The sequence below is a fragment of the Raphanus sativus genome, chromosome 4 (assembly GCF_000801105.2).
Source record: "Raphanus sativus cultivar WK10039 chromosome 4, ASM80110v3, whole genome shotgun sequence".
NCBI lineage: Eukaryota > Viridiplantae > Streptophyta > Magnoliopsida > Brassicales > Brassicaceae > Raphanus > Raphanus sativus.
The window spans coordinates 9985472-10262706 of record NC_079514.1 but is presented as its reverse complement, the minus strand read 5'-3'; the positions used below and the strand labels follow the sequence as shown (position 1 = coordinate 10262706).

General features: G+C 34.3%; 41 protein-coding genes, 6 long non-coding RNA genes and 1 other non-coding gene across 70 annotated transcripts; 27 read left to right on the top strand and 21 right to left on the bottom strand.

The window, feature by feature from the left end:
- The first annotated feature begins 3911 nt into the window (after positions 1-3911).
- Positions 3912-6897, top strand: LOC108853440 (cytochrome P450 714A1). Its single transcript, XM_018626852.2, is given in 5 exon segments — positions 3912-4332; positions 5225-5705; positions 5796-6186; positions 6280-6607; positions 6610-6897. Coding segments are annotated over 5 exon segments (1599 nt in total). The 5' UTR covers positions 3912-4028; the 3' UTR covers positions 6705-6897.
- Positions 6898-12542: 5645 nt separating this feature from the next.
- Positions 12543-13147, bottom strand: LOC108848660 (uncharacterized). The gene is made up of 2 exons (XR_001949070.2): positions 13006-13147; positions 12543-12926 (listed from the first exon to the last, which is right to left on the bottom strand). It is a non-coding gene; the product is annotated as an uncharacterized LOC108848660 (long non-coding RNA).
- On the top strand, positions 12856-13938 carry LOC108848659 (KID-containing protein 1). 2 transcript variants are annotated; one of them, XM_018622081.2, is made up of 2 exons: positions 12856-13314; positions 13396-13938. In XM_018622081.2, exons 1-2 carry the CDS (start codon positions 13028-13030, stop codon positions 13763-13765), a joined length of 657 nt encoding a protein of 218 aa, XP_018477583.1. In that variant the 5' UTR covers positions 12856-13027; the 3' UTR covers positions 13766-13938. The 2 variants fall into 2 exon arrangements, with proteins under 2 accessions (XP_018477583.1, XP_018477582.1); XM_018622080.2 differs by having other exon boundaries at positions 12867-13314; positions 13393-13938.
- Positions 13939-16263: 2325 nt separating this feature from the next.
- On the bottom strand, positions 16264-17888 carry LOC108852216 (uncharacterized). The gene has a single exon (XM_018625721.2). It carries the CDS (start codon positions 17745-17747, stop codon positions 16494-16496), a length of 1254 nt encoding a protein of 417 aa, XP_018481223.1. The 5' UTR covers positions 17748-17888; the 3' UTR covers positions 16264-16493.
- LOC108850227 (uncharacterized) lies at positions 17862-18223 on the top strand. The gene is given in 3 exon segments (XM_018623796.2): positions 17862-17921; positions 17923-17959; positions 18213-18223. Coding segments are annotated over 3 exon segments (108 nt in total).
- Positions 18224-18986: 763 nt separating this feature from the next.
- LOC108852745 (uncharacterized) lies at positions 18987-20094 on the top strand. Its single transcript, XR_001949586.2, has 3 exons — positions 18987-19463; positions 19541-19862; positions 19958-20094. It is a non-coding gene; the product is annotated as an uncharacterized LOC108852745 (long non-coding RNA).
- Positions 20095-22388: 2294 nt separating this feature from the next.
- Positions 22389-30656, bottom strand: LOC130511106 (cytoplasmic 60S subunit biogenesis factor REI1 homolog 2-like). The gene is made up of 7 exons (XM_057007948.1): positions 30540-30656; positions 29928-30095; positions 29703-29872; positions 29397-29610; positions 29261-29300; positions 26398-26414; positions 22389-22481 (listed from the first exon to the last, which is right to left on the bottom strand). The coding sequence occupies exons 1-7, from the start codon at positions 30654-30656 to the stop codon at positions 22389-22391; spliced, it is 819 nt and encodes a 272-aa protein (XP_056863928.1).
- A 9173-nt stretch (positions 30657-39829) lies between these two features.
- Positions 39830-40620, top strand: LOC108852766 (uncharacterized). Its single transcript, XR_001949592.2, has 2 exons — positions 39830-40098; positions 40233-40620. It is a non-coding gene; the product is annotated as an uncharacterized LOC108852766 (long non-coding RNA).
- Positions 40621-43975: 3355 nt separating this feature from the next.
- On the top strand, positions 43976-46894 carry LOC108855580 (probable E3 ubiquitin-protein ligase RHG1A). Of its 2 annotated transcripts, none has more exons than XM_018629432.2 (5): positions 43976-44250; positions 44861-46017; positions 46100-46192; positions 46276-46434; positions 46527-46894. In XM_018629432.2, exons 2-5 carry the CDS (start codon positions 44890-44892, stop codon positions 46674-46676), a joined length of 1530 nt encoding a protein of 509 aa, XP_018484934.1. In that variant the 5' UTR covers positions 43976-44250; positions 44861-44889; the 3' UTR covers positions 46677-46894. The 2 variants fall into 2 exon arrangements, with proteins under 2 accessions (XP_018484934.1, XP_018484935.1); XM_018629433.2 differs by lacking the exon at positions 43976-44250 and adding an exon at positions 44265-44756.
- Positions 46895-50189: 3295 nt separating this feature from the next.
- Positions 50190-50291, bottom strand: LOC130512064 (U6 spliceosomal RNA). The gene has a single exon (XR_008945625.1). It is a non-coding gene; the product is annotated as a U6 spliceosomal RNA (small nuclear RNA).
- A 2128-nt stretch (positions 50292-52419) lies between these two features.
- On the bottom strand, positions 52420-52984 carry LOC108852767 (flowering-promoting factor 1). Its single transcript, XM_018626251.2, has one exon. The coding sequence runs from the start codon at positions 52919-52921 to the stop codon at positions 52589-52591; it is 333 nt and encodes a 110-aa protein (XP_018481753.1). The 5' UTR covers positions 52922-52984; the 3' UTR covers positions 52420-52588.
- Positions 52985-56645: 3661 nt separating this feature from the next.
- LOC108851469 (cryptochrome DASH, chloroplastic/mitochondrial) lies at positions 56646-59707 on the top strand. The gene is made up of 13 exons (XM_018624907.2): positions 56646-57042; positions 57132-57271; positions 57358-57540; positions 57681-57806; positions 57913-57987; positions 58080-58196; positions 58279-58325; positions 58397-58473; positions 58560-58635; positions 58724-58793; positions 58864-58987; positions 59079-59128; positions 59205-59707. The coding sequence occupies exons 1-13, from the start codon at positions 56661-56663 to the stop codon at positions 59427-59429; spliced, it is 1692 nt and encodes a 563-aa protein (XP_018480409.1). The 5' UTR covers positions 56646-56660; the 3' UTR covers positions 59430-59707.
- Positions 59708-59808: 101 nt separating this feature from the next.
- On the top strand, positions 59809-61109 carry LOC108855710 (tRNA (guanine-N(7)-)-methyltransferase). Its single transcript, XM_018629589.2, has 2 exons — positions 59809-59941; positions 60242-61109. The coding sequence occupies exon 2, from the start codon at positions 60248-60250 to the stop codon at positions 61004-61006; it is 759 nt and encodes a 252-aa protein (XP_018485091.1). The 5' UTR covers positions 59809-59941; positions 60242-60247; the 3' UTR covers positions 61007-61109.
- A 68-nt stretch (positions 61110-61177) lies between these two features.
- On the bottom strand, positions 61178-64037 carry LOC108855709 (pentatricopeptide repeat-containing protein At5g24830). 2 transcript variants are annotated; one of them, XM_018629586.2, is made up of 5 exons: positions 63880-64037; positions 63616-63793; positions 63406-63530; positions 63140-63325; positions 61178-63067 (listed from the first exon to the last, which is right to left on the bottom strand). In XM_018629586.2, exons 2-5 carry the CDS (start codon positions 63619-63621, stop codon positions 61606-61608), a joined length of 1779 nt encoding a protein of 592 aa, XP_018485088.1. In that variant the 5' UTR covers positions 63622-63793; positions 63880-64037; the 3' UTR covers positions 61178-61605. The 2 variants fall into 2 exon arrangements, with proteins under 2 accessions (XP_018485088.1, XP_018485089.1); XM_018629587.2 differs by lacking the exons at positions 63616-63793; positions 63880-64037 and having other exon boundaries at positions 63406-63536.
- Positions 64038-80820: 16783 nt separating this feature from the next.
- Positions 80821-82602, bottom strand: LOC108852750 (probable aspartic protease At2g35615). The gene is made up of 2 exons (XM_018626237.2): positions 81743-82602; positions 80821-81261 (listed from the first exon to the last, which is right to left on the bottom strand). The coding sequence occupies exons 1-2, from the start codon at positions 82561-82563 to the stop codon at positions 80841-80843; spliced, it is 1242 nt and encodes a 413-aa protein (XP_018481739.1). The 5' UTR covers positions 82564-82602; the 3' UTR covers positions 80821-80840.
- Positions 82603-83376: 774 nt separating this feature from the next.
- On the top strand, positions 83377-89197 carry LOC108854774 (uncharacterized). The gene is made up of 19 exons (XM_018628425.2): positions 83377-83587; positions 83691-83849; positions 83968-84195; positions 84285-84371; positions 84475-84564; positions 84651-84777; positions 85169-85269; positions 85636-85804; positions 85920-86041; positions 86280-86408; positions 86500-86598; positions 86676-86733; positions 86831-86906; positions 86988-87117; positions 87203-87360; positions 87533-87605; positions 87689-87880; positions 87974-88067; positions 88141-89197. The coding sequence occupies exons 1-19, from the start codon at positions 83540-83542 to the stop codon at positions 88980-88982; spliced, it is 2982 nt and encodes a 993-aa protein (XP_018483927.1). The 5' UTR covers positions 83377-83539; the 3' UTR covers positions 88983-89197.
- A 59-nt stretch (positions 89198-89256) lies between these two features.
- LOC108854775 (basic leucine zipper 9) lies at positions 89257-90645 on the bottom strand. Its single transcript, XM_018628426.2, has 5 exons — positions 90400-90645; positions 90230-90320; positions 89959-90130; positions 89684-89885; positions 89257-89620 (listed from the first exon to the last, which is right to left on the bottom strand). Exons 1-5 carry the CDS (start codon positions 90628-90630, stop codon positions 89366-89368), a joined length of 951 nt encoding a protein of 316 aa, XP_018483928.2. The 5' UTR covers positions 90631-90645; the 3' UTR covers positions 89257-89365.
- A 746-nt stretch (positions 90646-91391) lies between these two features.
- LOC108852272 (uncharacterized) lies at positions 91392-92883 on the bottom strand. Its single transcript, XM_018625779.2, has 2 exons — positions 92628-92883; positions 91392-92171 (listed from the first exon to the last, which is right to left on the bottom strand). Exons 1-2 carry the CDS (start codon positions 92859-92861, stop codon positions 91593-91595), a joined length of 813 nt encoding a protein of 270 aa, XP_018481281.2. The 5' UTR covers positions 92862-92883; the 3' UTR covers positions 91392-91592.
- Positions 92884-97352: 4469 nt separating this feature from the next.
- Positions 97353-116435, top strand: LOC108853776 (uncharacterized). Its single transcript, XM_018627217.2, has 47 exons — positions 97353-97624; positions 97699-97776; positions 97848-97960; positions 98042-98135; positions 98231-98274; positions 98457-98525; positions 98723-98784; positions 99056-99245; positions 99781-99849; positions 99923-100002; positions 100134-100283; positions 100458-100521; positions 101347-101448; positions 101604-101816; positions 101892-102022; positions 102113-102254; positions 102467-102568; positions 102675-102776; positions 103135-103190; positions 103277-103379; positions 103469-103642; positions 103718-103834; positions 103987-104231; positions 104536-106088; positions 106193-107376; positions 107949-108077; positions 108163-108318; positions 108407-108973; positions 109053-109124; positions 109474-109875; positions 109988-110171; positions 110247-110967; positions 111049-111165; positions 111517-111790; positions 112156-112269; positions 112399-112482; positions 112777-112827; positions 112939-113118; positions 113200-113513; positions 113601-113942; positions 114040-114103; positions 114597-114743; positions 114865-114969; positions 115068-115178; positions 115261-115365; positions 115504-115573; positions 115670-116435. The coding sequence occupies exons 1-47, from the start codon at positions 97528-97530 to the stop codon at positions 116359-116361; spliced, it is 10335 nt and encodes a 3444-aa protein (XP_018482719.1). The 5' UTR covers positions 97353-97527; the 3' UTR covers positions 116362-116435.
- Positions 116436-116445: 10 nt separating this feature from the next.
- Positions 116446-118210, top strand: LOC108853777 (uncharacterized). 2 transcript variants are annotated; one of them, XM_018627220.2, is made up of 2 exons: positions 116446-116636; positions 116739-118210. In XM_018627220.2, exons 1-2 carry the CDS (start codon positions 116589-116591, stop codon positions 117576-117578), a joined length of 888 nt encoding a protein of 295 aa, XP_018482722.1. In that variant the 5' UTR covers positions 116446-116588; the 3' UTR covers positions 117579-118210. The 2 variants fall into 2 exon arrangements, with proteins under 2 accessions (XP_018482722.1, XP_056863522.1); XM_057007542.1 differs by having other exon boundaries at positions 116518-116636; positions 116750-118210.
- Positions 118211-119908: 1698 nt separating this feature from the next.
- On the top strand, positions 119909-129284 carry LOC108853738 (uncharacterized). The gene is made up of 21 exons (XM_018627174.2): positions 119909-120319; positions 120407-120491; positions 120587-120626; positions 120714-120962; positions 121206-121305; positions 121416-121490; positions 121975-122073; positions 122490-122606; positions 122685-122800; positions 122885-122984; positions 123749-124107; positions 124523-124850; positions 125293-125501; positions 125611-125829; positions 126136-126322; positions 126472-126704; positions 127024-127116; positions 127197-127298; positions 127498-127858; positions 127970-128107; positions 128198-129284. The coding sequence occupies exons 1-21, from the start codon at positions 120188-120190 to the stop codon at positions 128969-128971; spliced, it is 4116 nt and encodes a 1371-aa protein (XP_018482676.2). The 5' UTR covers positions 119909-120187; the 3' UTR covers positions 128972-129284.
- Positions 129285-129428: 144 nt separating this feature from the next.
- On the top strand, positions 129429-132324 carry LOC108853739 (protein RETICULATA-RELATED 1, chloroplastic). The gene is made up of 8 exons (XM_018627175.2): positions 129429-129977; positions 130337-130501; positions 130572-130664; positions 130744-130859; positions 130942-131040; positions 131130-131435; positions 131513-131677; positions 131761-132324. The coding sequence occupies exons 1-8, from the start codon at positions 129606-129608 to the stop codon at positions 132032-132034; spliced, it is 1590 nt and encodes a 529-aa protein (XP_018482677.1). The 5' UTR covers positions 129429-129605; the 3' UTR covers positions 132035-132324.
- A 79-nt stretch (positions 132325-132403) lies between these two features.
- LOC108853740 (uncharacterized) lies at positions 132404-134230 on the bottom strand. Its single transcript, XM_018627176.2, has 5 exons — positions 134047-134230; positions 133141-133950; positions 132936-133050; positions 132735-132830; positions 132404-132593 (listed from the first exon to the last, which is right to left on the bottom strand). Exons 1-5 carry the CDS (start codon positions 134100-134102, stop codon positions 132510-132512), a joined length of 1161 nt encoding a protein of 386 aa, XP_018482678.1. The 5' UTR covers positions 134103-134230; the 3' UTR covers positions 132404-132509.
- A 3804-nt stretch (positions 134231-138034) lies between these two features.
- LOC108850224 (uncharacterized) lies at positions 138035-140743 on the top strand. Its single transcript, XM_057009358.1, has 7 exons — positions 138035-138317; positions 138423-138787; positions 138883-139183; positions 139277-139510; positions 139615-139784; positions 139870-139968; positions 140338-140743. Exons 1-7 carry the CDS (start codon positions 138068-138070, stop codon positions 140500-140502), a joined length of 1584 nt encoding a protein of 527 aa, XP_056865338.1. The 5' UTR covers positions 138035-138067; the 3' UTR covers positions 140503-140743.
- A 1048-nt stretch (positions 140744-141791) lies between these two features.
- On the bottom strand, positions 141792-143513 carry LOC108848277 (uncharacterized). 2 transcript variants are annotated; one of them, XR_001949047.2, is made up of 5 exons: positions 143154-143513; positions 142920-142966; positions 142390-142828; positions 142265-142331; positions 141792-142187 (listed from the first exon to the last, which is right to left on the bottom strand). It is a non-coding gene; the product is annotated as an uncharacterized LOC108848277 (long non-coding RNA). The 2 variants fall into 2 exon arrangements; XR_001949046.2 differs by lacking the exon at positions 142265-142331 and having other exon boundaries at positions 143154-143505.
- A 6765-nt stretch (positions 143514-150278) lies between these two features.
- On the bottom strand, positions 150279-151197 carry LOC130510927 (uncharacterized). The gene is made up of 2 exons (XR_008944710.1): positions 150779-151197; positions 150279-150675 (listed from the first exon to the last, which is right to left on the bottom strand). It is a non-coding gene; the product is annotated as an uncharacterized LOC130510927 (long non-coding RNA).
- Positions 151198-155915: 4718 nt separating this feature from the next.
- Positions 155916-158572, top strand: LOC108839257 (uncharacterized protein At5g49945-like). Of its 12 annotated transcripts, none has more exons than XR_008944323.1 (4): positions 155916-157544; positions 157888-157949; positions 158063-158152; positions 158297-158572. XR_008944323.1 is itself a non-coding variant. In XM_057007108.1 (3 exons), the coding sequence occupies exons 1-2, from the start codon at positions 156897-156899 to the stop codon at positions 157900-157902; spliced, it is 663 nt and encodes a 220-aa protein (XP_056863088.1). In that variant the 5' UTR covers positions 155916-156896; the 3' UTR covers positions 157903-157949; positions 158297-158572. The 12 variants fall into 12 exon arrangements, 6 of the variants coding, with proteins under 6 accessions (XP_056863088.1, XP_056863087.1, XP_056863084.1 ...); XR_008944322.1 differs by having other exon boundaries at positions 157879-157949; XR_008944321.1 differs by having other exon boundaries at positions 157876-157949; positions 158063-158133.
- LOC130510628 (uncharacterized) lies at positions 158569-160506 on the bottom strand. The gene is made up of 6 exons (XM_057007102.1): positions 160243-160506; positions 159774-160138; positions 159378-159678; positions 159051-159284; positions 158770-158948; positions 158569-158694 (listed from the first exon to the last, which is right to left on the bottom strand). Exons 1-6 carry the CDS (start codon positions 160490-160492, stop codon positions 158584-158586), a joined length of 1440 nt encoding a protein of 479 aa, XP_056863082.1. The 5' UTR covers positions 160493-160506; the 3' UTR covers positions 158569-158583.
- An 842-nt stretch (positions 160507-161348) lies between these two features.
- Positions 161349-162060, top strand: LOC108836471 (cytochrome P450 71A14-like). The gene is made up of 3 exons (XM_018609625.1): positions 161349-161393; positions 161506-161769; positions 161854-162060. The coding sequence occupies exons 1-3, from the start codon at positions 161349-161351 to the stop codon at positions 162058-162060; spliced, it is 516 nt and encodes a 171-aa protein (XP_018465127.1).
- A 1463-nt stretch (positions 162061-163523) lies between these two features.
- On the bottom strand, positions 163524-166183 carry LOC108850225 (uncharacterized). The gene is made up of 7 exons (XM_018623794.2): positions 165919-166183; positions 165450-165814; positions 165042-165342; positions 164715-164948; positions 164428-164597; positions 164247-164345; positions 163524-163822 (listed from the first exon to the last, which is right to left on the bottom strand). Exons 1-7 carry the CDS (start codon positions 166166-166168, stop codon positions 163667-163669), a joined length of 1575 nt encoding a protein of 524 aa, XP_018479296.2. The 5' UTR covers positions 166169-166183; the 3' UTR covers positions 163524-163666.
- A 12997-nt stretch (positions 166184-179180) lies between these two features.
- LOC108851691 (protein RESPONSE TO LOW SULFUR 2) lies at positions 179181-179773 on the top strand. Its single transcript, XM_057007109.1, has one exon. It carries the CDS (start codon positions 179278-179280, stop codon positions 179557-179559), a length of 282 nt encoding a protein of 93 aa, XP_056863089.1. The 5' UTR covers positions 179181-179277; the 3' UTR covers positions 179560-179773.
- A 2020-nt stretch (positions 179774-181793) lies between these two features.
- Positions 181794-183516, bottom strand: LOC108836662 (chloroplastic import inner membrane translocase subunit HP30-2). The gene is made up of 6 exons (XM_018609790.2): positions 183133-183516; positions 182928-183043; positions 182526-182649; positions 182277-182425; positions 182142-182204; positions 181794-182053 (listed from the first exon to the last, which is right to left on the bottom strand). Exons 1-6 carry the CDS (start codon positions 183424-183426, stop codon positions 182014-182016), a joined length of 786 nt encoding a protein of 261 aa, XP_018465292.1. The 5' UTR covers positions 183427-183516; the 3' UTR covers positions 181794-182013.
- Positions 183517-184039: 523 nt separating this feature from the next.
- On the top strand, positions 184040-187178 carry LOC108854399 (DNA-binding protein BIN4). The gene is made up of 13 exons (XM_018627945.2): positions 184040-184270; positions 184367-184476; positions 184597-184843; positions 184959-185020; positions 185284-185521; positions 185593-185657; positions 185723-185776; positions 185945-186053; positions 186250-186296; positions 186389-186415; positions 186547-186622; positions 186745-186890; positions 186976-187178. The coding sequence occupies exons 2-13, from the start codon at positions 184426-184428 to the stop codon at positions 187072-187074; spliced, it is 1221 nt and encodes a 406-aa protein (XP_018483447.1). The 5' UTR covers positions 184040-184270; positions 184367-184425; the 3' UTR covers positions 187075-187178.
- Positions 187179-187205: 27 nt separating this feature from the next.
- LOC108854400 (pathogenesis-related thaumatin-like protein 3.5) lies at positions 187206-189055 on the bottom strand. Its single transcript, XM_018627946.2, has 2 exons — positions 187865-189055; positions 187206-187776 (listed from the first exon to the last, which is right to left on the bottom strand). The coding sequence occupies exons 1-2, from the start codon at positions 188620-188622 to the stop codon at positions 187317-187319; spliced, it is 1218 nt and encodes a 405-aa protein (XP_018483448.1). The 5' UTR covers positions 188623-189055; the 3' UTR covers positions 187206-187316.
- A 1402-nt stretch (positions 189056-190457) lies between these two features.
- LOC108854401 (uncharacterized) lies at positions 190458-191767 on the bottom strand. Its single transcript, XM_018627947.2, has 2 exons — positions 191632-191767; positions 190458-191247 (listed from the first exon to the last, which is right to left on the bottom strand). The coding sequence occupies exon 2, from the start codon at positions 191171-191173 to the stop codon at positions 190709-190711; it is 465 nt and encodes a 154-aa protein (XP_018483449.1). The 5' UTR covers positions 191174-191247; positions 191632-191767; the 3' UTR covers positions 190458-190708.
- Positions 191768-193757: 1990 nt separating this feature from the next.
- On the top strand, positions 193758-195515 carry LOC130510629 (uncharacterized). Its single transcript, XR_008944324.1, has 6 exons — positions 193758-193875; positions 194004-194140; positions 194317-194556; positions 194672-194979; positions 195065-195163; positions 195260-195515. It is a non-coding gene; the product is annotated as an uncharacterized LOC130510629 (long non-coding RNA).
- Positions 195516-202561: 7046 nt separating this feature from the next.
- Positions 202562-204488, top strand: LOC108854000 (uncharacterized). Its single transcript, XM_018627485.2, has 2 exons — positions 202562-202930; positions 203778-204488. The coding sequence occupies exons 1-2, from the start codon at positions 202769-202771 to the stop codon at positions 204360-204362; spliced, it is 747 nt and encodes a 248-aa protein (XP_018482987.1). The 5' UTR covers positions 202562-202768; the 3' UTR covers positions 204363-204488.
- Positions 204489-206057: 1569 nt separating this feature from the next.
- LOC108852865 (E3 ubiquitin-protein ligase XBAT32-like) lies at positions 206058-208587 on the bottom strand. Of its 6 annotated transcripts, none has more exons than XR_008944095.1 (4): positions 208004-208587; positions 207403-207815; positions 207088-207293; positions 206058-206905 (listed from the first exon to the last, which is right to left on the bottom strand). XR_008944095.1 is itself a non-coding variant. In XM_018626340.2 (4 exons), the coding sequence occupies exons 1-4, from the start codon at positions 208074-208076 to the stop codon at positions 207223-207225; spliced, it is 393 nt and encodes a 130-aa protein (XP_018481842.1). In that variant the 5' UTR covers positions 208077-208587; the 3' UTR covers positions 206913-207222. The 6 variants fall into 6 exon arrangements, 2 of the variants coding, with proteins under 2 accessions (XP_018481842.1, XP_018481843.1); XR_008944097.1 differs by having other exon boundaries at positions 207137-207293; XR_008944098.1 differs by lacking the exon at positions 206058-206905 and having other exon boundaries at positions 206913-207293; positions 207403-207650; positions 207721-207850.
- Positions 208588-209620: 1033 nt separating this feature from the next.
- Positions 209621-211827, top strand: LOC108855146 (NAC domain-containing protein 91). 2 transcript variants are annotated; one of them, XM_018628880.2, is made up of 5 exons: positions 209621-209943; positions 210040-210323; positions 210397-210633; positions 210754-211299; positions 211384-211827. In XM_018628880.2, the coding sequence occupies exons 1-5, from the start codon at positions 209778-209780 to the stop codon at positions 211561-211563; spliced, it is 1413 nt and encodes a 470-aa protein (XP_018484382.1). In that variant the 5' UTR covers positions 209621-209777; the 3' UTR covers positions 211564-211827. The 2 variants fall into 2 exon arrangements, with proteins under 2 accessions (XP_018484382.1, XP_018484381.1); XM_018628879.2 differs by having other exon boundaries at positions 210751-211299.
- A 14546-nt stretch (positions 211828-226373) lies between these two features.
- Positions 226374-228151, top strand: LOC108851923 (heavy metal-associated isoprenylated plant protein 9). Its single transcript, XM_018625398.2, has 4 exons — positions 226374-226513; positions 226622-226850; positions 227029-227292; positions 227614-228151. Exons 1-4 carry the CDS (start codon positions 226493-226495, stop codon positions 228021-228023), a joined length of 924 nt encoding a protein of 307 aa, XP_018480900.1. The 5' UTR covers positions 226374-226492; the 3' UTR covers positions 228024-228151.
- A 5374-nt stretch (positions 228152-233525) lies between these two features.
- Positions 233526-234030, top strand: LOC108852692 (uncharacterized). Its single transcript, XM_018626189.2, has one exon. It carries the CDS (start codon positions 233658-233660, stop codon positions 233868-233870), a length of 213 nt encoding a protein of 70 aa, XP_018481691.1. The 5' UTR covers positions 233526-233657; the 3' UTR covers positions 233871-234030.
- A 647-nt stretch (positions 234031-234677) lies between these two features.
- LOC108850223 (uncharacterized) lies at positions 234678-240058 on the top strand. Its single transcript, XM_057007947.1, has 4 exons — positions 234678-235611; positions 235669-236165; positions 236533-239775; positions 239876-240058. Exons 1-4 carry the CDS (start codon positions 234678-234680, stop codon positions 240056-240058), a joined length of 4857 nt encoding a protein of 1618 aa, XP_056863927.1.
- Positions 240059-242694: 2636 nt separating this feature from the next.
- Positions 242695-243690, bottom strand: LOC108850222 (putative F-box protein PP2-B12; the record flags this gene model as incomplete). Its single annotated transcript, XM_018623790.1, is given in 3 exon segments — positions 242695-243040; positions 243279-243397; positions 243472-243690. Coding segments are annotated over 3 exon segments (684 nt in total), but the record flags the coding sequence as incomplete, so codon positions are not given.
- Positions 243691-244235: 545 nt separating this feature from the next.
- Positions 244236-252702, bottom strand: LOC108848689 (protein DOWNY MILDEW RESISTANCE 6). The gene is made up of 4 exons (XM_018622113.2): positions 252425-252702; positions 251813-252060; positions 245415-245739; positions 244236-244975 (listed from the first exon to the last, which is right to left on the bottom strand). Exons 1-4 carry the CDS (start codon positions 252620-252622, stop codon positions 244721-244723), a joined length of 1026 nt encoding a protein of 341 aa, XP_018477615.1. The 5' UTR covers positions 252623-252702; the 3' UTR covers positions 244236-244720.
- Positions 252703-262454: 9752 nt separating this feature from the next.
- LOC108855237 (protein TRANSPARENT TESTA GLABRA 1) lies at positions 262455-264299 on the top strand. Its single transcript, XM_018629002.2, has 2 exons — positions 262455-263598; positions 264047-264299. Exon 1 carries the CDS (start codon positions 262590-262592, stop codon positions 263595-263597), a length of 1008 nt encoding a protein of 335 aa, XP_018484504.1. The 5' UTR covers positions 262455-262589; the 3' UTR covers position 263598; positions 264047-264299.
- Positions 264300-267701: 3402 nt separating this feature from the next.
- On the top strand, positions 267702-270282 carry LOC108855171 (two-component response regulator-like APRR5). The gene is made up of 7 exons (XM_018628919.2): positions 267702-268053; positions 268183-268344; positions 268419-268549; positions 268705-268857; positions 268952-269196; positions 269290-269908; positions 269993-270282. Exons 1-7 carry the CDS (start codon positions 267813-267815, stop codon positions 270104-270106), a joined length of 1665 nt encoding a protein of 554 aa, XP_018484421.1. The 5' UTR covers positions 267702-267812; the 3' UTR covers positions 270107-270282.
- Positions 270283-270382: 100 nt separating this feature from the next.
- Positions 270383-271547, bottom strand: LOC108855172 (uncharacterized). Its single transcript, XM_018628920.2, has one exon. It carries the CDS (start codon positions 271411-271413, stop codon positions 270538-270540), a length of 876 nt encoding a protein of 291 aa, XP_018484422.1. The 5' UTR covers positions 271414-271547; the 3' UTR covers positions 270383-270537.
- Positions 271548-272393: 846 nt separating this feature from the next.
- On the top strand, positions 272394-275555 carry LOC108852787 (polyadenylate-binding protein-interacting protein 13). The gene is made up of 10 exons (XM_018626269.2): positions 272394-272765; positions 273069-273176; positions 273262-273306; positions 273401-273473; positions 273549-273661; positions 273770-273829; positions 273976-274023; positions 274117-274185; positions 274777-274838; positions 275360-275555. Exons 1-10 carry the CDS (start codon positions 272394-272396, stop codon positions 275415-275417), a joined length of 1008 nt encoding a protein of 335 aa, XP_018481771.2. The 3' UTR covers positions 275418-275555.
- The last annotated feature ends 1680 nt before the right edge of the window (positions 275556-277235 follow it).

The following is a 277235-nucleotide window of genomic DNA, read 5'->3' as shown; positions in this document are numbered from 1 at the left end:
GGATTCTGTCTATTATGAAACTGGACAATTTGGATATGTGGTCAAACCTATAAACCCAGTGATTGGATATTTAATTCGGTTTATATTTCAAGAAATATCATCAATTAAAACTTGATAAAAACCCACAAAAACCATTGAAACCAAAAGGGCATGTTAAACCTCTAGGTGATCGATATATAATCCAATTTTATTTAAATTTCTTTTTTAAAATTTAATTTAAATGTTTTAGTTAGATAGTTAAATAATTATTAATTTTGATATTATTGTATTTTATTATATATCATAACTTTAATTTGTTATAAAAATTGTTTAAAATATATATTTTATGTGAAATGAAAAATAAATAACTTAAAATTTTAAAATTTACTAATTTTAAAACATTGCTATTTCTTTTCTTAATACTGATATATTTATATATTCTGACCCGCCATTTTGAAAGAGCGGATAAGAATCTAAATTGCATTTTTCATTCTACAGAGTTAAAAAATTATTCCCACATTTTAAATTAAATTACTGAAATAGTTTTCCATGGTCAATCTAATAACTCAATGAACGAAAACTAATCAAATTCAACATCTAGAAAATGTGTTTAAAACATTAATTAAACCATAATTGATTCCTATTAATTTGTGTAGTGAAAATAATCAATACTATTAAACAGGAACATCACCTATTGATATATGTGTGGTCCAACTATTTTAATATAATTGTTAAAACCTCTTATTAATTATTTTAAAAATATTAGACATATAAAAACATATATATAATTAAAAACACAAATATAAAAGTTATTTTTTTTTCAAAAATGTAAAACAAAAAATATACCCAATCTTTCAATGATGGGTCAGAATCTAGTATTTATTAAATTATAGTATCAATATTATTGTTTACATGTGATATAATTTTTATTTATTGGGCTTCCTAAGGTTGTCGACAGTTTTTAATATTAAAAGTAGTGGTCACTAATATTTTGGAACTAAAATATGACTTCACAAAATATGTATACATCTTAGAATATAAGTAGTTACAAATATTATTTTATCAGTAAGAGTATTTATTGGAACTGAATTTATCTGATGTATCCACAAAAATAAAAAGATTCATATAATATTCATAACCGTATTACTATTACATAGTTAACATAACTGATCCGAAAATTTTGGAAACAGAAGTGGTGGAAGTTACAAATAATGAAGTAGTTGCGTGCTATTTTAAATAAATATCACCGTAATTAAATAAATGCATTATATTTAAATTGGACATGACTTTTATCAACTGGTCATGCTGGAAAATTAATAGAATATATTTTTTTCGTTAAAATAACATAGTTGTTTATTTTCATCCTTAACTACCCCCAATTATATGTGCACACAAAAACTACAATTATATATTTTTGTACATACTAAAGAAATATTAAAACCAACATAGAAAAGGATACCTAAGAATTATTGTAAAACGAGAAATAACTGCGCAGATTTCAGTTACTGCATTTAAAAAATGTTCAAACAAGTTGAAGTTTGAAAGCTTATTGCATTTTAATCCAGATGCAGTTACATGAAGAGATACATACGGCCACTACATGATTTGATCACAACTTTTAACATAGTTATTTTTTTTTGTTCAAATAACATAGTTGTTTATTTTCATCCTTAACTACCTCCAATTATATGTGCACACAGAAAACCACAATTATATATTTTTGTGCATAGTGAAGAAAAATTAAAACCAACATAGAAAAGGATAGCTGAGAATTATTGTAAAAACGAAAAATAACGTATCTGTTTTGCACCCACTCTGTTTTAAAACCAATTGGTTATTAGTGGACAGACTCCTCCATCTTATATATTACTAAGGATCAATGTCAATACTCGATGTATGACACTCTATGTCTAATACGCCCCCTCAAAATAATGGCTCTCTGGACGTCAATCTCGGAATGTTCGGGCAAAGATCGATGAACCAACTTGGACCATATCGATGTGGATCGGACTGGATTACGTGGATCGGGCTCTGATACCATGTTAATCTAGATGGGTTTCACATTTAAGACCAATTGGTTATTAGTAGAGAAACTCATATATTTTATATATTATTAAGGATCTCTGCTAATACCCGATATAGAACACTCTGTGTCTAATACATCCCTGGCGGCGGTATCATTGAACTAGCCCTTATGTGTTTGTATAGCACTATACACCACCAAAGGGATATTATTTCGAAAACCAAATCGCAATCACGATCGCGTTCCGTCACCCAGCTGTCTGTTATAAATTTGAGTTTGTACCTTCTGATTTTTACATAATGTTCCAAACTAACTAGTGAGTAGTGACGCTGGACCGGCCCTAGTTGGGTCTTTGATTAATGTAATATGTATCTGGTCGCACGTTATATATAATTTACATTATTATTTATTCGTATGACCCAAATAAAATACTCCAAGTTGCAATTAAAAAAAAACAGTTTCTTGTGCGAGTGCAGCATACACATAATTATATTCTTTCTCTGTTCGACCCAAATTTTTTTAAAAAATTCAAAATTAATCTTATCGAGTCAAAATGAAAATACAATAAAATGCCTGTAATTGAAACTGATGTGCATAATACATCAACTCAATAAGAATCATGCATAGCCATAAAACCTAGCACAGAAAACAAAATCCACCGTTTGCACTACAAAAAAATAAATGATATTAAATGATCTTTTTGTAGTGTTTAAGTGTTCATACTAGCTCTTAGATGAGATTGCAATAATTAATATTCAGGAAACAAATTCAATGAATGTTCCCTTAAGGGTAGGTTCAGTCCTTGCAATTAAGGTTGGAATTGGTATACTGAGAAATATGAATATGATTTATGCTTTACAATCATCATTCAGAACCGGTTCCTGGTTAAAGGAGATTCGGATCTACAGCTAGGTTTGTTATATTGGTTACTTTGTTGAACAACCTTAATTATAACTAGTTCTTAAAACCCCTTAGCTATAACTAATTATAGCTCCAAAAATTCAAATTTTCATTTCTTAAATTTGTGATTATATCTTAGTCAAAAACATGTTTTGTACCGTGTAATCATAGCATCAGTTGCTGAGATTTTCGTAGCTATATAATTCACCATAAATAGACCACCAGATTGTAACTCTGTTATTACTGTTTATAGATCTACGTATACTTCACTATCTTACCATCTATAACGTTTCTAAACGAGCTAATTCAACGGGGATAGTTTAGTTTAGTACTATCTAACGTATAGCACATATTCACATGTAACAATAGCTCTGGGCATCTGGCCAGTGGCCATTGATGCGTCAAAGTTGACAAAAATTTGTGATTCTCTTAATAAATTATGACAACAGTAATGTTATGAGTTCTTCCTAAATAAAATAATGTTATGAGTTAAATGTAACTTTTTCTCTTGATAAAATATTTACTTTTAATGTAATCTTTTACTTTTAATGTAACTTAAACCAAAAGACAATCTTTCTATATATTTCTGGCATTTCTGTTGTGATATATAAACCTATAATTCGATCATTATCCCCAACCTATATTTTTCTTTTTTTTTCTTTTGAGAAAAGACAATTGTACTCGCATTAATTAACAACAGACACACATACGTAACAGTTTAAGAGTTATATTTAACAGTACCGCCTATGCAGAACGGACCACTAATTATTCCTCAAAAAGCAAAGTACAAGTCTCTACTTCATCCCAAATCTATGTGTATGTAAGTTAGTGTAAGGACCGAGAGCTAAAATAATTGCATAGTCTATATGGATAGACACATGTGCTACAGCATACATCTGCGAATATTACAATTATTTCATCAAAAGTAAAGTACTCCCCATCGTTAAATATACATCTATTATATCATTATAATTGTGAAAACCTCTTTGGTCGAAAGAAAAGTGGTCGACTATATATATAGCCAAAGACTAGCACGAAATAAAAGCTGTGAGTTAGTTTCAAAAAAAAAAAAAAAAAAAGTTGTGAGTTTAGAAGCTATAGCCAATTACAAAAAAAGAAAAAAAAAATGGAGAGTCTGATGATGGTGGAAACGGCCAAGACCATTTGGTGGATAATAGTTATAGGAGTCTTAGGTTTAGGTTTTCGTATATACGGCAAAGCCATGACGGAGCAATGGAGGATGCGGAGGAGGCTGACGATTCAAGGCGTAAAGGGTCCTCAGCCGTCGCTATTTCGCGGAAACGTGCCGGAGATGCAAAGAATTCAATCACAAACAATGATTAATAAACACTACTCTGGTGATCATATCATCGCACATGACTACACTTCTTCTCTCTTTCCTTATCTCGATCATTGGCGAAAACAATACGGTGTGCTTTCTTTTCTTTTTGTTTTGTTCAAAGGGTATGCTCTATATATAATCTCATAATATAGTTTCTAGTTTAAATTCGAGGCGGATTAATCCTTTTTGGATTGCAGTATTCCTTTTATTTTGGACGGATGAAGAAAACAGAAACAAACTAATTAATACCTCTCTTCGTAGAATCTATATGCGGTGGTCAAATTTTCTTCTTCTTTCAATCCGTTTGATTGTAGACTACATCTTGTATATATTGAATTTAAATTGGAGTACTTAATCTACTTGGTTCTATATAATTACGTATACATATAATATGTAACTATGTAGTCGTTGATTTACATACATGCATGCATTTTTGCATACATATGTATGTGCATATTGATTGACAGCTAAGGTATGTGTTATATATGTGTATATATATATATATATATATATATGTGTGTGTGTGTGTAACATATGCATGGACTGACAACTAATGCCGCAGAATTTAAAATTTGAGAAAAGCTGTCCTTCCATTAGTTAGTCTACAAAAGACCAATAATATTTTTGTGATCGGGTCAACTTGATCAAAAGCTAGCATCTTATATTATACTATGATTTCCTTCTCAATGATTCATTTTTATTCCTTTTTCCAGTAATTGAGATATCCTTTTACATTTTTAATAGTTCATATTTGTTAAAATAGAAAAAGAGGTTGTCACATCGCCAACACGCGTGGAACCGTATAATGTAATTTATCATCACGTCAGTTGATTAGAGAAGAACTAATATTGGATCGTCGCTGTTTCTCTAATCTAATATATAGTTTCTTGTTTTTAGAATATATAACAAAAAAAGGTTTCTTTGCATTTATTTTATATTTCTTTTACAAATATAATTTATTGACAATAATGATAATGAAGGGAGGGTGTACACATACTCGACGGGGATGAAGCAACACTTGTACGCAAACCACCCTGAGGTGGTGAAAGAGCTTAACCAAGCCAACACTCTTAACCTTGGCAAAGTCTCCTACGTCACCAAACGCCTTAAATCCATTCTCGGCCGTGGTGTCATCACATCTAATGGGCCTCACTGGGCCCATCAACGACGTATCATCGCCCCTGAGTTCTTCCTCGACAAAGTCAAGGGAATGGTTGGTTTGGTGGTTGAATCGGCGATGCCAATGCTTAGCAAATGGGAAGAGATGGTTAAAATTAGAGAAGGTGATACATTTTGTGACATAAGAGTGGACGAAGACCTAAGAGCTGTCTCTGCTGATGTCATCTCTAGAGCTTGCTTTGGGAGCTCTTTCTCCAAAGGCAAAGAGATCTTCTCTAAGCTTAGATGTCTTCAAAAGGCCATCACTCACAACAACATCCTCTTCAGCCTCAATGGCTTCACGTATGTGGATTTATAAAACCATTTAGTTATCTATATACATTAAGCAAATATAGTATTGTTGAGTGATTATTATGTGTATATGGTTGCAAGTGAAATTGTGTTCGGGACTAAGAAGCATGGGAATGGAAATATTGAGGAGTTAGAGAAGCATATCGAGTCTTTGATATGGGAAACTGTTAAGGAGAGAGAAAAAGAATGTGTGGGAGATCACAAGAAGGATCTAATGCAGTTGATACTAGAAGGAGCAATGAGTAGTTGTGATGGTAGCTTGGTGGACAAGGCATCATCTTACAAAAGTTTTGTCGTGGACAATTGTAAGAGCATCTATTTTGCTGGCCATGAGACCAGTGCGGTTGCTGTCTCTTGGTGTCTTATGCTCCTCGCTCTAAACCCTTCTTGGCAAACTCGGATTCGTGATGAAGTCTTGAGATTCTGTAAGAATGGTATCCCCGACATAGACTCTATTTCAAACCTCAAGACGGTAATTCGCAGTCTCGCCGCTCATGTCAAGTCTCTCGACCTCCAAATATATATATGACCATTTTCATAAACTAATGTCTCTTGCATTTCATAGGTGACAATGGTTATCCAAGAAACGTTGAGGCTATACCCACCAGCGGCATTTGTGTCAAGAGAAGCACTTGCGGACACAAAACTTGGAAACCTCATGGTGCCAAAGGGAGTTTGCATCTGGACATTGATCCCTACGTTGCACAGAGATCCCGAGATATGGGGGGCTGATGCAAATGAATTTAGGCCAGAGAGATTCAGTGAAGGAGTCTCTAAAGCTTGTAAATACCCTCAGACCTTCGTCCCATTCGGCTTAGGTACAAGGCTGTGTCTAGGAAAAAACTTTGGTATGATGGAGCTCAAGGTCCTTGTGTCACTTATTGTGTCAAGGTTTAGTTTACTCTGTCTCCCACATACCAGCACTCTCCAGTGTTCAGAATGCTTGTTGAGCCTCAACATGGTGTTGTCATTAGGGTTATTCCAAATTAAATAAGATCTTATGGTATATATATATATATATATATATATATATATATATGGTGCCTAGCATGTGGTTTTAGTCTTTACTCCCTTATTGTAATAGTAACAGTATTTTCTTTCATATTTGATATTTTGTAAATGTGACTTACAGATATTAATCGAAAAGAAAAAACTACTCCTGAGTCCTATAGTTTACCAATACTCATCGTTTTCGTTTTATATATAGTGGAAGTAACTTGTATTTATTTTGAAAAAAAAAAATTGTTTGACGATTATTTTGTAGTGTATTTTTTTTTCCTTTTTCTTAAATCTAGTTATTGGTTAAATTTCTAGGCCACACTTTGATTACAATGTTAGCTGAGTGGATCAAGGTTCAAGGGTTTTGTAATTTTATAAACAAAATAAGGAACTCTCGATCGTTATCCTTACCATTAGCACTTATATCTCTTTTGTACTCTTTTCTTCTTCTTTTTTAACACTGAAAGATTATATTTCACAATAGAAACAGATTACAGTAAATCATACAGAGATCACACAAGATCAAATCCAAAGCCGACGAGTTATACAAACTCTCGGAGTTCAAAACCAGCGGATAAAGATCAAATAGAAACTCTTTTGCACTTTCATACATCCCGAACAATAACGATTTACTTTCTAATATTTTTCTAGAATATATAGTTAGACTAGTATGATGGATTCAGTGATATCATTTTTGATTAACACACATAATCCAGCGAGCCACGAAGCCACAAGGCCCACAATTATGTTAGCTTCGGAACTTTGCCTCACTATATGGCTCGATCACAAATGTCATTGTTTATTTTCTTATTTACTTTTTTTTATTCTAACTTCAATATATTAGTATTGGTGTATTATTATTCGTTTATTGGGTTTGAGAATCGGGTCAATTTGCTCTATATTCATAGCAAGCAGAAAAATCAAAGAAGTAACCATGTATGACTTTTATGGGGAAGTGTGTCTGTTTACCACAAAAGTGGACAAGAATCTCCTTTTACGCGCGTGATCGTCTGTTTGACGCATTATGCACAATTAACTAACTATACTATACTATACTATTTTAAAAATAGTATAGAAAACAAATTGATACCAATACTATAAAAAAAATTATATATTTGGTTAGTTTACACTTATATTTCTATTATTCGATTTTACAATAGAATGTAACACATTAACATAATATATAACAATGTTACTTATTTCTATGTTTGTAAATGGTTTCGGAAAATCTCCTATAGGCTCCCTTGATCTTATATACCATTTTTCTATAATTTTATTTTTGATCAAAACCCAAAATCCCAAATCAAATCCTCCCTCCTCTTCAAAACTATACCCTAACCCCCCCCAATGGATTAGTGAACCCATGGGGAAGTATTTAACTTCTGCACCTTTCAAATTTGGAAAATCAAATAACTCTAAACCCTGAAACCTAAACCCAAACCATATACCCTAAACCCTATATTCAAACCATAAACCCAAAAGAGGAGGATTTCCGATTTGTGAAAAAGCTAGTGGCATTGTCAATAAATTTGAGGGATTAGTGAAAAACCACCATAAGAAGTAGAGGAGAAGATGAAACATACTATACTACAATCATTAAATAGTATAGTCGTCCAATGTAAGAGGATACACCATTAGCAAAGGGATGATGGAGGTGATGAAGTAGGGGGAAAAATACCACAAGAATTGGAGAAAAAGAAGAGACAGTGGGAATAGGTGATGAAACAATGATTGGCGACATTGCTGAAAGACAAGACATAGAAATTATGTAACAGTACACATCGTTGTGTACTATTCTATATTTATCAAATAGTATAGTTCGACGTAGTGTATACAGTTCATTTTCTACACTAGCTCTAAACCCAAACCCTAAACCTAAACTAAAACCATAATCCAAACCATATACCCTAAACCCAAATCCTAAATCCAACAATGTATCCAAACCATATATCCTAAACCCTAAACCCAAACCACAAACCATAAACCCTAAACCCTAAACCCAAAGGAGGAGGATTTCCGATTTGTGAAGAAACTAGTGGCATTGTCAATAAATTTGAGGGATTAGTAAAAAACCACAATAAGAAGTAGAGGAGAAGATGAGACATACTATACTATAATCATTAAATAGTAGAGTCGAGCAGTGTAAGAAGATACACCATTAGCAAAGGGATGATGGAGGTGTACTCGAAATTGATGAAGTAGGAGAAAAAAATACCTAGAAGAATTGGAGAAAAAGAAGTGACGGTGAAAAGAGGTAAGGAAACAATGATTGGCGGCATTGCTGGAAGACAATACATAGAGATGATGTAACAGTACACATCGTGGTGTTATATTCTATATATATCAAATAGTATAGTTCGACGAAGTGTATACTGTTCATCTTCTCCACTAGCTCTACGCATCCTCTGGTTCTTAATCCCATATATATTGGATAGTAGCAAAATTGTAAACCCAAACAAAGATATGAAGAAAAAATCAAACACTTGGTGGATATGATAATTATATGTCGTGTAACGTACGGTTTCATAAACTTGTAAATAATCATTGAATAAAAGAAAAAAAAACAAAGATCAAGTGAGAGTGAGAATGAACAGGAATAAAGGGTAATTTTTGTCATTATACATATTATATAAAGAATATCGTAGCACTCCGTTCACTATGATTACCGCCTCAATTCTAATTGTACTATAGTCATGCGTCCAAATTTCCCTTTGAGAATCATAGTCTGCTTGTTGGAGAAAGAAGAAAAATATAATCGTAGTATACTACAAATGAAAACGACATTGTTGGTTTAGTTTTGATCTATAGTTTAATCTGGTCATCATATAGAATTGAACTTTCAATAAAACTAGATTTTGACCCGCGCTTTTGAAGCGCGGAATATTTTACGATGAAAAATTTCACTAATAATTTAACAAATATTTTGGTAATTTTTAAAGAGTGTGTATTTAAAATATTTTTGCATTTAAATCAGTATTTTTAAATTCAACCCGATTGTGATTATACCGGTTAGTCCGGAGATCTGAGAATTCAATTTATGTTTTTAAAATATTCATATTAAAAATCACTAAAACCCGAGACTAACCGATTGAACTGATGGATGACCGATATGTAATCTAATTGGATTTAAATTGTAATAGTTTCATAATTTGTAATCTTATAATCGAAATTTTAAAGTTCACTATTTTGCAATTTATGAAATTATAACGTTTCTACAAAATTTTAAAGAGAAAATGATAGATATAAAATAATTAAGATTAATTATTGTATTATTTGGAAACATTGACAGTAGTATAAAAAATATATTGTTTGGAAACATTGATAGTAGTATAAAGAAATAAGTATATTGTTTGGAAACATTGATAGTAGTATAAAGAAATAAGTATATTGTTTGGAAACATTGATAGTAGTATAAAGAAAGAAACATTAGTGATTTAATGTATGTTTAACTATAAAGTATAAAGGTGTATTTAATTTAAAAACTTACAAAATAAATGTTAGGTCCAGCAGAATGTTTCTGTTTTAATAAGATAGATGGTCTGCGAATCTTTAGATCCTTCGTAAAAGGAACTTTCTTTCATATAATCAATAGATCAAACTTATATATATGGAAAATCCAACAAACTCGTGCCTAATTGATTTGTTTTGTATTTTTTTAGATTGTGGGTGGAAGCATGATAATTAAGCTTTCTATAAAGTTTAGCCAACAAGACCAATACACTTATATATCTCTCTTTTTTCTCGTGTTAATAATTAAAAAAGGGAAAATAACATTTGATTCCCAGATTTAAAAGCTACACAAAATATTGAAAATAAAATCGATAATGAGAGAGATATAATAGCTTGTGGTAAGGGTGGGACAAATCCGAATATTCGGAAAATTTATGATATTTAGATTTAGATTCGGATCCATGGATTTAGATTCGGTTCCGGATCCATACTTCCGGTATTTGGATTTCGTATATTTTTCAAATAATATATTATCTGTAAGTATTTGGATCCAAATCTGTAAAATAACTAAAAATAATATATTTAGAAAATACTAAAATTCTAACAGTAATATATAAATTAAATACTAAAATATTTATACAATATTTATATATACATATATATAATAATAATATGAATTCATATATAATATTATAAGATCAACTTTATGTATGAATATTAATATATCAAATATGTTTATTAAAAAGTAGAAATTTAATATATTATGAAAATTCAGATCCGATTTTTAAAGAATCCAAGATTTTACTATCTGGATTTAAATTCGGATGTGTTCAAAAAAAATTAAATCCGGATATTCTATTTTTAGCGTGGATCCAGATGGATTTCAGATCCGATTTGGATAAAATATTCGTAAATTTTGATTTGATTTGTTATTTGTTTCAATTCGATCCAAAAGTCGTATATATGTAGCTTTACAAAGAAAATTAAATACCAATATGTAATATCCGTAAGAAGTAAAAAACATCACAACTACTAATATTTTTTAGAAACAAATATTCAATCTGATCTCCTATATGCATATATATACATATATTTAAAGAATCATGTATATATTTTCTATAATATTCTATTTTATAAAAAATTACAGTACCGTATTTTTATTTACTAAATTTTAAAAAATATTTATTAGAATTTTAAAATAAATAAATTTTATTTTAATAATAAATATTATTTTATATTATTTTGGATTTTTAATTTTATTTTATACATTAAATCGGATATCCGATTAAAGACCTGAAAAAAATATTTGAATGGTTACAGATCAAATCAAATTAAATAATTAATTATTCAATTATATAACGAATACTTCCCAACTAAGGAGGGTGTGGACATCCGAGGGTGATTCTCAGACACCGAGAAGAGCAAACGCTAGAATTAAAAATTAAGAACGAGATAGCTTAGATTATTTATGTTGTTTCTCTAACCTGAGCCTCATACCATTGGTCCCCTGCTTTGACGTTGACCTATGACTTATAAGTTTTCTTAGTGGGTTATTATTACTTGTTAATTATCTATCATTTCTAGTGATCTATTTACTTGTATATACATAAATTGCGACAAAGAAATGACATTTTAAGCCAGAAAAGAAGAAAGAAAAAAAAACGTTTGAACTGAAAAATTATTGTGTACTGATCCGTCGGATTTGATGTTATGTAATACATATTCAAGTATTCAACAGAAATATTACTTTCCTTTTATCTTACTTGAGTTGTGACCAACTCAACAACTATGGTAGATATGAATTATTTTTGGAGGTGATTGGTAGTGCTGTAAATGCTTTGGACAATCACTTTTTATTTTCACACCGTTTTTTAGAGCAATCAAACTTGAGATCCAAAAATTAAAGTTACAGTCAAAAAGTTAGAAAATAAATATGTTAGCTTTCTAAATCAATTTTCTACAGCTTTTATTTAGGGCTTTGAAAATAAATCTACAGTAAAATAATTAAAGCCAAAACAATGAAACTCACATACTATTTTCTAAAACATAAAAATTAAAACTACAGCACCAACCAATCAATTCTTTTAAAAACAATACACAAATCGATTCTCCACTGTAAATAAAACCCAAAAATGCCTTTGATATGGTCATTAAAATATAGTGAAATTTTCTAAATTACTTCAAACTTACTAATTCCTAAACTTATCCAACTTTATTTATGAACTCAAACTCCTTTTGGCATGGTAATTACAATTCAAAATTATTTACTTCTGACATTTTAAATAATATGATTTTCATATTTTCAAAAAAATGCATATTATAGCCTATAAAATATCCAGTTATATCTTTTCTTTCAATTATTATTTTTATGAACAAAAGTTTTCGTTCAAGTTATTTGGACGAAACATATAGTACAATCCCAAAATCCTTTACTTTCCTTTTGAGTTTGTTCAGGAATATTATTAATTTCCCAAAATTTACCATCTGATTTTTTTTTCAAATGTTAAAAAATACTAAAAATACAGAGATCATAAGCAGAAAGGAAGGACAGGGAGATACATTAGTTTACAGTACTTTTTGTGTCCGAAATCACGCATTCGCATATATAAATTTATAATATTTAATCCTCCAATAGGATAAATATTTTATCCAGTTATCGTCCTTTATCGCCTTCCTTCAATTAAATTTGTAAAAATAGATAAAAACCTTATCCTCTCTCTCTCTCTCTCTCGACCATGGCGATTTCTACTATTCTCTGAGAGTCTGTGATTCAAGAAAAAAAAACCGGAAGTGAGGATTTAAAAAAAAACCGTGATTTTCAGACCAAATCGGTAAGAGATACCTGGTTTGTGTCTTTTACGGTGATGGAGATTATGTCAGGAGGACCTAGGTTCTCAATCGAGGTCTCGGACTACGGAAACGATCAGCCGGCGGCGACGGAGAAGGCTTCCTCCTCATCCTCTTACGGTGACACGGTGAACGAGGACGAAGCCGGTTTGAGTCGAATCTGGTCAGGGAAGACGGTGGATTACTCGTCGGAAAGTTCGTCGTCGATCGGAAGTCCGGGAGACAGCGAAGAAGACGAAGAAAGTGAAGACGAAGAGTTAGGGTTGTCTTCAATGAGCTCTCTAGAAGATTCCCTCCTCAGCAAGTAAGTTCTCATTTGTGCCCTTTAAAGAATCTTGCTGAACAAGAACTAATTAGGGTTTTTTTTTGAAAATAATTTTAGAAGAGGGTTATCGAATCACTACAAAGGGAAATCGAAATCGTTTGGGAATCTAGGAGAGATCGGGAGTGTTAAAGAAGTACCAAAGCAAGAGAATCCATTGAACAAACGAAGAAGGTTACAGATCTGTAATAAGTTAGCAAGAAGATCGTTCTACTCTTGGCAAAACCCTAAATCTATGCCTCTTTTTCCGGTCAGCGAAGACCACGATGAGGAGGATGAAGAACTCAAATCTAGTGATGAAGAGCGAGGAGGAGGAGGAGGAGGTGTTTTTGCGAGGAAACCTTCGTTCAAGAACAGAGCATTCAAGTCTCAGAGCTGTTTTGCACTCTCGGATCTGCAGGAAGAAGAAGACGATGATGATGATGATCAATAATGCAAATCGTTTATCTTTTTTCTTTTCTTTTGTTCATAGTTTATTTTTTCTTTGTTTTCTCTTAATTTCTTTTCGTCGCGCGAATTAATGTTCTTTATTTAATTCGGGAAATTAGTTATATATTATGTCGACGGGAGAAAAGCAATGAACCACGTTAGTGTTTGATTCTTTAATTGCTTATCTGTTTGTTGTCCTTTCAGTCTCCACATTATCGATTCTCTTTTTTTATTTTATTATAAAGGACCAGTCAATAGTTGACAAAGACAACGTCAATATTTTGTGAATATATTTTTCTAGAAAATTGAGCATACATGTGGGTGAGTGGTGGGGGTGCGGACTGAGAAGGATTCGATATCAATACCTCAATTTTTTAATCATACACTTAGTGTCAAACCAATATGTTTTGGTTAATGAGTCTCTTTTCCGTTGTTGATGTTTTAACTTCTGAATTCCTTTTCAGTGAGACCTAGCTACAATAGTTGATATCGTCGATGCTGAATACCACCTGACATTAATTTCTTTTATAAATAACCTAGGTTTCACACCTAATACCAAAGTAACACATATTAAACTTTCTCTAAGAACCAACTAGAGAGAAAATGTTAGAAGCGCAATCATCTCAAAACACAATCAAATATATTTTGGAAGAATACTTGTTTGAGATTATATATTACAAAAATGTATATATTTTTAAAATAACCAATGAATGTTTCCATTTTATCAGATTCTTTTGGAAGGTTTGATTCTCTTCATTTCCGAATTTTTAGACATTTAAAGAAGATTAAAAGTTAAAACATATAAATAAAAATTAATTTGATTTTAATTTTATTAAAGACCGTCAAAATATTATTTTCTGAATTAAAGATATTAAATTAAAATATCAGAACTTTCTTATAATTTGTAATTTCTGAGGGCTTGGGGAAATAAATGTAGTTGCGGAAGACGTGACCCTCTTCTTTTTGTTCTTACTTTGTTTCTTGTTTTGTTTTGTTTTCTGCCACAAGAGCGATTGCTTGTTTGATGATCTCATCTCATTCCGACAACTGTTGGGAGTAATGGAAGAAGAGGTTATGGACTTAAAACAACACGTGTAACTCAATTTCACTAAATTTGTGTCCTGCCACCTGTGCTTGTTTTGTTATAACAAAATGTCAAAAAGTTGATAGGAACTCTCATGTGCGTGGGACACTTCCTCGCTGGAAAGGCACCAGCCACTTGTATCCTTAAGTCTTAAATTGATCTAGGTAGAATGTGATAGTAGGTTGAGTAGCATTTAGTATATATATTACCATTAGGTTATTTACTTGCTCAATCCTAACAAAGTTCCCTATAGTTAACACTACAGGGAACTTGTAGTGTTTTTTTTTTCCTTTTTAAAAAAAACACTACAAGAGGAGCTTTTCTTTATTTATTTTGCAGCCACTTCTTAACATGGAAACAAACTTCAGATTTGATAACACTAACTTGACCATTTCAAAAAAAAAAAAAAAACATACATCATATGAATATATGATTCGTGCTAATTATTATCATCGCTGTATTCTTATGCAAGTTCAAACCTGTATAATATATATGTTGATTTTAAAAATATATGTAAGACAAAATAAAGTTAGATATATCCTTTTCCTTCTATAAAGTTACAAAGTTTTAGGCGAAAAGAATATACATTCACACATGTATCGAGAGAAGAAGAAAATGATAGAAATATTTGTGAAGAAATTTTTGACATTTTTGTTTTCATGTTGAATATTTGAATGGTTAATATCGTTTATACTTTTAATGTATAAATTAGTTACAAAATAAAAACTAAATTTAATATTTTGATTAGATAATTGATTAACATTAACAATAATAAAAATTATTAAAGTCTTAAATATTTTAAAATAAAAGATAATCTCTTTTAATAAAAAGTTTAGAAAAACAGAAAACACATAACAAATATTAATCAAGTAATATTTTTAATTTTATATAATTGAAAAGAGAATATTGAATAATTTTTAAGATTTATTTATATATAATGAATATAGTGTACAATGAAATTTTCAAAAATAATTTCATAAGAATTTTCAAATGGACGAAACACCTAGTAAATAAGTTAAAAGGTAAAAAAAATAATGTATTATTCTTTTTCTGCAACTAGTAATTATCCCTCTTTCCACTTTTATTTCCTTTAAACGTATCCCTCCCCTCTTTCCACTTTATTTCCTTAAAGTTTAAACCATCAGTTGTATCGGACATCTTTGACAATGAGAGACCACCCTTGTTTCCTATTTTGTTGTTCAGGATTTTTGGGTTATGGTTTGCTTTCATTCCATGTTTTGGCCAGGTTGGTGTTTATGGCTACTAGATCTGTCAATGGTTTCAACCGATATCTTAATGAAAATTCAGATGGCAAAAAAAAAAGATCGAGGTAGTATGATTACGGAGTTAAAAGTAGCTAGCTAGTCTTCAAGTCATTGCTTTTTTTTTTTTTGATCAACCAAGTCATTGCTTATATACACAAATGCATCCAATCCATTCAAACATATAGTGTAATTAGGTGCGTGTAACTTTGTTCACTCCAAAAGCATGCAATCCACGAGACAAAAAGTATAACAATGGCAAATAAAAATTAGACAGAAATAAAAAGGTAATATAGAATTCAAAGCTAAAGAGATGACATCATTGATTTTGTTGTTGTTGTTGTTGTTGTTGCTGTGGTTGTTGTTGTTTCTCCTTGTGACATATATCACTTAGATGCGGCAGTTTCATAGTCAATAACGGTTTGAAAAGCTCCAGCAAGAGCCAAAACTTTGTTCTTCCTTGGATTCTCTTGCATCTTACTTGCTATTACATCGTTGTAGGCCGATGGAGATTCCTTCTTACCTTTCACTATTTCCTTCTTCTTTCCTTCTCCTGATTCTTCTTTAATTTTATCCTTTTCCTTTTCCTCATCTTTAACCTCTTCCTTCTCTTCTCTGTTCACTTCCTTTTCTTCTTCCACTTCTTCTTTTTCTTCCCTAGTCTCTTTCACGCTTTCAACTTCTTCGACCTTCTCAACTTCTTTTGGTTTCATGTCAGCATCGACCTTCTCTGAAGTCTCACCTTCATCAATCTTTGGTATAACCTCTAGATCAGTGAGTTCACCCTTGTTCTCTTGTTCTTTCTTTTCCTCTATCTTCTCTTCTGAGTTATGTTCATTGACCAATATTTCTTCTTCTTCTTCTTCTCTTTCATTTTCTTTGGCAACAACAACAACAATGTCTTCCACAACAGGAGCTACCAATGTTGATCCATCATTCTCATTCTCTTCACCAGAAGCATCCCCATGCACAACCTCTACATGCACCTCTTTATTTTCCTTTTCATCTTTGGCTTCTTCTATATCATCAGCAACTTGTACATCACTCTCAACCTTGGGAATCTCCTCTTCATCTTCCTGAGCAGAAGACAGAGAAGCAGTATCCAAGGCAATCTCTTTCTCGGGTGCTTTCTTTTCAGAACCTTCCTTTTTGCTCTTCAAAGACGTGCTACTACTGCTCAACCCGCTCTTCTTTGGAGCAACATGAGGCGATTTCACAGAAGTGCTTCCTCTTGGAACACCTCTGCTTCCATGGAAAGACGAAGACCGTGTAGCTGTGGCAGGCTTCTCTCTAGGAACCGCGGGTTTGTCTCGTGGCAGAGAAGGAGAGGCGTTGAGGGTTTTTTGGATACGAGGAGAAGGAGTAGATGCAGAAGTCAAAGAAGGTGGTGGTCGATCAAAAGATCTTCTACGGAGAAGCTTCTGGTTATCCTGATCATTCTTTTTCAAGAACTTGACTGGGTCAGGCCTTGAACTGATTGTTGGTTTCAGATAGTTTGGCAAAGGCTTCTCAGGTTTCTGATCAGATCCATCTTCTGATGATACCGACGATGGTTGCTTTGGTTTCTTACCGAGTGATTTTGTTCTGGTTAGGTTATTGTTGTCCACCTTTGCTTTTGTCGTGTTTGACGTCGTTGCCATAACCTCAAGAAATATGGAATCAAAGAGAAGAAGAACAAAGAAATATTATTTTGGAAGGAGACGTGTGTATCAAGGAAACGAATCTCCTTGGAAAGAAACTAGGGTTTCTATAAAATGAGATTCGATTACTTGTGTGTTTGTAAAACAGAGCTTAAATCTCGGAAATTTCTTGGATGGTGATGATGGTGGAGGCCATCAATCTCTTAACAAAATAAAAACACGGAAAAAAAACTAAATTAAACATTATAAAACGATTCCTGTCGTTATGGAGAGCCGTTGACTTTTGTTTGAGCCGTTTCTATTAATACAAATGACACCAACTGTGTTTTGTTTCTGTTGTCTCTCTATTTGGTTTTGGACCGTTTCAATGCCTGTAAGATAATTGTCCCCACGTCATGGATCGACTGATGGACATGTACGCCTTAGGTGTTATGAGTTATAAGTTTATCTGTTAAACTAAAGCAGACCAGAAATAGTAATTAAACTAATTTAAAACAAATATACACAACGAAAGATGGGCCTGCTCAACTTCCATGGAGCTCATCGTTGAAACTTTCCAGCATCAATCTACATGCCATCCACTCGTCCCATTTCCTTGCTCATTTACTCTCTCCATTTCAATCATTAAATTAAAGAATATAAAGTTTATAAATATGAGAATATTCTGTGTTAAGCCTAATGTGGCAACCGGCCGACTCAAATTTCTTGGTAGAAAAATAACTAGTTTGGAATAAGTGAAGAATTTTTTTTTTTTGACTAAATATAAGTGAAGAATTTTTAAACATAAATAATGCTTTTATAACTGGTGATTAAATTGTGTGTTTTGACGGCAACATGTAAATACCTATATGACGATTAATATGTTTGGTTAAACCAGTTCTGAAAATACCAAACTGGAGAAAGTTATATTGGAAAGATTCAACCTTTTCATTTAGTTGAAACTTGACAAAGATAAAGGGGAAATTGTCTAAACTACCACTTTCCTACTACCACTTTTCATTTTTACCTTAACCAACTTTACCTTTAAAATTTTAGTAGACAAAATACTATTGTACCCCTGAATAACTAAATCTAAATTACTCTCTTTCTTCCCCAATTCCAGATCCGAGAGTTCTCCGGGTTGATTTTGAATTCGACGGTGATCGGAGCGGACGAATTGTCCGGCGGATTTAACGGCTCTGGCGAGTACTCCGGCGAATTTTACGGTGCTGGCGAGTTCTTCGACGAAGAAGCTCGGGAGGAAAAAGACGATCTCTCACTTTCTCCTCCATTGACGGTGGTGACGAGCCTTGATTCGCTTTTGGAGAAGCTCAAAGTGGAGGGGCCTTACCTTCCACCAAGCATCAGGAGAGATCCAGAGACAGCCTTTTGTAATAGGTCAGTTCAGCTTTTTTACTTGGCTGAATAGTGTTGATCTGAGATTCTGTGGCTTGATTTTTGATTGGTTAAGTGTTGCTGGAGGCGCAGCATTGGGAAAGACTACTGTCTGTTGCAGTAATCTTCTTACTGACTTAAGCTTAGTGTCTTTCCTGTGTTGGCTCAGGACTCAGGAAGAATGTGTTAGAGATCACTACTACTAGATTTAAGTTTTCTTTTGAAATAACCTTTTGTTTTATTTAATCTATGTGAAGGGATCACACAAAGGACGGTGGAGAGACGGGCAAGAAAGCAAAATGGTTCTTTAGCGTCAAGAAAGCATTCAGCCCAGATTCAAAGGTAATGAAAACTTTGTGCTAATTCATATTTTATATTATTGTGTTTCTTGACATTTCTGTTGTTTGATGTTTTTTCAGAAGTCGAAGCACAGATCCCGAGAGCCCAAATGGTGTGATCTTTATCCTTCCTCCCCTGTTGGATAACGCCAGACATTCTCCTCCTCCACCTCCACTTGAGGTGAGAGTAGCTGAAGTGGTTGTTGAACGAAACATCAATCTTTCCCCTCCTTCTACAGATGCTGTGAATGCTACGACCACTGATGTTCCTCTAGTCCCATCTTCATCATCTTCTGCTCCTCCTGAGGTGGTTCGTCCTCGTGCTGCACCTACTCGGTTTGCTGGAAAGTCAAACGAAGAAGCGGCTGCTATCTTGATTCAGACTATATTCAGAGCCTATTTGGTATGTTCTTTGGTTCCTGGATCTTTCAGTTGTTTTACTGTTCTGTTTTTATTTTTGTGGTGTGTAACTTTGTCTTGCTTGGTACAGGCAAAAAGAGCAATACGGGCGATGAGGGGTTTGGTCAGGCTTAAGTCATTGATGGAAGGATCTGTTGTTAAACGTCAAGCAGCAAACACTTTGAAATGTATGCAGACACTCTCTCGTGTACAGTCTCAAATCCGAGAAAGGAGAATCAGGATGTCTGAAGAGAATCAGGATGTCAGTCTCAAATATTTATAAATAAATGTATAAACTCTTATAAATAGCTTAAAGTTTTGTAAATAGTTTTATGAACCCTTTTAAATAGTTTTACAAACCTTTATAAATAGTTATATAAATATTTATATGGTTTTATAGACCTTTGTAATTTTTTATAAACTCTATATAAACTCTTCAAAACCCATTAAAACCTTTTATTAACCCTTAAATATCTCATATTATTTTTTATAAATTCATTTAAACCCTTTATAAACTTTATAAACTCTTATAAATATATTTATAAACTCTTATAAATAGATTTATAAACTCTTATAAATGATTTATAAATTCTTATAAATTATTTTATAAACCCTTATAAATAGTTTTATAAATATTTTGAAGTGTTTTTATAAACTTTACAGATGACTTTATAAAATTTATAAATAATGGTTCATAATTTTTTATAAACTATAATAAATGGTTTATATACAAAACTGTTTTTGTATATTCATATGATTGGTTTTATAAATCTGTATAAATACACATAAATAATTTTATTAATCATTATAGATACTTCCTTCTTGCAAACACAATTAATCCATCCAAGAATACATAAATAGATTGAAAGACAGATCATACCAAATGATGTATTTTTATGAATGATTTATGGACTTTATAGAGGCATGAAGAAACAAATTGTTTACATACCTTTTATAAAAGGTTTATAGACCCTTTATAAATGATTAATAAGCCGTTGTAAATAGTTTCTAAACTTTCTAAAAACTTTTATGAACTTTATAAATGTTTTATAAACTCTTATAAATTATTTATATAACTTTATAAAATATTTTACAAACCTTATAAATTGTCTTATAAGCATTTCTCAATGGTTATGAACTCTTATAAATGATTTAAAGACCTTCTAACTGATTTCTTTTATAGAACATTTAGAAACTGTTTATAGACTTTATAAACTTTTTTATAAGCCTTTATAAATTGTTTATATACTCTTACAAATAATTTATAAACATTTAAAAATGATTTACAAACTTTATAAACTATTTTTTATAAACATTACAAAAGTTTCATAGACTGTTATTAACTCTTATTGATTATTTATATATTCTTGTAAACCCTTATAAATTATTTTACAAACTCTTATAAATTATTTTATAAGCCTTTATAAATGGTTATAGATTCTTATGAATGATTTAGGGATTTTCAAATTGATTTGTAAACGTATATAAACCTTATAAATTGTTTATTAACTTTAACGTTTTCATAAGCATTTATAAATTGTTTATTAACATATAAATGGTGATAATGTACTACTTTTTCATACATTAAGCTTCTTTTGTGTTTGTTTAGTCACTATCAGTTTCTAATAACTAGTGTTTACATGTTTGTGAGTTTTCTCGAGTATTAAGTGGAGAAAGGCAGAAGAAAGTGACCTGGGAAAAAGTTGTGCCAATCCACCTGAAACATTCCTCTCGTGAGGCCTTATTATAATCATCTTCATTATTTAAAACGAAAATGTTTACAACTGACATTAAAACAAGAGAAGATATTAAAAAAGAACACTACAGATATTTAAATCATTTATAAGAGTTCATCTTCTCACTTATAAATAATTTATAAATTAATTTATAAACACTTATAAATAAATGTATAAACTCTTATAAATAAATGTATAAACTCTTATAAATAGCTTATATGTTCTTGTAATAGTTTTACAAACCTTTATAAATAGTAATATAAATATTTATATGTGTTTTATAAACTTTATAGATTTATACAAGTTGATACAAGGTTTTATAAGCTCTTATAAATTTATAAATATTTTATAAATGGTTTTATAAGCCTTTATAAATAGTTATATAAATATTTATATATATATATATATATATATAAAACTATTGATAAAGGTTTATAAATGATTCTAAATTTTCATAAATGGTTTATAAACATGTATAAATTATTTATAATCCTTATAAAGCCTTATAAACTGATTTTATAAACTCTTATAAATAAACTATACTTTAATAATATATTAAGAAACGAGAAGCCAGTCACAATCAAGCTCGTGAGCGTGGTTTAGAGCTGAGATGAAAATCCGGGAGGAGAAGATTGTGTGGATCTATTAGGACAGATACGTCGGGTACATAAGCTTAAGAGAACTTCGAGCGTATACAAAGCTTATCCATAAACCAGCGTTATAGAAACCAAACAGCAGACTAGTTTTTAGCAAAAAAAAAAAAAAAAAAAACAACAGACTAGTTTGGAGAGATATTAATACGTAACGTTGTTGGGCAGATTTCTGATGACATTGCTCTTCATTCCCAGCTTAACACGCATCCTAGCTCCTCTTTTGTTCATCTCTCTCTCATCACCTTCATCCTCACTATATCTGATACAAGCCTAGGCTGACAAAGGCTGTATGACCCAAGTAAGAGAGGAGGAGCCGATCTAGATCAAGAGGTGGTTCTTTTGTTTGATCTAATCAACCAAGAGAAACCGTGAGAGATGGAGCCAGGGGGATGAAGTGCACCACACGAGAGATGGAGAGCTCGTGATACAACACAAGGAACCTACAAGCCGTGGAGGTGCTGGTCTCACAAGGCAATGGAGGCGGCGAGTTCTTGAGAGAGAACTAGGTTTCTTTGAAAGAAAGTTTATAAAATATCAAGTGTACCAAGAAAAAGGGTTTTGCAAAACACATAAATAGACTAAGGAACATGCTCCTTTGCGTCTCACATAAAGATATTAAGCTATAGTTCAAATAAGGAAATAAAGAAGAGTGGAGTCTTCTTTGATCTTGGACCGAGATGCATATAGGTGATGTGATAAACTAGTTGTGGCCTCGTTAAAAACCTTCCTCCGGAAAACCTCATGGGATAAAACCAAGAGCAAGGAAAAGAGCACACACAAAGAGCTTGCCTAGTTGCTAGCCCCGTCCAAGAGTCTTCTTAAACATTTGGATCTTCTATGGTAATGATCATCAAATGGTTGTGGCTTTGATCAGGGATGAATGGCCAAAGATCTTCTCTTGATGCTTGAGAACTCCCATTTGGTTCCTCTATCTTCACGGCATCTCTCTTGATCACATCTTTGATATCTTCCTCAGCTTGTTTAACCTGTCCAAGATCAGAAGCAAGTATCATGCTCTCATTAAATTTATGTTGAAGTATCTTAGCTCTTTGTCTAGTGATAGCTCCCTTAAACACGGTTGGTATGGGCACTTCTTGCTCAGTCTCTGGTTTGGTAATGTTGCTGATCATGTCTTGGATGTCTGGTTCAGTAAGGTCAGGTTCAATGTCCTCATCATTCCCTCCCTCTTCAAAAGGTTTTGACCTCAAAACTGGTTCATCTGCAAAACAAGGAGACAAATCAGTAACATTGAAAGTGGATGATACATTTAACTCACCTGGCAGGTCAAGACGGTAGGCATTGTTGTTGATCCTCTCGAGAACTTGAAAGGGGCCAGTGCCTCTTGGCTTCAGCTTAGAACTCCTCTGGTTAGGAAACCTCTCTTGCCTCATGTGTAACCAAACCCACTCTCCTGGTTCAAATATAACCTCTTTGCGACCCTTGTTAGCTTGTTTAGCATACTGGTCAGTCCGCTTCTCTAGGTTCTCCTGGACTTTGTGGTGTAGTTCCTTGACATAAGCAGCCTTGGCTTCACCCGTGAGGCTAATAACTTCAGCTGGGGGTAAAGGAGTAAGATCGAGAGGTGTCTTTGGATTGAACCCATAAGCAGCTTCAAATGGTGACATCTTTGTAGCTGAGTGCTGAGCCCGGTTGTATGCAAACTCTATGAAGGGAATACAATCAACCCAATTCTTCATGTTCTTCCCAATGGTGGCTCTAAGCAGTGTGGAGAGAGTTCTGTTAACAACTTCTGTTTGCCCATCAGTTTGCGGATGGCAAGTAGTTGAATAGAGTAACTTGGTTCCAAGCTTTTTCCATAGTGTCCTCCAGAAGTGGCTGAGGAACTTGGTGTCTCTATCTGATACAATGGTTCTAGGAACCCCATGTAAGCGAACCACTTCTCTGAAGAACAAGTCAGCTGTCTTGGATGCATCATTCACCTTGGCACAAGGTATGAAGTGTGCCATCTTGGAGAACCTATCCACCACAACAAAGATTGAATCTTTGTGTTGAATCATGGGTAATCCTAGTACAAAATCCATGGATATGTCCACCCAAGGGGCGGTGGGAATGGGCAGTGGCATGTAAAGACCATGGGGTTGTACTCTTGACTTAGCTTTCTTGCATACCACACATCTTGCACAATGAGCCTCCACTGTCTTCTTTAGGTGCGGCCAATAGAAATGCTCTCTGACCACAGCAAGTGTCTTGTCTACTCCGAAATGTCCCATGAGACCCCCTCCGTGAGCTTCTCTAGTGATCAAATCTCTCAAAGAACACTGAGGGATACATAGTCTCTTGCCCTTAAATAAGAATCCCTCATGTAAGTAGAACTTCCCGTGAGGTCCTTTAGTACAGCTGGTGTAAGTGTCAGCAAGATCCGGATCCTCCCCATATAGTTCCTTGATGAACTCAAATCCTAGCACCTTAGCCTCCATGGTGGCAATCAAGGCATGTCTCCTGGAGAGTGCATCAGCTACAATGTTATCTTTACCCTTCTTGTACTTGATGATGTATGGAAAGGTTTCTATAAACTCCAGCCACCTAGCATGTCTTCTCTTGAGATTGGTTTGCCCTCTTAGATGTTTAAGGGTCTCATGATCAGTGTGCACCACAAATTCCTTGGACAAGAGATAGTGCTGCCATGTCTCCAAAGCTCTCACCAAGGCATATAGCTCCTTGTCATAGGTAGGGTAGTTAAGAGCAGCTCCACTGAGTTTCTCACTGAAGAAAGCCACTGGTTTGCCTCCTTGAAGTAGTACTGCTCCAATCCCAATGCCTGAAGCATCACACTCTACTTCAAATGTCTTATTGAAGTCTGGTAAAGCCAGCACTGGTGCATGAGTGAGCCGGTATTTGAGGGCTTGAAAAGCTTCTTCTTGAGCTTTCTCCCACATGAATCCAACACTCTTCTTGACAATGGCAGTGAGAGGTGCGGCTATGCTACTGAAATCCTGAACAAACCGCCTGTAGAAACTGGCTAGCCCATGAAAGCTTCTGACTTGACTGATGCTTGTGGGTACTGGCCATTCTTGGATTGCTCTAACCTTCTCCTCATCAACCTGTAATCCCTGTGAACTCACAACAAAACCTAGGAAGACAAGTTTATCAGTGCAGAATGTGCACTTCTTGAGGTTTGCATAGAGTCCTTCTTTACGAAGTGTTTCTAATACTTGCTCAAGATGTGACACATGATCAAGTAAATTTGTACTGTAAATTAAAATATCATCAAAGTATACCACAACAAACTTACTGATGTAGGGTCTAAGGATGTGATTCATGAGTCTCATGAAAGTACTAGGAGCATTGGTGAGTCCAAATGGCATCACCAGCCACTCATAGAGACCTTGCTTTGTTTTAAAAGCTGTCTTCCACTCATCACCTTCCTTCATCCTTACCTGATGGTACCCACTCTTAAGATCAATCTTGGAGAAGATGGTGGCTCCACTTAGCTCATCTAGCATGTCATCAAGCCGGGGAATGGGGTGTCTATACTTGATGGTGATGTTGTTGATTGCACGGCAGTCTACACACATCCTCCAAGTCCCATCCTTCTTTGGTACTAGTAAGACAGGAACCGCACAAGGACTTAGGCTCTCCCTCACGTACCCCTTGTCCAATAGGTCCTGAACTTGTCTCTCCAACTCCTTGGCCTCCTCGGGGTTGACTCTATAAGCTGGTTTGTTTGGCAAAACAGCTCCTGGTATGAAATCTATTTGATGTTCAATGCCCCTTAGTGGTGGTAAGCCGTGGGGAATCTCTTCTGGAAACAAATCTTTGAACTTGTCAAGAAGCTTAGTAACCTCTGGTGGGTACTCCACTTCACCTGAACCTGCACTCAAAAGCTCCTTAAAGATCATTAGTAGCATTGTGTGTTTAGTAGCAGTTGCCTTTCTGATATGGCTAGGCTGGATTAGGAAATTTGATTTAACAGATTTTTCCTTCTCCTTAACCATTTGCAAATGCAGTTCATGAACCTGAGCAGGAGTGAGAGGAGCTAGACTAATCTTACGCTTGTTATGCATGAATGTATACATGTTTGATCTACCATCATGCCTAGTCTCTCTATCCCATTGCCAAGGTCGACCTAACAAAACATGTCCTGCTTGCATAGGCACTACATCACAAACTACCTCATCTTGATACTTACCAATGCTAAAAGGGATAGTAACTTGCTCTTTAATCTGCAGCTCAACCTTATCATCTAACCATCTTAGCCTATATGGATGCGGATGAGGGACCTTGACTAAGCCAAGCTTATCAACCATGTAAGCACTCGCGGCATTAGTACAAGACCCACCATCAATGATGAGGTTACATACCTTGCCTTTAATAGTGCATCTGCTATGGAAGATGTTTTCTCTTTGGATAGTCTCAGCTGGTTCAGCATGACACTAAGCACACGCCTGATCATCAAGCTCTCTCCCACGTCTGGATATTGCATCTCTCCATAGTCGGCTTGCAACTCAGGTGCATCCTCATCATGTGATTCATACCCATCTTCAGTGAGCATCATCACTCTCTGGTTCGGACACTCTCTAGCCATATGTCCTCGGCCCCTACACTTGAAACAAGTGATATCTCTAGCACGTTGAGGAGTGGTAGTCTTAGATGGCTCTGCCCTGGTGTCTTTGTTGCTATCAGTTGCTTGAGACTTTGAGCGAGTGTCTCCCTCAACCCCTTTGCCCTTGTCTACTGGTTTGTTGTAGTTGCTGTTGTTGTTGGAGTTCCAGTTGGATTGGGATCTACCCTTGGTGCCCTTCTTCTTGATGTGTTGCTCAGCTTGCACGGCTATGTGGAATAGGTCTTTGAGATCTCCATAAGCTTGTCTCTCAACCTTGCCACTCACTCTATCTTGCAACCCATCTAGGAACTGAGCCATGATCGTCTCCTCATCCTCATTGAGATCAAGGCGGTTTCTTAACTTCTCAAACTCCTCATAGTACTCCTCAACTGACTTGCTTCCTTGCTTAAGTGTTCTGAACTTCTTGTGCAAGTCTCGGTGATAATGTTGTGGCACAAACCTCAGCCTCATAGCATCTTTCATGTCTACCCAGGCGTCTAGTTGCCTCAAGTGCCCTCTCCTACGGTCCGAGCACAATCTATCCCACCAGGATAAGGCATTGTCCGTGAGCTGAGCTACTGCCAAAGCAACTCTCTTGGGACCAGGATGGTTGTAGTAAGAGAAGATGTGATCCATCCTCTTTTCCCAATCAAGGTAAGCTTCAGGGTCAACCTTTCCAGCATACTGTGGTGGTGTCATCTTTAAAAGATCCGGTCCTTGGTGGTGGTGCTGCTGGCGAGGCCCTCTCTGTTGAGGTGCATAGTCATCCTCATCATATCTTGGATTACGGATGGGTCTCCGTTGCGCTCTAGGTGGAGGAAAGTAATCCTCTTCCTCCTCTGCCTCTTCTTCATAATCTTCTTGCTGAACTCTTGCTCTAGGATAGGGATTACGTTGCTGACCAGTATCTCCCTCATTTTGTTGGTTTCTAGTACTAGCCTCTGGAACATCATTGAAGAGCACTCCAGGACGCCGGTTGTTTGGAAACCTCTCATTAGCTTGGGTAGCTTGAGCCAGGGGTCTCTGCTCAACTCGGGTGAGTCTATCTCCAAGGTCTTGCCGCAACTCCCTCATCTCATCCCTCATTGCATTGAGAGCTAGCATCATGGTAGCCAGCTCGGATGGTTCTCCCATTGTGCCTGCCAAAGAGAAGAACAAACTTAGAGAATCTCGAAATTTAAAACTAATGGAAAGATAATAAGTTGAAAAGGGAAAAACCGATCAAGCTATTATGGCAAAGTCTAACAAAAAAGGAAACTTGGAAGTATGCAGCTTGAAGAACACGGCTATGGATGCAATCTCTTTTTTTTTTTTTTCAAGTTTACGAGATGATCTATCTAGCAATGGATTCAGAATGATGCAACGATGCAAAACAAGTTATGAAAATGCAAAACACTAGATGAGATGAAACAAACGAGTTCTTTATATTTTTTTTTGAAACGAATGGATGAATCAAAATAAACTAAATCGAGATGAACAAGTAACAGGATAGATACAACCTGATGCTGAAGGAACTTCAGCTCTGATACCAGAAATGATACAAGCCTAGGCTGACAAAGGCTGTATGACCCAAGTAAGAGAGGAGGAGCCGATCTAGATCAAGAGGTGGTTCTTTTGTTTGATCTAATCAACCAAGAGAAACCGTGAGAGATGGAGCCAGGGGGATGAAGTGCACCACACGAGAGATGGAGAGCTCGTGATACAACACAAGGAACCTACAAGCCGTGGAGGTGCTGGTCTCACAAGGCAATGGAGGCGGCGAGTTCTTGAGAGAGAACTAGGTTTCTTTGAAAGAAAGTTTATAAAATATCAAGTGTACCAAGAAAAAGGGTTTTGCAAAACACATAAATAGACTAAGGAACATGCTCCTTTGCGTCTCACATAAAGATATTAAGCTATAGTTCAAATAAGGAAATAAAGAAGAGTGGAGTCTTCTTTGATCTTGGACCGAGATGCATATAGGTGATGTGATAAACTAGTTGTGGCCTCGTTAAAAACCTTCCTCCGGAAAACCTCATGGGATAAAACCAAGAGCAAGGAAAAGAGCACACACAAAGAGCTTGCCTAGTTGCTAGCCCCGTCCAAGAGTCTTCTTAAACATTTGGATCTTCTATGGTAATGATCATCAAATGGTTGTGGCTTTGATCAGGGATGAATGGCCAAAGATCTTCTCTTGATGCTTGAGAACTCCCATTTGGTTCCTCTATCTTCACGGCATCTCTCTTGATCACATCTTTGATATCTTCCTCAGCTTGTTTAACCTGTCCAAGATCAGAAGCAAGTATCATGCTCTCATTAAATTTATGTTGAAGTATCTTAGCTCTTTGTCTAGTGATAGCTCCCTTAAACACGGTTGGTATGGGCACTTCTTGCTCAGTCTCTGGTTTGGTAATGTTGCTGATCATGTCTTGGATGTCTGGTTCAGTAAGGTCAGGTTCAATGTCCTCATCAATATCCTCCTTCGACTGCACCGTTGCCAAACCCATGCTCTTTGTACCTGCGTTGTTTAACCATCCATTCAACAAATCAGATTCTAAAGAAAAGAGAGTAGAAAGAGAGTATCATCTCTGATGGGTCTCAAAAACAAACCTCATGGCTAAAGAGTTGACAATGCGTTTCTGAGAAGACGGTGGTGGCTTCTGTTTGTAGTAACGCATGAACTCTCGAGACCCAAGAGTCCTGGACATTACTTTGTTCTCCCCTCTCTTGGTGATCACAAGCTCAGACCCACCAAATAGCTCTACCGTATTAGCTGATTCACCAGCTACAACCATCTGGTTTTCGCCTTCATTGGCGTAACTATACAATAACACACACATTCAATATAAACAAACAGTTTCTATGATAAACAAGATACTAAAACAGAGGAAGAAGAACAGAGAGAGAGAGACCTGCTGCTGTAGTCATAGAACTCTTCTAGCTCTGCATCTTCTTCGTCACCACCATCACCGTAATGCACTTTGCAGTGACTCTTGGCTTCCATATGGTTTCGAACAGCTTCCAAACTGCTGAAAGGATGGCACAGTTCATTGCAGTACAGACAAATGAAGTCCCTCTTGACCTGTAAGAGAGACAAAAAATCTTTAACTGTCTGAACATGATGACTAAAGTGTTACCTTTAAACCAACATAGGTTAGAAACCCTTTAGGATCTTTCAAGTACTCGATGTCAGGAATGAAGAACCCATGGAACTTATGCATATGAACCATACACTTCTCAATCGTCTTATGCTTCTTATCACACATCAAACAGCAACTCGGATCCAAAAGACAACACATATTTCTCTAGACGCAAAATTCCATCTCAATAAAATGCAAACAGTGAACAAGACTCTAGAGACCTTGCTTTTATCTCTCTTGTACACTGGAAAGGAAGGTAACAAGACAGTATTCAAGATGTATCTATTATCCATTAACCTACTACTTATAAGTTATATCATATAGAGTTTTTACACAAAAGCAACAATGTCAGGCAAAATATGCCATAAGCACCACCTCACACAAAAGTCTCACACTTGACATATCCTCTCTTCTCCCCTCATGAGACCTTCTCTTTGTTCTGGTTACGAGTTGCATTTCACTCAGCAGCAGCAGCAGCAGCTTGTTCAACGCATATCATTCAGCTTCCCCCCATTGTTTTCAAACAATCCCTATTCTATCTTTCTCTAAAATATCAACTATGTAGTAGACATATGATGCATACAGAGCTGAATGTTATATTAGTTAAACCTGGTTAAGAGGATTATCAGGAGACTTCTTCCACTTCTTCCAAATCAAGTCCTTGTACTGAGTGTGCGTAAGACCTGGCTTCTCCTCTTTCAGCCTTTGGCATCTCAGCTTCTTCATAAGCCTATATCAATACACATCAATCCAATCAATTCTCCTACAATTAAACATCAAACACTAGTAAGTATAAACCTTAAAGGAAGCTTTGAGCCTCTTCTATGGGTGGCGATCGACGGGGAGGCTATCCCCAACGCTCATCTTCGCTAGCGCCTCGTCAACGGTCCTCGCATCGATGACCGAATCATCCCTGAGAAAGTTGAACAGGAGAACGATTCAACATCTGATCTCCGGCGTGTGAGAGAGAGACGGCGGACCTACGGCTGATCTCCGGTGGGAGAAATCAACAGAAATACAGAGTCCCGAGAGAGAGTGCGAGGATAAGAATGAAGATTGAAGAGATAGGCCAAAGGGTGATTTGGTCATTTGGCTATTAATGAAAAGAGTATGTATAAAAATGTCCTCCTTCTAAGTATAAATATGAATTGTGGTACTATACAAAGTGTATTTATGAAATTTCCCCAAGATAAAGCCGTTTAACTAAACGGTTGGGTGGTAAATATAACATTTATAATAATTTAATAGTTTTGATATCATCGCAAATCTGTGAAATATTTTGAAAACCAATAGTTTTTTTTTTTGAACACAATTTTGAAAAACCAATATATTTTGAAAAAAATAATTTAATTTAAATAAATAAAATATTTATCCTGATTCTATTTCTGATTCTCTTTCATATAATTTATTATCACGTAAAGTAGTTTACCATGTAATACTAGTAATTCATATTTTTATACTTTAGTATTTTCAACTATATTTTCAACTATAACGCTTCTCTCTCAAAAAGGCGATGAAAAGGGCGAACTAGGGTTCGTGGGTTTCGAAGTTTGATGGTTACGGAGGGTGTGACCGGATGGGATCCCGGAATCGGGGCGACGGAGGGGTTCATTCTGACGGGGAATTTGGAAGGTGTTGCGGTCAACAGGAATCGGGGGGATAAATCGGATTCGTGGGGATTCGATTCTCTTAAGGAAAGAGGGATCGGGGAGATCACAAGGAGATCGGCTATTAAGGGGACAAAGATTTCGATTTGGGCCAACATAAAGACACAATCGATTAGTAGTAAAGGTATGGATTCGGACCTTTTGCTCTTCTTTTGTAATGGGAAGGTTGGTTTAAGGAAAAAGACGAGTTGTCAAGTATCAGATAAAAGTTTTGAGTGGGGATTTTGGTGTGATTTGGGGCTTAATTATGATATGGCGAACATAATTATGGATATGGTGGAGATTGATTGGCTACATGGGCGTAAACTTTGGTGGGGGGAGATGGGCATTGGGTTTCAATATAAAAGGAGCTCTTGTTTCACAATTGCTATCAGTTCATATCCTTTATTCTTTTACGCAAAGAAAACAAAAAGTTTCCTCATTGTTCTTACTGGGTTTTTAATGACGCAGGGTCATTTGGTTGGGTCTTCTGGGATTGGTTCAAATGGTGAAGGGAATCGGAAGAGGTTGAAGATTTCGGTACCTCATTTCGACAATTCGGCTCTCATCAAGAGCTTCTCAAAGACCCTTATTGGAAGGTGTCTGAATCCACCAGAGCAGGACATGAAGGCTCTGTTTCAGAACCTGCCAAAGATATGGCATTTGGAAAACAGGGTGAGCGGTTCAGACTTGGGTTTTGGCAGGTTCCAATTTGTGTTCGAAAGGGAGGAAGATATGAATGTGGTGTTGATGAATCAACCTTACCATTTTGACTACTGGATGCTAGCGTTGGCTTGTTGGCAACCTATGAAGGCTCAAAGCTTTCCCTCGGAGATACCATTTTGGATAAGACCTGTGGGGGTTCCAATGGAACTTCGTACAGCTCCCACGTTGGAGAGTCTTGGGGATGCTGTAGGCAAGACAATTGGTGTTGATGTGGAGAATGGGAGGGTACAGGTGGTGGTAGATAGCCTCAAAGAGCTCTGCTTCGAAACAAGTATGGAGTTCAAAGGAGGGGAGTTCTACGACAGGGTGGAACTTTCGGTCTCTCTCCGCTATGAGAAACTTTTTGGTTTTTGTCAGGAGTGTGGCAGCCTTAACCACAAAGAGGAGAATTGTTTGTTGCGCAAGAAGAGTCCTGAGAGGAAAAGAGATATCAGGGATGGAGTGGGAGGGAGACACGATGGGGAGAAGCATGAAGACCGGGCTCGGAGCTATAGGGGAGTCGTCCTCAATGGCAATGGGAGTTCACAGTATAAGGGGAGGGAGAATCGGGATCAGTATGGGAAGGGGAAAGGGAAAATGCATGATGATAAAGAGGGGCAATGGGTTAAGGTAGCGGAGAAGGGCAATAGGTCAGGCTACAATAAGAGGGGACCTTATCAGGGCAGTAGCGAAGGTTCTCGTCAAAAGCACTCTCGCGATGAGGAGCAGAGGGGAAGGGACCAGGGAGAACGAGGTGGAGTGAGCAATGGTAAGATTACTACACCCGTGGCTCGAGATGACGGACCGGAAGAAGGGGAGATCAAGTTGGATGCAGTCTCTCCACAGCGCAGGCTGGCGCAGAACACACCGTCCCAAGAGTTCCAGGATGCTCTTTCTAATACACAGGCAGAGGGAAATGAGGTACTTTCGAACCCAGTAGATGTGGCTAAGGGCCTACAAACGGTTAGAGAAATGGTAGAGGAATCAGAAGAGGTGACTGATGATCATGTGATGGATATGGATGAGATTAAGGCTAGTTTACTTGAACATGGAATTGATATGGATGCTGAGTTTGATGATCAGGAATTCTCGGAGAGTTTTCTGGAGGAGGATAGTAAGGAACAGGAAGAGGACTCGGGGGCTTTGGAAGCGGAGCTTGATACTGTCGTTCCGCAAGGCAACAGAGAGGAAGAGGGACTTGCAGATTTAGAGGTGGCAAAAACGGAAGGTACACGTAAGCGTCTGTTCAAACAACCGGGGGGAGCGATGGGAAGCTCCAAGATGAGAAATGCTACAGCTCTGCTCTCTCCACGCAAACGGGCTGCGGCAAAGACTGGTCCCCGTGATGGAGGTGGTAATAAAAGAAAGGATGGGAAGGGTACTTCAAACCCGAAAGAAGGAACTCAAAGCTTTACATGATAGATACATCCTATGATATCTCTTGTTGCCTGCAGGTTATGGCTTGCTTGTTTGGCTTCTTTTTTATTTGTTGTTTAATAAGCTCTATGAGCATTGGGGTTTTCAATGGTTGTTTCTTTGTTTATGTTCTCTTTTGGCTTTACTTGTGGGCTTCGGGTGTATCCCGTTTATGTTGCAATGAAAGGAATAAAACTGGTTCACTTTTTTCTTGGCGTTGGTCGGGTTGGTTAGACTTACGGATTAAAAAGCAATTGTATCAGGTTCGCTGTATTTTGTTTAGGTATGCAAGGTGGAAGAGAGTATTCCATTCAGGATATAAGTTATTGTTGGTACAGTTTTGGCATCAGTTTGCAAGTCGAGAGTGGTGCTGGGTCTCCTTAAACCCAGTACTAATCAAGCTTACATGGATGGGGGCAACGGAAACCGGTACCATTAAAAAGCTACGGCAGACATGGAGGAAAATATATATGGGGAGAAAGGGGGATGCTATTTGGTTTCTAAAGGCCATAGGAATTCTTGTGTGGGTTTTAGTAGATGCTGGAAATATTTGCCTTCCTGCAAGGTTCGTTTATTTTCGGTGGACCTGCACAAACACTTATGATGGTATTCAAATATTGGATTTTTGGAAAGGGGTTGGATTTACAAAAACGTGTTGGAACATTAATTTTGAAAATTTATTTGAAATCAGGTTCTACGGAAGGTTATGTCTTTTTAAATGGATGTGCAGGGTTGAATGTAACAGGGTCTCCTTATACCTAATGATAAGCTCGATTGAGCCAAACAAAATCAAATTTTATGAAAGTGTTAAGCTGGAATTGTAGGGGTGCAGGGAGTAAATGGACAATCAGTTATCTTCGGGAAATATGGCAAATTCATAAACCAGATTTTCTGTTCCTCTCAGAAACAAAAAAAGATTTTGCTTTTCTTCAGGGTTTTCAATCTCATTTCGGATATGATAATTTGGTTACGGTGGATCCTATTGGAAAGAGTGGTGGGTTAGCTCTCTATTATAACAATGAGCATCAGATTAAAATATTATATTCGAGTAATCGAATGATAGATGTGGAAGCAGTAATTCTGGGGAAAAGAGTCTTTATGACTTTTGTATACGGAGAGCCGGTACAAAAACTGAGAGAGCAAGTATGGGAGAGATTGACTAGATATGGGTTGGCAAGATCGGAACCGTGGTTTATTATTGGGGATTTAAATGAAATAACCGGAAATCATGAGAAGGACGGGGGAAATCTACGGAGTGCAGAATCTTTTGTTCCATTTAATAATATGATTAGGAATACCGGGTTACTGGAATTCCCAGCAAGAGGTAATAAATTATCTTGGCAAGGGAGGAGAAATAAAAAGATGGTCAGATGTCGTTTAGATAGAGCACTAGCGAACGAGGATTGGCATACTCTATTCCCGTGCTCATATACAGAATATTTACGAATGGTGGGGTCTGATCACCGGCCGGTGGTGGCTTATATGGGTAACAAATTTAAAAAGAGTAGGGGCCAGTTTCGGTTTGATAAAAGATGGCTTGGTCAGGAAGGATTACTAGATACAATTGAGAGGGGCTGGCGGGTAAGGGCAGGGGGAAACCCGGATCAGGCTGGGAGCGAGGATTTTGTATCAAAAATAACCAACTGTAGACATGAAATTTCTACATGGCGGAAGAATAATCCACCCTATGGAAAGGAGAAGATTGGAGAACTGCAAAAGGCATTAGAGGAGGTACAAATGGATGATAATAGGACACAGGAGGATATTATAGAAGTTTCACGGAAATTGCAAGAGGCTTATAAAGATGAGGAGGAATACTGGCACCAAAAGAGTCGAAATATGTGGAATACAGCAGGGGACCGAAGTACGGCATTCTTTCATGCTCTTACAAAACAACGTCGAACACGTAATAGGATAGTCGGTCTCTATGATAATAATGGAAATTGGATAGTTGAGGAACAAGGGGTGGAGAAGGTGGCTGTGGACTATTTTGGAGAATTATTCGAAACTAGTTCTCCATTTGAGTTCGATGCTTTTCTAGAGGAGATAGTTCCCACAATTACGCCACAGATGAACGAACGGCTAATACGATTGGCAACGGAAGAGGAAGTGCGGCAAGCTTTATTTATGATGCATCCGGAGAAAGCTCCTGGACCAGATGGAATGACGGCCCTCTTTTTTCAACACTCTTGGCACATTATTAAGAAGGATATTGTGGACATGGTCAATAATTTTTTGACAACAGGAGAATTGGATGGAAGATTAAACATTACGAATATATGTTTGATCCCTAAAAAGGAGAGACCGACAAAGATGACGGAACTTAGGCCCATCAGCCTCTGTAATGTTGGGTACAAGATTATATCAAAGGTTTTGTGTCAGAGATTAAAGTCGTGTCTTCCGGCACTGATTTCGGAAACTCAATCGGCTTTTGTACCTGGACGGTTGATTTCGGATAATATTCTTATTGCCCAAGAAATGTTTCATGGTCTGAGGACAAATAAATCATGCCAGGGAAAGTTTATGGCAATTAAAACGGATATGAGCAAAGCCTATGATAGAGTGGAGTGGAGTTTCATTCAAGCGCTCCTCTCTAAATTAGGTTTTGCTCCTCATTGGGTCCATTTAATGATGGGTTGCATCTCTACAGTACAGTACATAGTACTTTTGAATGGACAACCAAAAGGTCATATTATTCCAAAGCGGGGTCTTAGGCAAGGGGATCCCTTATCTCCATATCTGTTCATTATGTGTACTGAAGCTTTGGTGGCAAATATTAAGAAGGCGGAGAGGGGGAAATTATTGACGGGTATAAAGGTAGCGAGAGCTTGCCCACCGGTTTCTCATTTGCTGTTTGCAGACGACAGTCTCTTTTTTTGTCGAGCACAAAAGGAGGAGTGCCAGGTTATTCTTCGGATCCTGAAAGAATATGAGGGGGTATCAGGGCAGCAGATAAATTTTGACAAATCGTCGATTCAGTTTGGACATAAGATTGAGGAATCTAAGAAACAGGAACTTCGGGATGTTCTGGGGATACAAAATCTGGGTGGTATGGGATCATATTTAGGAATCCCAGAAAACCTGGGTGGACCAAAAACACAGGTATTTGGGTTTGTCCAGGAACGCTTAAATAATAGGATTAATGGATGGACGTTTAAATTTTTCACCAAGGGAGGAAAGGAAGTTATTATAAAATCAGTAGCTACGGCTTTACCAAATCATGTAATGTCCTGTTTTCGTATTCCGAAAACGATTATCAAGAAGCTTACAAGTGCAGTGGCTCAATTTTGGTGGAGTCCTTCAGGTAACACAAGAGGAATGCATTGGCAATCATGGGACAAAGTATGTAGCCCTAAAGAGGAGGGTGGCTTGGGTTTCAAGGACTTTACGGATTTTAACACGGCTATGTTGGGGAAACAATTATGGAGATTACTAGAGAAACCAAACACTTTATTCTCCCGTGTGTTCAAGGGACGGTATTTTCGGAATGCATCGCCCCTGGAACCAATTAGATCGTACTCGGCGTCCTATGGATGGCGTAGTATTGTCTCTGCTAGATCTCTGGTTAGCAAAGGACTAATCAAAAGGGTGGGAACAGGATCTTCTATTTCAGTATGGAATGATCCGTGGCTTCCATCCACTCGCCCGAGACCAGCAAATAAAAATAATCACTCTCTTTTTCCAGATCTCACGGTGGATGCTCTTATTGATGCAACATCGCGAACTTGGAATATTCAGGCTATACGGACATTGGTCGATCCACTTGATGCAAAAATAATCGAGAGTTTGCCACTGAGCAGATCAAGATTGGATGATAGGGATGGTTGGCATTTTACAATGAATGGAAAGTACACGGTTAAATCTGGTTATCAAATTGAACGGGTTTATCCGGATAGAGATAAAACACTACAAGTATATGGTCCTTCGATCTCTTCTTTGAAGGCGTTTTGCTGGAAAATAAAGTGTCCACCGAAGATGAAACATTTCTTATGGCAATTACTTTCAGGATGTATAGCGGTAAAAAAGAATCTAAAGGCACGAGGACTAAAGGGAGATATTATTTGTGACAGGTGTGGGGCACCCGAAGAATCAATAAACCATATTTTCTTCGAGTGTCCACTGGCAATTCAGATATGGGCGTTGTCGAAAATCCCAACAAACCCAGTCTGTTTTCCAACACATGCTTTGTTTACAAATATGGATTATTTATTTTGGAGAATGCAACCAGCAATGGATGATCATCAGTTTGCATGGATCCTTTGGTATATATGGAAAGCAAGAAATAATAAAGTGTTTAGTAATATGGATATTGACCCAATGGATACACTAAAATTGGCGGAAACGGAGGCATTATTATGGGCGGAGGCACAAGTCATTCCCGCTCAGGGTACAGATCGCCATATTCCAGGATCTCAGGCGACAACCCCAACAATACCAGGTAGATGGTGTTTCACAGATGGGTCATGGAAAGGGTAGGATAATTTTTCGGGACAAGGATGGTATAGCACCTTGGAAGGTTATGACGGACTTATGGGTGCAAGGAATACAAGAGCCACTAGTTCGCCATTACATTCAGAAATGGAGGCGTTAATTTGGGCGATGGAATGTATGAGGAATTTAAGACAGTTCTCAGTCACGTTTGCAACGGATTGTTCTCAGTTGGTGAAGATGGTTTCGGAACCAGAAGAGTGGCCAGCCTTTGCAAGTTACTTAGAAGATATTAGAGCCTTAAGGAGGAGTTTCACCAGTTCAGAGCTCGTTCATATACCACGGACACAAAATAAAAGGGCGGATAGCTTAGCACGTAGTGCCAGGAAGCAAGCGTCTTTTGTCGTCCATATGGATGCGGAGCTACCAGTTTGGTTCACAGAGTCTATATGAGTCTGTGTTTGTCGACAAAAAAAAAAAAAATACTTTAGTATTTAATTTGGATTCATGTGTTGAGTTTGGATTCATGTGTTGAGTTTAGTGATTACTTGATAGGGTTTAATAAATGACTGGGATTGACATTAGAACCATTATTACCACGTTACATGAAGGCTAGCCATAACTATATTTTAGAAAGATGGTAAATTGTCTTTAGATTAACCATATATATTTTATATGCCTCATACAGAATATAAATTCATCTGTCTAACATTCCTAGATTTAAGTTTAGTTTATGAAAAAATTACGTTGACATTTGATTAGAGTTTATATTTCTGTGTAGGGTATAATGATTAGTGGTTAGAATTTAGTTTACGGAAAATTAGAGTTGAAATTTGATTACGGGTCATTTATATAGTGTTGAACTTTAATTATTTTGTGATATATACTATTTGGTTATATAGAATAGCAATGCATGTAACTTTTTTTCTCCGTTACATTGACATAAAGTACAACTATTATCCACTTATATCGCATCATACTCTTACATCATATGCGCTAATTACAACTAGTTACGCGTTCCGTATAGTTATTGCAACTGACAACCTATTACGTAAAGAGGCAAAAATCAAATAAAATATAACCAAAAAATCCAAAATTTAATTATATCAAAATTAGTCGCCTAATTTATCGCCAATAAAACTTTAATCAATTTCTGAAAACAAGTTCTCCAATATATAACAAAAAAAAATTTATCATAAATATAGTATATAATAATTAAATGGTCAAAATATTTTACTAAATAAATAAGTATATATTTATACACATATAGCTAGCTAATATGTACTAGAGTTTATATTTATGAGTGGTGTTTCGGAGGGTGGTGAAGTTTAATATTTTAAAAATAAAAAATACTAAAAAATAATATATATTTTTTTAAATAGTTTAAAAAGAATTTTTTATTTAAAATAAAATTAAAAATATAAAAAAGAAAATTCAAAGAAAAATTAAATTCGAAAACATATTATTCGAATATAATTTTAAAAAAGATTTTTATCATTTATTTTAATTATTAAAAGTAACATCTTTTACTCCCTTGTTGAAATCTATTTTGGTAATTTTTATCTTGTATGTTTTTCTGTTGAAAAACTCATTTTAATGTTTTTTGCGAAAATTGCCCAAAAAAATCTATACACTTTAATAGTTTTTTTTTTTCCTTCCACGGGGTAACTTTCTCGTGTTGTTTGATTAATATAAAGAAAAGGATATTACAGCTCAACTTCAGTTTCATATTTTGGTTTTTTGTTGACTAACTGAGTGGCCTAGAAAATTCAATCTTGTTTCAATTTTCTTCGATTGACTGTAGACACTCATGGAATTTAAACAACCTTCGTTTGGATATAAATAAGCGTATCATATCAAAGAGGTGTAAAGGGAAAGAAAGATGGCAAATCAAGATGTTCTGAGTGTGAGACTTATGTTCTTCCTTGTAGTGGTTCTTTTGGTCACGCTCTATGCTCTTGCTTCTCAACCCGGTTAGTGTTTCTCCACATATACTCTCATCAGTTTCTTTTGTAGTTAGACTTTTAAAATTACAAAATATCATAAATGAATTACGTGTAATTTTGAAATAACCTAATTTATGTTTTTTTTATCATATATGAAACAGAACAGAGAAGAAAGCTAATTCCAACACCCCCGTCATGCAGTCTACATGGTGGTAGTGGCATAATTTGTGGTCCGCCTGCAGTGAATTGAGATCTTTCCTCAAGATTTCGTAAATGATGGCTTCATTTCTCCCAATACTCGAAATCTTCATCAAGAATATAGTATTGGTTCTACGATATGATAGTATGTGTTCATGATTATACTATTTATAAACATATCTAAGATAATCTTTGGGATAATTGCCAAGTTTTATTACAATTTCAGTAGCTGTAAGAGCATGTTAATATTTGCAATAATTGTAAATTTTTGTTATAATTTCAATAGCTGTAAGAGCATCAGCGGCAATATGTATTTATATTTGTTTTAATAAAAAGTATTGTGTATAAGTATTTTTTGTTTTCTTTTGAATTGATTTTTTTTTTTAGTTTTCAAGTGTCAATTTTATGACTTAAATGCTTAACTGATATGTAGCAAAATATTTTTTTCTACATATATAAACTATACATTTCTGTGGAGAAGGTGATATTGAAGCAACAAAGACTTATTATTTAATTTGAACAAAAAAAGACTTATTATTTAAAAGTATAACATATATTTACACTAATCTGATAGATAACAGAGCTAAAGATGTCACAAAACACTATATTTAGCTCTGTTATCTATAATCAGGTTGTGTTAACCACTGTGCCAAACCAAGTTTACTTCTTCCATTACATTTGTATTGTGTTGTCTTTGGAAGAAGACAATTAAACAGGGGTCAAACTGATAACATTTGTATTTTTATAAGGGTCAACTGACATAATTCATTAGATTTTGATGTTAGAAGTGCATATAAATTTTCTTTTTTACAAAAATTTGCATGGGTCAAATGACCCACATGACAGTCCGCTAGCTCCACCAGTGCTACAATATAATTATCTATAGAATTTAAATGTATTCAAAACTCATACTACATATCATACATGGAACTAGACCAAAGCACTATTATAAAGTGAAAAGAATTAATAGTTTACATATCAATTAAGTAAAATATAACCACAAGGTGGTGGGCTATTAGTTTTGAAAAAGTTTCGGTCCCAATATGAATCCGGTTTCGAAACTCCGTGTGGCCATCCAAACTAATATTAAATCGCAAGAATACGTAGAATACCATGGATATAGTGGAACTAATTGGTTGGTATCTTGAGTATTTTTCACGGTTTATGCAAGATACTACATTATAAGTATGTATATAATCAAGAATTAGTTTTTAAATTATATATATCAGTATAACAATACTTGGTATGGGGGAAAATGAGCTTTTAAATCCCCAACTATTTGAAATCAGCATTTTTAATACCCAATTATCACTTGCACAGATTTATTCAAGTTATTGTTGACTACGCAAAATCAGACACTAAAAAGTTAAAATTAGTTATTACACAAAAAATGAATTACAATTAAATAAAATATTGATTTGGCTTTCAAAAACCTATTTTTAAAAAAATCGATGCTTTCTGAGTGATTTCGAGAGAGAACAAACGAATATTAGTGTTAAAGAAAGGAATCATTTTCTTTATTTTCAGTATCAAAATTTTTAATATTCTCACTAGAATTTTCTTTATATCATTAAAAATTATCTGAACTCGACGAAAATATCTTTCATCATCTTGCATAATTGATTTTAAGAATTTCTAGGTTTTTAATGTCAAACCGATTGATTTTTCTAATTATAATTCATGTAATAACTAATTTTAATTTTTTAATGTCTGATTTTGTGCAGTCAACAATAACTTCAGAAATAAATTTGCACAAGTGATAATTGGATATTGAAAATACCAATTTCAAATAGTTGAGGATTTAAAAACCCCTTTTTCCCTTCGTATGGAACTAATTTAGAATACGATAATGGGCCCAAGTTGATACACAAAGGCTAAGGCCGACAAATATTGTCATAAAGTTAAAGACCCAGCTCAACTAAAAACCAAATCAGGCAACGAACTACAAAGTTCTCGATTCTCATGTGTTCTTCGAAATTTACGACAAAAGTTGCAGTCGGAGATGTGCTAGTGCCGCCCCTGTATCATCAACCAAGTTCAAAACAACTAATGCATGCTATTGAAAAGAAGAAAAACGCAAGAATATGTCACTAAAATAATAGTGATTATATATTATATATTCTTTTTTATATATATTATATATTCAACCGTAAGTAGCTGTGAAGATTGAAATGCTCTCTTTTCAGATTTAATAATTAAGCAGTTAAAGTATATTCGGAGTAACATATTCATATGATTATTTATTTTCAAAAATGCTTATATATAATTAGGTTGATCGTTAGTTCGTGGGATACATTTCTTCACATGCACTTTTTAATTAATTTGTGTGTCGAAAGGATGGCATGTAGCCGCATATAGCTAGGGAATAATTCGTATCTTTACTTCTCAAAAAAAAAAAATAATAATAATTCGTATCTTTAAACGAAATCAAACATCTATTATTTGTAGCGTAACCTTGGCTCTTTTGAGTTTTAATTACCATATACCAACATTCATATAAGAAGTTGTATGATTTTATCGCATAATATATGTTTTTCTTAAAAGTTACAAAATACAATACATGCGTTGCATGCTTCTCCTTATCCGGTGTTAGGTACGAGATAACGAAGGAGTATGCATATATAAATATATTTATACGCAACACACACTCACACATACGGTGAGAAAAAGACGTATGACGTAGAAAAGCAGCCTGAGCGTGATTCCAAAACTTCTGTTTCTTCAAGTTGACATTTTACAGATAAGTATAACCCTCTCACGTCTGGTCGTGATGACGCGTGCACCTCACGCTCACCCTGATTTCTTGTCTTCAGGAAAGGTGGGCCCATTATGCTTCGGCTTGGACTCGGGCCCATTCAATAACCTTTCTCCCTCTTCCATTATTATTCCTTTTTTAATAAAAAAGGTCGATTAATAATATTTTATTTAAAATAAACAAACCACTGATTTTGATGTTGTCAATTAGTTTATTATTTTTAGTACATGTATTAATATTTTATTTTTATTCTAAAACTAATGATAATGGTTTAGTTTCTATCATGGATGTGGATCTAATTTACTTTTCCGCACGTCGTCTTTCCTTTAATAGTTTACATCTTATTTATATCAGAAACGAACCAAATCAAAAGTTAATGTAATTTATACCATCTTATAAATAATTTATGGGTTTTTTGAAAATTTTATGGTGTTGAAGACCGGTTAGGAATAAACAAAGAAATTTACGTCTTTACATCATCTATCTATACGAATCACTATGCGGTTAATAATCTAATTTTCTCAGCTTAAACTTAATAATCTATTATACAATTTTTTGCGGATTACAGAAAATCTAGATTTTAAGTTCTAGTAGAGAAAATAATTTATTGATACAGATTACGGAAAACTGTATAAAAAATCTTCAACATGGTACAAATATATCTGATCATGATTAAATTTTTTTGAGACGGCTCAAATGATACAGTTAGACGTAGATTGTATAAGGTAAATAGTATCATTGATTGCTGAATTTTATAGTTACAACTTCATGTTAAATCAGCTTTAGAAAAAAAATCTAATTTACAATTTTTCATGTAAGAAACACACACAAAAAAAGGGAAATTAAAATTAAATATCATTTCCGTCCAGGAGACCCCTAAAAGAAGACGGCGCCGTTTGGTACTATCTAAAAACTCCGTAATATATTAAAGCCGTCCAAAACTCAGGCTTTCACATAACAAAACCCAAAAATCAACGGCTTCGATCACTCCGAGACCGATGTGAGTTTTTCTTCTTCTTCTCCGATTTAAATCACAAAAAAAAAAAGAGTTTTAAATAAGAAACGGACTCGGAAGAAGATTACGCCTTTCGCATCTCTCTCACTACACTACACGTTTCCTCGCCGAACAGATTATATCTGTCGGAGAATAACTTATCCCCCCCACCCCCGCCACAAGTTTGGTTTTGTGTCTCTCCCGCCCTCTTTCTCTCCTTTCTTCCGCTACCGTAAATCACACTTAAATCTTTTTATTTCTTCGTTGCTGATTTGTTAGTTTACTCTGGATTCAAATTTCTAATTATCTATAATTTTTTTTAAATGTTTCGCTGAGTGATTAATTACGTAATAATCGATGATAGTTTCGTCTTTTTTGTCTTGAAAGACAAAACCAACTTTATGTTTCCATTGGTTTGAAGTTTGAACTAGTCCTTGTGGTTGCTGATTCTTGAATTTTATTGGTAGAATAGAATCGTCTCTCTATATATATATGCTTCTTTGGTTAGAGATCGGTGTACCTTTTTTTTATTTCTCATGGAGAAGCTTGAATCACGGGGGGGAAGATAGTCATGTTTATGGAAAGCCCGTGTAAATCGAATGGGACCCTTTTTTTTCTTGTCTTCTCTTTTTATCTTCCCCTCTTTTATCTCTCCTTTTGGTTTCTTTAACAACTCATTTTAAATTAGCTTTTTGAAGCCTTGTTTGCTTATGGTTCCTCAAGTTATATGCTCTTCTCGTAAGCTTCTTCTTGTTCTTGGAAAATTCTCTGACTTTGTTTGTGATTTGTTCCCTTAATTCTGATGCAGCTATATATAAGATAATCTGGTTTGTTCATTGCAGAAGAGTAGTAAGGGTGTCTTTTTTTATGCATGGATGGATTCAAGGGTAAAAGAACAGCCGCAGCACCGGTTATACCCCGGAGAGCGAGTGGACTTGTTCTCCATGAGAATATGAAGAAGAAGAAAGATGATAAGACTGTCCCTCCTCCTACCTGCAGCCGTATTAGCTGCAGTTCCAGGATAAGCTCCAACAAGGGTCTCTCCATTGATCATCATAAACCAAAATCTACTACGCTTAGATCTCCTCCAAACGGAAAAGAAACCGTTGGGAGTTCGTCGTCCAGAACTACGAGTGGATTAACAAAAGCCTCCAAAGTTACCGGTGGGAGGAGACAACTCTCTTCTCTTTTGGACACAACAGATTCCTCAGAGAGTAGTAGCAGTATTCATGACGAGGCAGCCGCCACTGAGCGACGTGGAAAGACTAAAGAAAGCACCATTATCAGAGAAGTTGTGACAGAGGCAGGAAGCTCAAGCAGAGGTACCAACAGAAGCATACATCAGAGACCTGATCTGTTCACCCGTATGGGTAGTAGTAGTAGGGTGCAAAACGCAAGAGTTGGTGTGAAGAGGAATGGGATGAGCAAACCTGAGTCTGATGTCATTCCTTCTTCCAGTTCAAACCCAACGAGAAAACTAAACACTTTTAGAAAGAAAACCTCTGATGGAGAGAGCAGCTCTTCAAACTCTAGTAGGTCAGTGATTGAGGTAAAGAACCAGAGCTCTCCTCCTCCTCCTCATGGCAGTGGTATCATAACCATGTCTGAATCTAGGAGGAACAGAAACTCGCCTAGTGTTAGGGACAACAGCGTTGTTTCGAGTAGTAGTACTAGGAGGTCAACTGGTAGAACAGTGCGTTCTTCTGGAGCGGTTGCAACAACTTTACAACAAGCGCCGCAACAGCCTGCAGCAACAAGAGCTGGTCTCATCAATCCCTCTAGATCTAATAATACACAAGTTTCTCGTAGTCCTTTACATAGTTACAGTAGGCCAATCAGTAGTAACGGCAGGTTACGTAGCCTGATGATGCCTGGTGGTGGTAGCCCCTCTCGCTCTTTGATTAACCGTGATGGTTTCAGACGTTACGACGTTAGCGGAGTTGCAGAGGTATTGTTGGCTCTGGAAAGGATGGGACAAGACGAAGAGCTTACATACGAGGTGATTTTTTTTAGCAGTTTTGAAAATTTGTCTGATTTTAAGAGTTTTGTTTTGTTTTTGACGTTTCTTTTTCTTATTACAGCAATTAGCTGTTTTAGAGACCAATCTGTTCTTGAATGGCTTCCATGATCAGCATAGAGATATGAGGCTTGACATTGATAACATGTCGTACGAGGTTAGCCTTCTTCTTACCTGTTTATGTATATTCGTTGACGGTCAAAAGCAGCAGCCGCTTCAAGTTATGAAAACTTCTTGCAGGAGCTATTAGCACTGGAGGAGAAGATGGGGACAGTGAGCACTGCTCTAAGCGAGGAAGCTCTCCTTAAAAGCCTGAAGTTAAGCACTTTTAATCATCCAACAGATGAATCTAGTGGAACTTGCTTAAACAAAGATGATGTCAAATGTAGTATATGCCAGGTATCATCTAAAGTCTACTCTCAATGAAGATAGTTAAGACAAACTCAGAAATGGGGTTTATGATAATAATAATAATAATAATATGTATATAGGAAGACTATGTTGATGGAGAGGAAGTAGGGACTCTGCCTTGCCAACATATGTACCATGTGAGCTGTGCGCAACAATGGCTTCGAATGAAGAACTGGTGTCCTATCTGCAAAACCTCCGCCGCAGAATCTCAGCCACAGCCATTTTCATGAAACATCAGAGTGTGCTCGTCTCTGATTCCTACCATCTCCTGTTTTATTTTCTTTGTACATAAAAAATCTCTTTTTTTTCTTTACTTATACACACAATTGGGAACAAATAGAAGAATAAGAATCAGGTGGAGAAAGTCCTCTTTGACCTGTATAAAGATTTTTAACATTTCAAACCACCAATAGTTGGTTTAATTCCATAAATATATACTGTTATTCCATTCTTCATTCTATTCAACAACTCTTTATTGTCAAATCACACTTACCATGGAAGCAATATTTGTGAGCTGAGCTTTGAAGCTTCATCTATAACCTCAACACCATGTCAAGGTCACGTACGCCGAGGAGCGGTTCCCACAGGATATTGGTGGATGTTACAAAAACTAATATAGGGTTTAAACATATAGATAGAATCTCTACTTACGAAAGAAGAAACCAAAAATCTCTCTGCATTATAAAATATTTTTTTCAACTGAACAATCTGTGTTCTGGGACCTTTTAAAATAAATAATCCACATGTTTTTTCAACTGAAAACTTTGCAACTCTCCTCTTTTTATTCACTTGCATTAGCTTGTGTTCATTGCTAAAAAAAAAGTCAAATATGAGTTTCTAATAGATTGGTTCGGTTTACCGGACTGAACACGGAAACTTTCCACTTTTAAATATAATACTGATTATAAATTCAGTTAAAACATATGACTGCAAAAAAAATCAAGAATAAATGAAAGAAAACACAATAATAACAAAGTTATGTAATGAAATTACATGTTGACATGATTATGGCTCATATTCATCAGATGGTAGTAGCAAGTGCATGCGCTAAGCTATGTAGTTCACTGGTTGTAGACACAACGTCAAAAGACTTGAACACCCCTCGAGGCTTCCCAAATATGTCTTTCTTAATCGCAATTTCCGCACACCAAATATTTTTCTTCATGCCAAACCCAACCTCAAACTCGTCCCACAAAATCGCCATTTTCCCACTGTAATCAATCAATTTAACGTTGCCACTTAAAGGTAACCTAGGATATGTTTCCAAGCCCTTTAACTCTTTCCATGATCTGTCTCTGGAGCTATGGCAATAGATCTTCTGGTTATAAAGGTACAACACGTTCTTTATCACACAAAGAGATGATGCCCACCTACACCATGCTCTATTCATCCCTAAGTCTGCTGATCTCCATCTTATACCTTTGTGCAGCTTGTAAGTCGCATTTTCTTCCTCGCATTTTACATACACCTCTCCTTTATAGGCTACACTTTTGTACTCGGAGCCTATACATATCTCCTCGATAGGTGTCCCAAGTTTGTGTCTTGGTATCGAAAACCTCCATCCAGTTCGTCGAATTGATATCTTTGCAGCCTCCTGTTACATAAATTTTCCTATCACAGACGCAAGCAGAGTGGAACGCACGGGCCACGTTCATGCTTGGAGCCTCATGCCATGACCATGACACTAGACGAAGGATCACAGCGTTTGTTCCTAACGTGTACTAATCCTCCAATAACGTAGAGATTAATTCAAAAAATAACGTAGATATTAGGACCGACCACTGCAACTTGGGATGAAGATTGTAAGATAAACTTTTATGATTTCAATTATGAAATCTAACCCAAGACCATAATTTAGATTTAGATTTAGATTAATTTAACCCTAATGCATTTCTAAAGAAGATAAAAGGACTAACCTTGATCTATGCTTGGATCCAATTCCACCAATTGATCTTCTCCCTCTTAACCTTCTCTTTGGGAATTTCTTTGATGGACAAGAAATCCAAAGTGCCTTAAACTCTCTTTTAATGATCATTGTTGTTTTATTGTGTGTTTCCTTTTGAAAGATTTTTGTCTTACGTGAGAGACAAAATGTGTAGTGTCCTTTTTTATATTAATCAAGAGATGTGTATTAACCAATACAACTCTTTGACACAACACTTCGTTACATAACCGCCAATTGCATTATCCCTTCTATACTAAATTGCAAGTCACCTCTCCAATAATATCTTGCCACATAGATTGGATAATGAAAAATATTTTAAAATAAAAACAAACGAAAACAAAAATGCAAAAAGCTAACAGTACAAGTTAAAATAAAATAAAAATTATCTGGCCACTTCGACGGCAGTTTTGCATTCCACACCACGATCATTAACCAACAGTCTCAAGATAACTTCCTATGTTCTATTATTTATATATGCGAGTTAATTTTATAACTGCATATTGCTACAAAAAGAAAAAAAAAACTTTATCTCTCCTTCACTTATCCGCAAACCAGATGTGGGATCTGCATGTTTAAAGAAATTGTATCCAGTCAGCTAATAAATAATGATCGATTGAAGATTTGGAAGAGCCGATAATCCAACACTACCCAAAAAGACTATCAACAAAAATGGATTTACAGGTATATATATTTTGGAATTTAGTAATTATCATAAAGAGATATACTATCATGTTTTGTGATTTCTGTAGGATGTTAAATAAATACATTTTTGTTTATTTTACCAAATCAAATTATGTATAATAAATAGTGAAACTAGAATTAGATTTTCTTTTGTATAAGAAATATAATATCTTAAAGTATTAAATGAAATTTAATATCTTAAAGGAAATTTCGATTTTACAAAAGTATTTGCAGTCCAAAGTAAAAAAAAAAATTGGAGTTGGAACCTAAATGGATTCTCCATACTATGATGAATTTTTGGCACAAGAGCGAAAAAGTATGTACTGTTAGTCATATATTCCACTGTGGAAGTTTGTGGTTTTTTAAGAAAAATTATTAATTACTTTGTCCGACCAAAAATGCAAAGAATGTCATCACATCCTAACTTACTCACTTAATAATGTTTTTTGTTTGATGAAAAAAATATAATGTGTTGGTTTACAAGTATTAGCATGAATCTGGCAATACATTCTGCTACAAAACACACTATTTTAAACATAATAGATTAACATTTTTGTTTCCCATACGCAGTATGGGTAGAATACTAGTAATGTATAATTCATGTACATTAAATCATAGTAACACATTCTGTTATTATTACATTTTATACATTAAAAATGTATGGGTATTTGTTTTAAATTCCATAATTAACTAAGAGGCTAAGATAAAGATGCGATGATCCATGCATACATATATAATTTAGTTTAACAAATTATGGATTAAATATGGAATTTGATCGTCATTGTTCAACAAATCTAGTTTGCATGATCTCACTCCCAGAAGAGATCAACACTGCTGAGTATTGTTCCACAAAACCAAATTTGTTTCCTTTAAACTAGTTCATGAAAATCAAAATAGTAATTATAAAGTCGGATTTCTTTCCTAGTAAATATAGACCGTTAATTTTGTTTCATCGTTTGTAAGCATTTTGTATCATATTAGTTGGTTGATGATGTATATGACATTATATATTATATATATCAAGAATAATCACGCTCTATATTATTAGTTAAGCATTACGCTTGTAAAAAAAAGCAAAAGATCTAGCCACTAAGATGAAGTTCTTTTTTGTAACTTAAAAAATTTGGACCATTTTCGATTTTGTGCGTGTCATATTTGCACCGAGACCATGTTAATTTTTCAGTATCGTTCCAATTTTATAAGATGTTTCAGAAGGGACAGACTAGATTAAAATTATACTGTATTACACAAATATTTCAAATTAAACAGGTATCAAAATAATCACATTCCATCAGAATAAATTGATGCTATAAAGAGAATACATATATGAAGATGCAATCAACATAGTATTGATTCAGGACAGGCTATTTAATATTCAAACGTACGAACGTAGTATTGGTTGCAGATGTAAATGTATAAATAAAATAGAAAATGACTTGAATAATGTTTTGGTAATGACATGTCCAATCGTCTATCAGCACATGGAGTACAGTTTTAATTATGACGGCAGAACAAGATGTGATGTCTCCTAAACTGGTTTCTCAAAGTGACCTAAAGTTTAGCTTCGCCCTGTTTCTTATGGACTACGGCGTGCCATGTCAACTATGCATCAGAATTTTCCGCAAATCAATGTCCACAATAAATGCTGCTGAATTTTTTCCAATCTACAGTGTACCGATGGCGATACTTGTCACACGCCTATTGTGTGTGCATGTCGACGATATCAAAGCTCTGGCCACGTGAACAGTACTCCTCGAGAGTGGGAAGTGTTTCTCAAAGTGTCCCTTTAGACACGTTTCGGATTCCCATAGGTTCACCAAGAAGCTGACATTGGGTTCTTCACGTGAACCACTCTGTTCTATTATGTGGGATGTTTTTTGACAAGCCTCGTCAACGATGTGATTGCAAATCAATAGACTAGTAGTTAAACCAATAGGGTATTATGATTAGTTGATTACATGCATCTCCATGCATTGTTTCGGGTACAAAGTCATGACGTTATGAATGTTGTAATACAAAACAGGACCTACTGTGACATATCTTTGTCCATATTGTATTCCAACTTGTAAATATTTACAGTCGGATGCGCAAAATTTACAAAAATAAATATCTTTCAAATTCTTAGAAATTTTGAAATTTATTGACAATGATGTCTCATCATTTCTTCTACTTTATAGGCTTTTTTCTTCGCATAATGTGTAACCTGCTCGGTAATATGCTCTTCGCTGAGGACTGACACTGCAAAAGTTTTTTGCGTACTGTCTCTTCGACGCTCTAGCAAAAATGCAAAACAGATCGTATGCGTTTCTAGCTAGTAAAAACAAATAAAAGATATTTTATCCCAAAACAAACAAATGATAATATAGCTCTAACATATACCCGGAGATCAATTAAGAGAACTCAATAGTCATAACCATCGAGGAGCTCGTGGATCTGAACACTCCACATCAAATAGTTGGCAGCGGTAAGCTTAGAGACATTAGACATGTTGATTGTAAGCAAAGTTTGAGCGTTTGTGGTGATGGTGTCTGTAAAGACAGGAGGAACACCATTAGCTGTAGCACTCATGTTGAAGAAAGAAAAGAAAAATTTCACGAAAAAGAAGTTTTGTGTTTGATCGATAGCTCTTGATACCATGTAAGAATAGAATGAATCATACATCTCATAGAATGTACATAGAAGGGTTATTTTATTTTTTTTGAGCAACGTACATAGAAGAGTTATATACAAGATGCTATGCTAGAGTTTTACAAATACATTAAATGAGAGTATATATAGTATCCATATACTAGTACTAGTAGATCATGAATCAATCATAATGATTATTGAACCTTAATAATAGTAAGATCGAACAACCCAAAGTTAAAGTGCCACTCCAATATATTTCCTAAGAATCAGAAATCATGATACATTAGCGAAGATAATATCCAATGCCCCATGGGGTCCTTAAAATATTCAATCAATATATATAACATACCTGATACTAGTGGTATCAAAGTTGTACGGAAGATGAACAATAGTTTTGCGGTAGTAATTTCTTATACGACACAGGCTAATGTTATGTTACTCGATCACATATTCACATGACATGAGAATGTTTAGCTTTGTGAATGCTAGATGATTCCATGGATTTTTGCTAGGGGTTAGAAATATATTAACATGCCGTCTATCAAAACCGTAACCAATTCGTACATAAACAGAAAAAGAAAATCATCCCTGAATTTGAATTCTGGATTTATATAGAAAAGCGTTTGTGATCCACTTAACAAAAGAGCATATTTTCCAATAACAATAGAAAAGATACGATAAACGAAATTAAACCCTTTTAGGATAGAGGTCTTCATAAACCAAACTTTCTTATTAATCTCAACTTTCATTAAAGCACGATTACATACACAGTTACACAACCCTCAGCGTCAGTAAAACATGCACATGCACATGCAACTAAAACAAACCCCAACAAACATCCAATTAAAACAACTAAAAGACACACACACACAAACAGAAAAAAAAGCTTTAATTGGAGTCTCGGACGTGGAAGTAATTAGGGTTCTTGACGACAATATCGTACATGTAAACGGAGCTGAATTTGGTGAAATCTTTAGGGAGAGAGATGAGATCAATGGATGAGCGTTTGTGGAATTGGAGAAGATCTGTGTCTCCGCCACCGAAGTACCTCTCCCATCCAAGACTCCGGAGGATCTGCTCGAGTGTCGAGTAGGATGAGATCACTTCTCCTGTCGGTAAATAGACCATCACTTTCCTCCGGCTGTTTGTGTCGCTTCCTGACTGGTTAGGGCTCTCCACAAGCCTTATCACTCCGTTCTTGAACACCCACACGCCTGACATGATCTTCTTGAGAGAGATGGGAGAGAGTATGCGATGGTTTAGTGTTTTTTTTTATTGAAGAGAGGTGTGTGTAGAACTGTTTTTATAGAGCCGTGGTGAGAGGCTCTATCACATCAAGACAAATTACTTGTATTCTTTTGAACGTGACTAAGAGAACCTGTTTATAATTATTAAGAAAAATTTCATAAAGTAATAATAAGATTAGATTCACATTTAAGTTTTTTCTAATGATAAATTTTAATATTAATTTGTGTTTACATGTAACATTATATATATCAACAAAATTTCTGTTGGTGGATTATTAATACAGATGCTCTTATCTAGATATTTCAATAAAACATTTGAATTCATTTTAAAAACGTATTATTCCATAATGTCATTATGCATACAATCTTTTTATATCTTAAATCTGACGGCTAACGTTTCTTTAGCATCCTTTCTGATTCTACCAATTATAAGCACACTTTTCGTGATTAAACATTGTAATCCAATTCACTCACTCATCTTTTAAGCGACAAATCAGTATTAAAAAACCATGGACAATTGCCCTAATGGTGGGGGAATCACGAATTAAGAGAACCACGCATACAATATGGTAGGCGAATCTCTATCTCTTATGTTAATTCTTATAAAGATTGTGAATTATTCGACGCTAGGCAAATTTAATAGCACACACTAAGGCTGGGCAAATAAACCGAACCCGAAAATCCGATCCGATCCGATAAAAATGAATCCGAACCGATCCGAACCCGATATAAATACCGAATGGACCTTGTTTTTTGGTATTTCGGGTTATGGGTATCATCCGAACCGAACCCGAATCTAAATGGATATCCGATAGAATCCGAAACATTCAAAACCCTAGAAAGATTTTATACCAAACATGATCTCAATTCCTAATATGTATTCAAAATACATTAAGATATATTGAACATCTAAAATACATATGTATTACATAAAGGTTAGTGGTTCTATTACATGAAGGTTGATGGTTAAAGGTGACTGTTGAATTTTGAAAAATTTGATTTAGATTTTGTTTTCATTAAACAATGTTTCTCATTTCATGAGGTCGTGGTTTTCGTTTTATGATTTCATTCATTTGGTTTTTTTTTTATCAATAAATATGTTTTCCTTTCGTTTGATTTTGAATGATCATGGTTGATGTTCGTTTTTTATTTTTAAATCGATTTTATTTATATTTTAGTTACAAAAAGATACAAAATAGGTATTTGAAACCAAAACAAACTAATTTTACTTATGTTTTGGTTACAAAGTAGGTACAAATCAGATATTTTTAATCCGAAGAACCGATTGGGATCCGAACCCGAAAGTACATTGGGTTGTACCGGTTCTTTGAAGATTTACTAACCCCGACCCGAACCCGATAGAACCCGAATCGGTCCCGAACCGAACTTTCAAATAATTCGAATGGGGCTGATTTTGATAAACCCGAAAAACCGAAACCCGATTAGATAAAACCGAAACCCGATTGGGACCCCGAATGCCCATGCCTAGCACACACTGCCCTAACATTTACATACTAATATTCTATCATAGCTAGCCAATCGATGATTGTATTAGTGCACTTACACACAAACCTTATGCGTCATCGGTCGAATGCCTTTATAAGTTTTTTTTTCTTGAAACTTCATGCATTTATAAGTTACACTCGATTAATTAATTTTTCTTCGATGTCTAGAATTGTAATAACAATTTTATAATTATGTATACTGTTTTGTATAACACTATTGTTTTTCAGTTTGTCTAGCTATGCATCTTTCCATGTTGCTACCAAAAAAAGAGAGTATCTTTCCATGTTTGATATAAAGAATTTCTAATGAGCAAAAAGTGAAATATCAGTCTTAACTATTTGAAAATGTAGAGATACGGGAAAATAATTAGTATAAAGGAGAAGGCATCTATCTATCTAAAACATATTCTGTGGATTGCAAAATTACTATATACTAGATGATAACCCGCGCCATGCGCGGGATGAGTTTTTTAAAATATGTTATATTGAAATATTACAATTAAAATGCATCTTGTTGTCAAGATTTTTTTTACATTTGATTTGGAGTGGACATTCGGATACCATTTGGTTCAGTTTATTTTGGTTCGGTTCAGTTATATTTCGAATTTTTGTAAGTTCGATCCGGTTCGGATCTGCGGGTTCAGTTTGGATTTGGACTCAGATAACTCATTTTATTTTTAAAAAAATAAAATTCGTATATACATTAAATTTCTCAAAATAAAAAAAATAAAAAAAATTATTTATAACATATAAATGTTTATAATGCAAGCTAAAATACTTAAACTTAACATAAATTTGGTTAGCTTCAATATTCGGATAAGAAATCAATAGATATTTGAAGTATTAGTATTTTGAATATCATTTAACTATTTTAATCATGTATTTTTAACTATTTTTAAATATTTTCAAGTATTTTGGACAACTTAATAACATTTTATATATTTTTAATATTCTTTTAGATATTAAATTCAAAAAAAAATAATATATTTAAGTATATAAATCTGGTTTCGATATATTCGATATCCGAAATATTTCGTTTCGGATCATGTTCTGTTCTAAAAAATATCATCTTAATAACATCTTACAATTTTTGGTAATTTATAGACGTTTTAAAAAATTCAAAATATAACATATATGAAAATTCTATTTTTTAAAATATGTTTAAGTGATTTTTTTTGATAATATTAATTAAAATAAAATGTAGAGGATACAAATTCTTTTATCAAATATTTTTGATTTGTAATCATTAATGATCATATATACGTTAATCATATTAGGTAATTTCGTAGCTTTTATTTAAGGAAATAAACTTGCATAGCTTTTATTTAAGGAAAGAATTTAAGACTATTAATTAGTTGGATAATTAGTTTAATAAAAAGTATAATATATATTTATATGGACCAACATATTTTTCTAAAGATTTCTGAGAATCATCCTAGTGATGACACGTGGCTACAAAACATGTTGTAATGTTCCAGGATTAATATATAGGAGATGTTAGATCAAATATCAAAGGCATAAACTAATAATTAACAAAGTATAATTGTCGTTTCAAGACTCCTTCGGACACTAATGTAGCAAATATTCTTGCATAACTTTTTTTTTATATTCTTGCATAATTAGGTTTCGCATAACATTCGGGCATGTCATCCTAGAGATTCGACTAGAAGTATAATTATTTTACTATTTCTGATTTACACTAAGTTACATTTTTATTTTATTTTTGTCAACAGTTACATTTTTAATCATCCTTATTCATTTTAAACTATATCCTTCAATTTATACGATAATCAGATTTTTTTTTTCCAAATAAAATAAGCAGGAAAAGGCATTGATTTTGAAAATTCACAGGAGCATGATCAGTCCGGCTTCGGGCCCGATCACCTCTCATGTTCAATCATTTTTTTTTTCTAATTAATTAAAGAGACATAATATAACAATATATGCATAAAATTTACTAAAGCAACGAAGGCCCATCTCATTTCTTAGACTTAAGCCCAACAATTGTTAAAAGGTTTTACCACGTGATTATTTTTAAGTGCACGTGACCATCTTCGTTGTCAATCATAACTTCTACGCAACTCCACCAGATTCAGACAAAAGGCTAAACATCCACCACGTCACACTTCACCAAGAACAGCCACGTGTCTTTTCCACAACTCATGGAGAAAAAAAATACAACTTTACACTTTACAAAGCATCCCGCGAATGGCTGCTTCGTTCCTCTCGTCTCCTTTCTCACACCCACTTCGCAGATTCACCCTCCACCATCTCTCCAACAAACCCGTCTCATCTCTGTTCCTCTGCTCCGCCGCGAAAATGAACGGCCATGTATACCGTGTTCCTGCGCTCGACGAAGAAGAGATGGCATCCGTCGCCGGGAAAACGTTTGAGAGATACGCATTGCCTTCTTCAGCGAAGAGAAACGGCAAAGGAACCGCGATTCTCTGGTTTAGAAACGATCTTAGAGTGCTTGACAACGACGCGTTGTACAGAGCTTGGTCTTCCTCTGATACCCTTTTGCCTGTTTACTGTCTCGATCCTCGTCTCTTTCAAACTACTCATTACTTCGCTTTCCCTAAAACCGGAGGTAATGTTCCCAAAAAGATCGTTTTGTTTTGTCTGATCATCATCCAGTTTTGTGCCTTTTTACATTGTGTTGTGTTGTGATATTTGTAGCTTTGAGAGGGGCTTTTCTGATGGAGTGTTTGGCTGATTTGAGAAAGAATCTGATGAGAAGAGGACTGAATCTTCTCATTCGGAGTGGTAAACCAGAAGACATTCTTCCTTCTCTTGCCAAAGATTTTGGAGCTCATACAGTAAAGCATTTTTTTGTGTGCTTTGCTATCTGTGTAAGGGGACATGACGAGTCTTAAAATATGAGACTTTTATCATATTTTTTCAGGTATTGGCTCATAAAGAAACGTGTAGCGAGGAGCTACAGGTTGAAAGGCTTGTGGATCAGGGTTTGAAAGGGGTTGGAAATGGAACTAAGCTTGAGTTCATATGGGGAAGCACAATGTACCACAAAGATGATCTTCCTTTTGATGTTCTTGATTTGCCTGATGTCTACACTCAGTTTCGTAAGGTGTGCTTCTTGTTTTTAGCTGGTGTCTTTCTTGACAAAAAAAATTAGGAATTAAGATATCTAGTACAATGTTTTGTGATAGTAACTGTGGATAAGTAATTGAGATTGAGTTTGTTTCTGGTTGGAAAAATTGACTGCAGTCGGTGGAAGCCAAGTGTAGGATTAGAAGCTCCACTCGCATCCCAATTTCTCTAGGACCAACACCTTCTGTTGATAACTGGGGAGATGTTCCAACTCTTAGTCAACTTGGAACTGAGCTACAAGAGGTTAGTTAGTTTCTCTGCTAAGCTCTTTAGGGTGGTGACAAAGTTAGTAAAAAAATATTTATATTCTTCGTCAGTTAAAAAGTCTTTATATGTATGTTGGGAACAGGTGACTAGAGGAATGAGATTTGTGGGTGGTGAAAGTGCTGGAGTAGGCAGAGTTTTTGAGTACTTCTGGAAGAAGGCAAAAGATCATCAAACCCTGAGCTCTCCTGCATCATCTACTATGGGTCTATTTGTGTGTACATAATGTTGTTTTCTTTTTGCATTCATCAGGATCTTTTGAAAGTATACAAAGAGACGAGGAACGGAATGTTGGGACCTGATTACTCTACAAAATTCTCTCCATGGCTTGCCTTTGGATGCATCTCTCCTCGCTTTATCTACGAAGAGGTCTGTTCATTCCAATCCAACGTCCCCAAAAACATATAAGCAGTTTTCACTAAACGTGGTAGTTGAATAATAATATATTCAGGTTCAAAGATATGAAAGTGAAAGAGTAGCAAACAACTCAACATACTGGTAACGTCTTTACTCTTCTTAGTCCTTGGTTTTAAACTTCTCAATTGATTTTTTATATATTATGTTTGCAGGGTGTTGTTTGAGTTAATATGGAGGGATTACTTTAGGTTTCTTTCGATCAAGTGTGGCAACTCCTTGTTCCATCTAGGTAAAAATGATGCTTGCTTTTACCAGACAAGTCCTAAGTGCTTACAGTGAAACTTTAAATTTAGCATTTATATTTTTAATTCGTAGGTGGTCCAAGGAATGTGCAAGGTGAATGGAGTCAGGATAAGAAGCTGTTTGAGTCTTGGAGAGATGGCAAGACCGGGTGTGTATATATCTGATTATATAAATGAATATTTTTCTCAACGTTTTAGAGGCTTTAAAGGCTAATATTTATAGTGATTATTGTATAGGTATCCTATTATAGATGCAAACATGAAGGAGTTATCCACTACAGGTTTCATGTCAAATCGTGGCCGACAGGTGAAGTTTTACGATTAGTGTTCGTTTTCATGGATGATTTGTTCATTCTTTCATTCATTTGGCTGTACAGATTGTTTGTTCGTTTCTTGTGAGGGACATGGGGTTGGACTGGAGGATGGGTGCGGAATGGTTTGAGACATGTCTATTGGACTATGATCCCTGTTCTAATTACGGAAACTGGACTTATGGAGCAGGTAACTACTCTGGCCAACAAAATTTTGGTTTATATTTGTTTATTCACATTTAAAATATATGATGAAAGGCTTCGTGTTTTGACCATTGAAGGAGTTGGAAATGATCCTAGAGAAGACCGGTACTTTAGCATTCCCAAGCAAGTAAGTTGAAAAATTTCAACATCCTGTCGTCAAGAAGAGGCTGAAACTGTGTGTGTTTTGGTTTCTCCTCGTTCAGGCACAGAACTATGATCCAGAAGGAGAATACGTAGCGTTTTGGGTGCAGCAGCTGCGTCGGCTTCCAAAAGAGAAGAGGCATTGGCCAGGGAGATTGATGTATATGGACACAGTTGTGCCGTTGAAGCATGGTCATGGTGGTGGTGGTGGTAATGCTCAAACGTCAAAGTCTGGTGGTTTCAGAGGGAATCACAGCGGGAGACGTTCAAGACACAATGGTCCTTAGATCAACTCCTCCTTCACCAAAGAGTTTGTATTACATAAGTAACATATTGTTACTAGATTAAAAAAATAAATCATTATGTGAAATGAGTAAACTGTAACTGCGCGTTTACTCATGTAAACGGTTTGGTTACATCTTGACTCCCATTTGTGGGCTACTGTCTCTGGAGACTTATGGTTTCTCTGCTAGTTTTGTATCTTCGGGATTCTATGAATCTCGCCGGTTTGTTTGTAACACAAAGAATCAATGAAATCTTCAATTTAGTGTGAAATAAAAAAAAAATTGCGCGCGTTAAATCAAACTGAAATAACGACTTTAAGTCTTTAACAGATCGTAATGGGTCAGTATTAGATTGTAATGGGCTTATGGCCCATTAATAGAGATTTGAATTAGGACCCATTTAAAGCATGAAAACCCTAATATGTATCTTCTTCTTCGTCCATCTGCTTCTCTCGGAGATTTGGTTGCGAAGAAGAACGAGCTTAAGATTTTGATTCAGGTGGAGATTTAATCAGGTAATGCACTTATTTAGACTGTTTTTCATGTGTTTCGTGTTGATTAGTGTTTACTAACCTAGGCTTCTGGTTTTCTCTTAAGCTTGCCTGGTCTCGATCTTCTCATTGAACATAGACTTTAGAAAGATAGGGTTTAGTGCAGACTCGTTCTGGGTTTATTCAAAGTTTATGTCTTTCGCAATGTTTAAGCTTAGATCAGATCCTTAGAACAAAACATATTTACTCGTATTAGACTGTTATGTTTTGTTATGTTTTGTTTTGTCTCTCACTGTTTTCTCTTTATCTTTGTCTGTGTCAAAGTTGATTATGGAGAGTGAAACGAAACCAACCTTCAGCAAATCAACAGGGCTTCCACGCAAGCGATTCTACAGAGCAAGAGCTCATAGCAACCCACTCAGCGACTCTCACTTCCCCATTCCCATCTCCCCATCTCACGTCGACTTTTCGCTTCACTTCCCCAAGTTCGTTGGAGCCAACAACGAAGAAGAAGTCTCGAAGAAGGTTGAGTTCGCTGATATCGGATGCGGCTTTGGCGGCCTTCTCATCTCCCTCGCGACGCTCTTCCCTGATACATTGATGATCGGCATGGAGCTGAGGGATAAAGTTACTGAATACGTCAAGGAACGGATCTTAGCCTTGAGGAAGACGAGCTCGGGGGGACAGTACGAGAACATCTCTGTTGTTAGGACTAACTCGATGAAGTACATTCCGAATTACTTTGAGAAAGGACAGCTTTCCAAGATGTTTTTCCTCTTTCCGGATCCGCATTTCAAGGAGAAGAATCACAGGAGGAGGGTGATTAGTATTGATTTGCTGGATGAGTATGCGTACGTTCTTAGAGCTGGTGGGATTATATACACGATCACTGACGTTGAGGAGCTTGGTGAGTGGATGAGGTCTTGCTTGGAGAAACATCCCATGTTTGAGTCTTTGACACAGGAGGAGCTTGATTCTGATCCTGTTGTTGAGCTTCTGTGCAGTGCTACTGAGGAAGGACAGAAAGTTGCCAGGAATGGAGGTCAGACTTTCAGAGCCGTTTTCAGACGCATTGCATATGTTTCTTGAATTCAATCTCTTTCTTTCTTTTTTGTAGTGAACACCTTATTGTTGTTGTAACACCAGATTCTTTCTTCACTTCAAATTTATTGGGATAGTATTTTTACAGAAATTAATGATCTTTCAAGGCTGAGAGAATGTGGAGTTACATTGGCATCTTCTTGTAAATGAACCAATGGAAGTTTTAAAATGTGATGCCATAAACCAAGATGCTTGAAAGTGATTCACCTTGTTCTTTCAATGAAAAGGCTTTTTCAAGTTTCTTACAAGAAAGTGTATATTGGGTAACAGCCCTGTGTGCGTGCCCCTAGAGCCAAAATCATAAATCAATTGATTCCTAAGAATAGTAAAAAGAGGAATACCAAATGAGGTTTCCTTGCAATGATAAAGACGTGAGGCACTCTGTAATCTCTGTCACTTCCCCAACATAGCTCAAGTGTTCCTTCCTCGTCTCGGATTTTCTATGCATCAGGAGTCAAAAGATGGATATCTTCAACAATCTAATGGTCTGAACATAGCTCAAGTGCCCACATCAGAACAACTACCGGAGAGGCAAATGATGATAAACTTGCTCTGTGTCTTGTTTCATGAGTAGCACTACATTACTGCTAATGTTCTGTACGCACGTGATTTAGCCTGCTAGGACAAGCAACCCCTCCGCCGCTCTTTGTCATTAGCCATTTTCTGTAAGCTAGATACGCCTCGTCTAGCCGCCTCAACTTGGTGTATTTCCTCACAAGTATCCAAAACGGAACATGATCCAACGTCATACCAGACGCCTGCAGTCTCATCAAAAGCTCTTCTGCCTCCTTCATCCGACCCTTCCAACACAGCCCTCTAATCAGCTCGGTGTAAGTAATCATATCAGGACGACACCTCCTTTTCATCATTTCATCATACAGCTGAAAAGCCAAGTTCAAGTTACCGAACGTACAAGCACCACCTATTAGCAGATTATACGTAGTAGTATCTGGATAGACATCGGTAGATCGCATTTGATCTTTAAACTCGCATGCATCGATGAATCTTCCCCCTTTCACAAACCCATGAATCAAAGCGTTGTTAGTGTAAATATTCGGTTTAACGCCGTAAGAAAGCATGAGATTTCGGACGGATAAAGCGCTGCTAGTATCCCCACATCTTCCATAACCATCAATCACCACATTCCATAGCAGAGCCTCCGGAAGCAGACAACTCTCTAGCATGCTCGAAAGGAACTCGTTGGCTCTGGTAACATCTCCGTACATGCATAGACCTTGAATGATAACTTTGTACGAGATCTGATCAGGAGCAACACCAGCTCGTTGCATGGTACCGTGGATACCACATGCCTCATCAAACTTTCCCTCTTTGCACAAGGCGCTTATGAGAGTGTTGTAAGTGAAAACATCAGGATTCACTCCTCTCTTCACCATGTCACAGACGAGCCCATAAGCATCTACCATGTTACCACTCGAACATAACCCACGGATAAGGACATTGTACACAACTGAATCAGTAGGGACGTTTTTCTCCGACATCTCCTTCCAAACCCCAAGGGCTTGAACCACATCCCCATTCTTAAAACAACTATCCATCAGAATGGTGCAAGTGACTATATCCAAAGGTGCATTCGCCTGGCTGCTACTATCTAAAATCTCTTCAAGAAGCTTTGTGTTACCCATAAGACCTTTCTGGCAAAGTGCATGCACCAGTATGTTGCAAGTCACTCTATTCGGCTTAACACCGTATTTATTCATAGTGCTGAAGAGATACAGAGCTTTATCTACATTGTCAACACTGCAAAGACCCTTGATATAAGTGTTGTAAGAGACACAGTTGGGAGAAGGACCCATCTCCCACATCTCTCTAACAAGCCCATCCGCCTTGTCGACACTACCTAACTTACACAACCCATTCAAAAGCTGATTGTGCGTGATCAAACCTGGAATAAACCCACTCTGCATCAGCTTCTTCCGTAGCCAGAGAGCAGCGTCCAGCTTCCCTTGTAAACAGAGATCCCTCATTATAGACGCGTGGATAGCTACGGACTCATCGTACCTGAGGCTCTTAGTCCGACATACACTCTCCCTACAAGAAGAGCTTCAGTTCGCAAGCAGTGATACAAAACCATGAAGTGCACTACCTGAGTTCAAAACTAACCTTAAAGAAGCAAGACGATCCAAACTACTTTTCAAGATCGAATCCAGCGCATTGAAGTTAGCTTCAGGGTCTCCCTTATGGTCATAACCCTTTCTATCAGAAACCCAATTCTCATTAGACAAATAAGAACGACCGCCAGGAGTGAACTGAGGACGCTCAATACAAGAAAGACGCATTTCAAAGTCCCTGCAAACCAGAGAATCATCAGCAAACAGATTGTCATTGGAAAAAAGAAAAAAACTAATGAATGAATAAAACCAAGGCACCTTAAGTTGGTGAAAACAGGAGCAAGGAGCCTAGAGACGTTGTCGAATAAAAAGTCAACGCTTTGGTTGAGTAAGCGAAGCACAGTGATTTGGGAAGACGAAACTTCCCCACAAGAGATGAGAAGCTGCATTTCCCAAACAACATCAAAAGTTTAACTCTTTTTTTCTTTTGTAATAAACATAACTAAGGAGAAGCTGTGGAAAACTTACAGTCATGGATTAAGCAGATAAGCTATTGTAACAAAAAAAAACAGACTTTCTGATCTGGAAGATGGGATATGAACACAATCGAGATTGATTTGTTTGCTATACACTATCGAATTAGAGAACACACATTCGGATGTGCTCTTACTTCAGTGAAACAACACACATCCGAATCTTACTTAGCCTGTAACATGGATTTGCATGAATTCGATATCAATTTTAAGGCCTTTGAAGGAGAAATGATATTCGGAAAGAATCGAAATTGTTTACCTGATCGTACAGATTTGCAGATGACCTCATCATCAAAATCTATGAACTGAGATGTTCGTCCGTTCTGGGCACGTTTGAGCAAAACTAGGGTTCTTGCTCATTTTGGGCCGTGGCCCTTAACGAATAGTGTTTTGTTGGGCCCAGCTCTTCACACGGCCTTTAAATTTTCAGTTTTTTCATTTTTTTTTTAATTTCAAACTGTGGTTTAATAGACTCGCATACACACAGTAAGTTTTTTGATGATTGCTACATATTTTAATAGTATTAGATGTGATTTTAGAATGACTAGAAATAAATATATTGTAAAATTAGCTAAAGGCCATTATGCCTAGGGTCCAGAGTGGTGTGTGGATGTCAAAGAAAAAAGTGGAGCAAGTGGAGATAACCGCACAATATGGTTGTCTGTAGTGGACCTAAGACAGTCCATTAAGGTCGATATGTGCAGGTTACAACATAATGTGAGATTAGTCGATAATGCAACAAGCCAACAAAGAAACATAAAAAGAAACAAATCTAAGATTTAGTATACCCCGAGAAGAGAGAAAAAAATCAAATCAAGATCATTAACTATTTATGGCTAAAATGTGCCAATGGATATGATGAATGCTAGTATGTGTTACAAAAACATGCATATGACCTACCAATACCAATTATTGTTGATTTTCTTTTGCCTACACATGCTGAGTTAATAGATAAGTGATACTGATTTTCCCTACATATATGTGTCACTCTGCGTCAAGTTGTCAACTTGTAGAACAAAAAACCTAACCTTTTTCTGTATTAAACTAATGTTATCTTACATCTTCGAATCTTTTCACGACTTTATCCATTTTGGGTAAGACCCCATTGTGTGTTCTCATATATTTCCTCAATTTCCAACTTTTCTAGTCACATCTTTGAATTTATATTGATCACTTTTCATGAATAGTAAAATGTAATATACAGATATGTGTTACTTAGAGCATCTCCAATAGCACTCTATTTTCTCCTCTATAATTGCCACAAAAATAGAGTAACTCTATTATAGAGTAAGTTTTGCTCCAATGGTTTACTCTATAATAGAGTTACTCTATTTTTGTGGAAAAAATAGAGTAAAACTAATATTTCATTCCAAATATAGAATGAAAAAATAGGTTTACACTATTTTTGTAGGAATTATAGAGGAGAAAATAGAGTATCATTGGAGATGCTCTTAATGGAGACCATAATAGACCCAAAAATTCAACACGACTACAATGTCTCTATTTCGATTGTCTTTTGGTGCTAGTTGCTTCTCCTTGGGCCTGGTCTCGATCAACTTGAATCGCAAGTGTCATTTGTTCCCATAGAAAAATAAAAAAATTATAAGTATATGCACATCGGTTCACGAGTAAAGATGTATAATCATATATAACTCACAAGTATCAAAGCAAAGCTTGCTTCTGTAAAACAAAAAACATTGTCGATTGAAATAACTGACCGTATTGCACAGCCCAAAGACTTACAAAATTTGGTTCCAATAATTCGTCCTTGTGCGTGAACCACTATTGAACGTTAGTAGAGACCCACGTAATACTATACACAGTGATACGCCCGTAAGATGCATTCCTCCTCTTCAATGTCCTTTCATGATCTGTTAGAACACCCCAGTTGTCCTTTCAACAAAAGTTTCTAAAAATTACATATTATATATATATATATATATATATATATATACAGAGCCGTGTCGTACATGTTAGCAAAGAGGCATTGGCCACATGCCGCACAAAACATATGAAATTCTAAGAACCCCTTAATTTTCAGTTTGGTATTACACATTGACATCAGTGAGTGTTTATGTAATGCTAAATTCACATTGCTTTTTGGTTTTTGATTACATTTATTAAATCTAAAATTTTAAACTTTAAAAGAAAGTCTAGAATCTCAACTAAAAAGAAAACCAGTTTTGTGGATGTATATTTACATACATAAGATAAAAAATCTTAACCAAATGAACTTTTTCCAAAATAATTTTAGATATTTTAGAAATAATTTTAAACATCTTCTTCCCTGTCATGAATATTTTTTTTTGTTATACTATGGTGATATTTCCTTTTTACTAGTAAGTCTTCATATTTTTTATTTTCTGTTTACAACATATTTTATATTTTTTTAGATATATTGAAAAGCTTCTATTTTTAGATTTGCCTTAAGCCCTTATATAGCTAAGCACGACATCCCTTATATATTATTTGTGAAATGATTTTGACACATGTCAATCATACAATTACTTTCACAAATTTAATATGACATGGCATTTTGGAAATGATGATATGGCACATAATTAAATGTGACATGTAAAATTATATTTAATGCTTATCCATATTTTTGGTAATTTTTTATAATATGATAATAAATGATTCATCATTAATGTAAATATATTCAAATATGATATTAAATAATATAATAATAGAAATTAAATAATATTTTATAAATTTCGAAATATTTTATTTCTATTTTATATAAATATTTAATTTTATTATTAAAAATCTTTTTCGATTTTTCAAAAAAAAATTATTTCTTTAATCGTAATATTTTAATCTCTTTTATAATATACAAATTTTAGAAATATTGTTTGGTTGTATTTTTGATAATTGAAAAACTTGTATTTCAATTTTATTTATTAATTTACACAAGTTGATTTAATATATTTTATTCAAAAAGAATAGATAAATAATATATCTAGATTATAATTGAAATATGCATATTTATTCTTAAATATAATTTAAAATAAACAAACTTCTTTCTTCAATTCTAATTTATGTTGAGTTAAATTAAATTGTATATTCAAGTATTGGTGAAAAATAACAAAATCTAAAAAATAATAATAAAACTTTTATTTAAATATAATTTAAACTTAAAAATATATTTATTTAAAACTTTTATGATTGTTCTGCTAGATATAATTAATATTTTATTTTATTTCCTTAAATAAAACCTACGGAATTACCATAATGACTAATATATATATATATATATATATATATATATATATGACAATTAATGTTTCTAATAATAAAGATTTGATAACAATTTATATCTTTTCCATCATTTTTTGTTTCATTTTATATTATTAAAATAAATTAAATAATCGAATTAGCTATAAAATTGAAATTTAGATTTTTTCGTATATGTTATATTTTGAATTTTAAAAAATGACAATAAATGACTAAAACTATTAAAATTATTATGTTAAAAATTAATGATCAATGGTTTAACACTTTTATTATAAAAAGATACACATGATTTTAACCCCACATTCGATTTTTATATGTCGCTAGATACATTCGATTTTTATATTTCGCTAGATACATTCTTTGGTCAAACTATATGATATGATATGATATTTACGATAGAAGCATTTATGATTGTTCCGCTATATATAATTACTATTTTCTTTTCTTTCTTTAAATAAAACCGATGAAATTACCATAAATGACTAATATATATATATATGACAATTAATGTATCTAATAATATATATTTGATAACAATTTATATCTCTTCCATCATTTTTTGTTTAATTTTATATTATTAAAATAAATTAATAAATCGAATTAGCTATAAAATTAAAATTTAGATTTTTCGTATATTTTATATTTCGAATTTTAAAAAATGACAGTAAATGACTAAAACTATTAAACTATTATGTTAAAATTAATGATCAATGGTTTAACACTTTTATTATAAAAAGATACACATGATTTTAAAACCATATGAGTAAAAAGTATCATTTAATAATAAAACAAATAAATATATAGATTAAACTATATACCATATAATATTACATAAATATTTTAATTTCAAAACTTTCAATGAGTTTTCAAGAACATTTATAAATTATAAACTTATTAAATTTTTCACATTGAAAATTTTGTTATCAATGATTTAAATATTTTGTTATAAAACGATATAAATGATCATAGAACCGTATGATTGTGAAGTTTCATTTAATAAATAACTATATAAAATATATTATTCTTAGAAAAGTAAATTGGTCCATCTTAACTTATATTACATTTTTTATTAAACTAACTATCGAATTGATAAATAATGTACAAAAACAATCTCGCACTTTCCTTAAATAAAAGCTATGAAATTACCTAATATAATTAACATATATATGAAAATTAATTATTATGAATAGTGAATATTTGATAGCAATTTTTGTATCTTAGTTTTTTTTTTATTATTAAAAGATATTAAAAATCACATTAACTATATATTAAAAACATTTAGATTTTTTCTTATATGTTATTTTTTGAATTTTTCAAAACGTTTATAAATTATTAGAAATTTGAATATATCACTTTGAAAATTTTGTGATCAATAACTTAATTTGTTTTGTTATAATAAAATACAAATAATTATAAAATTGTACTAACATGAATTTTTATTTTATAAATATTCAAATTAAATAATATATATATATATATATATTGGATGCATCAATTTTATTCGTTCAGTTGAAAGCTTTCAAAACTATGTGGAAGAATAAAGTCAAAGTAATTCAATTTTGGAAATAAATAGATGATGGTTCTAAAATCATTAAAATAGTTTTCAATGATGTGAAAGTTAAATATTAAAAAATTGTAAAACATGTTTTTGTAATAAAAATGACTTATTGACCATATTACAGTTTTTATAGATATAAACATGGTGATAAAAAATTTAAGCCCAAATTGATCAGACTCATCAAAAATTCAAAATAGATTTTAGTACACAATTACAATTACAAATGTTCAGCCCAACATATCTCCTATATACAGTATAACATCTTTAAATTAATAATCAATAAATTAATATACATTAAAATCTATATAAATTAATATAATTTTATAATCTCAAATTGAGTTTTTGGTTCAATTAGTATATCGATAAATTAATAATCTCTATGAATTAATAAAAAATTATAATTTTGGTGTAGTCCCAAAATTATTAATTTATAGAGGTTTCATTGTATATATATATATATATATATATATATATTAAAGGGGAAACATTTTAAGAAATTTATTCACACTATAATAGAATGTGGCAGTCTCACAATTATTTAAGAATGAACATTCACACTCTAGCAAATTTTTTCACACTCTACATAAATGTGTTCAAACTATGTATTTTATGTTTTATTTTTAATATAAAATTCACATGTAAGGTTCCAAAAAATATGAATTTAAAATCCAATTCTACGATAGGATATTAATATATGATAAAAAAAACAATCCAAAACCAACTAATATTCAAATTAGGACTGTTCAATATGCTAAACCGAAGAGTATCGAACCGAACAGAAATAGATAATATGGTTTTGTTTTGGTATATACCGTCGTAACCAAATGGATGTAATTTTATAAAAACCGTAGGATTTGGATATGGTTTGATTTATAATCGATTAAACTGAAACATGTAAATATGTATATATTTATAACAACTCATGAATATCTATTTGTTATATGAGTTGAACCATAATTATAATTTGTAAATCACTTGAATCACTTGAATTATAATTAAGTAACAATTTACTGCAACTAAGGCTTCTTATTTTCTTAGTCTTTCTTTTCGATATTTTTGCTTTATTTTAACAATAACTAAATTGAAGTAAAGATTATAAATTTGATCAACAATTAGTTGAAATTCTTTACAACTTTTTCTTTATCTTTCAACAAACAGAACTGTGTTCAATCGAAAACATATTAATTTGATGAACACTAAATATGGAAGAATATAAAAGCTTTTATTTCATGCTTCAGTTTTGTCTTTTATTTTTATTTTTAAAATTTAGAGCTTTGATATTCTAGATTTGATTATTTTATTAGATGATAGAAGCATTTTTTTTGTTTTTTATTATTTTATTTAAATATATAATATTTTTTAATAAATGACTTTTTGACAAAATGACTCTAAAATTCGTATAATATATAATATGATCTCAAACTAAATAATTATTTTTTGGTATAAAACCGAATAAACTGAAAACCGACGGTATATAAGCCAAATCGAACCGAAGTAAATATGGATTTAGAATAGTAGTTATATTTTACTAACTGAAATACAGTAAAAACCGAACATAACTGAAACCAACCCGATATCCGGATTGAACACTCCTAATCTAAATGAAACCGAACTATTGTTTCATTCTCCAAAATATAATAAAAATAACAACTTCATCCCGCGCGCGGGTCTTATCCTAGTGCGTATACATATGGCATCATTCAACGCAAGAAAAATGTTCTTTAGAACAATACCTCTTATATAGAAGAAGAAAAATACCTAATGAGACCCTTTTTAATCTAACGAGACTACACTATTTAAATTTGTTTTGTACCGGTTGTTTCTGAAATTTCTATATATTATATATGAATATATTAACTCATATATCTTCAGAAAATGAAACATTTTTTGAAGATGGAATTGCACGCAGAAAAAAGAAAAGTAAGGCAAACCTGCGGGAAGGAGTAAATATTAGACCTTATGTTAATTATTTAATAATTTGACAACATGAGATAAGAAAAGGAAGAAATGAACAAAATGACTCGATTATGATAAGGCCACAACCACATTAGCTATTTCAAAATTACCAATCTAAATTTATTAACTTGCTTACAATTATTTTCGTTCGCTTTTGTTTCTCTTTTAGGACCGGATCTGGACATAGACAAGTGAAACATTAATCTTGCTCCCAAAAATTTTAGAGGTTTTTTACATAGGTATAGACCTCCAAATTTTGAAGAAAAAAAAATTACTAAAGTTCTTAAAGAATGTTTCAAACTCCAAATTCTTAAATTCGGTCATGAACATAGATTAGGTTATCAGAAGTACTTGCATAACAGTGCCAGACTTGAGATTCACGTATTCACTTAAGGCCACAACTGAAAAGTGAAAAAGTGGTTGGTTTTGTGTATTTTTAGAAATATGAACTGTTTCTAAATGTTATATTTTATTATGAAATTGGAGGCTGCAAGCAGATGCTTGCTTTGCTTGGCTTCAAGGCTGCCTCTGCTTACATATGAAGATAAAGAAAATAAGCAAAGGGCTTACATATGATTACAAACTAAGTTACTAGTCCGAATGAGTGAGTGGGCTTTGCTTTCCCTATTAAAAGTTGGCGTTTTGTTCTTGTCATATCCGGTCTTTTATATGCTCATCAGAAGATTGTGCAAGTAACCAGTAAACAGAAAAGTGGATACGATAGGAACATGATGATAACGCACGTAACTAAAAAGCTGATACATTTCAAAGAGGAAAGTGATGATGAGTGTCATTTGTTAAATGCGTACAAAGATTTGGATTTATGATTGCCTGACCAAAATCTTTATTACAAGTCTACTTTTGTCGGCCCGCGGTACCTTATATTCCGAAAACCGACAACGCACATTTCAACATATTCCATAAATTTCGGCTTCCTTTTTCCATTCGAGCATCGCTTTTAGTATATAATTTCCTTGATTGTTACGTAATATTACATCTTAGTTTTATCACCAAGAAAACAACCTGGGAATTATGTTTTTTTTTCTTTTAAATATGTATTAGAAGGTTTGTAAATGATAATTGACACTATCATCCATATAAACTACATCGTACGCATTAGAGTGGACAGATGCCAACAACAGTGCAGTAGTTCTGCATGATGTTTTTATTTTGGCTCCTCAAAACATGCAAGACAATCATATAGTTTCTAGTGTGACTATGTATCAAACTGTGAAATATGACCAAAAGAAACAGACAAGAACATCCAAAGCTTTGGTCCACGAATCTTATAAATCCACAAAACCAGTTGCTTTTCCAAAAAAAAAAAGCATGAAGCTCAAATCAATCCGGTGGATTGAATTCAATATAAATATACATGTCTGGAACTCTGTATATTTTACCAACAAAAGACAAGTGCCTGATAAATCTCTGGTTCATTAAAGATGAAATCTTCATATATTTTTCGGAATTGTGAGTGTCTTCAAGAAGTTGTTGTAATAAGAAACAAAGAAATAAAATTAAACATTAACAAAATAATAGTATATATAAATATACTATCATACCGATGCTAGACTTCTGATCAATACTAAGGTCTTGATAAAATGGTACACATCGTGTATTGAAAAAATGGAAAAGGTAGAATATCCCACGGAGAGTTTGCATGAGTAGAAGAGAGCAAAATGTAGCCGAAGGACAACTTGCCAGAATTATGTTCATCATTATCATCAATATTTTTTTACGCATGATTAATAACGCTCCGGCAAGTCATCCTTGGCTGCATTATACTCTACTCCACTTCATGCAATTCTACTCCGTTGGGCACACATGTCCATCAAACTTCCATATGAATATCATGTTTGTGATGGGTTTAGGGAGTGGAACGAGAGGAAGTATTTATAAGAGAGTAGACATATAACTGCACAACGTATCGTGTCCAATATAATATGCATTCACATATATGGTGAAATAAAATATTCGAGAGTCAGCTAAAGATTCGTAAAGCAAGTGGCTCTAGTGCTCAACATAAAGCCAATAATGTTATTATGTCAAAAGACTCGGCCTTTTCTCACTGCACGGCCTTTCCACCATCCACTAACAAAATCTTGTACATTTCTCAAAATCTTTATATATCAATCGATTCCCTCAACCTAACTTATTAGATAGTCATTTAGCCTTAATATATTCGGAGCAGTCAACGAATATAAAGAATACTATTAACATCAACATATACATGGCTTGTTCCAGCAGTTTTCTAAAATCTAAATTTTGGATTTTCGGATCCAAATTACAATGCTACATCTTTAGAATAAAACCTGTTTTGTCAAAAGACTTTCCTGATATTTGTCGCAGAAAGACACGTGGGCAAAACAAAAAAATCAAAACACATTATTAACTCCCATAATAATTTCAAGACCCAATTTTCAGGATCGAATAACAGGTGAATCTTAGGTTTTGAAACTGTAATTTGATCTACCCGTATCTCATACATGGAATTTGTTAACAGTTTATACTTCATACAGATTAATATCAACACATAAATAAGAATTCAATATATTACTGTAAATTTTGTGAAAGAAACCTCATGGAAAGGGAGAGGGTATATGATGGTGCGCGCATCGGTCCCACTGCTTTCAACCAGATAAATATTTTACTCCTTTGGATAAATATTGAAAGTCAGAGAATTATTTGCATTAGTGGTGATTGGCTTATATGCTATATATATAAAAGGGTCAATTTGCTCTATATTCATAGCAAGTAGAAAAATCAAAGAAGTAACCATGTATGACTTTTATGGGGAAGTGTGTCTGTTTACCACAAAAGTGGACAAGAATCTCCTTTTACGCGCGTGATCGTCTGTTTGACACATTGTGCACAATTAACTAACTATACTATACTATACTATTTTTAAAATAGTATAGAAAATAAATTGATACCAATACTATAAAAAGATTATATATTTGGTTAGTTTACACTTATATTTCTATTATTCGATTTTACAATAGAATGTAACACATTAACATAATATATAACAATGTTACTTATTTCTATGTTTGGAAATGATTTCGGAAAATCTCCTATAGGCTCCCTTGATCTTATATACCCCTTTTCTATAATTTTATTTTTGATCAGAACCCAAAATCCCAAATCAAATCCTCCCTCATCTTCAAAACTATACCCTAACCCCCCCCCCTCCCCCATGGATTAGTGAACCCATGGGCAAGTATTTAACTTCTGCACCTTTCAAATTTGGAAAATCGAATAACTCTAAACCCTGAAACCTAAACCCAAACCATATACCCTAAACCTTATACTCAAACCATAAACCCAAAAGAGGAAGATTTCCGATTTGTGAAGAAGCTAGTGGCATTGTCAATAAATTTGAGGGATTAGTAAAAAACCACCATAAGAAGTAGAGGAGAAGATGAAACATACTATACTACAATCATTAACTAGTATAGTCGTCCAATGTAAGAGGATACACCATTAGCAAAGGGATGATGGAGGTGATGAAGTAGGGGGAAAATACCACAAAAATTGGAGAAAAATAAGAGAGAGTGGGAATAGGTGATGAAACAATGATTGGCGACATTGCTGAAAGACAAGACATAGAAATTATGTAACAGTACACATCATTGTGTACTATTCTATATTTATCAAATAGTATAGTTCGACGTAGTGTATACAGTTCATTTTCTACACTAGCTCTAAACCCAAACCCTAAACCCAAACCATATAGCCTAAACCAAAACCCTAAACCTAAACCCAAACCATAATCCAAACCATATACCCTAAACCCAAACCATATACCCTAAACCCAAATCCTAAACCCAACAATGTATCCAAACCATATATCCTAAACCCTAAACCCAAACCATAAACCCTAAACCCTAAACCCAAAGGAGGAGGATTTCCGATTTGTGAAGAAACTAGTGGCATTGTCAATAAATTTGAGGGATTAGTAAAAAACCACAATAAGAAGTAGAGGAGAAGATGAGACATACTATACTATAATCATTAAATAGTAGAGTCGAGCAGTGTAAGAAGATACACCATTAGCAAAGGGATGATGGAGGTGTAGTCGGAGTTGATGAAGTAGGAGAAAAAAATATCCAGAAGAATTGGAGAAAAAGAAGAGACGGTGGAAAGAGGTAAGGAAACAATGATTGGCGGCATTGCTGGAAGACAAGACATAGAAATGATGTAACAGTACACATCGTGGTGTACTATTCTATATTTTTTAAATAGTATAGTTCGACGAAGTGTATACTGTTCATCTTCTCCACTAGCTCTACGCATCCTCTGGTTCTTAATCCCATATATATTGGATAGTAGTAAAATTGTAAACCCAAACAAAGATATGAAGAAAAAATCAAACACTTGGTCGATATGATAATTATACGTCGTGTAACGTACGGTTTCATAAACTTGTAAATAATCATTGAATAAAAGAAAAAAAACAAAGATCAAGTGAGAGTGAGAATGAACAGGAATAAAGGGTAATTTTTGTCATTATACATATTATATAAAGAATATCGTAGCACTCCGTTCACTATGGTTACCGTCTCAATTCTAATTGTACTATAGTCATGCGTCCAAATTTCCCTATATAAAAAGCAAGAAAATCGTATAAGGAGAATATAAAAAGAAACATGGCAGATATGGATTAGATATTGAGAGCTGTACTTCAGTTTTACAGATTTCTGCAAACAGTAAAAAAAGTTTTATCAATGTTTTAGATATATTCATGCACTAGGTGATTTACCCGTGCTCATGCACGGATCTAAATAATTATAAAAGAAATATACTATAATAATTGATTGCTATATATTTTAATTTTAAATTAATTTGTAATTTTATGCATTATATTAATAATATTACATTACTTTAATTAGACATATGATTTTAGATATATTATATTTAGTTGATTTTTTGTACAGTCGATTTAGTTATCATCTAGGTATATTGGATTGCATTTATTTTTCTAAATTCAACTATAATATTTTTTATTCTAAATATGTTAAAATTTTGATTAATTTTCTTATTTGCATTTAGATTGGTTGTTGTCTTCCTTAATTTTAATATAATCTATTATTTTAGATATAAAATTGATTAGTAAAGCCACTTATATTGTGAGTATGTTGAGTCACATATATTCTTTCATATTCAAATTGAAATATAATTCTTTTTATTTTTTTATGTTTTATTTGGTCAGACTAATAAATTGAGTATCGAGGCTCCGTTTAGGAAAAATCCATTTGATAATTAATATATAATATTAATATATATAACTAATTTAATTTAAATTAATTTTATTTATCGTTTTAATGTGCATGTATGATCATAATATTTATCAAATTATATATTAAAAACAAATATATATATATATTAGAAAATAAAACGATGATCATTAGGTAGTTACATACATAAGTAACTGATACATTTTTAGAAGCTCATGAACACATATCAATATTTACAATAATTAAAATATTTTATAAATTCAAAATAATTTTATGTCTTAGACTTATTGAAAGGTAAACTAAAATTTGATATAAATTCTAAATAATTTTATGTCTTAGATTTATTGAAAGGTAACCATATACATTTTGTATTGTTTTAAATTATGTTTTAAAATAAATAATATTTCTTTTTCTAATATCAAGATTATCTTTCTAAAATTTGTTTTTATGAAATCACATTATATACAAATATATATTTTCATCTAAAAACAATAGATATAAAACAAATATTTTATTACTTCAAAAGTATATTTTATGTTATTTGAAAATATTTTTAAAATAGAATATTACTATCTTGTGAAATTTCCTTTTTAATGAAATCATATTATATATACTATACTTTCGTTTTTAAATTCAATTTTTTAAATTTATAAATGTTTCCTTTTTAATATATATGTTATATGGAAAATTTTAAAAAAGGAAACTAAATAAAAAAATAATAATAGTATTTAAATGTAATATTTTTAATTTATTAAGGGTATCAATGTAATCAACCATCGTGAAAGTTAACGTGAGTACGACACATAGGAAACTGACTTCTCAAATAATATTATAGAGATGTATCTAAATGTCTACATATAATGTGCATATATAAGGTGTATTGGCAGTTATTCTCACCTAATAACACCTTCATGTTTAAATTTTATAACGCTCGTCAGTTATACATAACCACTAGATCTTGATCCGCGCTTTGGAAGCGCGGAATATTTTACGATGAAAAATTTCACTAATAACTTAACAAATATTTTGTTAACTTTTAAAGAGTGTGTATTTAAAATATTTTTGTATTTAAATGAGTGTTTTTAAATTCATCCTGATTGTGATTATACCGGTTAATCCGGAGATCTAACAATTCAATTTAGTTTTTTAAAATATTCATATTAAAAAGTCACTAAAACCCGAGACTAACCGATTGAACTGATGGATGACCGATATGTAATCTAATTTGATTGAAATTGTAATAGTTTCATAATTTGTAATCTTATAATCCAAATTTTAAAGTTCATTATTTTGTAATTTCTGAAATTATGACGTTTCTACAAAATTTTAAAGAGAAAATGATGGATATAAAATAACTAAGATTAATTATTGTATTGTTTGGAAACATTGATAGTAGTATATAAAATATATTGTTTGGAAACATTGATAGTAGTATAAAGAAATAAATATATTGTTTGGAAACATGGATAGTAGTATAAAGAAAGGAACATTAGTGATTTAATGTAAGTTTAACTATAAAGTATAAATGTGTATTTAATTTAAAAACTTACAAAATAAATGTTAGGTCCAACAGAATGTTTCTGTTTTAATAAGATAGATGTTCAATAATAGTTGAACAATGTTTTTTTTTTCTTTTGTAACACCAATGAAACAATGGTTATAATTAGAAATTTATCGAATCCCCTATATATTATTTTAGGAGCATTAGAATTAAGTAACCTTTAGTTCATGTGTGATTTACATCAATGTCATTTCCTACGTGTCATCACCACATTCTCTCTCAAGATCTATATTCAAAAACCCTTAGTTAACTAGACTAATTACACTAACTGCCATTGGTCACTATATTATAATTTATTCCTTATTGACTAACCAAAAATACAATGTCTACAATTAATGTTTTGTCCTTATTGTTTTCTATGTACTATTACACGGATTATTAATCATGATGCATTTGATTTACTCATCGATGAATCACTGAGATTTGAGTACATCTATTATATGGTTTCATTCTTTTTATTTGAGAAGTATTTTTTAATATTAACTTTATGTTCATGTGTTATTAACAAGAATGACATTTCATATGTGGTAACACCATATTATTTCATGTTGTATATTTAATAACAAAATCAAATCAAATATGCGTCAATAAAATATTAAGTTATGCTAAATTATGAATATGATCGCATATAAAACTTTAGTTGATAGTATACCATGTATAAATATGACCACACATTGAATTGTTTTTTACGTTAGACTAATTTGTCACCAATACGATTTTGAGTCTACACTTGATTAGTTTTTTGCCAATCAAATTCGGAAACATGATCAATTAGAGATTCTAGAAATAAATATAATCAGTGGATTAGAATTAATGCAAATTAAATGTGAGATTTGAGATTTTTTTGAGATTATATACATAAATAATTCCTCAAAAAGTTACCTCGCATACAATTAATTTCAGAAACATGACCAATGAGTGATTAAAATCTTAATTACATAGAGAAATCAACTCGTCTACAATTTAAATTCGGAAACATGATCATTAGGGATTCTAGACATAAATATAAGCAATCAATAAATTAAAACTTAATGAAAATTAAACTATCACTTTGAAATTGTAGACATAAATAAATTTCTATAAAATTTACCTCGCCTACAAATAGTTTTGGAAACATGATCAATCAGTGATTAAAATATTAATTACATAGAGAAATTCACTCGCCTACAATCTAAATTCGGAAACATGATCAATTGTAAAATCCTAGACATAAATATTATCAATCAGGGGATTAGAATTTAATGCAAATTAGACAATTAATTTGGGATTATAGACAAATAATTTCATATATATGTTACTTTGCCTACAATTAGAAACCAAAATATGATCAATCAGCTATTAAAATCTTGATTACATAGAGATTCTTCCTCGCCTACAATTTATATTCGGAATACTATATATATCTTGCCTATCCTATGCCCACACCTCCATCACAACCCAAACAATTTCAAAAGTATCATTAAAAAATGCATAATAATAAATTTCTTTGTTTATTTTTATTTCTTCTTAAATTCATAATAAATTTATATATTTCTTTGCTTATTCTTAAAGTTTTTTTCCATACAATATAATTCAATGCATCTCTCTAATTACACAAACTTTTATATAAAAAATTAAATAAGCTTACATTATATTAATCTGTGCATTATAGTTAAATATTTTATTATATCTAATATTTGTGACTACTTTTAACTTTCTATTATCTATTAATTAAAAGTAATAATCTTTTTAATATATTCATCCTGCGCATGGCGCAGGTTATCACCTAGTAATTCTTTATAAAGAGGACTTGACTTCAAAGACTGGATTACGGTGGGTCTAGTGACATTCCTTACTGCTCAAAGAATATTAGCATAAATTAACTGGTGTTTTGGTATTACTGGGTTCGATTGGTTGATTGGTCGGTAATGAAAAAGATAATAAATATAGTTTTACTTTCAGTTCAGAAGATTCGACTACGTATATATACATAACATAATACGTATGTGTGACAAAAAAACATAATACGTATGCTTAGTTAACGTCGATATAAAAGCTGGAATGCTAGGGCACTAGAAGGGCTTAGTATTATTAAACTAAACGGCTAATATTTTAGAATGAACATTCTATCACAGAACTTTAACATTCATTATTTACATATAAGATAAACCTTGTTAAATAAACAGAAAACCAGAGAGAAATAGAACCTAAAAGGTATGGCGGCCGCCCGCCAACAACGCACCGCCCTTATCTCCTAGCATGTATAATGGTCGGGTCATGTAATATCTAAGCTTCAAAGCAAAGATAAAAATAATTGAAACGACTTTTTCATAGGGGAAGTGATTGTTGTTTTAACTTGTTAATTATTTCTTGAGTCGTTTATATGGCATTTGAGTAACATATTCTAGAAATATTATTTATTAGCCTTAAGACCATCTTTATCGCAAGGACAATTTCAAGTCCCTGAAATAAAAAAAGCAAAGGACGAAAGAAGAACAAGAAGGACGATAACGAAGGACGACGAAGGACGTTTCTTGTTTAAGAACTTTTTTCCCTTGGTCCCCCTTGGTTTCTGTGATTTGTGGTCCCCCTCCCAACAAAGGACGCAGGAAGGACCTTGCGATATAAGATGGTCTAATAGACCATTTTATAACTACAACATATCCAATAATTTGACAAATTACATGAAACATATTTCTTTTCGCAAAACATTACTCGCTAACACTTCACAAGTGCTTTTGCATATTTGAATTACACGAAACATATTTTCTTCTAGACTAAATATTTCTTTATTTTAGCAACTGGCTAAATATTTCATGTGGAAACAAAATAATGAATTTTCTTCTTCTTCTAGAGATCCCATCTCTAGTACGTAAATAAACCTTTACACAAGCTTTCGGCAGAGAAACAAGTGCTGAAAGGTTTTAAAAATATACTCCGGACCACCTATTTTGGCCAGTGTACGTAGAAAAAATCCTCTCTTTTTTTTTTATCAACTAGAATAAATCCTCTCCTTTATATTGTATCTTCCTGTTTCCTGACCAAAAGTCTCATGGTAAGGATACTGATATGAGCATGAAAGAGTTTTTAGCTTTTTTATTCTACAACTTCAATATTTTAACTATCTATTTAACTGAAGATTTCTCGTCTATCTTCTACCAAAATCCGATATATACTTCCGCAACAATGTAGTATTTTTTATGTTATTAGTACAATTCGATAGATAATACTTTATGCATTCAAAGAAAAAGGAAAAAAATGAAAACAGTGTTTAGTTAGTAGTTACTCTATTTTGTTGAAGGTGGACATATATGTTGTCACACAAGCAGAAGAAGTTGAAAATATCATCTGCATGCAAGGATAATCGTTACAAAAGGAGATGGCAAATTAGCTGGTCAGGGATTCCATAAATTTTCAAGTTTCAACTTCGATATTTATGAAAAATTTATAGTCTTTATTTTGTGCAAATTTATATCATGTGCAGTACTCTGCGTCACAAGATGGGGCAGTAAAATATTCACCAATGTCTTGTAATGATAATGTATAAAAATATGCTACGGAAATGATGAAAACCACCCTCGATTTCAAATATTTGGAAAACAACTATTTATGTTATAAAGAGACTAATTAAAACTAAGACTACTAAAAAAAAAAAAAAAAAAAAAAAAAAAAAAAAAAAAAAAAAACTAAGACTACTAAATACCATCAACAAAATCCGCTAAACAATCTCTTTGTTGAAAGGCAAGCACCCTATCTGAAGTGTCATAGCCAACTACATAATCAACAAGTCCTGATGCTCCAAGCACATTCTTCTCATCCTCCATGGTCGATCTGACCAAAGCCGTGCAAAAAGAAGAAGGGCTGTCTCGGAGATAAAGTCCTTTGTTTGAGATCGTGAAGTTGAACCCTTGAAGATGTAAAGTGACTATGGGTAATGACTCTATCTCTAAGCCAACCTCGGTTGTGAAACACATTAGGTCGTTCACTTCATATGCAACCGTTGGTCCAATCTGCGTCATTAGCTCTTCCTTCACCTTCTCGTAGAGTGATGCCTCTAGACGCGTATAGTACGTGCCAATGTCTACTGCTATTGTACTAGTCTCGTTGCTTCTCATTCTAAGTAAATAATTGTTCGTGAATAATCCACAGAGAAAAAGAAAAGAAAAAAAAAGGCTTGGTAGTCTCAAATTTTATTTATTCAAAATATTAAATAAAATTTATAAACGTAATTCATTTTTAACTATATATATATTTGTATAAATTATAGTTATAAAACGTGTAAGTTTGTGGTTGCAATCTGAAAGGTAGAATTTTAAGAATTTTATTCATTTTTTTCTAACATTTGTCAAGAGCTATATTCTATTTCTTACAGAAACAAAATACAACCTAGATATATATATTGCAACAATGTAAATGGAAGGTTTCAAAAAAAAAACAAAAAAAACAATGTAAATGGATATGTGATTATAAGACATGCGACTCGCGGAAGTTTCTGTTAAGTTAAATCATGTAGCCCTTACGTTTTCTATTATTTGTTTGATAAACTCCATGCTAGCTACGTTTTAACAAACAAAATATGACCAAAATATGTTCATACCTCTGTTCCTCAAGACTGATCCCGAGGAGAGGAATGTGATACGAGTAAGAGTTCGTCTCCGTCGTATCTAACATTGGAACCAACATCATATCGCCGCCGAACTCAGCCGCTGATCCGAGACGAATGTAGTTACGAGAGCCGGCGGAGGAAGGCCATAAACAGTGAGAAAATCTCGTGACGCGAAGCTGAGAAAGGAGTGATAAATGATGAGTGGTTAGACTCACTCTCCCGTCGACGCCACCTCCGTCGTCCTCCGGCGTCACACGATTGCTAGTCCCGCAGCCAAAGACAAACCCACGAACTACGGAGAGAGAGTTTTCTTGGTCGGTGATGGAGGAAGTCAACTGGAGGGTGTCGGAAACGAGGTAGCCAGCGCTGAAAGAAGAGACATCGTAGCGACAGGAGTTGGAAGGAGTGCAAAGAAGAGAAAGAGAAGTGGTTGTTCCTGGTGTTGTTGTGTTATCGTGGGTAGTGGCATTAGGGGAGAGGATAGGACATAGAGAAGAGTTGGTGCAGGAGATTGGTGAGAAAGTGGTGGAGGATTTTCGGTCGTATCGTCGGGTTGTGTCGGAGAGGGAGCATTGGTGTTCATCATCATCGCAAGGGTCGCATTCGAGGAATGTGAGATGTGTGGATGAGTCTAGCTTGAGGTTGAAGTTTCGCGTTGGGGTCCCAACGGTGACTTCGACGTAGAGATTGGACTCGAAGGGTAAGAAGAAACCGTTTGGTTGTTCGATGGAGAGATCATCTTCAAGGCTAGAGTTGTGAGTAAGTAGAGTGAAGAGAAGAATAAGGAGAAGGTGTGGCATTGATGAAACCATGTTTTTTTTAAGGTTACTTCAACTTTTTGTATAGTTTAATGCTTCCCAAAGTGAGTTATTAGCTATTTATATATATGTGAGATATGATATCATATGATATGATAATTCTTAATTACTTAAAACCGAATATAATTTTTTGTCTTTGTTCAGCAGTACTATTGCACTGCATGAGATTGTGGTTTGACATGTTACCCCCGGTATATGGTTGCAAATATTGAATTGCCTAGTTTTTCATAACTGTAGTTAATTTAATAAACCCGACTGACAATATTGGTCAGAACTAAATATGCAATTACTTCCAATTCTATAAAATCCAACTATATTTAAAAGTGTGTGATTGTATTATAATTTCAGTTAACATATTTTTAAATCTCTAACCATAAATAATCAACCATATACTGTATGTATAAATCTCTACCCATATATAATCAAACATATATGTAGTAGCATTTATTGGGTGGAAAATTGGTATGAGATAATACAATACATACTTAATAATTTACGTAGAGTAGTATTAGATGACATGATCAATAAACACACATTCATGTGGCATGTATGGTTTTTATATGATGTGGGTAGTAAACGCATCTCGCGTGATTGGTGTGGATTAGGTGAACGTAGAGACTCTAAACCGAGCGGAGGAGATACGTGGCCCATTTAGGATCATCAAAACATGGCGTAATGGGCCTATGACGCATGAAAACAAAAAAAAGCCCAAACAGAATCTGTATGGGTCCCATAAGAATCTGCGGTTCCAGATTCATTACTTCGCGGGGACTCTTTCCTTTTACTTTTTGTATCCTCTCAACGACACGAGACACTCAACGCCAGAAAAAATATATAAAGCATGACGCGTTTCTTTTTTTTTTTTGTAGATTTTGTCAAGCTCTTACGTTAAAGCTGCTCTCTCACCTACTTTTCCAAAAATGATAAATTGAGTAATCTAATTGACGAATCTGATTCTGTTTTTTCTTATATGAGGAACTCGCAATTTCGCAGGAACACTTCTGGTTCATCATCCCAGGTAACTTTTTTTTTCCAATTTCTCAATTTCACGATCTGGGTAATCTGTAGTTTGCGAATTTATAATCGAAAGGATCTCTCTTTTTGTGAATTTGGTTCTGTAGAACAATCGGTGGTGGTCGGTGGTGTTATCGTATTTCGTCAGACTGATAGCAAGTATACAGAGAGTGTGGAGTAAGTTTGTATCAATGGGTTGGGGAAACATTTACAGAAGGAGGATGAAAGTCTTCTCTTTAGCTATAATCATTTACCTTGATTATAAGGTATAAAGCTTTTTTTGAATTTCTTTCTGTTTTGATTGTTTGTTTAATTAATGTGTATTGAAAGGTCTTAACTTTTTTTTGTTTTTGTTTGTTTGTTTTGTTTGTGTGGTGAGTGAAGAGTGTTCAGCAGAGAGAGAAGTGGATTAAGAAGTCTAAAGTTCCTGCTTTGTGGGAGAAAGCTCATGAACGTAATGCCAAGCGAGTGTTGAATCTGATCGTGGAGTTGGAAGGGCTGTGGGTGAAGATGGGGCAGTATCTATCCACTCGTGCTGATGTTCTTCCTCAGGCTTATATCTCTCTTCTCACTCAGTTGCAGGACTCTCTACCTCCTCGCCCTTTGCAGGAGGTTGTTTAATCAAAAGCTTCATAAGACAAATGTTGTTTTTAATATCTGGTTTTGATGTTCTCTGATGTGTGGCTACATTGTTTTCTCAGGTTTGTCGAACCATTGAAAGAGAACTTGGGCACTCCATGGAAGTTTTGTTCACCGATTTTTCTGACGAACCTTTGGCAACTGCTTCGGTAATCTCCTGAAGTCTGCTTCTGCGTGTGTTGCACGTGTATCTTCAAGCCCACAGCTCGCGTACTTTTTTTTTTTTTTGATAGTGAGCTCTCTGTTTTGTAGATAGCACAGGTTCATCGTGCTACTCTAGCTAATGGCCAGGATGTGGTTGTTAAAGTTCAGCATAATGGCATTAGAGAGATTATTTTGGAGGTCAGATCTTTTTGTATTGTTTTGAAGCGTTTCAGATGACTGTTGAAAAATTTCCCAACCACTTTTCTCTAATCGTTTCTTAACAGGACTTGAAGAATGCAAAGTCCATCGTTGACTGGATTGCTTGGGCAGAACCACAGTACAATTTTAATCCCATGATAGATGAATGGTGCAAGGAAGCTCCAAGAGAACTAGACTTCAATATTGAAGCTGGTATGCTTCACTTGCATAGTTTTTTTTTTGTGCACCAACTTGCATAGCTAATTAATAGTCTTAAATATGCACAAAAGCTTGCTTTTCATCTCCTTCTATGATCAAGTTTTTGAGATGGGATAGTGATTCTGAGATAGACGTTGCTGGATGTATATTCATCTCTGTTAATCTTTATTGCGTAGTTAGGTTGTCAATTTTTTTTTAATGTTGGATTATGCATAATCTTACCAATTTAGTCACACTTTATTTTTATTGTGTGTCGAGATAACAACATGGCCAAAAGGGCAGTATATTGTGTGTCTGAATTCCTTTCCTAGAGGTTAATGCTTGCACGTCACTGATAACTGCATTTCTGAAATTTTTCCCTTTTTGTTCTGTTTCTCAACCGCAGAAAATACTAGAACCGTATCCAGGAATCTTGGGTGCAAGAAGACAAATGATGAAGTTAGAAGTGACAATCGGGTTGATGTCTTAATTCCAGATATAATTCAGGTTCTTATCTCTAGTGCTCTTTTCTTACTCTGAAGTGCACGGACATTAAAAATGTTCATATGCAATCCTAAGTCTATGATGGAAACACTAATCCTCTTAATGAGAATCACAAAAGACTGTTGGTAATGCTGTATTATTGTTTCTCTGACGCAGCACGCTTTCTATATATAATATGATATTGCTTAAAGATTGCATAGTGGACGAATGTAGCCACTCTGTAACACAGATTGTCTCAGATAATCTGTGCAGACTTAGATGCATGCAGCATTGCAAATTGATGACTTTAGAAGCTGAAAGCTGCTCATTTCTTCTTCTTTTTTTCCTGCTACTTATGTCTCACTTCTCCTTTGTTACTCTAAATGACAGTCGTCTGAGAGTGTGCTCATTCTTGAGTACATGGATGGAATACGCTTGAATGATGTGGAATCTCTAGATGCTTTTGGTGTGGATAAACAAAAAATCGTTGAAGAGATCACTCGTGCATATGCCCACCAGATATATGTTGATGGGTTTTTCAACGGTGACCCTCATCCAGGTATGGTCTTTGACAAGAAACTTCTGTCTGGAGTTTGCAAATCATTTTCTTCTGTCTTGTAACCACCATGCTTGCTTAGACATCTAGTTCTCATATACTTGTACTCTTTTTGCAGGAAATTTTCTTGTTAGTAAGGAACCACCACATCGCCCTATTTTACTTGATTTTGGGCTTACGAAGAAACTTACACATCCCTTGAAACAAGCACTGGCCAAGATGTTTCTAGCATCAGCAGAGGTTTGTAAAGTTTATGCAACACACTCTCTTTCTTTAACCTGTCTTAACCAAATATTTTTTTGTGGGATATTAGAATGATGGAAATGTTCGTTAACAAAATTTAAACGTATTAAATAATTGAATGAACATCAAAAAAAAAAAAAAAACTGAACCAATTATGCTCTGGTCATTTGAATATTACATGTTTGTAAAACTATAGGTTGGTCATAGTTTGGGTTTTAACCACTTAATGTAACAGGGAGACCAAGTGGCGCTCTTGTCTGCCTTTGCAGAAATGGGACTGAAGCTGCGGCTCGATCTGCCAGACCAGGCAATGAGTGTGGCAAGTCTCTTCTTCCGATCTTCAACTCCATCAGATGAAGCTCTGGTTAGTAAATTTTACTTCTTCGTCTCATAACCTTGCTTTCTCTTTTGGGTAACTTTAGTGGATCTGCTCTTACCGATATCTCTCTTTATAGAAAACTCTGAAATCCTTGAACGATCAAAGAACGCAAAATATGAAAGTTATACAGGAAAAGATGCAGCTCACCCCGAAAGAAGTTAAACGCTTCAATCCGGTAGGCCTAAATTTCTTTCAAGTATGTATAAGCCTTGTTAATGGCCAACTTTATCTAGATGAAACCATTTGATACAGGTAGATGCATTTCCTGGCGATATTGTCATTTTTGCAAGGGTCATTAATCTACTCAGAGGTATGGTGTGTGAATCATACTATTTTACCTCATTACATCAAAAGGAATTTGCTTATTCATAGTAATTTACTGTTTGTTTTACTTGTCGACTATTTAGGACTTTCATCAATTATGAACGTTCGGATCGTTTATCTGGACATCATGAGACCATTTGCCGAATCTGTTCTGTTGGGGTAAGACCCCTTGGAGTTTTTGCAGCTCATTTTATCTTCTCCTTGTGATATGCCTCGTAGGAGCATAATGTGACTTTGCAGGAGTATCAGTCGAGGACCAACTGTAGACACTTCTTGGATACATGACTCGCCTGTCCATTCCGATGTAGAGTCCAAACTGAGGAAGCTGCTTATTGAACTTGGGAGTATCCAGAAAATACTTGGAATTCAGGTGGGAAACACTCTTTTACCATATGGCTTGCAGGCAGCGTTCATTATGTTTCTACGTGTTTTCTAACTCGGCCATGTTTATGTAGGTATGTGCATATAAAGATGGGAAAGTCATTATTGACACTGCTGCTGGAGTACTTGGAAGATATGATCCTCGTCCAGTTCAACCCGATAGTTTGTTTCCTGTTTTCTCTGTGACAAAAGGTGTCACTGCCGGCATGATACACTGGCTTGTCGACAATAGGTGGGTGACAACATTACAAGCTTGCAAAAGTTTCCTTGTGGTCTTTTCATGCATCCGAGATTTTTAATCAGCTCCAATTCTTACATATTGGTCTCATTATTAGTTCCATTATCTCGTTTGCAGAACTCATGTTTATTCAAACGTTAGTAATGTTTAGTTTTTAATGATGCAGAAAACTCCAGTTTGACCAGACTGTAGGAGATATATGGCCAGGGTTTGGATCAAATGGAAAAGAGAGCATAAAGGTATAATGAGTTACACTGTCATTGTAATCAAGTTGCAATATTCATGAGATATTGCTTTTTATTTGTGTCGTATTGTGTATCAGGTCCATCATGTGCTTAACCATACGTCTGGGCTGCACAGTGCCTTTGACCCTATAGGAGAAAATCCTCTGCTTATTTGTGACTGGGATGAATGTTTGAAACGGATTGCTAATTCATCACCTGAAACAGAGCCTGGCAGTCAGCAGACTTATCACTATCTCACGTTTGGATGGCTATGTGGTGGAATCCTTGAGGTAAACTAATCATGTCATTTATTGTTAACCTGTGTATTTAAGCCTAAAACACAAGCAAGGCTCTTTACTTTGTTGATGTCAATCTTGAAACAGTATGCTTCTGGAAAGAAATTTCAAGAGATCCTTGAAGAATCCATTGTAAAACCTTTAAAGATTGATGGAGAACTGTACGTTGGTATCCCCCCAGGTGAATAACAAAACATTATAAATTAGGCTACCAGCTTTGTTAAGAACTATCTGACGTCTCAATTTTTTTGTAGGTGTTGAATCTCGGCTTGCCACATTGACGCTGGACACCGACGAACTAAACAAGCTTCCTTCCATTGCTAGTCAGCCTGAGCTTCCTTCGACATTTCAGCCTGTGAAGATCTTTCAAATTGCAAGCAACGTGCCAGTCTTATTTAACACATTGAATGTGCGTAGAGCTACAATCCCTGCAGCTAATGGACATTGCTCGGCTCGCGCTCTTGCTCGTTACTATGCAGCCTTAGTAGATGGCGGTCGAGTGCCACCGCCACATTCCTCTTTATCCCAGCCACCACTTGGCAGCCACACCCACGTTCCGAAATTCTCATCGGTAAATGACGCAACGAAAAAGAGAAAGGGTAAGGAGATGGCAGCTACAGAAAAGCTTAAACCAAAAGATCATAAAGAGAAGAGGCTCTATGACGGCAGAGAGTCAAATACAGAAAGTTTAGCCAGGCTAGTCAATGATACTAGCAGTTCTGCTGGCAAAACTGAGATCAGCAGCAATGATCAACAAGATGATATTCACAATATGTTTAGCAATTCAAAGATCCATGATGCTTTTATGGGCACTGGAGACTATAGTGGCTTAGTACTTCCTGATGGGAAGTTTGGACTTGGTTTTAAGCGCGTCACTTCACAAGATGGGTCTCTAGTTGGTTTTGGACATTCGGGGTTGGGAGGATCAACAGGCTTCTGTGACATCGAAAACAGATTTTCCATTGCAATAACGCTCAACAAGATGTCTATGGGAGGTGTTACGGGTAATATTATCAGGTTGGTTTGCTCAGAGTTAAATATCCCCTTGCCTAAGGACTTCTCTCTTTCAAGTGGTATGGATCCTGTAATCAACTAAGGTTGGTTTTCTATGTAAGTTTTGTCTGCTCATGTTACAACATATAAAAGTGGTCCTTAGAATCACCTCAGATATATAGCTTATAGACATTGCTGGAAAGTATAGTGTAATGATCAGTGGAATGTAATGTATTTAATACATTTTATACATACACATCTATAACCCAATATTATCATTTTCTGGATTAAAAGTATATGTTTTATACCCAAACCTGATGTCTATTGTTTTCGTTTTTCTAAGTTGATGTATATGTAACTGGGGGAAAAAGAGAGGCTTGTAAAAGAAACTTGCGTTCAATAACGAATATAAATGTTTCTAGTTTTATAATGATAACACATACATGAAAGTTTCAGAGTGATCGTTACATATTGTGAAGAAGAGGGTCATGGCCAGATGTCTGAGACGCAGCTAACAGCTTCGCTGGAAACATTACCAAGTCCAGTGCTTGAGTTCTGTCCAGAAAGTGTGATTCCAGGTAGCATAGATTGGTCGCTGTGGACTGTAACGGCGGGTGAGGTACTTCCTGTGTAGTGCAGACTGTTGGTAGACTGTGGTGATGGACGTAGATGAGTTTGCAGAAGCTGATTCAAGCTGCTAGTGAAGGACCCTCTAGCTACCAAATCTTCTGCTAGTTTCACCTGTAAGCTACTTAAAATTAGCACATTTCACTTTATTAAGTCGTTCAAGGTGATGGATGATACCTTGATTCTGAGAGTTTCAACATCTGATTTTAGGATTCTGTTATTTGTTCCAGCACTACGAAACAGTTGAGTTGCGTCAATGAGCTGCTTATACAGTGTTGAGTTCTCTCCTTTCAAAGAATCAACCTGAGATTCAAGATCTGCCAACTGTTCTTGCTTCCTTCTCCTTGACCGCCTTGCGGATTCTCTGTTTGAGTACATCCTGAGTTTCACATCACAGAAAAAGAAAGTAAATGAACACATCTAAACTTTGTATTCCATTTGCAACAACATACCTTCTCATACGTTTTAGAGCATTGGGATCATTAGTCATTTCAGATTGGCCAGCTTCTGTCTCTGCATCTTCTTCATCTGAACGATCATGAGTAGATACACTCGCGGTTCTCCGAGCTCTCCTCCTTACCTCAGGTTTATTAGCTGATACTGGACTATCAGCTGACAGATTTTCTTTGCAGATAAGAGCCATAAAAATGAAAAAATTATTACTCTAACAACACTTTGTTACAAAGAACACATGGAGCTCAAATCAAAGAGACCTGCACATACCGCATATTGAGGACTGTGCATCAAGTAAAAATCCAGCTGGAATCAAGCTCTCAGATAACAAATGACTATCTCTTACCTCACCAGTGTGATCCTGCAACCAAAAAGAAATGCCAAGACTCTATACTACAATCTGTGGATCTAATAACAGTGACAACTGAAGAAAGACTAACCTTGTTCATGGGAACAAAAGAAGGGTCTAGAGGGTTTGTGTCAAGACTAGATTCTTGTCTTGATAAAGCAGAGGAAGACAAGACCTTAGTGAGATACTCTTGTAGAGCCAACTCAGAAGCACTTCTCTTCATACCAGTGTCTTTAGCTGTGTGACCATCCATTTTTTTTTTCTCTCTATATGAAATTTGGTGGGAAAAGAGAGGAGGGGAAGAGTAAGTTGTGATAGACATCTTCTTTATATAACACTCTCTCTTCTTTACTAAAGTTGAAAAAGCTTCTTAGTGGTGAAGCAAAATCAAAACTGCTTTTGTCATTCAAATCTTTTACTTTTGTGACAGCAATAACAAAAGAGAATAGTAAAGCAAAGCCTTAAAAAAAGAGAGAGAGATCTTAAGCTCTGTCAACAGTTTTATAGAAGGTTATATAGTACCAATTATATGCTAATGATAACCTAAATCCTTTAACTAGAGAAGACTAACTAAGGTAGCCCGAGACTGTCAATATATTCTTTGAATTGATAACTAATACTATGGATCCATAACAAATGATTCATCACCTTTCACCAACAATACTATAAAAAAGGAATTTTCCGGTTACTAGCAACACAATATATGCTTCTTCTCTTCTTTCATGCTTTTGTTTTCTCTTACTTTTATTCTTATGCTTTTGAAAAGCAGATCTAAGACCATTTTTTATACATCATTATAAATACTTTTATTTCTCTATAACGTTGAATTAACTTTTGGGTGTAACACAACTTTTCTTTTGATCTGCGATTCCTTTAAAAAGCTAAAATATTTTATAACAAAACAATTAAAAAGAAAAGACTAGGAAATGTATCTTAAAAAAAAAAACCAAAAGTTATTTAGATCAGAAAATAGAATCCAAAAGTATTCCAAATTATTTATTTAAAGTCATTAACTAGAACATTCCAATCAAAAGAACTTCTTTTTTTTTCTTTTTCTTTTTTTCTTAAATTTACGATCTACAGTACTGATTCACTATAGTAAATAATAAAACTCGAGCTCAGTTCTTGTAATGACATGCATTATGAATAACAAAATAAGTAGTGATACTTAAAATCACCATGTTTAACTATTTAGGCGATGATAGATATACCATTTTCACATTTGAAAAATGTGTATATTATCATTTTCATATTGTTTTCCAAAATTTCACATATGGAATTGTATTATGCATCATCACCACCACCGTTTGGAGTCTCAGAGGCGCGTGGACAATCCACTATACGTTGTTTCTCTTTATTGTTGCCGAGTGACACAAAATCCACGTGATAAAGAGTAAGCATCATCACCAAAACGCTCAAGAACACGAGGATGGGACCAAAGATCCATAACATCAGAGAAAACCCTGCGTAGAACAACCTGTTGCCTACCGTGCTGAGAAAGAAACCCTTGTCAAACAACTCGCTGACGTACTCAGACGTGAGGAACAAGTCACCAGAAGGATTAGGGTGTAAGTTAGGGATGTTAACGAGCATGGCGACTTGGTTAAGGAAGCGGATAGAGAGAGAATGAGAGAAGAAAGAAAAGATGAAGATTGTGAGAATCGTTAGGTACTTGACGGCTATGGCGATATCTCCATGAGCACCATAAACGGCGTCGTTTAGGGGCTTCTTGATGCTGTAAGTGCTGCTTATGACTGCGGCTAAACCGGCACAGAGGAGGATGCAGGTCGTAGCCATCAGTGTAGCTCCCATTACTATGTTACGGAGTGTTTGTACCGTTAAAATGTTCATCTTCTGATTCTCCTGCCAAAATTATACAACAAACATAGCTTTTAAGTAATTAGATTACAACTTTATTTTATATAAATTTTAGGGCATCATTAATGGAGAAACACTCTCTTGTATTTCTAAGTAAAAATATTCTTTAAAAATAAGATTAATATTTTTAAATAAACCATTTGGCATGTGAGTTTCTCAAAAATCTTAACTGAGCAAAACTATTCTCATTTCTCATTTCTCTCTTCACTTTTTATGTTTTAATATTATTTTGTTTTTGAGAGATTCATGCTGGCAAGAGATTACAGCATTATAGGATTTCAAGCTGAAAATCAAGACTAGTTTTCACACGATCAAGAGTTCGGTCTATTCCTCATACCAAAACTCTAATCAGTAAGATGATAATCACGAGATTACTATGACATTTGAATTAAGGTTGTATATATTTGGGTAAGATCACCATCGAGATGGATATATAAGAACCTTGATCATAGCGGAAATCCAGAGTCGGCGGCCGCGAGAGTTAATGCCGAGGACGGTGGAGAAGGGCTGGGTCCGAACCATGAAGGATAAGTAGATGTGGTAACAAAGCATCATCACAAGAGCTAATGGCACAAGAATCACGTCTAAGTACCACTTCTTCCATTCCATTTTGCTATCTCTTTTTCTTTTTTTCTCTTCAACCTCGTCGATTTCGTTTATCTTTTCTGTCTCCATATATAGTGAACGTAAATGAAAATAAATAAATTTGATTTAATTATTAGTTCCTTCCACCCTATGTTATTTCATTATGAATTTGTTATCAAAATAAAAAAAAACTTAATCCAAGATTAATCACATGATAAAAAATGAAGCGAATTCAATTCCGTCAACATCTTAACTTGGTAGCATTGCAGTGATACATCGTGTGAACGCGTGACGTGAAACTGAATCCTTCTTATAATCAAATGGAACGTACCAATAAGATATACGGAAGTATAACCAATTATGCAAAATAAGAATTGGTTTCCCTTAGTATATCCAACGATAGAATCTTATTCCAGAAATATAAGTGATGTTCGCTCAAAACAGTTTTCAATATCTCTATGAAACATAAATACAATAGTAAAACGGGATTACATTAAATAGCGAAACGTAAAAGCGTTAGCTCACTTTACCCAAATTATTTATTGATATCAGTTACTACAGAACCAAACTTCACACTTCACAGCCAAAAATGCTTATTACTTCCCCTGAAAATAAGATCAACAAGACCTAGACATTGAATGGTTACCTGCTAGGGAGGCTAGGATTTCTTAATCTTTTTCTTCGTAATTAGATGTTGGAAGGGTAATTTTTTTTTGTGAATATATTATAAATAGACGTTCTATTACAAGAATCCTATTATGTGAATACGGGAACCTATAGAGAAGTGACAAGACCATGCACGAGGTGCAATGCCAGCAAGTTGCTTCATGGAATCTATAAACTCTTAGCTAAGGAAGGGTTCATAAATTAGTAAGCTAATTTTGTTACCCTGTTTAACAAGCTAATTAAGTTAGTTAACGGAACAGAAAAGAAGGTATGACGAAGCTACACATACTTAAAAAACATTAATTTTTGAAGGCGACATGCAATAGGCACGCATCTTTTATTTTTAGTCACCTCAATCGTGTGTATGTAAATTATTAAGTACTTACGCAACTTTAAATTCGTCTAATTCTCTCAGCTGGTGTGATGAATGTTATTGATATACCATTTTCACGCTTATAAACCTCATATATTTTGGACGTGATTTTTAAAGAACAAAATATGACATAAAAATGAAACATCATACTAAATCCTTTTTGGCGTTTTATAACCATTGTATCCTTTAACAAAAAAAAATAACTAGTGTATCCAGTTACGTATATATATATCTATTTTATTAAAACAGAAGTACAAAATTAGATTAACCCTTATTTTTTCACTATATTTACATTATCATGCCACTGAGGTATTAAATGAAGTTATATCTAAGTATGATTGCATTTTCCTAATTTAAATAATATATTTAAGCATTTAATGTTGTTTACTAATTTAAATAATAGATTTTCTTAATAAAATCTTAACCAAAATATATTTCCTAATATATTTCGCATTGACATATTAAATATTTTTAATATTTATTAGTAATAAATAATAAAATAAAAATTCACACATCATTATCAATTTATATAACATATAAATAATATATAAAATATTTTGTTTCATATATTATTAGCATAATACTTCCATATATAAGTCCAATTAGTTATAAATATAGGATTTGTTTATATGATACACTGTGATATAATAAACTATTAAATCACAAAATATAATTATTTTAAAGTAATAAATAAAATCGTTATGTTTTAAAATGTTATATTAACAATTATGTAATACATTTTAATTTACAAATATATATATAGTATACTATTAGTACAGAGAAAAAAATTAAAGTGAAAGAAATATTTATAATATCACGGGTCAAGCTCTAAAAATAAACAAAAATAGCGCAACATTATTTTTCTTCAACAAATTTATTTTAATAGAAATTGTAGTTCCAAATATGGTTATATATTTTATGTATTTATAAATTTATTTTCTTTGTTTTTGAGGGATGCAAAGATGTTTGAATTGGAAAAAATTATGACCCACCTGTATATTATTTTAATTAGAAAGTTTAAAATTTATATCAAAAAAATTAATTTTAATTTTTATTATAAAAAAAAAAAATTCCAATTTAAATTTATATTTAAATATTATAAAACATCATTTAATATTAAAATAAAATTAAAAAACATAAAATAAATACCCGCCCGGTCGGGCGGGTCAAGATCTAGTATTAATTAATATACCCGACTATTCCAATATTCTACTATTTAATAATCAATAGTCATCCCATGGGATTTGCACATCTTATAGCCAGGGCTCAAATTATCTTGGTGTCGCAATGTCTACAATCTTTAGAATATTTGATTGCTACCTTCTACGTATATACATGATTTCTTGTTGTACTTATTTAATATTATAGATGACCACATTCTATTGCAAAATAAGTTTTCTACAAGTTTAGCATCATGAGTCCTACTGTCATAGGTTTAGAGTTAGCGCCGTGTTCAAAAAATATGAACTATATATTTAAGAATATAATGAATATATAGTTTTATCTATATATAATTGAAGTTTCTCTTCAAATTATAAACTATAAGTTTAAAGTATATCTAAAATTTTGAAATTTCAAACCAAGTTTATATATTTTTCTTGAAAAGATTTTAAATATTTTTTTTACTTTTAGATTCGGATCATGTTCGACCGTTCCAATAGCACATGTCATTAGACTATCCTATTTAGAGTTTCATGACTAATTAATAGTTCGGTAAAAATTGATTGCGTGCACTGAGAAGGTGGTACACACTAGCTAGCTTTAGATAATAGCATAGCATGTGTTGCATCAATGATTTACTAAACTATGTATTGTGTTAGTGACATTGTTAAAAACGTAACTTGCTTCATATATAAGAATATGTCAATTACAAAACACTCATAGAATATCTCCCCTGAATATCTCATCAATAAAAATAAGAAAAAATGAAAAATGGAATTTTTCAAATAAAATATTTTGAGAACTTCTTAAGAAACTTCCATCCATATATTTTGCTTGTGATTCATTGAATTTATATTTAAACTAGGTGTTTTCCTGCACCATGTGTAGAAATAAAAGTTTTAAAATATAATTTATTTTAAAATACAAATTTTGTTTATTTTTTATTTTGTTAATTTTTGATTTTATTATTTGCTTACAATATATAATCTTAATTTAATCATATGTAAAACTTTAAAATTAAAAAAATATTTTTATTCAATGTATATTTAGTAATATATATGTATATCTTTTTGTAAAATATATTAAATCAAATTTTGTAAATGTAAGAGAAAATTTTGTTAAGTGTATAATTATCAAAACATAAAACTAAATAATTTTCTAAAATTTATTGATATTAAAAATAAACTAATAGTATTGGATTAGAAAATTACATTTAAAAACTGTATAATTTTGGAGAATTGTTTTACTAATAATAATTATAAAATATAATTAACTTTTGAAAAATCCAAAATAATATTATATTTCTATTTATAACATTATATTATTTATTGCTATATTAATGATGATTTATGAGTTATTACCATATTTTTAAAATTTACTAAAAATACAAATCAACAATAAATGTAAATGTCTATGTCACTATTTAAAGAAAATTATATATTTTTTTTAAAATGCATAGTATTTTGAAGAATTGTTTTTAGTAATAAAAATTATATACTTATAAAAATATAGCTAAATAATATTTCGAAATTTTAATTATTATTATATTTCTATTTAATTTATTATTTATTGTTATATTAATTATGATATATAAATTATTATCATATTTTAAAAACTTACCTTAAATATAAATCAATATTAAATATAAATATGTCATAATTATCTATAAGTTATTACTATATTTTTTAAAAATTATCTTAAATATAAGTCAACACTAAATGTAAATATCCATGTTATAATTTATTTTATGCCATGTCATCAATGTTAGTGTGCCATATCATAATTTTTCTTTCAAAATTAATATGGTGATGACACATGTCAAAGTCACTTCTCAAATATAGACTAGGGGATACCAACTTTATTATATAACTAAATTGTATGATAATATTAATATTATTTGAATAATAGCATGTCAAAGTCTCAAAGTCTCGTATTTAACAACATTTTTTTATTGTTTATTTTTTTTCTTCTGTTTTTTTAAAACTAACAATTAGAGTAATTTCATTTAGGATCTTAGCTTAGGATATCTGAAAACATATAATATATAAATTATATGTATGTAATTGCTGAATTCTAAACTTTACGGAAAACCTAATCCAAAGTATTCAGATTTAGAATTCCCATACTTTGGATTAGATTTCCAGTAAAACATTTTACTAGAACACATCAATTACACATATATATATATAAGTATAAGTATAAGCCTGATTAAGCCACTAGAGGCCCAAAATCTGCTTTAACAAGCCCATGTAATGCTCAGAATCCTCGCGAACGCGTTTCATTGGTGATCGCTGTGTTTAAAACGTCCTAGCTGCGGTAAACCAGCGTGGTGGTTTGGTCTGGTTCGGTTCGGCTGGAGAACATAACCGACTGAAAAATTCGTCTCCCCTTGTTCGAGAAGCAAAAAGACACCGACTTTCCTGTCTCGACGCAGAGAAAGTAAAAACCCTACACGATCTCTCCTCTCCTCGTCTGAGAGTATTTGAGAAAAATTTCGATTATCTCGTTTCGAATCTCCGGATAATGAAATAGTAGATAGAGAGGGGTTTGAAAAAGATGTTCGAAGGGCTTGTGCAAAAGCTTTTGTTAGGGTACTTAGGTCGCTACATCAAAGACATTCAGAGAGAGCAGCTCAAGATCACTGTTTGGAATGGTAAAATTGTTACACTTCTTCTCTCTCTGTATTGGATGAGGATTTACCTACAATTTGTGGTTCTAAAACTGCAGAGGAAGTCTTGTTGGAGAACGTGGAGCTGATTCTCGAAGCGTTTGACTATTTGCAGCTGCCTATCTCTCTTAAGCAAGGTTTGTGATATTAATTGGTTTAGGCATCAAAGGCTTTAAAATTTTATTTCTTTAATTGTTTTTTGTTACAGGACGTGTTGGGAAACTGAGTATTAAGGTTCCATGGAAGAAGATTGGCTGGGAGCCTATCATCATTAAGCTTGAAGATGTCTTTATAAGCGCAACACAACGCAGTGATCAAGAGGTGTTTTTTCTTCTTTTTGTTCCTTGGTCTAGTATCCTCTGACAAGTGTTTGCACTTAACCTTGTTTCATGGTTATTGCAGTGGAGTTCAGATGTGGTTGAGAAAAGAGAGTTTGCTGGTAAGAAAGCTAAGCTTGCTGCTGCAGAACTGGGAAAATTGTCCAAGCGTGTCTTCGGTGAGCAATATACTTTAACTTCCTCTAGAGAGGTTGCTCCTTTGTTACACTTGGCCAACCCCTTCAATTTTTTTTTTTTTTTTAATCTTTTCCAGACAGTCCAGCAGGGAATTCTTTTACGTCATATATTGCAGCCAAGGTGAGTCTTAATTTAGGCAATCCGTTATTTAGGCATCTTAAAATTTTCATATTTCATTCGGTCTGATGATGTGTTTTAATTTTTGAGCAAGTGTTGATCTTCATGCTTGTGGATGAGGTTTATCGCTCGTGTCTTTGCGTCTGTCTTTCTACTCTGCTAACTTTCCTTCTTTATTGGCTTAGGTTCTTGATAGTATTCAGCTGTCCATCAGAAACTTTCACATCGTATACACTGATGCACAATCTGAATCGGTAAGTCTCCTCCTTGTTCAGCTTAATTGGTTTACTAGAATATAGGCTTGTAATTCAGTATTCTCCTTTTTACATCGGTAAAGTGATGTAGTCTTGGTTCACTCGTGAGAGCACATTTATTTATCGTGGAGGATGATGCTGAAAGAAATTCAGCATTTGGTGTTTTCATATGTTTGACTGTAAACTGCTGTCTGCAGGAACAAGTTGTATTAGGATTGCGGTTTTCAAGTTTGACAGTTTCGAAGCAAAATCCCGTTGGGTAATTTCTTGATAAACCTTCTTTGGCATTTAATAAAAATGTATTAGACTTTGGTGGTTGATTCCTTGTACCTTTGATTTAGGCTATGGTATGGAGATGTGTTTTAAATTACATTTCCCACTATTTCCAACTGGATCTTTACTTAACTATAGCTTTTCTTTAATACCTATTTCTTCCATAAACTAAATTTTTTTTTAGGTATAACCATGATCTGTGGTTGATATGTGCTCACCTTTATATATCTTGACATGGCGTCTATGTTGAATATCAGAAAATCAGTTGGTTGGATGAGAGGGCGGCAAGTGAATAAACGTGTGGAGGTTGAAGCTTTGGAAATTTATTGCGACATGTATGAAGGAAACATGGACTTTTCAAGTTTTGACAACTGGTACCAGGCGAGAGTGCAAAGCGATACACTTGGTTACTTATTGAAGCCAGTCAATGTTTGTGTAACACTACTGGTAATGGAATTAAAAGAGTGTCATTAGTTTTCTGTGTGTTTAACATCTTTCGTTATCATCAAAGCTTTGTTGCTGCTCCAGGGCGTTGCATGCTTCCTTAGGTTTAGGGTTATCTTAAAAAGGAGATGCACACAGTTTTATATTTTCTGTAGTTAGTCTATTTCTTGATTTTCGGAATGGCCTATGGAATTAGGACATTCTAATAAATGTCTGTGTCTTGGGAGCTAATTGCTTTTGTGATAAACTAAGCGCATAGTCCAGGCTGAACTTATTTATTTATTCCAGTAGTGCAGTTTTGTTGACATCCCTCTCTATTAGTGTTACCAGTAATGATACGCATAACGTTTCTGCCAGTTCTATTATTGTTCACTTTCAGCTCCATATAGACATTTTATCTAGTGCAGCTATCTGATTAAAGATAGAATATGTGTACAGAACAGGCATTGGTGGCTATGCGTCAGCTATTACTTGGGTGCATTTGTGTTGTGTGCGTAAATATGCATTTTTTCTTTTGCTGATGCATTTCTTTGCATAGGTCAATCGATCTGGAGAGCTTTATGATGATCTACCTCAGTATTCTATCAGCGCTGAGTTGACTGATGTGGTTAGTTCTCAGAAATTGTTGTACTAGGTTAGGAGCTAAGATACGCATTCTAAATTCCAATTATGCATTGCAGGTCATGACTCTGAATGAATTTCAGTTACAGCAGATTCTTATTCTGTTAGATTACTTACAAACCAGCCAATTGCGTGAGAGGTAAGCCTTTCATTTGAGTAACGAAAAATTTCGCCCTTACAAACTTTTATTATTCAGACACTTAGCTCTATTATCTGGCAGTATGCGACATTTTGAAGAACTATTGATTAAAGAATAATATAATGGTTTAGGTATGGGCGGTATCGCCCCTGCCCCAGTTCCTTATCAGTGAAACCACCAGGGTGGCAGAGACTCTGGTGGCATTATGCCCAAAAATCAATTATGTCCGAAGTACGGAAGAAGCTTTGGAAAACTTCATGGAGATTTCTTGGACAGCGAATGTAAGTACTATCTTGACATATCTTCATGTTTACTTTCTAGACATCTTTTTATATCTTGAGTTAGATGATGCTTAATCACATATCAGTTTCATGGCATAAGTAGACAAATGATCCTGGAATGTTTTCAATCAGTCTGCTTAATTTTCAGACTTTTGTTTCGTGAAAAATTTACAGGACAATGCGCAGGAGGTATATAAACTTTTACAAGATAAAGCTAGATTTCCTACGCAGAGAAAAGGCAATTATTTTCTCTTCCTCGTCTGATTAGGTGTATCTGATTTTTTTTTTTTCATTTTGTTGCTTCTTGTCTATCTATTTGCTTAATTGCATGATACTGCCTAACCTAGCCTGTTGAATTCAACATAGAGCATAGAAAGTCTCATTATCTTTTACATGCTTGAACAAAAATAGGTAACATAGGTGGTTTGTCACTTCGATTTGTTTTGTCCTTTAATGTACTTCAACTTGTATATGGGTGGGTAGTGGTAGGTTTAGAAGCACATTTCACATGATAGAAGAAATCCATTGGGGAAAATATTATGAGGTGGTTCATCATTTTGTTGTGTTGGTAAGGAGAAGATTATTTAGAAGAACATCCATAATTTGTCTGAAAATCTTATATCGTAAGCACGTGCGTCCTTACAAATGGTTTATATCGTTTCACTTCATAGGTAGCTTTGGCAGTGTTAAGGAACTTCTACTTGTTGGAGTGTTGGAATCAGATCTAGAAATTGCATAGACTTAATCTAAGCCTTTGGCTGCATCATCCATTTCAAAAAAAAAGGAAATTGAAGAAAGGATGTTTTTTTCTAACATCAAAAAAATTATTCTATATGAGCTTATCATCATGGAAAACGTAGTTGTTCCGAAATTGCTGCCTGAAAAAAATACATAGTTCTCCTCCCTAAAGTTTTTGGTGCCTTAGTCTCCGTCACATGTTGCTACGGTGCTTTACGCTGGACATAATGTGTAGCTTTTTTAACTTGAAGATGATGTAATACCTGTTTTTCTTGCTAAATTGATTGTCTTCTAATATGGGTGTCCTTTATGCGTCTGGCTGCAGCCAGTCGATGGGGAAATTCTTTTGGGCCTGGAAGAAGTTGAGAAGAAGTCTGACATTGATGATATCTTAAGTTATCGGTCTGCAGCAGAAGGTGAGATGCAGGTACGGTAAATAGGTTGTTGTTGTAGCATTTTTTGTTAAGAGATACCGAAAGTTTTTCAAATATCTATCCCCTTATAACAGATGAGTTGATGTTCTAGCACTGGCATTTTCTTATTTTCCTTTTGCCTTTGGGCTTTCAATCTTATTATATGCAGGAAGCTTCTTCAGAATTGGCTGTGAACATGGGAGCAGGGGGTGCCACTGGCGCTGAAAAGGAACAGAGTGTCTCTGAGAAGGAACAGAGTGATGATCCTACATCGAATCAGTCGCGTGGGTGGTTGAACTGGTTGTCACGGGGAATGCTTGGTGCCGGAGGTACGGAGGATTCTAGTCAGTTTTCTGGTGTTGTTTCTGATGAAATTGTCAAGGTATTCCGTACCATTTTATACCAGTCGAGCTTTTGATCTCTGCGGGACATCATAGTAACTTTTCATTTACTGCAGGATATACACGAGGCAACAAAGTTTCACCCTCTTTCTTCTCCTAGAAATATAAGTGCAACTGGTAGGATCTGTACGTGCTTCATTAGACTCGACGTGGGAAAAATTTCTGCTACTTTGCAGCATATAAATGGGTAAGTTACAAATTCTCGATTGCTTCCTCATGATCTCTGATTTAACTGTTCTTCTTTTCATGTGTTCTTTCTCTTATTTAAATTACACAGTCAAGCTATAACAGAGTTGGACATTTTGGGGGTGATTGTTGAATGCAAGTCTTGGAAAGAATCTACAGCCATCAATGTTTCTGTTATCTCTGGAAGGCTGGTCTATCCTCAACATGGGAAAGAAATTCTAACCATGAAAGGGGTTTGTGTCTCAATATGCTGTTACTAATACTAATGCTTAACTATTACTAATATCGGAAATCATGAACATATTAAACTAATGCTTAATTAATAAGGTGATATGAACCACCTAGTTTTAACATATGTTCTGTCGTCTCCGTTATTAAAATCAATTTTATCGCTTTTGACGTTGTTTTCAGTAAAAATATTGAATTAGAATGTTTCATGTCTCAGAGCGATGCACGAGAAACGAAAAGCGATGCACTAGAAATGAAACCCTCATGTAAAGTGCGGCTAGATATGTCTCAAGATCATGATGTTGCATTGTCATTAAAGGTGAACTAACTCTACCTTTGTGGAAAAACCCATTACTTTCTTCAGTCTAGGTCTTTCTTCCGTAGGATTGACTTGATTATAGCTTTTCTCCCTTTTGTTTCTGTAGGTTACCCTTCAACCACTCGAAGCCACTTACGATGTAGATTTCTTTCTATCTGTCAGCAAATTTTTCGCTGGTTCAAGAGCCTTCAAACTTCAGCATGAAAGAGTGAGCTCTTATTTCACTAAATCTGCTACATGTTCGTAATGTTTGTCCTGAAATCATATGAAATTTTCGACAAACTACAGCTAAGGAAGTATGGTTGTGTAAAATATAATGTCAGTTTGTCTCCGTGATTTGAATACCCCTTAGTAATCAAAAGTCTGAAGGTTGATTCTGTTAATTGTGCTCGACATGTGAATACTATAGATAGAACTAATGAATTGACCAAGGAATCTAATGAAATGGTTTGTGGCTATTTATATGGTAAATGGTTTTTTCTTGTGACATTATGAATGGTTTCACGAGTTATTTGGTGAAAGATGCCTCACATGGAAAACACATAACATTCTCCTATGTCGCTCAGGTTATGTCATCACTCAATGGCCTTGCAAATGAAACGAGACTGGCGGCGAAAACTGAGTAAGTTTTTCCTCTATGGAAACGTATGTGTAGATTCATATCCTCATTGATTATGGTGCTTATTTGTGCCGTGGTATGTTTCATAGATACCTCTTATCAAGCCGAAATAAAGTGAAGTGGGACCTGGACATAAAAGATCTTACCATATGTTTCCCTGGACGATTGGTTGAATCAGAAAGCCATAATCTGGTATTTCGCATATATGGTCATTTGTTTTCTTAAAATTTTTTGTAACCTTCTCAGTATTTTTTCTTTCTTCCGCGCATTTCCTTGTGCAGGTTCTGGTATTGGAATCTCTTTCTATCACATCCAGTAGTACTGATTTTCTTAACCCAAGTCCAAGAATGCAGTCAAGTAAGGGGGATGGTTTACAAAGTTCCATTGCAGCTTTGGATGTTTTTGAAGTCAAAGATCTCTATGACCATTTTGAGATCAACATTTGTGACCTTGAGGTATGATGTATATATCTTTTTGTATTGGAGTTGTATAAGTAACTATAGATGTTCTTACAATTGCATTTTGTGCAGATGAGGCTGACGAAGATTCATTCTTTACAAGTACTTCCCCTTGTGGAGAAAACTTCATTACTTATAAAGTTAGCGTCTTGTTTAATTCCGGAAGAGTCAGTATTGAACCAATTGGAGGTTAGTAAAATTTAAATTCAGATTCTAAGGTGGCTGTGTCTTGTTCTCTGAGAGAATGGATAACTTCCTTGCTCCTTGGTACTAAACGCTCGTACTTTTGTAGAGGCGTCAAAAGTGGAGAATTGATTATTTTGTCGTTTCATTCATTTCAGGTTGAAGCTACTCTGTCTACGATCAATGTACATTTCTCTCCGTCAGTATTTCAAGGAGTCATGTCTGTGATTGAATATCTTGATATTCAGGATCACGGAGCTCAAGATGTTCCGCCTTACCCCGTTTCCATCTTTCATTTCGCCATCAATACCAACTTGGCACTTCTCAGGTTGCACGTCAATCTTGAAAATGAAGGAGTAAATAGCACAGTCCTTATTCTTTCTATACAACACCTTGATCTCTGGTAGGTATTTAATACTTTTTTACAGTATCACTGGCATATTATTCTCCAGCTATTAAGAAAGCATGAATGCAGTGTTTTTGTGGTGTTGTATATCGGTTGTCTGCTTGTTTTGCCAAGCAGTTGAATATCTTCTCATGCTTCTTATTATACACAAATTTGGTCTAATGATAACTGTCTATGACTAATCTAGTCAGCCATTTTCACGCCCATACCCATCCAATTCTTTTTCTCTTTGGTTCTCAGCTGTTAAATGTTGTAGAACCTTGGGTTCCTGACAAATTCTCTTCTAAATCGTAATTTTCAGGTATTCACATACTAAATTTGAGGAGTGGTCGGTCCGTATAAAATCATTGGAACTGATAGCTTGTTCCTCCAAAGATGCAGCTGATCATATTTTATGTTCATCTGGGGATGTACTCGAGTCGTTCTTACCCGGTGGACAGAAGATGGATGCTCAAAGTAGTGGTCAAACCAACATTATTGATAACGGCACAATTCCTGAAGCTGTTCTCAGCTTAATTTGCAAGGTCTCCCGAAGTAAAAATTCGGTTTCTCACAAGTATACAATCAATTGGACGGGCGCTGAACTCCATTGCTACCCATACATATTTGGTTTGCTGACAAGTTTTTTGGATAAGATAACTTCCTATAAGATCTCTTCTGCGGATACGTATCCATCTAGCCTTCCTGCAGATAGAAGTACTCCAACAGAAATTCCTCGGCTTGGTTTTGAAAGGTTTGGATTCTCAAACTTCATTGAAAGTAGAGCTTGTGGCTCCATTCCTCTTGACAGATATCCTTTTATGACCATTTACAATTCTGGTTCTCTTGGTAGCCTAGATAGTTCTCTTTGTTATTCTTCTTCTGACTGGAGGAAGTCAGTTATACTAAGAAATAAAAAGGATGGGGCAGACATAGGTCTAAACTGTGAATGTGATTGCTGTACTTCGCAACAAAACTGTGATTGTCCTCTGAATGATCTTTCGTTCTCCAGAGGTCTTGATCAGACCAGTCTCTTTACAGTTGATGTGCATGTCTCCAACACCAATGTGCATTTCCATGATCCTTCGAGTGTTTTTGGAACTATTATGCTGCCAATATCCAAATACGTGCTTACCATTTCAGACGATTGTTTTGATTTGGTTGCTTCTGCCGAAGACTTGATGCTGGAGTCATCATTGTTCACCAACTATTTTGGCGGATTTCTTTGGAGAGCTTCATTAACAGATGTCTCGCCGGTCTTGAACCTACGTGTAAGGAAAAGGAATTTGGAGTCTTCTGGTTCTGAGCTTGAAGTGAGCATTGGTATTCAACACACATGCTGCATTTTGCCACCGGAATATCTGGCCATTATAATTGGATACTTCACGCTTCCTGATTGGACTTCAAAGTCAGGCCTCCAGTCAACTCCACAAGCTACCGAGTGCACTAAGGCTCATTCTGAGCTTGCCATTTCGTATAAAATTGAGATACTGGACTCCACTTTGATTCTTCCTGTGGAAAATGATGACTGCCGGCAACTGAAAGCTGACATTCAGGAATTATATATGAGCATTGTTCTAGAGTGTGCTTTGAGCAATGCGGTGCAGCACATACCGCAGGAATGTGTTATTCCACGTAGTCAAGTAACAGGGCGAACCGATTGTATAAACATATTTGGGCGGGACTTATCGCTATCATTGCTACTTTCGGAGAATGGCATATCAACATTCAAGAAGGATTCTGTGTGCAGAAGTATCACTCTGGCTGCCAGAATTATTGCTGACGCATGGATTAGATTACCTTGTGATCACGATTCATTATCAGATTTGGAATGTGTCATGTCAAGGGTTGAAGTTTGTGAAATCGTTGCAGATGGTAGGTGGTGTTGCCCATCATGTTTACTTTTGCTCGTCATCTCTTCCTAGAGTGATTACGTATCTTTAAGTTATGCATAAATAGTTTTTCTTTTTCTTTTGCAGATTCAGATTCCTTGGATGGGTTTAAGGCATTTCTTGATGTGGTTGATCAGCTTTCTTTAGTTGGTGAGGAATCAAAACTGTTCGTGTCTGATGTTCCTCAGTTTTTTGATACGAAGATGCGTCTGAAGCAGGAGCCGGCAGTTGCACCCCTTGAATCTCTCGCAAACTTCATAAAATTCAGATTTTTTGTCAATCTTTTGACGATAAAACTGCATCGGAAAGATCTTGGAACACTGCTGTCTGAACCGGTGCTCCAGGCTGATTTGAAACTTGTTTGCTCTGGGGACCTTAAAAATAATTTCCCTATGAGCTTGGATGTTCAGTGTTTCGAAATTGGGCTTTATTCATTGCTGAGCTCAGTCATGTTAGCTAGATGCACCGATGCATATGGGGGTCCTTCAGCACTTAAAGTCAGTTTTACGGCAGAGGTTGAAAATGAATATAAACTCTGTTTTTCTCTCCCATCCCTGGACATCTGGCTACACTCTTTTGATTGGATTGAAGTTATTGAACTTCTTAAATCTTATTCCCAGAAACTGGAAGACAGTAACTTGGATTTGCACGATTCGATTGAAGAGGTAAGCAATACTTGTGACAATAGTGATGGGGTTTTGAGCGAGCAATCTGGGGTATCAGAGAACCCTTGCGAGGTTATGGCATTTGCTGCAAGATCAGAGATTTTTGGTGTCACAGTTTATTATCCTCTCTGCATAAGCGACACAGAATTTCCAGGGTTCATGGCAGCTGATATTCACGAGAGATCTGAGGAAAAGCAAATGAAAACCTTAAAAGGGAAATACTGTAAATATGTTTCTGTTACAGCACTTAGTAGGAGCGGTGAACTCTCTATTCTTGGGAGAGATATCAAACTGAGCTATAAGATTGAGAAGCTCAATGGTATTCTTGCAATATCGGGGGTTGATACTGTCAGGTCTTGCTCTCTATTTGGGGCGTCACAACTACTTGTAGAAACTAGTATTCAGATGGATAAGAAGAAAATCACGAGCATAGATGTTGGGGTACTATCTGACAATGTAGAGATGCATGCATCTCATCAAGTATTATCTTTCTGGAATGGAGTTACATTTGATGCACCTGAGACGCCATCTTCACCAAGTTTTCAAGGAATCATAAGTATGAAATTCCAGATAAGAGATGCATCTCTTCTTATATCAGATGGAAGGGTAAGCTTGTGGTTTATATTCTGATATATATTTCTGTCAATGCTATTTTACTTGTCTGCCTATTTGTATGTCAGTGTTACTGTGTTCCACTTCTTTGTCCCATAATCCATGTCCTAATTCGGCCTCACATGCTCGTATTGTCTGCTTGATTTCTGCATACTAATATAATGTTTTATGAACACACTGCATATCTGATCTCAGTTCATCAAGTGCTGCATTTGCATATTATTTTTTCATGCCTTTTCCTGTATGCGCTTGTTCTTCGTGATCTCTTCTTATGAACCTGATGGTACTTTGTCGTAATTTGCGCCTGAAGACGCGATTGATTTTTCTTCACTGATGAGAAACTTAGTTTGATGATTGAATTTTGGTTGATTTCAAATATATAGCCACGACAAAAAGGCAAAAATGTTGTAAATTGATCTGGGGTCCGCTTTCTAAAGCATCTTTTTTTTTCCATGATTGTCTGTGAGCTCCTTAGCCATAGCTTCTGCACTGTTTATGCAATACTCCATCTTGAATTCGTGAGCTAATTTTGCTAAGATTTCTCTTGTGTCTTGACTTTCATGCAGTGGGGATGTAGCGGTCTGCTTCTTGAAGTAATTGTGAGAAACTTTCTCCTGCAAGCTAATCTTACCGAAAATAATGTGGAGAGCCTGATTTCATGTGACCTTGAAGTGAATTATAATAATATGCACAAGGTATGATGCAGAAATAGAATCCTCCTGTCATTTGTATCTTTGTTTTGGTAGTATGCTGATAACCACCCTTGAATATATTCTGAAGGTATTGTGGGAGCCTTTTATTGAGCCCTGGAATTTTGATATTAAATTATCCAGAAAATTCGAAGCGAATGCTTTGCTGAACAACGCTGGACTTACTGAAGTAATTGTTGCATCATCAAATCAGCTCAATGTGAACTTAACAGAATCCCTTTTTGAGGTAAGATGAGTTATATTTTGCTGCCCGTAAACCTTTTGTGTAGTAATTTTCCAGATATATGTTCATTTTTTTTCCTTTTTCGTTGAAGTGCATATTCAGGATAATTGAGATGTTGAACACTTTGGACTTGACGGAAACAGATGATGTTCCTGACGATAAGAGGTTTTCAGTTCACTGCACCGAGAGTACCAATACAGAACGATATTCTCCCTATGTACTTCAAAATTTAACTTCTCTTCCTTTGGGGTTCGAAGTTTTCCAAGGACGTAATTCACATGTGCTCAATATGTCAGCTCCGGTGGCTCAGAATATTGTGCAACCCGGTTCCTCTGCTCCCATATATCTCGATAATAGTGACACGCTACTTATCCCCGATAGACGTCAAAGTCATTTTGGATGTTTTAGCAGCGAAACTGGTGATGCCACACACCACTATATGAAGGTCCAACTTGATGGAACATCTTTTGCTTCTCCTCCTCATTCAATGGATCGAATTGGTCTTTCCTATTTTGAGGTTGATTTTTCCAAAACGTCCAAGTCTAGTAATAATGTTGGGAAAGCAAGTAAATCTGGTTCTGGGAACAGCTTTGTTGTTCCTGTTGTGTTTGAGGTTTCATTGCATCAGCAGAGCAAGTTGATACGAGTATACTCAACAGTACGTATGACCATTACAATTGATATGCTTTATTTTTCTTGTAAATGTTGATTCTGTGTATGATATTTCCCTTTTTCAGGTAATAATTTTAAACTCCACCTCCATGCCTTTGGAACTTCGCTTTGATATTCCATTTGGCGTCTCCCCGAAGGTTGTTGAATTATAATATACTAGTTTGTTCTATATGTGCCAGACTTTTGTTTGAGATGGGATCATGTCCAGCCGAAGGGTTCACAATATTTATATGACCCTGCTTGCATTATCTTAAATTCAGTTGGCTAGAGTCATAGGGTTTAGATTTATCTCATTTCCTTCTTGCATTAAGGGTTACTGAGTAAATAAGCTAAGGGATTAAGAGGGCATATGAGAATTGGTTTGGGATTTGCTTGAACGGCATGCTGTTGGACAAGCCAACAAGGATCTAGGGTCCCTGTTAGAGAGCTCTCTCTGTTTCTGTTTTCAGTGCTATTCCTCTGAAACCTTGTGTCATTCTATTTCAGATCCTAGATCCAATTTTCCCTGGTCAAGAATTTCCACTGCCTCTACACTTGGCTAAATCTGGCCGTCTACGGTGGCGTCCCCTCGGAGATTCTTTTTTGTGGAGTGAAGCTCATAGCATCTCCAAAGTTCTTTCTCAAGATAGCAGGATAGGATTTCGCCGATCATTTGCCTGTTATCCATGTCACCCTAGCCATGAACCATTTCGGTGTTGCATATCTGTTGAGAGCTCCAGCCTGCCAGCATCATTTGGCCGGGAGTTGAACGATATTGACCAATCAAGGGAGCAATTCATTCATCAGGTGACTTTAAGTACTCCATTTGTTGTGAGCAGCTGTCTTCCAGAACCAATATCGCTTTCTATAGAAAGTGGTGGCATCACCCAGACTGCATTCCTTTCTGAGGTTTGCGAGATATTTCCATACAATTTCCTTCTGAAAGATAGAATTGAATCGTGTCTTTATATTGTTATTGTGTTATTTTTTATGTGACGAGAAAGTCTTTATCTTTTTTTAGGGGGAGACTCCGTTCTATCATATTGATCCTTCACATGACCTGGTCCTTGAGTTCAAATTAAATGGCTCTAGATCATCATCTTTAAAGTTTCCACGCTCAGAAACTTTTAGTACATTGGCTAAGTTCAGTGGAGGGAAGTTCTCTCAGACTGAAACTCTTTCCTTTGATTCATACCCCGATGGTGGTAAGATTTATCATTTTCTATTTTATAGTTGGCTATTCATTTTGAGCCTTTTGTGATAATTTTTTCATCTTATAGGTTCGATTTATGTATCTTGTGAGAAGACAATGGATGCAACATGTGGGGCACGGGAAGTATTCATCTTTGTCCCATTTCTATTGTACAACTGCACTGGGACTACTCTGATTGTTTCGGACTGCACCAATGAAGCCAAATCTTACGGCGTGATTCCATCCTGCTACAACCTTGTTGAACAGCACTTTGTTCAGAGTCAAAAAGTTGGTCTTGGCATTTTGACCTCTGATAAAGATTTGCTAGATAAATTTCCAAATGCGGATTCCCCTTCTAGTCCTTCTTCGTCGGAGTGCAGCAACACCGCATCCAGTATTGAGAGATTTCTTGATAGGCATGTGACTCCATCAACTCGGCAAGTCCCTTTGGCATATCCAAAAGACTCGGCAACTGTTCGCAAGAGAAGTCTTTCTTCTAAAAGTTTAAGGGAGGTGTGCTTCCAAGGTAATGAGCCTGGCAAAGTAAAGGCATGCATTTACTCACCTTGTCCTATTTCCAAGGCCAGTGACAGCAGTATCCGAGTCAAAAGGGACCTGCCAGGGTCGGATAATTCAGATAGCCCATACGCTCTGTGGTCTGCTCCATTTCCTCTTGTTCCACCTGGTGGTTCAACAAATATAGTTGTCCCACAACCACAGCCTGGTGAATCATCTTTGTTATCTGTTACGTGTTCTATTCTTGGTGGTGCATTAGCAGGGAGAACCCAAGCAATTACTTTCCAACCAAGGTGATAGATAGTTCCACCAAATTTCTATTCTCTCTTGTATTAGTTTCCGTACGTATCCATAAAAAAATTCCCATGTTGCAGATATATCATCTGTAACTCATGCAGCCGGAACTTGTGCTACAAGCAGAAGGGGACCAATTTAGTTTCTCAATTAGCTGTTGGACAGCATTCTCAGCTTCAGTGGGCAGATACTACAAGGTTCGTTCTTTACTTATATGTCTTATAAACAACATCTTTGGTATTAAGGAGTGGTTTGCTTTTTCTTTATATCTCTGCACTTAATTTTCCTTTGTCATCTTATATAAAAGTAGTTTTCATATTGCACTTCTTATTGATGTAGCTGTTTATGCTTGAATTCTGATCGATTTTTTTTGGTTATATTGTTCATAGTTCTTTGTTCTATTTTTGTGCCTATTTTCCTGTTAACTTGGCTGGAAATGGAATTCATTTGAAAACCACCGATGTTATTACTTTTTATCCTATGTACTGTGAAGTTACAGTCAAAAGATTTCTACCTGTACGCCACTTACTTTTTTTTTATATTAACAGGGAATTACTAGTTTCAATCCGTCTAAATGAGCCTGGATGGCAATGGTCAGGCGGCTTCTTGCCAGATCATTTAGGTGATACTCAACTGAAGATTTGGAACTATGTTAATAAAGCTTTCAACATGGTGCGGGTGGAAGTTCAGAATGCCAATATGTCAAGCGGAGATGAGAAGCTTCTAGGAAGTGTCCATGGAAATGTCGGGACAAACTTTATTCTTTTATCAGATGATGACATGGACTATATGCCTTACAGGATTGATAATTTCTCGAATGAGGTCAGTAATGTTATAATTGATGGTTATTAAATCCAGCTGAAGAGCTTTAGTTATTACTCTCTCTAGTTCACAGTTAGTTCTACTCAAAATACTTCAAGCATTCAGAAATTCAAACTGAGTAATCTATATAGCACGCCCAAAATTGTATTTGATTTTCTTATGGTATCCACTTCGAGTTATGTGTTTACTGGAGCCTGTAATTTTAGGTACCAAGTGAAATTGTTGGTAATATACCCTGCAGCCATCAAACGGGCACTAGAAAACTTGCTTTCTGAATGACAGTGTAATATCGTATTGATTTAGAAATCCTTGGTTACTCGTACAAGGAACTGAATGTTGCTTTTTTTTTCTGTGATGGTGACCAGAGACTGAGGGTTTATCAACAAAAATGTGAAACTTTTGATACCATAGTTCATCCTTACACGTCTTGCCCTTATGCTTGGGATGAACCCTGCTATCCACATCGTTTGACCATTGAGGTATGGTTATTACATCTCTGCTTCTAACAAATCAGCCCTTCCTGACCTGTTGACGTTTCTCTTTGTTGTTGTTTTCTTCTTTTTTTTTCTTCCTTTTCTCACGTTATTTCCTCTTATTGACGGATATAGGTGCCCGGAGATCGTGTTATAGGCTCTTATGCATTTGAGATAACTAGACAACCTATTCTAGTGCACTTGCGTTCCACCGCTGAGGTATATATCGAAAACAACTTCGTGTGTTCTATTCCTTGAATAGAAAAGGATCGGCAGCATGCTTTTTTGAGCACTAGTTATGAGCAGAACAAAATCTAGCCAATCCTTTATTAGTTAAAATTGGGAATAAGTCGCATGAAATTTGTCTGGAGTCAGATTTTAGACAGATGAATAAGTTATGGCTCTGAAGTTACAATGACAAGCTAATATCTTGAAAATAAAACCATATAACAGAATTAAACTTCGTCCTTATTTTCATATCTAGTTATAACTGTTTCAATTGACCTGTTTCAGAAACCGGAAAGGACGTTGCTGCTATCTATCTGTGCTGAAGGAGCTACAAAGGTACACTTTTTTTCTGATACCAATGTTTTTAGTTAACTACCTTTCTGAGGACGCAAATGTTTTTTCTTCTAATATTGCTAATGCAATTTGTTCGTTTTTCGTCTTTTCTAGGTTTTCAGTATTGTAGATTCAGGCCATCACACCGTGAAAGATATAAAGGAAACGTTTAACTCTAAATTTTATGAGAAGAGAAAGCAAAAGCTTCAAACGGATACTATCATCCGTTACACTGAGAAGTTCTTGCTTGTCCTGCCAAGCATCGGTATTTCTTTGGTTAATTCTCATCCACAGGTAACTATCCACGAAAATATAAAGCACTTGTATTACATCCTAATGTTTTTATGACACTCCATAAAATCTTCCTCCTCGCAGGAACTGGTTTACGCTTGTGCGTCAAATGTTGTGTTTGATCTGAAACAAAGTGTAGATCAGCAGAAGCTTTCCTTTCAGATCTCTTCATTGCAGATAGACAACCCACTTCACAATTCTTCTTATCCTGTCATATTGTCATTCAATGATGACCACAGAGGCATTCCTCTCGATTGGGGTATTAAGGATAAAGCAAGATTTTTTGAATCTGTTGAGCAACTTGGGATTAATACCCGTGATGCTGTACTCTACATTGGCTTAGCAAAGTGGCGGAAGAAAGATGTTTCATTAGTTTCTTTTGAGTACATAAATATAAGGTATGATTAATAGTATAATTTTCTTTCGTAACCACAGACATCGTTGTATTATTATTATTATATACATTTCTCTTTAAACAAATGCAGGATTGGTGAATTTGGACTTGAGCTCGAACTACAAACACTACTATCCTTGTTGGATTTCGTAAAAGCAGTGCTTCCTAATTCTCAGGCTAGGCTCTTGCCCCTCTCAGATCCAACAGTACATCCTCTGATTTATGACACTGGTTCCAAAGATATAAGTATGGACGATGCTCCACCACATGCAAGAAACATTCCTGTATTTAACAAAAGCCAGAGAAGCACTGTATCTCTACCTATAGTGGTTCCGATAGGAGCTCCTTGGCAGCATATTCACTTGTTGGCTCGGAGACACAGGAAACTTTATGTTGAAACATTCGACTTGGCTCCTATTAAGTTTACATTAAGGTGAGCTAGAAATTGTTCTATCAGGATAAATATACTTTTGGTATCCTATCTACATGTAGATTCACATTGGGTCCTTTTCGTATCTCTGTATTGACAGCTTCTGCAGTGCTCCCTGGATGCTTAGGAATGGCATTCTTACTTCAGGGGAGTCCCTAATCCATGTATGCACCTTCATTATCCATGAATCATTTATTAAATATACTGCTTAAATTCAATGAATACATGATTTTTGACGTTAGGTTATTAAGTTTGATAGACTTTTTCTTTCACGCTGGGATAACCTGATAGGCTATAAATAGAGAGGAGGAAGAACATACTATTGGTTTTTGTTTTTATGGTCTAGTTAGGAGCTTTTATTGGCTTTGGAAGAGATAAGGGACTCCAAAACAAACTTTAAACAACTTTTGGTTGTCCTTTGGCTCTTGATACTAGAGATATTATTCATCGTTTCTTCTATCATAAAGAAAGATTTGATCCTGAATCTCATCACTACCTTTAGTTGTTTCTTCTGTCCTTGGATCTGGTTATAAGGAATATAATAACATAATGTTGAAGCATTTTAGAGTATCCTGCTAATTCTTGATTTATGTCGTACTTTTTTTTTTGATTTATGTCGTACTTAATGCCTAATGAATCATTATGATTCAATTCCAGAGAGGTCTCATGGCTCTTGCCGATGTCGAGGGTGCTCGAATACATCTCAAGCAGTTGACAATTGCTCATCACATGACTAGTTGGGAATCATTTCAGGAGATACTTGTTGGGCACTATACCCGTCAGATTCTTCATGAGATGTACAAGGTCAGAACTGGGAAACACCAGTTTCACTTGCTGTTTCTTTTGTTGATTTGCTATAGCAGTCATACTATTTACTAGCTGTATTCCTCCGATCCACTATACCTGTTTTCTCGTATTAACGCAGGTGTTTGGCTCTGCTGGCGTTATTGGTAATCCCATGGGGTTTGCGAGGAATGTTGCGGTTGGAATCAAAGATTTCCTGTCTGCTCCCAGCAGGAGTGTCTCAAAGGTGATAATCCTTCTCATGTGTTACTTAACGTTTTTCCTTTAATGTGTCTTGTTTTGTTACTTTTGGCGTATATGCTATAAACTAGTTTACTTGAACAGAGCCCAGCAGGAATTATTCAAGGAATGGCTCATGGAACAACGAGTCTCTTGAGTAGCACTGTTTATGCTTTAAGTGATGCTGCCACTCAATTTAGTAAAGCTGCACACAAGGTACTACGCATTTGTTTCCTTATAATCTATATTGCAGTCACAACCGTCGAGAAATACTCACAGAATTTTCAATTTGTTGCAGGGTATTGTTGCATTTACCTTCAGTGAACATGATGTTGCAAGGATGGAAAAGCAGCAATTGGGCGAAGGATCACGTAGCAAAGGAGTTATTGGTGAAGTGTTTGAGGTACATCTCATTTTCCCTTTGGTCTTGCAATAAGAATTAAGTATTCTTGCAATTTCTTTTGATTGGTTGTCGATGAGATGAAAATCATCGTTGGTTTATACTTCACTTAAAGAGAGTCCATCACGATGTTCATAACAGGGACTCACTGGCCTCCTTCAATCACCGATAAGAGGAGCTGAGAAACACGGTCTTCCAGGCGTCATCTCAGGTAATATAGATATTCAAGTCATACTAGCTGGCCTTTTTGTGTGTTGGCTTTAGTAGTTTCATGCATGTTAACTGCGGGTGACTTTAAATGGTTCAGGAATGGCTTTGGGGATTACTGGACTTGTGGCCAGACCAGCGGCTAGTATCCTTGAGGTAACTGGAAAAACCGCACAGAGTATCAGAAACCGAAGCCGGATTCATAACATGAGATCCCAACGGCATAGGCTTCGCCTTCCTAGGCCTCTGAGCAGAGAACTACCTTTAAGGCCTTACTCATGGGAAGAAGCGGTGGGGGCAGCAGTACTTACGGAGTTTGAAGACACCCTGAAGTTCAAAGGCGAGACGCTGGTCAAATGCAAAGCACTCAAGCAAGAAGGAGCATTCGTTGTAATCACAGGGAGACTAGTACTGGTCCTAAGCAGCCCCAGCTTGGTAGATTTTGGCAAACCGGGATTTCTAGGAGTTCCAACGGATTTGGTATGGAATATCGAAAGAGAGATCGGTTTGGAGAGCGTGATACACACGGACTGCAGCGGCAGAGTGGTTCGAATCATAGGAAGCAACTCAGATGGTGTATGGAACTGGAGACAGAACCAGCAAAAGAAGAGTAGCCCGAACAGGAAACGATGGAACGATACTTCAGCTCAGCCGCTTCTCCAGACCAACTTAGAGTTTACATCTGAGGAAGAAGCAGAAGAGTTGCTGAGTGTGTTGTTATCGACTATTGAGACTGGGAAAAGCCGGAGCTGGCATAGTCAGTTTGTTTTAAGTCGAAGCAACATTAGTTAAACCGGAAGCTGTTTTTTTTTTTTTCAACATTTTTGAATTCATTAAAAGGCTGCTTATAAGCCATTTTACAAGCAGTAATCAAGCCCATCCATACAACAAAATAAGCATTAAGTCCAATCACCCCACAAGAAAAGATAAGGGTTACAGCATGTAATACATGTGTTCTACTACGCGTCTCCTTCTTCTCTTTTTGCACGAGGAAAGAGAAAGCTTGGTCGGTAAGCACGATGGCCGGAAACCGCGTCACTCTATCCTCAGTTTGCTTGATGCCGCTTGTATGTTTTTTCTTCCTACAACCGCAGTCGATTTTCAAAGGATTCGTCATCCACTCTCTAGATGTGTAAATATATGGGAAAACTTTTAAAAACATGTAACAGAATTTTGCCAGAACGGAAGATGATGCTCGATTTCTTTGGGCTGCGAAAATGAATCATTCATCACGGAATCTCTACGGAGCTACAGAACCAGAATATCTCGAAGATGGCACTCCAAAGGTAACAATCCCTAAACATGTTTTGTTGCAGGGATTGGAGAACCAGAAAGAGTATGTTCTTGGTCAGTTTAATAGATGCACTCCTCCTCCTGGTGGTCTGATTTTTGCTCTCTTCAACAAGTTGTGGAGAAGGAAATGCAGGATAACAATTAAGAAGCTTGGAGAATCGAACTACCTTTTCCATATTCCAGATGCATCTACTAGAACTTGGGTTCTTCAAAGGGGATTATGGCATGTTGACAATTGTCTGATGTTTGTAGCACCTTGGACACCAAGCACTTCCTTAGTGGTTCCTGAGATTAAAACCATTCCAGTATGGGTAACTCTTAAGAAGATTCCCATAATCTTATATTCTATTCCTGGAATAAGTCACATAGCTTCGGGTCTATGTGCTCCTATGGCAACTTATAAACCCAGGTTAGATCCTATTCTTATGAACGAAGCTAAGATTTTGGTTGAAGTTGAGTTGAGTAAAGGCTTCCCTTCAAGAATTGCTGCTAATGATGAAAATGGATTTATTTCTATGGTTGATGTTGAATATGCTTGGTTGCCTTCTAAATGTGAAAGATGTGGTCAGTTCGGACACAAGATTAAACACTGCTTGGAATCTGTTACTAAGTCTCATATAGCTGCTGCTGACCCTTCTGAAAATCCCTCCAACGGTAGCACTGTGGTCGTAGAGACCAACACATTACCGAAATCTGTCCAACCTGAACTTCTTTAGTTTAAACTTCAGCTATCACAGTATGTCCTCCAAGTAATGAATCAAGTGTGGTCGACATAGTTAATTGTGGTGATGTGGAGGATCTGGTTTCTTTTGCTACTATTTCGGTTCTTGAGAATATGTATATGCCTCCCTCACTTATATGTATCAATGAAGCTTTTGAGACTCCGCTGTGGTAACATAGGTGAGAATGGCTTAGGTTCAAAACAAGTTTGCCTCTTTGATCTCTTTGGAAGAAGGAGGAGAAGAAAGAAGAAGACCAGTCAAAGTGTCAATCCATTTCTGAATCCAGTAGATTCAGAAATGGATTCTATGGATTTTATGACACCTTATGGAAAAAGAATCCTTCGAGAAAGACCAGTCAAACCGTCAACAAAAGTTAGGGAGATGCACTTGCAATCCACGACTCGCGGACGAGGAAATCGAGGACGTGGGAATTGAGGATGTGGGAACAAAGGGGCATACAGGTAGAAATGCTATTCACTACCTTTAAACTCAAAGTGAATAATCTTATTGTTTCTGGTTTATTAGAGTTCCTTTATCTTTTGTAATCACTTTTGAAGCTGTATGACTAGTTCATAGTTTTGCTTGTAACCTTCTTTTAATCTAATAAATAATATATTAAAAAAAAATTGCCAGAACACTTCCATAGTAGAAAGCTCCAACTTATCTAACTCTGTACAGATTCACCAAAGTACAATCCCAAACTTTCTGATTCTTCAATTATAAGGAGACTCCGCCTAGACAGATGAAAACGGAGATTTATACCTGTCTGAGTCAAGAATCCGAGCATGACTAGAGAAAAGATAAAGATCCAGAAAATCAAAAGGTATATAGAGATGATTCACAGGAAGAAAAAAACTTTGGTCAATCCGCTATCCGGAAATTTATTGATTTCAAGCTAAAATCAGAGATATATAATAAAGACCATTGAAAAAAGCTCGATCTTAGCTTGAAAAGACACAACAAAATCGCCTTGCGAAGTAAAAGATCCGCTAACCGGAAAGTGAAATCGGTTATAGAACCGAAAATTTACAAACAAAAAACAAAATATCTCATACTCCCTCTGAAAGATTTAGATTTGTTAAGAGGGAGTTCCGCAAACTGCTTAACCGAGTCCATAGAATACACAACTTGGACACTGTACATGAGGGAGGCTTTGTAAAACTAGTTTCAGAACTTCTGAGAGTTTGTACAATGGTTTCAAACGTCTATTTCATTTTAAACACATTTTTTAGTTTTTTAGCATCCTATATCATCTTCTAATTTATTCTAACATTCACTTTATTTTTAATTTTTATAATGGTTAATTTAAAAATTCAGTTATCTACCCCACCATTTATAATTCATATTTATATCTTTATAATATAGTAAATACATATTTTAAATTGTAACTGTAATAATAACATAAGTTTAAATAATTTTGTTTTATTTATATATTATCTTATTTTGTTAAAAACAATACTAAATTAATATTATGAAAATGATTAAAATTAAGAATATCTTCATTTTAAGATAGATATTATTGGAATTGTTATTAGCATTTAATTAAAAAAGTTTAAAACATTGAAATGGTTTATTATAATGAAAATAAAATTTTTCTGTATTCAAATAAAATGAAAGTACTCTTTTTTATAGATTACAAAAATCATGAATTTTGATATATAACTTTACTTTTTAATTAAAAAATTATAACATAATAAATGAGTTTGAATTATTGGGTAAAAATACCAAAAAGGTAAGCACAACCAATGTAAACACTCATTTTAATCTAAATCAGATTTTTATTTTTTAGAAAATTATCTGCACAACATACGTCCAACATTTCTACAAAATCAATTTTCACCAAGTGACTAAACTAAGCAACAAAAGAAAATTTCAACAGTTAAAACTTTACAACTATATTAAATCCACATAAATATACTACAAATTTTCAACAATTCCATTGTTGAAGATTTAATAGTTGAAACCAAGTTATAACACCATATTGTATGTTTGACGATAAATACACCATTTTTAGTTAGTGCCTGTGAATATCAATTAGATTCACTACTATAGTCTTTAACTCATTTTTAATTTATAGACTAATAATAATGAAATCATATCATTTTATTGTTTTATAAAATTATTTATTTTTGGGAAATAGTTTAAAGTTATATCAAAACATTTAGAATAAGCTTTTTGATATAAAAACAGTTCAACTAATAATAAATTTTTTTAGAGAATATCTCATAGAATTATATTATATTTTAAATCAGCTAAAATTTGAAAAATGAATTAAATATGTCTCTAAAATGTTTTGGGCCTACTTTTTTATATCAGACTGGCCTTCTCAGTTCGCGTTTCGCTTCCGAAATCACTACCGGAACTTTTTTTTTCTTTGTTCGGCGATTGTAGTGGTTTGGTTAGATCGGGACCATTTCTTTGATAACCGGTGGATCTAATCGACTCTCGATTGGATCTGATTGCTCTCTTCTTCTGTGTGTAGCTGAATTTTCTGCGTGGGAGTTCCTCGTAAATCTGAATCGTCTCTGCCGATGCAATCGTGCTCTTCAGATTCGTGAGTTGTTTCATTGATCTTCGAGGACCTTCAGAGAGAGATATCGAAAATGTTACGAGCGAGAGCATTTCGGCAGACCAATGGTAAGATCGTGAAGATACAGGTGCATCCCACGCATCCTTGGATTGTTACTGCCGATGATACCGATCACGTCTCCGTCTGGAACTGGGAGCATCGTCAGGTATCGAGATTCTGTTTTTTTTTTCTTTTAATTTATTTTTTCGCTTCTGTTCTCGAATCGAGTATCTCCTCCTCAACGTGTTTGTAGGTGATTTATGAATTGAAAGCCGGTGGAGTCGACGAGCGGCGTTTAGTTGGTGCAAAGTTAGAGAAGTTAGCCGAGGGAGACTCTGGTGAGAGCTATGATCAACTTCTTCATTCTATTCTGGATTAATGAGTATGCGGTTAATGATTGGCGTTCTTCATGTTTTTTTTTTATTTTGCTCAGACTATAAAGGCAAACCTACCGAAGCAATTCGAGGAGGAAGGTAAATACATCTTTGCCGATATATATATATATATATATTTTTAAAAAAGGATAATCAGCTGAAATCTTGTTTATTTCCATCTACAAGTGTTAAGCAGGTGAAGTTTTATGACGATGATGTGCGTAATTGGCAGCTGTGGCGCAATCGCTCTGCAGCTGCTGAATCTCCATCTGCTGTCAATCATCTCACGTCCGGTTTCACTTCCCCTGCCCCGTCGACTAAAGGCCGGCATTTTCTGGTTATCTGTTGTGAGAATAAAGCCATTTTCTTGGACTTGGTGACGATGCGTGGCCGAGATGTGCCAAAGCAAGAGCTTGACAACAGATCTCTTCTCTGGTATGTTCTTTGCCATTAAAATTATAGCTTGCTTGACTTTTCTAGTCTGCTAATACGCTTGTTGCTTGAATCCGGGAAAGACCTCCATTAGTTACTACGCTGGAAATATTAGAGTCAAAGAGTCTGACTATGGCAAGTTAATGTCTGTGTGTGTGTTTTAGCCTTTAAGTGTAGTGTTCAAAGAGTCTGTCTACTTTTCCGAATTATTCTGCTCCAATGTTAGACTTTCTCCTTTCTTTGCAGCATGGAGTTTCTTTCCAGATCATCTGGTGGTGATGGCCCTTTAGTTGCATTTGGTTCAACTGATGGTGTTATTAGGGTTTTATCAATGATAACATGGAAGGTATGCTTGTTCCAAAATTGAATGTTTATTTTATTTTTTTCTACTGGGTTAGAGAGAGAGCTATTGATACTCATCTGTGTGAATTTCCCTGAATGTTTACTTCCTTGTAGCTGGCACGTAGATATACAGGTGGCCATAAAGGATCAATTTATTGCTTGATGAATTTCATGGCATCATCTGGCGAGGTAACTACATATTCTCTCAACTTTCCATTCCTTAATATAGAGAAACATACGCAAGGTCACCTGCTATGGTTGACTGGCATGTTAAACAAAAACGGTATATTGAGCATATTGTCTTGGAAGTTTCTTACATTTTCTTTTCGTTTCCTAACATTGATTTAGAGTCATACAATCTACCTTTACTTTCATCTATCTTAAATTGCTTAGTAGAAGTTCATTTGTCGTTATAATATGTTTGGGATAAATTTCATGCACAGTCTAGCATTGGGAGCGGAAGGAGTTTAAACATGGGATCTATTTTCTAAATTGGTTGTTTAGTACTCTGCATCATTTAATATCATGATTAGGTTTTAGTTCTACTAATGACTGCCTTTTCCGTTTTCTTCTAAACTGAACGATTTTTAATCAACGGTTATCGACTATTTTCTCTCTATTATTCATATTCAATACATGATACCAGCCATTCTCTATCTACTTGCACTTGCAGGCACTCCTTGTTTCAGGTGGCAGTGATGGCTTACTTGTACTGTGGAGTGCCGATCATGGCAATGATTCAAGGGAACTTGTACCCAAGCTTAGCTTAAAGGTATTTATTTCAATCCTACTTTTTCAAAGAACGATTGGCCAGATATGGTTACAGATGAGGATAAGGTACTATTGTTCTCAGTTTCAGTGAACCTGAGTTGATTTTTGTGCGTCTATTTCTGAATTTTGGATAATTAGTAATTAAATTTTTGTTCTTTGATCCTTTTTTGATTAATGGGTTGAGTAATGATCAGCGTAGTATGACATGCTACTTTTTTCTTAGTTGAGTCTATAAAATTGCACTTCTCTGTCATACTGTTTGTCTTTTTTTTTCTGTTGGTTCAAGTGACATGCTATTGTTTGCTTAATTGAGTCTATAAAATTCCACTTCTCTGTAATACTGTTTATCCTTCCAGATATGGCTTTGTAAAATCTTTTGGTCAATCTCCTCTGATATTTTTGTTCTTACTGAATTAGGCACATGATGGTGGGGTAGTTGCAGTTGAGTTGTCACGGGTAAGTGGCAGTGCTCCACAATTGATTACAATCGGTGCTGACAAGACATTGGCCATATGGGACACAATGACATTTAAGGTAATGTATCTCATGAATGGGTTTTGGATATTTCATGGATTTCTATATTCAACGCAGATGTCTACTTTTTCTCTACAGGAGCTGCGGAGAATTAAACCTGTCCCGAAGCTAGCTTGCCACAGTATTGCATCTTGGTGTCACCCTCGAGCACCAAACCTTGATATTTTGACATGCGTTAAAGATTCACACATATGGTATGCTTGAGTAAACATTTCGTAGTATCTATGGTGAACATCTTTATGTATTAGAGGAGTATCTAATTGTTTGAATTTTCACAGGTCTATTGAGCATCCAACTTATTCGGCTTTGACAAGGCCATTATGTGAACTTTCTTCCTTGGTTCCGCCTCAAGTACTTGCAACCCACAGAAAACTTAGGGTAATTTGCTCTCGACTACTTGCTTATTTCTGAGTTTAACAAGCAAACGCAGCACTAGTGGTTGTTAATTTTTTCTTGTTGTTGATGAAATCCTTAGAATCTACCTTATATCATGTCATTTCTTTCTGCATCGGCTAATTGCATACTACGTGGGAGATTAGTTTTTTTTCTGTTACTATGTCATTAATTCAAGCACAATCCTGAATATGAGATGCTCTCTTAGACTTAAAAGAATTGCATATCTATCCTATGTGCCCCACAAAACAGTATTTTTTATTCATGTATCGTAAAAATGCACCCATCATGCATGGTTAAAATAATGAAGTTGATCATCTGTACAGAACTGCACTTAGCAATCAAAATATATTCGGACTCGATCAGACTAGGAATAAAAATAAGAATAGATGGCATTCTTCGATTAACTTGTTATTCTTGAATAACAAATCTATGGATAGATAACGCTAACCATCTACAAAAGCAGAATTTAGATTGATAGCTGTTTTGAACACTGACTGTAACATACAACATAGCAGTTGAGAAAATAAGATATTTCATATTGTACATGATGATCGTGAAAAGACATGTTACACGCAAATTTCTGAAGTGATCTTTTCAGAATTTGCAAATGATATTCTGGGTTTATTATGTAGTTGGATAGCAAGTTGATTTTCCAAGTTTTATTGCTTCTATACTTCTTTTTCTTTAGTGGCTTTCATACTTTGGTAGTTTCCCAGATTAGTTACTTATCAGTCTCATTATTTCAGGTCTATTGTATGGTTGCACATCCTCTTCAGCCACATCTCGTCGCAACTGGTACCAACGTTGGTATTATAGTTAGTGAGTTCGATCCTCGTGCCATCCCGTCAGCAGCTCCTCTACCAGCACTATCTGAAAGTCGGGAGAATTCAGCTGTATATATCCTTGGAAGAGAACTAAAGCTCTTAAACTTTCAAATATCCAACTCAGCAAATCCATCCCTTGGAAATAATAGTGCCTTGTCCGAATCAGGAATGTCTAAGGGAGACTCAGCTGAACAGTTGACTGTAAAGCAGACTAAAAAGCAGATTGTGGCACCTGTTCCACATGATTCATACTCGGTTCTTTCTGTAAGCAGTTCAGGAAAGTAAGTTTCCAGTTCCTTTTTCAGTCTTACAATTATATGCATAATATTAAATATATTGTGCATTGTAATGCTGTTTGTTACTGTAAATTGTATTTCTGTTTTCATGCTGCTTGTGAATATTATAAGTCATTCAATGTTAACCTGTTATACGGTGGCATATATTGTAATTGTACTTTTGCGTTTCGTACATGTTTTATTTCATGCTTGTTGGTTTTCTATCTCCGTGGGGATTTACCACACCAGATGCTATGGTAGACAGGGAAGAGAAAATGGCATTCAATTATCGACCATTTAGTTTAAGTCGTTCTTTTCCTGAATATTTTTTTTAGATAACTCCTCGTTAAACATATTTCTGTACGTAATTTGTTTAGTGCTGTCTTTTGTTTAGCCAGCTAACTTTATTCTCTGGTTGTAGGTATGTGGCAGTTGTATGGCCTGATGTCCTGTACTTCTCTATCTACAAGGTTAGTGACTGGTCCATTGTTGATTCGGGAAGTGCAAGACTTTTGGCTTGGGATACATGTCGAGATAGATTTGCGATACTAGAATCTGTATTACCTCAAAGGATGCCTGTAATCCCAAAGGGTGGTTCATCAAGAAAGGCGAGAGAAGCCGCTGCAGCCGCAGCTCAAGCTGCTGCTGCTGCTAATGCAGCTTCATCAGCTAGTGTGCAAGTTCGTATTCTCTTGGATGATGGAACCTCAAACATTCTCATGAGATCTGTAGGAGGTCGCTCTGAACCGGTATGTGTCTTTTACGTGAGTTATTTTATTCGGTGATCGTTTTTGATGTGTTTAGTCTCATCTTTTGTATCCAGTTCATTATTTGTTCGTTTATCTTAGATCCTCTTTATGTATTCTCGAGCTAGCTTTTTAAGTAGTTCCATTGAATAGTTTATCTAATCATGCTCCTAAGAATTGGTGTGAAATTTGCATTAAATATATGGAAAAACTACTACAAAATAAACAAAAGTAAAATTGTTGGATCCAGTTGTTTACTAAATGACGTTTGACCAAAAGGACATGGTTGATGAACATGAGAATCTTACGCATTGATTATTCTTCTCGACTCCAAGTGGTGGTGTATTTTGTATGTGGAAAACTTATCAAAGGATAGTATGTCTTGTCTATACCTGAATTCTAGGCTTAGGTAAGCAATAATGTGCTTCAAATTTTCTCTTTGCAGGTAATTGGACTGCATGGTGGTGCTCTACTTGGAATAGGCTATCGCACATCCCGAAGGATTAGTCCTGTTGCTGCTTCAGCTATTTCAACCATTCAGTCGATGCCACTCTCAGGATTTGGAAACAGTAATGTTTCTTCGTTTTCTAGCTATGATGATGGTTCTTCACAGAGATCTACCGAGTCCGCACCGCTAAACTACCAGCTCTACAGGTGATTGATTAGTGGCTCCAGTTTGGTTAACTCGACTTCAGTTTTGAGGCATTTTCATGTTGTAGTAACTTGGCTCCATATTAATCCACATGGAATTTTCAATATGCAGTTGGGAAAATTTTGAGCCAGTAGGCGGTATGCTACCTCAGCCAGAATGGACAGCGTGGGACGAAACAGTTGAGTATTGTGCTTTTGCTTATCAAAAATACATGGTCATATCGTCGTTGCGCCCTCAGTATAGATATCTTGGTGATGTTGCCATTTCACATGCTACTGGAGCTGTTTGGCACCGCAGGCAGCTATTTGTGGCTACACCAACCACAATTGAGTAAGTTTAATGTCCTATATATGGTCCAAGAACTTCTTTCTACTTTGTATCTGTTACCTTGAATGCTTCTTCAAGACTTCCACTCGGATGAAACAAATTAAAAACTGTTTTGCAGCAGTTGTGTATCACCAGTTATTTTAATTGTCTTGGTTGGGGAGAATCCAACTTCTCGGAGAGTATAAACTCTTTGAATGTATTTTCCATGTTCTGACTTTGATAAGGGCATGGTTACCTTAATTTGCTACTTTCTGAAACAAAATATCTAGGGAGGAATGCTAATACTTTCTTCCATGCCTCGATTTCCAGATGTGTTTTTGTGGATGCGGGGGTTTCTGAAATTGATATAGAGACTATGAAGATGAAGGAAGAAATGAAACTTAAGGAGGCGCAGGCTCGAGCAGTTGCAGAGCATGGTGAGTTAGCCTTAATCACAGTAGAAGGTGCCCAGAGTGCCAAGCAAGAAAGGATATTATTGAGGGCCCCCATGTTGCAGGTACACATTTCTTGCTTTACGTGAGATATATATATACATAACTGATTTTGAAGCTTAATTTTTCATGTCTAATCTTGAATTTTTTGTACTGCATTTATACCGATATATATGTCAAACTTTCACCTCACGTGTATACTTTTTCATTGTAGGTGGTACGTTTAGCTTCTTTCCAAAACGCTCCATCTGTTCCACCATTTTTATCATTGCCGAGACAATCTAGAGGTGATGGTGATGACATGGATGAAAGAAGGGCAAGTGAGGTAGCTGTAGGTGGCGGTGGAGTCTCAGTTGCTGTTACTCGTTTTCCAGTGGAGCAGAAACGACCAGTGGGGCCTCTTGTTGTTGTTGGTGTACGGGATGGAGTTCTTTGGCTCATTGACAGGTATCAAGAGTATCCATGTTTTTACCTTAAAGCAAGACTGACTCTTGCTAAAAGATCTCTTTGTTGAAGACACGTATATTCAGTTAGATCAAGGTTTTTTTTCTTTTCATTCTTAGTACGCACTAGGTCGTCTCCATGCCTTCTTCCATTTGCAGTCCAGGGTTTCAACGTATAACAAATATATGTAGTTACAAAGAAACAGTATCTTGCCATGATCGTCTTATCAGTCACTTGAATGATCATTTTAGCTACTGAATGATCATATAAATATTTAACTACTGATATAAATTATTGTCTGACACCTTCATTTTCTTGATAGGTACATGTGTGCCCATGCCATATCGTTGAGCCATCCTGGTATCCGTTGCCGTTGTCTTGCAGCGTACGGGGATGCTGTTAGTGCAGTTAAATGGTATTGATAAATTTTTCATTATATCGTCTTACGCGAGTAGTAAACTACTGGAATATACAACATTTGTTTCTGTTGCGCAGGGCAAGTAGACTCGGGAGAGAACATCATGACGATCTGGCACAGTTTATGCTAGGGATGGGATATGCAACAGAAGCTCTTCATTTGCCTGGAATATCGAAGAGGTAAAAGAAGCATATTATGTTTGGTGCAGCTAATTCCTTCAATATGTTCCTACTATTCTCAGTTTTCTCGTCTCCGAGTTTCTTGTGCCGGACTGCGAATAGAACCCAGTGTTTCACTCACATGTGGTCCATCTTTCATTCTGGCTGTGTACTCGCACAAAAGTGATATCAGCGATTATTTTCACTCACATGTTTTCAGGCTGGAGTTTGACCTAGCGATGCAGAGCAATGATCTGAAGAGGGCGCTTCATTGTCTTCTCACAATGAGTAATAGCAGGGACATTGGACAGGACGGGTTAGGCCTGGATTTGAGTGACATTCTCTCTTTGACAGCTGAGAAGAAAGAAGACGTTGTCGAAGCGGTGGAGGGAATAGTGAAATTCGCTAAGGAGTTTCTCGAGCTTATAGATGCTGCAGATGCCACTGGACACGCTGACATAGCTCGTGAAGCTCTCAAAAGACTGGCCACTGCAGGTTCGGTCAAAGGCGCTTTACAGGGTCATGAGTTACGGGGTCTTGCATTACGCCTAGCGAACCATGGAGAATTGACACGCTTAAGTGTATGTCCGCAATTTCTCTTTCATTCTTTCTTTGGTAAATTTAAAACTTGGGAGATTGTTCTTTGTATATTCAGGTCCCTAATTGAAAGGCTATTTTAACTTTGTTTTCAGGGTCTGGTAAACAATCTGATATCCTTAGGCCTCGGGCGAGAATCAGCATTTGCTGCTGCAGTTCTAGGTGACAATGCGCTCATGGAGAAGGCATGGCAAGACACGGGAATGCTCGCAGAAGCTGTACTACATGCCCATGTAAGATTTCAGTTTTACCAATCTTTTTTTTCCTTTCTCGAATTTGCTTTCTTATGAACCTTTTATTGTTTCCGACTTTCTATCACACAGGCACATGGTCGTCCAACTCTAAAGAACTTGGTCCAGGCTTGGAATAAAACGCTGCAGAAGGAAGTTGAGCAAGCTCCATCTTCTAAAACCGATGCCGCAAGTGCGTTTTTGGCTTCTCTTGAGGATTCAAAGCTCACGAGTTTATCTGATGCATCCAAAAAGCCTCCAATCGAGATTCTCCCTCCCGGAATGTCTTCAATCTTTGCTTCCATCTCTGCTCCCAAGAAACCACTACCCACACTGAAGACGCAAGAAACAACTAAGCCATTGGCTATTGAAGAACCAGCTAAGCCGTTGGCTATTGAAGCTCCTCCATCTTCTGAACAACCACAGACCGAGTCTACGCCTGAAACTGCAGCCGATCCTGAGTCAGCAGCACCGGAAACTGCAGCCGCTCCCGAGTCAGCTGCACCAGAAACTGCAGCGATTTCCGAGTCAGAAGCACGAGAAACTGCAGCTGATTCTGAGTCAGCAGCACCGGAAACTGTAGCAGTTGCTGAGACAGCAGCACATGTGGATGGACCAGTGACAGAGACAGTATCTGAGCCTCCTATGGTCGAGGAAACTCCTTCGGAAGAAAAAAGCGATCCGTCTTCAACTCCAAACACAGAAACAGCTATAGCCGCCACAGAAGGTAATAGCCAAACAATGCCGCAGCCACCCCCGCCTGAACCCGTTGCAACAACAGTGAAACCAACAGAGAATGCAGCAACGGGGAGGCAACAAGTAACCTATCCTCCAATAAGAAGCCAACCAATTGACTTTGGTTTCTAGGATGGCTGGCTAAAGCCAAGTTTGCACAGAAGATCACAAAACTAAAGACAACGGGTGTGTATATCTTTTTAGATATACATCCATAATCAAAGCTTTGCGGCCATGTTGACTAGAGGAAGAAGAAGAAGAAGATGCTATTCATCACAGTATCCCTATTATGTAATGTGTCATTTTCGTTTTCATATTTGTTGGTTTGTATTATTATTAAACAAAAACAAAAGAAAAAACTCTCTGAGGATACGTCTATGTGAAGCGTGTAAACTGATAGAAAGAGATTTGATTTTTGATAAACTTTATATTTTTTTACATTCGATTTAATCTCCCCTTGACGTGTGCCAATAAATTGGATGTATTCGTAGATGCAAACAAAAACATGAAAATGTATACACTTTGGGGAGGCTAGATTTCTAGGCCGACTTGAAACCCTCTGAGTTAGCCAGAAGTATTAAAACTCGAGTTGGTGGAAAAAGGAGAAACAAAGATTGGGTTTGCTCTGTATCTTTGGCGATATCTCCTCTTCTCATCTCTCTGACATCCTCAAGAGAGAAGAAAAGGCTTTCTGCCGCCTTTCTCTTCAACAAAATCAAATCTTTAGCAGAATCCAAAAGGCTGAGTCTTTAAACTCGGAAAAGCCATGTCGCATATGGTGTTTCAGAGCAGCGTCGTCGCTCCAAAACCCTTATCTCCACTCAAACCCTCTTTACCAATCCCTCCTCGCCCTATCGCCACTCTCCCTTGTAAGCTCCGTCGCAGCTGCTTCATCAGAGCTTCCTCCTCCTCTTCTCTTATCGATTCCGTCGGAGATTCAGTTTCAGGTCTCGAACGATGCTTACAGCTGCAATTCAGCGGCGAGTTAGGTACTTCTTCTTCGTCTGGCTCTGCAGCTTCCCCAAGTGCGCAGATGCGTCCGGAGATGAAAGGTGGGAAGTTTGGTTCGGTAGGAGCTGTTACCTTGGAAAAAGGAAAGCTTGATATGACCCAGAAGAAAGTCGAGTCTACCCCTGAGGTTCTCTCTCTCTCCCTCTCTTGTTCCTAATCAAAGAGTTTTAGAATGGTTTAGTGAATTCTATCAAAAGGCTGAGCCTTTGTTATCTATTGTCGTCTTGCTCTGTTCAAGTTGGTTACTGAGAGGGCAGAGAGTTGTTCAATCTTCTTGGAACTATTAGTACTACTCTACTCGGTCTCTAGATAATAAGCTGAATGAATCGTATAACTATCATGGGTTAACAGTAATCTGTGGTTGGATTTGTTTTATCTCAAGAAGATGTTAGGAATGATGTTTTCCTTGGAGATACGCTTTTGCTGTTAGTAAAAAGATTAGCTTTTTTTTTTTTTAATTTTCTTATTTATGTTTTGCATTTGCAGATTGCAACTGGAGGAGGTGGTGGAGACATTGGAAAGAGTGTCAATTTCGGTGGTGGCGACGGAGGTGACGATGATGGTGATGATGATGATTACTTTGACGAGTTTGATGATGACGATGATGGAGACGAAGGTGGTCTCTTTAGGCGTAGGATGTTCCTCGCAGAGGTAAGATATCTTTACGTGTTGTGTTTTTGTTGATCTTTACTGACATTTGTGTTTCTTTCTTTCTTTCCAGCTTTTTGATAGGAAGTTCGTTGACGCTGTGTTGAACGAGTGGCAAAAGACAATGCTGGATTTGCCTGCTGGCCTCCGCCAAGCATATGAAATGGTGACATGTCCTTGAAGCTTTCGTTTTTATGGTTTATTTGAGATCTTTTAAAAAACTTATGGAAACTTTTTGTATGCAGGGTTTGGTCAGCTCAGCACAAATGGTTAAGTTCCTTGCTATTAATGCTCGTCCTACAACAACTAGATTCATCTCTCGTGCTCTTCCTCAGGGATTGTCAAGGGCCTTTGTTGGCAGGTAATGTATCTTCTGAAAACCGTGTAGTCAGATGTGGACTTTCTTCACAGTCTTCTTGACTATGTGACTGTCTTTGTGTTAGGATGTTGGCGGATCCTTCCTTTCTCTATAGACTTCTCTTGGAGCAAGCTGCCACTGTTGGATGCTCGGTTTGGTGGGAAGTGAAGACTCGCAAGGAAAGGTAAAGCGTAAACTGACTCCCGTTTATTAGTTTTTGTAGCTTTCTTATTTCCTTTGTCTTAAATTGTTTTTTACTCTGTTAATTTGCAGAATAAAAGAGGAATGGGATCTTGCGCTCATAAATGTGCTTACCGTATCAGCATGCAATGCAGCTGCTGTTTGGTTGCTGGCTCCATGTCGTTCCTACGGAAACACGTTCCGGTTTGACCTTCAAAATACGCTGCAGAAGCTACCAAATAACGTGTTCGAGATGAGCTATCCTCTTAGAGAGTTCGACTTGCAGAAGAGGATCCATTCTCTTTTCTACAAGGCCGCAGAGCTATCCATTCTTGGAGTCGCAACGGGAACTCTCCAGGGCTCGTTGTCAAACTTTCTGGCCGCAAAGAAGAAAAACAGGTCATCAACATCTTCTGTTTACTAATTTCTTTCAGCTCATTGCTAATTTTTGAGTTTTTGCATCTTTGTTTTGGCAGAGTATCTGTGACAGTCCCATCAATCACCACAAACGCTCTTGGTTATGGTGCATTCCTTGGTTTATACGCAAACCTGAGATATCAGCTTTTATGTGGATTTGAAAGAGCAATGAGCAACCACTTTGATGTCATTGGAGTAGCACTCTTCTTTGGCACTGCCGTGAGGTATTACTTCTCTTTCACCCACCCCCTTAGGAAACCTTCGGTGTGGGGATTTGTGTAATGAACATGGACTGGATGTGGAACAGGATTATGAACGTTCAGTTAGGGGAAAGATCAAGACAAGTATGGCTAGGTGTGGAGGCAGACCCGCTTGCTCAGTCCGATGATCTACTGGCGAAAGCATACAACCGACCCTCAGAGGAAAATGCAGCAAAGCCAGAGTCAAGATGGTTCATCTCAAAGAATGCAATAGTCTCAGGACTACTTGGTATGAAGCAACAGGACTCAACTTCGGATTCTCCACCACCTCCAAAGGCTAGGCGAAAGAGGATTGTACGGAAGAAGGTGGCTGCCTCTTAAGCTAACACCTCTAAAAATTGTCACAGTTTTCGGAGCCCCGTGGAAGAGAAACAGTTGTGTTGTCACTAAGTTTTGTTGCCAGAAGGAATCACCAAACTGCGAGAGATGGTATGAAAAATTCTAAAGCGCTTTTTTTTTTTTTATGACTCTCTCAAAAGTCCTTCAATTTCTTTTGAGATAAGACATTTATATTCTTAGGTGTTGTCATTTTATATCTGGTCAGATCTCAAAATTTGTCATTCTGTAACTTTCTCAGACTTTTTTTCTAATAAATAGCCACATCTTTTATATCCAAATAGGTTACTCATCATGGATACATTATATAGCAAACAAATGTATATACGGTACAGAAGTATGTATACAGTGCCGAGTTACAACTAGTTCATGATTCCCTTCATAAAAAAATGTTATACATGATACCAAGGTACAAATTGCAACTAACTTAAGATTCCTCTAATAATCATTCTTCAAGCCATTAGAATTGAACAAACTGACTATCAATGGTCTTGAGCTGCTCCAACTCCTCGCCAGTAGCAATCCCATTATCAACGTACAACATCTGTGTGTATGTATATTATAACACATCATAATCTTTCTTAATCACACTCGGAGCAGATAAGATATCACTAAACTATGATTACTGAGATACCAAAAAAAAAAGGAAAAAAAAAAGATGGATATCAGAGTTTGAAACTGAGACCTGATACTCGGGACAAGTCAGTGTGTGGGCTCCTCTTTTAAGATATCCCTCCCACCCTCTCTTATCTAGAAGCGCTTTCTCTATACCTCTAGTAAACTGCATTCTCACATTCAAAAGTCTCACCATCATTACTCACATTTAACATTAGTAAAAAAATCTTATCATTCATATTCACTTTAAAAAAAAATCAGTAAAACTCACATCAGCAGGGTCCAGAATCAGGAGATTGTACTGAGGAGTAAATGTAGTTCCTTGCAACCGTCTCTGAATCCCAACGATAGTTCTCGAGTGCCCTTCATGTTGGAAATACAAAGGACTGCATGCAGTAAACACACACGATTACAACAGACTCAGGAAGACATGGCCAAGATCAATCGAACTGAAAACAGAACCACAACCACCTTACCCTTTGTTCGTGATATGAACACCAGAGGAAACATCCAACCTGTTGTTCGAAAAGTAATTCCAAACCCACTCCATCAAAACCGCTCCTTTGCTGCTGATCCTAGAAGAGCTAGAACCACCATGAGAGTCAACTCCTTTCCCCTTCCCACTCTCACCCTTTTTAACCACGTATCTATCCATAGGACCATACCCCCTCCTCCTAGGCGCAACAGCAGAGCCAGGAACCGAAAGATACATCGACTTAGACTTCTCCGGAGCAAAATCAACAACTCTAGCTCTCAACCCGAATGAACGCAACAGCGCAGCACATTCAGTAGTCCCAATCCATTTCTTACAACCGTAGATACGCTTATCGAAATGCAAACCTCCGGAGACGTCAAACCCACTGCTCCAAGCCAGCTCTAGCCACCGCTGAAGCGAGGGGATGTCGGGAACGAAGTTAGAGCCACCGAAGAGAACTCTTTTAACATCATCTTGGTCTCTGCGAGAAAGCAAGTGAGAGCATTGCATCTGGATGTTCCTCCATCCGCATCCCCATCCTTTATCCTCCTTGGAGGATTGGAAATGATCGACGTAGCCTGATAGTAAACTCGTGCTAGACTCCAAAGGTTTGGACTTTGACTCCAACATACAGTTCTTTAGCAAACAAATCAAACCACCGTTTCCTATTCTGTAGAATGGGCTCCTCTTGGCTACGTTGTCAGGTTCCTTTAGGGTTGAAGAATGATCAGAGGCGAGTTGCAGAGCCAAGTAGTGGTCACTAGCGATCTGTGGATCGATTTCTTCGTCTTCGAAGTGGGAATTCACATGGCTGAATCATTGGGGGGGGGGGGAGAAAAAAACGTGTGAGGAGGATTGAATTGATGCGAAGAGAGAGGAGCATAATAAGAAGTGATTTATTGTTTACCTTTCAATTTGGGGAAGAGGAAGAGTTAGGTTGCAGACTGGACACAGAGCTGACATTTTTTTTCTATTAGCAGAAGTGTTTTGGTATGAAGAGATACTAGCAGAATCAGAGGCTTTTAAGAAACAAAAACAACGTCGGGTCTGTTGATAGATAAAAACGCAGAAGGGATTAGGGAGTCTGCACATTGTGTCAAGCCCATGATGAATCAGTTTTATCCCATGTTCAAAATTACGCTAGACGTGAGTCGGGAGGTCGAACGCCTAGCGAATAGCATAAAAATAGGAGATTAATCGTGGATTAATCGGGGATTAGTTTTTATTGTTTTAATAAATATATATAGATATTTATTTATTCTGCAGGAATAGAAGAGAAATCATAGAGCGATCCGGTGGTTTAGGTCTATCTTTGTTTGTAGGAAGGTCTTGGGTTCGAACAGCATAAGTGTTCAGATATGTTTTTTTATTTTTTTGTCATTAATGATGGCGAATTGACAACAATACCCCTGTCTTCTTCCCCTCAATTTTTTTCCCTGCAACTTTAAATTCGCCGTGGACAACTATTCTTCGCATTTCTCTTCGTCTTTCTTGTTTTATATACATATAACTAGTTGATAACCCGCGCCATGCGCAGAGTGAGAAAATTTGAAATTATAGATATTATAAAATTCCAGAGCATACAAAAATTTAGAAAAGATTATAAAATTAAAGTCGGACGAAAATTTGTGGTTAACTAACAAATTATACATGTTTTTTAAGTTGTTAATGTATTAGTTTATTTGTCATATAGGCGGTGGAAAAAAAATCAAAAAGAACCACAAGAATAAACAACATCTAATATAAAATAAAGTATGAATTTATAAAACAAAACAAAATAAATAAATGTATAAAACCGTCCAATAGCATAACATAATATAAAAAAAATAAAATAGAGAAAAACATAATATCTTCAAAAACTCTTTGATATAATAGGGGGTGGAAACTTATGTAGTGGTTTAGTGGTTTTGAGAAGAAAACAATTGTGAAGTCAATATGATAGTTTGTATCTCCTATTTATACATGCAATGGTACCTAGTTTGAAGTAATCTCCACGCAAATTAAAAATTCCACCAGATGTCGAATTATTAAATGCATTTTGTAAATGTTTGAGTAATATGCGCAAGTAATAAGTTTTGAGTAATATCAATCTCATATTTAAAGGTGATTGACAATACAATAGGAAACACATTTTGGCATCTATAAAATCTTAATTTAAATCAGTTATAAATTGGTGATTGATATAAGAGTTGATCCCTTATACATGAAATGGTAATTATATAAATTAATCAATTTCGAAACTATTTATGTAAAATATTTATTATTTTTCCTATTTTGATTTGAATTGTGTGTATAACTTAACAAAATTTATTTTAAAATGCATCTAGAATTATAATTTTACATAAATAAATTAATAAGTATAATCTAAAAAACTAAATTTTATGTTTAACTTAATCAAATTTATATTAAAATATTGGTATGAAATTAATAAAATCTACAATATAAACTACAGTTATTTAAATATAATATAAATTTTAAAATTTATTACTGCAGGCAAACACTTAATAGACCCGTAAATTTGAAAATTTGATTCAATTTTGCACTAATTACATCAATTTTGCACTTAATAGACCCGTTTAATACTTATAATCTGTCTTTTAAACCTTATATGATTACATGTAGTTAAGATTGTGTGATTGTTAATCTAAAAAAGTTTCCAATAATAAGTATGTATTCATAACAAAATCAATTATAATGGCATGATTGATAATCAGACATAAATTTTAGAAAACATATGGTGACTAACAACTGTTATAGAAGAAACATTGAATTACACTATGGAAAGTAAGATAAATGAAATATAAGCAATAAAATAATAAAATATGAAAGGAACAAATTTAAATACAAATAAAAAAATTAAACAATTCATATGGAAAGTGTTTTTTAAACTCTTCGTTTGTACTTTTATTAAGAGTAATAACAAAGGATATTATAATGAAGATTTGAGAAGAAGATTGTGATGAGTATATGTGCTCGAGACAATCTATTTATATACAAGATATAAAGATTGGATTTCAAATGATGAGATCATATCTGATTAATTACATAACATATTCACAAATTAATTTACCAAAATTTATGTTCCAAAATTATCGCCCAAATTTCATTAACACACAAATTACCAGATTGATTTTGCAATTTGCTGTAAATAAAAAGATCTTGTCATTAAACTTAGCTTATATACAGCCACGGATCACACAAATTCAGCACTGGAAAGAAAATTTAAATTACATGTATATTGTATTGTCAAATTTGAAACGGCAATAGTTATTTATAAGAAAATGTAATTAATTGAATCAATAGGCCATTCATTTTATTGACTTTTGTTTTTTTATATGGTCAATCTCGATTAAATTTTTGAAAGTTTTTTTTTTGACATTTATCAATGAGAATATTAAAGATGAGAATATAATCTCATTGATCTACATTCTTAATATGGAAACATATAATATTATGATATTGACTTTCTTTTTCAAACTATTAGAATATTATCAAATAGATTATGATTGGGGCATTGCCATTAAAATCGTTTTTAAATATGTGATTAGCAGTAGTGATTACGATATTAAATATTGACTTTCCGATCATCATTTTTGAAAGTGGTATTTTTATGGACTATTTGAATAAAAAATTATCAAATATTATGGTGTGATATTAAACCATTGATTTTTTTTCATTTGAAAAAGTGTTTTTAAATCCCAAATATAATATGATTATGGTGTGTATATAATATGGTTTTATATACTATATGGTTATTGATAAAATCCCAAATATAATCAAAGTCGTAACTACAACTATAATCAAAATGGTATACTTTGGGATTTTTTTTTTTAAAAAGTTGATTTGAATATCTATTTGATGACATATATTATTAGTAATATAAAAAATTTGTATACATAACCATGCAATATATTTAGAATTTATAACGCAAATATATTTAAAATTTGTATTAAGCAATTGTTTTATTCTTGAAACATGATTTTGTAACAAATATATGATTATACTATAAAGAATCCGTAACATACTATAGTATACATAATATTCGAAACTAATAAATGTGATCAATGGCAAAAGTTGTAATTAATCTAGTAAACTAATGGTTTTTAGCTAAAAGAGGTGAGAGTGATTGTAGAGTTGCCACGTGTAAATGGCACTCTTGTAAATCACACATGAAGGTAAGGTTTATTTTTAAAAGTGTTTCTATTTTAATATATAAGGGATAACCGAAATATAGCAATTCTATCAACAAAACATTCATTTCTAACTCAAAAAGTAAAAAAAAAAACTGTTTTTTCAGAGAACCGAGTTTTTAACCCAATAACACCAACTGGACGCGGTTGCTTGCCGCCGAGCGTGTATCCACCGTATACTCGGCCGAGTTGTCCGAGTTTTCGAACATGGACTTTTACCCAACAATTTTTTTTAATTTATACCTCATCCATGTCCCATTTGTGGTTCCGCCCTGTTTAACCCGTCGTAGGATGGGTGCAGGTCGAGTGATTTGTAAAAACTGATTTGCGTGTAATGGAAAATTACCATTAGACAATAGTTATAACTATTTTTCAAACAAAATTCATTTTTGTTATATGTTTTTAATTAGAAGAAAAATTACCACTTGTCATAATCTTAAATATGTAATTTACATGTATCGCGATCATGTTAATTAATAATTCTGAGGAACCAAACTTTATATATAATAATAAAATAAGATATTAGTATATTATTAATTTAATATGTTAAAAATGGAAAAACGGATATTTAAAGACCCATATTTGTCTGCCTCTAATACAAAAGAAGGTGCGGTCTCGTAAGTCCACGGGCTTTTTAGTGGATTACATTTAGGCCCATTATAGTTTGGTGTCTTTAAGAGAAACCGTACTACAAAGATCGAGGACTTGCGTCTGTGTCTGTTTAGGTTAAGAGGATCGATGTCGTGGTGGGGGGAGGAAGCGGCGAAGGCTGCTAAAATAGCTGTGTGGTGGGATATGAAGGACTGTCCGATTCCTGAGGGTTATGATGCTGGTGGGATCCGGCCGAGTTTAGAAGCGGCGTTCAAGGAACGAGGCTACACCGGTCCAGTTTCCTCCATCACTGCCTATGGTGACCAAACAGAAACCCCTGTTCACATCCTGAAAGGGCTCTTATCTACTGGAGTTTCGGTAGCACACACCAGATCCGGTTTGTTTTTTTTTTTTTAACCATGTGGGGAACTTTTAACTTAGGTTCATTATTTGTTTGTGATAATATATCACTAAAATTTAAGTAATACCTTTTTATAAACAGAAAGCACAAAGTACATCATGTATCGGGATATAGTGGAATGGCGAGGTCAGAATCCTCCCCCTGCTACAATGATGATCATATCAAATCCGGTGAGAGGTGACTTCTGTTGGGATCTGGCCCGGCTACAACAACGGTCGCAATACAATCTGTTTGTGGCTTATCCGAAGTCGCTTTGCTTTATCTCACCCCTGCGAACTTCTGCACTGTGGGTATGGGGAAAATTACTAGGGTTTAGGGATAATAATAGAATTATTGAGACCAGAAGCGCACCACTTGCCATGCTTTGTTGCAAATCGTGCAATTTCGATTGCCAAATCCCTGAGAAATTGAGGAAGCATCTCTCGAGTTATAAGCATGCACGCCAAGTAAGCATCCTCTCTCTCTCTCTATCTCTCTATCTCTATATATATATATATCTCAATACATTGTCTAACCTATTTGAGAGCTTGTCCACTACTAGGAGTCTGTATACCCTACGTACAAAGAAATCACCCGGGTAACGGAGCATTGGGGAAGGAACTACCCGGCAACGCCTGAATATGCGACAGCTAAAATACTGGTGTGGTGGGACATGTTTTACTGTCCTATCCCCGAGGGATATGATGCTCGTCGGGTCCGTCCGAGTTTAGAAGAGGCATTTAAGAAACTTGGCTACTCTGGTCCTGTCTCCATCACTGCCTATGGCAACTTAAACCACATCCCTGAGCACCTCCAGCGAGGACTCGCTTCCACTGGAGTCAGTCTTGCACATGCCGTTCGCGGTTAGTAGTCCAAGTTTTTTTTTATCCATCTTTGGCTGTTTAAAAATTTCATCTAACTTGATATGCTTTCCTTTTTTTAATTTATTGAAACAGATGTCTCATACAAGCGCATGTATCAAGATTTGCTGGATGAGCAAGAACCTAATCCTACTCCGACTAATATTATGGTCATATCTGATACAGATGCACATGAGGCCTTCTCAACTGCCGTTGCCCACCTAGTACAAATCCAGAAACACAACCTTTTTCTGGCTTATTCATCTAGGCCTTACCAAATCTTAGTCCTGCTCCCTTCTGCCGAGTGGCTCTGGCATAGCTTACTTCAAGGTGTGATTAGATTCTTTGTTCTCTCCTCTCACCATCCACTAGTCCTGTTTGATAACTAGTTATATGCCGTCTCTGAGCTATACTTTGTTTTTTTTTTTTTCCAGTTTCAGAGAAAAGGAAACACATTCTTCAGAAATGCAGTAGTGAAAGTGATAGGGGTGTTGGATCTAGCGCAATGTTTTATTGCAAATTGTGCTGTGATGGCAAAGGCCCTGATTACAAATGCCTTGACAATTTAAGAACGCATCTCTCAACTGAAGAACATTTGCAAGAAGTAAGTATATATTCTCAACAACCTTTTTACTCTTTTTTTTTTTTCACTCGCGTGATGAGTAAAGTATTTTTTTTTTCACTCGCAGGAGTGTAGTATTACTGCGTTTGTTCAATTAAAAATGAAGAATAGGCATCTATCTCTCTTAGCCCAGTACGATCGAGAGCATCGAGAGCAATTGCGACAGGCAAGTTTTTCTTTAACCAAGAAAAATATATACATGCGATTTCTCATAGAATAAAATACGAGGATGATGAAACATTTTTTATATTATATATTGATAAACTCTATAAAGGTTGTTATAAACCGATATAACTCATTGTTGTATGACTTTAAAAGAAAAGTCTGACAAAAAAGAATTAAGAGGATAAACATAATAATTATTATAAGAATAATGTTGACAATTTTTTTATATGATATAATAATAAAATATCATATTAGTTTATAATATTATATTTAAATAACTAGACTATTTTTTATTCAATTAAGAAGTCGGAGAGATAAGAAGTCGCATGTTTTGACGTATCTAAATACTCTTTGTTGATACATTTTGTAGGTAAAAGGTTCTCCAAATATCAAACGTATGGGGAAGGCATGCCGGACGGGTTTTCGTCTGCTTGATAATCATTTACGTCCACTTAGAGCTCGTAAATCTCAAACCTGCAGACGTCGTCGTGGTGGCTCTCGACGTAGAGCTCCAAAATCTCAAAACATGTGGTGAAATTGTTTCCAGGTCATCATCAGTCCTTGAAGAAGCTCTTGTTTTTCGTTTCTTGTCTATGTTTCAATTTCAAGCGGTACTTATTTTTCATTGCGTTTTACTTTGTTTAAAACCATCTTATTATTCACTCATGTAATGTTATTAGTAACTAGAGTTTGATGTATTTCGTTTGAAGTCTAGTAGTATAATTGTGGAACGTTTTCGGCTTTAGTAGTATTTCGTTTAAAGTTATGTGTTATAATTGTGTGTATAATGGTGGAACGTTTTCTGCTTTAGTAGTATTTCGTTTAAAGTATGTTGTATAATTGTGGCAAGATACAAATCACACTCGTACTCCTGTTTTTTCTTTGTTTATCTGTTTTTGTGTGTGCGATTTAAATCAATACTATTAAAATATAGAAACACTAGGATAAACTCGCCCTACGGGCGAACGAATAAAATTAATTGTATAAATTTATTTTAAATTTTGTTTTTATTTTAACTTAAAATAGAATTAATAGTTTTATCTATGTATTTTATTCTTAATTTTATAAATTATCAATTTTATGTATTAAATTGTTTACTTCCACATTTTCTTTTATAACTATTGATTTATGTCACATAAAAAATGTTTTTCGTTATAACTAAAACTGTTTTAAAACAGATAAATAAATAATATGAAACTATCGTTACATATACATGTTTATGAATTTTATATATTATTAATATGAAACTATCGTTACGTTTAGATGTTTATTAGAATCTTATACTGTATATTATTAACAAAATAAATAGATAATATATATGAAACTATCATTACATATAAATGTTCGTTATGTATACATGTTAAATATACACATGATTCATTACCAAAATATTTAACTATGACTGCCGATAATGAATTATAATACCCATCACACATATGTTAATTAAAAACAAATTGTTGTGGAGCTTAATTATAGTAGTGGTCACTTCACTCGCGTTGAGTCTTATGACCATATAAATTTACGGATTGTAACTGGGTTTTATTTGCTCACCTTTTGTTCTCTTCGTTGTGTATCAACAATTTTAATTGTACTGTAATAGTAATTTATAAATTATAGTGAAATGGTAACCTAAACAAAAGTCATTCAATAATAAATTATAATGAAATAGTAACCAGAACAAAAGTCATTCAATATATTTTATAATTTTAAATAAATTGATTAACGTAACTTTTTATCAAAGTTGGCGAAAATATAAAAAATTAAGAGGAGATGATATAAGGATCACGGGTTTTTTCCCAATCTTGCTATAGACACACAAACAAAGGTTCTTAAACAAACATTCATATCTTTGTTTGTATTCATTACATAGTAAACATTCTTGATGCTCACTCTTTTTTTTATATTGAACAGCAGCAGGCAGCTTCATTCAGAAGCATTATCTTTGTTTCTACATATTTTGGAAAAATTTCCATCTTCTCAGATTTGGATTTCACTTGTTCGCACACAATCAATGCATAATTTCTACCACCATCATGAATAACTCTAAGATTGTTATCCTTGCTTTGTAGGGCGAACCTTTTGACGCAAATGTTCTATACTTCCATGGAGAGAACACCTGGAAATTTCACTGTGTTGCTTGTACGCTTCTAGTTGCTTCTGTAAGTCGGTACCTGCTTTCGACATTGATAATTTTGCAGAAGCCATTACAATATCTCCTCCCTACAATCAAAAAATTTAAATCATAATCAAACACCCATGAACATCCTAGAATGTGTATTTTGGATCTCTCTACTCACATTTTTAGACTTGCATTGGTCTGGTCGTTTCAACAGTGCAAAAGCTCATACGAAAGTGACGAAATTTCTATACCAAAAGAAAGTATTGTTGAGTCTTTAGATGGGATGATTAAGGTTTTGGTTACCTTCTAACTGAAGCTGAAGTGATCTGCACCATAAATGTTGCCTTTTCAAGGTCTACTTCAAAAGAATACAACTTCTTGTGTGACGTTGAGCGTAGTGCTTGTTATGTTCAGCTTTGTCTCAAAATCTTCCTTGTCGATTTCTCTATGTCCATGCCAGCCTCTACTTTTCCTTTCTCCTTGTGGTGCCATGTAAACAGGTTCCTCAACCATGAGGTTTATTAAGATGTTGTGGACTCCCATTTGATGTTTCCACTGAAATTCTTCAATAAACAGTTGCTGCTAGTGTAGTAGAAATATGAAGAGTAAGGAGTGATGGGAACTACAAACTTAATAAAGGCATGTTATGAGGAAAAATGGTCGAAAAAGAATGTATTAACTTATTCAATAAGCCATCAAACTATTGTTGATACGATCCTTTATAAGCTGGTGAAGTTTGCACCTGAGAACACATACAACAACAGAGAACTCTTGTTTATAAACCAGACAAAAGTTTGCATCATAAAGAAATGTAAAACCATGTGTATTCTTACCTCTGTGGCATCGCGAAGAAGAGCTAACATGCCAGCCTGTACACATGCTGCGTTTAGGCGAGCGCCAAAAAAATATAAAAAACATCAAAACATGATAAATGGCTTTACAATAAATATACAACAGGAACTCCAAAACACAAAGAATTTTAATTCTGGAATTAATACGATTCTGTTCAGACTCTAAACGGAGATCTGATTAAAACTATGAACAAAAATAGCGGTGAAATGGACTACCTGAGAAGCAAGAAGGAGCATGTCGACTCCCATAAGCTCTCCACCACGCCGGACGTTACTGGCCTCCCAAAATCGGAGCAGGCGAACTTGAACGGAGGAGGAAGAACGGCCAGTCTGGAGATCGGAGAGGAAGAACATATTGTTAGCCATGTTCTGAACGATTGAAGAATGATTCCGAAAGCACGATTGAATGGAGATCGTGTATGATTGATTAAGGAGAGCTTTATGAGGGGGAATCGTTACTGCTTCAGTCACACCGGATGAAGAAGTTGAAAGAGCAATCGATGGGGAAACGCTGGAGACTCGAGACGGAGACATGACTAATCCTAATACAAAACGCGACGTTTAAGTTTGATTGTAAAGGTAGTTCTCGACGGGCCATGTTGTGTGAATAAGCCCAAAGACAATTGGAAAAAATCCAAGATACAGAAAATGATACGGTGAGTTTTGTTAAAGAGGACACGTGTTGCCCTAAGGGTGAACAAATTAGTGACGTGGCCTCTCAAAAAGAGAGTAGCACTCTTCTTTATATAATTAGATGCCTTATCGATACGAGGTTGTGTCTAACTATCGACATTTACTTGATGAATGAAACAGTCACCATATCCCCTTAATAATCGGGTGCAACAAGCCCAATAACTGCATCAATATATTAAACAGCAATTACATAAATATGTGTATGGACAGCTTAAAATATTTGTACCTTCAGTTTTTTTTTTGTCACCTAATAATATAAAATATAAGCCATCTTATTTCAAAATCAAAGTATTTACGTAACAAACAAATATATTATAAGAACCAAATCTATTATTCTAAGCTTAATTTCCAATTTAGTATATATTATCTAACCACCTTTCATAATCACTTAAACATATATTTTAAAGGCCTAACTAGACCATGATCTGTGCGATCTGTTTTTAATTTTTTTTTGTGTTAAAATGATGTATTTGTAATATTTGGTCAAAAATTTAGTTTGAAAACTACTTCTGCAGTTATAAAAAGAAATTAAAAATTTTAATAAAATATTCTGATATAAATTTAGTAAACCTAACTAAAATAGTATAGATGTGGATCATAATGCTTCGAAATTCCAAATATTTTGAATTTCTATTAAAATAAATTTGTTAAAAAAAATAATTTCACGCTGTTATTTTTTATTCTTAGAATTTGACTCGTAAACGTCTGAAAATTTGTTTTCACAATAATTGTTTTGTACTAAATGATATAGTATATATTTGTAATTTTAAATGTATTACATGATTGTTAATATAACATGTTAAAACAGTTTTTTATTATTATTTTGAATAATTATATTTTATAATTTAAATGCCTATTGTATCATAATGTATCATATAAACAAATCCAATGTTGATAACAAGTTATCCCTATATACTAAAGCGCAAGTCGTCTTGCCAATTAAAACCCGACAAATGGAAAGTCTTTTTTTTATAACTGTAAAATACAAAAAGCTGACATTAACAAATTAAGAGGACGTGGTCTTTTATCCATTTCACGGATGATCCTAAATAATAGCATGGTTGACATATATTGTGAAGCGGTTATCTTTGTGTCAGTTTATTTTTTTTTCTGCATAATGTCGGACAGATTATTAGAGAAAACATAGTTGGTTTTGATTTTTCTTTGCTATCCTCTTTTTTATGGAGTCAAATATAAACTAACAATTTCCTAATTTTTCTCATTCAAGTTTTAAGCTATGTTGATTTAAATATTTCTCTATTTTCTTCATGTCTATATACTAAAGCAAAAATCATTCAATCAATAATATTGTGCCACATAATAAATATTTACAGGATAAAAAAATTAAAACAAGATAATTCCTAAAAAAGAAAACATGAATCCTATAACGGTTTCGAAACTCAGTACCCCACGATGCCACGATCCTTCTTCTTTATCTATGATCGCTTACCTTTCACTCTTAGTATATTCCATAAACAAACAGCAAAAAAACTCCCAATCGATCAGCCTTCTTCAGTTTGAAACACAAAAATTCAGAATTGCAGCGATGGAATATCACGAGCCAGTGCTTAGTTCGATTCTTATATATTTTAGTGACACTATCTCCCTTTTTTGTTCATTTTCGCTGGCTTTCGCGGATCACTACATTGCTTCATCGGCATTGGTTAGCGGCTAAGAAGGTTCGAGAAAGAGGGGATACGGGGGATCTGGTTGTAAATAGACTATAGAACATAAAAAAATAGATAGAAAGAAGCCGTAAAGGGATTTTCGTTAAATGTGAATGGGCTCCATTAACCGAGCACGAAAAGATCAGATTGTTGGATTGTTTACTGTTCAATAGGTTTTGCATCAAAATGTAGATTGAACTATGATAAGTAGTTTGATATTAATTTTGATCTATTGTTTCAGATATTTATTACAAAAAAAATTGTTTTTGTATGGTTGTAGGGGGAAAGGGACAAGAAGTGTTGAAGATGGCTAAATTGGTGCTTTCATGGGAACGTTGATTAAATTCTAAGACAAAGTTAACAGAGGTACATATTAGCAACTACATGATCGTATTATTGCAGTATTTGCAATATACAATTTCAGATGTTTGATATCTTAATACATAAATGATAAAAAAATATATTTCTCAACTATTACGTATCCTCTTGAGTCTCAGGAATAATAGGCGCTAGACAATCAAACTCATTAATGATTTGATAAATTTTCTAAGGTGATTTTTTGATGTAGTTTCGCTACATGCTTAGTTTTTACAGTTTTGTTTGTTTTATTTGAATTTTTAAAATTATTGCAGATATTGAATGAATTACTGACCGTAAAAAGCCAAAGACATAAATTTCTCACAGAGCACGTTAATTGTTATGAAAATGTACTAGAAGGAATAGCAAAACAGAAGTAAATTAAAAAACTTCAAACAAAATATCTGTATGCAACGCACTAATTTATAACAATGTAGAAAAGAAACTAAACAGATAAAAGTCAGTTATTATATGTTTATGGTTTGATCAGTAATAAATTTGTTAATATTTTAAAGAGAAAAACAAAATATTTATATGTTTATTTTTATTTTCTTCGGCTAATTTATTTACATGTAACGTTTAGTTATGGGTGTAAAACATTAAAATTTGAATTTATTTGTAAACAAACATTATTTCTGTGCGTGTAGCACGGGGTAAACACTAGTATTAATTAAATTAAAGATAGCAGGTAGTTGCATGATCACACTTAAGTAATGATGCAATAATTTTCCAACTATACTATATGCGATTTTTATTATAATTAAATGTGATAAACTTAGATTTAGGAAATGTATTTATTAAACTGAAAAGACATTATTAATAAAATTATAAATAATTTCGAAAATGATTTAATAGAAAAGGAAAGTTCAATTTTATATTAGGACAACACATTAACTCAACTGAAAAAGACAAACATCAAAATATGTAATTTAATTTATATTAGGACAATACATTAGTTCAACTGAAAAAAAGACAAATATTAAATAGGTAATTTAATTTAATTCTCAGTGACATATGAATGTAAATAACTTCAAAAACTTAGGGACATTTTCTAAGTGTACTTCTATTTTAATAATATAGATTTTATGGCAACAAATTTCGAATTTAGATATACAAAATAGATTTTAAAAACATAATTAAAAACTAAAAAAATTGTTTAACTAGTGGTTCAAGATAACTGGGTTCCAAGTTTTAGTGATCTTTTTCCTGTTTTATATCAATACTATTAATTTTGGATCATTACCCTATTGATATTAATTGAATGCAAAAAAATATAACGACATCTAAATATAACTACGTGATATTAAAAGTATAACTGTTCCTATAAAACCGTAAGTTACCACGTTCTTTTAAAAAATAAGTAACAACTTTCTATAGCTCCACTTTTTTTGACAACTTTCTATAGCCCCACTTAAACTCCTATTTTATGGATAATGTATAAGACAACAAACAATAAATATTGAACTCATATTTGATACATAAATATACTAAATTTAAATTTATGAACTACAAAATATATTTTTGGAAGTAAATTTAAGAATTACTTAAACTATTTAAGTTGATATTATTATGGAAGTATTGTTTATAAAAATATACTTGTGAAGAGACCAGTTATAATCAATACTAGAGTTTGACCCGCCCTTTTAGAGGGCGGGTAAATTTTTTTTCATCATCCTATGTATTGATCTTCCGCTTTTGTTAAATGTCTGAGATTATTATTAATCTTAAAAGTTTGTATTCTGATGGTTTTGACCCGCCCTTAAATGGACGGGATTGTTTTCAAATGATATATTTTCTTTATTTTTGATTGCGTACATACTTTTAAATATTACACATGAAGTATTATATTTAGTATTCTGTAACCCGGTCCGGACCCGCAGTTAAACCGATAACATCGATGACTTTATATGGAATATGGTTAAATTATATTTAAAAGTTTTATTAACCCGCAATTTTGATTGCGTACATATTTTTAAATGTTACATTCCGTAACCCGGTCTGGACCCGCAATTAAACCGATAACATCGATGACTCTATATGTAATCTGGTTAAACTATATTTAAAATTTCTATTAAACCCGCAATTTTTTTGTAATCTTTTATACTGGTAAAATTTATTTATTATTATATTTTTAGCATTATTATACAAATTAACTATTGTCATTTAACCCACATTATACTTGATAAATAAATTAAATTTTTTTAAATTATATATATATATATATATATATTAACTTATGAAATTATTTATTAGTTTATATATCGTACTTTGATATTTGTTTTAATAAGTTGAAATATGTTGTATAATTCATGCATTTATTTTATTATGTTATTTTATAATTTAGAAAATAGTTAATAGATGGATTAATTTACTTTATGTTTATTACTTGATGTAGCAATTTAATTATGAATATAAATTATGTAAATATAAATACTATATAATTTTAATTCTTAGTATATAAATAAAAAATGAATTAAAAATCGTTTTTAACTACAGTTAGTTTTTAATCATGAATTTTTTGATTTAAAAGTAAATACTAAAAAGAAATGTGTATTTACATTTTAAATAAAATATATTATTAAGATGTAATCTTAGTAAAAGATACTTAAGAATATATTTTTAAAGATCTTATTGTGAAATATTAAAATAATTGGTTAGATATAGTATATATTTAATAATAATTAAGTTGGCTATAAAAGAAATATTAGGAAATTGAAAAAAATGTAATGGTCCAACCTAGACCATTTGCAAGTAGATAAAAAGTTCTCATGTTTTAATAGTATTGATTGTTAATTAAAAATCTATCATTAAATTACGACCCGTCACTATTGATCTGGTAAAAACTTAAAATACCTCTATTTGAGTTTAGATTTAGTAAGCAGATGTATGAGTATTTGCGTTTGAATGAAATTATATGTATTTGTATTGTGGAATCATATGTATAAATTAACCTATTTATTTTTATTTATTTTAATTTTTTCTATTTTTTTACCACTTATGCGATTATATTTAATTAATTGTTAATATGAAATCAATGTTCATATTTGATCTGGATTTGTGGCCAGGCAGTGACCCTATATATTTTGGTCTAAATTTAAATAAAAACTGTTAATTAAAAATCTACCATCAAACCTCGTTCTGTCACAATTGATCGAGTAAAAACTTAAAATAATTTAATTTGAACTTATATTTAATAAACATTCTCATGAATATTTGATCTTTACTGAAACTATAGCTATTTGTATTGAGAAATCATGTGTATATATTTTACCTGATTTGATGAATATTGTATCAATATGGTGCACTTTATATTTTGATATGGCAAGTAAATACTCATGAGTATGTTTTTGAGAAGTATTATTTTAGGTGGCTCGTTCTATATGAGGAAGTCTATATTTCTGGGAATTCAACGTATGTTTAAGGGTTATGCGTGATGCAAATCATAAATCATAATAGGTCTAGATCATTAATTACATAATATGACATAATAATCAATAAAATATTAACAATAAATGAATTTTAACTATAAATTTGAACTTGTTTTTAATTATAACAAAATCTGTTGAGAAAAATCTAACAAAATATTAAATACTTTTATTAAATAATATATATAAATTATTTCGTAATTAATAATATAAATTAATATTGACATTAAGTTTTTTGAATTAAAGAAGCATTATCTATTAAAAATCGCAGCATATCTTTTTATAAATGATACTTGCCATAATAATATGTATTATTAGTTTGAATATAAACTATTTAGTTGATTAATTAAAGGTAAATAATTAAAAACATATATTAAAAATATACAATGGCAAGGAATTATAAATACTATTAACGCTTTAAAAGCGTGAAATATTTTTTTTCACTTTAGAAATTACTATTTTTTGTTTGAGTTGAATTTTTGAGTTTTGACGTCAATAATTGAAAGTAATTCATTTTTACGTCTTATATTGCTAAGCACTCAGTTTTTAATTTGGGTCTTTTCATGTTATTCTGTATTTGGATTATTCAAATTGAAGTGTTTAGGACCCGTTTAGAAATCATACATTATCACATTGTTTCAATACATAAAACCCACATATTACCATCTAGTTTACTAATGGTCTGCGTTAATAGAAATAAAAATTCTACACAATAACTGTTGATACTAATTTTGATAGGAAGGCATAATTAATTAAATGTAGGTATTGTTGTTTAAATCAAAGGAATTTCTACTGTTTAAATAAAAGGAAATTCGAAAAATACAAAATTTAATTCAATTATCTTTTTGTATAATCGAAATCATATTATTATACTAAGCTTAAGGTGTATTATAATTAATTATTGTTAATATGTTAAATGGGATTCAGGATTTTTTTTTAAGAATTTGAACTATTTAATAAAGTCCGAAAAGACTACCGAATTTAGTACATTTAACTTTGTACAATTTTTCTAAAAAAATAAGTGGACTTCCGACAAAAATGACATTTATATGGTTATATATAGCTTAGTTATTATGTATAAAGATCATATATATCTTACTCCATGATTTTATTTAGTGTGAACTCAATCTTCTTTCTTTTTTCCCACTACATTTGAAATTTTGAAGATTACCAACCTATAGTGCTTGCTCAATCATGTCTACAGAAACAACATTCATACCAAAATATTGATAGCAAGCGACTTTAAACATGTATAGGAAGAGACGAAGTAAAACAAATTAACCACTCCACCTCTCCCCTCAAAATAAAATTACATATAGACTTTCTTACCAATTAAGAAACATATCTTTAAAGTTCCACTCATAATACTTTCAAACTCAATCAATGAAAAAACATGTCATCGTTAATTACACTTTTACATGGAATCAACGGAGGGGCGTGCTATGAAAGACATTCGGTACACATGATTGTTTAGTCTGTATAATCCAGTTGCTTGACTCGAAGAGAAATTCTCTATTATCTTCCATTGTCTAACACGGCAACGCTGCACAGCCGCATCAAATTGTTTTGCCTACAGGTTGCATGAGATTTTACACGCTGCATAGTAACATAAGAAAATATTAATATATCTTCGATGAACATCAAAATATCTAACACTTGCAAATGCATTTTTTTTTGTTTCAAGGTTTGGATTAGTTACCTTTTTGTTGCTAAGATGATTTCTAGTGATTCACCGAATTTTGGATTGAATTGTTTCTAGGTGTGGATGATATTCACACGGATGCACCAGCCAATTTTGAATGGTTTCACGTCGAAAAGGTAAGACAATTGCATAGCATAAGACATGTATTAGTTATAAAGCTTTGAAGAAGATGTGGTAGGGATGAAAGGTAGAAATATCGTATATATATATTGAATACTAAGTAGGTATCGTTGTCCTAATTCCTAGGAATATAATCTCGTCAAGATTGAGTTTATATCCTGATATTTAGTTTGGTGAATATTGGTTAACAAAATACCCTAGATTGGCGGATGTGCATTGAATTAGTTATTAAAGCTGCAATTACTTATAAAATAATAAAACATTTAATCAAAAGTATAGAATAAAATATATCTCAGTGGCATCCCCTAGACTATATTTGAGAAGTGATTTTTTAAATTTTGCTTATGTGTCATCTCTACAAAGACTCTCACCAAAAAAAATATGACATGGCACACTTAAATAGATGACATGGCTTGTGAATAAAATGACATGGCTTATGAATACTTAAAACCCTAACATTATATCTAGGAGATATATATATATATATATATATATATATATATACGAGTTGCCGTAAAAAAAGTAATATATATACGAGTCTTGTACAAAACGTATTACGTCGATTACATAAGTCTGTCTTCTAAACATAATACTGTCTCACGTATATGGCGATGACTCATGATGATGATAAAAAGTCTCACGTATTTGTACATCTTTTCTTTTCTTTTTCTGGTCACACACTTTTTTGTACCTCTAAAATCTAATCTAATTGATAAAATATGTTTTATGCCTTCAATCAAATTTCTTCATGAGCAAGTTAAATCTAAGTCTTTTATATATGATTTGAGAATTGATTTTGACACATGTACTTTTTACAATCAGTTTCACAAAAAAATATGACATATGTACTAAAATTGATGACATGTCTTCCAAAAAAATATGACATGAATGATTTCATTGAATATTGATTTATATTTTTGATAAATTTTTTAGAAGGTGATAATAACTCATACATTACATTTAATAGTGATATTTAGTTTGGTAAACTTTTTTTAAATATGGTTATATCTTATACATCATCTATAAAATAAATATATTCATATACAACATTAAAAATTTCAAAATATTATTTTATTTTATTTTCTGTAATAATATAATTTGTATTACTAAAACTTTCAAAAATTGCTACAACTTAAAAAAAAATATTTTTAATCGTAAAATCATTAGTTTCATATATATCTAAACTTTTTTATAAATATTGTTTAGTTTATTTTTTTATAATTACACAATTGTATATCATTTTTTTAGTTTTATACAAATTGATTTAATATATTGAAACAATATAAATAGATAGAAAATACTATCTAAGATTATAATTTAAATATATACATATATATTCTTCAATATATTTTTAAATAAAAATTATTTTATCTTAATTTAATATTTAACTAAATCACATCTATATTTAAATATTGGTTAAAATAATAAATCTATAATATTTTATAAAATTTAACTTTTAAATATAAATTAAATTTTGAAAAATTTCTTACTGCACATGGTGCAGGAAGACACCTAGTAGAATGGTAAATACTTTAGAATTTTAAGGTGGCCTCAAAAAAAGGCATTGTGTTTTAATAGTATAGACAGTAATTCATCCATACATAGTGTTCTTCACTTAATTGTTACTCTAGACAGTAAAAATGACAGGTTTTAGTTTAACATGCTTTAAATAGGTTATTCAATTAAAAATATTTATTAAATGTGATTTTACTTAAAGTTAGTGAATAACATATTAACTAATATACATATATATATATATTAACTAATATACATATATATATATATATATATATATATATAACTCATTATTTTCTTGAAACAATTTTCAAAAAAAAAATTCGGTTTTCGGCACGGATTAGATTTGATATTAGTTTTCGGATATAACACTTTAAGAACCGTTCGAATATATATGTCATGTCTAACAGAATAATTATGTTTGTAACTTCTAAAAGAAATATAATATGTTGTAAATTTTAGAAATAAAGTTTAAAAATAATCTTTTTATGCATATAGGACAACTGTATAGTTATACAACTTGGCATATTTAATATATTTATGAAAAATTATATTAAGTTAATATTAAATACAAATATTATTACAAAAAATAAAATAAATATAAAAATTAAAATTTTCAAAAAAGTAAAACAAAAAATATACCCGCCCTTCCAAAGGGCGGGTCTAAATCTAGTATTCTATTAAAACACAAGTATTACCAATTGTTATATGTTGTGTCCAATTCAAAATATAACTGTATAAAATAAACTATAACTGTATAAAGTAAAATATAACTGCATGACCAGTTAATACCCTATGACCAATTAATACATTTCTGACCCGAGTATAATGGTTTCTTGGTGGGCAAAAAGACGTGGTTAATTAAATAATTATGCAGTATTCGTATAATTATACTCTATTGGTGGGTAAAAATTGTAGACTAGTATTATCCAAAATAATTATGCAGTTAGTCGTGCCTGAGATATAATGGCCCTGAAGCAGAATATTTTTTTGGCCTATTTCTTTAAAAAAAGCTGTAAAAATTCTAAAAAAAATGTTGTTTCAAAAAAAAAAAAATTCTAAAAAATGAAGCTGTGTAAAATTCTGTTATTATTGGCCCTTTAAAATAATTATCTTCTCCGGCCCTAAAGCATATGCTTTATCAGCCTCTATTCAGGCACGTCCCTGCAGTTAATATCCTTCTGACCTGGGTTTGTATGTGTTACGGGTATAAAAGTTATTCTCATACTTTTGTTTCAATTGTTACACTACTTTATGAAAACCAAAAATTTAAAACAAAATAAATACTCATCTTCTTAAACCTGATATACTCTCCACATTCGATAAACACATTCGAGACTTATCTTTATCAAAAATTATACAAAACAGATTTTAGAAACATAATTAAAAACAAAAAAAAATTATCTATTGATTCAATCAATGGTTTATATGTGATATGTGAATAACAAAATTAAACTTCAAATCCAAAGTAAACTAAAATAAAACATTATGAATAAATTGTCGATCACAAAACTGATAGAAAAACCTAACTTATTTATTAAAAATTTATACATAACAGATTTTTAAAATATAATTAAAAACTAAAAAGAGTAAAAGTTATATATTGGTTTAATCAATGGTTCAATCGGTAACTAGTTTCAGGTTTTAGTGATATTTAACGGGTTTTATTGCATTTTTAAATATTAGTTTTTGTAAAAAACCTAAACGCGTTCCAAAAAATATGAATTTTAAATTCATATTTTTTGGAACCTTACATGTGAATTTTATATTAAAAATAAAACATAAAATACATAGTTTGAACATATTTATGTAGAGTGTGAAAAAAATTATTAGAGTGTGAATGTTCATTCTTAAATAATTGTGAGACTGCCACATTCCATTATAGTGTGAATAAATTTCTTAAAATATTTCTCCTTTAATATATATATACAATGAAACCTCTATAAATTAATAATTTTGGGACTACACCAAAATTATAAATTTTTATTAATTTATAGAGATTATTAATTTATCGATATACTAATTGAACCAAAAACTCAATTTGGGATTATAAAATTATATTAATTTATATAGATTTTTAGTGTATATTAATTTATTGATTATTAATTTAAAGATGTTATAATGTATATAGGAGATATGTTGGACTCAACATTTGTAATTGTAATTGTGTACTGAAATCTATTTTGAATTTATGATGAGTTTAATCAATTTGGGCTTAAATTTTTTATCACCATGTTTATATCTATAAAAACTGTAATATGGTCAATAAGTCATTTTTATTACAAAAACATGTTTTACAATTTTTTAATATTTAACTTTCACATCATTGAGAACTATTTTAATGATTTTAGAACCATCATCTTATTATTTCCAAAATTGAATTACTTTGACTTTAGTCTTCCACATAGTTTTGAAAGCTTTCAACTGAACGAATAAAATTGATGCATCTAATATATATATATAATTTAATTTGAATATTTATAAAATAAAAATTCATGTTAATACAATTTTATAATTATTTGTATCTTATTATAACAAAACAAATTAAGCTATTGATCACAAAATTTTCAAAGTGATATATTCAAATTTCTAATAATTTATAAACGTTTTGAAAATTCAAAAAAATAACATATAAGAAAAAATCTAAATATTTTTATTATATAGTTAATGTGATTTTTAATATCTTTTAATAATATAAACTAAAAAAAACTAAGATACAAAAATTGCTATCAAATATTCACTATTCATAATAATTAATTTTCATATATACGTTAATTATATTAGGTAATTTCATAACTTTTATTTAAGGAAAGTGCGAGATTGTTTTTGTACATTATTTATCAATTCGATAGTTAGTTTAATAAAAAATGTAATATAAGTTAAGATGGACCAATTTATTTTTCTAAGAATAATATATTTTATATATTATATTTTATATAGTTATTTATTAAATGAAACTTCACAATCATACGGTTCTATGATTATTTATATCGTTTTATAACAAAATATTTAAATCATTGATAACAAAATTTTCAATGTGAAAAATTTAATAAGTTTATAATTTATAAATGTTCTTGAAAACTCATTGAAAGTTTTGAAATTAAAATATTTATGTAATCTTATATGGTATATAGTTTAATCTATATATTTATTTGTTTTATTATTAAATGATACTTTTTACTCATATGGTTTAAAATCATGTGTATCTTTTTATAATAAAAGTGTTAAACCATTGATCATTAATTTTTAACATAATAGTTTAATAGTTTTAGTCATTTATTGTCATTTTTTAAAATTCGAAATATAACATATACGAAAAATCTAAATTTTAATTTTATAGCTAATTCGATTGTTTAATTTATTTTAATAATATAAAATTAAACAAAAAATGATGGAGGAGATATAAATTGTTATCAAATATATATTATTAGATACATTAATTGTCATATATATATATATATATTAGTCATTTATGGTAATTTCGTAGGTTTTATTTAAGGAAAGAAAAGAAAATAGTAATTATATCTATCGGAACAATCATAAATGTTTATATCGTAAATATCATATCATATCATATAGTTTGACCAAAGAATGTATCTAACGACATATAAAAATCGAATGTATCTAGCGACATATAAAAATCGAATGTGGGTTTAAAATCATGTGTATCTTTTAGGGCTGGGCGTTCGGGTACCCATTCGGGTTTCGGTTCAGTCCATTCGGGTTTCGGGTTTTCGGGGTCAAAGATTTCAGCCCCATTCGGATATTTCTAAATTTCGGTTCGGGTTCGGTTCGGATCTTTGCGGGTTCGGTTCGGGTTCGGATAACCCATTTAAAATGTTTTTAAATTTTCAAAATTCATTATATACTTTAAATTTTCAAAATCTATAAAAAATGATAATATATTACATATAAATTTTCATAACATATATGTCAAAATACCTTAATTTAACATATAAATTAGTTTTCTTTGAATATTTGGATAAAGAATCAATAGATATTTAACTATTTTGGTGTTTTCAGTATATTTTAGCTATTTTAAACATTTACTTTTGACTATTTGCATATATTTTCCGAGAATTTTGAAAAACTTAAAGGTATCTTATATATTTAATATTTTTAATATACATTATATATAAAATAATGTATATATTTAAGTATATAAATTTATTTTGGATACATTCGGGTACCCAAAATATTTCGGTTCGGATCGGGTTCGGTTTCGGTTCTTTAAATACCAAAATTTTGAATCCGTTCGGATATTTAATCAATTTCGGTTCAGGTTCGGTGCTACTTTTTCGGATCGGGTTCGGTTTGGTTTTTCGGGTTCGGATTTTTTGCCCAGCCCTAGTATCTTTTTAGGAAAATTGCCAAAAATAACATTTTTAAGATACCACTTTTCAAAAATACACTAATCAACTTTACTCTTAAAATTTAACTAAGCAAAATACTATTGTGCCCCTAGTTTAATTAACGAACAATGGAGGATGAATCTATAATTGCTGCTGAAATCATAGATCCGCAGACTCCAGATCCATCTGCTCTCGAAGACACTGACATCGCCGAGAACAAGAAGAAGCTTTCCTCCTACACAGTCGTCTGCGTCTCGATCTTGATCGCATACCTAATCAACTACTTCCTCGGCAAACGCGCCAACGAGACCCTCGCTCTCTCCTGGGCCTCCAAGTTCACTCTCAAGGACGTAATCTTCGAGAAGAACTTCAGCTTGCTCGGCGTCGGCGAAGGAGAAGACTCTCCCTTGCTACTCAAAGAAGCGACGAACGTGTTCAAGTTCTACGCGAGCGGGCGCAGGTACTGCCACGGGCTTCTGGCGACGTTGGAGTTGAAGAGCAGGCACGATCTGATCTCCATGCTGTTTAATTGCGTCGTGCCTTGTAAAGATGAGATTAGTTTCGAGGTTTATATGAATGATGAAGGTATGGATCATGTGGTGTTTGCGTTGGCGAGGAAGAAGGCGGCAAAAGGGATGTTAAAGGAGATGAGGGATCTGCAGAGGTTTGGTGGGATGGTGGGTGCTCCTGGCGGGAGGAAGTGGGTGGCCGAGGAGTTGGCTGTGGTTTCTGAGTCTGTGGCTGGGGATATGATCACTGATGTTGTTCTTGATCAGGTCTGATGCTCTGAACCTCCTTCTTCGATGATTGACAATGATGTTAGTTAAGTTTAGTGTAGTGTCTTCTTGGACTTCAGCAGTAACCATTTTATGGATGAGCATACAAGCTCATACTTAAGATATTCTTTCTTAAGCTAAAGGGACATACTTGATCAGATTATAGATAATTTATATATTAGTTATAATGGTTTATAAATTATTTGTAAGGAATTATATATAATTTATAAAGGTTTATAAATAATTTCTAAAGATTATAGATCATTTGTAATGGTTTCTAAATTATTTATAATAATGGTTTATATATATCCTGGTCTGGATGATCTTACAGCAGCCTGCAAGGCAATGGAAGGTGTAGAAGTAATTAATGGCTTTGGGTGCAAGATGTCTTGCTCTTCCTACAAGGTAAACAACAAATCTATTCTTAAACCAAACCGGTATGAGGTTTCATGTTTTGATAATCTTGAACTAGAAGAACAAGTATACACACACACACACATTCATAAAGTCTCTTGTAGATTTTGTATGGAGGATTTCTTCCACAAGAAGAAGAAGAAGAGCGAGAACTGGTTTTTGTCTAGCTCTCAAGGTGTTTCTTGTTCTTGCAAGTATGACAAGCATGCTACTTTACAGTTTTCATTCATTATCCTATCATTTTAAGGCTGAATGCATCAGTTTCTTGTACTATGCTTCTAGTATCAACTCTGTTTTGAGTTTGATTGGGTTCTGGGTTGGTTTTTTGGGATGAACAGGTCGATGGTATGGATGCATTTACTGTCAAACAAGCTTGCAAATTTGCTAAGGAATATGCCTTAAAGAATGGACCGATAGTAAGGAATGATGAACCAGAGAAACTTAAAGAGGATCATTGTTTGCGTACAGAGCAGGGTGATTGTAATCAGAAAGCAACCACTTCCCTTTGCCGCAACAATCAAGCATGTAATGATGATACTTTAATATATTTTTCTTTTATGTTCTTGACTCCCTTTATAGAGTTTATCAATATATATATAATAAATGTTTCATCATCCTCTGTCAATTAATCATTAAGAAAACTTGCCTGTCGCCGTTGCTCTCGATCAAACTGGGCTAAGAGAGATAGATGCCTATTCTTCATTTTTAACTGAACAAACGCAGTAATACTACACTCCTGCAAGTGGAAAAAAAAGAGTTAAAAATGTTGTTGAGTGAGAGAGAGAGAGAAAGAGAGCGAGAGGATACTTACTTCTTGCAAATGTTCTTCAGTTGAGAGATGCGTTCTTAAATTGTCAAGGCATTTGTAATCAGGGCCTTTGCCATCACAGCACAATTTGCAATAAAACATTGCGCTATATTCACCACCACCCCTATCACTTTCACTTTCACTACTGTATTTCTGAAGAACGTGTTTTCTTTTCTCTGAAACTGTGGAAAAAGAAGAAGAAAATAAAAACAAAATATAGCTCAGAGACGGCATATAATTAGTGATCAAACATTACTACTGGATGGTGAGAGGAATCTAATCACCTTCAAGTAAGCTATGCCAGAGCCACTCGGCAGAAGGGAGCAGGACTAAGATTTGGTAAGGCCTAGATGAATAAGCCAGAAAAAGGTTGTGTTTCTGGATTTGTACTAGGTGGGCAACGGCAGTTGAGAAGGCCTCATGTGCATCTGTATCAGATATGACCATAATATTAGTCGGAGTAGGATTAGGTTCTTGCTCATCCAGCAAATCTTGATACATGCGCTTGTATGAGACATCTGTTTCAATAAATTAAAAAAAGGAAAGCATATCAAGTTAGATGAAATTTTTAAACAGCCAAAGATGGATAAAAAAAAACTTGGACTACTAACCGCGAACGGCATGTGCAAGACTGACTCCAGTGGAAGCGAGTCCTCGCTGGAGGTGCTCAGGGATGTGGTTTAAGTTGCCATAGGCAGTGATGGAGACAGGACCAGAGTAGCCAAGTTTCTTAAATGCCTCTTCTAAACTCGGACGGACCCGACGAGCATCATATCCCTCGGGGATAGGACAGTAAAACATGTCCCACCACACCAGTATTTTAGCTGTCGCATATTCAGGCGTTGCCGGGTAGTTCCTTCCCCAATGCTCCGTTACCCGGGTGATTTCTTTGTACGTAGGGTATACAGACTCCTAGTAGTGGACAAGCTCTCAAATAGGTTAGACAATGTATTGAGATATATATATATATAGAGATAGAGAGATAGAGAGAGAGAGAGGATGCTTACTTGGCGTGCATGCTTATAACTCGAGAGATGCTTCCTCAATTTCTCAGGGATTTGGCAATCGAAATTGCACGATTTGCAACAAAGCATGGCAAGTGGTGCGCTTCTGGTCTCAATAATTCTATTATTATCCCTAAACCCTAGTAATTTTCCCCATACCCACTCTTCAGAAGTTAGCAGGGGTGAGATAAAGCAAAGCGACTTCGGAAAAGCCAGAAACAGATTGTATTGCGACCGTTGTTGTAGCCGGGCCAGATCCCAAGACAAGTCACCTCTCACCGGATTTGATATGATCATCATTGTAGCAGGGGGAGGATTCTGACCTCGCCATTCCACTATATCCCGATACATGATGTACTTTGTGCTTTCTGTTTATAAAAAGGTATTACTTAAATTTTAGTGATATATTATCACAAACAAATAATGAACCTAAGTTAAAAGTTCCCCACATGGTTAAAAAAAAAAAACAAACCGGATCTGGTGTGTGCTACCGAAACTCCAGTAGATAAGAGCCGTTTCAGGATGTGAACAGGGGTTTCTGTTTGGTCCCCATAGGCAGTGATGGAGGAAACTGGACCGGTGTAGCCTCGTTCCTTGAACGCCGCTTCTAAACTCGGCCGGATCCCACCAGCATCATAACCCTCCGGAATCGGACACTCCTTCATATCCCACCACACAGCTATTTTAGCAGCCTTCGCCGCTTCCTCCCCCCACCACGACATCGATCCTCTAAACCCTAAAAAAACACAGACACAAGTCCAGCTGGATTGTCTGTAAGTAGGGGTTTCCTTCTTTTAAATAAGCCAAACTAATGGGCTTTAACCACATTAGCTTTGAACTTTAATTCCTCTCCACCGTCGCTAACTTCCCCAAAGCTTCTTCAGCGGTGGGGCCCAATCTTCACTACTCAAAGAAACTAACCAAACAATCCACTGGAGCTCACCGTCGCTCCACTCCCGCCGACTTCGCCTTAAAAAGCCTTAACACTTCACCAGCTTCTCAACCCTCGGAAGCACCACCTCCCCCTAACCTAACCTCACCGCATTAATCGACACCATCGCAGCTACGATCTGCGCATTTACGCTATCGGTCTTAGATGAATTCACATCTTGCTTGCGTTGCAAGATATAGAAAAGTTTGTGTATGGACAGTGCAAAACGGCAACCTTAAGTTTGTAAAACATTTGCAATAAAATTATGTTTCCACACACACAAACATGCATCAATAAAATACTTATTTTGCGATGCAAAGAGATCATCTACCGGTAGCTGATTTATCTTCAACTTCTTGGGATGCATGCAGTATTTGCGTTATGAATCTCCTTACAAACAAAACGATTCGATCCTTCAAGAATATAAGTGCAGAAGAGATCAACGTGATAATGGAGAAGCTTTTTTTTTGAGAAAGGGCCAAAAAAACAAAAAAGAGCTTCTCCGTTAAAGCGAGTTCTTCGTCTTCACCAGTAAACCTAAGCAAGCTCTTCATTAATTTTTACGATGTTATAACCAGAGTAGTCTTGGGGAAAAAATATAGCACCGAGGGAGTGAATATATTTCCCAGAACGTAGTGAGAAAATTCATGGAGCTCGTGGGTGCTTTCCCTCTCGGAGATTTCATTCCCAAGGTTGCATGGATAGAAAAAAATCCGAGGTTTGGATAAGAAAGTGGAGGAAGTATACAAAGAGGAAGTTAGCAAAAAAAAAGTATACAAAGAGATTTCTTGTATTTTTTTGCAGGCAGCTACAACAACTTTCGCACTATTAGAGTGGACAATGACAGAGCTTATGAGACATCCAGAGTGTATGAAGAAACTCAAAGATGAGATTTGTTCTGTTTCAACCCATAAGTTATATGTAACGGAGCAAGAAGCTGAGAAGATGAATTATTTATATCTCGTGGTTAAGGAGGCGCTTCGACTACATCCCGGGGTCCCAATAGCTCCCCGACAATTGAGTGAAGATGTTAAAGTACATGGATATGACATAGCTGCAGGAACACAAGTAAATCTTTACATCTTATGATTAAGATCAAACCCTAATGACAATACATATATTTTTAATATTAAATGTGTATTTGGAACACAGGTGTTAATCGATATATGGGCAATCCAAAGAGACTCTTTAGCTTGGGGACCAGATGCAGAAGAGTTTAGGCCAGAGAGGCATTTAGATATGGTTGTAGATTTTCAAGGACAAAATCTCAAGTTTTTTCCATTTGGATCAGGGAGAAGGCAATGTCCTGGAAGTGGATATGTAGTAGCCTTGGTGGAAGTCACATTGTCTTCGAAGTGAATCTCCCCGAACCCGAAACTACCCCAACCGAACAGAACCAAAAATAAGTCTAGTAGTAAATAGATCCTCTAACTCCTTATCCAAACTATCTGAATTAACCAAACCGACACTTGAAATACTCAGGACTCTCTCGTCTAAAAAACAAAAACTGATATACAGTTAACTTTTAAACAAAATATTTGAGTGACTCATTTACAAACTTGTTACATTATTTAATATCCAAGAAACTCTTCAATTTATTACCACTGAAGGTGTCCTTAGAGCATGTCCAATTGGGTGTTCTCCCTTTAAATTGGAAACTTTCATATGGATTTCTATATTTACACTGGGATGCATACAGGGAAGCAGTGGAGTAGGAGTGATATCATAGATTTATTTACTTTAACAGAGCCCTAAGACAAGGCCCATCCCTTTAGAACTCGCAGCCTCCTTGGTTTAGTGAGGTGGAAATGTCAGGAAGGACTTGGTGAGATATAAACCATTTTCCTTTTAAAAATCTTATTGAGTATATCTTCTTTAGGCTGCTTATAAAACCTATTATACCATATGTGTAACAAATCAACAATCTTTCTACATTTTTCTAAATTATTTTTGCTAATTTTGATATATGGAATTCTACTCGACTTGGTCCAGAAAAGCTAGCACCTGAAAACTTGTTAATGATCAACTCAAGAACTAAATTGTGGGACAATTCCGTAGGAATTTTCCGCATTCTGATAAATCCCAAATGACAATAATGAGACGTTTCTGCAAGGAAAAATGAACAATTTTTTTTTTAATAAAATGATATAGCTTACTCAAATGTTAGAACACCAAATAAAACAAAGCATATATAATACCAGACTGTTAGCTTCTTGCAGCTCAGGTCTTTGGGAAACAACATCAAATTGTGTTTCAACAGCACCATCCCCATCATCATAGCCGCTCCCACCACTCCCATGTCCAATTTCAATCATGCATTTCAAATAACAGCAAAGCATAAGATATTAGCAGATCTCAATTTACCAAGAATCTAAGAAGACGAAAGGCGTACAACCAACCTTTGAGATTCCTATAAAATAAAAAAAATTGGGAAGAAAATACCTATGATCCTGAGCATAACCGAAATCAAATTGGATAGTATTACTTTGAGTCACTGACATAACACCTTAGAGATGATCTTATATCCAACGTTATAAATAATTTTAAAGTTAAATTTGAAGTTTTATTTTTGGAGAAAAACACATTGAACCTTTAAATATAGAGTTTTACAAACTCTAAAATAAAGAATCTTTTTATAGATGTTCTAAGGAAGAAAAACATACTAGAATAGTTTGGTCACAAGCACCTGTATATTAATTTAAACCCAATGATTAAATTGCACTGAACACATAATACTACTAAACATCAAGTTAATACACGACATTCAAAAAATTTGAAAAACAGTGTTTGGTTTAAAATTACTCATATGCTGATAAAAAAGATTTAAAATCACTAATAACATTACATGAATGAATAATAAGATGGTTTTCAACAAAGCAAAACGAAATGAGAAATAATTACTGCTTGAAATTGAAACGTAACAAGAAACGATAAATAAGAGCTTCTTCCAGGACTGGTAACAATTTCACCACACGGTTTGAGATTTTGGAGCTCTACGTCGAGAGCCACGTCTGCAGGTTTGAGATTTTCGAGCTCTAAGTCGACGTAAATGATTATCAAGAAGACGAAAACCCGTCCGGAATGCTTTCCTCATACGTTTGATATTTGGAGAATTTTTTACCTACAACAACATTGTAGTATATAAATGAAACAAGAGCATTTGGATACGTCAAAACATGCAACATGTATATGAATGAAGTAAAGAGCATTTCAATAACACTTTTTTCATTACTGATTTCAAAATTTAGGAGGCCCTATTCAAACTAAAGTAACATTTTTTAAATTATTATACAAATTATTTTAAAAACAAATAATCTAAACTATAAATATAACTGAATAAGAAAATAGTCTATTTATTTTAACTATAATATTATAAAACTAATTTAATATATTTTTCTTTTATTAAAAAAAGTTGTCAACATTATTTCTATATGTTTATCTTTTAGTTTTTTTATAATGACTTATGTTCATGACTCCCTTTATAGAGTTTTATACTTTATATATAATAAATGTTTCATCATCCTCTGTCAATTAAGAAAACTTGCCTGTCGCAGTTGCTCTCGATGCTCTCGATCATACTGGGCTAAGAGAGATAGATGCCTATTCTTCATTTTTAATTGAACAAACGCAGTAATACTACACTCCTGCGAGTGAAAAAAAAATACTTTACTCATCACGCGAGTGAAAAAAAAAAGAGTAAAAAGGTTGTTGAGAATATATACTTACTTCTTGCAAATGTTCTTCAGTTGAGAGATGCGTTCTTAAATTGTCAAGGCATTTGTAATCAGGGCCTTTGCCATCACAGCACAATTTGCAATAAAACATTGCGCTAGATCCACCACCCCTATCACTTTCACTACTGCATTTCTGAAGAACGTGTTTCCTTTTCTCTGAAACTGTGGAAAAAAGAAGAAAAAAAAAACAAACAAAGTATAGCTCAGAGAGGGCATATAACTAGTTATCAAACAGGACTAGTGGATGGTGAGAGGAGAGAACAAAGAATCTAATCACACCTTCAAGTAAGCTATGCCAGAGCCACTCGGCAGAAGGGAGCAGGACCAAGATTTGGTAAGGCCTAGATGAATAAGCCAGAAAAAGGTTGTGTTTCTGCTTTTGTACTAGGTGGGCAACGGCAGTTGAGAAGGCCTCATGTGCATCTGTATCAGATATGACCATAATATTAGTCGGAGTAGGATTAGGTTCTTGCTCATCCAGCAAATCTTGATACATGCGCTTGTATGAGACATCTGTTTCAATAAATTAAAAAAAGGAAAGCATATCAAGTTAGATGAAATTTTTAAACAGCCAAAGATGGATAAAAAAAAACTTGGACTACTAACCGCGAACGGCATGTGCAAGACTGACTCCAGTGGAAGCGAGTCCTCGCTGGAGGTGCTCAGGGATGTGGTTTAAGTTGCCATAGGCAGTGATGGAGACAGGACCAGAGTAGCCAAGTTTCTTAAATGCCTCTTCTAAACTCGGACGGACCCGACGAGCATCATATCCCTCGGGGATAGGACAGTAAAACATGTCCCACCACACCAGTATTTTAGCTGTCGCATATTCAGGCGTTGCCGGGTAGTTCCTTCCCCAATGCTCCGTTACCCGGGTGATTTCTTTGTACGTAGGGTATACAGACTCCTAGTAGTGGACAAGCTCTCAAATAGGTTAGACAATGTATTGAGATATATATATATATATATATATATATAGAGATAGAGAGATAGAGAGAGAGAGAGGATGCTTACTTGGCGTGCATGCTTATAACTCGAGAGATGCTTCCTCAATTTCTCAGGGATTTGGCAATCGAAATTGCACGATTTGCAACAAAGCATGGCAAGTGGTGCGCTTCTGGTCTCAATAATTCTATTATTATCCCTAAACCCTAGTAATTTTCCCCATACCCACAGTGCAGAAGTTCGCAGGGGTGAGATAAAGCAAAGCGACTTCGGATAAGCCACAAACAGATTGTATTGCGACCGTTGTTGTAGCCGGGCCAGATCCCAACAGAAGTCACCTCTCACCGGATTTGATATGATCATCATTGTAGCAGGGGGAGGATTCTGACCTCGCCATTCCACTATATCCCGATACATGATGTACTTTGTGCTTTCTGTTTATAAAAAGGTATTACTTAAATTTTAGTGATATATTATCACAAACAAATAATGAACCTAAGTTAAAAGTTCCCCACATGGTTAAAAAAAAAAAACAAACCGGATCTGGTGTGTGCTACCGAAACTCCAGTAGATAAGAGCCGTTTCAGGATGTGAACAGGGGTTTCTGTTTGGTCCCCATAGGCAGTGATGGAGGAAACTGGACCAGTGTAGCCTCGTTCCTTGAACGCGGCTTCTAAACTCGGTCGGATCCGACCGGCATCATAACCCTCAGGAACCGGACAGTCCTTCATATCCCACCACACAGCTATTTTAGCAGCCTTCGCCGCTTCCTCCCCCCACCACCACATCCTCTAAACCCTAAACAAACACAGACACAAGTCCTCTATCTCTGTAGTAGGGTTTCCTTTAAGTACACCAAACTAATGGGCTTTATCCACTTAGCTTTGAACTCTCCCAACTCTCATTCCTCTCCACCGTCGCTAACTTCTCCAAAGCTTCTTCAGCAGTGGCGCCCAATCTTCACTACTCAAAGAAACTAACCAAACAATCCACTGGAGCTCACCTTAGCTCCACCAGCACCACTCTCGCCAACTTCGCCTTAACAGCCTTACACTTCACCAGCTTCTCAACCCTCGGAAGCAGCACCTCCCCCTAACCTAACCTCTCCGCATCAATCGACACCAGCGCAGCTCCGATCTGCGCATTTAAGCTAATCGGTCTTAGATGAATTCACATCTTGCTTGCGTTGCAAGATATAGAAAAGTTTGTGTATGGACAGTGCAAAACGGCAACCTTAAGTTTGTAAAACATTTGCAATAAAATTATGTTTCCACACACACAACATGCATCAATAAAATAATTATTCTGCGATGCAAAGAGATCATCTACCGGTAGCTGATTTATCTTCAACTTCTTGGGATGCATGCAGAGTATTTGCGTTATGAATTTCCTATTAGACACAAAGTGTCCCACATGGGAAGTTGGAACTAATATTTACTAGTATATAAGATAGATAGGTCAATCCACTTATCACCAATTGGTTTTAAGTGTGAAGCCCATCTAGCTTAACATGGTATCAGAGCCCACGATCCACAAAGTCCAACCCGATCCACATCGATCCGTGCCCAAAGCTGGCCCATCGATCCTTGCCCATAAATTCCGAGATTGACACTCAAAGAGTCATCAACACAAAGTGTCCCACATCGGAAGTTGGAACTAATATTCACTAGTATATAAGATAGATAGATCAATCCACTTATCACCAATTGGTTTTAAGTGTGAAGCCCATCTAGTTTAACAATCTCCTTGCAAACAAAACTGTAACGACCCGGATCTTAGGAGTAAGGCCCATTTGTTTTATTTTAATCAAAACCCATTCCTTTTTATTTTTGTCCCACATTGGAAGTTTGAGCTTCATACCTCACTTCCCTTCTCCTATATAATAGACTCCTCTTCTTCTCTTTATTCTCATCAAGTCAAAGTATTTCTTTGCGCGTGACAAATTGTTGTTAAATTATTCAACGACCAGTCACTAGTTAATTTTTCCGGTGAGATTTCCGGCGAGCTTCCGGCGGGATTTTTGGACGAGCTTCCGGCGGCATTTCTGGGCGAGCTTCCGGTGGGTTTTTCTAGTAAGTATGCCGCTTTCATATTTCTAGTATAGGAATCCATTTTAGGGAAGTTACTATTTTAGGAAAGTTTCTATTTCGGGAAACTTTATTCCTGAGACTCTGCGCCTAAGTCATTGACTCTCGTGTTGCAGTTGACCTCAGTTGATCATTTCCGTTGTTCGTTCCAGTCAGTTGCTAAGGTGAGGGCTATTCCGTTAAATCCTGAGCTAGTTTAGTACTATTATTATTGAAAGTCTAGTTTCGAAACATGATCCGTCTTTGTGAATCGAGTATGTTTGAAAGTCTTGGTTGCTTATTATTAATTTGATTGTTAAACTGGAAATAGGATAATAGAGGATTCAACGATTGTGTGAAATGATTGATGTTAAAGACTGTTATATATATGTATATATCTAGTTATATAGTAAGGACTATGTGGTGAGTGCGGGGGCCCAGAGTGATTTGGGCTAGCGACGCATATGAGTACGGGGGCCCAGAGAAATCTGAGCTAGCGACGTATAGAGTGCGGGGGCACAGAGACATCTGAGCTAGCGACGCATAGTGGATGAGTACGGGGGCCCAGAGACGTCTGAGCTAGCGACGTATATTGTGTGGTGCGGGGTGCAGAGACGTTTGCATATCGACGCATATTGGTGGAGTGCGGGGGTCTAGAGATGTCTGGACTATCGACGCATATTATGATATCGTATATCCGTATGAGGAGAACGCAGGGTGTGTGGACTAGCTATGTACCATCAGCGTATTGTTTGTTTTGTGTGATGTGCTAGGCATCTTGTCTGTTCATGCTAGAGCTACTCTTACATAGTCGTAGTGCTATGTACTGAGTCTGTGGTTTGCGGGTTAGCATCCCATACCTCACTGAGTGACTCCCCTGTTGCTCATCCCTCTTTCTTTTCTCTTTCAGGTGAGCCTGGCAGACAGGAGTGATTGCTTTCGGATTGGTGCATTTGGAAGTTTATTTCTTATTTTCAGACTTTCGGTTTTTAGCTTTTATCTATATTTTCCAGGATTTATGCTATTATTGGATTTATGTTTATTTATTGGATTTATGATGAGTAATAAATGAAAATTTTGGAGATTTTTATTTATTATATTATTTTGGAAAATCGGGGTATTACAATTTGGTATCAGAGCGGGGTTCCGTCCTGGCTCTGACCCGGGACGGCGATTTATGGGACTCGGATTTCAGTGATTTTTCAATGTTTTGGGATTGGGAGTTTTTGAAAAAAAAAATGCACCCTTCTGCCGAGCATCATTCGGTTAGTCATTAGAGATTCTGATTTTCTTTTCTTCTGCAGGTGAAGACCAAGTTTCTTTCGTTTCCATCGTCTATTACCTTTTATCTTTCTTTTCTTCGAAGCTGTGGACGTTCTTTCTTCATCTCTTTGGAATTCGGGACGAATTCTGATTAAGTGGGGGAGAATTGTAACGACCCGGATCTTAGGAGTAAGGCCCATTTGTTTTATTTTAATCAAAACCCATTCCTTTTTATTTTTGTCCCACATTGGAAGTTTGAGCTTCATACCTCACTTCCCTTCTCCTATATAATAGACTCCTCTTCTTCTCTTTATTCTCATCAAGTCAAAGTATTTCTTTGCGCGTGACAAATTGTTGTTAAATTATTCAACGACCAGTCACTAGTTAATTTTTCCGGTGAGATTTCCGGCGAGCTTCCGGCGGGATTTTTGGACGAGCTTCCGGCGGCATTTCTGGGCGAGCTTCCGGTGGGTTTTTCTAGTAAGTATGCCGCTTTCATATTTCTAGTATAGGAATCCATTTTAGGGAAGTTACTATTTTAGGAAAGTTTCTATTTCGGGAAACTTTATTCCTGAGACTCTGCGCCTAAGTCATTGACTCTCGTGTTGCAGTTGACCTCAGTTGATCATTTCCGTTGTTCGTTCCAGTCAGTTGCTAAGGTGAGGGCTATTCCGTTAAATCCTGAGCTAGTTTAGTACTATTATTATTGAAAGTCTAGTTTCGAAACATGATCCGTCTTTGTGAATCGAGTATGTTTGAAAGTCTTGGTTGCTTATTATTAATTTGATTGTTAAACTGGAAATAGGATAATAGAGGATTCAACGATTGTGTGAAATGATTGATGTTAAAGACTGTTATATATATGTATATATCTAGTTATATAGTAAGGACTATGTGGTGAGTGCGGGGGCCCAGAGTGATTTGGGCTAGCGACGCATATGAGTACGGGGGCCCAGAGAAATCTGAGCTAGCGACGTATAGAGTGCGGGGGCACAGAGACATCTGAGCTAGCGACGCATAGTGGATGAGTACGGGGGCCCAGAGACGTCTGAGCTAGCGACGTATATTGTGTGGTGCGGGGTGCAGAGACGTTTGCATATCGACGCATATTGGTGGAGTGCGGGGGTCTAGAGATGTCTGGACTATCGACGCATATTATGATATCGTATATCCGTATGAGGAGAACGCAGGGTGTGTGGACTAGCTATGTACCATCAGCGTATTGTTTGTTTTGTGTGATGTGCTAGGCATCTTGTCTGTTCATGCTAGAGCTACTCTTACATAGTCGTAGTGCTATGTACTGAGTCTGTGGTTTGCGGGTTAGCATCCCATACCTCACTGAGTGACTCCCCTGTTGCTCATCCCTCTTTCTTTTCTCTTTCAGGTGAGCCTGGCAGACAGGAGTGATTGCTTTCGGATTGGTGCTTTGGGAGTTTTATTCTTATTTTCAGACTTCGGTTTTATGCTTTTATCGATATTTTCCGGATTTATTTTATTTATGCTATTATTGGATTATGGTGTTGAGTTTGACTTTTGAGAAGTAATAAATGGAGACTTTTATGAGATTATTATTTATTATATTATTTTAGAAAATCGGGGTATTACAAAAACGATTCGATCCTTCGAGAATATAAGAGCAGAAGAGATCAACGTGATAATGGAGAAGCTTTTCTTTGAGACTTGAGAAAGGGCCAAAAAAAAACATCTCCGAGAGGGAAAGCACCCACGAGCTCCCTGAATTTTCTCACTACGTTCTGGCAAATATATTCACCTCCCTCGGTGCTATATTTTTTCCCCAAGACTACTCTGGTTATAACATCGTTAAAATTAATGAAGAGCTTAGAAACAATCCGAGTGTTGGATAAAAAGGGTGGAGGAAGTATACAAAAAATAAGATATTTAAGAATTTGCTTTTAGTTTTTTTTTAGTTAATATTCCGCTAATGACTCCATCTTAAGAATAATCATGCTCTTGAACTCCCAACATGTAAGGACTGGTTGTTAATCCACAAGTACAATTGTCATTTTACTAACCACTCAATTAGTTTTAGAAAATTAAATATAACAACAAATATAATATTAATTACTTTTTTCTTTTATAATCTATAAAGGTTTTCAACCGATAATTATACTCTAAGAGCACCAACAGCACAAAAAGTCGACACCATAGTCTCTCCTTTTTTTGGACATTCAGTCTCTAGTAGGTCTGGGCAAAACCGTATAATCAAACTGGATCAGAACCGAATCAAAAACCAAACGGATATTCAAATATATAAAAAATACTAATTATATATACTCTAATATAACTAAATATATATTTATAAATTTAAAATCTATTAAAGGATCCAAAAGTAATTTAAGAAAACTAAATTATTACAAAATATCTGAATTATTTGAAAATATCCGAAAGTACTTGAATATTTTTATCCGAAATATCTAAATTAATACGAAATATCCAATATTTTATCATAATGATCCTAATTATTTGATATTTTACATTTTACCCAAAACACATGATATTTAACCTTAATTATTCGAATTACCCAAAATAACCGAAACAGAACCGAATGAAAAGTAAATGAGAACCAAATTTTTCCGGATATTTTCTGGTTCCTACTTTTACTATCCGAACCGAACTTGAAACTATCCCAACCAAACCGAATCGAAAATAAGTCAAGTAATAAATGGATCCACTAACTCCCTATCCAAACTACCCAATACCCGAAATAACTGAACCAAACCGATATTCGAAATACCCAAAATTCTTTTGTCTAAGAAAACAAAAATTGATATACAGTTAACTTTTATAATAATTTTTGAGCGACTCATTTACAAATTTACTAGAGTATGACCCGCGCCTTGCGCGGAGTGAGAGTACAATTAAATATTTAAAATCACATAAAATTAAATGTGGATTACAAATTACATATATATATATATATGTTGAAAATTTGTGGGTGTTTCAATTTTGAAATCATATTAGTATGGGGTTGGGTTTATTTAATAAAATATATTTTCTCAGAATGTTTAAAATTGGTATTTGAAACTAATCAGTGAAGCTGTAGTCAGTTTTCAATTTTCGGCTGGGGTCCATTCGAACAAATTCACCTTTCATTAGTAAATTAAAGAGGATATGTTGAACGGTTTATCGTGTTCCACTCGAAATAGTCCGTAAGTTATCAAACTTTCATAGAAGAAAATTAGAAAAGAAAAATTAAGGGATAGGGTTCAACCAATGGCTAAATCCCGTACAATTGAAGAAGTTCTAATTTACAAAACATACTGGTGTGTTTTCTGCTTTCATTTATCTTTTTTTTTTCTGATTCATTGAGAATTGAGATGGTCTCTGTTTTGAATCTCCTTTATTATAAATGTCTTCAATCTCTAATACCTAACGCAATCATTGACTATTTTGGTTAGATTTTCAAGATGAGATTGAGTTTAAGAAGATTTGTTCATTACGTAAATTCAATATTTATAAATTTGGATGTTTACCGTCTATGAGGCTTAAGGTAGACACCTAAAACTCTTCTCTTATTTATTCTCCTTGCACAATTTTTTTGTCTTCTCTGAATATGTGACTATTGATCTGAATACCTGTAGATAGCGTAAATAATAAAATCCGGGGATTGTTGGTGTTTTTTTGTAAATGGATAAGTTATTCACGTGCAGTGGATGAAGTTCTATTTCACAGACCAAAGTCAGTTTTCTAATTTTTTTCTTTCTGATCCTAGTTTTTCTGATTAGAGGTTAAGCTACCAATATATGTTAAAAGAAACATAGCCAATATAATTATTGATTTCATAATATAAATTTAAACCAAAAAGAGACACAACAAAACTTAGGCAATAGAATTTAAAACTGAGAAAGCAACAAAGTAAAGAAAACAATTCCAAAAAACATGAAAAGACCATAGATTCGCCGATTGGTGTCGTTAGAACTCATAATCTGCAATCCTATTAAGAGTAAAAACAAAGTCTTCAGCATATATATATAGACACATGTAATTAACAAACTCAGTAAACCAAAATGTAATACTTCTTTCTGAAAGCATCAAGTTCAGGAACTTAAACAAAAAAAAATTGAAAACCCATCAATGTTAGACACATTCTTGAATCCACCTTGTCAAAAAAAAAATGTTAGACAACTTTATAGTTAATATAAGCTACGGATTTGTACATTTTAAAATAAGTACTACACATTATCTATTTCTTAATTATTTTTTCAGAACTGTAAACACACAAAGTACAACGTAAAACGTTGAAAGTTGAGTGAATTTAGTCGGATCTGAACCACATATGTATATATATATATTAAAGCAGTTTCATATGGCATTAATGGGTAATTTCAATTAAAGAGAAATGTTTTAATGTGATTGACCAATAAATCATTTTTTTGCCATATCTACTTACTTTGCATTGACCGGTAATTTTCGATTAATAAGAGTAATGATATATCAAATCAATATCAGTTAGCGAGAAAATCGCTAAACTTATGCATAAAGATTATCGTGATTGATAATCTACGGCTGACTTGACCAAAACATCAATATCTGCGTAATTTGCATTTATATCAAATCAATATCAATTATCGACAAAATTGCGTACAATATTATTTATATTAATTAATATCATCATAAAAATTAGAATGCACAAAAAAATACTTTGGAATTATTTTATTTTCCAACTTGACCATAATTATAATGTAAACATTGTTGATTGGTCAAAATACTATGGAATTCAGAGATTTATATTCATAAATATTGAATTTACGTAATGAACAAATACGTAATATTCAAATATTATTGATTTGTCAAAATACCAAGTGACAATATATTAACATATCATATGTGACTTTAGTTTAAGATGATATCTATTTTTTTTTTTGCAAAAACAAAAAGCAATATGAGGTAGGGTAGATTACAAACCATGTTTCACATTGTGTTATTTAAAATCATATTTTATATGTTATATATAAGTAGGAACTTGGTGTCGGATGTATCTGTTATTTTTTCAAACCATGTTTCACACTGTGTTATTTAAAACCATGTTTTATCTGTTATATATAAGGAACATGCGAATAAATGTTTCAGATGAGTCCAATGGCAAGAATAGTAATTAGCTTAGCTGGACATGGGTTATTTCAAAGTCTGTCTGAGAGTGGCTAACTGTGTGACACGTCGCCATAATGGCATCATTGTAAATATATTATATTTTAAAGGTTCCTCTTTTATATTGCTTCCCTTTTAATAATAAGGGGATTACATTATTTAATGTCCAAGAAACTCTTCAATTTATTACCACTGAAGGTGTCCTTAGAGCATGTCCAATTGGGTGCTCTCCCTTTAAATTAGAAACTTTCAAATGAATTTATATATTTACACTGGGATGCATACAGAAAAGCAGTGGAGTAGGGGTGATATCCTCTAAGACAAGGCCCATCCCTTTAGAATTCGTAGCCTCCTTGGGGTTTTTTTTTTAATGCTGGATTTATTGTTAGTTTTTAGGCATATAGTTCTAAACAATTAGAATATCAAAACAAAAATAGAAAATGATACACCAGTAGGGATCCAAAGTAAAATAACATACATTTTGTGTATGGATGACTAAAAATTTTTACATAATTTCATATTTGTTTTTGGAATAGTTGAATCTCAAAGGAGATTATCTTCATATTAATCCAAAACACTATGCTTCATACTGAATTGAAATGTCAGGAAGGACTTGGTGAGAAAACCATTTTCCTTTTAAAAATCTTATTGACTATATCTTCTTTATGTTAAACTTGCAATCAATTTTCTGCTTTTAACAACAGTGATGGTGAACTGGTGCACACGTAGCATAATTTCTGACGTGAGTTGGTATGTTTTAAAATCTATTTGAGATATTTTGATGATACATTAATTAGGGGAAAATCGCATAAAAACCCTGAAAGTGACACATACTGACACTTTAAACCTTGAAGTTTTTTCACTAACACTTTAAACCTTCAAAGTGACATTTATATCAGAAAAAGCCTTCAAACTATAAAGTTGACCTGTTTAACAGGTAAAAAAAAGGAAAAATTAAATAAAAATAAAAAATTAAATAAAAATTCAGAAAATTAAAAAAAACTATAATATTTAATCAAAATACAGAAATTTAAATAAAATTCAGAAAATTACATAAAATCAGAAAATAAAATAAAATAAAAATTCAGATACAAAAAATTATAATATTTAAAATAATATATTTAAAAATTAAATAAAAATTCAGAAAACTAAAAAAAAAGGTATTTTCCAAAAAATTACAAGATTGCTATTTTTTAGAATGGACCAAATCATTGGCAATTATAATTGCAAACATATCATTACTTACGATGATGATTTCTAACATAACCATTAACAATGATGATTTTTACATATTTTCAACGGTAATTTCTGACACCATCGTCGAAATGACTGTAGATGTGTCAATAAAAACATTTTGACAGCCGTCACTGTGAACGATGATATGCATAATGCATGTAATACACTAAATTTTAAGCTATTTAAGTGTCAATTTGATGTTTATTAAAAAACATTGTTATTTGTGAAATTCATGAATTTTTATTTAATTTTATAATTTATTTTATTTTATTTCATTTTTATTTAATTTTTTATTTCGATTTAATCTTATTCATTTACTTATTTGAATTTTATTAACTTCTGATTTTTAGTTATTTTCTGATTTTTATTTAATTTCTTTAAATTAAATAAATTTTCTGAAATTTTATTTAATTTCTGAATTTTATAATAATTTTTATAATTTTTTACGATTTTTTTTATTTTTAATTTAATTTTCTGAACTTTTATTTAATTTTCTGAGTTTTTTTTATTTTTGGTTTTTTATTTAGTTTTATGAATTAAATAATTTTTTTTGGAAATAACCTACAAATCACTATTTTTACCTGCTAAACAGGTCATTTATTTTGTTTGAAGGTTTTTTATGACACAAATGTCAGTTTCAGGGTTAAAAGTGTTAGTGAAAAAGCTTCAGAGTTTAAAGTGTCAGTAAGTGCCACTTTCAGGATTTTTTATGCGATTTTCCCCATTAATTAGCTATAAGGAGATAGTGATCACTGATCAGCATCCATAGAGCATATTCCAACTAAACATTTCAACAGTTGGCGTGCCTACTCTGTGTTATGCATTACTAATTTAAATAATCATTTAAAAATGACAAAATCTGACCAAAATCTCTTCTTTCTTTTTTTGTAAATTACCATAATCTCTTCTTTTGTTTAGTAATCTGACTAAATAGGTAAATAGTCTTTGGAATATATAACTAACTTTTCATTTGGCTCAAGCAAACCTCAATTATAAATCCAAAATCGATTCAGACTTAAATGTGAACACATATCTATATTATTAAAACAGAAACATTACAACTTCTTCTAAGTGGATTTTTAATATAGACCTTATATTTTAATTAAACACATCATCCTTTATATATTAAGCATACCATAACCGACCTAATAGTCTATCTTATTAAACGTATCATAACTGAATATGGCATCCATCTATGTTTGACCATATTCCATATATTATTCTAGGTCGATTTATATATGAATACATTATCATACATACTATATCATATATTCTTAATAATGTAAATTTGGCCATTTCCATTATCCTACATCGTTCAAAAGGAAAATTCTGTTCTTTATTACGAGATGCTGTAAAAGAGACCCTCACTATCTCAAACAATGAGTGTAATGTAAACACTATCCGTTATTCAGTATTTTATAATGTAAATTTCCTACCAAAGTATCCAATGGTTAGGGAAAAATCTATAGACCAATGGTTATTAATGTAATTTTTCTAAATTTAAGTTTTTTTGGTTTAAAAAAGAATAATAATATTACCCTATACTGTTTCATTTATAGTATATAATATATTATACACACAAACTATTCATTTTCATTGGCTATATTCATTGTATTAGTACAAATAATATTAGATAGATTAATTATAGACACATACATGAGATAGATGAACCAACTAATATCGAATAATTTTTAATAGAATACAGTGAAACTTCTATAAATTAATAATGTTGGGACTACACCAAAATTTCAATTTTTATTAATTTATAGAGATTATTAATTTATCGATATACTAATTGATTCAAAAACTCAATTTGAAACTATAAAATTATATTAATTTATAGAGATTTTTAGTGTGTATTAATTTATCGAATATTAATTTAAAGAGGTTATACTGTAGATTTAACATTTGAAATTTATTTAATAAGATGCCATAATAATATTTTGTCCAAAAAAGGTCCACTTTTGAACTCGGGTTCATATCACAAGTTCATCTCGATCGGTTACATCCTTATTAGTAATTTTTTTTCATTTCAAACTGATCCAGCACGATATTTCGATTTTAATGTTCATATATTTCTGTTAACAATTGTTATCTATATATATATATATATATATACTTCCGGTAATTTACAAAATAAAAACCTTAATTTTTACTTAACAATAAAATATTTTATAGAAAAATCTCTTCTCCAAGTCATATCAATTATGCCTAATACCTCGGTGACCATATTGCCTGATTTGGTATTTATTATAGATTAGGCAATTGGATTAGGGAATATTTGCGTAGTATATTCGTAAAATAAACATCCGGATTTAAATCTGAAGTAAAATAAATTATATAGAAAATCTTTCTATTATTATAGAAATTTCAATGTATATTCTTATTTACATAACAAAAACCAAAAAAAAATTACTTTGCAATAAAATCTTTTATGGAAAAACCCTTTCTCCAAGTCATTTCAATTATGCATAATATCTCGGTGAACATCTCACGTGATTTGATATTTATTATAGATTACTTATATGTTTATCAAAATATTTGGGAGTAAAGTATGTTCCTTTGCATTAAAATTAAACTGTAATTACTGGTCTTTATAATCATCTTTCACATCCACGATCACCTAAAAAAAACAACTATAACGAAACAAAGCACTTTTCGATTACTAAATAGTGTCAAATCATTAAGAAACAATTGGCTAATTCGCGTTAAAGTACTTCATTCATGGAAACATAAGACCAGTTTTGGGGGCAATACAAAATTAACTTCGTAATGTACAAAAAATAATCAAAACACAAGTTTTATAACAAATCTTGTGTTTCCATAAACAAAACAGAATCCGTGCTTACAATTGAATAAAAACCCGTCCGACCGGGCGGGTCATGATCTAGTATCTACGTAAAATAGCATAAGAGATAGAGTGATATAAATGTAAGGAACCGATAAAAAATGTGTGAGTTTGAAAGAGCGACAAGATGCATTGAACCTGGACGTGTTTTTGAACTATGGCAAGTCTGGCGTGACACATTTTTCTTAGATTTTTCTAGTGATTTGTCGTGACCTGCCATGTTTCATGAATATTGTTTAGTTTTCTTTATAATTCTGTAAAATTACTTTAAATCAGACAGATATTTTTCACATACAGCAGAAACAGATGCGAATCAGTTACCACTTCATTCATATGAAGACAAAAACTCTTCATAGTAACATTTCCTATATACATAACATAGCAATCACGAGATAGTTAATTTTTATAAAGAATAAAAAAATAAGTGACTTGCTCTTAAGTCTTAACTATAGAAGAATAAGAGGGGGTAAATAGTTGCCGTTCAAAAGAAAAAAAGAGGGAGTAAATAGTTGTATAATTGTGACGGCTATTGACTTTGGTAGAAACTGTCCAATTAAGAGAAAGAGGTGGGAAAATGATTACGTCGACAAGGCTTTGCTAGCTCTCACAACATCATTCCTTTATGGTGGCTTTAATTGGCGGAATATATAAGTGGAAAGGATAAAGGTTAGAAAATGATTTCCACTACACTCATTTTTCCTAGAAAAAAGAAGGTAGTGAAAATTCTTATTTTGTTTATTTTTACATGTCATCTAAGAGACATTCGGAAAATATAGAACGAAATTCATATAACATGGGCCTTGCAAATAAAATGCCACACGGAAATTAACATATTCATATATGGTTCAAACTTTTTAGATTTATCTTGTGTATTCTAGATATAAAAAAGAACTTTTGACGAGAGTATTACCACATATCAAAGCTAAAAGTATAGCGAGTTATGCCATAGACTAAAATCGATTGTATAAGTGGAGAATTCTTTTAGTTTTGTCATAAAATTTTGTATTTCTCAAAAATACTCGTAATTTTTTTTTTTTTGAATCCAATCTCCAACAACATTCCTAGCTCTACGAATATTGTTGTTGCACCACACAAATTTTGACAATTGTATAGTGGGATCCAACGTGTGTCAGAAAATAATAAAAAAACAAAATATTCTAGAGGAAGAAAATAACTCACCAGAAGAAAAGAAAACGAGAACAAGAGATACATTGAACCTAGACATATACCCTTACCCACCCAAAGGCCAGTCACCATGACGCCTATAAAATAGGACCATTCAAGAACCCATATGAAGAACAAGAACACAAACACAAAGCCAACACAAAAAAAATAAAACTCAACCAAAAAAAAACAAAGAAACTTCGAAAAACAAATGGGGAAAGGAGGAAATTTTGTGACGGTAGCGGCTTCTGAGGTGGAGGAGCTACGACGGAAGAACGGAGAGATGGAAAGAGCGGTGGAGGAAATGAGGAAAGAGATGTTGCAGCTGTGGCGGCGGACGCAGGTGGCTGAGGAGGCCGAGGAGCGTCTCTGCTCTCAGCTTGCCGAGCTCGAAGCCGAATCGCTCGACCAGGCGCGTGATTACCAATCTCGCATCCTCTTCCTCGTGAACGAACTCTCTCGTCTCTCTTCCTCCGATTTAGCCTCGCCCTAGATTGATAGACACATATGTATGTGTAAGGATAGATTCTTAGACTGATATGCATTTATCTTAATTTACAATATTGGCTCATATCAGTGCCAATCTGTAGAGTTTTTCGTTTTTTTTTCTTATTGTTTATAGATCTCAAATTTCTGCTTGGAAATTTTAGTGTAAACAAAAATCCATGTTATAAAAAAAAAGGTAATGAAAGTCTTTGAAAATTAAAGCTCTGTTAGTTTGACATATAACAGGACAGTACAAAGCCTCTTGACTTTTTTTATAACAATTTGGATCGGAAACGCAATTAACAAAGGAAGAACGTTTATTTTGTTATTGTTTCTCTTCATAATTCATATGTGAGGAGATATCCAATTGAAAAATTGTAAGAAAGCCTCAAGTATTTGAAATGTCATCTTTGATCAAAAATTTACTAATAACTCAGTATATGTGTTTTGTTGTTGTTGGCTTTCTATCGCTGACCTCTAGTGCCGTTCCAACGTTCGTTTTGGTCTTTCAAGAGTATTACATATCAAGTTTATTTCACGAAAACAGATAGTGAATCGGAGCACATGTTGTACTTTTGTGCCATAACTAAAACTTAGCTTAACTCTCTTCAACCATGAATCACATACATGGATCTCCTATCCGCAACCACAACCACAACATTCAGAACATATATATATATATAGTTTATCCTTTTCAATCAAATTTTTTTCTGAACTGTAAATGCAGAAACAAAATCGAAACAGGAAAAGACATTATGTTTCTATTTTGTGTATACGTATATATGCTTTACAAAAAAATATATTGAATTGTATTATTGTCAGATGTAAATGCAAATGCAAATAGTATGGAGTTTGAATCGTTTTTCTTATCTCAAAAGAATGTCCTTGTTCAACAGATTCGGGCGACCATAAAAGGATGGTGTAGCTAATGTGATATTTACCAGAAATAATAGTAAAGCTAAACCCTATAGAGAAGGATATACTTGGTGGGGAAATCCCATAGCCTCACATCATATGCATCCGAATCATTTTCATGAGTATATATGAAAATATGAGTTATTGATGTATTTATATTAGTTGTTTTAGACGTTGATGTGATGCCCAACTTAAATAAACCATTTCTTATGCAAGCACAGTTTTGAATGGTGAAACGCAACCGGACTTTAAAGGAAAGTCAGGATGGTTATGGTTCGATAAATCAAACGCAATCGGTCTTTTGCTTGAAAAACATTGTGTATGTTTTATACATCTTACTGGACAAAAATATAAAGAGAACGTGATGAATATTAAGACAATCATACACAGTTCAGAATATTGTATTATTTCATCATTAAAGCCAAAACACTACAGTATTTCTTTCTTTAAAGCACAATGACCACCACCCACGAGCAACCGACAATGACGTTTCATATTTGATTATTAAGTGATTTTTGCTTATTATTCTTGTGAAGATATTTTGGTTAAACAGTTCATCAAGGACAAGGAGATGTGAAACTGTTTTTACAAAGGAGCATCATTACTCTAGAACTATATAGCAGAAGTTTCAACATAACCAAATATTTAATAATGAATATTTGTATATTTCTGCGATAGTTATATATTTTGCTCAAATGCTTCCAAAAATTATATAGCAACGTGCGTCCTTTCTTAACCAATAATGATTAATGAACCTTGTAAGAAAGCATTGTTTGGTCGCCGGATTCAGATTAGGCTTATTTTAGGCCAACAATAGATTCAACAGTACGCGTAGTTCATGTCCTTGTGCATATAAAAAGGCGTCGCACATGGTTACTAAACTTAAATTGACATGTTCTTTTAAGATAATTTAGTGTAAGGTACATGGTTACTTGTACTATAGGAATAAACCTAACCAAACCAACCAATGGGCCATAAAACCCATCAATAAGTTTGTTCAAATTCATGTTTTAAATTTCTGTTAAATTGGATAACTAAATAATTGCATAGTTAGGAGTTTTGATTGTCAATTTAAATTCAGATAGAATGTGAATTCTTACATTTGATATACTTAAGGTGTTTTTAAAAAATGTAGATAGAAAATTTGGTCTAAACTTTGGCTAAGGAAGATACACAAGGTTTCTCAAGTAAACTTTTAAATCACATATTCTTGTAACACTTGAAATTCATCAGATATTAATTTGAAGATGTACCTTTTCACAATATTAAATCCCTAAAATGATTTGGATGAAGTAATAAGAGATACAAGTTTATGGGTTTTGAGTCTTTTGACTAAAATAAAAATCATAAATTGGTAATCGAAGTAATCTGTAATCATAGTTCATAAGAAGATATTACAAGTTTATTGCTAGCAACATGAGCCAATAATAGTATAATAATAAAAATAATAATACCACCGTACAAGAAACTAATTGTGCTTGAGATACTTGATAACGAAACCATACAAAGATTATGCCAAACATACAAAGATGCTCTTTCTCAAGTCTCAACCACGGTTTCCTCGTTTACCCTTCAGCTCAGGGTCCCTAAACGTACCAACAAAACCACCACAAATTCAGTGATCTCACAGATTCATGTATCTGAAAACAGAGCTAAAAGTTATTAGAGTCAAACCTCTGGATGTGATCTAGTATCAGTAGCCTTGGTCCCGGTGGGATGCTCACGTCTTTAAGCGCACTGGTCACACACACACAGACAGAGATCAGTTTTAGTTGATAAAGAAAATGAAAAGTTGAAGAGCTAAGTTACCTATCAGTGAGCAATGGCAAAGTGGGATCTGCCAACAAACCCTTCTTGAAGTTCTTCTCATACTTCTCTAGACCCAGTTTCAGCAGCATAGATCTCGCCCGAGCATCGTAAGGATCTTCAACGCTTGGTTTAGAGAACCTTTCCCCTAACTGAACAAGACAGAAAAAAAAGAAACACATGTTTAATGAAGCACCTGCCTAATTTCAAGAACAGTACAGTCTCCTCCCTATATATATGATCATAACTCACCTTGAAAAAAATTCCTTGAAAAAGAGAGAAACCAGCAGCAGTGGTGATTGCATTCATTGGCTGTCCCTGTAACCCTGCGCTCACCAGAGAATATGCGACTCCAGATCCAAACGCCGCAACCACACTGCACACAACAATACAACAAAACAAGTAAACCACTGAGATTTCTTTAACCATCAGATATTTCACACAAGAGGTCAAAACCAATGAGAGCTGATTCAGAGAGAGAGAGAATGCAATAAATGATGATTACGACATGTAACTTGTCTCCAACTATATATTAAAAAGATTAACCCAACATTAACACTAGATGCAGATACTAATCGTTACACTATACAAAAGCTTATCAAAAGCTAAAGCTGCAAACTTTCAGGGATAAAAAAACTAAAAATCAAAACTTACGCAGACTCAAGATCCTCTTTGCCTCTAATCCGCTTCATAACGCAAGCTATACCAGCATTAACACCAGTAATAGCCGCAAAGTTCCGAGCTTGGACCAAGGGCCCACCCACAAGAGCCTAACAACACAGCAAAGCAATAAATGGTGAAAACGAATCAATAAAAAAATCCAATCAAAGTTAGGGTTTTTGCGAGGGTTTCAAAGGACCTGAGTTTGCTGCAACGACGCCATGGCCTGAGGGTCCACGCCAGTCTGAGGAGGCATCTCAGGGGAGAGAGTACCCATGAGACCACCGATGAAAGCTCCCTGGACGCCTCCCATGGCGGTGACGACGGCGGCTTCAACGGGCAGCTTCTGTTTAGACAGCCACGCCTTGAAACCCGTCTCCGCCTCTTTGAACTTGACCTGAAGCTGCTGGATTGGATTCTCCTGGAGGCTCATCACCGCCATTGTTTCTCCGTCTCCACGCTTCTTCTTCTCTACTACTACGTCTTTCCCCATCTTCTTCTGCTTCTCTCACACTTTTCTTGTTCTCTTCGTCTCACTCTGTCTTCTTATCTTACCTCGTTTTTACAATGCCGTCTCCGTTTCTGGTAAGATGTGTTTGTTGTTGTTGAGCCTTTAAGATCGAGTCGGGCTTTTTATGTTCGTGGTCCATTTAAGATCTATTTTGGGTTTTTAGACCTAACTGGGCCTTTTCATGCGCCATAGGTTAATATAATAATTTTAAATATAATATTTTTATTTTGAAATAAAATTTTAATTAATTTTTAAAAATATTATTTTTATATTTTAATTTCAAAGGTTTACGAAGATAAATTATCAATGTATATTTTATACTCTTATTTCTTTTGATTTGATTTAACTATTTCAGTTTTATTTTATTTGTTTAAGTTATCAAATTTTGAAAAATTTAGATACCATACTTTTTTTTTATGAAATCATACACTAAATTATATCAAGCAATATATTAACCGTAGCATGTCACATGCACATGAACATCCTTTTTTTGTTTGATTAAACAAAATATGGTGATATTTAGACATGTTGGGGACCAATCTTTATAAATGCAAAACTTTTTATTTACGTGTTAAGATCTACTTGGGCTCATTATTCATATCCATAATTGGGCCTTGTACAAACACTAAGAAACCGGAACAAGCGGTTTGTGGCCAATCTTCCCGCGTCTTTCACACACTTCAATCTCGCCGGCGGCGGAAACTTCCGCTTCCTTCCTCCCTTCCCTCCGTCAATCTAGATCTCATCTCCGTATTTCAGCGTCCGTAGAATCGAAACTTTTCAAATTCGTCCTCTTCTTCTTCTTCTTCTTCTTCTTCTTCTTAAGGTGAGCTTCGATTTCATCGAATCTATGGTTTCTTAAGATCTCTTTTAGGGTTTTGATAATGCATGTATCCACGAGCTGATTGTTTCAATTGAGTAGACCTTGAAGTCGGAAGAAGCACGAATTGGTGAAAACTTGAGCTCTGAAGGAAGTGAATTATGAGCAGCAGCTCCAGAGAGGGATCTCCCGATTGGCTTCGATCTTTCCAGGTTTAAACTTATTCGATTCAATCCGAATTCTAGTTTTTTGTTAAAATGGGTTTGCTTTATTACAGAAACAGGATTGAAAGGTGGAAGCTTTGTTCTTTGTTTGTGTGTGTGTGTGTGCAGGCACCCACCACCACTTCATTGTTATCACTATCTTCTTCAGATGATAGTCCTTGCAGGGAATCTGAAACCATTTCGTCTCTTCCTGTGACTGGTGACGGTGATGCCGTCGTTACTATTCTGGACAAAGAGTCCTCGGAGTCTCTGTCTAAGAAGGATTCCAAAACGAAGTTGGTGACTAAGCAAGTGAGTATCGAGCAGGTGTTCTCTAGGAGGAAGAAGAAAGTAGATGCTAGTCTTGACCTTGAAGGTATTAAGAAGCATTTCTTTCTTAAGAGAGACTATCAGTTTCTGATTTCTGGGGACTTATGTTCTGAATGTTGAGCTCTTGAATGCATGTTTTTGACTATCTGAACAATTTGCAGAGAAGGAGAGTGGAAATGAAGTTGACGGTGAAGAGAACTCTAGCAAGCAGAAGGACGCTAAAGTAAGAAACTTCTGTGCTTCGAAGTTAGTGTGATTCGAGCGTTTCTTCTTTGCATGCATCTGTTTGATAGATAGAATACTATTCTTTTGAGATAGTGATTTCTTAGTTATCAACACTCCTCTATGGAAGCCTCCCAGCTGCATGAATTATGATGAGATTAGGTGGCAGTCGTTCTGTTGTTCTCTACCTGCCTTAGTCTTGCTAATTCTTAGTTTGGGATGAAGCTGACATGTTACTGTGTATCTTTTCCTTTTCTTTATCAGGAAGGAGATGATTATGTATGGTTTGTCTCATCTGATTCTGAACCACCATCTAGTGAACCAGTGAGTCAGCAAGTGACTATGGCAACTGTAAAGGATGAGGATATTGTTATTCAACCTAAAGAGGGAGAACCTGCGGTTAAGAAGGCTCAAAAGAAAAAATCTCCGAAGAAAAAGGCAAATAGTGACCGCCAGTCACCCAAGAAAGAAGACAGTGCACAAGAAATTTTGAAAACTGAAGGTATAATTTCAACCAAGCCTTTGTGACTTAGGATTATTCTAAAGTATTTTGACGGTCCCTCTATCATGCAGATAAAGATACAGATGCAACAGTAGCCGAAGAAGTAAAAAAGGATAAGAATGTCAAGCCTTCTTCTGTAAGAATCTTTTGCTAGGACCACTGTCGTTGTTTCTTCCTTCTGACCAGATTTATAAATTGCAGGGCTCAAGTTCAAGGTTGCCTTTGGTACTTTCTGAGAAGGTGAATCGCACAAAGGTAATACAAATATGTTTCTTTGCACATGGCTTTACACTCTATGTTTATTTATCTTTGCTATGGTGGCTGGTAACACTTATATTACGGGAAGACAAACTTCATCCATATTATAGTGTAGTTGTAGATAAAGCACATCTGTTAAAAAAAAGCATTGAACTAATTTTACAGGTACTCGTTGAATGTGAAGGGGATTCTATAGATTTGAGTGGAGACATGGGGGCTGTTGGGCGTGTGGTTGTGTCAGACACAACCGAGGACGTGTACTTGGACTTGAAAGGCATGTCCCCCAATCATTCTTTACGCTTCTTCTGATGTTTAAAAATGGTTCTGTGTTTTTTTCCTTGCAAAACATTTGATAGAAAATCAGCTATGCCTACTGAGTATAACAGAACTGGTTATCTTACGTACTACACTTCAAAGAATCAGTTCATGGCTGGAGTCTCTTTACTAACACTTATCATTTCATGTTTCAGGAACCATATACAAATCAACAATCGTTCCATCCAGAACGTTTTGCATTGTACGGTTTTTTGGTTTTCCTTGTACCTTATTTTCATCTTCTAAGGGCAATAGTTACATGCAATTACTCACACCTGAAACCTTGCATTTCAGGTTAACGTTGGCCAGTCAGAGGCAAAGGTTAGTAATATTTCTCTTGTGCTTTCTTGTTGCAACGCATAGATCTTTTTCCTGAAGCTGTAAACTTCTTGGGAACTAAAACATAGATTGGAGTAACAACCTAATTTTTGGATCATACGTTTCCTTGTCAGATTGAAGCTATTATGAATGATTTCATACAGCTAACGCCACAATCTAATGTATATGAAGCAGAAACAATGATGGAAGGTCAGCTCGTTTTCTGTTTCGATTTTGAGTGAAATGACATTATTACTACCTTGTTTTCTTGTAGCACTATTGTGGTACGCAAATGCCTACTTCTCCAGCTAAATTTATGACCTATATTATAGGCACTCTGGAGGGATTCTCGTTCGATTCAGACGATGAATCTAACAAAAACGGCAAGACGGCTTCAAAGCCAGCTGATCAAAGTGGAAGTGCAGCGGAGGTAACCAACGCAAATGGCAAAGGCAAAGCCAAAGCTAAAGGCGAAAATGTACGTTAGCAAAACTAAGGATTCCTCGTGAAATCACTTATATTGTTGGCCGATAGTAAAGGATGTTTTTGTGGAATGTTTGCAGGTAGTAGGGAAAAAGAGAGGAAGACCAACCAAAGAGAAGCAGCAACCAGCAAAGAAGGCTAGAAGCTCTGCTCCTAAGAAAACAAAACCCAAGAAATGAGTTATGATTTTGATTTATCCCTTTATTTGTTTTTTTTTTAACTTGTAATTTTCTTTATTCAGTTGAGACAAAACTATATACATGAAATAGACAAGTTTTACATATATGAGTTGTGAAGCCTATTCAGACAATTCAAGGTAATAAAAAGGACTTTGATGAATAAAGTTCAGAATCTCGGGGAAGACATTGAACATGACATTTTTAATTCCTTCCGGTTCTCATAAAAAAAAAATAGTGATGATTCAAGTCGCACACGATTGCCTCAAAGCAGTTAGACCGAGGCCAAGAAGAAGTAAGACAGGGTAAGGTCGAAGAACGTCAGACGAGGATGGGCTCTTGGCAACCCTCCCAGTTTCAGCTCTTTGACTCTCATCCTCCATTGGCGGATTCATAAACTGGTCATTTGGAGCTTGGTTTACACTGGGAGGAGGCATCACAAACTGCCCATTCCCATTTTGATTCTGAGGTGGAGTCATTGGATTCTGGTTTGGTCCAGGCGGGTTCTGATTCTGAGTTGGTGGAGCCATAGGTTGACCATACGGATTCTGAGTTGGTGGAGCCAATGGTTGACCATACTGATTCTGAGTCGGGGGAGTCGTTGGTTGACCGTATGGATTCTGGGTCGGAGGAGCCACAGGTTGTCCGTATGGAGTCTGAGGCTGGCTAGGGGGATCCGAGTTTTGGCTGCTTGGTCTTTTTACCCTGGAACAAGAAGTTATATGTTCGATCAGAACCTATAGAGAGCATTGTTACAAATTGAAAAGTGAAGGATAACTGATTTTTTACATACCTGCCAGGGCAGAAGATAATGGCATATTCAGAAGCCTTGCAAGTGAAAGTACTGCTTCCATCATCAAAGGCATAGCTATAAGCCCTAGGACAAGCTCTCTTGAAGATGGTAGAGTATGAGGACGGCCGGCACGTGTTTGGGTTAGCAAACTGACCGCTGCAACAGTACTGATCTAATCCAAAGGCTTCACAAGCGCTCTTGCAAGCGACAACTCCTCCTCCTCTTTCTTGCTCTTCCTCTCCCATCACTTGAAGCTCCTTTGGACAGCTAACGTTGATATCGGCAACACAACCTGTAGCATTACAAGCTCCAACTAGGCCACCACCTGTTGGGATAGCAACTATGGGGAGGTTATACCCATCAACGAGACTAACATCGTAGAAATCTTTGTCACTAGAACCGTGACCGAGCGTAATCTCGAAAAGTGATGTAGGAGGAGCAGCACCATTACCAGCACACTCCAGCTTCCCACCACAGTCACCAGTCTTACATTTCCCCGCGCCGTTAGCATCAAAGTTGCAGCCGGTCCTAGCCCATATCCGACCTGACCAGCCTAGAACCGAGGGAATCTTAACAGAGTGTCCCACATCAAGCCTGAAACCCGTGGTGGGTAGTGGTTGGGTGCCAGAGCCTGAAAGAGTACCGGGCCAAATAGTAAAGGGACAGTTATTCGTGATGACGAACGAGGAATAAGAAATAGAGAACAGTAGAGAAACATAGACAAAAACAGCCATGGGAACCATTGGTGATCTTCCCATTATCGTACTAAAGTTTAAGATTTCAGAAATATGGTTTTGGCTGGGAGGGGTCTCTAGACCAGGGTTTAAAACAAATACAATAAGGATTCAATGTTGAGGCGGTGAAGTTGCTTTAGAAAGCTTCAAGCCGCAAGACGAGGACTTAAGGTTTAGCATTACTCTTAGGACACTGGCCTCTCCGACAAGGCAATTCTTTGCCTTACTTGCCCAACCTCTTTTTCATCCGAATTATTATATTATTCTTAAGAAATATAATAGAACTAGTATGAAACCTCTATGAAAAGATTCAAAGAATCTACGCCATGTTCAATTCAGATTCTAGTTCCTTGACAAATGAGTTCGAAAAGTAACCAATATTAAACAAATACTAACCACAAATATTAAATTATAAAAGGAAAACTATTAAACCAAATTTGCATTCTCGATTCTAAATCTTATAAATATGATACTGAAAAATCATAAACTTTTACGATCTACAGAGACAAAAGTACAAAATTATTTCGTTTCTCTTAACTCTAAACAAGATGGAAAGTTAAATAAATAGTGAAGTAGTGATTGTTATCATCATCATTAGCTAAAAGGAGAAATATTCCCTTACCATATCTTATCGTAGCGGTCGAGTCAACATTTGATACTTTGCCAACTTCTTTGGAACAGAATCTTCCGCGGTCCCAGAAAATCTAGGCTCTACATCAAACCAACGAAAGCCTACATCATCTACCTTTCTGATCGCTTAAAATTAGAATAAAAATAACTTAAGAAAGAAAAGAAAAAACAAATCGAAGCAACATATAGAAATTCGCATTTTATATGATGACTACACGGTTTTTCTTATTATTGAGTCAAATTCAGATCATCATTCAGAGTAGGTGATTACTTACCAAGACTGTGTTTTAGGTGGAAGTAACGTAAGCGCCCATATTCCATGAACTTTATCCGAAACTTTACATTGTAAAGAGATTAGTACCTGGTCAATGGTCATAAAAATTGAACAAATATCACAAACTCAGATGCAGTCTACACCTGAGAGAAGTGGGAAAACGTTACATGGTAGAGGATAAGAAACTTGAGAATCAAGAGCAACGCAGGTAGTGGTACAGCATCACAGCTCACAAGTAAATGTTATAACAAAAAGCTTGACAAAATCGATAAACGTCATATCACATAATTACCATGATAGCTGATAGTTTAGCACGCAGTTGGCCACAACCACATCCACCCTCGCTGGGTAGTACCTTCTTATATCCTTCCTTTCTCTCATAGTTAAGGAGCTTCAGCTTATGTAGTCCGTGAATTAAACCAACCGTGTTGTTGCCTACTGAGCACAAACACAATAGAACCTGCAAAGCAAGGTTTGAAACTTCCAACAGTTAGACTACCCCTTTATTAAAGAAACATAGCAATCATATCAATATACATAAATGAATCATAACTAAACTCCCTGAATATTCAATATTGGAAAACCTGCACAAACATAAAACACATTCAGAACCTCAAAGCACTAATCAATCAAGGAAACGGAAGTTATTAATACAACAAAGAAATCGTTAGAATTAGGTATCAATTAGAAATGATTAAGAGGTTATTCAACAGGATAAAGAAACCAGAAACGATCCTTTATCCTGAAGAACCTATGCTGCATCGTTAGCAAAATGGAAAAATCCTGTCGCATCACACTTACAAAAACCACCAATGACCAATGCCCTGCCTAAATAAATATCGTGTACAATCACCAAGAAAAAAAAAACTAAATTCACACAAGAAGAGATATCATGCATCACCAAGAAGAAGCAAAGTTCATTATTCTACATCACCTAAATAGGAAAGCAGTAAGATCCAGAATAGAGCAATAGAATAATAATAATAAAGTCTCTCCTACATAAGTACTACTACATAAAGTTCAACAATAATAAAGATAAAGCTCTCTTTCAGGCAGGGAAGGATGCCTAGACCCTCCCTGCTAGAGTAATAGCACAAATGTCTCTTAAGTCTTGTCCATAGTTATCCAAAATAAAGATAAAAGTAAGTTATACTAGGTGAGATAAAAAGAGCCTCTCAGGTCTCATGAGGAGATGATCACAAGGACCTAACTCAGATCCATCCCGTCTCCTGCGGGGCTAGTACTACATATCGGACTCACAGCAGCGAAAGACCTCTCAAAAGGAGAAGCCTGGAGCTGGACATCACCACCACGCCTACGACGCTTAAACGAACAACAACCCGCCTCAGTAACGGTCTCGTTGCTGTCAAGCTTCCTCCTCACACCTCTAACCGCCTGCTCCTCAACGGGAGAAAGAGGGAAAACCCTGCCGCTGGCGCGGCACAGAGAGGTGTGGTTATCGTAGAGGATCCTCTGGTCACAGTTGTAGTCGCAGACGTGAGTCAGTCCCGTTAGCTTGCAGCGGTACATGTTCCCGCAAACGTTTTCGTTCTCGCATTTCCAGTCGCATTTGTGAGACTGGTGGTCGTCGCTGTCTCCGCGACCTAGAATCGCAGACAAGTAAATAACGTTCGCAGAGGTGACCACGGGAGATTTTCCAAATACCTCCATCTTCTTCTTCTTCTTCTTCTTCTTCTTCTTCTTCTCTTTGATGAATCTGAAATGCTCCACACAACGTTTATACTCTGCGTAGATAGATCACTCCACATTTAGCTAATCAAATCCTCTTTAATCATAGGCCCATAGGGCCCATAATCTCGGCCCGAGCAGCTTGTAGAAATTCTAATTTAAAAAAAAAAAAACAATTCGTTGCAAAGAAGATTTGAATTCGGGACACAACGACTAGCCAATGGATCATGGAGTAATTTATCATTGTTTCATGCGAATCAACATCCGGATTTGAAATAATTCACATTAGATAATTAAAAACTGAAAAATCAAATCAAATTGTAGGTGCAAGCAGCTGTAGCTACCAGATCCGACGGAAGGATGAAGAAATTTCTAATGATTGAAAGCAGATATACACAGAGAAGATACCTGGAATAGAGAGAGAGAGGAGAGATACATACCTGGAGAATGATAAGACGCGTCAACGAACCCTTTTTTCGAATCGAGAGCAATGAGGAAGAGCAAAGTGAGGGAACAAGAAGAAGGAGAGGAAGGGAAGATATTTATAGATTAGACTCTCTCTCTCTCACACTGTCTTCTAACGGATAATGATCGTTTTAACTCCGTTAATAAACGGGTCCCGCCACTTCTATTTCCCTCGTTTTAATATTATTTATTCATGTATAACTTAACTAATTCATCTATATTGATTTTGTTTTGTTAGTATTTGTTTAGTGATTAAACATGTACTTAACTTAATTCGTCGATATTTATTTCATTTCTAGTTTGTCTTATCACGAAAGAGAATGAGAATCAAGTCACGTGTTAGCGATCTAGTGGTTATTTATTATATAGTCTTAAATTCTCCTCTCTCACCTAATTTTCACCACATTTTCACCTATTTTTCTATTTGACTCAGTGTGTTGTTTGACTCATTTTCTCCGTTTAAATAGTTAATGATCCGTTTTTTAGAAGGACGGATATACTTTTTGTTTTAATTTTTTAAATTTAATTTTTATATTTGAGTTTTTTGTAATTATATTTGTATTTAATACTAATTTAATTTGATTAAATAATTTTTTTAATAAATAAAATACATAGTTTGACATAACTTTTATTAATATATCATGTTCTTGTTTTAATCGAATAGATTTAACTTGAGACTTTTTTTACATTTAAAATACAATATTGTACTGTAAAAATCATAGTCATTGTAAAATTATTCATATATTGATTTAAAATATTAGATTTTTAATATAATAAAATTATATTACAATTTAGTAGAAATATAATTATTTGAGAATCAAAATAGAATATTTCATTTATTTATTTTTTCTTACTGGTTTTATTTTGAAGTAGACAATTTATAACTTGAGAATTTTAAAAATTTGAAGTAGACAATTTATAACTTTAGAATTTTTATATGTTTAAATATCAGATTGAAGAAGCTTTTGATATCATGTACAACATCAAATTATAGAAAACATTAATATCCATGTTTTTGTCAAATATAAATTTGGTTTTGGTGATTTGAAGTTATTTGTTACATGTGACATATGTTAATTAATTAGATTAAACTAGATTAAGTAGTATACAGATAGATTCGTTATCAAACCATGGGTAGGTGACAGACATGGGTTTCACCACTTTAGCATTATTCCTGTGAAAACTAAAACTGATTTACAGTTATACGTAAAATAGTACTATTCCTCCGTTCCTAAATGATGGATGTTCTGAAAAAAAATTGTTTCAAAAATATAGTTTTTTTACATTTTCAATGTTTGGTTTAATGAAAAATTTTAAGTTTCAAAAAAATTAATAGTGTTTATTGAATTTCTATTGGGTAAAAGTTATAGAAAATTGTTATTCACATAAAACAATGCACTCACAATCAAAATTTAATGAGTTTTCTTAATATATGTAAAAATTCTAAAATATCTATTTTTTAGAAACAGAGAGAATATTGATTTCCGTAAGATAGATAAATTAATGATGGTTAGCATATTAAAATGGGTCCAATGGCAAGGTATATAAATATTAGTGATGATTCTGAATTAATTATATTGATTATTGAGATGCAGGAAAGTGATTATATTTGTGTATAACCAGATCAAAAGTAAAAAAAATTGAATTTGTTGATTTTCGTACAATAATAAGATATATTGATGATATATAACCAAATCAAAAGTAAAAAAATGGAATTTTGTACATTTTGCCAAAACATAAGATTTTATATCAGTATTTAATATTATTAAAACAAAATCATTTACTAACATGAAATCTAACAAAACAATTGTATATTCGTAATGAATTTCAACTGAATAATAGGAAATGAATTTTTGATGTGAATTATTCCTTTGTTTTTTTCTTTTACCAAATGCAGTTACAACTTAAGTTTAGTATTCGTAATAAGTGGAATCTATTTATATAAAATAGAGTTCTCTCACTCCAAGGCTTGCCACCTAGGATTACAGGTCATAAACTCGAAGTCTGAGAGTGTGACACGTGTCACAGTCAACCCTAACAGAACAATGTTCATCTCCGCTCTTTGTTCTTCGCCGTCGTCTGATCTTCTTTTTATTCAACCAAAACGTTCACGATTACAGATTCGTTTCATTAAACATTTTCTTAACTCCATCCACCACAATCTGGCCTTGAATGTGAGCTTCTCTTCTAAGAGGCGGTGTTGCTGCTAATATAAAAAGGTTAGCCTTCCTCCTCTCAAAATCATCTTCTCGATCTGTTGAACCAACAAAGTAGACTTATTTTCTCATAATTGGCGATCTCCAAAGTTCTTCTTTCTGATTTAAAATGTGGTAAATGTTCCTCCCAGTTGAGGTCAGGTTGCTGCGTTGATTTCCTCTCCTTGACAAAGGGAAACATGAACGGTTAGTGGCTGCACTCAATCGATTCGTTTGGGTTTCTTCTTAAATCGTTATGGACGTCAATACGCTTCTCCTTGAAGCCAAGGTAGCTCCGGCGATTTTAAAAACAAACTCAAGTTTTTTTCCTCTAAGATTGAGAAGTAATGTGGTCTTAATTAGTCTGTGGTCTTAATTAGTCTGTGATCTTAGTCATATGTTTGCTTCTTCATTTTGTTAAGCTCTTCTGTCTTTTTAATCTGACAATGGCTCAAACAAATGCAGATGATGATTTAAAGTCAAAGTCTTTACAAACTGGGTTTGTCTCTGTAAATGGTCTTGGCGATAAGAAGAGCTTTGGTTGCGGTTTCTGTATTACAGTCAAGAGATTGCCACGTATAAAAGAATTACTAATGCTCTGCTTCAGAGAAGGTATGAAGATACATATGGGGAAATTCATTGATGGTACTGTACTAAGATAAAGGCTGCTTAGTATATTAAGACGAGAGTCTGTAGTGGGGACAGGTAAAGCTCATATGTTATATATACCATTTGAGTCAAATATCATTGATTTTAGTTTTCAACAATGTTTTTGTTTTTAAAAATAGCTTATTGTATGATAGTTTTAAGAAATCTGCAGGATATTACTAAAGAAGACAAATCTCAGCTATGCCCAACAGAGTGGTTATTCCGTTTTGATATTGTAAATAAATGGAAAGAGTCTTCAACGGTTTCAGTGCTGCCCAAATGTTTAGAGGATATCAAGATGTCTGGTACGGCCTTACTGGGGAGAAGAGCATTGTCTTTAAGCCAATATACTTTGTTTTGGGATCTTCTCGAGATTCCTTTTGTCAAAAAGAGGAATAGAATTATTTTGGTTCAATGGAAAATTAGCTCAGAAGTCCAGTGAGAAAGTGTTGAAGGATTCAATGAAACCATCACAAAACAGTAAGTAAATTGATAAGTTTTTGACAAAAACTCTATTTGAATCAAGAATAAAACTAAATATCTTTATGATTATATGATGTATCAGGTTCTAAGGTAATTTTGTTACTTCATAAATTGGTCTAAACAAGCAGAAGAAGAAGGCTAAAGGGAAACCGGAACATTATCTTCTGGTTGGAGACAAAAGGTAAACCAAATCAATCTTTTTAACCATCCGAACTGTTTTTCTAATTTCATTGGTTTTACTTAATCGGGTTATTGTTTTGTTGTAATATCTTCAAAGGCGTGGAATGCATTGGATTGCTTGCTGCAAGAAATTTTTATGTCTAATAAACCAGAGGAGAAGAAGGTGGTCAAGTAAAGTGATGGAAGATCTAACTCCAATGATGGAGCTAGAATAGGAGGAAGCTTTATGCTTGGATCAACAAGTTCTGCAACCAAGTCTCCACCCACAAGTGTAGACAAGATAATCAGTTTTTATGTTTTTTTGTATTTATTATTTGATCCCAATAATCCAGAAACTACAGTTGATAGTGACGAAGCCTTTTCTTTTGTATTTCTTCAGTATAAATAAAAAAATTTAAAATTTCTTTCTTATTTTGCCTTTATGTTACAAATTAAAACAAAAGATTTGTTTTGGTATCCACAAGTAACTGTTACTTTTATGTTAGTTTGGACTGCCATTAGTGTTTGATGTTGTTTGAAATGATTTGATCTCTTCCCTTTTGCCAATGGTGCAGCTGAGAAGTTTCTTGCAGGTATAAAGTAATCAAATCTGCTTTGAAATTTTAGTGAATATTTACTCTTGGGTTGCAATAGCTACTTTGATTCTCGATATTGTTTGCGTAGGGAACGGTGGTACATGATCAAGCAACGGGCTATTGGTGGTCACTAGCCACGGTAGTTGCAACAGTGATTTTACATGTTCTTTTTTGAAATGTGGTTTTACATCTTTTCTGAAGATTATGAGATTAACAGAGCATAAACCCATTTGAAATTAAGTTGTGATGAGGGTTTTTAAAAAAATGGATATTTAGTTCCGAAATTAAAGGAACAATATTAAGATTGTGTTTCTAAAAGAACAACGTTAAGTTTTGTTATCATATAAATATATGTACTAATAGTGTTGTCATATAAACATATGTACTTATAGCAAACCACTCTTCAAAAATGTTCAATTGTATCAAAAATGGTAGGATACATATTTATTTGTGTACGTACATGACTTTTATCGTGTCTCCCTTCAAACTTATAGTATGCAATAATGCTGAATTTCATTTTATTATTAACAACAGTCGCTGATATGCTCATTTTAATTTCCTCAGTGATGGAATCTCAGGTACTTGATCTTCTATTATACTTATTTTAAACATAATCACTCTTTGATGTCTGTGTGCTGTGGCAAATGACCCTCTTATGCCTTGACACTGGCATGTTTTGCTACAGCAGGGAGGTCTGGAAACTGTTCCTCTTACGCCTTGATCCAGTTCGCAATCTATTTTCTCCACGGGCAGAGCTCTTATCATCGCTGAGGCAGGGCTCAGCAGCTGCTCCTAGAACGCTGAGGAGTGGCGGCTCAAGCTGCGATTTTTCATCTATGGCATCAACGCAACAACATTCTTCACAACCAGCAGTCAATAACGGTGATAAGTTTGTTTAGAGTCATCGATCGAGAAGTGCGTGACATCATTTTGGGAAGAAGGCATATACGGCAATTTCATAACTTATTATCTGTTTGGATAAGCTAATCTCTTGAGAACTGCTCTGTTTTGTACTGGCTTCCTATTTTTTCTTTATTTTTGCCATGGAGTTCAATTAGAATATGTTCTTGCATTTGTAGTTTCCGATTTCATTTTTCAATGGTATTAACATATTTTAGCAAAATAATAATAATAATAATACCAGATTTTACAACGCAGCTTCCACATTATCTGAATGTGTTATTTATTCACATTTTTATTTACTTTTAAAATATAAATCAATAACTAAAACAATTGTAGTCACAGTATTAAAAATACATAGCTATAACAATAACAGGGTTTTTCCTTCAAAAAACATATAACAGATTTTAAAAAATAATAAACATATAGTAAACCTTTTCTAAAATAAAATAAACAATAAAAAAGTCAAAAGATTTATACCGTAAAATAAAAATTGTTTCATCAAACATAATAAATCTCATCATATATAATCACCCCTCAATCAAACCTTTTCGAAACAAAAAAGGATATTTTTATAAACATCTATCTATCATTTGCAAATCCAAACCTAAGACTAAAGACAAAATACAAAAAATATAAATACATGTATATATAATTCTGATGAGAGTAATATTTCAAAACAAATTCAAATTCATAATATGTGAATATTTATATAACTAATGTGAATAATAAAATTAAACTTCACATTCAAAACATACCAAAAGTAAAACATCATTAATAAATTACCGACAACAAAACTGAAAAACCTAATTTCTTAAATAAAAATAATACAAAATAGATTTTGAAAACATAACTAAAAACTAAAAAAAATAAAAGTTATCTATTGGTTTAACCAGTGGTTCAACCGGTAACCAAGTTTTAGGTTTTAGTTGTTTTAACGGGTTTTATTGGGTTTTAAATTTTGGGTTTTTCACAAAACTCAGACAAGATTTACCGGTTCAACCGCGAGTCCGGATCGGATTTTCAAAACACTGATTGGTAACTAATACAAACCACATCAAATATAACTACCAGGGTACAATTACATTATTTGATTATTTGTTAAATGAGCCAGGCTAAAATTATTGGTTATAAAATTGCTTATTAATACACCGATACAAAGTATCATTCCTTAAAAATATATCTAGAAAAAAATAAATATACACATATACACTTAGAGTTAGCGAATATAGATTTGAATTGAAAAACAAATTGTGAAATTATTAAAAATAGTAAACTAATCATTTCAAAATACTCAGTAAAATTGATAAAATAATATGTAATCTTTCAATTACTAACTCGCCCGTAGGACAGGCCAAACTCTAGAATATTTTATAATTAAAACGTAAATTATTTAACAAAATAAACTTTTTGAAACCTTTTAACAAGAAAAAATATGTTAATATATCATAACTAAAATTTCCAGATAGTATGGTTTATTTAATCTTCAAATACAATAATATGTACAAAATTTAGCTAATATGTATATTTTTAAATAATAAAAATTTATATTAAATATTTACACCAACTATTTAAATTACTTTTAAATTTACATCCCGCCCGTAGGGCGGGCCAGCCCTAGTGACAATATATAGCAAAGCCCCCATCGTAAAATCTATAACAGAGCTCCAAACCTTTAATGTGAGAACAGGTTTGAGGTAAATGAACAAACCTATAAAAGAATCTCCAAAAAAACATTATATAATTTCAAATATGAATTTTTTTGTTATTCAAAAAAAAAAACTTCAAATTTTCAAATTTGAAGTTTGAGTAGTGAAACTTCAAATATATAATATTATTATTCAAAACTTTAAATTTTAAGTTTTATATTTTTCATTGCATTTTGGTCTTTACATTTATATATTATATTTATAATTCTCAAATATTTTGTTCTTTAATCTTTTTAATCCTTCAAAATTTTATAACTCATAAATATTTCAAATTTGATTTTATAATTTTAATTTCTACAAATAAAATTAAATTAAATAAAATCTTTAAAATAAGTTCATTTTTTCAAAACTAGATTTAGATAACAGCAATATTAGAAAAGAAATTTAACAAATATACTAATTTACAGAATATGTAGTAATTTACTTGTAATTTAATATTTCTATGTAAAATATTGTATCATTTTGTTAATTAATATTTCTATAATATTTTTATATATGTGCTATTTATTTATAAAGCTTTATGAATTTAAATTAAGTATCATAGATATAAGAACCATAACATAAAATATAAATTATTTTGAAGTTAAGTTTGAAATTTTATTTTTGGAGAAAACTAACTTAAAACTTCAAATATGAAGTTTTGCAAACTTCAAAATAGAGTGTTTTTCTGGAGATGTTCTATCAAAGTTTCAAATATATAACCGTTTACAATCTATAACAAATCTATAAAATCAATGGAATGACTTAAAGAGGTTTGAGATCTATTTGTAATGGGTTTCAACTGGTTTTATGTTTTATTTACCAATATAATAAAAAAAATCTTTCAAAATTATGAAATACAAATTATTTGATTAATTTATCTACCAAATTAGGATTTTGGCTAAAAATAAATAAATAAATATTAGTATAAAATTAAATTTTAAATCTAAAACAGGACAAAATTATAATAGATCATCAATAATGAAAAAGTAATATTAAATTATGTCAATAAATTTGGTTATTTTCTTTCATGTTCCCTTGATTTCTTATAAATGACAGAGTAAAATTTTATCAAAATTTAGGAATAGCATATCAAATAGTTTATTCAAATTTATGTATTATTAAAAATATATTAAAAATCTAATAAAAACATATAAATATCATCAGATTAGTCTAGGTTTTATCATGTCAACCATTATTGGATTTTTGGATTAGTTGCACACATTTGATTTTTAACCGGGTTTATTAGAATTTAAATAGAAATTATTCGTAATAATAGAACATGTCCTCTATTTGGGGTCAGGGGGTCGTCATAAAGCTTAGGTTGGTTCAGTCGTTGTTATGTGCGGTGCTAAAGCCTGGTTATCCCAGTGCTTGGATGACCAGTTAGTCCTCTAGATAGACTATTTTCCTCTATTTTTTGCAGGTTTAGAAGGTCTTGGTTCAATCATTGTCTTCTTGCATCCCGTTTGTTCTATGGAGGAGTTCAATCTCTCCAAATGAATGCTTGTCTCTGTTTAAGCGGGTGGATTGCTCGAGTGTTCCTCTTTTCATGATGGCTGCAGATTATGAAGTTTATCGCAAGCTGTTCTTAGGAATCAAATTTTAAGGACTGATCATCGGGTACTATCAAGTTCTACCGGATTCAGTCTTCGGTTTTACTGCGATTTCTATTTTGTGGCAAGTGTTTGCTCTGACTGAAATGTATCTTTTAGATAGATATTCAGCTTGTAGTATGTCCTTGTGAAGTTTAGATTGAGTCTTAGGTTTAGTTTCTGTTTATTTTCAATTTTGAATTTTCTACTTTTATATCTTCTATGTACTTTTCGGATAATAAAATTTAAGATTTTTATCTAAAAAAGAATTGATTAGCCGTGCCATGCATTTTCGTAGAATTTCACAATTCAAATCGTAAAACATAAATTATGTTTTAAATTAATTATCGTATATAGAAATTTTGTTACAAATAAGTGTTATTTTATAATTTTAATATAAATTTTCTATTTTTGTTTTTTGCTTCTAACTGAGCTAAGATAAACAATAGATATATAATTAGAATGGTCAAACCAGGACCGGCTTAAAACATTCATGGGCCCTTGGACAAATATTTGTTTAAGACCCCTATAGCTAGTTAATTTCTTAGTGTTGACAGAAAAAATCGTTATTTTTAGTATGTTTACTTCTTCGCCTTTTAGACTCACGAACATCAGAATATATATAACATATTTAACCAGTAATTTTTGTGATCAAATATGCTAATGAAAACAACCAAAACCCCTAAAATTATTGGATTAGGAGCGGGGTCCTGGGGCGGTTGCACTGACCGTCCTCCCTACTAAGCCGGCTCTGGGTCAAACAAGCGCAAACTTAAATATTTAGCTCACTTTTAATTTGTATGCAAAATTCTAAAATGACAACTAAATTTGTCTAAAATGAAAAGAGTACTTTTAACAAAAAAAAAAATGAAAAGAGTACGATGAATCTTGTTTTAGTTACTCAGTTCAAAAAAAAAAAACCTTGTTTTAGTTATGAGGTGTAAATAATAAGCACGTAGCCCTATACTCTTCTTGTTGGAAGTTTATGAATACGACCACCACGTGTTAACCTGATCCAAGATAAGATAAACCAACGTGAAAATATATAGGTACGGAATACGGATGCTTTGTTCGAGACAGATACAAATACTAGACTTGAAACTAAACAGACTGATTAAATTCTCTGAACTAAGAAGTCAACGATAGGCTTTTAGTTGGTGGTGACGACAACATGTGACTGGCTCCAATTTAATGCGAAACTTAATATTTTCTGAACTCTCAAACCTCTCCCCATAGGACTAAGGACTTGGTGGTAGTTGTTGTGGAAAGAACATGCAAGTGACAAATAAACGGATCTACTCTCTAGCAAGTTGTACCACAACGTAAACGTAAACTATGATGCTTGTTGAGTCGCTATTTAGGAAAAATAAAATAATCATAATGCTGATTACAATATTTATTTTCCATCCTGCTAAGTGTAAACGAGTTACGGCTACTGTGCTTGCATTAAAGATTAGGACCATGAATGATGCTTCTGGAATTTTCCGAATCTTACTATGCCGCGATAAATTTTTATCACACCCATTATTAAAATATTTTGAATTCTGTAATTGAGTTGTTGTTGTAAAGTGAGGAAGCATTCATACCGAAAACAAAAAAGAAGTGGGAAGCATCAAAGGAATATACCAGTGCCAAATCAGCTGTGAAGTAAAGACAGGCGTCACCATGGATCTTTAGTGGGCCTTTATGCTCTGAAAGTTTTTTCCACTCCTCAAAATTCATATTTTCCTCATTTTCAATTAAGAGCGACATCAATTTGCTGCTTTCACTTTATTTTATTTTTAATTTTAGTTACCCTACATTTCACAAACACACATTAATAAATTTGAATCCGTAATATTTTTGCACGCTTCTGAGTTGTGAGTTGTTGGAAAAAGTTTTCGGTCGAGTGATAGTTGTAGTTGTTTTTTTTTTTTTTTTTTGATAGTTGTAGTTGTTGAAATACAATTGTTTACATATTTGCGTCCGTTTCTTTTTTTTTATATATATGTCCATGATACAATGGTAAAAGACCGACTCTTTACTACATTCATATTGCGAGTTCAAATTCTACTCAAAGGAACTACTGCATGATATTTTTGGATATCCACACGGATATGTATCTTTGCTTTCGACCTGTTTAAAAAATTTAGTGTGTGACTTTATCTGTAGATCACGCACCTCCAAGAGATTAATGTGGATCTGTTTGTATCTGGGATCTTACTCCTGAGTTAACAAAAAAAACATTTGTTTTCTTGTTAATTCATTGATATCTCCCGCTGATTTCAAATGTCAATTTGAAAGCTTAAATGATTATCAAGGAATGTGTTCTTAATTGCATTTTAAGTTACAGATTCCTTTTCTTGATATTTAAATGCCCTTCAAATATAGTCTAAGCATTTTGGGATTCAATACACGTCAAATAGTGAACATCAATCCATTTATTTGTTGGTTAAAGAATAAATTCAATTAGTTGAAACGTGTATTAGTTTATTTTTCATAATTTTAAATGTATGTTTGGGTAATAATTAAAAACATTGGCAAAACACGGTCAAAACCTGACAGCTAGGGTTCGTTGTTTACAAGTGGAGGTGTGCGTATGTATATACATATACACTAATACACGCGTGTATACATAAAGGTTCAAATCTATAAAAGGAGGTAAGAGTGAGAGAGGAAACGGCTGAGAATCCGGGAAGTACATAACGAAACAAAGAGAGAGATAAACATAAGCGCATTAGATACGCAACGGTCCACATAAGACCCGTACTCCACTTTGATTCTCTTAATCTCTCTTCGCTCTGCCTTCATTTTCTTTTATTATTAATTTCTTCTGTGAACTTAGATCAATCTCATTGATCTAAGAAAAATGAAGCTTGAGTATTTGGATTACATATTGGTGCCACTAGGGATGGGTTTGATGGTTTTCTATCATCTCTGGCTTCTCCACCGCATCATTCACCGTCCATCTTCCACCGTCGTTGGCCTCAACGCCTTTAACCGCCGCCTCTGGGTCCAAGCCATGATGGAGGTCTTTTCCTTTTTCTTGATTATTTAAGAATATTATTTGCTATGTCATAAAAATTTAGATGATTTAATTTTTTTTTGTCATAGCCTTAGATCTGTCCATGTTTATCTGCATGAGTCGATGAACATTTCCCCCGATAAATGAAAAGATTCTTCTCGGATCTTTGATTTTATTTGGTGGTTGGAGATTACTAAGGAGAATCCAGTACTCATCGATACACATCGTTACAGATGTAGATGTGTAACTCATATATAAATTGCATATAGTGTTTACTGTTTACATATAGCGATGAATGTTAGTCAATTTGAAAAAGATAAGATAAATGATAAGTGTATATGCATGTATAGAGATTTTCGTGGTAAAGAAAATATTGCCAACGTTTTCAGTTCCTTTTGTGTTGGATGATAAGACGTTGAGAATCTGTGCATGTTTATATGTGTGTGTATCATCCATCATGCATGCGCCTAACCAATTGACAATTATTTTTTATTTTTTTTACCAATTAACAATTTTCTTGTATATTGAAACAGAATCTAACTGTTTATTATTTTTGTTGAGAGATTTTTTTTTCTTATAACATAAAATATACAATAGATAAAAGTTCTTTACGTATCTGTAGATTCTGAAAAAATTCCTCAATAGATGTCCTCAAATGTGAAAGCTAATGACAGTGAATAGATGCTTTGCATTTAATGGGAATAAAAAGGATGCTAATGTTTTTACTCTTTTAGAAAAATGTAAAAAACAAAATACAATTTTGTTTCCTCCACCAATAACTTTCCTCTTTTTGGGTTTAGTTTTCTTGTACAACTCGATTGCAACTGATCTATGTTTCAACAAATGAGAACAGGATTCATCAAAGAACGGCGTTCTAGCGGTTCAAACGCTAAGAAACAACATAATGGCGTCAACTCTATTGGCATCAACCGCGATAATGTTATGTTCACTAATCGCTGTCCTAATGACTAGCGGTACAGGAGAACGGTCGGTCTGGTTTGTGTTTGGAGACAAAAGCGACCGAGCCTTCTCGATCAAGTTTTTCTCAATCCTCGTTTGCTTCTTAGTGGCGTTTCTTCTCAACGTCCAATCAATCCGCTACTACAGCCATGCAAGCATTCTCATCAATGTCCCTTTCAAAAAGCTCATGGCTGTTTCTGCGGGTGGTCATGGTCGCGGTAGTCTTATGATAAACCAAGACTATGTGGCTGCAACTGTTAACCGTGGCAGCTACTTCTGGTCGTTAGGACTAAGAGCGTTCTACTTCTCATCGCCTTTGTTTTTATGGATCTTTGGTCCCATCCCAATGCTCATAACTTGCTGCGTTCTTGTTTCTTTGTTGTACTTTCTTGATTTAACATTCGACTCGATGGATTGTAGCGTTGGGGTCGCGGACGCGGAGGAGACTGAGATTAGAAGCTTAGCTGACAATGTGTAGTAATTAGTTGAGATATCTTTCTTAACATATTGGTTTCATAAGTTGTATCGATTCAGGTTCAATGGTTGTTGAACCATGTCAGCGAGTTATTCTGTTGTTTAGTGAATAAAACGTTATTATCTCCAAGATTCTGTAATGTGAGATATATATTTAATCAACCGTAAAATTTCCAATTTGGTAAATTGTTGCGTATGAATTTTTCTTTTCTTTTCCGGAAGCATATTCCCAATACTGGTATAGTTAATGTATATATCATATAAAATCATCTATACTGACATTAGTACTATGACGCCACATTTTATTTGTTTTTCTGGTCAAACACACTAATGGTTTGAGATCTCCTTCAAAGCTTTTTTTCATAAATAGGAAATGCCAAGTGCTAGGATCTAAATAGCCAAACCAATAGTATATGCTAGAGACACGAACATACGAAGTTATTGAGAAATGTTGAGATCTACTTAAAATTTAATGTATGCCGACAGTATTATATTTTTTCTTCAACTAATTGCATTAGATATGAACTGAGTTTACATAATCGTTATGTAAAAGAGTAGTTTTAGATCTAGGAACACAATAATAAGATTCAAAGAAACCTCCGTTTGTGAACTCCATCTTTGCTAATTTGTCAGCAACCTCGTTTCCAGATCTCTTTGTCCATTTGAATTCAACTTAATGAAATTTTCTACTCCACCATCGTGCTGTTAATGCTCTAGCGAGTCAAAAGTTTCTTTCTTACAACCTTCGTCAGTATAAACGTTACGCTTATGTTGTAGAGCGATTTTGAAGACTACCAACTGGTTTCTATAATCTACATGCCATTACAAACGTTTATATATAAATGTGATTTTGTAAGAAGTTTGTGGTGAACAAATCAAATCCTAAATTTATGCAGCGTTTGACTCGCAAGTCATAAACAATTAACCACAAGATGCCAAAACTTGGACCCAAATTTGGGGAACATTGTTGAAAGAAATTCCAAAGTTTAGACTCTTCTTCTGATTCCCCATAAAGTGTTAAAAAGAATAAAATACAAAGGTCGGGTAGGCCGGTTGTTATCAATTACTTAGATTTTTATATTAGAATAAATACTACGTCGTTATCAAACTACTTGGAATTTTGCCGACGTTCCACGGTTAAGTAGCAAGAAATAAAATAAATAAATAAAAAAGTAGCAAGAAATCAAATACAAGTCCATAAAACAACTTTTGACGCATCAAAAAGGAGTCCATAAACAAGAAAAAAAAGAAGTTAAATATACTAGATTTTTGAATCGCGCTACGCGCGATTTATGTTTGTATATTTTTTTTGCTTTTTATATATTGGTTAATTTCTGTTATTTTATTGATATCAAATGATCTTTCCCCTCAAATTTTTTATTTAGATTAGTTACCATTTTGAAGTATTGAATTGACAAATTTTCGGGTAATTTGATTAATAAATAGTATTTAATAAATATTATTTTATTATATTTGGTTACTTAGAAATTAAATTAATATGTATAGAGATATGAAAATCGGTTCACGATTTGGTTCCAATTCAGTTTTGGATAATTTTAAAATTTTAGGATAAAAAGTATTTGGTTAATAAATAATATTTTTAATATATGGTTATTTATAAATTAAATATAGTTAATATTTGTAGGTATATAAACATTTGGTTCGTAGTTTGGTTCTGGTTCAGTTTTTGTATTTTTTTTGGTTCTAGAGATATATAATATGTTTGGTTATTTATGAATTCGGTTCAGTTTTAGTTTTGTTTATTTGGTTTCTAATAAATGTGTCTACATCTATACAATATCTTATATATAAATTCATATGAAAAATATTTTGTAGTTGTAAAAATAAATCTGCATTTTGAAGCGTAGGTCAAAATTTAGTATACATATTAAAAAATTGTTGATGAAAATATACGTATAAAGTTGTTTCATACATAAAAAACCAAAAATAAAAACAAAAACTCCATATATATTTGGAGAATGTCTCGGTCTAGAGCCAAATATTGGTGAGCGGATACTCAGTTCAGTTGAAGCTGTTGCAACCATAATTAAAGACTACAAAAACTATGCCACCATTTGCCCTTTTCCCCTCTCTGCTCTGTCACCAAATGAATTTGAGTTTCTTGTTTCTTACGTTAACTCCACAAAGTAACAACTCTCTTTGTTTCATGCATTTAACATCTGCTCAGAAATTTTTTTTTGTCCTGCTGATATATCTACGTTTGTTATCTTGAGGTTCGCGCAAGGCACTGTTCTAAAAACTGAGGTCTTTAATCAGAAAGCTCCTAAAGTTGCTTCCTTCTCTTCTCGTGGTCCAAACCCCATCGCTGTTGACCTTCTTAAGGTGACTGTCATACTGTTTTATGTTTTATCTTTGTTCGATTTTTATTTACAAATATGGATGTGAGAGACAAAAGGTTGATTGAAATGCAGCTGGATGTAACAGCACCGGGAGTGGAGATTCTCGCTGTGTATTCACCTTTGGGTTCACCATCTTCAGGAAACCAGAGACATGTGAAGTACTCTGTTCCATACACAATGTTCATATCTGCGAAGAAAATGATTCCAAACAGAAATAAAGTAGCAATTCAAAAAAATCCTGAATATGCTACTCCTAAGGATTTATAAGCTGATGACTATACACTTGTGACTTAACTAAGTTCTCTGGAGATTTAATGAGTGTCCTATCCTATTTAGCTAAACATATCTAAACTTCAGAGCCAAACAAACCTAGAAGCTGTCTGAAGCAGAATGCAAAACATGGATCAAAACTTCTCACGCTATTTCAAGTCAAGGGTGGTAGCAGCATCCATCGTCTGTGTGGTCTCTCTACGACAGCTTCTACAGGATCAGATCCCGTCGATATCAATACCCAGCCTCTTGCCCTGCCTTATCCTCTGTGTTTCTCGAGATTGTGTTTTTGGCGTCGTGAACAACTGCAGAAGGGAAAGTTGTTAAATACAAAACCAGAGAGAGACAAAGGGAAACAATAAGCTAGAGTTAAGTTTCTCTCTTAAAAATCTCAGCATGTAATATGATAATAACCTTTAAGATATATTGTGGTTCCATCTTCCACAGTGACTTGAGCAACTGAAGCTCCCAAATTCAAGAGCAACTGCACTGTCTCTTTGTGTCTGTTTCTCCATCTAATGCTCTGTTTATCACTTCATGGTTGAAAGACATCTTCAGCTAATCATGTCTACTGAAGCCATAATCATTAACTCTTTCGAAACACTATCAAAATATTTCGAGCAGCGAGATGCAGAGCTGCTTAGGTTATCTGATCTGTGAATCTATCGACCCAAATAATCAAATACAATCACTGTGTCAATCTGTGAGAATAAGAGTTTATCAAATGCTTACATTAGCACAAAAAAGTGGGAATCAAAATGACTTCCCAGTGATTTTGGCAAGCTTGCATGATAGCCGTCTGTTTCCAGAATCAAGAGCGCTATCACCTGTCCATGGTAGTTCCAGACATTGATATTAACTCCTGATTCCACCAACAGAGAAACTATGTGGTTAAAAACAGCAAACCCTAATATCAAGACCATGGTAGATGATCAACGATCCATCATCTTATCACTATATGTATTCACACTATCACAAATCTTAATCGCTACAAACATAATAGTTCATAAATTACCGCCATAGGCGTCGCGGTGTTCGGAAACTTGAAACAACACATTGTCGAGGAGGCTTCCATTTCTTTGGCACATACAAAATCTTGAATGGCGGATGAGACACAGGTCTTTGGATTTGCTTCTATCGGATTTGCAGAGGATCCACCGGAGCTGACGTCGTCACCTTTGGCGGAGGGGAAACCGTCTTGACGTTTGGCTTAACCCGAGGAGCGGAAGAGACACCAGTTGAGGAGACACCGGTTTGACCGGTAACTTTGGTCGACACGATGGAGTCTCCTCCGGAATCTCCGAGACGATTGATCTGAACGGGTGAGGAGACAGAGGCTTTGCCGTTTTCTTTCGTCGGAATAGAATCGCCGGAAACGTTGGATTTGCCGTCAGGATTCATCGCAATAGGTTTTAGAGAGAAAATCACCAATTTTAACGGAGATCAAACACGGAAGTATAGATTTATATACACATCCAGAGGGAGGAAGGTTAAAGGAGGCCATAAATGTAAGAAACGGAGGATTGATTGCATGAAAACGTGGAGAAGAGATTGGATTGTTCGTCGATCGGTTAGAGAAGAAGAAACGACGAAGACGAAGATGAAAGGCTCAGATGAAAGAGAGAAGCCCACAAAAAGAAATGTAACTCGACGTCTGACGTGGCAAAAAACGACTTCCCTATTGGACGATTTTTCTATCTGACGTGGACACACTATCTATTGATCTTATTCTCCTTTTAGTATTGTATATATTGATTTTTAAATCAAACAGCCACAAGAGGTTCACCTCCTTTCTGTTTCACAACTAGTTCAGTTGCATGCACTACGTTTTCTCGTGCATCCACCGCAATATTCTCTGGTGCGTTAGCTTCGTTAGCAACCACCTCAACCTTCTCTGGTGGAACAGCTACTGTCTCATCCACCTTTTTCAGGTGTTCACCCCACGTCCGTGTCAATATCTCTTCTTTAAGGGGTTTTGCAACTATTTAAGAAGATTTTCCTGTGGTTGAAAAGTTGTTTTCTCTGTCACTGTTCTTTAGCATTTTCAACCGATGTATTTTCTGTAGTTTTAAAATATTGCTAGTCTTCTGAACTGTAAGAGATGTTGACCTTGTTTACTTTCCAGTTGAAAATCTAACTACTATGGAACTTTATGATATTTTTTTTTTTGTATTTAGAAAATTGGGTTCACATTGGTTGGGCTTACAAAATAAAGTCTAGAGTAAGATTGGCTCACTCTCTGGCCCATATATATTTTCATATTTGCAGTTATGTGCTACTTGTCCAAACCTGTCGAGCCGTGGAACTTGGGACAAAACTTAAACGAAGCTTCCTTTACTCAATCTACGTGTCAACTTATGATTCGCTAGCTGACACCTCTCTTTCCGACACACTCAAACTTTACTCATGTACCCCCGTGGCCCTGTGATACTTTCATCCTCAGCTTTAGGGGTAAAACAGATAATTGCATATTTTCCCTTACGCGTAACGAACGTGGGGTTCTGTTGTTTCTTGGAAAGTGGCGCGTGTATAAATACCAAACAATTTCCACGCGCTGCTTTTTCATCGCTTTTCGTTATCTCTCTTGTCTGAACCAAAATCGTGTCACATCTTCTCATCTTCTTCACTTTACCAAAATCTTATCGAGTCTTCTTTTTTTCTCTCTCTTTTTTGTAAAATTCTGGAATCTGTTTCTCTTTCCTTCTCGATACACTTTTGAATCGGATCTCTGATACACTTCCTTTGAGCTCGAAACTCCTCAAAGTCGTACCTGGTGAGAATCAAGACTTATGGAAGTGTTATCGCTTGACTCACTACCGGTGGGTTTCAGATTCAGTCCAACGGACGAGGAGTTAGTCCGTTACTACCTCCGTCAAAAGATCAACGGCCGTGATGACGACGTCAGAGTGATCCGTGCCATCGATATCTGCAAAATGGAACCATGGGATCTACCTGGTATCTTCTTCTTTAGATTCTCAGATCGATCTAATTGTTACTTGTGAGCTTTTCTGATTCACATCTATTAAGCGATCACTTTGATGATGTTTGCAGATTTGTCTGTGGTGAAGACAACAGACTCAGAGTGGCTCTTCTTCTGTCCGCTTGACCGGAAGTATCCGAGCGGGGGCAGGATGAATCGAGCCACCGTTGCTGGATACTGGAAGGCGACTGGGAAAGACCGGATGGTCAAATCAGGCAACAGCAAGAAGATCATAGGCGTTAAGAGGACTCTTGTGTTCTACAAAGGTCGTGCTCCTAAAGGTACAAGAACCTGTTGGATTATGCACGAGTATCGCGCAACCGAGAAGGATCTTGATGGAACTAATCCTGGCCAGGTACAGAATGACATTATTACTTGTGTGTTTCAATCTTTTGTCTGATTGTGGTTTGGTTCTTTGGTTTTTGCAGAACCCATTTGTCATATGCAAATTGTTTAAAAAACAAGATGTTGTGCTTCCAGAAGATGCTGTAAAGTCATGTGAAGTCGAACCAGCAGTCTCATCTCCAACTGAAGTGTCTGAGGTTTCTCTGGCTTTCCCTAAAACCGAAGAGACAAAGCCTTCTTCTGATGTCGCGGAATCTTCTCTTGCAGTCTCTGGCGAGTGTCAGAGTGAAATCTCTGCTCCTGAGGTTACAACCTCCGATGTATGTTAAGATTGATCCATTTCTCTTATATATTACTTAAAATCTACTTCAACTTTCCGATGTGGGAGAAATAGATACAGCTGGATTGTAAACTTATGAACTTTGTTTTTTGATCAGCAGCTTGACAATATCGATTGGACCTCATATTTGGAGTTGGAGACTTCGGATTACGATATTTTCTCTCCGTTGCAATCTGAGCTTGGATCCTCTTTCAACGGTTTTCAATCCGGAGTAACCGAGCTGTTCAGTAACCAGAATGGGGCTCATGTTCAGACTCAGTACGCTTCAAACGAGACCGACCAATCTATGTTTGAGCTCTTGGATTCGGTTCTTGAGTTTCCTTACGAGTTTCCAGAGCAGAAACATGTAGTAGTGCAGCCGACGCCAGAACAGATTACATATGAGCCGCGTAGTCTTGTCAACACAAGCAACAACAAGATAAGTAGCAATGCGTCTGAAACAGGAATCAAGATTAGGGCACGACGGGCGCAAGCCCCTGGTGGTGGTGCCGAGCAGTTTGCAATGCAGGGCGTGCCTGAAACAGGAATCAAGATTAAGGCACGACGGGCGCAAGCCTCTGGTGGTGGTGCTGAGCAGTTTGCAATGCAGGGCAATGCGGCGAGAAGGCTGCGTCTTCAGATTAACCATAACAGTATCGAGCAAGAGGTGAGAAGAGGTTTAATCTTTATATGTTGTGGAACGAACACTTTTACTCTTTTTCTAACTTTTAATGTGATTAAATGCGTGCAGGTCAAGGATACAGATGAGGAAACTATAACGAAGGGGTGTGGAAGTTTCATGAGATGGAAGAGCAGCATATTCGAGAAGGTTGCAGCTATGGGAGGTTCATACAGAGGGCTTTTCAAAGCGGGGGTGGTTGCGGTTGTGTTTGCTATTTCGGTTTGCAGTCTAACCGGAAAATTCGGCTGAAGCTTAGACTTGTTGGTCAATTCTATAAAATAAGGAAGGTCTTTTCTTTTTTTCTTTTTTTTTATCTGGTTGAGTGGGCGGGTGGTTTGTATGTATGGGACTTGGCCTCGTTCTGCATCTGTTTTTGTTGATGTTGCTGTTGTTGTTATCGTTGGTTTAAGCTTAACAAAGACCGGTTTAGGAGGGTAGTAGTTTAACTTGTATGGATCATAATTTATAGTTGTTATGTTTTACATGTATGAGGGAGCCTTGAGCTTTTGGAAACTTTTTTCACTCAACAACAGCTTCTCATCTATTCTATCTATTCTATTAGAATAGAATCATTACAGAAACCTAGTATACAAATGTCTATTTGGACCAATTCATTAGTATCTTAACAAACAAAATTAAGGAAAAATTAGAAAATGGGCATATTTGGACCAATTCATTAGTATCTTAATCAACTAAATTAAGGAAAACTTAAAAAAATTGGCATTCTCAACTTTTATTTATCTATATAAAGCTTTTAATATTTTTGATCATTTTGGATGTATTTTATCATTTTGTAATAGGAGAAATAGTAAACCAAATCTTAAAATATAAAAATTATTGGAAATATAAATATGACTATTTATATGTTAAAATTCTTTATAAGATAGTAGAATCATAATTTATTGCATGTTCTAACTGGTGATAGAATACTCATTCTGACAATATATTTAGTTTAGGAATCAAATATTAAGTTTTATACATATATCTATCTTAGATATATATAACGCAAACATTTATTTTTGTATATTTTATCTAAGCTAAAATCTGTTAGATTATATTCTAACAAGATGTCGTTAGTCTAATTTAAGTTTGATTACAATTTATAGCCATGACTCTACGATTTATCTTTTCATGTTTATGTGTCGTAGTCTATTCTGCCTTTTACATTATATTATATCTACAGAAGAATAAATTTTCTCACACACTCTACAGTGTTTTACATAACATAGATATATATTATAGTCAAATCACAATCGATTAAATTTTTCCTAAATCTACACTAAATATCTCATAATATATTTTCTCCCACCTATTTCTTTTTATTTTTATTTTTTAATATTAAAACAACTATTATTATTATTATTATTATTCATTCATATTAACTGATTAATTTTAGAGGTATTATGATATTAATAGGAATCTAAATCCTATTTTCCTAAATAATATTATAAAAATCCTATTGAAACAAACATATGTTCAAAGTGTCTATACATGTACAAACATGCAAGCCATATTTATGGATAATCCATATACTCTTTCTTTACAAAGATTTTGTAACAATAGAATGAAGAAATATTTTTACTACAATTTATGTGTTAAGTAGGTGTATTTCTGTTCAAAATCAATTATAGCGAGAGATATAGATAATCATCACTAAACACCAGGTCATATAATAATTTCTATCAAAAATACTTGATTAGTTACAAAACTAAAAAGTTTGTTAACTTCTACACCAATTCTTTTTATTTTATGGACTATTACTATTTCAGTTTATACACCATTGTTAATATTAATAATCATTTGTTTTGTTGTTTTGTATTTGTGCTTATCTTTCTTAAAATATGTCTCTAAATTTAAACAACATACAAAAATTTCATTATCATTTTTTCGCATTCAGATATAAAAAGATATATCTTAAAAAGTAAAGTTTTAAAAGCTAGTTTTTTTTACAAAAATATAACGAAATTTATGAAGTAGTAACATTTACTAGAACATATGTAATAAAAAAATACATATTCAAACTATAAAATGAATAAAGTTAAAAGAAATATATAATTCTCACCACAATTTAATATCATAATATAATAATATTTAATACTAAAATTAACTACAATTTTTATTTTATTTCACATTTCTTAATAAAATTAGAAAACCCTATGCATTCTAGTTCATTTTTATTACATGGTTTTTGACCTAGCTAGAGATGCAACAATAAAGACAACTAGATTTTGACCCGCGTTTGGAAGCGCGGAATATTTTACGATGAAAAACTTCACTAATAATACAACAAATATTTTGGTAAATTTAAAGAGTGTATTTAGAATATTTTTGCATTTAAATCAGTGTTTTTTAATTCAACCCGATTGTGATTATACCGGTTAATCCGGAGATATGACAATTCAATTTAGGTTTTTAAAATATTCATATTAAAAAAAAAATCATTAAAATCCGAGACTAACCGATTGAACTGTTGGATGACCGATATGTAATCTAATTTGATTTAAATTATAATAGTTTCATAATTTGTAATCTTATAATCCAAATTCTAAAGTTTATTATTTTGCAATTTATGAAATTATGACGTTTCTACAAAATTTTAAAGAGAAAATGATAGATATAAAATAACTAAGATTAATTATTGTATTGTTTGGAAACATTGCTAGTAGTATAAAAAATATATCGTTTGGAAACATTGATAGTAGTATAAAGAAATAAGTATATTGTTTGGAAACATTGATAATAGTATAAAGAAAAGAACATTAATTATTTAATGTAGGTTTAACTATAAAGTATAAAAGTGTATTTAATTTAAAAACTTACAAAATAAATGTTAAGTCCAAGAGAATGTTTCTGTTTTAATAAGATAGATAAGCAATCTAGTATTACCTAGGATTAGGAACACGTATGGCCACATGATATGTCAAGAGATTCCGTAGTGGTCAGTTTAGAATTATAGTTAACTCATTTAGTTAGGAAATAGATAGCATGGTTTAGTTAAAAGAAACTGTTCTAGTAGCAAAAACTGTTTCATTGTGTTATAAAAAACATGAAACTGTTCCGAGTGTAATTGTTTCTAAAATGAACTCTTTAACTTATCCATTAGAGCATCCTTAATGGAATAAGTGAGGAGATATAACTTAGATGTGAAAAATTAATAAAATAATATAAGAGATGAAGTTTAGTAATAATTAGTAGTGGGATAAGTGGAAGGATATAGAACTGTATCTTAATAATTATATAATTTAATAATGTTAAAACATATAATAATTTTTAAAACATTAAAAATAATTTTTAAATTGAAAACATAAAAAAGTAATACTAAATTTTATTTAAAAATAAAAAGATACCCAATATACAATTTGAACTTATTATGAAAAAAATGAAACATAGAAATGAAAAACATAAAAAGAAACAAACATATTAATTAAAGTACACAAACATTTTATTTAATAAATACAAAATTCACCAAAACATTTTTTGCATAGTAACCAAAAAACACATCTCTCATTAATTTTTCCTTTTTTCCTTTTATTATATTTTCATAAGATGTGATGAAATATTGCAATAAAGATGCTCTTATGATCACTATGGAGTATTGACGATAACACTTGGATCCATTCTGACCAGAACACTTGGATCTCTAACACTCGTCTGTCAAATCATCGTCAGGGCGTTATATTCCACTACCGGATCATCGGAAAAATATATCACGTTTCTACACAAAAATCAAAAACTTAAGTTTCTTTCAGTGAATTATTTAAAAATTAAACTACCTTAGGTACAAGTTGAAAATGCACGACATGACTGAGAATATAGGTAAATGTTTTTCGTTTCTTAAAGTTTTTTTTTTTTGAAATAACGTTTTTCTACTAAGAAGATAGGTACACTTTTGGAAATTGTGAATTATATAAAGTAGTGATCGGTGACTAAAATCTCTTTGATATTTTTTTTTTGACTAAGAAACAAATCTCTTTGATATTTTGATGAAAACTCCACATAAAATCGTTTTCGGAATTTTTGTTTTATATCTATATTGGGAAACTATGGTTTTTATTTACTAATCATGCAGCTTATATATTTCTTACTAGATCCCTAATTAGTCCATTGTTATCCAATGTAATTACCACAAATTTACGGCAATGAAAGAATAGATCGATGTAACGTAGATTTTTGGGTTTAAAATAAATGTCGTATTTAAATACAAGTATACAAACAACTCCTTCCAATAAACTTTTAAATAATATATACCTATATAAAGTATTTGCATTCGAATCTTAACGCAATTGCAGTTGGACTCATGTCGCCACATGCGATGCACCGAACACCAACTAACTTGATCCCAACTATTTTTAGAATTCACGTATCATGTTATACCTCATTTAATATTCGGATTATAATGACTAAAAAGTCGACGTAGATTGATCCGTGCATCCGCGCGGATATTAGTTCGTACATTTTTATACATCGATATTTATTTTTACAATTACTGTTATATATTTTAGATGTATCATAATATAATTAATATTATTCAAAAAATATGGATCGAATCAAGGTTATATGGTTATTTTTGTTACAAATATCCGAATCCGTTTTAGATACATTGGTTAGTTAGATATTTTTAGGGTTCCTATACATCAGAACTGAATCCATCCAGATCTAGAATGACCCAACTCAAAATCTACACATAAGTTTATAATATTCAAGCAGAACTTGATTCCAATACAAAAAAACAATATCCGAAAAGAATAACATGTACCTAAATAGATAGATATTATTCATATATAATTTATTTTATAAACTAATAAAAACTCTTTCAATATATTTGGCAAAATAGAAATAGAGTTAAATAATTATATGGAGTGAATAATTTACAGCGCATTTTAATTATTTTGATTTAAGTTATTATTTTATTCACAAAAACATATCTTTGAATTATGTTTTGGGTATGTGATTTTCCACCGATTGAAACTAAAATAAAAAAATATTTTAGTAAAATAAATTAAACCAAATGTTTAATCATATGGCAAACCTAATTATTTAAATTTTTTGATTTTATAATTGGCACAAAGTTAATATTGATTAATTAATAGATAAAAATGCATTATCATTATTATGGTAATATAATTAATATGTAAATTATTATTAAAGTAATATAATTAATTAAATTGTTAAACTAAATTAAATATGAAAACACAATTAATAAATACTATTATCCGTGTATCCAAACAAACTTTATTAAGATTACTATTCAAGTTTCTAAACAGTTTTATTGTGTATTTTAATTTTAATAATATAGATATACAATAGTTGATATGAATGACTCGATGCTAGAAAACATTAACATGGCACATCTCAAAACATAAGTTAAAACCAAAGACTGTTTATTCTAGCATAAAAATTAAAGTAGTATAGCATATAGTTAATTACAAGCTTAGTCAATATGGCTTTTTATTTTTTGACTTTATGTAGTTTTGAATCAGATTAAAGTCGCATATTTTTTAACATTTAGACCAAAAAAAGTTTCGCATATTGCCGGTTGGTATAAAAGGAAATTCATGTTATTTCCAGAACGATCAGCAACAGTGTTTTTAATAAATCATATTTTTATATAAAACCATTAATAGAAAATAAATCAAGAAAAACACTAGAGAGTCTGTCTACGTTTCTGATTCAGTGTAGTATATGACTAAATCTAGGGATAATTAAACAAACGATTCAACAATGAGTTTTTCTTTGCAAATACATCTCGACTAAAAAGTCTTAACCAATTACTGAGAGAAAAATTATTTAGTCAAAAGCATATCTAATCTGAAAATCAAACTATCAAATCGGTCGGTTCAATTATTTGGACTTGAAATTAAGTATTACTTGCATGTATTAATGTATGTAAGAAATTTATTTCCAAATTCAGATTTTTATTTTTCCAAATTCAGATTATATAGAAAAATTTAGCTAGTCTAGTCATAATCTCAACCAACTTACCAAAATTCTAGACAAAAGTTAGTTTGAAGCAAAAAATAATAGTTCATGTAATTTTTAAGTGGACACAAGATAAAATTGAGATATGTATATGGTTTTGATATACTCAGTAATTGATCTTTGAATTCTTTTGAGATTATAGGAGTTTTGGATTTTAATTCTAATTTGCTCCATCCACGCTACTTGAAAATTATTTAGAACTGTATATATCATTTTTTTTATAACAGCTGTATATATCATTATAAAACTACACACACACACACACACATATATATATATATTGTGAATTCTTTATATTTTTAATGCTTTCTGTATTTTATTTAAATATCTTAATTTCAAATTATTTACATATATTTAATTTTTAGGTTACTAGTAACTTAATACAATAATAAGAAAACTATAGTTAATAGCAATTGAAATAAGTAATAGATAAACCAAACTTTGTATTAAAATTTTTAAAAATACTACGTCATTCATATTTTCAAATGTCTAAACCAAACTATATATATATAATATATAATTTATTTGAAAATACTTATTATTCTTTTTGTGCACACTTATTACTTGTTAATAACGACCATTTTTGTCTCTCTGAAATATTGTAATGTGATCCAAAGTCGTTGCCATCTTTTGTTTTCAAGAAAAAAGGTTAAAGTTAAATCTATTTTTTTTTTTTTGTTTGAAAAAAGGCTTAAGTTAAATCTATTTGAATCAGAACTAATTTCTAGACGGGAGGTGTATTTCACGATAGGTACTTTTTCGAGTATTCATACAGACAAATTCTCACTTTTGATGAACAGAATAATATGATTTCATTTCCACAATAGGAGAATTGAATCTAGAATGTGTTAGCATTAAGATGCCGGCCATTACACTTGGACGACGAGATCCTGCTTAAACGTTATGCTTATGAATTTACTCTTATTTTCCCAATTAAAAGTTTAATATATTTAAAAAGGAAAGATAACGACCACTACCATCTTCCAAAACATATACAACACGAACACGAGTACCAAATAAAAATAATGTCTATTCTACTACTGTAAACTAATTTTGTTCAGAATTTTCATAAATCTATAAATTTATGGAAATACTTGCCAAACCCACCAATAAATTAGAAATATGGGGATAAAAGTTTTTTTTTTTGGTGTTAAAAAGAAGAAGATAAAAGTGTTTTTTGTTAGTCAGATCGACGTGTTATAGACTATAGTTGGATAAACGATGCACACATAGATACCCCCAAAAACGTAGGCATGCAGCATGTTATACATGTTTATTGTACAAGCTGAGTCAGCTCCAGGTGTTTGGGCACATGCAAACATGCATCCGGACTGTTTACGTTTTTTACATATTTTTATATAAAAAAACTACTAGGTAGAAAAAAAAATTGGGTGTTACAAAAAAAAAAAAAAAAAAGAAAAAAAAATTGGATGACCTCAAATCATAATCTCGCATCAAGGCTTTTCTTATTATTTTCTGACCAAGGCTTTTCTTATTTTGAATGCCATTATACAACATTTGATGGGTACATTCAAGCACTATTTCATATTAGTTAAGAAACTATACATAATCATTACTCGGAACTCCCCCTCTCTTTGGCTAGTTTTCGAAAAAAAAACTATACATAATCATATTAAGAAATAGTGTTATGCTTTAAGCCTATCGGAAATTTTGGTGAATAGACAAAAAAATAAAATATATGTTTAAACTGTGAATATATGTATATAATTAGATAAATCAGAATCTATATAAAGATAGATTAAATTATTAAGAATGTTGTATACGTAAATTCTAATAAACATCTATTAAGAATATCCAACACTATAATATATCTTTTAATAATTTATACATAAAGTAAATTATTCCATGTTTGTATTTTGGATCAGTTCTGATTTTTAAAGTATAATTATCCCTATTTTTAAAATCAATAGAATAAGTATCCAGAAGTTACTTTGAAAACATGGATTACAAACCGCTCAACTACACGCATCAAGAACCTGAGTGAATTCTCTTCACACTTTCATCTACCATTCCCTTATAGCATTCACATTATCTTAGTGGTGGTTACAATAAAAATGGGATCACTTAAGTTCTAATTATGCCCATCCAACACTTAAGTTCACTTAATATTATGTTATAGATCATCTATTTATCATCTATTTATTCAAGGCTGCAAAATATCAAATAGCGCACATTAGACCTTGGTATCTTATCTGATACCCGAACTTGTATCTGAATCTGATCCGAAAATCTTGAGTCAAAATTCGAGTCGAAATAGCAAAATACAGGAACATATATTGAATAAAGAGAGATTGGATATTTGATCCCGAATGAATATCCAAAGATAACCAAACATATTTATACTTAACCTTATATTTCTATTGTATATCAAAATTTTTAAAAATATTTATATTTATACTAAATATACTTTAAGATCATATAATATATATATTTATTAAAAAATGAAAAAATGGTCACGTCGCATCCAAATCCCTCTCAGGCATAGGTGTCTGCTGGTGAAGTTTTTCTGTTTCTGGCTGTCGTCTTCAAGCGAGGATCTTATTTTGTCGAGTAGTGACGTCTTCACAGCGTGTACCTCTAGCGATTGTGCCGTCGTTGAAGCTTCACATCGCTGGTACGGATGTATCCTCTCCTTGCTCCAGACACCCTGACGGCGGGGACCCCAAATGTTGTTGTGGCCATCTCCTTCAAGGGTTACGTGGGCATGCACTGTCTAATCTTGAGACCTCGGGTCTCGGTCACTGATGAGATGTCGACTTCTCTTTTGCTCCATTAAGTGAAGATTAGACGGTTTGACTATTGAATGATGCATTAATTTAACTTTTTGTCTCTCCTTTGTTGTTGATTTGGTGCTGCTTGTTAGTCTGGATTTGAGTTATAGGTTCATCAGTTTGGATAGTGGAAGTTCTTCGTATTCTTCGAGTTTGGATCTCACCTTGCGGATGGAGGATGTAGTAAAACCTAGGAGGTGGTGATGCTGTCCTTTTTTCTTACCGGCTTAGAGGACGAACGCGGTGGAGCTTAGTTGAGCGCTATTTAAGTATTTGTGGTGTATTGTCTTGTCATTTACTGGAACTTAGGTTCAGTTCATTATCCCAACTTGGACTATAAGGGCGGTTCTTGAGCGGGTTTGATTTTTCGGCTATGAAGGGAAGCAACTTGTTCGAGCGAACATTTGAATCAGCTTCTTGCTAGCATTGTGTGACTCATGTTCTGGTTTTTCAAGTTTCTCTATTGTTGTTTGTCTCAGTTTAACATGTCATCCGATTTGTCAAGAATTTTATCGTTATTTGTTGTTTTCTTCGTTCCAAAGCATAGCAGTTTTAGGTTTGATTGCTTTTGATTCTATGTTTTTATCATTTTTACCGTGGATCAAAAGTCTAGAGATCTTGTAGTTTGTTAATACATTTTGTAAATCTCAATAGTACATTTCTGAATGATATTTATACTTTAGCAGAAAAATTAATAAATATTGATATATAGGTATCTATGGCTCTTTAGACTTTTAGGCCGGTTTGGACCTTTTCAGGCCGGTTTTGGTTACACTTACACTCATTGGTTTAGATTGGTAAACCAAATTGCATCTGTGATAAGAGGATGAGTTTCCAACATTTCGTTCATCAGGACGTTCCACTTTGCGTATATTCAAATAAATGCTCCATCAAAAGTAATAATACGTGAAATAACATTAGTCGTGACGTGAAATAACAATAGTCGCATAATCAAAAGTAATCAGCTATTGATCAAAACCTGTCTTAACTGCCAAACAATTATATAGATCATCTTTTATTTGTCCAAATTTAATCAAATCATCCCACGTGTGCAGCGGTTTCTACCTTTGATACTTTTCCACCATGCCAAAAGTTCTTACAAAATTTTAATCCACAAATATTATTTAATATTCCTTTTCAGAATTTTTTGCGCACCCCACGCTGCACCCATTCCCAAAATCTGATTGGTCCCTAGTTTTCTTATGATTATAATATAAAACACCTTATTTAGTGACTTTTCTACTGATTAGATAGTTAATAGTATCGATAATACAACCAACCGAAATTGTTGTTAAAGGATTTTGATGCTTCTTCTCAAAGGATGAAATTTTCTTCGTTCCAGACAATTCCATTTCATAGTCCGCGCGCGGATGTATTTAAAAAAAATATATATTACTGTTTGTTTTTCATGTTACTTTTTTTTGTCAAGTTATTTATGTTTTTTTTTTCCGTCTAAAGAATGATATTATTACAGGATCGGTCCAAACCAGGTCAAACCCGAGAAACAAACAAAGGCAACAAAACCCAAATACAGCAAACTAAAAAACCCGACAAGAAGGACATCTTTAACGGGCCAAAGCCCAACCCGAAGGCAAAAAATCCAGGTCCATCTTCAACCGTCTACACGTGTTAAACGCCGCACCGAACTAACCACTGTACCGTGATCCAAAGGTCGATGCTTCCACCGGAAAAAAACGAATCGACTAATGATTCGCCGGAGCACGCCGGAGAACAGCCACCGCACCCAAACAGCATTGCCAGATTGTTTCCATCGGAGAGCTTCATCAGAGATCTCATCCGGTTCACTCATAGCACCGCTGGCGAAAACTCCACCTCCGAACTGTCGTCTTTCTGTCGGAGAGCATACATCGGGCTTCCCAAGATCTCATCCAAACCAGCAAAGACAGCAAAACAAAATTCCCAACCAAAAAAGAAAACGGTCCCGAAAGCGAACCCTTCCAAACAGAGCCGGCAAGAAACAGTACTGCAGAAGTCACCATCTTCCGGAGTCAGAGCCGGCGGAGCCGCTGCTGAAGAAGCCGCTATTCCCCAGAGACGAAGACGGCCGGTCCCCTACTAAAAGGCACCGCCGAGGACTAAATCTAAAAGCCGACGAAAAAAAGGAATGAAAAACACTCTCGCTATACATGCAAAACGGAAAACAAAGAAAAAAGAAAGAGATCAGACCGGCAGTGACTGATGGAGTCCACTCCACCGGCCATCGGCGAGATTTGGCGGTGGAGGATCTAGAGAGAAGACAGAGGAAAAAAACTAGAGAGATGATTGAGAATATCTAAAGCAAATTTTTACCAAGTTATTTATGTTACTATTATATAGTATATATATGTCATCCTATAATTAGTCATTTTTATAGGAGTACGTATCATCATATAATTAATTTTATAATTAATAATAATTTATATGTATCATTATATAAATAATTATATAACCAATATGTTCTTATTTTTAATAAGATTCCAGCTAAAAGGATACATGTATTGTAATTTTAAAAACTTAATATGAAATATAAAAATCATAATTTAATTTAGTGTTTGAAATTGAGATTCGTATTACATTTTTACTATATATATTGAAAATATTTTTAATGACTATTGAAAAATATTTTAGTAAAAATCAAATTTAAAGTATATATATTTTTAAATCAATTTTTGATATAAATCAATTTTAAATTATATTTTGATTTGAAATATATATATAAAATTAAATTTTGTTCTATGATTATTTAGACATGATAAACCACATAAAATAATTATAATAATGTTAATTAAGTTACACAATATTATACATATATATATATATATTAAAACTTAAAACATTAAAAACATTTTATCATTTATTAAAAAATTTAGTGATTTAAAATAATATATGCGTTTTTATTATTATGTTTATTGTATAGTAGAATGTATTTATTTCAATGTATAATGTTTATATATATATATGTATTTTTTATAAAATTGTTATTATTGAATTGTTATGATAAGTTGCCCAAAAAAAAAGAATTGTTATGATACATAAATAAGTTATATAATTTAACTGATTTGATATGTTGATTAAAATTATTTCATAGTATCTAAACCTGCAAAAATAAAACGACAAAGTCTAGGCTAACAAGATCTCAAGTTAATACGTAGAAGTCAGCTAAATGTGTAAAAATTGTCGATTTTTCATAAAGTATTTGAATTTTAGTCAATTATAGTATAGGCAAACAGATAATTACATGTTTAAAAACATAGATAGTAATATAATATTATTTTCATAATTATTTTATAAAAGAATATTTAAACTCATTTATTAAAACATTGGATCCAAGAAAATGTTTTTTTTATTATACATGGATATTTGGCCTCTATTATAAGATGGATCGACACTATCCACATGTTTAAAGTCTATATTTTTGATCTATGTGTCATTTCCTATCTCTGATGATGTTGATGCCAAAATATTAATTTTTCAGTAGCCAGTGATAATTGTACTGCGGATACCGTATTGATGAATCTCCCTTTAAATACCACTAGTCCAAAGCTGGTGATTAAAAGAGAGTGTTTCTATTCTAATAAAAGAGAATTATCCTTGTGCCGACATTAAAATGCAGAATGAGTGAATGCAATCGCAAACTCTGATAGTCTGATTTACTTAGCAGTTGACAGGTAACCTACCACTGGAATTAGATTCAATTATTGTTCCCGAACCCAATGTAGGAGATAGAAAACCACATATGATCAATATTTGCCTTTGACTGGTTTCGCTATGTAATTTGAGCAATATATGCAAATATGTATTAATTAAGCAAAAGAAAAGAGAGTAAATGATATGTTTTAACATTTTATAAGAAGTTCTCCCTTGATTGTTTTCATGAAACTTCTATTAAATTTAGGAATACGAACGAGTAACTAAGGTTTATAAGCACCAATTTAACAAAGATAGAAACATAAAACTTTCATTAAGCTTTCAACTCTATAATGCAACTAATATTCTCTTTATCTATCTATCTATACTATTATTTGCGAAGTGATTTTTCGCAACGGAACTTCCACGTTAAAAATTAGAGTGTTTAATATCGATAGTACCTTTAGTGAATAAAAATATATAATTAAGCTAAAATAAAAACGAAAATTAATTTATTTGATTAGATAATTGATTAAAATTAATAACAGTAAGATTTATCCAAAATCTAAAAATATTTTAAAATATAAACATAATTCCTATATGTATGTTGTGTTGTTATCTGAATTTTTTTTAAATATAAAGTTGAAAACATAAAGTATATAACTAAATATTGATCAAATAAAATTCTTAAATTTATATAATTGAAAATAGAATATGAAGTGACTTTTAAGATTTATTTCTATATAATAAATATGTGTACAAAGAAATTTTCAAAAAATATAAGTAATATGTCATAATTTTCAAACGAAATAAAATAATAATTTGTTATCATAATCTTTTAGTTTGTAACACATATATTAATGACTAATTATAAAATATTTAGTAATTTTGATTTAATATAATAAAATCCAAACATTAAAACAAATTTAAGATTTATGAAATCAGATAACTATTTAAAATTGATATAATAAAAATCTTTTTAAAAATAAAAAGATAATTCATATACATATTTTGTTATTATCCAAGAATATCTTTAATAAAGATATATATATCATCTAAAAAGAATATCTTCCAATCATAAATAAAATTAGGTGCAAAAATATATAGTTAAAAATATTTCTACTATATATATGAAAGTTTTCAAAAAATTAACGCAATAATGAATATATATTTTGATAAATAAATTTCATACATAAATAATTTGATATTCTGTAAAAAAACTTAAAGATCATTAATAATAAGTTATCATGATATTTATTTAATAATTGTAAACCCGTTTGAGCGGACACAACACCTAGTAAATAAAAATTAGTAAAAAGTAGAATGTTTAGAGTTGTAGAGATGATGACACGTCATCTAATTATCTTTTTCTCGAACTAACATTGAGTTATAACCTAGAACATATACATATACATAGACTTCAAAGTAGGAATTTCTAAAGAAATTCCCTATATATAAACAAATGAAGGAATAATATATAATGCAATCACTAAAGTCGGTGAGTCTGATGCAAAGTATTGTCCTTTTCGATGCCAAAAATTGTTGTCCCATGGTTATTTTATTTTCCTAATTATCAAGAATATACCTTTCTCCCATGAAAAAAATAATTATCAGAAAGTTGTTTGTAAGAAAGTTATAAAACATAATGAATTGTCAAGTAGTAGAGAGAAAAGAGAGAGAAAAGTCCGTCGTTGTTTCCACCGTTTCCGGTCGACGGTGTGGGCTTCCACAGCCATCGTCGGTCCGGATTTCTTATCCGCTCGCGTTTCTGTTTGCTAAGTTTCATTTTTCTAATCTTCGATTTATTTTTTAGCTTCCGTCGTCGCGCCGATCTCCTGGTAGACGGTCGGCTCTAGTTCTCCGTTGTTGGTCTTTTCTATCTAAAGGAAAACAAGCGGTTTTAGGTTGCGTGTGTAAGAAGAGGCTTCTTATGCTCCGGTATCTCTCTCTTTGGTGACTAGTTTGTGGGTTTCGGCTTCTGTTCTGGAGGAGCTCTCGCGTCGATGATGGATGCTCTCCGGCGTTTGGAAGCGGTGTTAAAGTAGATGTGGGTTGCGTTGATGCGGTTCGAGAACTCGGGTGAATCCCGATAAAGCTCGCCGGTGGTCTTAAGATGGCTTGGCTCCGAGGATTTGCGGCGACGGGTGAGTCCCGGTCGTGGTCTCCGGAAAAAACATGCAACTGCGGCGATCGTCGGTTTGGAGGGATCGAGAGACACGTGCGTTCGAAGGGGTGCGGATTGCGACACGTGGTAGGACTTCCCGAGATGTCGGTGAAGTTTAGGTTTTTGTGGATTGGGCTGTGGCCCATTTTTCTTTGCTGTATGTTTGGTCCAAGTGTGGTATGAGCTTTAGCGTTCGTTTGTATGTTTGGTTTGTGGGCTTTGGCCCTGTAACGTTTGGACCTTGGACCATTAATCTAATTCCAATTTGTGAAAAAAAAAAGTTATAAAACATAACAGAAGGTTGTTTTAAAAAAAAAACATAACGGAAGGTGAGAATAAATCTATATATAAGGTACAAGAGTGAAGGGGTGTGTCTATATATGCTGGATGATTAGCTCTCTGCCATGTGCTATGGAATCAACCACTTGTGCTTTATGTTCTGTTAATTCCTACCTTATACTATAACTTTCATTATTCATCAATAATTCGAATTCCTCCTTCGTCTTTTTATATTATAGTCTTTCATATAAATACTCCCTCTCGCCCTACTCATCCTTCATAACAGATATCCCTCTCTTCCTCGTTTCAAGTTTCATCTCAACTAGCGATTCTAAAAATGGGAGAAGAAGTTAAACCAGTAAGAATTAAAGCTGCAACAATATTCCAATTTGCAACAAAAATACCTTTTAGCAAAAAAAAGAAAAACCTTTTCTTATTAATTGGTCGTTGATGTTTTCCTTATTAGGAAGCAAACGAGGCAGTCTCTGCTCCAGAGGCCGTCCCAGAGCCCGCCTCTGCGGAGGATGAGAAGAAAGATGTGGCGGTGGAGAAGCAAGCAGCGACCGAGGAGGAAAAACCAACTGTGGAGGAGGACCCGCAGCCGCCACCACCGCCTCCACCATTCATACTATACGTCGACTTGCATTGTGTAGGATGTGCTAAGAAGATCCAAAGATCTATACTAAAAATTAGAGGTACAAATAAATTAATAGAAAGAGAATTATTAGAGTCGGCTAAATAATCATTCATCCGCTTAAAACATGTTTTGGAACTAGACATCTGTATTCTTTGAGTACCTAAATATTATCGTAGTAAATCCATAAGTTATATGAATAAATTATTTATTTATTATTGAATATGAAAACTGCATAGGTGTGGAAGAAGTGGTGATGGACATGAATGAGAACCAAGTGACGATAAAAGGAGTGTTGGATCCGCAAGCAGTGTGCAACAAAATCAAGAAGAAGACTAAAAGAATGGCCAAAGTCCTCTCACCGCTTCCGGCGGCTGAGGGAGAACCGCTGCCACCGGTCATAACCTCTCAAGTCTCCGGTCTCGCCACCGTCGAGCTCAACGTCAACATGCACTGTGAAGCTTGTGCTGACCAGCTAAAGAAGAAGATTCTCAAAATGAGAGGTACATGCATGTAGACTGGTTCTAGTCAAAACAAAAATACTCCTGTTTAGTGTAAACTAAAATAATATATAATTATGTAGGATGGTTACATGGAAAAATAAATTAGCTAAGGTTATATTGATCAAAATAGTATTTTTTTTTTAACACGATCAAAATACTTTCTATACTTAATTATTTTTAATGAATGGGCAATAAACATGCAATATACTGAAATCAATTCCCAACCTAGGAATTTATACGTGGATTGCACGGTTCTTTTGTATACTTTGTCAATTTGGTGCAACTTAATTCATTTAGCCTGACTAATACTGTTGCTTAAAGGGGTCCAAACAACTGTGACGGAGCACACCACCGGAAAAGTGATAGTGACCGGGACGATGGACGAAGAGAAACTTGTTGACTACGTCTACCGTCAGACCAAAAAGCAGGCCCGGATCGTACCCCAACCCGACCCGGAACCTGGAAAACCTGAGGCCGAGGAAGAAAAGAAGGAGGAGAGCGGTGAAGGCGGAGAGGAAGCCGCAGAAACAGGAGGAGAGAAGGAGGCGGGAGATGAAAAGGAAGGGGACGGTGGCGGAGCAGAGATGGAGGCTGCGGAGGAGATGGGTGGGTGGGAAGAAGAAGGGATGAAGAGGATGATGTATTATTATCAGCCTTCATACGTCATAGAAAGGGTTCCCCCGCCGCAGCTTTTCAGCGACGAGAACCCTAACGCTTGTTGCATTTCTTAATTTGGTTTCTTATGGTCCACGGAATTTATATATATAATTAGGGGAATTCATCTCGTATAAAAAATATAACTAAAGAAAATAGGTAACGATGTAAACTATATATATTATATATTTTTTTATAATTGGTAGTTGGTATCTTTATAAATCGATGGGTACGTTTACACTTTGGTATATACGTAATGGCAACTGAAAAAACGATCGATACGGAATCTATTCACATTCATGAAAGTATACGTGGATGTGCGTGTGTGAAAGTGAGTGTGTGTTCGAATGGTAAATATTTTCTTTTCGTGATGGAAATGAAGTTTTAGAGAGACAGAAGAATCAGTTGATCAAAAAAAAAAAGAGGAGAGACAGAAGAATCTAGTGGGAACGAGAGATCCTTGTGGGTCGCACATGGTGTGCTCCTTTTTCCCCTTTGCAACGTCAATCTCCATTTCTCGAACGTGGCAGCTTTTCCAGCTTGCCTTGTCTATTTCTTCTCAACCTCTCAATTTTAAGGGTTTAATTTTATTTTTTCCAAAACGGCATAATATGTACGCACACATTGTGAAATTGATTCTTACTTAGGCGAAAAGCATTGGATTTATAAGCATCATTATCCCTACAACCCCATTAGGGTCTCTTGATGATTTTTAAGTATTAAAAGTTAATTAAAAGACTTAGTTAAGAGACACCAACATTTTGGTGCTCCAATGCTAGTTTCTTAATTAAAGGCTTTTGAAATTTTTTTTTATTAAATGTGAAACATGAAGGTTTGATCAAATGTATCATCAAATGTACATGTGCTTATTTATATGTCTCATGAAACATGAAGGTTTGATTTCGTATTTGCAATAACAAAACAACATAGAGAGTGTCTTCTTTTAGCAGTAACAGGAGCGCAGGTACATCCCACAAGAGAGAATTGGTTCTTTGCTTCAAAACTTACAGTGAGGGGTTCACCCAAATAGAAGTGCCAGGTTTCAACCATTGGAATGCGATGAAGACGTGAAACGTTACCAGATGGAAGCAAAAAGTAGATGCATGTGCTCACAGTTCTGTCCACCTTGACTATGCACAGATTCAGACAAAACAAAGAGAAAAAGGATCAAACTTTCGAGATGATCTGTAATAATAAAACACAGCAAGAGATTAAGAAATGAAAAATGTTGCTGAATGAACAATTTGTGTGACCTGGGATTCAGCTTCTTCACGGATGATGGTGTATGGAATCCCGAAATCAGCCAAGTACTGCTCAGCCTTCCTCTTCCAAAAATACAGAAAATTTTGACATGAAGCAAAAACAACTTTCAAATATTAAGTGATTTAGTGCCGTCATGTGGAGTTTATACAAATAGAGATGATATGGACCTTTGTGAAAGCCACGTTAGCGGTTTTAACCCATTCGGTATCACTGCCGTTCCCCAAAACCAAACCTGCAGCTGTAGATCATTGTTCTCAATGACTTTTCCTACTTTGCTTAAATTGTAAACAAGATCCTGCAAATACCCTGTAACACACACACCAAACGCTTTTAGGTGAATAAACCACTTAATAACACCATGCAGTAGCTTCAAAGTTTGTAACTTTCTTCTAAACACAACCCAAAATTGCAATTTTCTAATCAACAACACGTAGACACAAACATAACAAGCACCAGAATGAGAGCTTGAGGCTGTCGACGGTTCTGATTGCTCTGTTTGTTTGAGTGAGTTTGAAGAGAATGAGAGCTTGAGGCTGTTGCCGAAGTGTAATCAAGCGTTTCACCTCTCTGGCGCGCTTTTGTCACTGGAGTAAATCTGATAGCGTCCCTAACCAATCAAACGCCATTCATCCGATCGCGACGGAGATTGTTAATTGCGGCGGAGGAGCGACGGAGGTTCGTTTAACTGCGGCTGAGTACAATCCCCAAATTAACGATTCGGTCGCCGTCGTCGTCGGAGATCTGGAAATCGAATTGCGATCACAACCACCGGAGGAGCAAACGAAGGATGAAGAAACACCACCAAACTACAAAACAAAGAACAGAACACCTCTCCTCTCTCCTCTCTCCTCTCTCCTCTCTCCTCTCATTTGTCTACACGTGTTCACTAAAGACCGTCCCTTATTTCTCCTAATTAACAGACGTTTCTTATGCTAATATGTATTTTTGATTTTATTTTAAATCAAAATTAACCTAAGAAACTCACTAAAACCGTGCGATAATAATGCTCTAAGTCATGCAGTTCATGGGAGCTATTACTATAGTGACGTGGATGATACGATGACCTGGGCCATGGATCAGAAAGCCCACGAGAGGGTTAAGCGGAAAAGAAAACTGAAAGTGGCAAGATTTCCTCTACAATTTTGGGCCAGAGCGAATGGTTCCTATATGTGTTATCTTTTTGTCTTAGGTTAAGAACTTCTCTGGAATCAAAACATCAGTTTTTTCCACAGTGGATGATGTAATTAGGACGAGTGTCACCGTGGTTCATTTACTAATATGTAATCCCCTCAATAATCTGTTTTTTCTACTCTGGTTATTAGTAAATGAACCACGGCTAATGAGGGGATTAGAGTTAATTAACAGTGATTTCGTCTTCTTTTTTAGTTGGAAATAAGAAATGCATGAGATATGTCATATGAATTGTGATTAATTGTAGGAACATATTAGTTGTGTTACAGCTGTGTCTAACTCATAACCAAACCTTCCATGTATTCTTGTTACTACCATAAAGTCTTAAGTAATAAAATTATATTATATATATTTTTTTTTTTTTTTAAAAAAATTATATTTTTATTTTTAATCATTTATATATCAAATTTGTTAAATAAAATATACCAAAAGAAAAATTAATATGCGATATATAACTTTTCCCAAGATGCAGCATAGGCAAAAAAGCTGTGTAAACTATAGTTTAAAACGAAGGTGATTATTCATCACTTGAGACTTTGAGAGCATTCGAGTATAAGGATATGATCTGAAACGATTGGATTGGACAAGAGGATTTTCAATAAAGCCAATGGCCCTTATCTATCCACCAACACAAACCATTATAGTTTCAAAAAAAAAAACACAAACCATTATAAGAATATCAAATATGTTATTAAAAAACAAATTGTGCGCAAATATTATGTCCATCGGTTTCCCAACAACTCGGAAACCCCATTATTTTTAATTAGAATAATTAAAAACTCATAATTCAAATACAAATCTTAGCAAATAGAATTAATCAAAAACAAGTAGGCCTTATATAGATAATTATATAAGTTATTAACTCCCTGAGTTTATGTAATAGACTTGTTAGTTTTTACTTTTTACCATTAAAAGTGTCTATTGTATTCATTTTTGGGTAACTAAGAAGTTTGGTTCATAGTCTTAGTTGAAGTTGCTTGTGCCTATCGGTTTCTTCGCCAACAATTAGAGCTGAAGTGTATCTATTAGCCAAACTTGACAAATAAACTCATGATTTCTCAACTTACGGCTACTTTTAGAATTTCAGATTTGACTCATTTTCACTCTTAAATTTCAAAGGTAGGTACACGCAGGATGTCTTTGATTTTCCTAGGGTCTACAAGCATACAAGTCGTTGGACTAACTATTAACAATTATTTATAGTTCCACTTTCACTGATATTGGCATTATCTTAGCCAATTTTCAAAAAAAAATATTGGCATTATCTTGGTAACATTAGACCGTCCTAAAGAAGTGACTACTAGTGAATAAAACACATTCCTTAATTAGCCTTAGCTCCCATGTTTTGATCGTCCTAATGTAAGAGACAGAGAGTGCACTCTAAACACGTCGTTATTCACACACACACACATATACCCCTAGCACCCAGAAAATGTTCCAACAAAATTTAGAATCTTCTAAAAGCGTCAGTGTTAACATATTGATTCTATTGCTCAAATCAACATGTCACATTCATACTCTTTGGATTTTAATATCTGATTCCTGCAATTCCAGCTTCATTCGCCATTCTTACTTCTAGCAACTTCAGCCCATCCCACCATCTTTGTCACATATAGGTCTCATGAACATCATCATAGGTTTTCCATAAGATTTTGTATTAAAAACTACCATTTAATTTTTGAAAAGAACATGTTATCGTCCATTTCTTACACATAGTTTTTGTATGAGATATTTCTGGCGAAAATCATGTGACCTCAACTACAATAGAGTGGGAAATGGCCATTTCATACCCAACATAATACGATATATTTAATTTATACCCGACTTATATGGCCGTGCCAAAACATACTTGAACTTATATGGCTGTGCCAAAACATACCCAACTTATTTTTTTTTTTGACAAAATCATACATCAGTCGCCACATCAGCTGCGGCACATCAGCTGCCATGTCATCTATTTTTACTCGCGTGGATGCAACGTCAGCTAATTTTGCTAACAAATATGCCATGTATATAATTTAAAAAAAAACTAAATAATTTTGTTATGAAAATAAATTTTTAGAAAATATAGTTTTTATTTTTTATTATTTAGTAAAATTAAAAAAATAATTAATTAATTAAATTCTAATCTTATATAAGAGATTTCGATCATATCAAAAATCGTCCTTATAAGAATTATATATGTATTTTAATGATTTAAATCCAATGCAAGTGTTGCAGACGTGTTATTCTTGATTAATCATAGTTATGTTAATCTAAAAATTTTGATGTAAATAATATATCCATGATTAATAAAGCGTAAAATGAATCATGTTACGATTTATTAATCATGGGTATGTTATTTATATTTAATCTAATTTTTTAACTGTAAATAACATACCCATGATTAAAAAAGTGTAAAAATAAATTATGTTACGTTTTATTAATCAAGTGTAAAAATAAATCATGTTATGCTTTATTAATCATGGGTATATTATTTACATTTAAAAAATGTAGATTAACACAATCATGATTAATCAAGAGTAATACGTCTGCAATACTAGCATTGGATTTGAATCATTACAATACATATATAACTCTTATAAGAACGATTTTTGATAGGATCGAAATATTTACGAATATATCTCTTATATAAGATTAAAATTTAATTAATTAACTAATTTTTGTTAATTTTACTAAATAATAAAAAATTATAAAATTTTACATTTTCTTAAATTTATTTTATAACAAAATTATTTAGTTAAAAAAAGTTATACACATGGCATCTTCGTCAGCAAAATTTGCTGATGTTACATTCACGCGAACAAAAGTAGATGACATGTCAGCTGATGTGGCGACTGATGTATGATTTTGCCAAAAATTTATAAGTTGGGTATGTTTTGGCATGATCATATAACTTCATGTATGTTTTGGCACGACCATATAAGTCGGGTATGAATTGAACATATCGCGATATGTTATGTATGAAATGGCCGTTTTCCCACAATAGAGTACATAAAGAGAAAAGTATAATTTTTTTTAATTAAATTCAATAGAAGTCGGTAGATCTTACGGCTACAATAATTTATGCTCAGAACCTACCATAATTTATTGCCATCAGCTTCAGAACCATTCTCTATAAATACCATTCCGCGTGTCCTAATTAAAATCTAAACCACATTGTCTTTGTCTTTCAAGTTACAAAAAGGTTATAACAGATTAGTTTTATTAACAAGACATCGAAAAGAAAATTATAATCAGACCATCTTCAAAACGTCATGATAACAGTAGCAATTGCCGCCGAGTTGCTTGAAGAATACACATTGGCGCTAGTTCGCATCACCGCCACACTCCTCCCTCCACCACCAACAAGTCGCCGTCGAAGGGTGCGGGCTCCCACTAGCCGTGGCCAAGCTGATTCTTCCTTGCCTCGCAGCGACGTCTCCCCATCTTGCGCTCCAAACTACGACGCGTTTGTCCTAAATTTCTGAGTTCTTTTTACTTTGTCTAGGCGAAAAGATTTTCGAATTTTCTTCTTCTTGGTTGTAGTTTCGAAACATATGCATGCTTGTGTTATGCAATTGTAACTTCGTATTTTTTCCTGAGTTGATGTTTTTCTACAATGATAAATAAAAAAAATTCAGAGAACCATTTACATTTATTTTGTAACGTTGAAAAGTATACCAACTATTAGAGGGTTCAAAAAATCCATGTATCATTGACGGTAGACACTCTAGATAACTAAGGAGACATCTTGAAAAAGCGTATGGAATAAATTGTAAGGTCAAATACTTAATTGTCTGTTGAATTTTGTTTATATCAGAAATTTTTTATTTATATTTGGTTAGATAATTGATACTATATTATTCAGCACCATAGAAAGTATGTGGATTGAATTGAAAAGTGTGTATGACGTTCAATGAACTTCGTCACCCAAAACTCACCATGATATTTTGATAATGAGAGATTAACTAACCGCAACCATTTAGTTTTGTTTTTTTCTTATGATAAAGAGTATTATTGCGGGAAAAAAGAGTATTATTGCGGATTTGTTTTATTATAAAATAATAACAATTCGGGGTTTCTACTCTTTTTTTTTTCTTTTGGGTGGAAAAAGAAACCCTTCAAACCAACATGATTAAGAAGGGGACCGAATCACATGACAGTTCATTGAAAAACAATGATCATTCAAACGTCAAGAGAAGTCTTGTGTGACGAACTGAGAAAGAGTGTGTTGAAAATTGTGAAAGTTAAGAGTCACGTAAAAAAAAGCCAATCTCTCTCTGACACGTTCCCCAATGAAATCTGCTTGGAAGATCCCCGGCATCGTTTCCGACCTCAACCCTCCGACGTTCACCTCCAGTGAGCTTCCCCCGCCTCTTCCCGTCCCTCCTGACCCGCCTGACCCAAACCCTTCCCTCTCTCCGATCATTTTCCCTCCCCTTTCCTCTGCTTCTGCAACTGGTTCCAAATCCTCTCTTAGGAATGGTCCCCAAACCCCTCCTCTTACCTTCTCTTATGTGTTACCAGTAAACTGTACTTCAGTAGACCCTCCTGCTAGTTCATTTCCCCTCCAAACTGATTCAATAGGCATTTTGTCTGTTAGATCTGAAACTACTGTTCATGTAACAGTTGCAGAAACCCCTTTTAGTAACCAACATGTAACCTTAACAGCCACTCATCTCCCTCTCTCCTTGCCTGTACAACCAGAATCAGCTCATCCCAAATCCCTACTTGCGACCCCACCTGAGCCCACCCCCTCGTCCTCCGTTCCTGATGCTTCAAACCGTCCCTATCAGGCCTCTCAGCCTCCCTCCCTGGTGGAAAGAATCCGTTTATCTGAAGACATAACACTTCAGCGGCTTGCTCCTGTTTCTCTTTCTGCGTCGGGACGGCCTCGTGTGCGTATCTCAGATGATATTTTCCAGATTGGTGCAAACCTTCACAAGGATTTTATTGTTTGTTACTACAATGGAAAAGCTCCTCCTTTTAATCAGATACAAAGTGTACTTACCCATATGTGGGGCAGAGGGAAGAGACTTGAACTCCACAACAATCCTCTCAACCGCTCCACCACTGTCAGGATTCCTTGTGACTTCTTGAGAGAGAAGATCTTGGACAAATGTATCTGGTATGTAGGAGAGACAATGTTCCACACGGCTCCTTTCTCAGAAGCGCACTCAGCATCAACCCCATCTCTGAAAGCCATAAAAATCTGGGCTCATCTCACTGGTGTTTCCCTAGACTTGCGACATCAGAAAGGCTTGAGCTTGGTTGCATGACTTATAGGAGAACCGAAAGAGACGGATGACTTCACGAAAAACCTTGTGAGCTTAACTCTGTCTCATGTGAAAGTTGAAGTTGACCTCACAAAACTTCTACCATCTGTTGTCGAATTTGAAAGAGATAGTGGAGAAGTAGTTGAAGTGTTGGTTCACTATCCTTGGGTTCCTTCAACATGTAGCCACTACAAAGAACTAGGACACGTGGTCAGGAACTGTCTCACCTACACCCTTCCTCCGCCCCTTGTGCCTCCTGCTGATCAAACTAAGGCTCAAGGAAAAAAACCTTTAAACCCTGAAACAAACCCCTCCTCCTCCTCCCACCCAACTCGAAAGCAAACCACTAATAAAAAACCAAACTCAAAAATGCCTTCCCAGAAATATGTCCTTGTTCTAGGGAATAAATTATCAACTTTGTCAACCACCAACCCTACTGATTCCTTCTCCACTCCTCCCACCACTTCTGCAATGCAAGTAGACTTACCTGAGAAAAATTTATCTACAGTTAGCTCAAACCTTTGTTTTTCCCCTTCAACAGTCCAGCGTCCATCTCTCAAAAGATGCCGTTCCTCTCCTACTCTCTCCCCTCCGAGCTCCTCAAATCCCAACCCTTTTGTTCCCCCTGTTCCTTCATCCTTTTTTTCCCTTTCCAGTCCAATCCACCTCCTAAACTTCTTCTCCCACCAGCCACCCTGCAAAATAACCCACCTCCCATCACCCCTCCCTCCTCAAAAAACCTTTCGCCCGTAGCTTCTAAGTCCTCTTCGCCTAAACTCTTAGCCACAAAAAATTTTTGTTCTGACCAGGAATCCATCTCTCATGGTGGTGACCCTCCCCCTCTTTTATAATGAGTGTTAAACTCTTTTTTTAGAACCTCCGTGGTCTGAATGACCCGGTTAAACATCGGCCTTTTTCTTCTTGGCTTCTTACCTATAAGCCTCTTTTTGGTGCGCTTCTTGAAACTCATATAAAGGAACTATCTCTGGCTCCCATTATGTCCAAAATATGTCACAACTGGAACTATGTCTCAAATCACTCCTCAGATGAAGATGGAAGGATAGTACTGATCTGGAAAGACCCGCTAAGGCTACAGGTTGTGAAACAGAGCAGAAAATCGATGACCTGTACCTTTACTCTCCCTAACCAGCAGCCTATATATTTCACCTCTGTCTATGCGGCGAATACAAATGAGGAAATGATAGACCTGTGGGCGGAACTGATACAGCTTCACTCTACCCTAGACCTTCAAACCAATCAGTGGATTATAGGTGGTGACTTTAACCATATTATCTATCCTACAGAGCATTCTTATCCTACTATTGTAGTTCCTGATTCACTCATGTATCAACTACAAGATTGCTTTACTCACTGTGGGGTTTTTGATCTGAGATACAATGGTCCTTCTCACACTTGGACAAACCACCAGCCTGATTCACCGATAGGAAAAAAACTAGACCGTCTTCTTGTGAACCACCCCGTCATCTCTTCCCACCCCCATGCCTTTGTCTCATTCCTTCCCCCGCTTTTCTCAGACCACTCTCCCTGTTTACTGGACCTAGCTTACTCCCTTCCCACAGCCGAAACCAAGCCCTTTAAATTCCAAAATTACCTCACTAAACACCCAAACTTTCTGGAGGTCATATCACGTGCGTGGGTTGAGGCCGGAAACATTTGCACGAATCTGACACAGCTTTGTTGGAAGCTGAAAAACATCAAGAGTGATTTAAAAACTTTAAACAGAGAGAATTACTCAAACATTCAAGAGAGAGTTACTAACGCTTACAGTTTGCTTCAATCTGTGCAGGTTCAGGCTCTATATTCCCCCACTCCTCTTCTGTTCCAACAAGAGAGAGACCTTCACCAGAGGTGGTTGTTCCTAAGACTAATTGAAGAGAGCTACTTAAGGCAAAAATCACGAATCAACTGGCTAAGTGAGGGAGATTTCAACACTACCTTCTTTCACCGCATGTGTCAAGTTTGGGAAAGCTACAATGCCATACGCTATTTCCTCTATAGCTCTGGTACACTTATTACTGATCCACAGGAGATGAGCGACCTGGCGGTGGCGCATTTCAGATCGATCGTGGGTCCGCTCAACTACCTGAGGCCTGGAGTCTGGTCCTCTCACTCGTGGTTCTCTGACCTTATTCCCTTCAGATGTACCCTGCAACAATCACAACTCATGCTACCAGTCCCTACTGCAGATGCAATTAGAGCGTTGTTCTTCAAGCTAAATCCAAATAAAGCCCCGGGGCCTGACGGGTTAACATCTGGGTTCTTTAAAGCAAGCTGGGAAACTATTGGAACGGAGGTGGTGGATTCGATTCAGAATTTCTTCATCACTGGTTTCCTACCTACTTCTACAAACGCCACTATTCTATCAATGGTGCCCAAATTCCCAAGAGCTACAAAAATCTCGGATTTCAGACCTATTGCCTGTTTAAATACGGTGTACAAGGTGATTTCCAGGTTATTGGTTGCGAGGTTAAAGCCCATACTGGAAGACCTAATCCTACCATGTCAGACTGCATTTGTCAAAGGGCGCTTGTTGGTGGAAAATACAGTCCTAGCAGGGGAATTGGTTCATGGATATCACAAAAATAAAGGGCCACCAAGAATTACCATAAAAGTAGACATCGCGAAGGCTTTTGATACTCTCTCTTGGGAATTCCTCTTCACTTGCCTTGACACCCTGAACTTGCCTCGCCATTTCATCACTCTGCTCAAGGCTTGCGTCTGCAAAACAAGTTTCATGGTTGGTTATAATGGCATGGTGAATGGTTATTTCAAAGGGAAAAGAGGGCTGCGACAGGGAGATCCTTTCTCTCCCTATCTATTTGTTATAGCCATGAATTGTCTCTCTTTTATGCTTAACTCTGCAGCTACTAAGGAGAAAATCAAATACCATGCGAATTGCAAGAAGTTGAAGATGACGCACCTTTCTTTTGCGGATGATCTCCTCATTTTTATTGACGGCTCCATAGAATCCCTGCAACAGGTCTTGCATGTTCTTAAAGAATTTGAGCAGAGATCGAGACTTGCTATTAGCATGCAGAAAACTAGCTTCTACGCCTCACGTATCCCTGCCCAAGTCATTGACACAATCCAAGCCTCCACGGGCATGTTATGCGGGGAGCTTCCGGTCAGATACTTAGGAGTCCCTCTCAACTCGAGGAAACTGACCCTTGTCACCTGTGAGCCCCTGATCCATCAAATCAAAAAGAGACTCTCATCATGGTCAGTAAAATCACTTTCTTTTGCTGGAAGACTTTTACTCATAAAAACAGTGATAGCCGGGATCACTACCTTTTGGTGTGCTGCTTTTATTCTCCCCAAAGCATGTGTGAAAAGGATTAACTCCTTGTGTAGTGTGTTTTTGTGGAGAGGGGATATTGAAAGTCATAACACTGCTAGAGTGTCTTGGGAGACAGTCGTCTTGACCAAGAAGCAGGGAGTGCTTGGTGTAAAAGATTTGCAGACATGGAACAAGGCGTGCTGTTTAAAGTTGATATGGCTACTCTTCTTCAAGTCTGGCTCGGTATGGGTGGCGTGGTTCAAAGAGGTGATACTCAAAGGGTCGATACACAACTACTGGACAACTAAACCTAAGGCATCGTTCTCTTGGCTCGCAAATAAGCTTATAAAGCTCAAAGATGAAGTCTTCCCGCTCATCAAGGTTCGTTTGGAGAATGGCCTGTCTGCAAGGTTTTGGTTTGATAATTGGTCGCCGTTTGAAAGATTGGCTACCTATCTCAACTTCGCTGGATCAAGACTGGGCATCCCACTATCTGCTACGGTGGCTTCGCTGCATAGGAACGGCTCCTGGCATCTTCCACCTGCAAGATCAGAGCAACAAACTCAACTTCAGATTCATTTAACAACTGTTAATCTATCTTCAGATTCTGACTACTTTGAATGGGAGATTGGTGGCAAAGTCTCTGATACCTACTCAACAGGGGATGTCTATACTTACTTAAGAGGTGTGGTAAATGAAGTAGACTGGGCAGAAGTGGTTTGGAACTCCTACGGGATCCCTCGTCACAACTTCCATACGTGGCTTGTGCTCCTCGATAGGTGCCCGACAAGAGATCGAATGCTTCAGTGGGGATTAAGTGTTTCTCCGCTTTGTCTCCTTTGCAATGCTGCCCCTGAGAGTCGAAATCATCTCTACTTTGAATGTAATTTTGCTTTTGATTTATGGAGTATAAGTGCAGGGCGATGTGGCTACTCACCGAATAGATCATGGCATCACACTTTCTCACAGCTTCGGACCTTGCCGTCGGGCCGATCTTCAAGACCACAGAAACTCCTCCTCCTCCTCGCTTGGCAGTCCACGATCTATTGATTATGGAATGAGAGGAATGCTCGGCTTCACTCCAACACCTTCCGTTCAATAGATCCCATCTTCAAAACCATTGATTTGCAGATAAGAAACAGAACGCAAAGCTTCAGAGCAACTAATCCGGAACTCTCCTCTCAACTGCTGCAAGCTTGGGTTCGTCTTGTTTGATTCGTTGCAGACTGATCACCTCTTCGGTTTCTCCGACAAAACAACCATCTCTCTTTCTTTTGGTCATATGGGCCTAACTAGTTCCTAATTATGAGTTTCACTAAATGGGTTTGTAATATACTTAAGCCTAATGGGTTTGTTAACTTTTTCTTTTTCTTTTGCAATTAAATTGAAAGCCAAGATTCAAAAAAAAGAAAATTGTGAATGTTCTTTTGGCTTTTGAAAGCCTGTGTTAAAAAAAAAAAGTTATTTGGCTCTTGTGCATGTGTTTATTCGGCACTATAGGCTATTACAACAAACAACATAGAATTATTGCTATATACACTACTCGTCTGTTTCCTAAAAGCCAAGGACCGCTCATGCCTTCCTTAGTTCCTTATCATTCTGTTTCTTCGCTTTTTTATGCGTATTAGCTTCAGCACGATCCCAAGATTCATCCTCAATTAATCTTGAAAGCGTTCATTCACGAGATCAGTCAAATATTCTACTCAAAATTTCATTCGCTAGTGTCCGTGTTAGCAAATTCTTGGAGGTCAAACTGTCGTTGCTTGCAGTGTTATGCTGCAATCTTGCGAATATGAGAAGCTGTCACAGTTAAGAGAATCCGCCCTTTTGCTAAACACTGGATTAATAAAACAGTCATCAATGCTTATAGTTATAACCAGTAGTTCAATAATCCAACGGATGTAAGTCTGCTGACTTCGTCAAAACTGCATTTGCGCTTTTGTCAAGGTTGCAATAAATGGGCCTACATATTAAATATGAATAGAAGATAAGGATTGGGCCTGATGAAAAGTCCACAAAAACAAGATACTATCAGTTAAGGGTCAAGTTAAGGTTCTGTTATAAAACAGACTATGGGCTGTTGAGGCTTTTAGTTAGTTTAAAGTTCTCACCGTCAATATTTTGCCAATCAGGCTTTACCAATGTTCTAAAAATCGATAGACGGTGGTTAGGCGTCTAACCAAAAATTATTATTTAAGCGGGTGTCTAGACCAATTTTTTGAATGCCTAGTATATTTGAAAAAATCAGATTAACACAACCGTTTCACTCAGTACCCGATTTACCGACCGCCTATACCAACTTTTAGAACACTGGGCTTTAGTGACTTTTATCAATCCTTAAACCCTAAAGCCATCTACTATATTAATTTAGGGTCCTAAAATTTATCTACCATTTAGAAGTTGTCATTTAAATTTAGACCCTCTCTAGAATAGTAGGTGTTTGGCTACTTAAGTCTGTTTGGTTCCTTAAATATATCAACATGACTAACAACTTAATTTAAACCAACATAAATACACATTATAAATGGTTTAACTAATGGACTTTGGAAAATTATTAAAATTGTGTTGCTTTACAAATAAAAGGCCATACGATTATGTAAACCAATTTATATTAGACCTTATAAATATTGGGTTTTAACCAACTAACATAGTATTTGAAACTTAAAAATAAAAAACTAAATAATATATCCACAAACAATATTATTAATAAAAAATACATTATTTTTTGTGGAATTAAAGTTTATTTGATTTTTTCGTTTTCTCAGTAATAATTAAAAGCATTGTCTAAATATTTTACCTATAAATTTTGAATCTCACACATATTAACGTTTATATACAGTATAAACTCTTTGAATTAATACTCTATAAATTAATATACACTAACTTTTTTATAAATATTATAATTTTATAGTCCCAACATGGAATTTTTGGTTCAATATATTATATCGATAAATTAATAACCTCTATAAATTAAAAAAATTTATAGTTTTGGTGTAGTCCCAACATTATTAATTTATAGAGGTTTCACTGTACAAGTTTTAGTTTTAAAAAATGTGTATATTTTATAACCAAAACAATATTATTCAAAAACTATATATATAAAAAATTATTGTTTTTTATAATTTGTATATTCTAATCTTGGTAACAATTAGAAAGGTTTGTTTAAATAATTTCCGCCCTTGAAAAGGGCGGGTAAATATCTAGTTTTTATTATTTTCCTCTTTTGTTATGTATGTGGTTTTTATAGTTTTAGGTTTTTTCTAAAACCACTGACAGTTTTTTTAAACCTAAAGTTTCCAAAGTATTTTTTTCTAGTAAAGTCACAGCCATCACAGTTGCAAACAACACAGTTTCTTCACTACTTTTTTTCTCCTTGTCTTGACTACTCATTACATTACTGCTATAAAACCTGAGACAAGATAGACTTACCATCAGCGAAAGCCTATTAATTCTAGATTCTATGGTAAAGATTGCGAGCTAGAGTCTCACCAAGATGTATCCTAGAAAGATAGGAGAAACTCATTCTGCTTTCAATCCGCATTGGATTCAGTTTTAGTTATTACGTGACAGAATAATCAACATTTATTCAGTCAAGTTACAAATCAAGAACATGGACCATCTATGATTACAAACTAGCAAGAGAAGTCAACAACATCAACAACATGTCCATACATTGCAATAAAGTTTCACTTCTTTTTATTACACAACAAACTAGAATTTACTCGTGAGCTGCGTTACTTAATCGCACAACACTCATTTAGGTCTAATCTCGATCCCTTGGACAATGACTCCGCCTTTCTAGCCACCTTCTCTAGTCTCCAAGACGCTCATCTCGAGCTCCTCCGCATCGAAGCCGACATAGTACTCACCAAGTTTAATCTCCAACCACCCATCTTCTCGCATTCTAGACTCAAGAAACGCTCTTCTATCATTACAAAGACCGGTTCTTGTGGACCCAAACCTAGTCTCCAGTGGCTGGGACCTAAATATTTCTCCTTCTTTAGAAACAAGGTAAGCTCCATAAACGCTGCCTTTGGACCTGTCAAACCAACATACCATTAGAAGTGCTGCAACTTCTCCAAACCTGTCACAGACTAATCAAAGTCAACACCAAGAAGCTTTGGATTACAAGAATCATAAAATATAAAGATGAAATCGGCAATAAACAATTTGAGTAGTCACTTTATGAATTTTTTTTTTAAAAAAAAATTGTTTTGGTAAAACAAATTGGAAGCATATATATATACTAGCTCTTAAATTTTTGGATTTAAAACCAATGTTTTACTTAGCTATGCCACTATCGGTTCAGGAAAGAGTTTAACCTTGAGTCTGGAATCGAAATCCATGACCAGCACTCAGGAGAATTAACCCAAACGATCTCTAGTTTCCTTGATGGTAACATCCAACATTTCTTCCCGCTTCTCTTCTCCATCCAAAAGATCTAAATCAAGATTTTCAAACAATCAATTTCAAGAAACGACACATTGAAAAACAGAGGAGATTGTGTAAACTTACCGTCCTGGCGTCATCAATGAGAAGAGGAGACTCACAAAAACGGAGGAAGAGCTGCTTATAGGAAACTCTAGACAAAGAATGATCAATCACCAGACGCAGATCAGAGGGAAGAAATCTCTCTCACGCGGCGTCGGAATCAGCGGCAGAGCGAAGAAACTTGGAGACGGCGGAGATACGGCAGGCGTCGTGGGGGCTGGTGAAAGAAATCACGGCCGCTATGCATTAAACTTAGAAAATTATCTCCATTCTCATTACATAATGTTTCAAAAAAAGGGGAATTGATTACAAATAAAGCTTGTAGACTTATTACTTGTATCTCACGTGAAAAAGGCTTATAATAAGTTATAACTTCTATTTTTTGGTTCCTTTCAAAGCTTTGGCGCCTGGTCTTAATATGAGCCATCGTTTTAATTTGGGACTATGATTTTTTTTTTTTTTGGTATCTCAAAGTAAGATAAAGGAGACAAAGGAAATAGGGAGGAGAACAAACACAGAAAATGCTAAATATATTTTTTTGATGAACACAAATAATTTTATTTAAAATCTCAAGTTGTTATGTTACAACATAATCAAACAGGTGATTAGGTTTCTGAGACACAGAAAGACATAGAGCTCATAACTGATCTCTTTTATGTAAGTAGTACATCAGTTTTTGGACACCGTGTATAAGGTAACAAATTGTTTAACACACACGTAAAATATGCCCATAATAGTTGTAAATTGTATATCAAGAGATTTATCACTATCAATCTGGCTAGATGTCATAAATCAACTGAAAGATGGGTAAGTGGATATATATGTGTATGCTTCGATAAGACTAGAATCTAATAAGAATAAAAGGCTGAAAAAATGAGGCTTGCATTCGAACTTAGGATATTGAGCAAAAAATAACTCCACTTAGACCACAAGACTAAGATATTTTTGGAAAATTAGACCCCAAAATATTTTGGAAAATTAAGGCCCAAAATATTTTATAGTATCGAAGCTCTGAAGTCCATACTTCCTTAACTTCTTCCCAGAGGACGGGGCCCAAAAGTGAACCCAAGACATAAGGGGGTGTAGCATATGCCTCACCCTATTTTGTTTTTTTCGTCGATAACTAGTGCTAAGTTTAGTCAGCTAAATCTACAATAACTTTTGAGTTATAAGAAAATAGCTTTGTGCCACACACACTAAAACTCATTTTGGATCCGCTCCTGGCCGAACCTGCTACTACACATACAAAGAGACACATATGTATGTATAGTATCTAGTCGTTTAGAAAGTTCTCAAGGCAATGTTCTTGGTCCAGATTCCTACTCCAAAACTTCTTGTAGTACTCTGCGTAAGTGTAGTCTCTGTATATTGGCTTAGTCTCGTCCTCTTCAGTTTCCCACAAGGGCTTTGCCGGGCTTATGACAGCGCAGTCAGCTGGGCACAGAAATGATGCAACCGATAGTCTCGGTTTTTCGGTGTTTGTTACTGCTCGATGCCAAACACTTTTGTATATTCCGTTACTCAATGCCTGAAATTGCATATTTAAGTAAGGTTGGTCTAACCGTTTATATAGGAGATAAATTATATGTGTATCATGCGGACAGCAAGTCGGATTTCGAACTTCTAAGTGAATCAAATAAAATCCAAAACCAACAAATATTATGTAATCATATTTTGATAACAATTAATTGATTTAGATATATACTATAAGATTTATATAAGTTCTATGTATATTTGTTAGACATTACACAACTGTATCTCATTTATTAGTAAACTATCTAGTACTTCTTTAATTTTCATTTTCAGATGTCCCAGTTTCCCCCCTAAATATTAACGATTAAACTCTAAAGTCCAAAGACTTCCTCTTACCTATACTTTGGACCAGACCTACACTTAATTAAGATCTTAATTCATATATCCCAACACTTGAAGAAGAACATTTTGATAGATTTTACTATCTCAGTTACCTGGAACTGGTCACCAATGTTGATGACAAAAGCATCAGGATGAGGATTAACGGCGAACCACTGACCGTCAATCAAGATCTGCAGACCACAAACGGTAGCATCTTGGAGAAGAATGGTGAGGGCATTTGGGTCGGTATGAGCAGGTAAACCATAAGTGAGCTCAGGCTCCGGACATGGAGGATAATAGTTGACTGCCATGTGTTGACCTTGTTCACCAAGAACTTTCCTCATGTGATATTTTTCTAAGCCCAAGCTCTCTGATATCAGTTCCTCTATTATAAATCCCAGTTCTCTTACTTCTGCACTATATCTACTCACAACTTCCCTGCAAAGTGCACACACACAGTTAGCTACTCAAACGTTCAACGAATTCACTTTTTAAACATGATACAAATGTTTATTTAAATATATGAAATTACATTATCTTGAGTAAATGTTTTGTTTTTGGGATGAATTCATTTGTATGCATTGAAGTTCATCTCTATTAGAAGTACACTTTAAAAATACCCCTTAGTTTTTAGTATTGTTTACAATGGTATGCCATTGAATATTTAATTAATTTTCTTATATTAATGTTTGTCTTTTTCAGTTATTTAATGTGTTTTCTAAATATTCTTTGTCTCTTTCTGTTTAATTAATGCATTTCCAAAATTGAATTATATTTAATGTGTATTACCTTTTATGATTTTTTTTTTCTGTTTAGTTAATACAATTCCAAAATCGAATTCAAAATAAATTAGTTTGGCAACAATAATTAATATACCTAACTTATATTATTCATTGTTTTTCTTCCTATTTTCTTATATGTGTGTGTGTGTGTTTGGAAATAATTAATAAACATATCTTTAAATATTTAATGAACAATATATTTTTAAATATATAATTATATTTTTATTATTTATTAGTAATAACTAAAAATAAAAGTCACATTAAAATAATCATTTATATAATATATAAATATATTATGTCACGTATATTTTACCACAATGTAAGTTCTGTACGATAAATGTTGAAAATTTAAAATATATAGTACCATATATTTTAAATAATATATACAACAATTTATTATACATTATCATAAATTTTGATCCATAAAAAATTAAAATACATTTGTGCGGATATATGAGATCATATTCTAAAAGTATGGATGTACAATTGATGGGTTATAGAACAAAATAAAATTACTTAATATAAATTATAAATTATTATGTTTAAAAATGTCATATAAACAATTATTTAATCGGGTAAATTTTAAAAATATATATTATCACTTATATAGATAAATACTTATTACTAATTTATATCACATTCCTAGCTTTTTTAACTAATTAAAATGTTCAAAAAAATCTATAGTTCTTGAAAATTTTGCTAACGTAATTTAAAATATTTTCACAATGCATACATCTTCTCTATTTTGAAAACTATTGATACAACTATACAATTGAATATTCTATGGAATAAATTGTCTATAATATTTTTATTTTTTTCAAATGTTATAACTAATGTATCAATTTTAATACCAAACTAACTCATATTTGTATATTTTTCTACTTTTAATTCAAAAAAATTATTTTCTAGATATTTTATACATAAATATAACTATACAAATATTTTATTTGTTTATATGATCTAATTATACACATGTTTGATTTGGTTATATGATGTCCAATAAATATTGATCATATAATTTACTGTAGAACGTAAAAATGTTATTAGATGTAATTAGGCACATTGTTATTTTAAATATGTTATATTAGTAAACACATTTCAAACCATATATAATATATAGTATAAACAAAGAAAAAAATGAAAATTGACATCCGCTCGGTCGAGCGGGTCAAAATCTAGTGATATTATGTAATCAGTCAATACTATTAAAACTTGATCATTTATGCTCTTAATGGAAAACACAATATTATCTAAATTATTCTTACTTTTACAAAGAATTTATAATTCTCATTAATGACATTTTTTTTCTGGACTAAAAATATACTTAAACATTAATTTAATTCACTGCATACATGACCCATTTAAAAAATATATTCCAACAATCATAAATTTAAGTATTTTTAATAGGCCTAAATCTACTGTATACTTTTCAATAAAAGAAATAAATTATCTACATTAAAAAATTTAATAGTATTGTGTGTATTTAAAATATCAAAATATTAATATTTAATCGCAATTATATATATAAGTTGAATCCAAACTATTTACAAACAAATTATTAGTATATGTAGAAGTTATGTTTAACATTTATAGTTAACTCAGGTATATTAAATTTAATAATAATTTTAATTTCAAAACTCACAAGTCTAACCTTAAATAATTATTACAAAACCTATAAATCAAATTGCATAACATAAATACAATGAATTTATTTTATATGAAAAATCAAATAGTTTATTCAATTTTGTATATTATTCAGAAGTATATGAGAAGTTTTATCAAAAAAATTTAAAATGTTATCAGATTCTTTTAGTTTTTTACTGGATCAACTGATGTGAGTTCACAGGTTAATAACATGTTTCTAAGTTTATCAGATTTTTAATTAATGAGTTTTACTAAATCAAAGGTAGATTATATATGGTCATCAAGTTTACTGGTTCGAGCACAGATCCAGACTGAGTATGAAAATATTCTTATATCTTAATTCAACTATAAACCATATATGAATCCCCACTAAAATAAGTGAATTAATGTACAAAAATATAATCATTTTTTACACCGTTTAAATGTAGATGAACTATATTAATCGTTAGCATCCAGTTTCAGTTCGACTATTTTGGTTTTAGAAAATTTAAACAATTTAGGTATTTACAAAAATTTACTTTGGTTTCAATTGAATTGTTTTAGTTTTTGGTTCGGTTTAGATAGCAAAATTTGGGACTCGACTGATATCCTAAAAAGTCGTGTCCAATTCTGTTCTAGTTTGATTATAATTTTTGGGTAATTTTTTTATTATAGGAAGAATATCGAAAATTTTGGGGTTTTCAGTTTAAATATCTAATAATTCGGATCATTTGGATAAAAAATATCAGAAAATTTGCATATTATTCAATATTTCAAATAAAATAACATTTGAGTAATTTAGTTTATAAATGATATTTAAGATATTTGGTTGTTTAGAAATTAAATATAATAAAAAATAAAACCGAATCAAAAATTAAATAGTTACCCAATTTTTCAAGATACAAATTATATAATTAATATTATCAAAAATTAAATAGTTACCCAATTTTTCAAGATACAAATTATATAATTAAAATATTAATTATATAATTTGTATCTTGAAAAATTGGGTAACTATTTAATTTTTGATTCGGTTTTATTTTTTATTCCAGAGATATATGATCTGTTCCATTATTTATGAAATTTGGTTTAGTTTTGATTTCATTTTTTTCATTTGGTACAACTCGATTCTTCGAATTTGAATAAATGTGTTTGGAGTTATACAATATCTTATATACAATTCATTTTTCTAATTTCAAAATAGATTTTTGGTTTGAAATCACGGATCGATATACAGTCCATAATTGATGTGTTCTGTATTTATGCAGCGTGGTGATGTGTAAACAAGTCTATATTCTTAATGATATTAAAGAAATCAATATGTTCATCAATATCTAGTAAGTTGAAGCAAATGTGGAAACTATCTTGTAGTATTTTTCTTAACTTATAATAAAAATCAAACCGGATAATCGGGATATAAGATTGGATTACACATTCGATCTGAACAAAATTTTCCAAAACTACAGATCGCTAAGACTAATTTCACCTGCCCACTAAAGCATACACGTTTGCTAATCCATTTTTATATTCTTTAAAGTCAGAAGCCGTTCTCTAGTATTTAGTTCCTATGTCATAACTAAAATGCGATGAATGAGAATAGGATTAAAAAGTTCGAACTAAAAATATTAAATTCACTATGAAGGCGGGTTTTGTCTGTGTTGACTGACTTTTCTTTTTTTTTGGACTGACTCTTAAAGTTGCGACAGTTAAGATGGAAATTTGTCGGATATCTCAGTTTGATTTGTACTTTCTTTTGTAGAGTTTCGAAGTTGCGAAGATCATGTGAGATTGTTGCACAAAGAAAAAAGATAGTGTGGATTTTGCTTCAAATCTCCGCTTGTCCTTTTTTCACCAACATATCTTTATCGAATCTTGTTTGTTTATATACAACAATATTTTAGTTTTTACTTGTAGAGTTGTAGTTGTATAAATACATGGTCTCTCTATGTATTATACAGTGGCAGACACACGTTGTTTTGACATCAGCTCTATTCATTAATTCATGGTTTAAACCATGGTCGGCCGAAACAATTCACATAGTTCTATAGAATAAAGTATGTTGACCACTCCTTATAATTAGCCCAACAGCCACATGCATACATAGGTATATAAGTATAAATTATGCAATCTAACCATGTGATCACATGGGGAACAGAATCAGAAAACATAAATCAAATGGGACCGCAAGTTATTTATCTTTTACCTATCAAATATATATTTTTTAAAAAGACTAGTTTGAAGAAAAACAAAAACAGTTGACTTGACTCGGATGAAAATCAAATTTTGTTTCTTTAAAATCCTAAAAAAAAATCATATGAATATAATATGCTCTATTTTTACAAGATTTAAACATAAGCTGGCAGATAATAGAAATTCTCAAAAACAAAAATCCCATCTTCCAAAAAAAAAAAACCCCCAAAAAGTAACTAAAATCACAATAAAAACACAACAAACTAAAACGGTAAAACCATATACACAAAAGCATAGGAAAAATGCATAAAACCTCCCAAATTATAGAATTCCAATATGCTCTTCATAAAAAGAAAATTAATATTCTGGTGATATAAATTGGGCATATGCGTGTTTATTTTAAAAACGTTATTAGAGCATCTACAAAAAACATTCTATAACTTCATATTTGAAGTTTTTTGTTCTCCAAAATAAAACTTTAAAACTCAAATTTGAAATTTTTAGTAGTGAAATTTCAAATATAGAGTCTCACTACTCAAAACTTCAAATTTAAAGTTTCACCATTTTATTTGCATTTTGGTTCTTACAGTTACATATTACACTTTATGATTCTTAGTTATTTTGTTGTTTATCATTTTAATCTTTAAAAAAAAATCATATCTTATAATATTTCATATTTGTTTTCACAAATTTTAGTTTTACACATAAAACTAAATATAAACCTTAAAATAAAAATTTTTAAGGTTTAAAAATATTTTTAGACTTAAAATATAAAGTTTAAAAACATCTTTAAACTTCAAATATGAAGTTTTGAAAACTTCAAAATATAGTGTCTTTTTATTGTAGTTTAATATTTAGTTATGTATTTATATTTATAATTTATATATTTACTGTAAGATTTATTAATTAATATTAATGTGATATTTTTATATATGTGGTAGTTATTTATAAGTTTTATAGATTTATATTAGTTATAACAAATATATGTACCATAGTGTAAAATACAAATAATTTTAAAATTAGATTTGAAGTTTTCCTTTTAGAGAAAAACACATTAAAACTTCAAATTTAGAGTTTTGATAACTCTAAAATAAAGAGTCATTTTAGAGATGCTATTACGCAATATGATATGAGATAAAGTGTCTGACATTAAGAAATTTTTCTGCTATAAATACATCCAACGAGAGGTAGCCATGCTTGCGTTAGGTTTGTTTTGTTGTGTGTTCTTAATACATCTCTAACTCCATTATATTTTTCACTGTAAAATAGAGTTTAGTGTAAAAATACTCTAATGATACTCTATTTCTCACTCTATAATAGAGTAAAAAACAAGTTTACTCTAAATATAGAGTAAGTTGTTTTTTTTGTTTATCACTCTATATTTTATTCTAAAATAAAGTATCAGTGGAACAAACTCAATCTCTATTATAGAAAATCACGACGCTCAAGATATAGCAACGAAGATCTTGCTCACTCATATTGATTTCTTGATAGGCATCCTAGGTGCATTTAACTATTTGGTTTCATTAATAGTTTTACAATATAATATGATATCTCCATATATAGAAGGACCAAATAAAAAGAAATTAGAATCTATTAAGATAGATTTTTCAAATAATTATGTAAGTCTACTTACGGCCTAAATTAGTTTTATCATAAGTCTATTTTTGGCAATCCCTGACATATCAGAAATCACCAATTGTATAAACCACGACGCATACTCATATATCATACTACCTGACAATTCCTTTTACCTATTTAAAACATGAATACTGATTATATTTTTTGACAATAGACCAATACAAAAATCAATAGATGAGAAACTAGAAATATTCGAGAAAGAAAATGAAAATCTAATATTAGAAGTAAATTATATATAATGTATTTTGCAAAGTAGAAGTGAGTTAAGTGCTTACTTGAAAGAAGGAGGGTTTGAAGGCCACTCATGGACATACTTGCTGATAGGATAACAATGGAGTCTAAGATAGTCTCTCCAATTGTTGACCTCTTCTTTTTTCACATTGAAGCTCGTTGATAATCTCGTCGTCTTCGTTGGATCGTCCGAGTACAACTTCATTTTTTCCTCTATAGACATGCTAAAGAACTCGTTCGCAACACTCAGCATTCCATCAATTGTTTCTTTGCCAACTCTGTGATTTATGACCTAGATCCATCGAAAGACTACAAAGTTATTAACTATAACATATGAATATTTAGCTATATATAAGTTGTGCTTTGTGTCCAGCGGTTAGTGAATATAAGTTCCAATGAAAAAAATACTAGTTAAATTATAAATTTGGGAATTTGGCTTTGAGTGGTTATTATTACATACGACGCGGACAAAGCATACAGTACTTTATTTCCGGTGTAACCAATAATAAAAAGAATCGTTATGTGTCATATACCTTATCAGGTACATATGTTTTTTTTTTCAGGTACATAAGTTCATATTCAGATACATGTTTTCTTTAGTTTATTTAAAAGTTCATGTACTTCACCAAAACGTTATGTGTGTATATAATGACTACCTGAAAAAACCCGAATCGGGAGCAAGCTTGGTGGATTTGTTGGACGAGCCGAGATCGATCTGTGGAAGATAGATCGATGAGAGGGAAATTTTCAAGTGGAGAGACATCGGAGAGATGTGGACGGTCGGAGAGTGGCCGAACATAGTTTTCTGGTAAAGTAGTGTGACGAGAACCGGTGGATATTAGCTTTGCTGCCATATATGCTGATATCAGAAAGTAAAGAAGTATAAAGGAAAAGAGATAAAGGAACGATGACTTTGTGTATGTATGCGATGCGCATTGTGTGTTCTATATATAAACAAGCTATGTATATTATTCAAGGGATTAATTAATTTAATTCATAGTCCACCGAATCTATAATTGTATGAGGTGGGGTTTAACCTCGGGGTTTCGAAAAATAACAAATGCTGTTTTTAATCATGGGAATATAATAATATACGATCGAAGTTTTTAAATCCTTGGTATATTATCTTGTCCAAGGTAACTTAAAAAAAATAAACGAACCATATGCAAAATTGAAATTATATTCTTCAGCGTAGCTTTATACCATATACTGTATGTACATTTCTGTCACCTTCTTCAATAGTAGAATTTTATTAGAAGCTGATTTATGATTATAAATTGTCTGGCAATTTTTGTTAGAGTTAATACACTTTTTGTTACATAGAAGAAGTTAACTATTGTTAGTTTTCGTTAATTGTTTTTGTGGATCCACGCATGTGCATATTGTTATTATTGTAGAGAAATATATAAGTATATTTTAGTACAATGAGTTTTCTGCTCCGGATCCAGATCGGTAGTTCATCATATATAAAATAAAAAAACAAAATAGCCTAAGTCTAACTTAACATCATTGGTATGGCGTCAGCATCTTAGCATCATTGCACTGACATCATGAATGGTCTGTGGCCGAAGGCGGCACTACTCACTTTTCGAGGAGATTGTCTTTTCACAGTAATGTTTTCTTTTCCTAAAGCTAACTCTTCTCACAGTAACAGTAGTTGTTTTCACAACTAGTCATTTTTAGCTTTTAAATTATTTGAACTTATACTAACAAAGCAAACACACTCCAATATTAACTTTTTAAAAAATATTGGCTAGGGAATAGATAAACAAGTGGAGAGAAGAAAACTAAAAAATGGATATTTTTGTTTAAAAAAAAAAATCTTATATGACAATCGGATATTTTCATTAGAAATAATTAAATCGGGATAATAAGACAATAAACAACGGTAATCATACTATATATTTAGGAAATCTTTTTAACAAAAAAAATATTAGGAAATCTTATCATAGAAAATAAATAAAGTGCTGAGGAAGTCTGTTACTTATAGCCTATAGGTGACTTTCAAAAGTTGCTAAAAAAAAGGTGACTTTCAAAAAGCGTTTTAATTACTCAATTTTATTTTATTTTATTTATATGCTTCTCGAAACCTTTTTTTTCTGACCATTGAACTTCACCATGATAAGATCTGTAGGCATGTCCTTTAAAAAAATACTAGAGCTTGACCCGCACATTCGTGCGGGTTTTGATTTGGACTTTTAAAAATTTAATATTTGTATTTCATAATCAGTATCATATATTTTAGATGTGTTACTATGTAACTAAATGTATATTGATTATTTGAATATTTTAGGTTCTTCTATATCATAATTGAATCCGAACCAAAACGAATAATATGATTATTTTTGTTATTTGGTAATTTTGAGGTTATTTTTAGTTTGGATACAAAAGATATAAACTCAATCGGTTAATATGGTTATTTTTGGTAAAAATATTTGAAATTTTAGATATATTAATTATTTGGATATTTTTAAGTTCCAATATATCAGAACTGAACCCACTCGGACCAAAAGGATCCGACTCAAAAGTCACCAAAAAAATTATAAAACTCGAACGGAACCTAATTCCAAAACTTAAAATTTAATACCTGAAAAAACGATCCAAACTTGAACGGGTATCCGAAAGACCATATTTCTAACTGTATATTATTATATTTACCTGAAATAATTAAAAAAGTAAAACTATTATTTTGGTAGTATTGAGGCGTTCTAGTTTAAATGTCATGTGTGTGTTTTTGACATATTTATAAATAAATATTTATTTTATATAAATGTTAGTATATATTTTACAATTTAAATTTATTAAATATTTGTTTATTATGGAATTTCTAAACACAATAATTTATAGTTTATATTGAGTAATTTTATTTTAGTTTTGAATTAGCAACTGTTTCATTAAGAAAATATATGATTATGTAAAGTATGAACTATTCATTCTTCAATTTTTGGGTCAATATTTTACAATCAAAATTAGGAGTATTTTTAATTATAACATAAAAATAATAACAATAATAAAAATTTATCTTTAATTGATTGCATAGAATATTAAAATATGGTAAATTTGTTAGTTAGCTAGATTATAGGAAGTTGTAATCTTACTTTTAGTTAAATAAAGGAAATATAATAAATACTTAACATTAAACTTATTAATTAATTCAATGGCATGTGATTGTAAATATTGTGCAAGTTTAAGGGTTAGTTTTAATTTGTACTTCAGTTTTAATAGATTAGATTTCGAAGGCATGTAGGCCTTTAAAAAAAAAGGAGGAGCAATTTTTTTTTTTTTTTTTTGTCAGCTGCCCATCTTATCTAGATCAAGTGGTGGTCCGACGAGCCAAGTCTCCGTGGAGTCTCTCCATCTGACCGGGTCTGATCTATATGGGAAAAAATGTATCCTCTCTTTCTTGCTTCTTTAGCTAGAGCATCGGCCCGTCCATTCATGTTTCGAGGAATATGAGATAGTCTCACATCCTCAAAATATTCATGGAGGCCCTGGAAAATCCCGATCTCTGTCGCGAATGCTGGCCACTCCCCCGGATTCGTAATCATGTCCACCAGATCCGTGCAGTCCGTCTCGAAGCTTATCGTGGTGATCCTCATGTTCCTCATACATGAAGCTGCCCAGAGTAAACCTTCCATCTCAGCGTGAAGTGCTGAGAGGCTCCTGCTACATGCCCTTTGTCCAAAGGATACAGAGCCCATTTGGTCCTTGAAATTCCACCCTAAGCCACTAACGCTGCCATTATCAATCCATGAAGCATCAATTCGGCAGGTAGGGATTCGGGATATGTAACGCTGCCTAAGCCACTAACGCTGCCATTATCAATTATTTATGTTTTGAATGCAAAAAAAAAGGAGGAGCAATTAGCTACTTGGTTCTCAATATATTTCAATTTAAAAATATTTTGTGATTTTCAACTATAACTTTGAACAATTCAACCTTTTATATTACATCAGACATTCCATCAGCAAGAGTTTTCTGAACATCGTCAAATACATTGTTTAAGTATATGCTGACTAAGTATCTACTTTCTTTGTTTCAGTTTACAATGTTTACATTCTGTTCACACAATAAAAAGAAAGTTATAGTATTTAGTTATATATTTAAATTATTTAAGGATGAAAGAAATACCATAAAAATATTGCATTCAAAACATAAATAATTTTTAGTATATCTTAACCTTTTTCTAAAATTATAGTACTAAATTACAAATGAAAGGAGTATAAGTTAATACTTAAAATAATAGCATATATGACATATAAATTTGCTTAAAATCCTAATTGCGTATGCTATAGCAAAGATTAACCGAATCAAGAATACATGTAAAAGTTACACGTACGTGTATGTAATTAACACATGCACTCCCGCGACCATTAGACAGAAAGGACAAGATCTTTTTTTTTTTTTTTTTTTTTTTTTGAAAGGACAAGATCTTTGGTTTCTCTGGGCTGCAAAAATGAACACACGGCATCGCGTAATATGTATAGAGTGATGGAACCAGAATATCAGGAAGACGGCACGTCAAAAGTAACTACTCCTCCATCTGTTATGCTCCAAGCTCTACAGAATGAGAAGGAATACATATTAAGACAATTCTATCGATGCTCTCATCTTCCAGGTAGTTTAATCTATGCGGTTTTCAACAAGTTTGTAACGCCCCGACCGTCCACGGCTAATGGACCACCCACGTCCGCTCTCTCGGCCCGTGGACCCCATCCCATCCGACGGTCGGTTGTTAATTTTTCCACGGCTCGAAATCATTGTTTACTGACCCTACAATCACCACCCGACCTTTTCCCATACTTTGGCCTCACTTACACGGTATCGCGAATTACTTCCCGATAGGTCACTCATCATTTCACTACTCCAGCCCAAACACGCTTAACTCTGGAGTTCTAAACGGATGTGTGACGGAAAAGGTAAGTCAACTTTGGTGACATAGGTAGCCAAATCAATTTTCTTAACCCTTTTCACATATCACAACTCGGGATGTTACAATTCACCCCCTCTCAAAGAACGCAACGCCCTCGTTGCGCCCCGACAGGTCTCTAGAAGCCTCTCAGGTCAGAACTGAGACGGCTAACCAGCTCTGATACCACTTGTAACGCCCGACCTGCCCACGGCTAATGGGCCATCCACGCCCGCTCTCTCGGCCCGTGGCCCCCATCCCATCCGACGGTCGGTCGTTAATTTTTCCAAGGTTCGAAATCATTGTTTACTGACCCTGCAATCACCACCCGACCTTTTCATATGCTTTGGCCTCACTTACACGGTATCGCGAATCACTTCCCGATAGGTCACCCATTCTTTCACTACTCCAGCCCAAGCACGCTTAACTCTGGAGTTCTAAACGGATGTGTGACGGAAAAGGTAAGTCAACTTTGGTGACATAGGTAGTCAAATCAATTTTCTTAAGCTTTTTCACATATCACAACTCGGGATGTTACAAAGTTATAGGGTGAAAACTGGAGAATCACCATTAGGAACTTGGGTGAATCGAATTATCTACTTCACATTCCAAATGAAGCATCTAGGACTTGGGTACTTCAAAGAAGTATGTGGCATATTAATGACTGTTTGATGGTTGTTGATCCGTGGACTCCTGAAAAAACTTTGGCTATCCCTTAGATCAAAACTATTATTATATGTATACCTTTAAAGAAGATACCCAACATTCTTTACTCAATTCCAAGAATTAGTCACATAGCTTGTGGGTTAGGAGTTCCAATGGCGATTTACAAACCTTGTTTGGATTCCATTCACATGGAAGAAACAAAGACTTTAGTTGAAGTTGAGTTAAGTAAAGCTTTCCCGGTGAGAATCGCTGCAAGTGATACAACATGTTTTATTTTTATGGTGGATATAAAATATGTGTGGTTACCCACTAATTGTAGTTGATGCAGCCAGTTAGGACACAAAGTGAAACATTGTTGCAATCTGACAATGGTGAGGTGAAGATTTTTTTTTTTTGGGTGAGGTGAAGAATGGCAATGATTGTTTCTAGTTCATATCATGTGTTGTTCCTTTATTTTGTAAAAACTTTTAATAACCATACCAATTTGGTATTGTGGAAATCCCCTTGGTCCAGTGGTTTGAGTAATGGTTCATTAATGCTTCTACATCAGGAGGTCTGGGTTTCGAATCCCAGCGAAGACGAAATTATGTGAATTAAGGGAGAGAAGGCTTACAAGAGGTTCTGCAGTATGGCGCAAGGAGTACCGTCAGGCATGGATACGATAGGGTGGTTCAGGTGAGGTCATGTAGTCAGTGACGGGTAGAATTGTCGGCTGTAAAATCGTCTGTAACGTTCTCATAGTTTGTAATAGCATAATTATCAAGAGTTAAACCAATTTGGTAGTAGTTTTTTAATAATATAACTAGAATTTGACCTCTCTTTAAAAGGACGGGTACAATTTTTGTTTTATATTTTTTTAGAATTATTTTATTTGTATTTTTAGTTATATTTGTATTTTTCTTTGTATAATATTTTTTTTTAAGTGAGTAATAAGAGGTTTTAATTTATGTGATGAGATTAAAACTTAAAATTAAGTCTAAATACAAATATGACTTTAAAACGATTAATAAGAGGTTTTACCCGCGGTAAAAGTCAACTTATTATACTTTGATATCTATCTTATTAAAACAGAAACATTACAACTTCTTCTAGGTGAATTTTAAAGTAGGATCTTATTTAATTAATGCTATATTAATCTACTTATTATTAGACATGTATTTTTATAAATAATTTATATCAATCATTACCATAGTTTTTTACTTCTTACCTTATTATTATATTCACTACGCATGTTTTTTTATATTGCATATATTTTACTATAAGCTAGATACATCCACTAGCATATTATACTATAAGATAGATTATTAATAATACATCTACTAACATATAATAATATACAACAAATTACTAATAATACAATATATTATCTGTATTCATTAACTTGCATCTATCAATATTAGCAATACTATGAAGACGACTAACTCTATACTTTGAACGTATAAACCATGATATACTAATTTATAACAAAAATAATATTACTGTTACAAATTAGTTTTTATAAAAATTATTTATAGCAGCAATTTGTTATATAAGATAAATTTAATCAAGACCCAAATCTTTTTTTTTGTTCAGAAAAAAAACTACGAATATATACCATTAAGTTAGCCAAAAATCTTCCGAATAAATAGTAAATTTCACCAACCTAAAAAAATGAATTAAAAATATAACAAAAGATATTATGTTTGAAATTTAGCTTACTGGATCGGGTATAAATCTGTTCATTTCAGGTATGAGTTCTTCGAATTTTAACATTTGGATCTAAGTATGTATTTGATTTTTTTTTGTCCGGGTCGATTTTTTTTGTTCCGGATCATTCTAACTTTTTTATATTATAAATCTTAAATAATATACAACATGTATATAAAATATGTGAATCAAAAGATAAATCCGCAAAATTCGGATTCCTACCCTACAGTTTCCTGGTGCAAAATTGTCTGGTTCTAGCAAAACATACCTCAGTTTGCTTTCATCACTTGGTTGGCTTTTCAGGATCGCTTGTCTACAGGAGCAAGAAGTAGAGTATGGGGTTGCATCCAACCGTGTCTCCTATGTGGTGAACCGGATGAGACTCGCGACCACCTCTTCTTCGCGTGCCCTTACTCATTTACAGTGTGAATTGATTTAGTAGGTTTCATCTTGGGATCTCGCGTTAATACAGACTGGGGTATCACTATTACTTCTCTTCTTTCTACTCGCAGGAATGCGATAGATACTTGCCTCCTTAAGCTTGCCCTCCAAGGCTCTGTTCATAGCATATGGCGCGAAAGAAATAGCAGGCGTCACCAAGGCAACCCTCTCAGTGCTGGCCAAATGGTCCGTTACATCGATAAAACCATTAGGAACAGGATTTCCTCCCTCCGGCAACGAAAGCCCGACTTCTATAGTACCATGATGCAGAGATGGTTTGCTAGGCCTACCTCCTCGTGATCTAAGTTTTTCTTGGTCTTGTGTTTCCTTTTCATAAAAACATAAACCTCAGGTTCCTGTATTTTTTTTTTGTTGATAATCAATTTAAAATTTTAACAAAAAAAAAAAGATAAATCCGCGCAGGCGCGCTGATCATGATCTAGTATTTATTATGTGTTCTTTTAATTTAGGGCTAATGGGTTAGGGTCATATTGTTTGCTTAAAATTAGGTTATATTATTTGCTTAAAATTAATATATGGCTCTTTAAATAAAGGAAATAAAAAAATAGACTCAACTATTATCAACCGGAGGACATGTTGATTGGAAAAAAAATATTAACACACAAAAGTTAGACACATGCGCATAAAGATATCCGTGTAATTCGGAACAGATAGTGAGATTGAGATAAAGCAGAACACGTGTCGAAATGAAGAACAACTGATCCTTGTTAATTGGCACGATCGAATAATACATGGAAATGGATTCATGGTTTGGGACTTTTTAAAAGTCTTTAAAAGTCAATCGTGATGAGAACACGACCGAGTCTTCCTTCTACCGTGTCAAACACTTCGAACTAATGGCTCCTCGTGACACTAAATGCAGTACCTTCGTATATTATCAAAAACATATGGTTGAAAACTGGGTTATAGGGTCGGTCGAGAGCCATATCTTCCAAATTTTTTTTCATATCTTCCAACTTCTATAACCATCAATCAATTACCGATATTTAATCAAGATGCATGATGTGTGGTGAGTAGACGAATATCTTAGCTTTAACTAATCTTGTTTTTTTTTCTGTATCGTTCGTGATTCATGTGTTATAATGTATTTCTTTTTGTTTTATCACGTTTTATTAAGTTTAACATATGATTTTATCTAATTTAATATATTATTTTTAGTCTAGCAATATATAGGCATACATCACAGTTTGAGCTCCACTATATCTTACGTGATTCATGGGTTACTGTTTTCTTTCATATGGTCTATGAAAACTAAAATTCAATATTAAGGTGGATTTGATCATTTCGATTGCTAAGCGTGGGATTAGGGTTGAGAAAAATAGGATATTTCAATGTGTACGGACTTATCGTCATGTCCTAAGCCTCAATTTGGACCTATCAATGTTTCTTATCGCTTTTACTTTGTCGTCTCTTTCAAATGATGTGGAAGTAAAGTAAAAATTTCCACATAAAATAGATATCAATAGCTCTATGCAAAGTGTTATGCAACCTTTTTTTCTTTGTTATGCTGATTTATTACGTTATTATAAACTATGATAAATGTTGTATAAATGATTTTACAATTATCGACAATTTTACTTACACTATACTCCATTTATTTTATAATACTTGATTTTTTGCTTTCTTGTATAAAGATTAAAAAACTATATTTTCAAAAATATATTTTAAAGATAATTTTAAAATCAGTTACCCAATAATAAAAAAGAATTTAAATTCTAATTGGTTAAACAGATTCTAATAAAGTTAAAGTCAACTTAAAATCTCAAAACTTCGTGTAATTTGAAACAAAATAATCTTTCTAAAACATTATCTATATTGAAATGGAGAGAATATTAAAAAAATTATGAATGTTTTTTAAATAATTTGTATAATTCATTGGGATTGAAATTCAGATTTTATAGTATATAAATAGTATTTCCTCTGTTTCATATTTTTAGAATTTTAATGTAATTTTTTCTCTGATTTTTTTTTCAATTGGTTGAAATATAATATATATAATGATGACTTTATTTAAAAATACACAAAATTATATTTTTAATATATACGTACAGAATTTAAAACAACATTTAAAATGAAAGAGAGAGTAATAAATTCTCAATCAAACCAATATATTTAAAAAAAATTCCACGAACACACATCTAAATTTTTGAAATACAAAACAAGAATATATTATTTCGTCCAACTTCACCATATTTTAGCATTCAATGCAAAATTATTATGATGTCGGCATAATTATTTTGAATTGTATTTATATAAAAAAATAAGTGATATATATATATATATATTTGATCTGAAAGTTAGAGTAATCATTATTTGTATCCAGCTTTTTTTTATCTTGCGCTGCAGCTATTTTACGAAAAATCTACTATTCCATCTATTTTTGAATAAATGTCACTTTAACATTTTTTATTTAAACTAAGAAAATGATGGAAATATAAGTAAGTTGTTTTTAATTACATTTTTCTAACCAATAATATTTGAGATAAATAAAATTATTTATAAATTTAATATAGTTTGCAATTAATTTTCAACTGAAAATAAGTATAATTTGCATTGAAATTGTAAAGTGACATTTATTGTGTGAACAAAAAAAAATGTTAGAATAGCATTTTATTATGAACATAGGGTTTATGATCCCGTTCCTTTCAAATTAAAAGTCTTCTGTAAGTTTCTTTCTACTATTTATCTGCATAGTTGGTTAATAATTTGTTTTTTTTTTTAAGATTCTGAACCTAAATCTCCTAGCCCAGAGACTGGTATCTATTAGTTTACATGAAAGGTTACATAAAAAAGAAAAGATTTCCACATGTCTTGTTTATTTATATTTGTGCTGTTCGGGGGAAATAAAATAAAAATAAGGCCTAAAGGCGTAGAGAAGGTCATCTGTAAGACACAAGGCCCACAAAACGCGTAGACAGGCCCATTATTTATTAGTTGCAGGACTGTGTCAGAGAGCTCAGCTCAGCTCGGCTCAGCTCCGGCTCCAAAATCACACAGACACTGACCGCAGAACTTTCTATCGTCGCCAAGAAGAATCTAATACCGAATCAAAATCCACCTCACCATTATTCCGGCGAGAGAGAGAGAGAGACAAAAAAATGGACAACTCAGCTCCGGACTCTCTACCTAGATCCGAAACCGCCGTCACCTACGAATCTCCTTACCCCCTCTACGCCATGTCCTTCTCCTCCTCCTCCTCCACCACCCACCGAATCGCCGTCGGAAGCTTCCTCGAAGACTACAACAACCGCATCGACATCCTCTCCTTCGATCCCGACTCCATGTCCGTCAAACCCCTCCCTTCCCTCTCCTTCGACCACCCCTACCCTCCCACCAAGCTCATGTTCAGCCCTCCCTCCCTCCGCCGCGACCTCCTCGCCTCCTCCGGCGACTTCCTCCGCCTCTGGGAGATCACCGACTCCCCCTCCTCGGAGCCCCTCTCGGTCCTCAACAACAGCAAGACGTCCGAGTTCTGCGCCCCGCTGACCTCCTTCGACTGGAACGACGTCGAGCCCAAACGCCTCGGCACGTGCAGCATCGACACCACGTGCACCATCTGGGACGTGGAGCGCTCCGTCGTTGAGACGCAGCTCATCGCGCACGACAAGGAGGTCCACGACATCGCCTGGGGGGAGGCCAGGGTCTTCGCCTCCGTCTCCGCCGACGGATCCGTGCGAATCTTCGACCTCCGCGACAAGGAGCACTCCACCATCATCTACGAGAGCCCCCAGCCCGACACGCCGCTCCTGAGGCTCGCGTGGAACAAGCAGGATCTCAGGTACATGGCGACGATCCTGATGGATTCGAACAAGGTTGTGATTCTCGACATTCGATCGCCCACGATGCCTGTCGCTGAGCTGGAGCGGCACCAGGGGAGTGTTAACGCGATCGGGTGGGCCCCGCAGAGCTGTAAGCATATATGTTCTGGGGGTGATGACGCGCAGGCGCTTATTTGGGAGTTGCCGACGGTTGCTGGACCGAATGGGATTGATCCGATGTCGGTTTACTCGGCCGGTTCGGAAATTAACCAGTTGCAGTGGTCTTCTTCGTTGCCTGATTGGATTGGGATTGCTTTTGCTAATAAAATGCAGCTCCTTAGAGTTTGAGGTTTGTATTGTTTTGAAAGTACTATGAATTGATCTTTACTGCTTACTGCCTAGATAGTCTTCTAGTAGCTAAAGATGGAATCTTTATTGGATTGCCAGCCACTAGGGTAGGGTTTTATGTGGACTATAGTTTCTGGTGAAATGAAACCAGTTTCTTTTGTTATTCATATGTTGTAACGCCTTATGGTTAGAGATTGTCTTCTTGTTAACTACAGATGGGTTCTTGACCTTGATTGAAGCGCCACTAGGGTTTAGACTATAGTTTCTGATGAAATGAAATCAGCTTATTTTGTTATTAATATGTTGTCATGTCCAAGAGATTTTGCTGCTAGCAGCATCTCATGTTTTGATATAAACATATATATATTATTTTTTTGCGCTTCTAAGTCGTTTTGGTTTTTGAAATAACATTTCTTATTATAATTGCTGACTATTTCGCTTGGTGTCAGATGGAGATGGGAAGTGATCAGAATCGGAGTTAAGCATAGACCCGCGTAACCAGTAAGATGCGTAAGCTTTAGTAGGGTTTGGTTGGTGCATGCACATTCTGGTTTCTTTTCATCCGCAATGCCCTCTCTGTATCCATCCATCTGGTTGTAACTAAGACTTGATTCATTTGGTGTACCAAATGCTCTGCTATTTTATCTCTGTTTGTGTATAAACCCAACCAGGATAATAATATTATTGCGGTGGTTTCTGGTGTTTAGATTTGTCATTGGAGTACTTGTCATGGGTTAGTTAGCATCTTCTAAACAAAAGCAACTGTGTGAGATAAGTTTACAGGTTCCAACTTTAGACACATGAAAATTAACTTCAAATGAAAACCAAAAGTTCCAAAGCTCGAGGTTTTTGCCTGGATGATTAGCTTGACGGAAGCGAGAGGGCCGTCCCACGACTTTTTTACCGCTAAGGACCTTCTCCGACCCGTTTTTCCTGATACGGGTCTTACCCGCATCCGATCATTATAGGAGTTACCACAGAGGAAACCTGAACGGAGTGTCTTTGAATCAATCTAGCTCCCCACCACTGAGACCACCGTGGAAGGAGATGAGCACGGTGGCGAAGAGAACGAGACGCTGCAGTGTTGAAACTTGGTTTGAGAAAACCCTAAGAGTGTCGCTATTTTGGTTTGAGAGAGAGATTAACAGATTCTTTTGTTTTTCGAGTGAAGACTGTCGGAAATGTTTTTTTTTCGATAAGGTGAAAAATGGGATAAGGACGCTGACATATGCAAACGAATTGTATTTATGAAGTTAACCCTTTTTCTTTTCCCATATTTACACATTGTTCCCCTCCTAGTAATCAGTAATCACGATTCTGTTTTTGGGTTTAGTCATGATTTTAACGAGGCAACTTTGTTGCTATTGACAGATTTGACAAAACTTAAGATTCTGTAGTCTCTAAAGTATTGCCAGATGAACATTTCCTATAATAAGAGTTTGTTGTTCTTGTATTATTCTTTCCATTTAGTATAACATTTGTGCTCCGATACGAAGTACAACGTGTTCGAACATTACCTGGCAAAGCTTGCTAAGATTATGTGTTTCGTCAAAATCAAGTTCGGAATCCACTAGAGAGAAATAGTTAAAGCGATTACAAGTATTGAAAACCTAAAGGGAAGTCCCACTAAAAGTCTTTACAAAATCCCCAAGTCACGAACACTCTAGAGCTTGTTAGCTCAAACTTTATAGAGTTACACAACTGCAAACGAAAACTTTCCAACTTACTAGTAATCGATATGCAACAACTTCAGGCAGTCTTGGATTACTCGAACTGTCAGTGTGTCACTTTTCATCCACATATCAAACACATGTTCGGTTTCCAATCACCGCATTACACCAATTCTCAAATGTTACATCATTGGTACCACACTACCACTACACTATTCTCATATGGGCCATCAAAACTTTGGCATATTTTCTTTAACTCATTTCAATTTGATTTCTTGTTAAGTTGTTGTTAATTTACGCTTATTACACCTTTCAAAAATAGTCTTCACTTGTTAGTAAAAAAAAAATAGTCTTCACACTAATATGTCGTTCTCAAATTATACTTATCATCTATTAAAATGTTTATAATTTGTACTAAAATTAATTAAAGAAAAAGAGACTTGAGTAACGAAATATTCTCCCAAAAGAACCCTGATAAGCTAATAAAATTAGTCTGATATACAATTGTCCCTATATTGACTGATGTTAGCCTTATCGACCATAATATCGTCATCCTTCATCTAATACATATCATAATCGTGGGGCTCATTTATTGTTTAGCACTTGGTAGATATGTAGATTGTCTGTCTCAAGTGATGTTTAAATCACATTAATATCTAATTAGCTTTTTAAATGGACAAGACAATAGCCACATGATACACACCTTGAAAAATATCTCAGTTAGCCTAAAAAGAAAAAAAGGAGAAAAAGATCCTACAGACAGTAAAGAAAGAAAGAGAAAGAAATATCAAAGTTTAGTTGGCCACACAAAAAAGGAGAGGACGGAAAGTATCGAACAGACAAAAAAATATCTGTTTGGAAAAGGATGGGGGGCCATGTTCGTTTAAGTCAGGCCCAAAACTATCTTTAGATTTCTTCTATTCCTTAAACTTAAAGTTATCGCTCCATTCACCACACACTTCTACACTACACTCGCGTGCGCTACCATCCAAACAAAGCCATAGCACTTAATAAAATGGTTATAAACCATGTAGAAACACGCATTAACCAACTAATTACTGATTGTATTATTATTTTACCATCTACTCCCAGGTAACACGATCATAAACTTCTACTAACTCAAGCCAGATAAAAAGTTCCAAGATATGAAATTTTCATGAAAACATTATACTAATAAGTTTTGTTAGATATTAAAAATTACACGGCGCATGAAAGAGACAGGAAAATTAGATATTTTATTGGTTTCTGACAGCTACCATCAAAGGTGAATGTTGTGTCAGAATATCACCATACACGTGTCTCACTCTTGTCCAGTAAGACCACTAGTTTTAAACAAGTGTCTCGTTCTTCTGACTCTGCCTTACCCCTCCAAAATATCTAGCCCCGGAAATATTATAGAACTCTTTAGGTGGTTCCCACATTGACACGTTTTTATTGTTAGGTGGTCAGCCACTGCAACAATTAGAAGAAGAAAAATGCTGATAAATTTCGGTAAACCATGATCGATAATTCGAAATTAAATACAATTATAATGCGTCTATAATACTAAGTTTTAATTTGCACCAATGACCACAGTTTTGTTGATTCTTAGAAAACTCTGGGATATGTTAAAAATAATAATCTCTAGTGTATTTATTGAGTTTTTTTGAAAAATATATCAAATATCAATATATATATATATATATACATTGTTAAAATAAAAATATTGTTACTGAAATATATCAGAAATTTTATTAAAAGGAGATATTGTAGTTCTTTTTGGATAAGTTGTGATGTTGTATAGATACTTGTGTTGCCACTTGCATTTAGATATTTTTTTCGCTTGATTTTATCCCAAATGTCACGAGAGGGATTTTTATTTTTGATAGACCTGTTTGCTCATTAAAAAGGGGCTTGTTGGCTAAAACTACCACTAATTGTTTGATATTACAAGCACTTTTGTTAGGTCAAACATAATTATGTGATAGCTTCAACGTTTATTTTTCAAAACATTGTGATACCTTCAAAGTCTAATAAGCCACTATGCTGTTAAAATAAGCAATTCACTAATACGTTACAAAAAAAAAACCAACACGATAATATTGAATAAAGAATTTTGGAATAAGCATAAGTTTATAATTCAACTTTGCATATGAACCACAGAGTAATCAACGCTCAGCCACCACCACAAGAAATTAAATTAAATGAAAAAAAAATGAAAGGCTGTTTGGCGTATTGGATTGGATCTCTTTGTCTCTCCTAACAGTCTTTGCTGATGTGGCAAACGTGGCCACGTCAGCCAACTCTCCTAGATATTTTCCGAATCCTTCTCTACTAGCATCGTGACCGTCGGATCACGGTCGGTTGGCCTCGGGATTCAAATCTCAGCCGTTGGAACATTCGCCAGACTTGAAGATATTTTTCTTTTTCCTCCGCAATATAGAAAGAGAATAAGATTTTTTCTTTCAAACTCACAATATCTTTTCTTCTCTTCTCAAACTGTTTCTTCTTCTTCTACTTCTGGAACTTTCATCGGATTCGTTCTTTCAGCGAGTGTACTGTGAAGATGGGAGAAGTGAGCGACGAAGTTGTCGAGGTGACGGTGGTGGAGAAAGCACCCGAGGCAGCAGGCGGAGGAAAGCTAACGCGGCGGAAGATGCGGAGGAAGGACGCCGCGGAGGTCGGCGATGGTCTGGTGACGTGGGAGAGGTTTCTCCCGAAGATATCGCTCAGAGTTTTGCTAGTGGAAGCAGACGATTCCACAAGGCAGATTATCTCCGCTCTCCTCAGGAAATGCAGTTACAGAGGTCAGTTTCTAGAATCTATTGAATAATTGGTTATGATGTGAAATCTGATGTGGTCAGTTATATAATTTCGATTATAAACAAACTATGGTTTTAAAATGTGGTGGTTCCCCCGCCTTGTGACTTTGTCAGTTGCTGCTGTACCTGATGGGTTGAAAGCTTGGGAGATGCTTAGAGGGAAGCCTGAGAGCGTCGATTTGATATTGACAGAGGTTGATCTGCCTTCGATTTCTGGATACGCTCTTCTCACACTTATCATGGAGCATGATCTCTGCAAGAACATTCCTGTCATAAGTATGTGTGACATTTGTATTACTTTTTTTGAAATAATTTGTTGGCTGATTCTATTGTTTTTTGGTTTCTCTCAGTGATGTCGACGCAGGACTCGGTTAATACTGTGTATAAGTGCATGTTGAAAGGTGCGGCTGATTATCTTGTCAAGCCGTTGAGGAGGAATGAGCTGAGAAATCTCTGGCAACATGTCTGGAGAAGACAAAGCGTATGTCTTTTTTTTCTTGCTATCTTTTAAATCTTTTGTGTCCCTGAGCTAATCTATAACGTAACCATCCTTAATTAAAAGTCCTGGGAAATTTCGTTGTCTATTAAAAGATAATTGAGTTCTCAGATTTCTTGTTTATTTGATCATCTTGGCAGTCACTTGCTCCTGGTAGTAACTTTCCAGTAGATGAGGGTGTTGGACAGCAGAAACCTGAGGGTGCGTCTGCGAACAACTCAACAAGTAACCACGTGAATGGATTCCAGAGAGAGGAACGTCCTGTGATTGGGAACGGTGGTGGTGATGATCAGGTTTGATTCTTATTCTCAGTACAGGATTCTCTTCACCTCTGTTATTTGATTGTGTGTTCCTAACCCTTTTTAGTTAAAAATCTTGTTCTTGTAGAGCTCATGTTCAAGACCAGAGATGCAAGGTGAGAGCGCAGACGTGGAGGATATCCCAAGAGTCTCGTCCAAAGAGGCCATTGACTTCATGGGAGCCTCGTTTAGAAGAAACGGACAAAGCAACAGAGAAGAAAGTGTTGCTAAGAATGATTATTCTCGGATAGAGCTTGATCTCTCCTTGAGAAGACCTGATGCTTGTGAGAACCAACCCTCTCTTCATCCTTCTAGTGCCTCTGCTTTCACACGGTTAGTTGTCTAATCTCTAATTCCTTTTTAATCAATCTTTCAACACTTGTCGTTCTTTCTGCTGATTGTTTGTGCTGTGGTTCTTGTTGCCAGGTACGTTCACAGGCCGTTGCAGACGCAATGTTCGGTCTCTCCCTTGGTTACCGATCAAAGAAAGAACGTTGATAACAACATTGTGCTGATCAACCAATACAATGTATCTGAACCACCTCAAAGTGCTCAGAGAAGAAACGAGGCTAGCTTTTACAATAGCTCTGACTCACCTGGCCCACCTTTTAGCAACCAGATGAACTCTTGGCCAGGACAGGGTTCTTACCCAACGCCAGTTCCCATTATACAGTTCCCCGGACCTAATACAGCTCACGCATCTGCCATGGCTCCTACTTCAGTGTCTCCAAGCCCTAGTTCCGTTAGCCCGCATGAGTACAGTTCCATGTTTCACCCGTTCAACGGTAAACCCGAGGGCTTGCAAGAGCGGGATGGTTCCATGGATATAGAGGAGAGAAGACACGTCTCCTCTGCAACAGAACATAGTGGAACAGGCAATCAATGTAGTTACATTGAATATCATCATCAACAGCAGCCGCTTCTAGAGAAGAGGAACGAAGAAGGATACTCGTCCTCTGTTGGGAAACTTCAGCAGTCTCTTCAACGGGAAGCTGCTTTGAACAAATTCAGGATGAAGCGCAAGGAGAGGTGCTTTGAGAAAAAGGTATAAACTTATGAACACATAACAGTTTTGTTAAGAAGGTGATTCCAACGGGCTCTAAATCTTTGTTAATGACTTTGCACACAGGTCCGTTATGAGAGCCGGAAGAAATTAGCAGAACAACGGCCTCGAATCAAAGGGCAATTCGTTCGTCAAGTCCAGTCAACTGAGACCTCAACACAAGAAGAAGTTCCACAATGATTCAACAAATTTATGTATTAATTATTAGATTTTGTATCAAAGAGGGAGGGGTTTGATTCCTCCGTTACATTAGCTGTTCTTGTACTAACTCTCTACGTACGTAGTTGGTGATACTTTTGTGTGTACATACAGCTTTCGGGCTTGGTTGTTAAGTTGAGTTTAGTTAGTATCATCTACTTAGAATATGTAAAGTAACATACGATTAACTTGCAAGAGGAGATTATATAAGATTGACAAAACTCTATTATAAAAGTTTGAACACAAAACAATGAAACCTAAAAAGAAATCAAGAGCTTCCAATATAAAAAACAAATCCAAGCGAGCCAAGATGAGTTATATACTGAAGAATGCTACAATAAGAATGTGTATATGTATCTCTCAAAATGGTTCTTGATTATTCATGTGACTGATGAAAGCTTTTTTTTAACATTCTAAGCTCGAATCGAACCGGGATTAACCCATTTCCAGTGATGCCGCTTCACGGTAACGGCTCGTGTTTCCTCCGCTGACTCTCCACCAGACTCATTCTCCTCCGTGCAGAAGTCTTCATCCGGTAATCCCTTAACCGTCGCATCCACCAAGTGCAGAACATAGCGCGCGGGTAGCCCAGGATAAGACATCGAGTTCTTTTCCTCCACTCTCCTACTGTAACTCCCCGGAACAATCTCGACCCTCCGTACGACATCGTCCTCTTCGCCATTATCGAAGATAGACCCGAGCTCTTCTCTAACCGCGCGATAGACGGCCTCGTCGGGCGTTTCGCCGGGCTTCATCTTCTCCGACAACGGACGAAACCTCTCGCGGACGCTCCCGTCCGATAGCTCCTGGCGACCTTCCACGAGGATACTCCCGTCTTTCCCGATCACGCGGACGGTTACGACGTTCACGGCGCGCACCGGAGGCGTGGAGTCGGATATCGAGGTCTCGCCGTCTGAGAGCTCGAGCCAGAGGTTGTGGACGTTTTTGGTCCCCGGCTTGACTCCCCAGGCGGCGAACGAGTCGGAAGGCAGACGCGGTTCGAGCCAGTCGGATAGCGATTGAGGATTGGCGAAGCGCTGCTGCGTAGGAGGAGGAGAGGGAGGAGAACGACGGGACATGACGGAGGATCGGCGGCGAGGAGTTGGAGGGGGAGAGAATCTGTTGGGAGGTTGGGAGAGGAGAGGTTTTGGAGAAGAGCAGAGGAAGAGGAGAGAGACAGCCGCGAGAAATATATCAGGTAGGGCGGAGGAGACGGTTGCGGTGCGAGGACGGTGGTTGTTACGGCGATTTACGAGAGGTGTGTGCGTAGGTGATGGGCCAATGAACATGTCAATGACCAAAATATCCCTCGGACTCTCTCAATCGTGGCTCATAGTAATACCTCGGAGAGGGCGCAAATTCTATTACCCAATTTATTGGTTTATTTTTTTAGACCGATTTTTCTACGACCAGAGAAATAAACATGAGGACGAGATTGTAAAAAGATGATCCTATTCGCATTTAAACTAGATTCTCTTTAAATTGTATAATGGGCCTTATACTTTACTAATTTTTTCCTTTATAGCCCCTATTAGAGTCTCTGGGCTGGTCACCATCTTATCGTAGTTTTAAAAGAAAAACTAAAACAAGACCAGGTCAAGCTTTTAAATTGTCTTAAGAGCTTCTCTGTTCTTCTTATATGTACTCTAAAACCTGCATGTACAAAAGATTAGTCGAGGCTTGTGTTATGGGAGTTTATGATTTGAAAGAATACATCCATGCAAACTTAACGAAATTAAAAATGTTTTTGACTCAAAGAAATCAATCAATGCATATAATGCCATTGCCATCTTTGTATTAGAGAAGTTTAAATTTGTTTCCAATGGAAATAAAAATGGTGAAATTTGTTGCCAAGAAAAGAAAAAAAAAGTAATTCAATGAGAGAAATTATTAGAATCTTGTTTCTTTTTTCATCTATTAGAATCTTGTTAAGGAAAATAATATTTTTTTTTAGTAATAAAAATGTGATATAGGAATAGCAAGAACAATGAATAAATTGATGTTGACAATTGACAAAAGTAATTAATGAAATTAATTTTGTTTGTATATTTTTCTTGACTTGAAAATATGTTTTTAATCAAATGAGCCTAATGTTCCAACTTTTCTCCGGTTCATTCTTACAAAAATCTTGCTCTCCAAGACATTCTTGCTTCTTAATCGTTTGGAATTCCTGATTAATAACGGGTTTGTATTATTATGTTTTTTATCCTTCAATCTGATTGTTATTTGATATTTATTTTACTATCCACAGATTCATCTTGTTGTGCGAATGATCATGGTTGTCTCGGAAAATGCTGATGTGGTGAAAATGGACTCTTCTGGTCAGAGTCAAGACAATAACAATGTCTTAGAAGCTGATACGAAGCCGCCATGTTTTGATGATCAGAAGATCCCTGAACCCGATTCCTCTGTTGAGACATCAAACCCAACAAAGGACCAGAACAGTGACGGGACTCTCGAGAGTGAGATAAGTCGTTTGGATAATAAGTTTTCTAAGTTGAATCCGATGGCTAAGGAATATGTTCCATATTCACTTGCTCAACCCCACTTTGGGTTTGTGGGTAATATGGTATGGCTTGACAACAATATCGCAATGATGCAAGCTATTCCTGCTGTGGAGAATGGCCATTTTGATCCAAGGGTATGTAAAGATATATATCATCTCTGAGTTATGGCCCATATATATGTTGGATTTGTTATGTTTCATGCAATGCCTTCTAAATGTTTGACCAAAATGCTTATGACTCTTTTTTTTTGTTTTTACAATTTTAGTTTAAGAAAAAGGGTTAATTACTCAAGTTTTGATTAAGCTATAAGAAAATCTGAAATGTTTTGTCACACTTCAATGTGTGAGTATAATATATAGTTGAATGTAAGGGTAAATTTTGTGTTGTTATATTTGAATAGCCTGTTAGAAAAATGTGGTCTTACTGTTTTAATACAGAGAAGGAACTTTGACCAAGGGAAACGATGGACGAACAGAAAAACAAGCTTGGCTCAAAATACAGATGAAATCAGGAGAACTGTATATGTCTCAGACATTGATCAACAGGTCTGGAAAAAGTTTTTCTGTCTTCTTAGAAGTAATCTGATAAAAATATATAAGCAAAGTGCCCTCTTTGTTTATCTTTCTGCAGGCTACCGAGGAGCAACTTGCCTCTCTCTTTCTTTTTTGTGGCCAGGTACTTTAAATAATCTTCCAACCACTTTGTTTTATAAGCTTTAAACTCAAAAGTCTCATACGTTTTCTTGTCCATCTTTGTGTTTAAATCGAAGGTTGTTGATTGTCGTATTTGCGGCGACAGTAAATCTATTCTTCGTTTTGCGTTCATTGAGTTCACTGATGAAGGTACTTCTACGTCCAACTGTCTCACCACTTGAAATATTCTTCTTGTGTTTACTAATCAGTGAAGTAATGTCTCAGAGGGAGCTAGGTCTGCTTTAAGTATTTCGGGTACTCTGTTTGGGTCTCATCCTATTAAGGTTCTTCCCTCCAAAACAGCTATTGCCCCTGTTGACCCGAGTTTCCTCCCAAGGGTAAGTTGAGTTGTTGTATAATCTTAGGCGTTAGTATCTTTTGAGATTAATGCCAATTAAAAATCTATAGTTCATTGAGTTTATGTATTGATACTTTCTTTCTTCAAGTCTGAGGAAGAGCGCAAGAAATGTGTGAAGACTGTCTACTGTACTAATATTGACAAGGAGGTAATCTTGATTTTCATTTCCTAATCACTCATGATGTTATTTGGCAAAATCTCTTTTACATTTAGTACTTGTTTGCCTCAGACTAATCAAACAGTGGAGAAACTCATCTGTTAATCTTATTTTTCGTTTTTTTCTTTCTGATGCAGGTCACACAAAGGGAGCTGAGACATTTCTTTAGAACAGCCTGTGGGGAGGTACATGTTTGGTTTTGACTATAGCCAATTGTTTATACTATAAGATATGCTGTGTCTTTTTTTTCATTTTGTATCATATTTATTTCTTTTTAGATTCAACATTTAAGACTTCTTGGAGACTATCATCACCAGACCCGCATTGCTTTTATTGAATTTACCCTGGTGAGTTCCTCTTGTCTCTTGCCGGTCTCTTGATAAGTTACTTCCACGTGATAAAAGACTTTTTGAATTTCTATTTTTCATGTGCAAAGTATACATAGTTTGATCCATTTTTTATAATCACTTAACTTGCAAAAAAAAAAAAAATGCTGTTAACAGCATGAACTTGATTCTGAAGTTTACTTGATCAGTTTAGAATATTTCACTTTATAAATGTTTCATCTTTGTATTTCTGTTTTGAATTTCTATTTTTCATGTGCAAAGTATACATAGTTTGATTCATTTTTCTTATAATCACTTAACTTGCAAAAAAAAAAAATGCTGTTAACAGCACGAACTTGATTCTGAAGTTTACTTGATCAGTTTAGAATATTTCACTTTATAAATGTTTCATCTTTGTATTCATTTTACATACATGATGGATCTTTTGAAGTAGTGCTCGTTCTTGGACTACATGTCTTATTAATAATATCGTCTACACCCTGCAATAATGTTCATAATCCACTATGTACTGAATTTTTGTTTGGCCTAATGAGGCAAGTTTGACCCTAATCAACTTTATAACGCTCATTGATTATTTTTTGTATGTTGCAGGCGGAAAGTGCAATCTCTGCTCTTAATTGCAGCGGTGTTGTCTTGGGTGGGCTCCGTGTAAGGTAGGTCAATTACAACATTTTTACCTTTCTTGTTCTTTACTGTAGACTTTCTTTTACAATGAGCTCATTCAGTTGTAGGATGTTTTTTTGCTAACTTATGCAGAATCAATGTTGCATGCTAGTTGTAGATATTAATAATATGATATACATTTAATCATGTATAACACATCCTCTCGAAATATCTCTTGTTCCTTGCTCAGTATGCAGGATTGTTGATTTGTATTCTGCCTCTGTTTATTTAGTGTTCAGATGATATTTCATGTGAGAAACAAAGATTCATACATGACAGAGAACACACTTTGTTATTTTTTTCTTTTGATTCTGTTTGGGGATATATGCATGGTTATTTCTAAAGAGAACACATTTTGTTAAAAATCTTATTAACCTATTTGTGTGTTTGAACTTTTTTTTTGGGTATGTTTAGGTTGAAATTATGTTGTGTTCTTTAAAGTTAAACAATACATAGTAAAAACTGAGCACAGTGAGACTAATATTTTGCTCTTTTCTTTCTATGTGTGAAGGGTAAGCCCGTCTAAGACGCCAGTAAGGCCTCACCCCAATGATTTAACTAGAGTTTAATCACAGCCCGATCACAGAGATAAGGTCAAGAAGAGAAAGAGAGAACAAAACTCATTTTAAGATATACTTAGTCGTTTTCTGTTCGTATAAACTTCCTCTTGTTTCTTTACTTGGCAGGTCTCTTTAGATCCCTCAGAAACTTTAAGCTATAATTTCTCCTTCTTTGTTTTTGTTCTTGGAAACCTCTCTTTGGTTATCTTTATGGGACACTTAAAATGATGCATGTTGGATACATATCAAATCGTTTCACTGGTCGTTGGTGTTGTTTCTGTTAGATTTTTAGGTGAGTCTATATTCTCTGTGAAAGAATATTATTTTCTTGGTTAATTAGTTTTGTTCTACTTTTTCTTTCAATTGATAATTATATATTTGTTCGGAAATAGGATTATCTAAGTTAGTTTATCAAATATTTAAACGACCCATACGAAGATACTTGGTCACACAAAACCATCAACTAAAATAAGGGCCTTATATTTTGATACTATAATAAGTAAACCTACAATATATTTTATAAATTGGGAAATCCTATATACTTTTTAGCTGTTTTTTAGAAAAAAAAAATCAAAATTGTTGGTTGGTGGTTTGATATTTTCAGACACTCTTTTCCATAATTGTTATGCACTTTCCTTCAGATTCTTTTGGTCTAGTAATTTACAGATTCTGTGTTTTTCCATCACAATATAGTGTACAATTTAAATTATTTTTTTCTTTGCTTAGGTAGCTTTATTGATTTCTAAAACCATTTAAATAAAATTAAAGTATATATCTTGCTTTTAAATCAATTTTTATAAATTATTTTTTAGTTTTTATAATCAAAAGTGTTAGTTGGTGTTGTGAAGATTTCAGTCACTCAATTTCCACAACTATGATGCATATTTTACTTGTTAGATTCTTTTGGTTGGTGTTTTAATGATTCTTTTCGTATAATATTGTAAAAAAAACATTTAATCAAATTAAATTATAGACTAGACTTTTAGATTGGGTTGACTGACTTAAACTGATTTGTTTGAATTGAGCACCCTTTGGCAAAACTACAACCAAGTCTGAAACCACAACTAAAATTAGGCACAATACATATGAAACTTTTAGTTGACATTATTTAAGCTTCTATTTGTAATTTTTAAAGTATAAAATCATACTTCTAAAAGCATAGATCATATGTTTCAGATTGAGACATTAACCTGTTACGTAGAAAATAACGTATTCAAACGTTGAAAAGCTCAAATGGAAACTCAGAACAACAAATGTCAACTTATCAGACCGTTGTCGGTTCACCGGTCAATATAGTTGGGAAACGTATAAGACAAGTTACGCGCTCAAAGAGCATACGCCACGTGAAAATATTACTTGCTGCACAGGCAAGTTCGTTGACAACCAAATTACGGAGCCATACCCAAGTAAACGATCAAACCGGAATGCGTGCGGTTAATAGAAGAGTGTTGTTATATAAATAATATGAAGGGTAGCAAACTCTGTATGTTTCTGGTTTATTAAGACTTAGCCACCTTGTTTGAGGTTATGAACCGACGACCATAACGTCTTGCATGCATCGTTATCTTCTTTTTCTTTGCCTGCATCGTTATCGACTTTTCTTTTTTTCGTAATTTGACCGGCAACTATTTGCTACTACCTTATTAAAATAATAGTACAAATATACGAACTTACCATTAAAATAACTTGTTAATTACATTCTAATGCTACTAAAAACTCCTAACTTCTAGTTTTATTTTCTTTTCTTTTTTTCTCAATAAAAACAACCATAATAAACACCCCTAAATTTATTTTCAAACTAATATATACATACATCAATATCAGTAA

What these genes read in the sequence shown, in the direction of transcription:
- LOC108854775 (XM_018628426.2), bottom strand. Translation starts at nt 90,630, where the DNA reads ATGTCTATCACAACTTACTCTTCCCCTCCTCTCTTTTCCCACCAAATT. An exon ending in TGCACAGTCCTCAATATGCG is followed by an intron (nt 90,131 to 90,229) that starts GTATGTGCAGGT and finishes TTATCTGCAAAG; the next exon opens with AAAATCTGTCAGCTGATAGT. An exon ending in TTGAAACTCTCAGAATCAAG is followed by an intron (nt 89,621 to 89,683) that starts GTATCATCCATC and finishes AGTAGCTTACAG; the next exon opens with GTGAAACTAGCAGAAGATTT.
- LOC108854000 (XM_018627485.2), top strand. Translation starts at nt 202,769, where the DNA reads ATGAAGCTTGAGTATTTGGATTACATATTGGTGCCACTAGGGATGGGT. An exon ending in GGGTCCAAGCCATGATGGAG is followed by an intron (nt 202,931 to 203,777) that starts GTCTTTTCCTTT and finishes AAATGAGAACAG; the next exon opens with GATTCATCAAAGAACGGCGT.
- LOC108852787 (XM_018626269.2), top strand. Translation starts at nt 272,394, where the DNA reads ATGATCATGGTTGTCTCGGAAAATGCTGATGTGGTGAAAATGGACTCT. An exon ending in ATGGCCATTTTGATCCAAGG is followed by an intron (nt 272,766 to 273,068) that starts GTATGTAAAGAT and finishes GTTTTAATACAG; the next exon opens with AGAAGGAACTTTGACCAAGG. An exon ending in TTAGAACAGCCTGTGGGGAG is followed by an intron (nt 274,024 to 274,116) that starts GTACATGTTTGG and finishes ATTTCTTTTTAG; the next exon opens with ATTCAACATTTAAGACTTCT.
- LOC108852692 (XM_018626189.2), top strand. Translation starts at nt 233,658, where the DNA reads ATGATAACAGTAGCAATTGCCGCCGAGTTGCTTGAAGAATACACATTG.
- LOC108853739 (XM_018627175.2), top strand. Translation starts at nt 129,606, where the DNA reads ATGTCGCATATGGTGTTTCAGAGCAGCGTCGTCGCTCCAAAACCCTTA. An exon ending in GTAGGATGTTCCTCGCAGAG is followed by an intron (nt 130,502 to 130,571) that starts GTAAGATATCTT and finishes CTTTCTTTCCAG; the next exon opens with CTTTTTGATAGGAAGTTCGT. An exon ending in TCCGCCAAGCATATGAAATG is followed by an intron (nt 130,665 to 130,743) that starts GTGACATGTCCT and finishes TTTTGTATGCAG; the next exon opens with GGTTTGGTCAGCTCAGCACA.
- LOC130511106 (XM_057007948.1), bottom strand. Translation starts at nt 30,656, where the DNA reads ATGAAGAAGCTGAGATGCCAAAGGCTGAAAGAGGAGAAGCCAGGTCTT. An exon ending in TTCTATGACTACAGCAGCAG is followed by an intron (nt 29,611 to 29,702) that starts GTCTCTCTCTCT and finishes GTTATTGTATAG; the next exon opens with TTACGCCAATGAAGGCGAAA. An exon ending in ACTCTTTAGCCATGAGGTTT is followed by an intron (nt 29,301 to 29,396) that starts GTTTTTGAGACC and finishes GCAGGTACAAAG; the next exon opens with AGCATGGGTTTGGCAACGGT.
- LOC108852767 (XM_018626251.2), bottom strand. Translation starts at nt 52,921, where the DNA reads ATGTCAGGCGTGTGGGTGTTCAAGAACGGAGTGATAAGGCTTGTGGAG.
- LOC108855709 (XM_018629586.2), bottom strand. An exon ending in CCTGTTTTCACCAACTTAAG is followed by an intron (nt 63,326 to 63,405) that starts GTGCCTTGGTTT and finishes TCTGGTTTGCAG; the next exon opens with GGACTTTGAAATGCGTCTTT. An exon ending in GATCGTCTTGCTTCTTTAAG is followed by an intron (nt 63,068 to 63,139) that starts GTTAGTTTTGAA and finishes CTCTTCTTGTAG; the next exon opens with GGAGAGTGTATGTCGGACTA.
- LOC108853777 (XM_018627220.2), top strand. Translation starts at nt 116,589, where the DNA reads ATGGCCGGAAACCGCGTCACTCTATCCTCAGTTTGCTTGATGCCGCTT. An exon ending in CAGTTTGCTTGATGCCGCTT is followed by an intron (nt 116,637 to 116,738) that starts GTATGTTTTTTC and finishes AACATGTAACAG; the next exon opens with AATTTTGCCAGAACGGAAGA.
- LOC108855172 (XM_018628920.2), bottom strand. Translation starts at nt 271,413, where the DNA reads ATGTTCATTGGCCCATCACCTACGCACACACCTCTCGTAAATCGCCGT.
- LOC108855171 (XM_018628919.2), top strand. Translation starts at nt 267,813, where the DNA reads ATGGGAGAAGTGAGCGACGAAGTTGTCGAGGTGACGGTGGTGGAGAAA. An exon ending in ATGTCTGGAGAAGACAAAGC is followed by an intron (nt 268,550 to 268,704) that starts GTATGTCTTTTT and finishes TCATCTTGGCAG; the next exon opens with TCACTTGCTCCTGGTAGTAA. An exon ending in AGAGGTGCTTTGAGAAAAAG is followed by an intron (nt 269,909 to 269,992) that starts GTATAAACTTAT and finishes CTTTGCACACAG; the next exon opens with GTCCGTTATGAGAGCCGGAA.
- LOC108854401 (XM_018627947.2), bottom strand. Translation starts at nt 191,173, where the DNA reads ATGGAGGTATTTGGAAAATCTCCCGTGGTCACCTCTGCGAACGTTATT.
- LOC108854774 (XM_018628425.2), top strand. Translation starts at nt 83,540, where the DNA reads ATGAGGAACTCGCAATTTCGCAGGAACACTTCTGGTTCATCATCCCAG. An exon ending in TTAGAGAGATTATTTTGGAG is followed by an intron (nt 84,565 to 84,650) that starts GTCAGATCTTTT and finishes GTTTCTTAACAG; the next exon opens with GACTTGAAGAATGCAAAGTC. An exon ending in TGTTTCTAGCATCAGCAGAG is followed by an intron (nt 86,042 to 86,279) that starts GTTTGTAAAGTT and finishes TTAATGTAACAG; the next exon opens with GGAGACCAAGTGGCGCTCTT.
- LOC108848659 (XM_018622080.2), top strand. Translation starts at nt 13,028, where the DNA reads ATGGAGATTATGTCAGGAGGACCTAGGTTCTCAATCGAGGTCTCGGAC. An exon ending in GAAGATTCCCTCCTCAGCAA is followed by an intron (nt 13,315 to 13,392) that starts GTAAGTTCTCAT and finishes AAATAATTTTAG; the next exon opens with AAGAGGGTTATCGAATCACT.
- LOC108850224 (XM_057009358.1), top strand. Translation starts at nt 138,068, where the DNA reads ATGTCGTGGTGGGGGGAGGAAGCGGCGAAGGCTGCTAAAATAGCTGTG. An exon ending in CTGAAGAACATTTGCAAGAA is followed by an intron (nt 139,785 to 139,869) that starts GTAAGTATATAT and finishes TTTCACTCGCAG; the next exon opens with GAGTGTAGTATTACTGCGTT. An exon ending in ATCGAGAGCAATTGCGACAG is followed by an intron (nt 139,969 to 140,337) that starts GCAAGTTTTTCT and finishes TACATTTTGTAG; the next exon opens with GTAAAAGGTTCTCCAAATAT.
- LOC108851469 (XM_018624907.2), top strand. Translation starts at nt 56,661, where the DNA reads ATGGCTGCTTCGTTCCTCTCGTCTCCTTTCTCACACCCACTTCGCAGA. An exon ending in CTCGCTTTATCTACGAAGAG is followed by an intron (nt 58,197 to 58,278) that starts GTCTGTTCATTC and finishes TAATATATTCAG; the next exon opens with GTTCAAAGATATGAAAGTGA. An exon ending in TGGAGAGATGGCAAGACCGG is followed by an intron (nt 58,636 to 58,723) that starts GTGTGTATATAT and finishes ATTATTGTATAG; the next exon opens with GTATCCTATTATAGATGCAA.
- LOC108855146 (XM_018628879.2), top strand. Translation starts at nt 209,778, where the DNA reads ATGGAAGTGTTATCGCTTGACTCACTACCGGTGGGTTTCAGATTCAGT. An exon ending in GGAACCATGGGATCTACCTG is followed by an intron (nt 209,944 to 210,039) that starts GTATCTTCTTCT and finishes TGATGTTTGCAG; the next exon opens with ATTTGTCTGTGGTGAAGACA. An exon ending in CTGAGGTTACAACCTCCGAT is followed by an intron (nt 210,634 to 210,750) that starts GTATGTTAAGAT and finishes TTTTTTGATCAG; the next exon opens with CAGCTTGACAATATCGATTG.
- LOC130510628 (XM_057007102.1), bottom strand. Translation starts at nt 160,492, where the DNA reads ATGTCGTGGTGGGGGGAGGAAGCGGCGAAGGCTGCTAAAATAGCTGTG. An exon ending in GTTATAAGCATGCACGCCAA is followed by an intron (nt 159,679 to 159,773) that starts GTAAGCATCCTC and finishes GTCCACTACTAG; the next exon opens with GAGTCTGTATACCCTACGTA. An exon ending in TCTTGCACATGCCGTTCGCG is followed by an intron (nt 159,285 to 159,377) that starts GTTAGTAGTCCA and finishes TTATTGAAACAG; the next exon opens with ATGTCTCATACAAGCGCATG.
- LOC108836662 (XM_018609790.2), bottom strand. Translation starts at nt 183,426, where the DNA reads ATGGGGAAAGACGTAGTAGTAGAGAAGAAGAAGCGTGGAGACGGAGAA. An exon ending in TTCAAGGAATTTTTTTCAAG is followed by an intron (nt 182,426 to 182,525) that starts GTGAGTTATGAT and finishes TGTCTTGTTCAG; the next exon opens with TTAGGGGAAAGGTTCTCTAA. An exon ending in ATACTAGATCACATCCAGAG is followed by an intron (nt 182,054 to 182,141) that starts GTTTGACTCTAA and finishes TGGTACGTTTAG; the next exon opens with GGACCCTGAGCTGAAGGGTA.
- LOC108854400 (XM_018627946.2), bottom strand. Translation starts at nt 188,622, where the DNA reads ATGGGAAGATCACCAATGGTTCCCATGGCTGTTTTTGTCTATGTTTCT. An exon ending in ATTATCTTCTGCCCTGGCAG is followed by an intron (nt 187,777 to 187,864) that starts GTATGTAAAAAA and finishes TTCTTGTTCCAG; the next exon opens with GGTAAAAAGACCAAGCAGCC.
- LOC108855580 (XM_018629432.2), top strand. Translation starts at nt 44,890, where the DNA reads ATGGATGGATTCAAGGGTAAAAGAACAGCCGCAGCACCGGTTATACCC. An exon ending in ACGAAGAGCTTACATACGAG is followed by an intron (nt 46,018 to 46,099) that starts GTGATTTTTTTT and finishes TTCTTATTACAG; the next exon opens with CAATTAGCTGTTTTAGAGAC. An exon ending in TCAAATGTAGTATATGCCAG is followed by an intron (nt 46,435 to 46,526) that starts GTATCATCTAAA and finishes ATATGTATATAG; the next exon opens with GAAGACTATGTTGATGGAGA.
- LOC108836471 (XM_018609625.1), top strand. Translation starts at nt 161,349, where the DNA reads ATGGAGCTCGTGGGTGCTTTCCCTCTCGGAGATTTCATTCCCAAG. An exon ending in TCGGAGATTTCATTCCCAAG is followed by an intron (nt 161,394 to 161,505) that starts GTTGCATGGATA and finishes ATTTTTTTGCAG; the next exon opens with GCAGCTACAACAACTTTCGC. An exon ending in ACATAGCTGCAGGAACACAA is followed by an intron (nt 161,770 to 161,853) that starts GTAAATCTTTAC and finishes TTTGGAACACAG; the next exon opens with GTGTTAATCGATATATGGGC.
- LOC108852272 (XM_018625779.2), bottom strand. Translation starts at nt 92,861, where the DNA reads ATGGAGACAGAAAAGATAAACGAAATCGACGAGGTTGAAGAGAAAAAA. An exon ending in GGATTTCCGCTATGATCAAG is followed by an intron (nt 92,172 to 92,627) that starts GTTCTTATATAT and finishes TAATTTTGGCAG; the next exon opens with GAGAATCAGAAGATGAACAT.
- LOC108850225 (XM_018623794.2), bottom strand. Translation starts at nt 166,168, where the DNA reads ATGTGGTGGTGGGGGGAGGAAGCGGCGAAGGCTGCTAAAATAGCTGTG. An exon ending in GGTAGCACACACCAGATCCG is followed by an intron (nt 165,815 to 165,918) that starts GTTTGTTTTTTT and finishes TTTTATAAACAG; the next exon opens with AAAGCACAAAGTACATCATG. An exon ending in CTGGCATAGCTTACTTGAAG is followed by an intron (nt 164,598 to 164,714) that starts GTGTGATTAGAT and finishes TTTTTTCCACAG; the next exon opens with TTTCAGAGAAAAGGAAACAC.
- LOC108853740 (XM_018627176.2), bottom strand. Translation starts at nt 134,102, where the DNA reads ATGTCAGCTCTGTGTCCAGTCTGCAACCTAACTCTTCCTCTTCCCCAA. An exon ending in TGATTCTGGACCCTGCTGAT is followed by an intron (nt 132,831 to 132,935) that starts GTGAGTTTTACT and finishes GTGAGAATGCAG; the next exon opens with TTTACTAGAGGTATAGAGAA. An exon ending in TGACTTGTCCCGAGTATCAG is followed by an intron (nt 132,594 to 132,734) that starts GTCTCAGTTTCA and finishes ACATACACACAG; the next exon opens with ATGTTGTACGTTGATAATGG.
- LOC108852750 (XM_018626237.2), bottom strand. Translation starts at nt 82,563, where the DNA reads ATGGTTTCATCAATGCCACACCTTCTCCTTATTCTTCTCTTCACTCTA. An exon ending in ATCAGTCTTGAGGAACAGAG is followed by an intron (nt 81,262 to 81,742) that starts GTATGAACATAT and finishes TTATTTACTTAG; the next exon opens with AATGAGAAGCAACGAGACTA.
- LOC108853776 (XM_018627217.2), top strand. Translation starts at nt 97,528, where the DNA reads ATGTTCGAAGGGCTTGTGCAAAAGCTTTTGTTAGGGTACTTAGGTCGC. An exon ending in GCCTATCTCTCTTAAGCAAG is followed by an intron (nt 97,777 to 97,847) that starts GTTTGTGATATT and finishes TTTTTGTTACAG; the next exon opens with GACGTGTTGGGAAACTGAGT. An exon ending in GCAATTACTTTCCAACCAAG is followed by an intron (nt 110,968 to 111,048) that starts GTGATAGATAGT and finishes CCCATGTTGCAG; the next exon opens with ATATATCATCTGTAACTCAT.
- LOC108855710 (XM_018629589.2), top strand. Translation starts at nt 60,248, where the DNA reads ATGGAGAGTGAAACGAAACCAACCTTCAGCAAATCAACAGGGCTTCCA.
- LOC108848689 (XM_018622113.2), bottom strand. Translation starts at nt 252,622, where the DNA reads ATGGCAGCAAAGCTAATATCCACCGGTTCTCGTCACACTACTTTACCA. An exon ending in CCCGATTCGGGTTTTTTCAG is followed by an intron (nt 252,061 to 252,424) that starts GTAGTCATTATA and finishes CGATGGATCTAG; the next exon opens with GTCATAAATCACAGAGTTGG. An exon ending in ACATTGGTGACCAGTTCCAG is followed by an intron (nt 244,976 to 245,414) that starts GTAACTGAGATA and finishes ATGCAATTTCAG; the next exon opens with GCATTGAGTAACGGAATATA.
- LOC108851923 (XM_018625398.2), top strand. Translation starts at nt 226,493, where the DNA reads ATGGGAGAAGAAGTTAAACCA. An exon ending in TGGGAGAAGAAGTTAAACCA is followed by an intron (nt 226,514 to 226,621) that starts GTAAGAATTAAA and finishes TTTCCTTATTAG; the next exon opens with GAAGCAAACGAGGCAGTCTC. An exon ending in GAAGATTCTCAAAATGAGAG is followed by an intron (nt 227,293 to 227,613) that starts GTACATGCATGT and finishes TGTTGCTTAAAG; the next exon opens with GGGTCCAAACAACTGTGACG.
- LOC108850223 (XM_057007947.1), top strand. Translation starts at nt 234,678, where the DNA reads ATGAAATCTGCTTGGAAGATCCCCGGCATCGTTTCCGACCTCAACCCT. An exon ending in CTGAGAAAAATTTATCTACA is followed by an intron (nt 236,166 to 236,532) that starts GTTAGCTCAAAC and finishes CTCTTTTTTTAG; the next exon opens with AACCTCCGTGGTCTGAATGA. An exon ending in TGCTTCAGTGGGGATTAAGT is followed by an intron (nt 239,776 to 239,875) that starts GTTTCTCCGCTT and finishes GTATAAGTGCAG; the next exon opens with GGCGATGTGGCTACTCACCG.
- LOC108854399 (XM_018627945.2), top strand. Translation starts at nt 184,426, where the DNA reads ATGAGCAGCAGCTCCAGAGAGGGATCTCCCGATTGGCTTCGATCTTTC. An exon ending in AGAAATTTTGAAAACTGAAG is followed by an intron (nt 185,522 to 185,592) that starts GTATAATTTCAA and finishes TCTATCATGCAG; the next exon opens with ATAAAGATACAGATGCAACA. An exon ending in AGAATGTCAAGCCTTCTTCT is followed by an intron (nt 185,658 to 185,722) that starts GTAAGAATCTTT and finishes TATAAATTGCAG; the next exon opens with GGCTCAAGTTCAAGGTTGCC.
- LOC108851691 (XM_057007109.1), top strand. Translation starts at nt 179,278, where the DNA reads ATGGGGAAAGGAGGAAATTTTGTGACGGTAGCGGCTTCTGAGGTGGAG.
- LOC108839257 (XM_057007104.1), top strand. Translation starts at nt 156,897, where the DNA reads ATGGAGGATGAATCTATAATTGCTGCTGAAATCATAGATCCGCAGACT. An exon ending in CTGATGTTGTTCTTGATCAG is followed by an intron (nt 157,545 to 157,875) that starts GTCTGATGCTCT and finishes ATGATCTTACAG; the next exon opens with CAGCCTGCAAGGCAATGGAA.
- LOC108852216 (XM_018625721.2), bottom strand. Translation starts at nt 17,747, where the DNA reads ATGGCAACGACGTCAAACACGACAAAAGCAAAGGTGGACAACAATAAC.
- LOC108852865 (XM_018626340.2), bottom strand. Translation starts at nt 208,076, where the DNA reads ATGTGCCAAAGAAATGGAAGCCTCCTCGACAATGTGTTGTTTCAAGTT. An exon ending in ACACCGCGACGCCTATGGCG is followed by an intron (nt 207,851 to 208,003) that starts GTAATTTATGAA and finishes TGGTGGAATCAG; the next exon opens with GAGTTAATATCAATGTCTGG. An exon ending in TCCCACTTTTTTGTGCTAAT is followed by an intron (nt 207,522 to 207,720) that starts GTAAGCATTTGA and finishes TCAACCATGAAG; the next exon opens with TGATAAACAGAGCATTAGAT.
- LOC108855237 (XM_018629002.2), top strand. Translation starts at nt 262,590, where the DNA reads ATGGACAACTCAGCTCCGGACTCTCTACCTAGATCCGAAACCGCCGTC.
- LOC108853738 (XM_018627174.2), top strand. Translation starts at nt 120,188, where the DNA reads ATGTTACGAGCGAGAGCATTTCGGCAGACCAATGGTAAGATCGTGAAG. An exon ending in TACCCAAGCTTAGCTTAAAG is followed by an intron (nt 122,074 to 122,489) that starts GTATTTATTTCA and finishes TTACTGAATTAG; the next exon opens with GCACATGATGGTGGGGTAGT. An exon ending in GCTACACCAACCACAATTGA is followed by an intron (nt 125,830 to 126,135) that starts GTAAGTTTAATG and finishes CTCGATTTCCAG; the next exon opens with ATGTGTTTTTGTGGATGCGG.